Source organism: Gymnogyps californianus, chromosome 1, assembly GCF_018139145.2.
Source record: "Gymnogyps californianus isolate 813 chromosome 1, ASM1813914v2, whole genome shotgun sequence".
In the NCBI taxonomy this organism is placed as follows: domain Eukaryota; kingdom Metazoa; phylum Chordata; class Aves; order Accipitriformes; family Cathartidae; genus Gymnogyps; species Gymnogyps californianus.
This window is the reverse complement of record NC_059471.1, coordinates 58,792,350-59,010,372: the sequence shown is the minus strand read 5'-3', so window position 1 is coordinate 59,010,372 and position 218,023 is coordinate 58,792,350. Positions and strand designations below refer to the sequence as shown.

The 218,023-nt window shown below is 38.0% G+C and overlaps 2 protein-coding genes across 2 annotated transcripts; both read left to right on the top strand.

Annotated features, from left to right (window-relative positions):
• The first annotated feature begins 48,123 nt into the window (after nucleotides 1–48,123).
• On the top strand, nucleotides 48,124–166,560 carry DOCK9 (dedicator of cytokinesis 9). The gene is made up of 54 exons (XM_050915435.1): nucleotides 48,124–48,285; nucleotides 69,008–69,124; nucleotides 78,192–78,281; nucleotides 79,939–80,021; nucleotides 81,145–81,214; nucleotides 85,191–85,286; nucleotides 85,929–86,063; nucleotides 90,401–90,575; nucleotides 91,897–91,964; nucleotides 95,743–95,817; nucleotides 95,908–96,048; nucleotides 96,415–96,615; nucleotides 96,756–96,878; nucleotides 98,359–98,441; nucleotides 98,890–99,012; nucleotides 100,746–100,825; nucleotides 100,906–101,093; nucleotides 101,217–101,282; nucleotides 101,884–101,976; nucleotides 102,260–102,383; nucleotides 102,766–102,887; nucleotides 104,274–104,360; nucleotides 105,015–105,104; nucleotides 109,635–109,750; nucleotides 109,885–109,954; nucleotides 110,098–110,223; nucleotides 110,353–110,424; nucleotides 116,900–117,046; nucleotides 117,760–117,843; nucleotides 118,480–118,591; nucleotides 122,510–122,688; nucleotides 123,101–123,217; nucleotides 124,677–124,797; nucleotides 125,612–125,745; nucleotides 128,856–128,970; nucleotides 130,548–130,614; nucleotides 133,272–133,319; nucleotides 135,804–135,847; nucleotides 139,165–139,280; nucleotides 143,712–143,849; nucleotides 144,160–144,342; nucleotides 145,002–145,115; nucleotides 145,256–145,471; nucleotides 147,207–147,264; nucleotides 149,109–149,215; nucleotides 154,279–154,401; nucleotides 154,761–154,874; nucleotides 155,533–155,568; nucleotides 156,377–156,523; nucleotides 158,643–158,853; nucleotides 160,395–160,585; nucleotides 161,821–161,921; nucleotides 162,109–162,247; nucleotides 165,323–166,560. Exons 1-54 carry the CDS (start codon nucleotides 48,124–48,126, stop codon nucleotides 165,443–165,445), a joined length of 6,261 nt encoding a protein of 2,086 aa, XP_050771392.1. The 3' UTR covers nucleotides 165,446–166,560.
• Nucleotides 166,561–190,079: 23,519 nt separating this feature from the next.
• SLC15A1 (solute carrier family 15 member 1) lies at nucleotides 190,080–215,415 on the top strand. Its single transcript, XM_050898741.1, has 22 exons — nucleotides 190,080–190,115; nucleotides 195,402–195,486; nucleotides 195,581–195,722; nucleotides 198,542–198,661; nucleotides 198,836–198,935; nucleotides 199,179–199,269; nucleotides 201,195–201,278; nucleotides 202,451–202,533; nucleotides 203,021–203,107; nucleotides 204,107–204,196; nucleotides 205,490–205,534; nucleotides 205,638–205,670; nucleotides 205,809–205,897; nucleotides 207,091–207,172; nucleotides 208,656–208,781; nucleotides 210,151–210,300; nucleotides 210,725–210,774; nucleotides 211,389–211,496; nucleotides 211,635–211,731; nucleotides 212,172–212,318; nucleotides 213,108–213,215; nucleotides 214,536–215,415. Exons 1-22 carry the CDS (start codon nucleotides 190,080–190,082, stop codon nucleotides 214,722–214,724), a joined length of 2,142 nt encoding a protein of 713 aa, XP_050754698.1. The 3' UTR covers nucleotides 214,725–215,415.
• Nucleotides 215,416–218,023: the final 2,608 nt, after the last annotated feature.

Here is a 218,023-nt window from a genome sequence, read left to right as displayed (position 1 = left end):
GAATTTCAATGACATTTTCAAGTCCATGTAGAAATCAGAGTTTACTGAAGTAAGTCGTGCTAGGCATTTAAAAGGTGATGATGCTCTGTTCTGCATCACAGATGTGAATGTCAGGAAGAAACGGGATGAGGTTTGTGTGCTGTGTGTTTGTGCACTTGACAGAACCGAGGGCCTCAAAGTCACATTTAGCTTACTGCAGTATGAGGCTGAGAACAAATGTCACTCTGGAACGGGAAAATGGGACTTGTCAGCTAGGTAGCAATTTTTAAACAGGCAGCTAATAGTAAAAACTTTTTAGGTAAGTCATAAATTTGCTATATTCCATAATATTTTTGTATTCCATAATATTTTTATATTTTACATTCAAATGCCTTTTAATAATTACATTCAAATACAACTATTAAATAGCACTTGTAAGTGTGAAGATCCTGAATCTTTGTAAACAAAATCTCTTAACACTGCCAAGGGGACATAAAAAGACCTTATGCTTGGGTCCACAAAGACTTAAGGAAAGTTCAGCATATCAGTATGTCATTTTAAAATGTCCAGCTCCCAGCACTAACTTCAGATTTCTGTTGCTCACTTGTCCTCTCTGTATAGGGCCCACAGTCAGGCAGGTAGGAATGGGATTCACAGTCAGCTCAGAGCAGGAGGTATGTCTAAACTAGCCAGAAGGAAGAACCAAAGAGAGATGGATTGGAAATGCTGACTCTCTCCCAGGCTGAGGTTCTCTCCTCAGCAAAGAATCTAAATTGGATTCATAGCACAAAACCCATCATGTACGTTGTGTCTTTGGCTACAGACAACTGTCTTACTCTTTGCTGTTAAAGCACAGCTGGAAGAAGTGATTTGCTACAGAAATTCTCCTTCTTTCTTTCAAATGCAAATGGCTCTGGCTGCTGTATGTTATATATGCAAACTCTGTCTTGCCAGTATGCTGCTGAATGCGCGTAATTGTACATAAGTCAGTGGCAACCCTCATTTCTAAGGAAAGGGAAGGTAAATAATGAAGTGCAAAGCCTGCAAAGCTTGTGATAGTTCCAGTGTGAAACCTCATTGGGAAAAGCTTGGGTGCCTGCCGAAGCTTTAGGGATCTAATGAGGTACTCATGGATTAATTAATCACCATTTTGGACTTTTTTGACTAACCTCCACTTAAAATAATTAAGCCTTTTTGTGGATCTGGCTTTCATATAGGTGAGGATAAAACCCGAACACTTTTCCATCGTTGCCTGTGTAATAGGCTTAGGATCGCTGTTTTAATGCTGAAGATAAAGCTTGCTTTTATTTCTTTTCACAGTCACACAGAATGGAGTGACAGAACAGTCATTCATTTAGAGTTTTACAGTCCTGATTGATAGCCAAGAACTAGTGTTCTTCTGTTTTCTAAGCTCAGTTTTGAAGATTTCCCTAGATTGATGTCCTACAGGGTAATCATATTAGAGGGATTCTTCTCTGCAGCGTTCAGCACTGGAATGGGATTGAAGTCAGAATCATTAAACGTACTAGAGCCTTATGCATGTATTTTGCTGAATAAGGATGCATTTGGGCAAATATTTAAGAGCTATTTTGAAAGTAGCTCTGTGGACTTGTTATCACTGACAGATACAGCGAAACTGAACGAGTAGCAACAGTTGGCAAGCTTCTCCCAACAATATACCAAAATACTTGCAGATTTGTCAATACTGCTGGGATACAGGGAGCTGGCTTTGAATTTATTTGCCACTATCTTATTTAAGTCTACAAATATATGACCGAGTCTTTGAAACATGTAATGATATCCCTTGTTTCAAAAAAGGTTTAAGTCAGTTTTTCTAGGATTAGATCAGATGAGATACACTATGTGTTTTTGAGAAACTACACACCCCATGCTAATAATTATAGTTTCACATACTGATTGAATGGTAGAAGAAGTGTAGGTTTTGCCCTCAGATACAGTGCCAAGCAGAGAGGTTTTTTTATCCCAACACTGTCAGTGTCAACTGGTAGCTTGTCATAAGAATTACTCAAATGATTCGCATTATTTAAATATACAGTGTTGTCCACTTCTTTGGAGTTAAATGAAATCATCAGTCCTCATGCTTGCCTTGGAACATATCCCAGAATAGGAAAGCTGGCACTTATCTACTAATCTACTCAGAACAAGCTTAGAAGGCTTTGACACTGCTCAAATGTCAGCTTAAATATCTCCATTTGTTTATTACATCTAGTTAGTGGGGTCAGTTTGGTATGTTCAAAATAAAGTTATTTAAATTTCCTGCTCAAAAGAAAATCCAAAGAGACTGAAATTTATATTTCTAACTATTTTCTAGCATAATGAGGTTGCTTTCTTCTCTGAACTTGTGATGTTTTTGAACCAACTCTTAATTACTAACTAATCGCTAACAGTCAGATGCTCCCCTGCCATATAGAATGAAGGATAGCAGCAGAGTAAAACAGGGTGGAAATGTAACACCTCGCTCAGGAATTTTCTGTCTTAACTCAGTGCAGGTTAATGATTCTCCAGGTTAATGGCAGGTGGTCTATGTCTCTGACGTCTGGGGTTTCCATGACATTCATAGTAGCACCTGTAGTTATTACAATTACCTGAAATATTAGCAGATACCTGAAAAGAGGTTAGTGTTAAACTTAATGATTTCAGTAACTTCTCCCTACAGTTTCCAGCCCTTGTCTTCAGTTACAGAACACTGTAAAGAAGAAAGCTGTGCACCATACATACCCCACAGAGGAGACTTCTGTGGCAGTGCAGCTTGCTGATAGCAACTTGCACAGGAACAGGAGGAAGGGCAGAAGGCAGAGATTCACTGAAATTCGCTGAAATCAGACTCATTGGTCCTGTGCCTTTCCAAAATTAGAGAATTTCTCTCACTCCCTCAGAAGTGAATAAAGCTTTGTACTGCAGCAGACCTGCTGTCCTCTTAAACTGTAGTGGGCTCATTTTATTACACAGATTTTTATTTTTTTACTGTAGCTAGAAGATACAGAACATTTTCTAGATTAGTTCTTTCCCTGTAGAGCTGGTAGGCTTACGTTAATGTGAGGAGCAACGGAGTGGCTAAAGGAGGAACTTTCAGGTGTTTCTTAAGTCCTAAAGAAGTGTGCAAAGGAAGGCAATCTAGTGGAAAAAATGGCAAGAGTATTGGTTTTTATCTGTGTTTTTTGCAATTGATTTTGTGTCACACTATTATAAAAAATGTAGAGAGTGCTCAAAAGGTTTCCGTTTGTTATGGTTCTAGCCATTTCAATGAGATGTTTTACAAAACTTTAAACACCATGTTAAACCTGAGCTCCATATCAATGTCTAGTAACACAAATATGTGGGTAACTATTGCTTCAATAACTCAAACGTGATTCAAACAGCACAATCTTGTTTTTCAGCTGGAGTGGGAGGCAATCACAGTACAGTGTTTAAGGGACTGGCTTATCTGGAGCTGAGCCCAATCACCAGCTGGTGGCCACCAGCAGCCACAAGCTCCCGCGCTTTGCATTGCTCACCACCATCCCCAGCCAGGACCTTGTCATGCCTGCTTCATTGCCGGGTCCCTCTCAGCCTTAACCACCTTCCAACAACAGTCTCTGTTTTGTCCCAGCAAGTCACGAGAAATGTGCCGCATCTGCCACCTTCTGGATTCATGCCATGTCCCTCAAACGTGGGTGAGAGGAGAACAACGGTGCGGTACGTCTTGCAGAGATGCATGGAGGAAGCACAAGAAGAAGAGTGCTTGCCTGGACCTGTGGAGGCAGCCTTGCTTTCTTCTTCGCATTGTATCTTTGTGGACCGAACATACACACTGACAGTTTTACACTGAAAGTCTTAACCATCACTTCTCTTTTAACACTTGACCACGTGATCCTCAGCACTGACACCACATGCACCCAGATGTTGGCATCTCTGTGTTCAGGGGCAGCACTAAGCACTTGATCAGCAGCTTTGTCTCTAAATAATTGTAAAACACTCCCTTAAAGCTGTTGTCCTTAAATTCTCTGTCACAGGAGCCAGGCTATTTATTTCAATGAAGGTTGGGATTCTGTGAAAAACAAGAACATATGGTAGCATAACCAGGAACTAGATCCTAATGCAAACATATTAGGAAAACAAGTTTAAGATAGACAAATTGATTCTGAAGTTTCTTAATTGTTGATTTTTATCTCAGTTTTTATGTTTAATGTTCTATGTTCATGTTCCATTTGACTTAGGCGAGACCTCATTCTTGTGAGAGTTTAAAATACACTGGTTCAGCTGCCCTTGGCTGAGCAGCTGTCACTGGATTTTAGATTGCTCATTTGAAGGGCATTAATTTACTACAAGGTAAATTGCAAAACATCAGTAAGCATCAATAAAATGACGAGATTTAGACCCAATTAAGCAATCCATTAGGAGGGCAAAATATTATGTATAGCATTGCATAATGCAACATACTTGCATATCTGTACTCTTTTATGCATACTAGAGATCAAGCACTAGCCATCTATTTCAGACTGAATTTATGTCAAAGAGTATCTTTGTGATCTGGAGTATATGCTAAATTACCCAAGATAACTATCAGCAATAGCAAAAAAATTAAGCCTTTAAGATGCAGAAAACGAGTTGCATTGTTCCATACAGGTATGGCTGTGCTGAAATTGCCTATTCTGAAAATTAGATTTTAGAAGATATTTATAGGGTATTCAAAGGATGTTTTTTTCTCCCCAATACGTATCCATATTTCTCAGATATCCTCCTCCTCTTGCTTCACATCCGTATTGTAGTCCTATCTGTGTATCTCCACACAGTGCAAAGGTTATTAAACGCCCATATTTACACTCGGAGGCAAATCTGTGCTTAAGGGAATACGTGGCCACCCACATCATGATGTTATCAATCATCAGGCCTGTAGCATAACACTGCTAAGAGATAAAAAAATTATAAACCTCCAAGCAGTTCTTCTCCCCAAATGTCATTATCTTATTTGTATTTGACTTATTTAAATTCGAGCACGAAGGAATAGTCTCGTCTTTTTTTCCCCTAACTCTAATTAGCCGTACCAGAGGATGTTTGTGTTCGTATGATTTTATTGAAATACAATGATCCCTCAGCATAACTTGCAAAAAGTTGAAGGATGTTCACCCCAGAAATGTACTTGCATGGTATTTGCAATAGAAGTATGTATGCCTCCAGGAAATAAGCATTCCCGGAGTTTCTTTTTTCCTCTACAAATGTTAGTAATGGCAAAAAGTTAGGTGCCAAAAATCTGTATCATACAAAAGTGTAAAATTTTACCCAGCTGGGGCCCTTAAATTGCCATCAGAAAACTAAACTGGTCTTCATTATCAGAAAGAGGAACTATTGCACACAAAAAAAATCAGTGTGTTGATAAATCACATTTAAATACAGCAGAGCTATTAGAAACACAAAAAATATGGCTTATTACAATTATTCTTGATCCTATGCTATACTTTTTCCAGCGTAGGCCATTTTCTGTTTGCTGCTACAAGCACCGTTATGCTAGGGAGATTTCTAAAACTGAGGATTAGATCTAGACTAAAGCTGAAATATAAAACTAATTAAATGCAAAAGCCGGGATTCTTACTGTTCTATTAGCTCCCTTCTCTGCATGTAGGAAGTATTTCTTGTTTTTCTTGCCGAGTGCAATTTAATACACTTCAAGATTTTTTGAAAATACCTAGAGTACTTTATAAATTGGGGTCGGGGGCACTACAAAAATCCGTGCTTGTGGAGCCGGTTGGAGCGGAAATCGGCGCCCATGGCAAAGAAATCTTTGCTGGGATGAAGATGATGTTCTGGACCTGCGCTCAGCTGCCATTTTGGGCTCTTCCTCTCCTCACCCAGGAGGCAGGACGGTGCCATTTTCTAGTCAGCTGGCACAACAGCGAGAACAGTTTTCCACTGAGCTCCCAGGACAGACTTGACCGGGGTGTTAAACCAGAGAAACGAGCGCCGACATTGCGTGCCATCGTAATTTTTGAAGTAAACCCCAAAATGTCTGAATGCTGCAGCTTCAGGGGGATTTTTGTGCGCTGCCTTCAGCCTGGACAGACCAGCCTGAGCTCCGTGCCTCCATGCTCTCGGGTGGCTCGGTGGCTCCTCTCCAGCAAATGTGCCTGTGCCCAGGAGAAATGAGACAGCAGGCAGGAATTCATCGGGAGAGGAGGAACTGGAAGGCCTTATTTGAAGGGATGTCTAAACCGCAACATTAATCTTTTCTATTATTGCAGGCAGATGCTGGAGCTCTTGCCACAGACTCCTCTGGGGGCACGGGCAACCGGCCGCCCCGGGTGGCTGGAGTCCGGTGACGTCTTACCTGCTGATACACTCATCTGGCAGTTGCACTAAAGGTTGCGTTAAGGCCATTTTTGGCATGTTAATCATGTCAAGAAATAAAGATCGAATACTAAATCAGCTCATACTAAAACTCAAGTTTATTGTTTTGTCCCTACTGTAAACTAAGTTACCAAGCTTTTCAAGTAGGAGAAAAATAAACCAGCAAAGTCAATAAGCTCATTTGTACATACAAGACATGTGTTCGCTGCAACATTTGTTCCTTAAGTACATACTTGGTCTGTGACTAATAAGTATATATTTACAACACAAGTCATGTTACACAGGTGACAAAAAATTACTAGTACAAATATTGGTTTAATTCAAGAATACTGGGCAGGACATTACTTTTGGTAAATTTTATATGTGAAAGTATATTGAGAAGAAAGTATTTTCAGTCATTTTCCTACGGCTTTAATTCCAGATTTCAGTGCGGTTAGTCCTTCCACAACAGCATGATTGGGGTCTCAATAACAAAGGATTGAAACATATTATCCATCAATATGATCAAGAACCGGTATGTTTGTATATACAGGAGAAGCAGCTTCCAAGCTGAATTTAACATCAGTGATCTTGCTGGCAACACGTACATTTGGGGGCAAAAATTAAGCCTTTGTATCCTAGGCTGCATTTAGATGTTATACAACACCCAGAAGTTTTGCTTACTTGTAGGTAAACTGTTTTCATCTGAAGGTCACTGTGTAAAAAGATAGACACAATGTCCAGGAAAAGCACCGATTTGGGGCTTAAGTACCTGCATTTGATGCAACACTTGAGATGTGTCAGTACATTACACTGTAAGACAGGAAAGAAAAAAATTGCAACAAAGGAGAGCGTGTCAGCCCCAGATGATTTATGGCCTGATTCAAAAGCGCCCTGAATTCAACAGCGAGAGTCCTGTTGTGTTTTCAGCGGGGTTTGGCTCAGACGGGTGCACTTTAAACTTCCAAACCGCAGTCAGTTACAGCAGTGAGCTGGGGCAGATGGAAAGTGCCCGTCACAGCCGGGATGATTCAGGGAACAGATGGGCTCTGCCGCGCTCGGGGAGCGGGAGGATGCATAGCTAACATCGGGTGGGAGGCCGCCTTTGCTCTACGTGGATGGCGATGGCATGAACGAAGATATTAAGGCAAGAACAAGAAGAGAGAGGAAGGGAGCGGTCCGAGGGGAAGGCTGGGTGGAATGTGTGGAATTAGCACGGGGTGGAGCAAGAGACGGGAAAAAACAGAGGCACACTTGGGGTTATGCAACTTGGCAGGTCTTGAACCTGCTACTGGCAGGGGAGGAATCCATAAAAAGCTCCGAGGAGGAGATGTGGCAAGGGGGGTTGACAAGAAAAGTAACACCGATGGGATGGAGCCCAGGTGGTCTGTGCACGGTGGAATGATGACTTAAAAAAAGAGAAAGAAAAAATGAAAGAGAAAATGAGATAAAGAAAAATAGTAAAAGAAGAGGTGCTGAATTTTCTTGAAGAATTCTAGTTGCCTTGTATGTTGTATCCATAGAGTCTCTTTTTCTGTAACTTCATGCAACAAAAGGCTTTTCTGAGCTGCACGGACTGGTTACCTTGTCCTGTATCCTGAGTACCCTCATGTTCCACGCAAGGTACAAAAGAGGTGCAAAAAGTGTCTTCCCTCTGTAAAATCCAAATGTTATAGGACCTTCTGAGTGTGTGCGTGTAGGCAACACATGGCAAAACCCTCCAAATAGTGTGCAGGCAAGTAACTTTTCTTGGGGAGTGCTTCTCAATAAATATTCTGTGTATGTGCACATATGCAACCACAATACACACAGTCTGTGAGCTAAACTAAGGAGGTGCTGGGAGGCCAGCTAAAGAGGTCAGGGTACTGCTCCAGCAAAAACCCCAACGGTTTAAAAAGTCTTTTTGTCTAATATTGGTGCTTCTGTCGTGGAAAGTGCTCGATGGAAACCTGGACTGCTCATCAGGTGGCTATTTCATAGTAATCAAAAGTAATGACACATGCAAAAAAGCCCCATCAGCAGCTTCAGCCTAAGAGAATGAACCCTTGCCTGACAGGAGCAGAAAATGGGAAGAGATCTAATTGTGCTATGTTGGAACAAATCCTAATATAATTTAAAACTCAATTATATAGACTTTGAACTGAAATTTGGTGACTCACCAGTGTTTTTGTGATTACTACAAGCACTCTTAAGGAAGTTTCAAAGTTCTTTGCAAGTAAAGGGCTAATACTTCCTAAATCCAGGGAGTATGCAACCTGGCTTCTCCCTTCTCTGAAAGAAGCTCAAGGAAGAAAATCAGTAAGTGGATCACTTCATTCAAATGACATTGTGTAACCACCTATGGTAAGAATTTAGGGTGAGGCCTGAGAAACACTTTATCGAGATGGAAAATTATAGAGGGTGTGTGTCTTTCATCACATATTGTATTTCTTCATTTTGTCTTGCTGATATAGTAACAACCAAGATGATCTTCTCAGACATGGCCATAATTAACAAGGCATTGGCCTGGATTCAAGATGAGAGTGTTTTAGACCTTTAAGAACAGAACTGAGATCCAAATGTGTAGTGGATTACTCACTGCTGAATGAAGACCTTCAAGGATTTAATTAGAGTGTGGAAAAAAATCAGGTAGACTTTCATAGTGGGCAGAGGTTAAGGTGGAGGTGCAGTATTCTCTCTTTTCCTGGCCTGTCACATCCAGCAGGAAAGCTGAATTCATGAGAACCAACAGACAATATTGTCAAAACCCAGGTGCTAATGTTGTCTTGGCTAGACCGCAGCAATTATGATCCCTCTGTCAGCACCTTGTCTGGCCTTCCAACGGATCCGAGGAATGAAGGAGATTTGAATATATTTTCAAATAACAATTTAGTCAAGCAAAAAAACGTAAGTATGTTTGAAAGGAACTCCAGAGTTTGGCCTGTCTTATTTGAAGAGATGATTAAACAACAGATGTTCCTGTCTCCTACAAAGGTTTATTGACCAATAACCCTACCCCCTTAAATCACAGTGTACAAATGAGTGTCTGGTCTTTTATTCACAGTATGATAAAAAACCGGGGTATGTCTGATAAATCACTTCTATGCCTAGGAATATTTGCGGACAGATGTACTGCTTTCATAACCAAACTGTCTCCTGACCCAGCAGGGATTATTTTGTCTCTTCCTTGCTGTGAGACTGCTCGTAATTTGATGGATTGATTCTGTGTATTCCCACTGCTGAAGCATGGGGGAGCTGGCTGCTACTATGGCTCTGCCACAGGTTCTTTGCACAGATGCCTAGTCTTTCAATCAGCCATGCTGCTTTATGGCAAGAGAGGAGCTTAATTAAATTATGTGGGCTCAAAAGACTGTAAATGGAGGTGTGGCCTCATACGTTGTGTGAAAAAAGTGCCAGGGGCCAAATGCCTCATCCACCCTCTTCCTATGTCAAGTGACCTTTTCTTAAGGCTTGTCTCCGTGCGGAAAGTCTTGTGCAACAGGTATGAGACACAATTAGAGTTTAATAACTATTTAATACCTGCCCTCTGCATGGACTTTCCTACTCTGCAAGAAAAGCTGTCTTGAGGTTTAGCACAATGCAACACAGAATAACTTTTGTGCACAAACTGCCGGCAACAGACTCAATGCTATTATTTGGTACACAGCATCTTTCTAGCACTCATTGTTTCGGGCTTTTCCTTCATGTAAACATGTTTGGTGGAATTCTTCATAACTTGTGCTCACCAACCAGCAATATTTATTTCTCTCAGACACTTGTCATCAATCCTAACTAGAATGTATGCTGGAGCGGTGGGTGAGCAGTCTCAAACAGATGATATATAATCTCACTAGGTCACTCATAAAGAGAGAAGGACTCATACAGGGATTCAGAAACAATAAACTCAAGAGTGACTGGATCAAGATCATGATGTCCATTTTAGCAAGGATTTTGAAGTGTTACATTAACCAAGGATTTGGTATTCACCCAGATAAAAAAAGGCATCCAGAATGCTCACTGTTTTAAAGGACTCCTCCTTAGAAGAGAAAGAGTGCACAAACCCCGGACAGCGGGGGTTTTAAGTCTCAAATCTCAGGCCCCAGGAGAAAATACCCTGTATGAAGGGGGAATGGAAGCCTAACAAGGAGATATGCCAGGCATTATGCTAGCTGACACATCAGCTCCTAGATAGTGCTGTTGGTATTTACAGGAATTATGGAGAGAAGGAAAGCTGAGGTGTGTGAAGACACGGATGCTGGCCAGTGCCACCTTGCAGCCACAGGTGATAAAAAGAAACCAAGGGGCAACCAGGCATCTCCACTCTGATCACAAGAACACCCTGAGAACAAGACAATGATGGTAAAAAGACTGCTCTGCAGTGCAAGTTTACAAGTGGGAATCAAATGTCTCTCTAGCTGGGGGTTTGTCCAGGTGATTCAGGGGGCCAAAGCACTTGCTCACCTACTCCACCACGACCTTCATTAACACTACCTTCATGAGAAGCATGGCCTTACATGAGAGAGAGACACTATGGTGCTGTACTGCTCAGCTGTTTCACCTCCCTCACACGCAGCCCCGAACACCCCTTGATCTGTGAATGTAGTGCTCAGAAGGGGCTATTTCTGCATACTGGGTCAACAGCTCAGATGGCTGTACGGGAATTTCTCCTTGTCTGTAAACCCCCCGACTAGGTTATGTACCGACTCTACTTATTTCCCTTTCTGTTTTGACCATTCCTTGTGTAGACAAGTACTCAAAAATTATGCAAAAGTAAAGGTTTGATTCTCCTTTCACATTCATGTGAATTCAGATTCAAATTTTATATATATATATATATACACACGCATGTATTTTGCTCATCACAACTGACAGCCCTGGAGCATGGAATTATTTGTCTGGAGTACATGTACGAACAGGCTGGCAGCAGTGTGTGTTTCAGTACCCGCCTTTGCCATTCTGCCTCAGCACTGGAGAGACTGCAAGATGAAAAAATAGCCCAGATGTATTATAGCATCCTGTAATTTTATTATGAGACGTACTATATTTTGTGGTCTTCTTTTAACCCCAGAGACTGACATCCAGAGATTTCCTGAGAATCCCTGCTTTGATTTTTCCAAAGGAAAAGCTTTGAGGCCTTGACATTGCAAAGAAAGACATGAAAAATGCGATGCAAGTTTGCCACAGAGATTCAGAAAGAAAACACCAAAAATAATAAAGGGCACTTTATTATCCAGGGAGGCTGACTCATGTGTTTTGGGAAATACAATTTGCAGTATTGTGTAGGGTTACCTCTGCCCTACTTCACCTATGCAATCACTCGTACCAAAAAAACAATTATAAAGCATTACTACTCTTATTTTGTAATATGCTCTGCTCCCTGGTCCAGACCAGCTATGCAAAGGATAGAGCAATGGTCCTGTTGTGTTTTCCTGAACTTCTTGGGCAAGCCTACTGGTGATCTTAAAACAGAGCTAGCCAACATGGGTCTTCTTTGGGGAGATCAGAAGGGGTCAGAGGCAGCAGGTCAGAAAGTGATTAATTTTAAGAAATGGATTGTGCTTGTATCAGTTCGTTGCAGTTGAGGATTTTGGCTTCTTCCTCCTCCACAACTGAGCACAGATACAGCTTCCTCTTACCACTTCATATAAAAGCATCTCACTTACAAAATGTGTGAGTTTCTTTTAACTGTGTTAAAGTTCATTTTGTTTAAGCATGCAGTTCTCTTGCCTGAACACAAACAGTATGCGCAGCTATAATTTTCTTTGTGACTAATTTGCCCTTATAATTGTGGGTGATTAAATGGCTTTGCCGTATTTGGTTGGCAGAGAGGTAAGCACCTTTAAATACATTGTAATTGGACTTTGGGGATTTTTGTCTAGCCTTGTTAAAAGCTTAGTTAACGCCTTTCTTGGAGCTGACTTCATGAACATGCAAATGAAAAACTTCTCTGAGTTGTTTTGTAAAGCACAGCTAATTAATACAGTGAAGTGCAACTCAGTTAAGTAGGAGAATCACAGCTCATAAATAAAGATAAGAAAATTATAAGAGGGGTGACTGATATGTGTGTAATTACCTGCTTGGGAGGCAGCCTGACCTGGAAGAACCAGAAGAGATTTGGGAGGCAGGAAGTCCTGTGTCGTGATCCTCATTCCACCCATGACTTGTGCTGCTGTAGGCAAGTTGCCTGGCCTCTCCTTCCCCAAATGGTAGTCACTCAAGGAGAGTCACATAAGGATTTATTAATAGAATAGACAAAGCATCTGAAACACTTAAACTGTGATATAGGTACTTGTGAATATTGTGTGGAACAGATATTGTCCCAAATTAATTTTTTGCACCATTCTCCATATCCTGTTCAGAAGTGAGGAAATGGAGACTCATCACTTCTCAGTGGTTGCTCCTTGAAAGTCAAAAAAGTCTGATTTTTGTTACTTTAAAGTAATGGATTACAAAGCAGATTGCTAGAAGGGAATTATCACAGTAAGGTGCATGATCCTGAAGAGAGTGCTGCCAAAGAGCTGCCAATAGCACAGAATCAAGGTTTTGTGTCTCCTTCAGCCAGGAACAAGAAATCAGTGTCAATCCTCAAAAAAAAAAAGTCTCAGTTATTGACAATTAATAACCAATAAATCTGATGTTATAACTCCATGTTAATCCAGAATTCTACTCAAAAGCAATGTTTATAAAAGGATCTCAACTCCTGTTTTGTAACGTCTCACTCCTACAATAGACAGAGGAAAAAAAATCTGAAGATGGGGAAATCCGAGAGGAAGTGAACTGGAGGTTGAGTCAACACTGTAACCTTGCAGTCAGAGGGCAGATATAAAATCCTGAAATGCGCACACATGCTTCAGTGAGCTTTGCTGATCCAGATCCAGATCCAGATGCATTTAGACAGACAGGGGAGATTCCAGCCATCTCCACGGTGTTTCTCAATATTCAGACCCCCCTGTGTGTGAGGTGTTTTACAAACACACCTGGAACATCAGTGTTTGCCCATGTTACACAGCGACTGCCAAATTGTAATACTGGCTTGTTTGTATTGTCTCATTTAGTAAAATACAAGCCGTACATTTGAAGTTATTTACCCACTTGGAGTCTGAACATGTCACCTTTCTAACCTGTTAGGGTTTAGCATGGGTCTGGTGAGAGGGATTCCTGCGCGAGTTCCTTCCAGGCTATTGCCACCGGTGCACGGGCTTTTAGGGCACAGGAAGAGGAGCAAACCCTTTTCAGGTTCCTCCTAGCACAGTCTGTAAATCCTTTCTCTTTTCAGTGTATTTAACTCAAGGAAGATTCTTACCTCCACTCAATTAATTTAATTAATTTAGGCCAAGTCACCTCGCATACATGCTAGACCATGGCACGGTGGCTTCTCTTGCCTCTATACCTCTGTAACGTCCATTCACAAAGAAGTCTTGAATTTCCTGTTGGGGTGGATAACTGCACCTTTACAAGGCTGAGAAACAAATAGGTTGACGTCTTTCATACTTTTCTGTTCTGAGTCATTGCTGAGCAAACAAACGCTATCGTGAAGAAAAGAAACTAAGAAAATGTCTGAGCGGGACAGTGGAGCTGCACGTTGGTCCACTAGTGCTGAAAATGTCAGGAAATGTAGAGGATAAGTGGGTACGTTTTTGACCTTCATCTGGGAGGAGAAATCAGAGAGGTGCCAGTAAAAAGTCAGGCTAATGAAAGGTATTTTGCCTTTTTTGTTACAAAATTTATTTTGCCTGGGCACTTGGAAGATAATGACTATAACAACACTACAACTGCAGCAAAATGGAAACCAGCCAGGTCCTACCTTTGTTTCTGGTAAGGAGCTGAAGCACTTAGTAGCTTTGATAGCGTTTCATGAAACCAGGCAGATGAATCATGAAAGAGCATTACAGAACGTGAAAATGTAAAAGTGAATTGAAGCATGTAAGAAAGCTGTTTTCATCAGAAGGTAGGTAAAGAGGGTGAAACGGTGGAGAAGGTTGACTGAGCTAGGGCTGACTGTTTTGAATAGTTGACTCGGATGAGGCAAGACTATTTGGGTCGGGAACACAAGATTGGAAAGCTAGAAGACTTGGGTTAAATGTTAACAAAACAACTAGAATTTGTGAAACAGAGGAAGTTACCTAGCCCAGCTGGAACATAAAAGAGGAAGGACAATAGCCTTGCACAGATGCCAACATAGAGATTTCAGAGCTCTCCAACAGAAAAGCCCAGAAGCAGAAAGACAAGCACGGATCAAATTTCAAATTCTTTGGAAAAAAACAATAAAATTAAGGAGCTATACACATTGTAACAAACAACATGAGCCAACACAAAGTCTGGCATCGGGACAGTGGCGTAAAATCTGCACAGGATTACATCACTCTGCAAGAGCTTGCCAGCAGTAGCAGGTTGCTCACAGCAGACTCTGAGGGGATGACAGCAGCCCCGCCAGCTCAGAGGAATGCTTTGTACAAGCATCGACTGTACAGCACGCCAGGGGAACGAATGAGTGAGCAAAGCAAGGAAGGAAAGAAGGAAGCATTGTTCAGAGAACAAATGGGATATTTGCGCTCAGGTGCGCAAGCCAGCGTGATGCCAAAGGCCACTGGTACTCGGGAAAATCTAGAGCAGTAAAAGGCTGGCAAGGAAAAAAAGATCTGTTCTCACCCTGGCTACCTGATCATCAGTAACAGGGGTGCACTACCTTAAGGAGTGTGATCTGGCAGAGACTGAGGCAGGACTATGGGATGGTTGTAAGGAATCTGAAGTCCTTCCCTGTGCAACAAGGACTGCAAACACTGAAAGGCTTTAGGCAGGAGACTAACAGCATGTCTCTTGATTTTTGCTGTTTGCTCTATCTCTAGGTGAATTGGGAGCCGAGCTAGTTGAAGGGAAATGTTCAGAGTCACCTTAGTAAGACTCTGGTCACAGATTCCTGGAGAGAAGCATTTAACACTACCCGCTGCAGGTGGCTTTGCAAGCATCTGCAAAGCTGGGGGTGAGCGAGAGGGCTGGCATCCAGGGACTGAATCCAAAAATGGTAAAACTACAGGATTACCTCTAGCAAGAGGGGAATGCATAAAAACCTGCCATGAGAAAAGTGCCTTTGTCAAGGTTTGTGAGGCTACAGAAACAGTGGCGGGCCCAAGCCCTCAGTGTGAGACTGATCAGCCAGGACTAGGATTGCTGCAGACTTTACAAGACCTCTGGCATTGCTCTACACAAGATGTGGCTTTTCCTGTATTTTCATAGCAGCTGGCCACTCTTGGCGACCGTCAGTAAGCAGCTTCTGCACTTAAATGGATAAACTGTACACAAGCCATATCTCCAATACTGCATTCAGCCGACCTTGTGTGCGTGTTCACTGTGTATCCGACCCGTGCCGGTGCTGCAGTTAGATGCACTGTGGCCGCACAGAATGGCTCTCCATCCCACGGCACTCAGTTGACCAGACTTGATCTTCATGCATGCTGTGTAGACAATCAACATATGCTACAAGGCAGAGTAGAGGCCTTCGCTACGCTGCCTTGAGCCTCCAAAATCTTTATGACACCCTTGAGTACAAAGCTCAGCTCACACCGTGTTCATGGTGGTGAAAAATAAGTTTTTCATCCAGTTCTGGAACTTTCACTTTCCAGTGAAAGCCAAGGCTTGTCCCTCGGCAAGAGTAGTATCGTGAGGGGCTGTGAAAATGTAACATGCCGCTCAGCCCGCATCATGTCACCTTTCACTAGTTCTGGACTTTTCTTTTCGGGCCTGGAGTATGTTACTGGAAGAGTCAGCTCTTAATTTCAATGAAGACTGCCTTTCTGGTAACCATTACATTGCCTTGGAGGATAGAGAAGATCCAGGGCCTCATGACAGCATTCAAGTAAGCAATATTTGCAATATTTCAGTCAATCCTGCTTAGCCCATTTCCAGCTGTCTTAAAGTTCCATGAAAATCACTCCCTTCCACGTCTTGACTTACTTTCCTAAACTTTCCCTCACCCCAGAAAAGTAAGACTTCAAATACATGCTGTAAGGTTTTTCAGTTGAGACAGAAGAAAAATAATTCAAGGATATGCCAGTACTACTCCCAGAAGGAGAGAAGAGGAAACTTTAAGAGGTTATCCACGATAACCTGATGCCAAGCTGAGACATTTTATGGCTGAACCTCAGCTCGTCCTCCCAGAGCTCAGGCAGAGCTCCGTCTGCCTGTCCAGGCTCTGCCACCAGCCTGCATTTGCAAAGCAGGTAGGAGGACTTTCGACACCCACTTACCAGACATTACTCCTCAGCAAAGCCTCTCATGTCAGAAGCCAGTGCTGCTCTGGGAACATTTTGCAGTCATTTCGTAGGCTATGTTACTCAGCGACAAGCCATTAGATAACTGTGTGTTACCACCAGGAACAGAACATTTCTGTTAACGTTTCTTCTTAATGGCGAAAAAAGTAGCGGTAACGTTTTGAGAAGTGACACCCACACAAAGTTGATAATCCCCATTTCTTCCCTAGTGCCACAGATTCCTGCAGCTATGGGATCCTTTACTGTAGGGGAAGCCAAAGGATGATTCAGTCTGCTCTATGTACTCATATTGTTCAAGGTGGGAGCGCAAGCCCCAGCTAACACCACCGGTGAGTTCACGTGCACCCCAAGAATGGAATCTATGATGTGGAGAGTTTTTCAAAGACCCACAGTTATTGCAAGAAAAACAAAATAACTTTTTTTTTCTTGACCACATCTGGATGTGGATGTGGATGTGGTCAGCCCCGGGTTCTGTCCTAGTGCTGCCTGAAACAAAACTCTTTGTCCCATGAGGCCCTGTCTAAACTCACGCTATCGCAAGTATGATAGCAAACATTTTAAAACACAATTATTTTCATTTCTGTGACATGCCCTTGGACTCTGTTGGATTAACTGCTGACAGAGTCAAGGACCTGACACCAACCTGGAGGTGGGCTTTCTTGCTTTTTTTTTCCCTTTTCTCTTTTTACTATTTCAGTCACCTACTAGTATCTGAGCTGCAAACCAAAGCAGATGTGATTATCTCAGCTGTCACTGGGACAGAAGTGGCATTGTAAACAGATAGGATCCAGACCACATAGCACTTTAAAGATCCAATTGCAACACACCGATACACAAATAGTGACAAATAGGAAACCACTGCAGCATTTCAAGCATCAATGCAAAGCTTTCACAAGGACTATCACCATTGTCAGCTATTTCATTCATACCTCTGAGTACCATCTTACGTACAGCGTGCTGCAAAAGCTCCTTCTCAAAGCTGCATGTTCTGTTCAGCTTTAATGAGAAAAGGAAATGGTAGGCAGAAATAAAGTAATTGAACTGCCACAGTTATGGCAACCCTAAGAGCGGCAGAATCAATGAGAAGGGAAAAGTATATTATGGGTGATGTAGACTTCCGAAAGGAAGAATGTTACTGAGAAGGGCAAGGTTAGAAAATCATCATTAAAACTAGATTTAAAGGTATAAGCAAAGACTCAGCCTGAAAGAAATTATCTTCACACAATTAAGCATATACTTAATTGGACTTCTAAACCAGCTTACACTTAAACAGTTTTTCAGTACGAGTAGTAGTTTTTCTTATCACAGCAGATGTTCTCTGAAATTTTGTGTCAGCATCCATTGTAGGTAAACCAAGCTGTCTATGGAAAACAGTTCTTTTTACAAAATCATAGGGCTTTTGATATCTAGAACAATTAAATAAAACATACATTTTGCCTATCTTTGTGTATTTATAGGTGACTGATACCTACAGCATATCATCTGTAGGTAAGATAGTGCTTGAATGGCTAATTAATTTTGTATTTGCAGATATAGTATTGTTAAGTCAAGTCTGATTCTGCTAGCAATTCTAATACCCTAACTTTGCATTTTTTAGGATTCTTACCGTATTTTCCAACAAATATTTTCATTTCAAGGGGGCTTGTCAGGGAGCAAGATGCTTCTTGGGATGAGTACAGCTGGCAACACTTTCAAGGTAGACTTTAATAGTACTCAAATCACTGATTTTGCTAAACTTCTCTGAATATTATATGATGTTTGATTTATTTATGTAATAACTTATAGTTTATTTTTACATGTTATGTTCAAGCCTGTAAGTTTAAGTCCCGCTAAGTTTTTTATCTATTTATTAGAACCAGAACTAGTTATGAATAGAGATAGGTCATTCTTTGACACTTCCACTGAAAGCTTACCAGCGACAAACTATATTATATGAACTCCCAAGTTTCACTTTACCAGTCAAATAATTGAAGTACACATAACTTCAGAGCCTAATGTTACTAAACTGTACAAAATCTGTTAACAATCTACAGAATTCTATTAATGCAAATACTACCATGGGTAATTTTCCTTCCCTTTTTTTTTCCCTCCTCCTTTTTAAAAGTGTATGAAACAGACACCTGACCTAAGGACTCCTAAAGACTGCATGGTAAGGGTGTTTTGTTCATGTGTATTTCTGAGTATAAAACAGAAGAAGGTTTATTCCATTCTGCATCTCCAAATGAAAAGTACAAATACATTTTGAAATGCCAAAGGAAATTACTACTCGGGAAGAGTTCAGATCACAATCCTGTTTGTCTTGTAAGGATCACAGGTTACATGCACTGTGCTGACCTCATTGACACGACTGTATTGACTAGAGGAGCTATCTTGTGATTTTACACTTAATTTTGATTGTATGGTGCGAACATATCCCATCAGTATCCTTGTCAAAGTCCGAGTTTTACACTTTTGTTCTCCCTCAGGCTGCAGCCTGAGAGAGAATCTCACACAGGACAGTAATGGGGAGGAAAGTTATGTATCTAAAAGATGGATATCCATATCTATACCAGTTGCATTATACTTCCTTTAGCGCTGATGGTCAGAGACACCTCCGGAGAGCAATTTGTCTTACTGTAAGGCAAATGGCTGAAGTAGATCAAATGAACTTCCCTCTGGAGATACTTGTTGCTGTCCTTTATCTATATAGCAGGCTTTAGGCAACGATTCAGGTGGTGAGATGTACCCCAACTTCAATGTCTACATCGTTTTGAAAACAGAACTGAGCCATTTAAGCCATTTAGGCCTTCACCATATGGGAGTCGCATGCAAAGCCTTTGGTGGGATCCCAAGGTTACTGGAAATTTGCAGCTTCCTCAAGACTGCAGCGGTACCTCTCTAGGACTCAGTGTAAACCCAAACAACCTGACACCCCCTCTAGTGTACACCTCCCGGCTATTGCTGTAGCCAAAATGGTCTCTGACTGTGCTGCTGTCTCAGGGTATTCTGATGGGGCATGACAGGGCCATTCTGCCAACACTTTGCCACCTGAAAAATAGTCTTATGATAATAAAAATGACAGGTATGAGGGGCTTTGTTACCCATTTGTGTGAAGACAGCTCACGTACATAGGCTGTGGTAGAAACCAGTATCTGAAGTTCAGATTTTGCAGTATCCAGGCATTACAGCAGGCTTTTCCTTAACATTTTTCACCAATATACCGCGTCTGGCACAGCCCAGTGCCTCTTCCATGGGGTGCCGCAGACCTAATCAACTTTTCCACGCCAGCGCTTACACCGCTGTTGCCACACCCGGAGCTGATGCGGGGCACAGCTTAAGAGAAGCTCAGCCTACGGAAAGGCTACAGGGGCTGGAGGTCTGGCTGGAAACGACAGGCTGTGATGGCAGCTGGTGGCCAAGGAGAGCTGGTGGAAATGACATTGTTACAGGGCAGCCCTGGCGCAGTGCTCACACTGGTGCTCAGGGAGCTGGCCATTAGGTGTCATTAGCACCTCTGGCTGCTGGAACAAAATACTCTTTTGAGTGGAAAGGCACAGTCTCGGTTTTCTAGGACACCCGCTTACTCTGCTTTTTAAATCAGAGTTACTCGCTCTTTTCAGTCTAAACCAATATAGACTTGTGGACAAGGGAACAGTTAACTTTTGAAGGAGAAGGTGACACAGAGCAGTAGTTTTTCACAGGTCTGATCTCAAACAACATAATATATTTTTTTTACTGTTTGATGAATTTGCTTTTTTAAGCTCATAGTTATACATAATATAACCATTTACCCTGGTTCACTGCAGCTTTTTAATGCCCAGTGTGATACACTTTAAAAAAGGGACTAAATTCAGATTTCAAGTTCATTTTAACAGCAAGTAAAATGTTTGGCTTGCAAAACTTGCCTTTCAGTAGGCTGAATGTGTTTCCGTGCTAGCAGTTTCCAGGAAACTCTTAGGTTACAATTACAAGAAGTTAAAACTGCAGCAGCAGAATCGTTAACTGGAAGTCAGAATTTCCTTTACACCATTCCTCTTATGCTTAGTCCTAATGGGCTAGCTTAAATAGTTTGTTTCTTTTCTTTTTCTGTTACATTGTTTTGGTATTTTCGTGACTTTTTTTCTTTCTGATCCTAACCTCTAATTATTTGTTCTTTGGTCTGGTTCTTTTACCTTATACTGGATTGTCTACTTAGAGCAGCATTTTCTAACAATCCTTCCAGGTTATGGGACTCTCTCCTTTAAATTTATTAGGGATATGTCCAATTCTTAAAACAGGTTAAAGACATTTTTTGTATTCCTTTCCAGGCTTCCTAATTACATGGTCAGCAATCCAAAGAAGAATGTAAGCAGGAAAGTCTGTGATAAGAACAATAAAAACAATGTTTGCTCTAAGGAACAAAACTGAAGCAGACTTCACAAACTAAAGGAAGAGAAGGAAAGAAGGTAATGGGTGGATTCAGTTGAAAGACAGACACGGGGATTTTTCTTAAAATAATAATTCAGACAATGAGAAACTATGAGTGAAGATAACTAGAGCACAATAGAAAATCTGAAGAAAGAAATGGAAACGTGATTTAATAAGGCTCAGCAAACATCAAATCTAGGGATGATACTGCAAGACAGATGGTATCCCAAACAGATCTGTGCTCTGCAAACTCAGATGACCCCTTTTCTTTAAATTAAGATGCAAGGAGATGACCCTGAGAAAGTGAGAAAGTGAGAAAGGACTGGGCTGGAATGCTGGCTGAGCGAGCCACAGGGACAGAGGACAGTTTGTTTGATCCTGTCTGTCTGTTATTTGAACATAGATCTGAAAGATCCTAGGATTGAGCAACCATGCTGAGAAATGGAAACAAAAATTGCATCAGAAGAAATGACACACAAGGCTTTATGTTTGCTTACTTATTATATATGTAAAATATGTAAAATATTAAAATAATATATATGTTTATATGGTTGTTTGTATAGCAAATGTGAGGTTTACAGACAATTTGTCACTGATGCAGCCACTGGAATGTGCCAGTAAATCTGTGGCCCCATGTCTTCTTACAGCTGCTTTTATATTTGGAATATAAGTCATGTTAGCTTCTGAAAGATTTATCAGTTTAGAGGACAGCTGTGGGTTGTTTAGGAGAGAACCTAAGGATGACATGGCTTCAAAATAAATCTGTGTTTGGCTACTCCATCTTCTGACACGTGAGACTTTCCTACAGAGAAAAGACTTCCAATGGAGGAGACAGAGCCTTCCAGGGATCTCCTGCAATTACTTCCCCACTCTACACCACAGGCTTTGAAGGCTTCTTTCTGTGAATTTTTCTCGTCTAACAGAAAAAAGAAGATAATATGTGGATGGATGAATGGATGGAATATGTATTATTAAAAAACATTCAAAACATTCCAGCAGACACACTTTTTTCCATGAGAAAAAAACCCATGTTAGTCACATTGCTTAATAAGCTTCTGGAAGGCTCTTAGATGTTATGGTTGCTACAGATAATACTACACAGAACAAGGTAGCTGTAGCTTGCAAATAGACAATAACCCGATCATTTTGTCGACAACTTATTTTGTTCACATGTGCAATTAAAATTAAATGTAAGGACTGTTTGGTAGTTTTTGGAAGACACAAGAGTAAAATCTAAGCGATGTAAATCCTCTATAGTAAGCAAGACCAGTATTGAATGTAAATTTATTTTCCATTTGTGTATTTTTTTTTTTGAAACAACATAAATACATATGAAACAGCACATCAGGAAAACCTAGGAAATCAAGCCTAAAATGACCTTTTTCCTTTGTCCTTGCAAAGGAAGGCTGACAAATGCTCATGAGCTTCCATTCATCATGTTTCATAGGAAAATAGGAGACAGTAGGCATCTTGAGCCAGTCTGTATTGATTCACACACGGGGATCCTCCTCCAAGACCGTTGTGCTTAACAGCTAAGCAAATTCCAACTGCCCTTCGAAGAAATCTGAGTTTTATCCTAAGTCATCAGTCACTGGTCACATTTGAAAGGTTTCAAATGATTATTTGAATGATTATTTTGATTAGGAGATGTTGCTTTTAGGTAGTGTTGCACCAGGTTATAAATTCCAAAATCTGTCGTATAGTCCAGGATTGATTATGAAGTATTTATCTTTATTTCTTGGAAAGATGTCTGACTTTTGCCCTTTCGTTCTGTACTAGTCATGATAATCTCAGCATTCTGTTTTACGATTTTCTTATTTACACCACATCCACAAATTCACTCTTGCAGCTGTTCCTCATGTGATTATTTCTAGTAGTTTCATTGTGGTTACCCATGTGAATAAGGCTTATTGTTGTGGTATACCATCACAGGCTACAAATATGCAAAAATTATAAAGGGACAGGAAACTTTCAAACCCTTTAAATAATTTCTTTTGTTTTTGGATATGCATTCTTTTTTGGTTTTGCTTGGGTTTTCTGTTTTGTTTCTTTTTGTTTTAAGATTGCCCTGCGGCTATTTAAAAAAAGCTTTAAAAAGTTTAAACACTGCTTCCACTGATTTACTTTAAGTAAGTCAACCACAGGATAGCAAGCAGTTTAACATCTGCCAAACCTTTAGCCAGTAGAAATTAGCAATTATCTAGTTATTTTTATTAGCTGCATATTGTATAAAAATACAAATATCTGTACAATAAAATATTGTCTAGATTATTTTATGACACTATGTGACATTTATTTGTGACATTATAAGTGCTATGTTTATTATAAATGACAGCCAGATGAACTGGCAAGGAAGAAAGTGCAGGAACCAAAGTCTAGTATTTTGGAGTATATATTTATACTGGAGAAACAAGCTGCTAAATACACTACTGTAACAGATACTGGACAAGCATGCACTATACAAAAGAATTCTGTTTTCCTTTTCTTGTGAACAGCATATTGTGAAAACTGTTCTGGGGTGCCAGCAAAGATCTCTGCTGCATCAGTTACTCTGCCATGGAGACAGGAACTATGAGCTTTTGGACCCACATACAGTGTAAACAATCACCGCTTGATTGCTTTGCTGAATACAGCTCACATCCTATTACTTATTTCTCAGCTCGTGTCTTGGAACTGTATCTAAACTGACCTCGAAACAAGGAACACTTATCCAAATTCTTTGTGTATGAAGAGGTTACCTACTCAGAATGAAAGAAATGTGAGCTGTGCCAAATCAAGGGAATGAGCAGGCAAGTCAATAATGGAGGATTTGTAGTCATAAAGACTACTTTGAATTACAGTGTCTGCAGGAGACCTTGTCAGTACTGTTACGTGTTAGGAGGTTATCAGCCATCTTCTCCATGCTGCTCTTAGTTTAAAGTGGGCGGGGAGTCACAAATATTAACACTGCAAGAAATGTATTACTGGTTTGTGTAGTAAGGGATGTACTCTCATAATAATAAATATTGTACCTGAACACTGAAGAATTGAAGTACCAGAATCATTCTGCAGTTTTAATGGAAACATCTTTGACAACATCAAGAAAGACTGATTACAGATAAGAAATCCGGGAATCAGCATATGGTCTGGCTTAGCTGGAAATCTCCATCACTACTGAGCAGAAAAATCCTCTTCTAAAGGCTACAACAACCCTTATGCTGATAATAAAAGAAAGATGCGTCCTATGGTATGCACTTAAGCAGCTGCTGGTGGTCATGACATGACATGAGGCACCTCTTAGAAGTACACAGCCACCCTAAACAGCAGTTCAGTGAAAGCTGTGAAAGTAAATAAACATTTTAAATCGTAGAAGTTAAACTCTAAATCATTAAAAAGTCTGAGTTAATTGGTACAAAACCTTATGCATTCATCTTTACTTTTGTTAAAGGTAGCTTTCATTACCTCAGTTTAACGCAAACTGTCTAAACTAAGTTTAGACAAACCTAAATAATCTGAAACAAAATCAGAGTAGCCACTGAGAATTCTGCATCAATTTCCTATCATCAGGTTCAAAATCACGTTTGTTGTGCTCCATTGAAAATAGAAGAAAATTATGTGGAATTCTGTTCGCATTACACGACTACCTCCCTCAAAGATGTTACTAATACTCACAGGTAAGTTCCTACAACTAACACTGAAAAAGGAATATTATCCCAGAAGCCTCAATTAAACTGATTAATTGACTGATAAACTGAAAGAAGTGTCATAATTGTCTTATGAGTCAGTGGAAAAGGCAGGAAGCGAATTATTCTGTATCCTCCTGAACTTGCACGGGAATTTATTTACATAAAGCTATAGTTACCCTAGTTGGAGTTTAGCCAGGGCATGAGAGGTAACATCATCTCTGCTTTTAAGAAAAAAGAAGCTATATTTATGCCATGCATCAGTGCAGAGAAAGATTTAGTTGCTTATATTAATCCTGCAATACCTCCGCTGAACATGAGAAATACAATTGGAAAAATGAGCTTTTAGAATTGCACCTGAATGGGTAGAAAGATCACAGAGCATTTACTTGGTCCTTCCTCAAGTTTCTTTTGGCAGAGTTGCAATAGTTAAGCCTAAAACACAGAGTTACACTGAAACTGATTACATCATTCTGCAAAGCAGGTAACACATGTAGTTTTATGAACAATAACATGCTGGAAGTTACTGAGAAACTTCCACTAAATCCTCCTGCCCTTCACCACATGATATACCCAGATTTCCAGGTAAGGAATAAAACAATATTTTTTGCATTTCTATATATGAGCAACAGAGACACACATACACATACGTACTCTTTCTTACTAATATAATCAAAGAAAACATCATCAAAGTAATTTACGGTGTATCCACTCAGTGGAAATACACATTTCCTCTACCTTACACTAAATAGCTGGTTTCAGGTATTTGAATTTAAGATGAATAAAAGACTTTGTAGACCTGGGGACATCGTCTGATAAAAAATGATGTTATCTTAAGAATGCATATTATGGATTCCATGGGGTATATCAGTGTTGTATAATCAAAGTAATTTGTAAATGTTTGTACATTTCTGTACATTAACTTTGGCACACTGTTACATTCCACTAAAAAAAAAAAGAAAAAAAGAACTAAAAGCTGCTATTGAGAAATATCTGTGTGCACTGCTTGCATAATATTTGGAAGGATAGATTAGCTGTATCTGGGAAAAGTCAGTCTTAGCCAGATGCAGAAAAACCACTCCATTATTCCTTTCAGGCACTGGGAGAATTTTAAAAAGGAGCTCAAATGAACCTACTCTAGCACATCATTGAATGGGTTAGTATGTTTGAAGATGCTAAGAAAGCCGTCCATCAGCAGTATTGTTTTACTTTAATTTTTACAAGTATACAGAACTGGTAGCTCATTTTAAATTAAAATACAGATAAAATGCTATCAAAATGTAGCTTTTTATGCTACTGCCTTTTAAGGCACAAAAAAAGGAATGCATCTTCTCTGGATTTTAAGATCCAGTTCTAAGTTGTTTATTATCTGTAAAACCTCCAGACTGTCTGCATATCTAATGTTTAATAAGTACTCCCTTCCCTCCTCTATTCTTTTAGCACTTACTCCGACCACATCATTTGTTATGATTTGGTGGCCATTAGCTCATCAGATCTTTTCTTTTCCTAACTGAATGGATTTGCAGGCCAGAAAGGTTATTATGATCATCTAGCTTGACCTCCATAGCAACATAAGCCAAGAAATTTTATAACATGAACTGTACTTTGAGTCCATAATTTGAGGGATGACTTAGAGCCCAGGATTTAGAAAAGATACTGAATCTTAATTTAGAATTTGGGAGATAGAGTTTAGTGGGTCCTTAGGGATATTATACCAAACAACTCCTTCTGTGGCTAAAAGAAAAGGCTCTTGTGGTTATTCTAAATTAGTATAATTTCACCTGCCAGTTACTGGTTCTCACTGTCATCTTACCTGACAGATTAAGGAGACTTCTGGTATTTGAAATTTTCTTCTCTTGCAAATCCTAGTACGTTATGATCAAGCTTTTGTATAAGCTAAATAGATGCTTCTTCAGTCTCTCACTGCTAGGCAGATTTTCCTGGCTTTTCCAGTTTGTCAATTATTTGTGTTAAAATCCAATACCACTATTTCAGTAATAGTTTGATGAATGCCATATATAACAACAGTATTACTACTTCTTAATACCCCTCTGCTTTTACATCCAAGATTTGTACCATAAGCACGAATCTTTTTGAGTTGTTCATAACCACACTATAACACCTCTATAATTTGACTTTAAAATATTCTTTGTACTTAGATGCCTTTTCACTCATCTGTATTCAAATAAACAGTTCAGTAAGTCCCATTCCACCCGCCCTGCAAAAAACCCAGCCTCTGCTTCAGAAGTAACATCTCCCTATAAATATTTACAGCTGCAACTGTTATTAGTGATTATTTTATGTTTTCTTTACATAAGTTAATAAAGATTATGAATAGGATTGGGCTAAAACCAAATCCTTGTTGTACTTTGCTAAACAGGTCTCCATTCAATGATGATTTTCAAGATATAATTACTTTTCAGATCTGCTGGGTAATTTTTTTTCTTTGGATAAATATATGTTGCAAGTTTTGTATAAAAATATTTTTAAATAGAATATGGCATAATGTCTTCATAGAAGCTCAAAACTATACAGTTACCTTTGCCAGGTGAAATACTAATCCCATTAAACGACAGGCCTAAATTCCAGCAAACCCTGCTGATATTAGAAACTCAATAATTCTTTAATTCCTACACGTGATTCCTATGTTTGACTTTCATGATTTTGCCCAAGGTTCTCGTCATGTTATTTTAGCTCAAATAACCTTTTGCTTTACATTTCTAATGGGCACCAAATCAGTTTCTCTCTTTCATTTCTGGAACAAACATAGACAGGTTGACTATTACCATGAATGATTCAGAATCCCATAGAATTCCAGGACATGACTTGGTTGGTCCTGAAAGTTCAAATGTTTTTACCTTTACCTGTTGCTATTTAGCATCCTCATTAAGTAATGATTGAATAAAACATTTGCAATTATATCCATAAAGTATTACTGCATTATCCAGGTTTCTATTAAATAAAGAAATGCTTTTGTACATCGGTGTTGTTACTGAAAACTGTATATTTCAAAGTAGCAGGGAAACCGTGCCACTGTCAAGATTTTTTCTTTCTTGATCCTGACATTTTTAAAAAATGTATTCCTCTTGTCCTTTAGGCAAAAAGCCAAGACTTTTCATTTATATATTTAGCTACTATTATTCATTCTCATTGTTTCACAACTGCTAATTTACCATTTCTCACAATTTCCCTTATCAGCTTCCAGATTTTTCCTTTCATTTTATACACATATCAATTGTCGCTTTCATCTTCCTTCTTTAACTGAATGCGTTCAGCTGAAAAGAAACTTTGATGACTGTGGTAACATTATCTTTTGGGTATCCTGTACAGTCTTCCTAAATAAACTACCATTTACCTATTTGACGTATTTTTCCTACATATCTCTATCTATACAGGTATCATTCAGAGTTTTCTTCAGACTTGGAACACTGTCCCTTTTCCAGCAAAGCTGCATAGTATATATGGGAAATATTAAATATTTATATAAATAATGCTATATAAATATATAGCAAATACAGTTAAATTATGCCATTTTACATTCAAGCAACCATTAAAATCAGTAGATTAGACTATTTTTTTTGGTCAGAACTGTCAGAATTCACAGCACCTGAGTGGTCTGAAAATAACATATGATTTTATTTTATTTTAGAAAATTATAATCTATTATTTATATAAAATCTAGGGCATGTTTACTTGTGGAGGTTTGAGATCTAGACATATCCTACAGATTGAGATAAAAAAGTAAAAAATATGATCCTAAGATAGCTCGTTCTAGTTACTCTAGCTAAATGTTTACATAGCTGCTCATCCAGTTGTGTATTCAGATAATCTGTCTTACCAGTATCCAATTTTCTGATTTATCAGCCTAAAGGTTGACTCATAAACACACCAGGACTTGGAGTTGTGAAATCAGGAACTCTAGTTATCTTTAATGAGCCTGACGAGTCTCCCTCTTTGCACATTGTCTTTCTTAAAGAAAGTATAAACTAATATAAACACTCAAGTTATGACAGACATCCTACTAAAAAACCATAGCTTGTGCATTTGAATAAATGAGCCTTTGATACAAGTCAGTAAAGTATCTGCAGAAAGATCCTTCACCAACAAAAATTCCCTTGGTGTAAGCTACACATTCGTGTATTTGGACTTTTTATCCTCTGTCTTTCTGAAAGAATTGCCTCAATTATTTGGAATCTTATTAGTTACAGATGTATCTGTGAAGCATCCAAAAAAGCAGGCCCTTTCTCTGGCAGGCATTTCTCAAATATGCAGCCTCAGATACAGTCACTTTGTGACCTTTTTTTTCCACCTGAAAGCCACCCCCCCCCCCCCTTGTTCACAGCACTCCGTTGCTCCCTTCATCAGTGGTAAGCTGTATATTCAGTGTAGAAAAGTGTTTTTAGTTTATATAAAAAGATGCCTAAGAAAAAAAAGGCGTGCAAGCCCTAATGCTCTCAAATGCTCCAAGCATCTAAATGTAGTCACAAGGTGTCTAATGCCTGCAATACCTTCTGAGTCTAACAGCACTAACCAGTCTCTCAGAAGGAATTGACAGTAATTAAAAAAAGCTACAGCCATGCACACTTTTATGCAACTGAGCACACGCGTGCAACTTTACCTACAAATCGGGACTATCTGTGAGAAGAAAACCGTGCAAAGGAAAAACCTCAAAAACGAAGCTTCATTAGGATGCACGAGCAGCGCCATTGATAGCGAAGACACTTGTCCCGAACTGCCACTGCTGTAGCTTCAGCACCCATTTCCCAACTTTTTTTACTTTCTCGCTACACCACGTGCTTATATAGACCCACGCACGTTACGTGCGCGTATATATGGATACAGATACGAACAGGAGCAGAAGCCGCTGGCGCAGAGCCCGGGCAGGCAGGGCACAGCCGCCCCGGGCGCACACCGCACTGCAGCCCGCGCCCCGCGCAGCTTGCGGCGGTTCATCCCCGGCCCTCGGAGGCAACAACCACCGCTCCGGCCGCGCTCTGCCGCCGACTCCCTTGCTCGGGGCCGAACGGAGCCGCGCTCAGCCGCCATACCCCGGGGGACCCGGGAAGAGCGCGGCCCCTCACCCCGGGGCCCACCGCCGCCACCGGGACGGGGACGCTGCGGCTGCTGCAGCTGCTCACCGCAGCCCGCCCCGCTGAGGGCGGAGCCTGCCCCGTAAGGGCGGGAACTTCCGGCTCCAGCCGACCCCGCCCCTCACCTTGGCCCCGGGTCCGCGCTAAGCCAATGAGGGTGGGGAGTCGCAGCCGGGCAGGTAACCAGGCGCCCAATCAGAAAGGCGCCGCGGGAACAGGTGGGGGCGGGGCCTCGGCGTGCCGCGCGCGCGGCCGCGCCTCTTTGCCCCGCTCGCGGCCGCGCCAATCGGCCTCCGCGGCGGCGCCCCGGTCCCGCCGCCCGGCGGCGCGCGGGTGTGTTTGGAGGTGGGGGCGCGGCGCGCGCCGGCTCCGCGGGGGAGGGGCTACCTGCCAGGAGCGGCGCCGGCTGCGGCACCCGCCGGCGGGGCTCGCGCCCTGCCCGCCTCCCGACGGCCGCCCCCCGCCCCCAGCCGCCGCCGCCGCCGCCGCGTGAGGGGCCGCCCGGCGGCCGGGCCGTGAGGGCAGCGGGCGGCCCGGGCCGGAGGAGCGCGGAGGCAGCCATGGCACTGGTGGCCCCGGAGACTCGGAAGTTCACGCGGGCGCTGAGCAAGCCCGGCACGGCGGCCGAGCTGCGGCAGAGCGTCTCCGAGGTGGTGCGCGGCTCCGTCCTCCTGGTGAGTGCGGGGGCGGCCCGTGAGGGGCGGCGGCGGCGTCCCGCCAGGGGCCCGGGCGAGGCGCCGGCCGCGGCGAGCCTCCGCCGCGGCCTCTCCGGGCTGGGAGTGGGGGGGGGTCAGGCGGTGGCCCCGGAGGAGGAGACGGGCCCTTTGATCCCTCCCGGGCCCGCCCGGGCTGTCACGGCGGCGGTGGGGGGGCGGGGGAGGTCGGCGCGGCCCCGTGCCGGGCTTGCGGCTCTTCGCCTCCCCCGGAGGCTGCAGCGGGCGGGGTGAGGTGCGGGTGCGGGTGCAGCCGCGGGCGGGGTGGGGACGCTCCCAGCGGCAGCCGCGCGGAGGGCGCCATGGGATGCGGCGCCCGGCGGGCACGGCCGGGCGCTCCCGCCCTCCCCGCTGCAAACTTCTCGGCGTGAGGCGATGCGGGACAGCCCGGGCAAGCGGAGCTCTCCGGCAAGCAGCGGCCCCCTCCTCGCTGTAACCTGCCTCGGGCTCGGTGGAGGGGCCTGCGTGCCTCCTTTCTCCTCCACCTGTGGAGCGGGCGCAGCTGGCACTTGGCCTTATTTGGCTGGAGCGCTGTCGTGTGCGTGAACATAGTGGTGCAAAAGTGATTTTTCATCTTACGGCTGTCTGCGCGCTTTACAACTAAACCACATTTTTTTGTTGTGTGTATCGTACAGAATGAAAGATGAGTGCTGGCAAGTGTAGCAGGAATGTTTTAATATGCTATTTGTCCCTACTGTCTGTACTGTGCTAGCACATGGTGGTTGTTCTTGCCAGTTCACAATTGGGCACGTTAATTTAATTTAAACTGCTGAAAGTAAATTTGTGTGAAGGTGTTAGATGGTGAACTGAGGCAGCTGGGACTGAGAGAGAGAGAAGTATGTTTTTTTGGCCTTGCTGTACCCAGGTGAAGACATCTTAAACAGCCTTGGCAAGATTTTTCAGAGCTTCTCTCTTGGGGCTCATATTCATGGTATGCATTTGTTTTCCATGTGGTTTTGTTATCTGTAAGGGGAATGTTTTAGTAAGCACTTAACCCTGTGTAACTAGAGAGTTTTTGGTACTGGGGTTCCTGATACTGGAAGCCGACCAGTCATTTGTTTTTCACTCTTGCTAATGCTAAGTATGGTCTTGTCTAACTTTTTAAAACTGCTTGTCAGAACACTGTTTTGTCTTGTCATAGCTATGTGTTGTGAGAGTAACAAATGCTGTAGCTGTAATTCAAAGACAAATACCTTTCTTTAATAAAATGATGGCTCTAAAATTAAATTACTCTTTATTTAACTGTGGGTGACGGAATATATAATAGAAGACCTAATATGCATAGTTCAGGGTCCACCTGAATACTGACAGCTTTCCACAAGACACTAGCACATATACATGTAATGAACATCCAATATATGTTAACATTTCTCCAGGGATCAAGTCTTTCCTGGGAAGAGTGGAAGAAGGATATATATATTTAAAATATTTTTCGTATTGAGGGAGTGTGAAAGGGATTTAGGTATTTTCATGACACAAACGTTTCTTTTGCAGTAATTGGCAACCCTGCCCTCCCCCCCCTTCCCCTTTAGAAGTTTTTTTCTTAATTCACTCATGACTGGTGTTATTGAGATGAGTTGGAAAATATTTATCCAATTCTTTAATTTATTCCGCTTGACCAAATACATGATAGGACGGTATTCACTAATATTCCAGGTATTTTTGCCACAACAGCATATTCTGCAGAATTTTAAGGAGGTGAAAGAAGTGATGGTGCGAAGTGGTGTACTGGCTCAATCTTATTCTGGCTAAGGTTTTCCATCACTATTTTAGAAAGCAAAAATAGTGACTTACCATTTATGGCGAATTAACATTCATGTCAGGTTTTGTGATCCTTTTCTGTTAGCTTGATGCATGGAGCAAAATCCCTGTCTCTCTCCCGTACAATCTTGTGCTGAAGTTCACCTTCTTGTTTCAGCCATATTTTGCCCCTGCTGTTATGTCTTTCCTACTGTCATAAATGCTGTTCATTTTGTCACTGAACTCCTATGTTCCTGCTCACACACTGTTTAAATAATGAAATAAAAGGCTAGTGATGGCAGGTTTACCTTTACATTTTTTACCTTTTCTTCCTCCTTTGAATGTACTGTAACTCTTTTTGAGCATTGTGATATTTGGAATGAAATTGTACTTTTAAAAAAAAAAAAAAGAAGAGGCGTTTAGGTGGGATAGTTTGTTTTTTGTTTTGGTTTTTTTTTGCTATAAAAGACTTTTTAAAAAATATTTACTTCTGTAAGTTTGGCAGGTTGACTTGTTTCTTAGCTGTTGGAGTTTCTGGGCTTCATTATCTGAAAAATCTCTTACGCTGACCTGGTGAACATAGGATTCTTACCAGTATTATAGTAGTTGTGGAGTACTGTCTTCGGATGTGTGGCTTTAAAGAAAAGACAACCCACTTTCTTCCTAAGCTGCCTCTCAAAGCTCTTTGATAGAGCACCCTGCCAGGTTTTTTTGAACTGGGTTGCCAACAAAATGTCTTGCTTAAAACATCATTCAACATTGATAACTAATGTGATCTTACTGTCATCACTTGCTCATGAACAAACACTGAAGTTTTCCGATACTGAAAAAATACCGAAGCTGTTTTCCATTTGCTAGGCTTGCAGTGTAGAACCTGGAGATAGGAAAGAATGGATTCAAACTGGCAGTTCTTGGTGGGTGATCTGTCCAGAAATGTACAACCAAATATTGCTTCTGACTGCGCATCTCTGCAGCAGAATGTACTGAGCAGTGATGCAAATCATCCAGTCGTTATTTGCAGTAGCAGATAAAAGTGAACTGCTAATACCTCTGAAGTTGTATAAATTCTGTAACTTGTTATTGCGGCTACTGTTTAACAGTTCCATCTATTTTTACCATCAACAATGTATTACTAGACTTTAAAAAAGCATTTCCCATCTTTAAATGAGGTTTATTAGATCATATTTCTAAAATATACTTGTCTCTTCCGCTTAATAAATGTTCTTAGGATCATACTGATGAAAGAGGACGGAAAACAGCATGTCAGTAGGATAGCATGGTATATCTTAAATTTTCAGATTGCTCTTCATTGGAACTAAAAGTCAGAGATTTTTCAGCCAACTGACAGACTAAATAGCTTGGCTGAGTAGTAAAAAAACATTAAGCAGATGTGGTTAGCCAAGCTAGTTTTCATCACAGAATGAAGCAAGCTCTCTTGTCAGCATTTGACATCTCATGTTCTTTCTGTTAGATTTAGTTTGCTGAACCAACAAGTACAGTTTGGTTGGCTGAACTGAAAACTTCTGATTTGGCAATCAGCTTTTCACCGTGGTATAAGGCACAGAATGTATATCTTGATTATTTGGGTTCAGTTTTTGCTATTTTCTGCTTGACAGTAGCATCCTTGCTGAATATAGTCTTGTGCATTGTTGATGTTGTTTTGACTTCAGACTAGCCACGTGACTTAATGTGGTGCCTCTGGCCACCCAAATACATTTATGTCTGGGGAGGAAGACTATGGGGATGACAAGTCTGTCTCTTAAACCAGCAACCTTACCAAGAACAGTTTTCAATGCGATTTTAGTATTACACATAATTGGAAGCAGTCTCTTTAAACGGTGATGAGTTACCCAAAGCATGTTGTATACAGATGAGTAGTGCTGCTGGAGGGATATGTGGTGTCTTGTTCAATGATATGTTAATGATAAATTATCTCCGTGGCAAAACAATGCGTTCTACCCTATATTAAATTAAGCTGACACTTAAGGATAATAAGCAATTAAGAGAATGTTTGGCATACCAGATTTGGTCTGCTTTTGCCTAGCTGTCAATAAAATGCCCTTATCAAATATGCAGATAATGAAAATGTTTAAATATACCAAATAATGCAGCAAAAGTTGTTTCCCCTATGTCGAAATTGACATTGTACAGAAGAAACTGGAGATATGGGAAAGCAGGATGAAATCTGAGTGATTCCCAGGTTGTTCTGTGCAGTTCTCCTTTTTGATTTGGACGTATAAAATAGGTTTGAGTATTTGAAGGCTGAGATCATCACATCTTAATACAGTCTTGGGCTTTATATGTTAACTTCAGGTACCTGGTAGAGCTCTTGAGTTCTAAAACTCTTGCAGAAATTCAGCTTTTCAGATGTGGGGGAAAATCAGTATATTGTAAAGACAATGCTTGGATCTCCTAACGAGTCTTTGATCTCAAACTCACTGATGTTCTTTCTTTTCTTTAAAGAAGACTTATTCTTGATTTTAACATGATGTCAACTTTGCCTTCCCAATCCTGATCTCTCCTTTCTGTGAATCTCAACTCCATAAAAAAGATGGATAGGTGCACTGTGTGCTATATTATTACAATGTTTTTAACGTAGTGTTTTTCCAAGAATACAATTACTGGGAGGATTACATAGTATTCATTTTGGTTTGGTATTTTCCTGATTCGTGTATCCTTTCACATGCCCTGTGCACCGAGGGCTTGTGTGCTTTTCTGCAAAGCGGCTTCTCTGTATACGATCAATGGAGTATTTGGAACCTCATTAACTGCGAGATTTCAGTTGCCGTGTTTGTATAGAAAGAAATAGTTGATGGCTTGCTTTAGGAAAGTAGGAATTCCAAAGTGGTATGTAATGCTGAAGGGATGAGGGAGGACTGGGATCTTTTAGAGGTGATGGGTACAGAAAAGCTGGAAACATGGATAAAGCTTAAGCTTTCTGTAAGTGGAATATGAAATTGTATACGTAAGGAATTTGGAAGAAGCAAATTGTTATGAATGGATGAATGAAAGCAGGGAGATGAGAACTGACACTCAAGATTTTAAAGGAAAAATTGTTGCTGACAATGAACATAATCCTAACACATCTCATCTTGGAGGAACTCGATGTGAATGGTAATGCTTATTCAGTCACTCTCTGAACTGTTGAACTTTACTTGGGGGGGAAAAACCTGATACTCAGCCCTAAAGAAGTTAGTTTATGGTATGTACCGCTTACCTTTCCTAGAGGAAATAAAAATTGGCAGAGAATAAGATCTTTTTGATAAAGGTGCTAATTTTATTTCAGCAAAGTGCATGTAAAAACCTTTTTGATTGGATACAAAACACTAGTAAGAAAACTATGTATTATTTCTGGCAAGTCTGATACTGCTATAAAGACTTACTGGGTATGATAGACATTTCGGTGGTTGTGAAGATTCAGAGGCTGGACAATAGCACTAAATTTTCTATTAATAAATACCATTAAACTTATTTAAATTTTAAATGTGAGTAAACTTGTTCAGAAAGGGAATGTGGTGGGCAAATGCAGGACAGCTGAATTTCTGTGTGAACAAAAATACTTTTAACCATTCAACAACATTAGATCATTCTTGTTAGTTTCACCTTATTTTCTTGTTATTTTCTGGAGCTTTTTCTATCCCACTAGATAAGGATAATTATGTTTAAAATAGAGGAGTAAATGCTTTAAAGTAGTTGCTTCTAATATAGCAAATGTCAGATGTAGGGTGATGCTGGATTGGGCTTTCAGTCTATGGTGGCAGCAGCTCTCATGCAGCATGGAATACCACAGTATACCTTCTTTTTCCTCTCCTCCTCCTCCTCATGCCCTTTAATACTCAATCAGGATCACATATTTGTATCTCAATGGAAGTAGAATTCATTACACCTGAATTTAAACTTGGGAATTTCACAACTCTGTGATTATTTTTTTCCTATATTGAAGGTCTTGTGCAATAAACGTAAAACATATGTATGTTTTATAATGTATATCCAACCTAAAGTCATTTGGTTACGCTGCATTGTGCTTCTACGCAAATGTTTCAAAAAGGTCTGTAATTACTCATTTTCAAATCTAGGCCTTTAATGTCAACTGTTTTTTCTGTTGCATAGGTGTAAATGTTCAAGTTACTTTTAAGCATGTATGGTTGTTGGACTGAGTGATCACTTGCATGTGAGTAGTGTGTGCTTGAGATTAGATAACCATCAGATATATGCATGTATATGCAAACTCAGTTTGTGAATTTGGCAGTTTTACCAGATATTTGTATTTTTGTGATAACTTTAAGATTCTGCCAAATTCATGCGTGTTTGCTTTAAAAATAGTAAGGAAAAATTACTGATAAGTCATTGAAGCAAATAAGGGGAGTTCAGTTTTCCAGATAGCAGGAAGCTTGACTGTGTCCTTCTGAGAAATGTATTGCCTATATTGCTTTTTTTTAAGAATTTCTGTAACTGTTAGAGGTGATTTGGTGCCAGTGGCTCTTTATGGAGCTAAAGAAAAGGTGTTACATCTTCAGCAGTGGTGTCCAGGAAGCTCTTATTTAAACCTGAAATTTCTGATAGTAGTTGAAGAACTTACCTAGTGCAGTGATCTTAAAAAAAACAAAACACAACAAAAACAAAAAACAAAAAACCAAACCAAAAAACAACTATATATTAAAAATGTGCATAAAACTGTCTTCCTTAGCTAGTGTTTAGTTTTGATTTTGAGGTTGAATGATCTCAAATACTTCACTTGATGTAGATACTGAAGGCAAAATTCCTTCATTTGAAAAAGGGTGAAGGCAAATTCATTCTTCCTTGCCCCCTGTTAAGTTGTCTGTGTCCATGAAAAGCGTTAATTATGCAAGGCAGAAAAGGCATAAAGTTGTACAAGTAGGCCATGTATTACACAATGCCTTTCTCATTGAAATATTTTTGAAATAACTTATATCTAAAGATGAGAAGATACTCCAATAATTCTGAGCATGTAACTTATTTTAGACCTTAATTTAGAGGATAGATAGATTTGTGAAGGGAGGCTTACATTCTGTCTTACTCCAGAGGCACTGATATACTTAGTATCTTAAATTTAATAATTATGAAATAGTGGTAGGTATCGCATCATAAGAAAGCTATGGGATTTTTTTTTTTTTTTTCCTGTAAAGGTCCTTAAAGTTCTTTTCATGAGAATGAAAGTGAGCATGTATTATTTCAAAATAGACACTTCCTGTAATATTAAAAAAACCCCAACAAACCAACAGTCTTAGAGGCCTTAAAAACCAACCTGGGTAACGTTATGGACAAGATTTCTTGTACTAAGCAAGGGCCAGAATTTCATTGGTATAATGGACTCTGCTTTGGAAAAAAGTTTACTAGATGTCTAAAGGTCTTCAGAAAGTTGAGCAGAAGCTTTGAAGGGGGTTTTATGAAGAAAACTGTTCTGGAGCACAAAGGTTTGGTCAGAGAAATCCACCATCTGTAGCTGAGGTTGTCTTCTACTACACTCCCATTGTGACTGGTTGAGAGAAATAGTGGCTTTGCTGCAGAAACATTAAGAAAATAAAAATCTTAATCTGACTGCAGGGGTGGGGGATGGGATTCTTTGTTGGCATAAGGATGAAGTACTGCGTCTCTTAGAACAGTTTGTGATCTCCTCATCTGTGCCCAATGAATCAGATATGAGAGGAGGAATGGGGAATCCAGATACTGTCTTCCGCATTCTCCTGCTGTATCCAGAGATTGCTGCCTTGTTTGGAGATTCAGGCAGTTCAAGTGAGGGAAAAATGAGAAAGAAGAAATCAAGAGCCGTTGTTGAGAACCCTGTCTGGATCCGGCACCTCAGACTGGTGAAACTAACTGCTCTATTCTGCGAATAGTGCTCTATCTAAGGTAGTGGTGTTGCCTTGGGGCTACTGGTGAATATCCAGAATGGGGGGGGGGGGGGAAAAAAAGCAGCAGGAAAGATCTCTCCAAGGGATGTGGTGTGAAGGGGTGCCATGGTTTTCTCACACAATCGCAGGCTGGCTGAGGCTGGAAGGGACTTCTGGAGGTCATTTGGTCCAACCCTCTGCTCAAGCTGGGCCACATAGAGCCAGTTGCCCAGGGCTGTGTCCAGACGGCTTTTGAGTATCGCCAAGGATGGAGACTCCACAACCTCCCTGGGCAACCTGTGCCAGTGCTCGGTCACCCTCATAGTAAAAAGTGTTTCCTGATGTTCAGAGGGAACCTCCCGTGTTTCAGTTTGTGCCCATTGCCTCTGGTCCTGTCACTGGGCACCACTGAGCAGAGCCTGGCTCTGTCCTCTTTGCACCCTCTCTTCAGGTATTCATATACATTGATGAGATCCCCCCTGAGCCTTCTCTTGTCCAGGCGGAACACTCTCAGCTCTCTCAGCCTCCCCTCCTAGGAGGGATGCTCCAGACCCTTCATCATCCTTGTGGCCCATTGCTGGACTCTCTCCAGTACGTCCATGGCTCTCTTGTGCTGGGGACCCTAGAACTGGACTGTTCTGTGTACTTGTTCTGTAAGGTGTTAGTTTGCTTTTTAAGAACAAGGTAATCTTAGCTCTGTGTGCTGAGGAAGCAAGCAGATCGCAGGCTGATGCAGACTGGAGTACCTGTTGATGTCAGTGTAAATCAAGGCCTTACCTGGAATTCTAGTTTTAAGTCTCTGGGCCCAGGCCAAGCTTTGATTCGGGGCCCTCTCTGAATGAAAAGGCCCATTCCCATTAGAGGACCAGCTAGAATTTCATTCTGCTCACCAGCCGAAGGAAAGGATGTCAAGTAGTTTAAGAAGAAACTTTGTTACTCAGCCCGTGGAATTGTTGTGTCAAAATGAACATGAAAGTTCTGGATCAGTTTTCTATCTTGAGACAATGAGGAGGAAGAAATAAGTCAGTTGAGGCTGAACATTGAAAAATCTGTTTCACAGGATTTCTGTGGAAAGGTTAAATGTAAAGTAGACCTTGTTATGTACAATATTGTCAATATTGTTCTGGAAGAAATGTCAACTTTATAATTGTGAGCAAATCAAGGAAGAATCATTTAGACTGACTTTTTTTTTTTCTCCTAACTGCTTTTGTAGTACCCTTGAAAAGTTTCTTCTAGTGATGATTCTAGGAAAGAATACTAGCAATTTAAAAATATGGGACACTAAATCAACAAAACTGTTCACTTTTCAAAATGATACCTCACTCATCTAAACTTATTTGACATTTTCAGGGATGAATGAGTGTGTGCATAAGCAATGTTACAGGCCCTACAAGTTGAAATCAAATAGTCCCTTTTGAAGTTTCTTCTACTAAGAAACAGTTGTTCATGCAGTGGGAATATCAAGTGACCTCACATAAAATTAACTAAGCAACCAAAATAACACTTTAAAACACAAATCTTCCCCAAATCCAAACAAAACAAGAAAAACAGCCCCAAACCCTTCCAAAATTATTAAAAAAAAAAAAAAATTAAGTTTAGTCACAACAAAGCTGAGAAGGAGTAATGCTGATCCAGAGCTGCTAGAATACAGGAAAGCCTGTAATATAGATCCATCAGTGTAAATAAATAATCCTTAGCTGCTGCTTTGTGTACTTCTGGGTGCTTTCTGATACTCAGGTGTAGCTATTGACTTAAAAAGAGATGGCATGTTGACAGATACTGATCTAGGTTTGGAAATTTGAGGCACAGACTAAACTGCTTTTAGTACTTCCAGGTACTCGGTGGATGGGAAGGAGTTATTTGGTGAATTCAGAGATAAGACAGGGTTTTATATTTTTACTACTATAAAATTAATCCCCCGACAAAGAGTGACTACGCATTATACTCAGAATGGACAATACTTGCATATATTTAAGTAGAGAAAGCATTTAAATATCTGATCACATCAGTGCAGGATGTAATACATTGCAATTTTTGTGTTATCGTAAGTGAAATGTAGTTGATTTCAGGAGCCTGGAATTCATGAGTTTGTAGACATTTAATTTGGTTTCAGCTTGCAAGTCTGGAGCCTCCACTGCCTTTGGATGCTTGTGTTTTGACATTAAGATATATGATCTTGCTACCTTATTGGTTACCCAAGGCACAGCTGCCCTTCATATGCTGAAACGAGTACTGAAACATACATGAATAAGAAAAATAGAAGCTCCAGAGAAAGAGCTGGATGTTTTCAGTGGGAGAGGCAAAGGCTAGTAAGATAGCTCTCAGTCTCATTTTAACAGGTTAGTGAAGAAATCAAAAGTCAAATGGAAATGCTAGCTAGCATTCTGGATATTAACATATAGAAAAGAGGCTTTGGTTTTAAGGTGATAGAAAGGTAGACATCCATTTTCCAGTTTGATCGCACTGGCAATGCTATTTCGAGTTCTTTGTTCTTTAAGGTTGCGTAATGGTCTTTATATCCTTTGGTTTCAGAAGAAGTACTGTTCTTCACAAGGGTGCTGATACTGACAGAGAATCGGCTTGCACTTCATTTGATGCCTTTCGAGGCTCATTTGCAGGCATGGTTGTAAGCAACTACAGCCAAGCAATAGAGTAATACAGAACTGAAGCTTTGTGAAAATAAGATTGAAAGTCACCTCATCTAGCCCATTCCTCACTTGCCCCCGTACAGTGATGATGGCAAGTGGTATTTCAGACCACTTTCTGCCAGGCATATTTGCACCCACTTGCACTAATATTTGTGCAATGTAATGTCATCTGATTTAGTAGATGGTTTAGCTGAAAATCATAGTAGTATGTTTGCCTTTAAGGAATGTTCAAGGAGGCTTCACTCTTACTGTTTGCTAGTCCAAGAGGGATTATAAATTCACATTGGACCTCAAACGTCAGTGAGTTTAAAAAGAGCATTCAGGTTAATGAAGAGATGACACACATCATAATTATTTGAAGGATGCTATTCTAGTTTCCTTCAGAAATTGTCTTGGGATTCTTGCTTGCCAGGCTTGTTATCAACTCAGAGTTATTTGCCTGGTATTGTATATGGCCTTAGATGGCTCAATAATGCTGTATATTAATTTCTTCCCAGCCAGATCATACAGCATGATCCAGTAATTTTTTCCTCACATGAAATATGAGGTTGCTAATAGGAAAAAAAAAAAAAATCCTGCTGTATACAGTCTTGCTGGTAAAGTTCAAGGAACAATACTTCCAGCATATTTTGGCAGCTAATGGTCTGCTGGAGGGGAAGTTGGAACTTGTTCCTGACTGAACTAGGAACAAAGGGAAGGAGAAAGACCTGAATCTGAATAACCTCCGTAGAGGGATTAAAAGTGTAAAAGGATGTATGAGCCCTGAAGTTTCTGCTGCTCTTCCCTGAACACAATAAGATTGCTCAAAAACTGGGTTTTAATATTTTTTTGTCTAGTCTAGTGTACTGTTGACCATTATTTATTCTGGCATGGTTTCATCAGCATTTCTGAAAATAATATCCTATAATTAGTCACTTGTTCTGTAGCTCTCTAATAATAATAAATTTCTGTTGTCGTTATCTTATCAGTTATTTAAGAGCCCAGAATAATCACTTCAACTTCAGAAAGCTGAAAGTTATGTGACCACTAGATGGAGTCCAGTGAGCATCTTTCAATACTAGAAATCCTATGTTACGACTTGAAATGTAAAACAGTTAAAAGGGCTAAGGTGGTCTGTGTCTCATACTTAACAATAAGTGTTCATTTGTTCAGTTTAGATTGACTTGGACAACTTCCTAAAGTTCTTTGGGTTATTCTTGGTATGTCTATCCTCAAGGTATACTTGAGTTAAGTTTGAACTTAAGGCGCGTGTTTTACTGGCTGCTCCCAGTGCTCATCTGTGGATGAAAATCTATTGTTACTCATGTAAGAATGGACTTGTGAGAAGACTGACCTTTCTGCAGCTCTCAACTATGTGACCTAAAACTATTAGCTAAGATATTTAGCATTTTGTAACCATCAGGGTTTTAAATTTGTGTGCATCTCTCCATCAGCACATACATAATACCACGTATGCAAGATTTGGAATAGCATTTCTTGGGTTGCATCATTTATGCCTCCTTCCCACTTCTCTAAATATATAAAAGGTGTAATAGACACAAACATTCCCTTGTTTGTCGATTAAAAGAAACTTGTAATATTAGCCAGTTATGACAGCTTCCTTGACTAGATAGGACAGAACTGAATCTTGCTCCAATTTTCATAAGCATTATTTTTTACTTTTGATATGATCTTTGACATTAGGGGCATCTCATATGAATGATAAACTGCCTCTGGTCTTCAGCCTGGTGGTATACTTAGTATTCCTAATGTCACAGTAGTTTTTTGTTTCTGTTGGATGCAAATCTCTTCTTAGGGCCTTGCTGAGTGTGCAGATTCTTGGTCAAAATTACATGGGAATCCAAGCATGCTATTCTCAAGGCTACCTCCTGGAGTGATCATACTGGCTTTCTTCTGAAGGACAGAATTCTCTTGGAGCTTTTCTCTTTCTCTGTCTCCATGGTTAGTGTGTGGCTACCCAGTGTAATGCCACAGAATCATGGAAACATACAGGTTGAAAGGAAGATCTCTGGAAGTCGCCTAGTGCAATCCCCTGCTCAAAACAGATCTGGTTAGAGCAGGTTGCTCAGAGACTATGCCAATCTGGTTTTAATATCCACAAAGATGGAAATACTTTAACCCTAGTAGTTGATAACCCTTATGGTTTAAAAAAAAAAAAAATCCTTTTATGCAAACGGAATATTCTGTGTCTGTTGCTTCTTGTCCTATGACTGTACTTTCAAGAAGAGTCTGGCTCTATCCTCTCTCTACCTTCCCATTAGGTAGTTGCAAACAGCAATAAGATCTCCCTTTAGCCTTCAGTTAAGGCTGAACTATCCAAGGTCTCAGATTTTTCTCATACATCATATGCTGCAGCCCCTAAACCATCATGATGGCCCTCCATTAGACTTAATCCAGTACGTCAGTATCTTTCTTGTACTGAGAAGCCTGCTCAGCATGTTCAACTTGCTGTCCAACAGGATGTCATCCTTATCCACTCATTCAGATCACATCTGCCTAATTTAGCTACAAGGATGCTATGGGAGACTGTGCCAGAAGCCTTGTTTTACTACCGTTATTCAATGTCCATTTCTATCTCCTTGTCCACAGAGCCAACCATCTCATCACAGAAGGCAAACAGGTTGGTCAGGCATAATTTGTCCTTGGTAAATCCATGTTGTCTACTTGGAACTACCCTCTTATTCTTTATATGTCGGGAAATGGCTTCCAGGAGGGTTTGTGTCATAATTTTCATGGAGACTGGAGTGAACCTGACCAGCCTGTAGTTCCCTGTATCCTCCTTCTTGCCATTCTGGAAAGTGGATATGAGGGTTACTAAGAATAATCCATATCCAAACAGGCACTCTGCACTAGTTTTGACAACTCAGGTGCTTAGGAGTTTTAAGACAGAGTAAAACGCACTGTTGTGGCCACAAAGCAGCTTTTAGCACAGTTCCTTCTTTCTGAAGAAACATGAGTTCTTGAAGAGAATTACCTGACAAAGCTCTTCTAGAAATTTGCATGAAGCAATCATTGCAGAAACAGTCCTTGCAACAGGAACCAGCACCTGAATTTTCTTCTTTCTCTTCTCTAGGAACATTCCTATTGAGTATGAACTTGTTGTATATACACTTCTTTTCCCTCTTGCAGGGCTATTGGATCTTCAGTTCTTTCCTGCAGCATAGCTTTATCAGGCAGAAGCGAGTACATTGGCTGTGATATACTATCATCTGGTTGTTAAGGCACTCCAAAGAGTGATAAGTGATGTTGGTTTTAATCTCTTTGGGCTGAGGAGGCTTTAGGCCCACATCTCTAGCATTCTGAGCCGATATACAGGCAGCTGCCAGATGGAAGGTAGTGCTCCACCTACAAATACTGTAATGTTTTTTGAAAAGCTGAATTCAGTCAGGATGTGTTAAGATCTCTAAGGAACCAGATGTTCACTCCTGTCAAGATGGCATCAGTTTGGGCATGTTAAATATCAAGGACAACTTTGTAGGTAAAAATGTAAGTACCTACTTCCAATGTTTTAAGAGATTAAGGATATTTTTGTGGCTCTTATGCTAGGACCTAAATGCTTGAATCCTGCCTGAAGTATGTTTTCTTGCAGATATGGGCCTGTGTCTTTATGAAATGTTTTGCTTTAGTGATAGCATGTCTGAAGACAGAATGTCCATGTTGTTTTGTAGTACCACATTGGAAGGTGTCCCTAGTTTGATCTGTATTCTCTCAACTGTTCAATTTTTGTCTAGGTGCCTCTAGTAAGTTCTCATTTTGTTAATGAGAATTTTATAGGATCCCCTGAAGATTTTAAATCAACCCAGGTAATGATTCCCTAAGGACTTCTACCTTTGTAAATGTTAACCAATGTCAAACGGAAACTTGTAAACATTGGTTAGAACTGTCTGATTTCTAGCACAGTTTACTTTGCACCTGTGTGATTATGCTTGTTGGAACTCATTTGGTTGTCAAAGGGTTGCTTAACATGTTGATTTGAAGTCCTCCAGTTCCCAAGTGAAAAGCAATTATGAGGCATTTACTGTAATCAGAGGAGGACTGGTTGTTAGACCCTTAAAGCAGTTGTGTAACTGTACTGTTAAACAGTTCCCAGCAATTTTTTGGAGGGGAACTAGAGCTTCTTCTTTATTACCTGTCCAAGAGACCATGTCTCAAGAAGATACGATTGTGAACAACTTGGAGCTAACACAACTAATTAATCTTTTTGTCTTTGGGAATCTCATAGTGCAGTCAGTACAGATTCCATATAGTATATAGCAAGGAGGAGCTTGTTGCTCCCCATATAAACAGGTGGTTTGGCTTAGGGATGTAATATTTGCAATATATACTAACTCAAATAACTCTTCATAAGTCTGCATGCTTTCTGGTGCAGAGCCTTTTTCACAAACCAAGAGAAGACAGGCATTAGTGATGTCTCCTCTTTACAGCCTTCCTTTCCTCCCCTCCACTCTTCCTTATGGAAAAAGACCTTTTCATAACCCAGGCTCAGCTAAAGGCAGTTTGCAATGTCTAGCTTTCTGCTCGTATGATGTACAGTCTGGGCTTGTTCATATGTTGATTTTTTTTGTTCTGTTTCTTTAACCATTGGATTAAGACTTTTACCTACCTTAGGCTGTCTTTTAGCTCTCTTCAATTGGTAGAGAAAGTTCTGTCAGACCTTTACAAGAATTTTTCCAGCCTCCTGTTTCACTTTGAGATGTAATACTGTAATGGATAATATTACATTGTGTCACATTTCTGTTTGGATGTTCACTGCTTGTGCAGTGTGGTTGCTCATTACAATTGCAGGAATCTCCTTAGTGAAGCTGGAAACTTTCACTTTGCACCACATTAATGTCTTAGGAAAAAGTCTTGTTGGCAGACTGCTTTACATTGCATACTATTCAGATGTAATATTAATATTTAAGCATCTGGTCAAGCTCCTCCTCCCTGTGGTTTCTTCCCACCCCTAATGTCCCCATATTTATCTCCCTTTCAAGCTCTGTTTGGAATGCTTTTTATGTCATTGTTGTTACTACTGTGTTGATCCAAGTCAGTTTCATTGCTTTTTCTAAAATGGCGTAGAAACATGACGCTAAATTTATTCCAGATATAGTTGGAATTAAATTTGCTCTTAATTGGTTTTGAATTAGAACACCTCCCAGGGTCACTTCCAACCTGACTTAGTCTATGATTCTGTTATGTGTTTGTCTTTCCAAATGAAATCTTTTTGTTTTCCTGTTTCTCCACATCCTACCTAGTGCTTTGAAAGTGAGGTCATTTTGTAGGCATTTGAAGGAACTGTTTAGTGCATGATAATTTGTTGTAAACTGACTTATTTTTCTCATACTCTCAAGGCATGAGCTGCCTTTTTTTTTTTTTTTGCCAGAAACATTTTCTATTATGAAGTCTCTGAAATTGCACAGAAAACCCTCTAAATGGTGCTTTCTTTTAATGATAAGACTTAACTTTTGATATCACGTTTGGAACCTGAACTTTATCAGGTCTCTACAATCCTACATTGCAGATGGGAATGAAGTGGGCTTCTGCACTAGAAACAGTTAAGTTGAATGTATTTTTTTGTGGGTGCCTTCCATGGTAATTCCCATGATTGTTTTCCCTCACATGTTTGCAAGGATGTCTTTATCCAACCTTAGTGAATGAAGCAGAGCGTTTCCCTCACTGACCTGCTTCTTGCTTCCAAAGAGGGTAGGATAGGTAGAGAGACAGAAGAAGGTACAGAGACATTGCTGTGCAAGGTTCATGGTTATGTATGAAGTATCTTTGCCCTTCAGAGCAGAATTTATGCCAAATTCTTCACTATTACCTTCTTTATTCTCCCCCCACAAAAAGCTATTCCTTATTAACAGAACTGGCTTAACACAATTTTTATTTCTTACAATATGTGGAATGTGCTAACTGCTGCCTTTGAGAATATGGGACTGGCAGGAACTACTTGGATCACTGTCAAATATTGATTTTTTTTTTTTTTTTTTAAAAATCAATGTGTCTGCATGTTGTTTTGGTGTATTTAGGTTCGAAATGTAATGAGAAGCATACTGAGATGTATTAACTAGCCAGATGTTAGGGAAAAATGCTAATAAATCTTAAATATTTCTTCTGAATGTCTCATTATAGCATGCAAGTATTTCCTTGAGTTAAGTTAATTTGCATGGGGGCAAATCTGTAGCTGACATCATTAATCTGTTTATTCCCTCCCTTCATGCTTCAGTTCAGTCCTTTTAATTTAGCTTGTTTTAACTCCATTGCACCAATTTTGAGTTTGTAAGTTCACTCTTTCATCCAGTTTTACAATTTAGTAAATAAATACATCTCAGTGCTTTCAGTTTAGCAGAAATATAAAACTAACCAGCAGTCTCTCACAGGGTGATTAATACTGTTATGATGTGGATTGGGACAGTTATTTTTTGCAAATTCCTTGCCTTTAAAAGTATTTTAAAAAATTTAACATGTCTTCTCAGTGTCAGTTAAAGATATTTACATACTTGTATGACAGATACCAGTACAGTATGTGGAGTAGAATCCTGTAGTGATAAATTCAATCAGTACAGGTGTGATTTACTATAAACCCAAGAAATTGATGTATTTTAAATTTCATTCTGTATTTTTGTTTTAGATGTGGGTGTTGACCTGAACTAGATACTCAGTCAGCTATGTTCTTTTTTTTCTTTTTTTTATGACTATTGACTATTTGCAATCAAGGACTAGATAAAGTCAGTTTCTGGGAGGTGGGAATTGACTGATCGCTTTGCATGCGAGGAAGAAAGGAAAAAGTAAAGACAGCCTTCAGCTCCCTTGTGGTTTGCCTGAACTGATAATAGTATGCTGATAACATACAGATTTGATTGAAGTAGGTTTATGTAACACGTTGGGTTTTTTTTCCATAGCAGCAGTGATTTAAGAATTTTCCCCTCATATTTTGAGTTTTTTATTTTGAAGCTTTTTGTTTTAAACACTAAAAAGCACATATAGGTCAAGCAAAGAAATGTTTGCCAGTACGAACTCTGTGCTAAGCATTCTGGGAGAGTGCTTTCTTGCAGCAGATGAGGATTCTTTGTGGCTGGCAGCAGAAACTGCAGCAGTATCTTTGCAGTTTCCTTTCATCTTTGATTATGTTCTAAGGATCTCTGAAATATAGGAGCGCTTTCCCTGACCCTCTGGAATATCTTTTCATCTCTGTTGCGGAGCATAGCACATGCTGAAAGCCTTCTATCTTCTATGGTTGAGGTATCCTTTGCTTTTCATCACCCTCTGATTTTTGTCTTCTGCGGCTGGATTTTTGGCAGTGTTTGGCTTAAGCAAATAGGATTACATTTCAGTAGCTGATGGTTTCTAGTCGAGGAACATACTAAATGTCGGACGTAATGAAGATTGTACAAAGAAATATTTCTGCGAAGCACAGGAAAATTATTCCAGTCGAGCAAAGGAAGAAGACATTCTGCAAATGCAATCAGGGCTGCTAGAAATGCAAAATTCAACAGATTTGGAATGGGTTGCACTACAAGTGTGGTTCTGTTTAAAGGCATTCGTACAGTTTTTGAGAGAAACTGTGGTTATATTTGCAAACAGCAAGGGGAAAACAATGCCCTTGAATACACAGCATTCAGCTTGCCAAATGAAGATTCAGGAATATTGATTCATTCATCCCTGGTAAATATAAACTTGTTTCATTAATGATTTTATCTGCTAATTGAAAGCTAAACTAAAAACAGGATACCATGTTTATTTAACATCTACTATGTACAGACATGAATATACCTTGTCCTGATATTGTAGGATGTTAGTGCATGTGTGTGACATGTAATACACGTGTGCATGCAGCTGTAATGTTAAAGCTTAGGATTCATATTCCTTATATCGTTTAGATTTGTATTGATAGCTCCGAAGAATTTGCACTCCTTAAACAGGATTGTTATAGAAGATTGTATGCTGTTAGATCTTTCTAAACATACTCTTGGAATGTATTTGGCACTTCGGTTGAAGAACAACAGATGATTACGTTATTTGGAAAAACTAAGGAATGCATTGTTGGGAAAACAGTAACCCAGGATTTAAGGTTTATTTTTTTCAGATGGATTTGAGTACTTTTTTTTTCTTTTTTTTTCTCTGAAACTATTCTATTTCTGTTTAACTTACTGAAAGGGATACAGGAGCATTCTAGAAGAAAAAGATGGTGAAAGGGAATAATAACGGTTTTCTGAACCTGCTTTGCTCTCAAAGGCTTTTTTAGGTGTTGCTTGATGCAAAGAAAACAGGCTTTAAAGTGAGACTGTCTTCTTTGTACCCCCCAGGTTAATGACGCATTTGTGCGTCAGATGTATTGCATTTAGGCTGGAGGGGGTGTAATTGCAATAGCTAATGTGCACTGCTTGCTTCAGAATTGGGCTAGTAAAGGGTTTAAATATTTATTTAAAATAATTTGGGGTTACTTGTTAATTGCTTTGTCACTGGCTAGATAGTTGGAATGAGGGGTGTGGTACACTGAAATAGCTGGACGGATTTTGACAAGCTTGTAGTGCCTGCTGGCGTACCCACACAGTGCAATTGCAGTTATGGAAAGCCTTTAGAAATTTCACAAAGCTTTGTTGTCTTTATGCTGTTCAAGTCCTTTCTTGCTGAACTCAAATATAAGAAAAAAAGGTGTGTGTGTGTGTGTGTGTGTATGTATATATATATACACGTGTGTGTAATATATGCACACATACACATATATGTATATTTATATACATGGATACACAGGCATAAGCTTCCAGGAAAGAATACAGAATAATCTGAACTGTCTTCAGATGCTTAAAATAACTTATAGTATGTATATTACCCTTCATGATAGTATTGCATTTTATAAATTCTTAATATGATTTGATATTAAAAATAAAATGGCTTCCTCTAGGTATTAGAAGCCTTTTTACACTGTTAGCCATTTTTAAGTTAGCCTCATATAGATGGTTATTAGACATTTGTTAAACTCTGGACAATGAATACTTTCAATAACTTTTGTTCTCCATTGAATTTAAGACCTAACACCTTTACTGGCCTTAAATTCTATGTGTAGTTAGATGAGTCAATGAAGAAATACTTTTTTTAAATTTAATATGAATTATTGTAACTTGGAGGTTGCAGTGAAAATTTTTTGTAATTTTTTTTCCTTCTTCTTTGTTTCAAGTGGTATTGTTCCAGCAATAATTTCTCTTTAATTTAGCCCTATAGAACTGGTTTGCAAACTGGCAAGATAAAGCACAAAATATGCTTAGCCTGGCGTTTACAACCGAAGTTCCACATCTGTCACTTAGGGTTTTTTTTTTTCCAAGCCCAAAATTTCTAGATGCTTTTAAATAATGATACTGGTTTTTTGGATCTTCCTGTATGGCTTTGTCAGCTTAGTTTAACTGGAAGTAGTGGATCAAGATAAGTTTCTTCCTGGGTTAAATACCTGAAGGTTAGTATGGAAGAGCATGCGGAATTGAGGGGTCAGAATGACTTCCTTCTCATCGTACTGGACTAGTGTAGTCCATAAGAACAAAAGTCAGAATTTTATAAGGAAAAAAAAATGGGACTTCATTAAAAGGTCACAATCTTGATAATCAGAGCTGGCACTGGCTATCGCTTTCTGAGACATTGTCTGAGGCTGGGGAGCGGTTCCTACTGACTTACCCCTGAAAAGTGGAAAGCAGGATTCTCTGAAGAGTGGGAAGAGGGGGAAAGATACTGCAGTCCTGGCAACAGTGACAAGTGATTTTATGAAACTCGTCTAAGTATATACGTAGAACTCTTAAATTACATAATTTTTGTACTCTTTGCTATAAAAGCTAATTTGGCTGGCCCTTCCTCCTCTGAAGGGGTGGCTTTCAGGAGGAGAAATTACCTTGCTTCTCACTGAGACACCATGCAGGCAGGTGAAGACTACACGAATCCTCTTGTTTGAAGAGAAGCTGTATGGCCAAGACCAAAAGAGAGCGGCAGTGTGTCACTTCCCTGTGTTTTCTTTTATTTTGGTGGTTGTTGCAACAGATGCAAGTGTGGGTGTATGGCTTCACCTATTTGTTTGTGCTGTAACACATATTCGAGCTGCAGTTTTACCTCTGCGTTTTTGGCTGTACCTGCTATCTGGTCTATTTAGCTATTTTGGATCAAATATCTCCTGATATAGAGCTGTTGTCAAAGCACCAGTGAATTTCAGGGAGTCCTTTAATTTAAGAACACATTGATTCTCTTGCAAAACCAGCGTTGAAAATCTGTGAAAATTTCCCGTGAACAGAAAGCTCTTGGGGAAGTAGTTCTCCTTGAAGAAAAAAATCTCTTGTTCTGTGAAGAAATAAGGAGGCAGAAGGAGTTGACTTAGCATACATTTTTCTTATTTACCCTGCAATCCAGAGGTCAGAAGGTTATATCTAAAGTCTAATTAAATCTAATTAAAGTTTTATCTTAAGCAGGTCTGCTCTTTCGATTGCTTGAAGGAAAGATAAAATGAAGCCTGTGTAAGAATGTCTTCTCAGGAGTACAGTTTATTTCTATTCATCTGATGTCATTCAAACTTGCAATGAAAATGCTATATCTTATCTTTGAGAACATTTCTAGCCTGTCACATACACTTTATCTTGCTATAACACAGGATCTCTTAGGGTCTTTAGGTCCACATGGATAAAAATCAATATCTTAGTAAAATTTTATAAATTCAGTTTGAGATGCTATTAAAAGTTGCATCAAAATTAATGAAAATGTATTTTCCCCAAATGTCCACCTAAGGCATATTTATTTTCTGCAAATATTGAGAACACATTCTAATTTGCTTAATTTCGTAGTAAGTTGAAGGATACAGTTTCAAAATATTAGCTTGTATGCTTGATCTACATTACTTTGTTTTGATTTTCCTATGATTTGGGTTTTTTTAAATCCATTCTCAGCATGATGTTACAAGTTATTTCTGCTGTGTTGCAGTATCTTAGAGTTAGGAGGGTTTTTTTCATGGCCTTTATTTTTATATTCAAATTCTATTTTTTTGGTAATCATTGTATAACCAATGACTATCTAAGAGTGAAGTGTTACTGTACGGTTTAGGGCGTAAACAACTGTTTCAGATGGTAGTCAAAGATGGAAGATGAGCAAGGGAGAATGATGTGGTGACAATAAAACTAACAACATTTTAGAAGTTTGGGTTTTGCTAATAAGCCCCTTGAAGTATTCAGTGAAGGAAGAGGCTAGGTGAGTGTGCTAGCAATGCTGATGGAGGAGCTAGAAAATTCTAAAGTGAAACAGATTGGGCTGAAGGACATTAACTTTTTTTTTTCTTTATAATTGTTTGAAAATTGCAGAAAGCAACTTGCTTTTTTTCATGCTTGAAATGTTTTCTGCTCAGTTTGCTTCTAATGGCCTATTCAACACTGCCATTTCTCTCATTAAGCTTTATAACCTTGTCGTTTGGTAAACCTGCTTAAGGTAGTTTAGTAGCTGTAGTGTCTGCAAGATGTGGCCTAATAATTTTAAGTTGTCTTTTAATTTATTAAGTCTGATGTGGAAAATATCCTTAATTTGAATAACTGTTACTTAATTTGTGCTTACACAATTTCTCAGAAGAAATGCAGGGCATTTTGTAATAGTGTATGTCCAGCTTTTAATAGGATAGATTTAGGTATTTGCTGGAAACAGAACCACTAACCTTATATTTTAGTAACTGCAGTTTCTTAGTCCATGTCACCTGTTGACTTGACAGCAATGTCATCATTAGGTGTTACTGAGTTTTTGTGTGACTGCTTTTTCTGTGCTGCTCATGAGTCATTTGATTTATTAATAACTGTGACATCTTTAAGATATACCAAAGTCTCTGCATGTGGGAAGATTGATTAATGACAGCAGTGAGCTATGTCATTCTGGAAATAACTCCACAGTAGCCACTCAAGTTGCAAATATTTTTATTTCAGAATAATATTAAATTATATGTGTATGATTTTTCAAAAAAGACTTTTCTTGATCTAACATGTCATGTGTTTAAAATAAACCTTAAAATGTTCATTTATTAAAAGACCTTGTATTAAGGCCTGCTCTTGCTGTCTGAATTAACAAATTAATATCAACTTGTTTATTTAAAGTAGAAAAGTTTAGTAGAAATAAAGTAGAAATATATAAAGGAGGGAGTTCTAAGGAAGTAATTCTGCTGAGTGAGTGGAAGTTGTTTTTTTTAATGTGCTTAAATAGCTTATGCAGAAATTCTCTAATGGTGTGCAGATAATTTGTATGGCTTAGTCTGTTATTTCACTCTCATAACTTGCTTCAACTTGTAACTGTATTACAAGTGGCTTTTATTCATCAGCAACTGGAGCATTAGACCTCATTAGGCCTCTTAATAAGGAAGAAACAGACACGTATGAGTACAGCATCTAACCGTTGCATGGTTTTTCATGGGTTACTTGAATGAGAGCACTTCTTTTCTCTCCTTTCATCTTACTGCTTTGGGTGAATAAAAACCTGGTGACTTATGTGCTGACTTGTAGTTTTTGGCTAAATCTCCTGATGGTTTCTGTAGACTTTTTTTTTGTTTTGACCTTTCATTAGATTCCTTTGGGAAGAACGCTCGAATGTCCATCTCTGGTGTCCCTCTGCCCTCTCAGCAGGGGAAATTGCAGCACAAATTCACCAAACGCATAGTTCCTCCAGCAAATATACTTCTTTGAAAGATGCGTGTGAGAGGAATATCAGACATAGGTTGGCAGGCACTCAGTGCACTGGCATGCAAAAGATAAGATTAAACATCATATCTTCAGGAAGAATTCTTTAAGACTGAAGATAAAATCTGAGGATAGTTGGTCAAGTCTACATGCATAAGCCATTGTTCATCCATGACAATATAGGTTGGACTAGCACAGAAAGATATCCGACCCAAAAAATACAGCATTAGGTTGCATCCAGGTAGAAAACATGTTGCCTTTCAATATAGCAGCAGGGGATCTTGGGGGAGCCGGATATCCTGCTTTGAAAGCAAGCAAAATGTCTGGAGTTTAAAAAAACCCAAACAACACAACCCCAAACAACCAAAAAAACCCCCCAAACCAACGCCCAAAACAAAAAACAACTTTAAAGCCTTATATGATCTTGAGGAATGGGAAGAAGACTTCTGTGGTGGAGAAGCTGCATGGGTGGTGCTTTCGAGAGTAGAGTCTAGACTTACTGAACATACAGAAAGGAGTTGACTTCTCTGCTCTTTCTTTCTGATTAATACTTCCTTCCACCTGCTTTAGGAACAGCCTGAAATGCTCATTTGAATCATCTACAGATGCAGGTATGCTATTCTGTCATGAAATTAAATGCAATTAAAGTAAAGTTGGGAGCCAACTGCTAAGTCTTGCAATGTTCTTGTTTCTTAGAACTCTACAGTGTGAAGTCCAAGACAGGTTTGTATTTCAGTTTAGAGGCAAACCAAGATGCACTCTTACTTCAGCCCAAGGACAGAGGTGAATTAACAATCTCCTCAAGGAGCAAATCACTCTTGGAAAAAGTCTTGTAAGATTGGTATTACACAGTGGGAAGACCCCTACCTCAGGCTTGCTTGGCACAGAACTGCTTCAGTTTGAGAGGTCTTCAGACTTGGGATTTTGACTCGCTTTTTGTCTTTGGTTTGGTGTCTGTGCTGTCCTGGTAGTTTCTGATAATCGTAAGGTACTGTCCAGGTAGGAAAAAAGCCATCTTTAGTCCAATACTGTTCTTACAGTCAGTCGTCTTGAACATGTCCTGTCCATAAGGAGGTATGTCAGAACAATAGTTAAATCCTTTAGCAGAAGTGCAGTTTTAATCTTGAAGTTTCCTATCCTGACTAAATTCTACTAATTTTTTTCTTTTTTTTTTTTTTTTCCCCCTGGGACCATAAGGAAGTCAGATTTTCCCTGAAAATAGAAAGATATCTACTAAGACGGTATGAAATGAATCAGTCACCATTGAGTCAAGCAAGTGCACCTTAAGTTGATACTTCATAGATAACAGTATGCAAAAGTGTGACATGGACAAGACTTAAGTTAATCTATATTTTGCTTAGCTCCACTGTGATTTTAAACTTATTTTAGTTTGTATTTGTCACAGAGTAAGAGTGTCCAAACTAAGGTACTGTATCTTATCTGACAGATAGTAATGTCTAGCTGAGAGATATTGAGATATGCCATGTTGTTGTTAACTTTAGCCAAATTCTTATTCCATGAAATAAAGAGCTTTTAAAAAATGCATTGTACAAAAACATTATGGACCCAATAGAGGCATTGAGTGGGAGAATCCTTTAACTTTATGCTGCCACTAAAACAGGCAGATCAGTTTTTTATTCCAGCTTCCTGAGCAGTAATACAGACCTGTACATTGGTGTTATCTTTTTTCATCAATGCAACCTACTTATGATAGAGACCTCTGCTCTATGGTATCTCAGCATCTTTGTCTTGTCCAGGCTACTTAACTTTCTCCCTAAAAATAATGTTTTGAGAGTAATTTTAACTGTAATGCAAAACTTGAGATTTTTGTGATTCATTTTGATATAAAGAGATGCCTCTCCAAAGAGGGATTGTGATTCTACCTATTCCAGAATGGGCTTAATTCTTGCTTTACCAAGGAGAGTCAGTGAAATGGGAGTATTTTAGTTATAATGTTGACAACATGAAAAGTTATGTGATATGTAGCACACTCATATCTGTGTTATGCTTTATCTTTTTTTTTCTTTTTTTCTCTTTTGTTGCCCTTTTTGTCGTCGTCTTTATGATTTTCTTGCTATAGAATGTACTTCCTATTGGTGGGACTGCAAGTTACATGTTGGCAGTATTTGCCATAGGAGGAATGAGTCTTCCAAACTGACTTTCTTGTGACTTTTTCTATTTCATCTGAATGTAGTGTGTATGGCAGGGAATCACCAGGTGAATTCCATGCTGTATTCCATCTGCTATCAGCTGGCTGAGCCTTTCTCTTGAACTTGTGAATATATTCTTCCAGGGCGAGTTGGAAGGTTGGTCACTTATGAAACTCGGCAGTATTAAGATACGTATAGCTGCAACACTGAATCTTCCACTGATGTGTGAAATGTTATGCCTTTAATACCACTGCAAGGCAGGCTGCCAAGTGTGAGAGGGCAGTGCTTGAATATCTCTTACTCATACAGATGAGAGAAAGAAGTATTGGCTTTTAATGGTGCTTGTCATTCTGCTAAAGTGGGTCCATATTTTCATATGAGCTACTGCCTTAAAAACCCAACCCAAACCAAAACCCAACCAACTAAATAACGCCCCCCCCAAACCCCCAACAAAACAAAGCATCAAAACCCCTCCTGTCATCCATCCCTCGCATTTTTGAAAGTTATTTGTTAAGAGATACTATGAGTTGCCAGGGTATTTAAAGAGCCTCAAAGGAGTAGAGAACAGGTGTAGGGTTTTAGTAAATGATGTTGTCATCCTTCTGTTTTCACACATACAGGACATGCAAACCTACAGCAAGATTATTCCTTCCTCCCCCCAGTTGCTACAGGTTAAGCAACAGTTCTTTCCCTAAAACAGCTAACAGAGACAAGTTTGATGGCTGTAATTATAGCTGGTAGATTTAGTGAATGCTGATATTGGCCACTCAACAGGGTTTAGTGATCTTAATGCAGATTGTAAGTGGGACTTGGAGCAAAAGAAGTGCCATTAAACCAAACTACTCAAGTTTTAGCTTGTTCCAACAGTAAGGCTGGGTAGTCATCCTTTCTTCCATTGAAGTTCAGAGGAAATTCTCGTATGCTGCCTGTTCCCTTGCTATTCACTTACTTTTCATTATGCGGTATTGTGCATTAGGAAAGCAAGCTCTTGGAGTGAAAAGTTATTTGAAGGAATAAGAGGGTGTATATGGGGTACTTGTCTTTTGGGCAGCAATTTGCTGGGTGAATCACTGAGGTACGCTGGGAATACTGAGAACTTTTTTACTTATGTAATTTTGTAATTACATAGGTAATTCCTTAAGGGTATGTGATGCAAGAAGAGAGCCAACTATTTGGCTATTGGGAGTAATATGAAAAGTACTGTTGTTAAAAGGACCATGGGAAGTCCTTTAAGCCACTGTTTGTAAAAAGATTAAATGCATTGTTTCCATAATAATCTGAGTTATTTTGCAGATAGGTCTCTATTTAGCTAGTAACTTCCTGCAATTTTGGGAGCCATGTTGGAAGTGTAGTCAAATAACTTTTGTACAGTGACATTCTTTTTGTATGTGCATTGTTTTCCTGAATTCTCTGTTGATTCTTATTCAGGTAACTGCCTGATATGACAAATGGAGTAGTTTGGTTTTTTTTTTTTTTAATTGCAGTTAAATCGTTTAAAACTACAGGTCATGTAACGATGATAAAATTTCAGCATGTCTTAAAGTCCTGTTTTTCATCTTGCACTTTTTGAATCATAACATGTTATTGGTAAAATTTTTTAATATACCTCTTTATTAAAGTAACTTACCTCTTTTGACTGTATGGTGCCTGGGTAAGCAGTATCTCATGTTTTTCACTGGGTTTTTTTGTCGTTGTTTTTGTTTGTTTGTTTTTCCCTAAGTATTTTTTTGTGAATTAAATTATTGAGATAATTGCTAAGTCCTCAGCAGAAAATAAATGTTGGAAATACACATCAATTTAGCAATTAAGGTCTATTTCATGCAGGACATAGCTCAGAAGGTACTGCTTCACACTTTTGTTGTTGTTAAAGAACCTTCTCTAATGGTATATGTGTGTTAATGAAATGCAAGCTAGAAATTACATTAACCATTCAGTAGGAAAAAATAACTTCTGTATCTTTAAACTGATGTTATAAAAATGTTGGGTTGTTGGCTTTCTTTTTGTCCCTCATCATGTTTTGAGAAGAATAGCGAGAATGATGGGGAAAGAAAATCACATTTATACTGAATTAAAGTAATCCAGATGCATTCAAGAGAAGTATATGACCAGGATAAAACAGTGTTGCAGTTTAAAAGTAGAATCCTTTGTTAAATTAACCAGAAGAAATACTATTTAAAGTGTGTAATATTTTTAAGTCTTTATTAGTGTGAGTGTTTGCAAGTGCCTTGTGCATAATAAGGTTGTGCATTTCTGGTTGCAGTTAAGTATAATTGCAGCCCATCTCAATGAAACAAATTCCTGTTTGGCAGCTGCATCCTCAAGTAATGGTATAATTTAGTCTAAGCTGTTCTGTACTTCCGTTTTCTGAAAACAAAAGGGGCTGGTGCAAAATAAAAGTAAAGTGTAACGAAATGTTCTTGAACTATTGTGTACCTTGATTTACACAGGAAGATCTGTTTTTGTAAATTTGACTGAACTGCTAGTTTACTTCTTAGCTCTTAAAGAAGCTTTATAGAGTATTGTTTTCTAGAGTTCGGTGTCTATATGTTAGAGACACTGCTTAAAAAGTAAATGCATTGAACTTGGTTTTCCTAGAGAAAAAGACAGAAGCATAGTAAATCATTATTGTCTTGACTAATAGTTCATTTTATCATTTCTTTCAGTCCACTCATTAGAAATGTGCTTGCATTGTGGATGGGATGGGCAAACTCTTGGTCAGACTCGATTTCACAATTGCAGTAAGCTGAAATAACAGTATCTTATGCAGGTGTGAGAGCAGAGAGAAGGGGAAGAGAAAGGGATATTAACATCTTATGTTAGGTCTGAAGGGTAAGAAACCTGTGCCTGAAGTTGTGCCTCCTTAAAAATACTAGCAATAAAGGAGGATATTTGTGCTTCTCCACAACTTGATCTGCTTTCTGCAGATTAAGGTGACTTTCTCTTCTACTAGAGAATAGATGAAAATTCATGTCAAGTTAAATTTAGGATGTCAGTTATATTGAAGTTGAGATAATTAACTGTCCAAAGAAGCGGAGCAGAGTTGAGAATTGAATGAAGGCGGTGGCTTAGTTTCCACAGCTGTGTCTGGTTGCTCTAGTGGACAGGGAGTCTAAAATAGGGATGTGCTTCTCTGGGGAGTTGAATTTTCTCTCAGATGTATTTTTGCTTGGTAAATACAGCCACCGAGGTTTGTGCACTTGGAGGTTGCAACTCATTAGTGTTAAAAAGAAACAAAGGGAAAACCAAAATACTCCTCTCAAAACCTGGAGAAAACTGCTCATCCCAGTTCACTCTTTTCAGGAGGAATTTAGGATACAATCATATGCTAAAACTACTGCAGGGGGAGCTAGGTTAGTCAAACCTTCAAAATTACCAAAAATGTCAACTAAGTTGCATACAAAATTGCTTTGCACTACACTGAAGAATTGTACAGAAATTATCCTGATAAAAATTGCTGCCTTTTATTTTGCCAGTGTGTGTATGCTGAACAGTGTGTGTAAGTAGCGGTAGAGTAGGAGAGTAGATTGGATTAGAAAAGCAAAGTTGAAGCATGACTTGAGTTTATGCTCAGTTAAGGACAGGAATGGAAGATACTAACCACCAAGCACTGTGTAGCCTTGAATGACGAGGCCAAGAGACACTTCTGAAAACTGTTCACAAGACAAGGGACGTGCCCCCCGGTGTTGTGTACTGTCAGCAAAAAGAAAATCCTATGGAAACCAAAGGCAGCGAGTGATGGCTGGCTGGTCTTCATGACTGCAGAGCTGAGGTTCTCTCAAGTGAGTTCAATCAAAATGTGTGAAGATTTTGTTGCGTTGTCTTCTCAGTGTTTTTTTGGAGGGTGATCAGTGATGGACATCTACAATGCTGGAGGGTTCTGAGGAGGGAGAAATGAGCTGTGAGCGCTAATAATGTGCAAGACAGAAGTGAGCTAACTGGCTCAAGCGAGGAAAGAGGCTGAGGGAGACTGGTAGTTTACCTGAAGAGTTAAGTGCTTGAAAGTTGAAGGTATAAAGAGATTTTTATTTTGTTTTTGAGTTAGTATCTTTGTAGAGTATATAAGATTTTTACTGTGAAGACAGTTTGATGTTAAGGTAAATTTTCAATATGGATTTAGCACTAAGATTAAAAAGAGCATCCCCACCCTACCCCCAAAAGAGAGCAATGTATCTGTTTGGGGCGTTGGTCCTGGAGAATGTACTTGGTTAGTGTCTGGTTGTTGATAGTACCTGAGTAAGTGATATTAATGTAAAAAAAAAAAAAAGTAACACTTAGGGTTTTATACTTCTAAAGAGGCCCAGTTGTCAATAAGTGGCTAATTTTTACAATAAAAATATTTTAAAATATTGAAGCCTTGATTATAAGTGCTATAAAAGACTTGGACTGTTTTACATGATCATTTTAGAAATGCACATTCTCTTTTGTGTTTGACTCATAACCTTAAGGCATTAAAATGGATCCACCTTCCCTCCCCCCCCCCGCCAGAGGAATACAACATGCTTAGGGGCTGGCCTTTGTCTGTCATGCATTCCCACCATGACAGATTTAGCAAACCGCAGCTGAGAAGTTAGACTAGTTTGTACTTTCTGCTGCTTGTACTGGGGAAGAAGCTATTGTTTTCACTGGATCACTGGCATGTTGATTACTTTGATGCCAAAAAGTATACGGTTTTGCTGCTGTTTGTATTTTCAATCAAAGAATGCAGGCAAGAACAAACAGAAATCCTAAGAAAGAGCTTACTATAGAGTCTCCGCAGCAGTGCAAGGATGCAGGTCCTTGTGAAGTAGAAGTGGAGAGTCCTGTGGTAGTGCTGGTAAGAATTGTTTAAACAAGCTCTCTCTTCCCTTCAATAATTCCAGTTCTGTTTGCCAGTGAAAAACTAAATCTGACGCTAATGAGAAGTTCCAGCATTCTTACTTGTGAAGAAGGTGTGTTTAAGATTTAGGTTTGATTCTTTGTGTGTTGTCTGCCTTTTTAATTAATTTTTGCTGTTCTGGTTTACCAAATCTTTGGTTCTCTCTGAGTGTGGCTTTGGAATTTGGTTTTCAGACTAGCTGCTTTTCAGTGTCTGTTCTGTCTAGCATAGTTGTACAGCTCTTTGAACCTAGCATGAAAACTACTTGCACTTTTTAAAATACATTCCAGCACCTCTATATTTTAACTGCCCAGCATATCCTTCAATTAAAATATATTTGAACTCTCTAAAGATTGTGTGTGTAATGGCTAAATTTTACTTAAATGTTCTAAGAACTGTCTAAATAATTCAGGTGTACTTCTGTTAAAGGATCTATTTTTCAATGCCTTCAATGCACATTATTTAGACATTTAAAGTTTTAAAGTAGCTTCCAGTGAGGGAAAAGGGAATATTTCTGTATGTGGGGGAAGTAATCAAATAAGAACGTGTTTGTTTTTTTTTTTAATATCACTACACACTTAGTTCTGTTGGAATTTTAATAGTACAGCAAGAGAACATAATAAGCAAGCTGTAATGAATCCACCAACTCTCTCCAGCTAGGACAATAAACCTTTTCAAATAACAGAGGAGGATTGTTAAACTAATAACTTACATATCGGTAGAAAGAAGTACTTTGATAGTTCTTACTAAAATTCCAATTTTACTTAGTAAAATCTCATACTTAGTTGCTGAATTAAACAATGACAGTCTCCTCTTTATTTGTCTGGCTGTGGTTGAAGTTAGTGGGAGCTGTGATCGTCAAATTATGGTCCCCCCCTTATTTGAGCTTCACGCTACGCATTTAAGAATTGAACTAAAACATTTTGGCTATCTATATTTAGTAATACACATCTGTAACTTTATGGGAATTGTTACTGTATATAACTGAAAGCTTACATGTGTGTTAGCAAGACAAATTTTCTTTTCCTTTACACTGTTTTCTTTAGTTTGATTCTTTTCAGAGCAGTTGTTAGTAAAACGTAGGGTTTTTTTTGTATGGGTGTGTGCTGATTTCTGGTCCAGATTTTCATCAGTACAATATGAGCTAATCTTGTGTGTGCTTTCCTGCCTTTGGAATGTTTAACTTTATTTAGAACTGTTTTTATTCCCCCATGAATACTCAGAGAGGATATTAGTGTTTCTGCAGATACTTAGAGTACTGCAGTTGATCAGCAAGCGTATGTACTTACTTAAAAAAAAAAAAGTATAAAACATTACTGCGTTTACTTACAACCATTTATGAAGTACATCCTTATAATTTTCCAGATACTACTTAATTTAATGTTCATGGATTAATATAACTCCAGTGTTTGCCCTCCCTTTTTTCATTTTCAGATGAAGTGGTGCATTCACAACAAAGGTCAATATTTCAAGGGAAGAACATTTAGGTTCCCCATAGGTCACATAAAAAAATGTCTTCACTGTAATTTCAGTTGCTATTTTGGTCTTAATCTCTTACGTATATAGACAAGCGTATGTATGGCGTATAATTATAGATGGTATAATATCCCTTTTTGCTTCTGCTTTTGTCTAGTTTATTGAGGAAAATGAGATGAAATGGTGCAAGGACACTTTGCACTAAGTGTACTGCTAGGCACAAAGCAAAAAGTAGGGCGCTATGTTTCATTTAACGCTGACGTTTGGGTCCATTTTTATTTCATTGGGTTGTGATGTTCCAGTAGATTTTTTACTGCCACAGTGAAAGTAGATATTTTCTCACTGATATAGGGTGTAGTAAGGTAATAAGTAAGACTGATAACATTGCTAGTTGGTGTAACAAAATGTAAACAGCAGAACTTCTTGTTTCTGGATTAGAAACCTTAGAATTATATTAGATAGCAATCCTCAAAAGCATTTGGAACAGGAGGCTTCTGGTTTATTCCAGTAGTATTTCTCACCAACTATTGCCTAAAACATTCTTTCAGGTGTGGATGTATTCCTTTTGTATGGGCAATTATGATGAGATTTACGTAGCACTCAAGTTTTTTGGGTGTTCTTTATAAAGATTAGACAGAATCAGCTGTCAGGACTGCAAGGAAGCAACAAGTTTTTTGTGGTATTCATTTAATTCTTCTAAATGCCATTCACAGAGAGTCTGCTAGAGGATTGAGGGAACTGAGTATTTATAACTGTAAGCATCCCATGTGATACTGAAAAAAAAGTTATTTGATTGAGTGCTGTTCCTGAATTAACTTTTCCTGGATAGGTGGGTAGGTTCACAAAAGGAGTCATCTGCTGTTTTCAGTGCCAGTATGTTAGTACGTGTGCCCTCTTGTTTTCCTGCTATTTGTATTAGATTGTGTCATAACTTTGCTTTTGAGGTTAACAAGCAAGAAGAGCCTCTGGAAAAAGCATTTAGCTTTTCCAGGTGGTGCCTCAAAACCTTACTTGAGATGAACTGCTATTGTGCTAGCTGTTGTAGAAGTTACCAAATTAGTACACATGCTGTCCAGTTGCATTTTGATAGTCAGAAGTAGTAGCTGCTTATCAAATCAGACAATGTTTCTGGGAAGTTGGAACTTCTGGAGGCCATCTTTCTGCTTGGAAACACACTGGCAGTATAAAATGTAAGATACTTGAGCTCCTCTGTCCAGCAGAGCATTGCCCAAGTCTGATTCTAGTGTCAGAAGTTTCTGTGCTGATAGCAGAACTTCATAGGGCACAGCATGCTTACTTTGTGTCTGAAGGTAAAGCAAAGCACAGGGGACGCTAGAAATTAAACTGGAACTGCATCCATATTAACAACCTGAGGTAAATACTGGCAATACAGAAGGTCTTATTAAAATGTTTGAGCTCTGCAAAGAGTTCTTATGTTCAAATGGACCTTGACCATCAACGAAATACTTCTTACAAATAAAAGCACAATGCTTTGTAATTTAGACTGTGTTCATTGAGTTTTGGAAACCCCCATTTTCTTCTGTTATAGCTCCCTGAAGACTTGGGTGAACAACAGAACAAGAGTTTTCAGGCTTTCAGGTTAAACTGGGGGGGGGGGGGAACAACAACAAAGGAAAAGTTAATTCTTGTTTTTTAAAGAAACACTGTGCAAAAAAGCCTGTATAACTGTCTATTCATTGTATGGCTCACTCTGTGTCTGTAGCCCCAGTAAGCTCTTCTGACCTGTTTATGTAAGCATGAGAACAGGTGACTTAATGCATTTCATTCTTTCAAGACCTAGAGACTTGAAAGTTTTGAATTTATCAATGAAAGCATAGTGTTGCTAAATATAAGCATAGTGGTAGTTTTTTACATAAACCTATAGCAGCTTATTCCCTCCCACTGCCCCAAATTTTACATCACAAAGTTAACCATATCTAAGAAAGGGGATAATGAGTAATGTAATATTTAAGAATAAGCTCTAGGATACATATAATTTTTTGAAAGGATTTTTAAGTTGATTAAAAAATAACCCAACCTGGGCAATTTATTTTGAGTTTATTGTAGTTGTGGGACAATAAGCTACAGGGAGCTGTTACCATGTTTAGTATTAGTCTTATTATTTGTCCAAAGTGGCTTGCCTCAGAAATACACAATACCATATATTCATCAATTTATATGCTGTGTTGCCTGCTAGTGCTTGTAGCTCCATTCTGCTCTTTATGGGGACTTGTTAATTTGCAGGTGTATGTGCTAAATATGTTTTTATAAGGTAAATGATGTTTTGTAGCATGAGGCTAACAATGCTTAGTGTGCTTAACCTGACCGTCCTTTGTTTTGTGAGAAGACAAGAGGAAGATAACATTTGTCTCGATTTAAACATACAAGAAAAATGTACTGTATTATTTTTTCTGTAATATATAATATAGGCAATCATTGAAGTCCTAACTTAAATTCCTTTTATCTGATGTTTTTTGACACCGCTTGTCCAAATATATAAACCATATTCTGGCAGATTAAAATGGTTACCATGTAGGTGTCATGACTGCTGTTCTGAAATACTTCTTATTTCTGGTAAGTTTCCATACCTATAATACACTGGCAAAATGTATTGCAGATACTTTGCTGTTTTATCTTCCTACAAATATGGCATTGGCTAGCTCGAGTGCTGGACCCCATGAAGCCTTATGCTCTTAGCATTTTCTTAGATTACAGAAATAAATATGTTGTTTGTTGCAAATTAATAGGAAAAGTTAAGCCTTGTTTGAAAGACTGACTTTTAGTGCCTGTAAGCTTGATTTTGCAGTTTTGACTGGGCTGAGGTTTATCTGTGTCAGCTGGTCCATAAATCATATTCAACAATACTGTACCTACCCAATGTCTTTTCTTCTATATTACACAAAATAATAGACCGGAAAAATCTTTTTTTCTGAAGAAGAGTTTGAGAGAGAATCTACTTCCTTGTGGTGTTGTAGGTTTGGCTAAATGCCAATGTCAGTGTGCTGTTTATTGTTTTCTTTTTTCATATCTGGTTCAAACTGATAAAACATCCTCTTCCTTTTGAATCTGACAAATTACTAAGAAAGAAATGAGTAACGCTGGAGAAACCTGGGGAAGCAAATTCTTCATGAATTTTTTACAGAAATGATATTTCTGCAAATCAGGTACTCATTAAATAGGAAGATGTTGTGATTTTTCTGGTACCACTAACTACCTCTGTGTCCCATTGACTTAGAGGAGAGGTGTATATTCAGGACCTCACCTCCAGAGAGCTTTAGATTCTTTAAAAGCTTCTAACGAGGGAGAATTCTTTTTTAATCTTGTGTTTACAGCATGTAAGCAAAATGTAAGCAAAGCTCATTTTCTTTTAAGATTCTTTTTTATCAATTTTATGGTTGTGGTGGACCTGTTTTGTGACTATAGGGTAGAGACATACATTTGCAATGAATTGGATGCTTTTTGAAGCTGCAGCATATGCGTCGTTGGTTTTTTGAATTAGCTGTGCTAGAGAAGTGATTTTTGTGTGTGTGTGCGCCCATGAAATAATTTTAGTTACATTGGTTTTAAAGGTAAACCTTTCCCTCTATTTTTGCTGGTGTCCTGGTTTCTGCTGGGATAGAGTTAGTTTTCTTCTTAGTGGCGGGTACAGTGCTGTGTTTTGGATTTAGGGTGACAATGGTGTTGATAACATGCCGATGTTTTAATTGTTGCTAAGTAGTGCTTATCTTAAGGATTTTTCAGTTTCCCATGCTCTGCCAGCAAGCAGGTGTACAAGAAGGTGGGAGGGAGCATAGCTGGGGCAGCTGACCCGAACTAGCCAAAGGGATATTCCATACCATAGAACGTCATGCCCAGTATATAAACTGGGGGGAGTTGGCTGGGAGGGGGGGAGTTGGCCGGGAGGGGTGGATCACTGCGCGGGCATTGGTCAGCGGGTGGTGAGCAATTGCATTGTGCATCACTTGTCTTTTCTTGGGTTTTATTTCTCTTTTTTTGGTTATATTCCTTTTCATTACTACTGTTGTTATTATTATATTATTATTAGTTAGTATTTTATTTTACTTCAGCTATTAAACTGTTCTTATCTCAACCCATGAGTTTTGCTTTTTTTCCCCTGATCCTCCTCCTCATCCCACTGGGAGGGGGGAGTGAGGGAACGGCTGCATGGTGCTTAGCTGCTGGCTGGGGTCAAACCACGACAGCTGGTAAAATGAGAGGAGCCAGAGCTAGCTTTCTTCCAGTCTTCACCTATCACCTTCCCAAGAGAATTAACAGGAGGATCGATGTAGCTCTTCAGCACCAGGGAGAAATGGATGAAAATGCTGATCATGTGCAGCACCACATAAAAATCCATTACTCGTTTGAGGTTACAGCTTTCCCTTGCTACCAGTTCATGGAATCAGTGCTGTGATCTATCTGCTTGCAAGTTCAGATAGTAGATATCCTGATATGTGAACTTTCTGACTATATTGACCATGTATATATTTATTCTTTCATTTAAAAAGCTTCCCAAACTGCATTTTAGGTATATTAAAATGTGGCCTGAATTAATTTTTTTTTTTTTTACGGACGTTTTAGAAATTGTGAACTGCACTGAAGCTGGGTAGCAGAATTCAAAAATGGTTTTGCAACAGCTTTTAGTAAGGACAGAGTTCCATGTTCTGTTTAGTAATCTGAATCTCTCCTGCCTCTGAAAGGTTCCTATCAGCTCCCATCTATTGGCACAAGTGGTCATGCAGCCAGCTGATCAGCATTTCAGAGAGGCGATCTGGCTGAAAGCTTGCTGGTTGGGAGGAACCCTCTAAAGCCAGATCATCTCCTAATCTGGCTAAAAAGCTCTGGCTCAGTTGCTGGTGCTAATGTGAGAAGGCTCAGGAACGTGCCACAAGAGAGAGAGGGTCCTTCTAGTGTCAGCCTTCCTTTCAATTAATTTAAGCCAATTGTGAAGCCGAATCTTTAGCTAACAGAAGAGACTGTATACGCAACTCAAATGGTCTTTCTCCCCTGCTCATTTCTTAGAGCCAGTTTAATTTGGAGTATTGGGTTTTGTTTCTCCTGAAGGTCAGTCATCCTGCACCACACTCAAATCAACCTGTCATTGCAGCACATTGCATATCATTTCTCATGACAGACTCTTCAGAAGGAATGGTCACGTGGTGAAGGCCAACTTGACCAAATGGAGCGACTTGGCCATAGTACTGTTGTAGTCTCTAAACCTTGTTTTAACATAAGAGTATATTGCACAAGAGCTCAAGCTCAGTGATTGACAGGTGGTCATCTTGCTTGCCTGGATAGGTAGAGACCGACCTGTTACTTACATTGAAAGTGGGAGAAAGGTGAGCAAAGAGTGTCTTGCTTTCTGAATGGTAAGTGTTGTCAAGTACTTCATTTACAGAGCAGTAAAGTTTGAAGGACTCTTCATACTCTGTTATCCTTGTCTCATGTGCTTAAGGAATAACATTTATGCTGAACAGTTACTGCCTTGGTAAAGAGTTGGAGAGGGTAGGTGAAGTTACTGGATTTTTTTTGGAATCAGAACTGGTTATGACAATCTGGCACTGTGGTGCTGCTCAACCTGAAATTTTGTGAAAGAATAATTTGGTAGACCCTGCATCTAGGAAATGTGTCAAATAGTTGGGTGAAGAAGGTGCATCTGGTCTTCTGTGTACTAAGGAAGCTTGGAGCACACCATTTCAGTAGTTTGGGATTCATTGCAGCAGTCTGAATACTCAAAGGCGAACCTAACAGGAAGTTTTTTTGCAAGCAAAATATTTTGTAGAATTAGTACATTAGAGAAAGTGTAACCTTTTCTTATGTTGTGTTTACGTGTTTCTGTTATGCTTTTCTGAGCTAAATGGTCCAACCACTTCAGCTACAGATGGGTGCATGAACATAAACTTAAGCCTTTTCTGATGGACACTGGTGTTAGTTCTTGGCTTTGTGATAAGCCATGTTCATGAACGAGAGGAGAAGATGTAGCAGCAGCTGTAGTTCGGGTGCTAAGCCCTCAAAATGTCTTGAGGTACAATATACAGTGAACCGAACAGCTGTTCTCCATCTCCTCTGAGGAGAAAAATAGCAAGCTCAACATAATCATTTTCCACTGTGGCTCCTACCTCCTATTGGTTTGTGCTGAGCATGTTGTTATATAGCTTATGAACTTTTAGTAAATCCTTCCAGTGTGATTGTAAATGGTAGCTATTTTTGTTGACAAAGCTACATTTCATTTGTCATTTTTTGGTAGATTTATTTTCCAGATTTTGCTTTTTTGGCCTTTTCAGCTGTTATGCTCTGTTACATTCTTGCATTTTTCTTAACAGTAAAACTGCCATGTTTAGTATACCTTACTTTGAAATTAGTACCGCTGATCTTAAGAAAGTATCAATTGGAAAGCCTCTTGTAATTGCCACTTGTAAAAAAAAAAAAAAAAAAAAAGGTAATTTTAGGTCTGGTACTGTGATTATAGCTAGATAACTCCAGCTTTGCATTAGTTTGCATGCTTCGAGGCAGTGCTGCCTCATTGAGAGCTCGCTCTCAACCTGCTTTGCCATCTGACCACTTAACAGAATGCTTGGCAGGGTGAAGGTTTTTCCTCTGTCTGATTGTGCACAGCCAGCTGTAATGCCTTGACAGTGGTATAGGGTTTAAATGTTGAATCAATGCATAATAACTGAAGAAAGCTACTCATGCAATTAAGAGAAAGCAAATGGCCTATGGGAATGTTGGAAAAAAAAAAAAAAAAACTATAGAGAAGGAGGAATGTCAATTAGCCTACCCCTACTGCAGTGGGTACTACTGAATTAAAACAAAGCTCAATCTTAACTTTGAATTAAGATTGTTTTAATTCCTGATAAACCCAGGTCAGAGCTTCTGGGCAGTATCAAGCAAAGGTAACCACCAACGTAAGAGACTAGTAATTTCTTTATAATCTTTTTGCAGTGAAAATACATACATGATTATTCTGATAAGCTCTGAGTTAGTGTGTTTTGTGAAATAGTTCTGTTTCTTCTTTCTGAGGCAAATACCATGCTTGTCTCTGTAACTATCAGTTGCACTTATCCATATGGTATAGTGTGACATAAAGTCTGCATTTTGAATTCTGTAAGTTTTCGGTGTAGATGAAATCTCATTCTGCCAACTTTTTAAAGAGTAACTTCTTAGAGTGAGTCAACAATTGTAATTTTTCCTCAATATACCTGAATTTATTTTCCTTTTGTTTTTCCTTCCCCTAGGCAAAACCAAAGCTCATAGAACCAATAGACTATGAAAATGTCATCGTTCAGAGGAAAACGCAGATTTTGAATGATGCTTTACGTGAGATGCTACTGTTCCCTTATGATGACTTCCAGGTAATTTAATCCTCCCTCCCTTTCCTTTTTTTTTTTTTTTTTTTTTTAAATAAGACAGATTTTTAGCAGTAGTAGCCATGAGAGGATAACTTCCTATTTCTTTGTTTTTTAACTCTCTTTACCTACCATGACTTGATTTATTCTGTCAGGTTACGGAAGAATAAATAGCACAATTTCTTCATCTGTTCAGATTGTAAGGTCTACTTCTGCCACTCTGCAATTTTACTGCCTTTTGAAGTAGGTGATCCGTCATTTTTAGGTATTTCCCCCCCTTTCTGACGTAGGAAGTCATGTGATGTTTGTTCAAAAAAAGCATCTGCTTTTTGTCATGCTTTAATTCTTAAATAGCTGTGGGGAGGTTTTTTCCCCTTCTTAACAGTGAAGGGCATGAACCTGTTCAAATGAAAGCTGTTACTCTCAGCTGCATGTTACCAGCCAAAATTGGGTTTTAGCAAAATATCGCCTGCATAACAGGGCTCTGACTTGATTAAGCCAGACTTAACCAAGATTTGTGATCATCTTGATATATTTCTGTAAAATAACCGTGTTTATCTAAATAAATAGTTTATTTAAGTACACTTTTTTGAATCTTGTTGTAGATCCAGTTAGGATAACCACCAAACATCTCAGAGACTGGAGTTGGTGTAAATAGTGAGGAAAGTCTCTCTCACACATGCCCATACCTACAGTCAAAATGTCTACCTATATTTGAAAAGCATGCAGACATCTGAACTGTCTGTAAATTAGCTACTTCTAGGGAGGGGCTGTACCATAGTTGAATACCTTGGAATTGTTCTGTAAAAATCTACCTTAAAAGGCGAGTACTTTATTCAGCCGAGTAGTTGAAGCTAAGTTTATGTTTATCGTGAGGAAAGTTGGTGATGAGTTGATGTATTTCTACAGAAACGCATATAAAGTCCCAGAAACTACAGATGTTGAGTTTTTCATGAATTCTCCCTGGCCTGTTATTTACCTGAGTGCACCTGGACTCTGTTTTTAATATAGTCTGTGTGCTTCATTTTCACTGATTCTTACATGAATTAATCTTCTTGTAGCCTTCCCACTCTGAGCTAAAAAATTTTGGTTTTAGCAAGCTACAGGTATTTAGAGAGTAGTTTGGGCTTCATGTGTTCTCAGCCACATGTGAAAGTTCGAAGGACTGCAGGTAAGACTTTTTACAAAAGGAAGTTGTACTGCTTATGAACATTATCTAATGATACTAGTGTTCAAATGCTAGATCACTCATGATGATGCCCTGCACCAGGTATTGGCTTCGGGACTGAAGAGCGTGAGTAGGCTATACCACCCAGATCCCCTTCTACAGTGTGGCTCTTCAGTATCGGAGATCAAGAGTAATCAAGGATACTTCTGCTAAGCGTACTCTTATCTAATTGACTAGTTCACTTACCAGGGGTCATTCTAGTGAACAGCTCTGAATTATCAATGGAGAAGAAACAAACCTATCAAGAATATCCTCAGGCATTTTGTTTGAGCAGTCTGTGGGATGTCTGAAGTGTTTTAACTGCTGTTTCAAGTGGCCTCTTCTGCAATTCTTAACCTCAGGCCTCTATGACTGAAGCTAGTCCATAGCACTCAGTCTGATCCTTTAAAGGGAATGGCTGAATTTTGTTCACAAACTGTAATGCCTTTTGTCATCCTTTGTTTGAATTCTATGGTCAGATTTTCATTGCGGCAGGTATTAAAGTGTGTGTTATATCAGAGGTTTTCCTTCCGGTAGTCACAATTCTGGAATATAGTCAGATTTCCTGTTTCTTTATAGTTCAGCAGTGTAATATCTGAATACATTTTCTGGGTTTCCCCTATATAGTCTTTGGCAGAGTCTTATTTTATACTTGATTTATATGAAGACTGGTTTATACTATCAAACTTTATTATTATGCTATCAGACTTTTATTTCTTTCTAAGATATGCTGGCACAAACTTACTCCAAATATTTTTATTGTACACATGACTCTCCAATACTACTTTGAGCTATCTGGTTTGGTTTCAACAACACAATGCATTTAAATCTGCCATTCAGTGTATTAAGAATATATTACTGAGTCAGAGAACAGAAATCCCTTATGTGCTTAGTTTTTTTTTTTTTTTTTTTGCAAGTTAAACCTTTTAACTCTGTGTGTTTTTCCATAATCATATTTACAGTTTTGAAACCATTAGTCTTGATATGGTTGCCAATATCATTTGAATCATTTAAATAATGGCATATTTTCTGTATTTGCCATTCTGCTTCACATACATTTTTTTTAATTCCTTTTTCCTAATTTGTTGCAGTCACACAATGTGTGGGCAGCTCTTGGTAAGCCTCAGCTCAAATGTTTGATACTACCCTCATCCCCCACAAGATGAATTTAAAGTAGTGAGCTAGAGTATTTCAAACTACCTGTATACACACTTAGAACAGTTTATAGGTGGAAACTCCTACCATTGTCTAAAAACCTGTTCAAGCCATTTCCTCTTAGAGCATTCAGTTTTTATTTTTACAAAGTTTTTCCTCGTGCTTAGGTTAAACTGATTACAATCTAAAAACCACTTGCCTAAAAAGGAAGCCAAGCCCTGTTAATTTATAAAGACATTAAGAGTAAGACTGTTTGGTTACCAGTATGGCCCTAAAACTAGCACTTAAAATGGCACTGAAAATACTTACTTTTCAGCGCTAGATATCACTTCTACAATTTTTGGTAGATTACAGAAGAAGCTACGTAGTTTCAAAGAGGCAGATTGATACCTCTATTGAATTTGTGCTAAAGTTGAAATTACTTTGGGAGAAATTGGAGACAAATGTTTGTGCTTAATTTGGATAACTTTTTTTTTCAGGTAATGCAGTTAGATAGCTGCAATGTAATTTAATAGGTGTGTTTTTCATATAATTAGGAACAATACTTGCAGGAGTTCAGAGGCAAGATTTTTGTAACAAATGTTTTAATGTCTTGTTCTGTAGTCATTGTCAGTGCCACATTCAGTTTGTAACTCTTACCACCTCAGAAAAGCTAGATATTAAAGGAGAACTGATATGAATTGTTAGTCCATATCAGAAAAGAAAGCTTGCACAGCAGCTGGCTTCTTTGGACCATATATAGCTTGCTTTTCTTTTTTTCTCCTGATGAAAGTTATTTGCCTAGTGAGGGAAAGGAAAAAAAAACAGTAAGTCACCTTTTTCTGTTCAGCTGTGACTGTTTTCCAAAGATGCTGTCAGAAGTAGCTCTAAGCTCAAACCACTACCAAAGAAATATTTGAGCAAGGATGGAGCAGAAAATGCTCTGGTCTGGGAAAACTGATAAAGATTGAAGGATTGTTCTTCAGCCAACTGATCTAGTTACATGAACCTTTCCAGATTTCCATTTAACTGAATTTGCCGTCATCCTAAGCTTGGTTAGCTGAGGTTATGAATCCTGTTTTCTCTCCTTTTATATATGTTTGGTAGCAGCTCATTTACTTTTCAGAAAAGCATGATTTTTGTCCTGCTTCGTGCTGATCTTCAAATCCAAATAATTAGGCTTGTAATTTTTTTCTTTCTTTTGAGTTTCTACATTTTCCTTGATGCTATTATATCCAAATAATAGCAAACTTTGCTTTTCTGTAGTTTCCAGAAGAGCTCTTTATCAGCAACTTTTTCCCACGTATTGGGTCATTTTTCAATTTACCATTTCAAGATTGTTTCAGTTGCTTTTCACAAGCTCAAGTTCTGAGTTTTCTGCATTGAGTTCACTAATCAGGTTATTCCCTAACTTGTTCTCATCAAATTTGTAGGGGCAGTCATGTTGTGTTTTGAGATCCTTTTTACAGTTAGCGTCACTGAGTTTGCTTTCATTCTTAGTAACTGGGCTGTCTGAACTTTCAGTACCTTTTTACTTTGTAGTCTGTTCATTTCTAGCTGCTTTTTTGTTGTTGTTTTGTTTTCATTATGGTCGCCATATAATGTGTTTGTTTAATTAAGATGACAGAACCACTTTCCCACCACCCATCCTGTTCACGTTCTTGCTACTTTCAATTACGATGCTGTCAGTCGTTCAAGGCTCTACCTCTTCTAGACTCTTGCTGAGAAGAAAGAGTCTTCTCTTTCATAACCTTGAATAACTATATCCATTGGGTACTGTTGTATCCAATTTTGTGCCTCTTCATGGCTTTTTATAATTATTCCAAGTGACCTGAATTTCAGTAATTTACTCAATAATGGAATGGCTTCATAACTAAATAGCATTAGTTTAAAACAGACCACCTTCATGGATCAGATTAAAATCATGTGCTCAGTGACTGCGAAATGGTGATGTTTACATTAACTGCATAGTAGATAAATTATTAAAAGAAATCTTAACCCAAAACTGTACTAGTGATTACTTTGCAATAAGACATCTTGTATCTAAATGCTTTTGTTTCAAAATACCTAACTTCTGAGTACTACCTCCATTCTTACAGGAAATATTTAGCCCAATACAGGATAAGTTTACTTGTAGCAAATGCAATGTGGGTACATTCCTACCCAAATTAAATATGCCATTACAACACTACCCCACTGTTTTTTTGAAGGCATTTTGGTGCTTAGCTTAGATGTTGTTTCACCTTTGTTACTTTTGGTTTTGAGCCATATGGATTTAGCGCACTTTCACTTAAAGCTCTTGGCTTTTAGTTAATGCGAGTTAAGTACCTCTGAAAATAGATATTATGCCAACTTTGCAGAAATAAAAGTAAACCCAGGTCATTCTACAAGAAAGCACATCTTGAGTAGAAGGAACAAGCAAAAAAAATATTCAAGTAACATCCTCATTTTAGAGAGCACAAAGTAAACTGGTCAAAATACAATAACTTATTTTGAAACATTCAAAGAAATTTCACTATGACTTTTTTCTTTTAAAATCTATTTTGTGTTTTTCCTTGAGTCTTTAGCCAGCTATTCTAAATCAAGGCTTCAATTTAGTTTGGAAATTACCTTATAATACAGCTTCTGACACTCCTCATACAACTGATAAGGCTCTTCTGGCACATAGTAGTTTTAAGGGCATGATCTAACATACAGTATGCCATCTTTTCCATCGACTCTTTTAAAACAATTTCTGTCACTGCTTTTTGAGCATTTGCCTCTGTATAACATCATCTAAAGTAAGGATGGCCTGGGTATGTGACTGTTGAATTGTTACATTGTACTTTTTTCCCCATTTTTGCTGTATTTTGCACAGTGCCTATTTTACCAGTAAGATACAGGACTTTATTAGTAACCTCCATTGGTTATATATTTTTTTTATATATATATATATAAACCACTTGTACACTGTTGTGGCTTTTTAAAATTCCTTTCCCAATATTTTGAATAATCAACTGTTAATAACCATAATTTCAAGCATCCTAAAGGGATGTGGAGGGCAAAGTGGTTTTGGGGGAAAATTTTACTAGCTCATATTCAACAGTCAACACTGGAAAGAGCATGTGAAGAGGAAAAAATAATTTTTAAAACAGGTGTTGGCAGTGAGTATGTGGTGTCAGCAACAATTTTTTGTACTTACTCTGTTCACTGTAGCTGCTGAAACTTGTATAGAATAAGAGTACTGTCACTAGGTGGACGTTGTCAAATTTACAGAGCAGGAAGAGAACCTTATCAGATGACAGAAGCTGCTTGAACACCTCCAAAGTGGAGAGAAAAATATAAAACACTCATGTTAAAGACACAGGAGGGAGAAAGGCAAAAGCTAAGGAATAACAAGCCAAAATGGACGTGTCTGAAGACAGGTCAAATGGATTTGAGGAATGTTGTGTGTTGGCTGGCTTCTCTCTCTCACCTACATCTACTATGGTCCTTTCCTCTAAAATACTTGCATGTGGACCTGTTGTTCAGTGTAGAATTGCTGAGGAAGATACCTTCCTACAGTAGACAAAACACTGGAAATTTAATATCTGCAATTATTTTTTGCTATAGAAATGTAGGTGTTGGCACCTTATTTCCCAAAATGAAGTGAATAATTTTGAGAACTACTTCTTTGTGTGTGATTTGGGTTTGGATTTTTTTTTATTTTATTAAATATTTTGTATATGAAAAATTTACACATGCTTATTTTTCATCTTGATAGAACTAAAGACTGATTTTGTTGATTCATTCTTTGCAGCATTGACTTTTGTATAAACTGTGACCTGGAAAAAGGCCCACCATAGCTACACATTTATACATTTATTTTATATACTTAAGTACACATTGTGCTAAGACACCCCGCTACAAAATACTTGGTTGTCTTTTGGCAGTTCTTTAGTGCCACCTGCAAGCATGTTTGTCTTAAGAACAACCCTGGCCATCTTGCTATTGCTTTGCCGTGAAGCATGGGGAAGGGGGACTAAGATGACTCAGAAAATTGCATGCCAGATTTTAACATCAGTAAAATATATATATATTTTTTTTTTAACCTCAGAAACAGAGCCATTTGCTAAAACTGTCAAGAACATGAAAACACCTTCTAGCCTGAGATAAGTGAAATGGGAAATCTAACTTCAAATGGGTTATACATTCTCAAATCCTAAGTAATGCTAAGTCTCACTAGCAAACACAACCTTGTGACAGAAAGAGTTTGGAAATCTTAAACTATATCCATTGCAGTCTGCACTGATTGTGGACAGATTCACTATCTGTGTTCCATCAGGTTTTGAGTAGCAAGTAATCCTTGGCTGTGAGACTTGGTGAAATGCCTTTTCTGCTGTGGCCTTCTCTGAAACCTCAGCACATAGTGCTACTATACTAAATCCCTGGGACTCACTCAGAAAGTAGTATTAGTAAAACAGTCTTTTAATTGTGTGCCTCGGTAGCGTGTGTGAATCCTGGCTAGTGTTAAAAGCAGTCTTCCTTAGTTTGACAGCACAGTAATTGAAAGGTCTTTTTTATTTTCTTTGAGAGCATGCAACAAACACACTGTAGTTCCTGATGCTGCCATGAATCAAATGGTAACTCAAACCCAGAGAGTTGAAACGTTTCACTTCTACGAAACACTTCAACCAATGTAGTGAAGAAAGTTTGTAGAGAAGACAATCCTTCCTTCCTAATTTTTCTTTTGGAATATAATGTGTATCTATGTGCACGCTTGCATTTTAAAATATTGTTGTGCTGTTGCTTTAGTAATTATTTTTAGGAATTTGCTCTAAATCAAAATATCTCACTCATTGAATTTCCTGGCTCTCTGATGAACTACTGCAGCTGATGGATGAGCTGAGAAAGAGGCAGCATGCATTAAGACAGTTACTAATATGGACAAAATCGACAAATGAAATTCTTCTGTTTTGTCACTGATCTTGCTACAGTACTAAGATTAAAAATCTTTTTATGTGTGAAAGACTAGAAAAAACCCTTACTGTCGTATTGATAATTGTGTAGCAGGGTAACAGCAGCAGACGTTCTAGAAGTATGTACCGCTAGTTTAATTTTACCGAGTTCCACTATAGTGGTAGGACTTGATTCATGAGTTCATGGCTTTCCCATGAAAAGTGCCTGGAAAGATGCCACCCTAGTCTCTGGGGGTTTTTAAAAATAATTATGTTTTTTTTAAAAAAGCATAGTCTACCTGTATGCTTATAGAAAATATATTGGGTATAATATTTATATATTGTATAAACTATAAATAATTTCCTACCAAATATAAGACTGTTTCAGGCTCTAGACATTCTGGCCTTTAGGTCTTATAAGGTAGCTTAATACTCTTAATAATCTTTCTTCCCGTAGCTTGTGAAAACAAATACTTTAAACTCAGTATAGTTTGAAACAAGGAATATGTTTCTAGAATTCAGAAAACTTCATTCTTAAATGCTTTTAGCATAAGAATGAATGTCGTCTTGCAGTTTTGGTTTTTTTTAAACTGTATATTGCAATATTTATTGGTCCCATGAAATATCTTTGGTTTTGCGGGTTTTGCTTTCAATACCTCCCTACCTCTCCCACCCAAGCAGTTAGCATTGTCACTTTTCAGCAGAGTTCTGGACTAGATGAATGACTTGACCATAAGTATGAGTTAATTTTTTTTTCTTTAAATTTTTACTGCACTTGAATATTCTAACTTCAAATACCCTCCCCAGATAGTGGGGTGAGGCTTTGGTAATGACAGAAATAATGACCTTATGGATCAAACTCTCAAAAGAGATAAGTTAAGGTAATGTACTTGTGTACCCTTTCTTTTTGACCATTAATATGCGGAGTTTTTTCTTTTCATGGTTTTGTCTGATCCTTCCTGGTGCTGCAATGTGTGGAGTATAGCTAACAGGTGAGGGATCACAACTCCCTTCAGGTCCAGGCTACGCAAACTCTCTTGTCTATCTCTGATGGCCTAAGCTGTGAGATTCCTTTCCACATGGCACAAAATAATTTCTATTGCTGGGTAGTTATTTTCATTTGTGGTCCAGAAGATTTTGTGAAGTTTTCATCTTTTACACTCACAAATTGAAAGTACCATAAGACTTACTTTAGCGCTGGTCTGAGAAGCAGAATTTCATGGTCACAGAGAGATTTCCTGCTCTCTGGCAGCCTTTCTTTGCCTCTCTGAACTCCAGCATAGCATAGGAATAAGTTCTGACTTGATAGTCTGAAGTATATACTTCAGTGATCCAGGCCTTCTTTCTAAACCTTTGATTTAACAGTGCAAGTCTCATTTTTTGCCAGCTGAGATCTGCAGTTGAACTACTCTTCCTGTTTTGGTGTGGGTTTGTTACTTTTCTTGAGAAATAGTTTTTATATGTAGTAATAACACTACCTTAATGTCTGTCTTCAAAATACTGGAATTATGTTGTCATGGTGGAATTATTTTTACTAGTATTTTCTTGCCCATGTTAACAAAATAGAGGAAAACGTTTTTCTGTGGCATCTATTTCTTACTGATTCCAGTCTTGCCCTTGCTGTGAAAGAAGGAACATGTTGCTAATCTTCGAATGAAAGCAAATTCTCATTAATTGGCTATTCTGAAACAGTGTATTCACAGGATGTTTTCTGCTGAGCGTCTGTCTTAGTTATAGTGATATAACTGAGTGTTGCCATAATGTGTCCTCTTTCCTTTAATTGCAAGTTTCATTAATTGTTTTTGTTGTTTATCAGCCAGCATTATTGAAGCGGCAGAGCAGATATATTCGTTCAACAGTTCCTGAAAATGCAGAGAAGGAAGCTCAAAGCTTGTTTGTAACTGAGGTAATATTGGAATTGCATGTGGCTGTGTGTAATAACAATATTATACCTGAATTGTTTTTCTTCTGCTTCATTTACCATTTAAAAAACAGGAAAAAAAGCCCTGAAAATAATATTAAATATTTATTGCCATTTACTTGTCAATGTTTTCAAGGGAAAATTTCCAGGAAAACCTAGTATTTTTTCCATTAGTGGCTGGAAAAGAAGGATTACAGGATAGCTTTGAATTATTTTGTTTGTGTAATTGGCTTTTGCAGATGTTTCTCCCCCACCTTCTTTATGCTTTTGGCTTTCCCAGATGAACATGGGTGATAATATCGGGAGCAATACTAAATCTGGAATGAATCATTGTGGCTTGTTTTTCCTGACAAAGTGTTTCACACCAGTCATTCTTAGTTTGTTCGTAATAATCTTGTACAGTTTGCTGGAACAGAGGTACTTATAATTGTAACGCTTGTAGAGCCCCAAATTAATTATGACTGCTCAGTTTGTATGCTATATGTAGAAGAAACATCCTCAAACCCCAAAACTGCTTGCTTAGTTGGCATTCCCTTGGTTCTGACTGTGATGTTGCGTTTCATTTAGTGTCTTGTTGAAGCCTTTTAGGAATGAAAGGTTTAAAATTTTTGTCTTTTTTTATATTATCTATTGGTTTTCTACTGATATACTTTAAGCTGATATTTTAACATCTGAAACAAGTAAATGTCTATTGTAATTCCAAGAAAACTGAAGGAGCTCCAAATAGATGAATCTACTTCAAACCTCAAAGACTGTTTTCCACAGTGATACATACCCTTAATACCTAACCTAAACAGCTCTAAGATAAATTTGAAGAAGGTAGACAAGGAGGGAGGAGTGTTATAGGTAATTAATGAAGTTTAATGAGTTTCTGCAGAAACAATTGCTTGGCAAGTATTAACTTTATATTTTGAAATATAAAGAAAATAATTTTTAATTATTAGATGCTATGTTTGTGTGCATGTAAGTCTATTCGTGTAACATATAAAATTTTGTACTATACAGTTTCTGGCAACAGATTTTGTCAGTTTTATGTCACTTTGGTCAAAGCCAAGATAAATCAGTACTTTTATGTTGTAGCAATGTGGGTGGAGTAAAACGGTATTTCCTGTGATCTAGTCCAGAGCTTAATGACATAATTGCTTTTCAACAGCTGGAAGCATGTAGTTTAAATTTAAATATTAATTTAATTGCACTACAAGTATAAATTTAAGGAAAAGATGTTTTTAGTTTCTCCGTATCTGTATGTGCGAAATTGAATATTCTATTTTAATAATGCATCTGTATTTTAATGCTGAGTTTTTTCTAAAGGCTCAGTCATGTTTTCAGCTGCAGCAAAATGCTGCTTTAACATTTCAGACAATTGAAGATGGTTAAGCCAGATGCTGAGTGTATTCACCACTTTCTGATACACGTCTGGCAGATGATAACGTCCTATTGAAACATATCGCTTGTTACAAAGAGCTATATTGCACTAGACTGTATTGCAAAAGAAGGGAAGTGTATAGAATTTTCAGAGATTGACATGTAACCATAGTAGTTCATTGACAGCCATATCTTAAGAGGGTTTTTGTGTGTGTGTCTAGGGAATGCTGTTAATCCTCTTCCAATTAATATTGATATTTGGTTTTCATTAAAACAGTGCATCAAAACCTACAATTCAGACTGGCATGTTGTTAACTATAGATATGAAGATTACTCAGGAGAGTTTCGACAGCTTCCAAAGTACGTATGTTATCTAGTGGTATAATAAAGATTTTGAATTTGTGAAGGAACTCTAACTGTATTTAATATAAATGTATTTATTACAGAAATATTAATACATGTAATATGTAACTTGAAATATGCTATATCAATGTTTAATAGTCAGTAGAGATGATAAGGGTTTCTTGGATGGCATTTATATTGATGAACTTGAAGGTGTAAAATCTTGTTAAACCATTTTCTGGAAAGTTACTGTAGTAACGCTGCCTTATTAATAGGCAGGTCAAAACAAGAAATTGTATCATTGACAATGTGAATGTAAATATTGTAACTAAAACAGGCTAATGTTTAGATGAAACTAAAATGGTGATATCCTGTTTTTGTAGCTTCAAAGGTAGCTTTTGGAACTCTCTTTATTAGCTTAGGGAATAGAACCTAACCGAGATGGTTAGAGCAAGTGTTTGTACTAGTGCAGATTTTCACAGGATGATTCAAAACAAAAGCCTAATCCACATCTATTACAGACTTTCTAAATCATCTGCTAGAAAAATCTTTTCCAACTTTTTCAAAATTTTGTAGGGAGAGTATAGAGATTAGACCCTTAACTTCAAATATCTGAGAGTGGCTGAATACTCTGAATCCCACAACTCTGGAAGATCTGTGTCTTCCCTACCTACTCTCCTGCATCTATCAGTTAAGAAATAGCTTTCTTTCCCTGTGAAAAGTTCTGATATACTCACAGGTTTAGTAAAAGTCAATACCTGTTTTTTACTTGCCTTGAACAGAAACCACGCTAGTCAATAGGAATTTAAATAAACGCATTGTCCTAAAAGGAGCCAATAGTTACAGGTATGAATTCTTGCTCCTAAGATATTAGGAGTCCAGTGAAGGAGAAGGCATTTGGTTCTCTCCAGTTACACATACGGACAGTGACAAGCAGAACAAAAGAAAGACTGTGGCCAGATGTGCAAATTAGGAAAATTGCTGGCTAAGGAATACCTTTCATGAAAAATACATGCTTTTACTCAGTTATTCTTGTGCCTTTTCCTCTTCAGTTAGGAAAATAACATCTTTATTTTTGCAGCTATAAAATACGTAACTAATCACAAAATTTCTAGTATTTTAGAAGCTTTTTCTTTCCTAGTAAAGGGACAAAATCGGAGAAGCTTCCAGTTCATTTATATGAAGTGGATGAAGAAGCAGATAAAGATGAGGTGAGAGAACAGTAATTCCTTACTTTCTATTGCTTTCAGTAAAGAATGGTGGGTAAGGTGAGGTTACAAGTTGGGTTAAGTGTTGATGTCAGTAAACGAAAACAGAGATTAGCTTGAACAGCCTGATTGGAAAAAAATGTAGTTATTTTACCTATCTCCTTTCAAATAGCGTTGTACTCCTGAGATCTGTCATGTGAGTAGAACAAGTTTTGACAGATGGTGAAGTTGAAGTTTTAATACCTAGTGACGTATAATCCTTCAGCTTTCATAAAATCTGTCTTACACTGTTTCTGTATAGAAAGGCATATAGAGAGAAATATTTCATGCAGTTTAATCACAAAGTCGAGTAAAATCATAGGTGAATCTGTTCCAATACGACAGTACACACACTTAAGCATGCATGACAGTATAGCATACAGTGTGAGTTAAAATCAGTTTGTCACAAATTTGAGTATAGGATAAGACCTGGACATCCATCATGGAAACAAAAGCTAAAAAAATTGACTAAAACTCTAAGGTATTTTCTTTTTTGTCATTGGCTTAGGGAAACTAGAGATATCTATAGCCTCAAGCAATCTTCAAGTATGTTTCAAATGTCAAAGACTTTTTTCAGTAACTGCTTCTGTTATTTGTGTGATTTCAAAACACAGTGTTTAAATGCCAGTGTTTTCTTTTCTTACGAGTACTTGAACTCTTGCATCACAGAAAAGAATTAAATAATTTTTTTTTTGTGGTTTTTACTCTTTGACAATTACTTTGCTTCTAAATTCCTTGTATTCAGAACTGCTGCATAAGAAATAAAAGTAGTTCCTTACAAGTTTTCCTGGATTAAATGTGAAAAAATAGTCCAGGGAGTGCATCTGAATAGGTAGATTCCTGAACAGATAGTCTCAGGATGCTGTTTCTCCAGCGCTGGTATTAATCTGCACTGTGGTATTTGGACAAATAATTTCATGCATCTGTATCCAAATCTTCCTACTTGTAAGATGGGAATAATTATGTTCTCTGTTATGCTGAAATTAAAAAGACTTGGCATTATTTACTCTGGTAATATTTCTGACAACAGAAGTGAGTTAAACATGAAAAAAATTAAACAGAGATATAATTGACTGTGCTTGTTACTAGGAAAAATACGGCTAGAAAGTAAGTATAGTATGAAAAACTATAGCTTGGCTATCATCAAGTGGCATGTTTTTTACTAGGAAGTATAAGTGGGGAGGACTTCCCGTTTCCTTCTGCCCAGCTTCCTGTTAGAGCAGGCAGGAAAGTCATATCTCTTTCAGAGGTAGAGTCACTGGAGAAGAGGTCTGTTACTCCTTGTTGAAGAACTTAAGATATAAACACAAGAAAAAAGCATGCTAGGAAGAAAAGGGAGCTTAATGGGAATGGGGACACACACACCATAAATTCTTTCCTCAAGGGAAGAGTTAATGCAAGAGGTTTTTCTTTCAAACGTTAACATCCTTGTATGCCAAAAAGCATATACGCAAATGTTAGATTAAAAGTTATTTCATCTTGTTTTTGTTTCGCTTATGTTTGTGGGTTTGGTTTTTTTTTAAGAAAGCTAATTTATTATGAGAATGATAGAGAACAAAAAGCTGCAAGTGATTAAAAATTGGAGAAAAAACCGATAAAAATTAGTTTAGTCTTGCACCATTAAAAAGGAGAGAATTACCTTTCTGAAACTAATTCGGGCTATCAGGCCATCAGGTTGGTGTTTGTAAACAGAATTTTTAAATCAGCCTGGGGTATAGGATCAAGATAAGGAATTGTTTCTGTTGGAACTGTTGCTGTTGAAGTAAACTTTGGAGCCGAGTTTGTGGGAAAGATCATTAAAAAAAGCGAAGCACAGTGTGCAGCAGTAATAATAAAAGTGAGGAAATTAACTTACCAGTTGGAAACAGGAAGTATGTTTTCAGTGTAAGAGTCGTGTGTTAACTACTGGGTTCTGGGTTCCTTTGTATTAACACGTGGTGGGCTGGAAAGATTCAGTAGCTTTTTGGCTCTGTAGCCAGGAATTCTGCCTGACAGAAAGAAATAGTGTAATTAGAGAGGCCCAAATGACAGTTTTATTGTTGGGAAACATCATGCAGTTCAACACATTTGGGAAACAGTGTACCTCAGAGACTCTGAATTGGAAAAAGAGTCTTAATAGAGCTAAATCTTAATTTTTGTTAACACAGATAATGAAGGAATTCTTGTCATGTCAGGTGATCCTATGTATGGTTTGTGAAATTGCAGAAGAGTGTTGGTTGTTTGGTGCCAAGTTTTGACCATAACTCATCATTTAGTCATCATCTTATACTTGTAAAGATGGTTTTAAAGAATCCTTTCCTTGGGGATAACTCCCACTGGTGGAGGTGGAGAATCATAGTTGGAAACCCAGTGTTTTAAGGTGTTGTCTCTGTATCTTGATTGTTGTACAAGAAAAATAGTTATCTAGGTAATAGAACGGGGTGGAGGCTGATGACTTGAAAATATGAAACAAGTGGACTGTGTTGCTTGGACAGTGAGACTCATTGGGGCATATGAAAATTTACTGAGTATTTCTGGTCTATGCTTCTGGTGCGTTATATCAGATGCTCTGATAGTTGGTGACTGTGTCTTCCTTACTGGGCCTAACTTCCATAGTATCAAGCTGACTAGAACTTTTGAAGGAAAAGATTAATGCATCTTTTGCCTTCTGTTTGCAGTTTTTTGAAGGTCATGTGCATATGTTTGTGAATATGCAAGCTAGACGGACTAAATAACCTGTAAATAAATTAACTAGTAACTTTTTACAGAATGTTCCTTGATTTAGTTCCAGAAACTAATTCATATTATTCCAAAATTTGGTTTTAATGTTCAGTTGTTGAACTAATGACTCTGTCTCCCATATGTAATCACTTGTTGTTGTATGTTCTCTTAATAGCTGAGAAAAGGAATTAGAAAAAGTAGTGGAGGCACTTGGGGAAGTTTTGTGGTTTTGTTTTCAACTGGATACTCAGCTAATTTTGAATGTTTAGTTAATAAATTATTAGGAGTATTTCTCCTCTCGATGGTTGAAAAATCTTCCTACACGTCTAGTTCATTGATGTATTTGTTGTGTCAAAATGGGTTACATCAACTGGAAACCATGGTAAAGTCAGCTTGGTACTGCTCTAAAAGATTACTTGAACTGGTGATATAATATTTATTCTGTGGCAATTATAAATCTGTCATTTTGATCGGTTTTGATAGTAGAGTACTGCTTTTTGGTGGTAGTTAACATCCTGTGGGTTTTCATGTAGTTAAGTTCCATCAACTGGTGGATGGAAGCGGTATACTGGCAGCGGGTGTGATGCATGCATTGGATCTGCTGTTTGTGAACTTGCCATTACTGCCAAGTTTGGTCTTATTCTCTTTAGAAAGCTTTGATTCTGATCTGTAAAAGGGCAGATCCAATTCAAGAATTCAAGACTTAGTTCTCTGTAAATTCTTAAGTAAGTAATATCTTGGAAGTAATACGTATAAAGCAAAATGGCTTGCGAAATCTTGATTGAAGTTTTGGACAAGCATGAGTCTACGTTGTTCTTTTTGGTAATAGAAACTTGGTAAAAATTCTTGCACTGCAGCATTAGAATACATGAAAAAGCTTACAAAGTAAATCTAAGAAAATGTTTTGAGTGTTCCCTCTTTCCCCTATTTCAGTGGGATTTATCTAGCTATCTAGAAGTTAGATCATCCTGCTGGCCATAGAGAAAGCCCATCTAAGTGGCCAGGTTACCTATCAAAAGTTAGAAAAGGTCAATCTCATTCCTGGTCTTTAAATAAAATAAATGGAATTAGAAAGCTATAGAATTTCAGCAGGGACTCATAGTACATTATTATCATTACATTATGAGCATAGCTATTCCATCTTTTAAAAATGACTTCTGAAATTTTTGATAAATACAACAGTTTCAGACTGTGATGCAAAACTTTACTTCCCCCCCCATCTCCCTTTCTTCATCTCCAGGACGCAGCATCTCTTGGGTCTCAGAAGGGTGGAATAACAAAACAAGGATGGCTGTACAAAGGCAACATGAATAGTGCAATCAGTGTGACAATGAGAGTAAGTTTAAAAATGTCTTACGCGTGGTAAAACCGAACACCAATATTAAATATCACTGTGCCTTTGAGAATTCAATTTGTATGTGATTTACTTCTAAAAAAAAAAAAAAAATAGTGTGGGATGAAAGAGGGAAGCTTGTATGTAATTTATAGCTGTGAAATCTTATTTTCCTTTTATTCTACTTAAATCAGAGAAAATGCATTAAAAATCCAGTATGTGGGAGAAGTCCAGTGTTTTAAATAATTTTCTTAACTGGAACCTGATGTGTTATTAGTAGAAAAGGGGCTATGTAATGTGAGTTTTAATTTGTATTGCCTCTTTATTTAGAAACGAACTTAAGTTATTTTTACGGTTATCACAATAAATATCTATTATGTATAGTATTGTAGAGCCAGTTTTAAATACCTTTCCATGGGTCAAAAATACTTTCAAATAATATAGTACAATCTTGCTGCAGGTTTTTATTTATTTATTTTAATTAATGATTTCTGGTTTATTTTCTGAGGATACTGATTAGGTTATGTATAAATAAAAGCTTTTTTCTATAACCTACTGTGTAAATAGCACTTATGGGTTTTGTAATATGAAGGTGATTAATACTAGCATTGTAATTGTTTTTCTTTCCTCCTTTCTTTTCACTAGTCATTTAAAAGAAGATTTTTCCACTTAATTCAACTTGGTGATGGATCCTATAATCTCAATTTCTACAAAGATGAAAAAATATCGAAAGAACCTAAAGGATCAATATTTCTAGATTCATGCATGGGAGTGGTTCAGGTAATTATATTCTGCATGTTCTCCAGTTAATTCTGTATTTGATAGCAAATGGATTTTTTTGAAATACAGATAACTTTTGTCAGATGTAGATAAGTACCTATTATGAAGAGGAACAATTAGACTTGCTGCATCTTGCAAAAACAGCGAACGAGATTTTAAAGGGCAGGAGTCTGAATTCTAAAAATGTTTCTGAAAAAAACATAAATTACTAGTTGATGTCAAGTATTTATCAAAAATATCAAACAAAATTTTAAGGCAAACACACAAAAAAACCCAACCTTAAATCATGGCAAAGTAATGACAGCATAAAATTAAAGTTCATTTCAGTTACATTTTGTGCTTCCTTGAGCTGTAAAATGTTTTGCATAGCTTCTTGTGTGGGATTTTTGTTGTGGGAATTGTGTTAAATTCAGTCACCCTTCCAGATGCTTTCATTTGACCTTTATAATGTTACTTTTATGTGCTTTTCTTTATTTTAAAAAGTTAAGGGCTTTGGTAAAATGTTTGTCAGTAGCAAGTGCCAAAGAAAAGATTTTTTTTTTTTTTTTTTTTTTTTTTTTCTTCTTGTGATTCTATTATGTATTTACAGTACAGCATGTAACTGTTTTGTTAGGCACAGCATACCTGGAAAAAACACTTGGGTTTTAGGGTTTTGTTAACTTGGATAAAAATAGGCGAAGTTTAATAAAAATGTATTTCTTAAATAATTTTTTTTTTTTTAGTATAAAGTTGTTTGAAGATTTATGCAGAGAGATACAACAGCTTTACAGAGGATTATTTTTTTCCAAATATTGTAATAATATTTTTGGGTACACATTTAATAGATACTTCGCATAGAAGGTCTTATAACTAATAAATTTAATCATATTGTAAGTTCTATGTACAGATTTACACAAAATATTCTGCCTTAGGGGTACAATTCTGGCCAACTCCAGTGAAATGAGTTTGATTTGTGTTTTTAAAACAAACCAACAAACAAACAAAGTGTTCCTAAACACAGTTGTAGTCTTTGTTTTACACTTAAAAGGTATCTCTCCTACTGCTCCTCAGCTTCCTCTGCTTTGGCACCCCTCTCTCTGATAATATATATTCTCCATCTTCTGGGCTGTTTCTGGCCCCTTTTGTTTCCCAATTAGGCGGTGGCTTATTTCTGGTTCTCAGCCTGGTACAGATTATTGTGGGCACTACAATATTAGTTTACATGAACAGAAAACATTGAGATTTTCAGAAGTTACAAATGAAAAGAAAGGCACTGCAGTGAAGGGAAGTGCGAAGTCTTGCAGCTGGGGAGAACAACCCCAGGCACTGGTACATGCTGGATGGGCCACCCACCTGGAAAGCAGTTGGCAGAAAAGAACCTGAGGTCCTGGTGGACACCAAGTTGAACACGAGCCAGCAATGTGCCCTTGCAGCAAAGAAGGCTAATGGTGTCCTGGGCTGCATTAGGGGGAGTGTTGTCAGCAGGTTGAGGGAGGTGTTCCTTACCCTCTGAATAGCACTGGTGAGGCCACACCTGGAGTCCTGTGTCCTGTTCTGGGCTCTCCAATAAGAGAGACATGGACATACTAGAAAGAGTCCAGCAAAGGGCTATGAAGATGATGAAGGGATGGAGGATGGAGCGTGTCTCCTATGAGGAGAGGCTGAGAGAGCTGGGACTCTTCAGCCTGGAGAAGAGAAGGCTGAGGGGGATCTCATCAATGTATATGAATACCTGAAGAGAGGGTGCAAAGAGGATGGAGCCAGGCTCTGCTCAGTGGTGCCCAGTGACAGGACCAGAGGCAATGGGCACAAACTGAAACACGGGAGGTTCCCTCTGAACATCAGGAAACACTTTGTCACTGTGAGAGTAACAGCACCAGCACAGGTTACCCAGAGAGGCTGGGAGTCTCCATCCTTGGAGATACTCAGAAGCTGCCTGGACATGGTCCTGGGCCAACTGACTTTAGGTGGCCCTGCTTGAGCAAGGGGGTTGGACTAGATGACCTCCAGAGGCCCCTTCCAACCTCTAACCATTCTGTGATTCTATGGTTTTGGTTTTTTTAATCCTGAAAATCCCCTTTTTTTTCTAAACCATCTTTTCATGAAGTCTTGTTCCATACTTTCTGTTCCATCAGTTCAATTCAAGTAACCTGAAATTTCCTCAGGCTTTGTCAGAAGCTTGCTGTTCTACTGCAAGTAAGGTTTTCAGCTGATACAGTATTCATCCGAAGTACAATTTTACTTAAAGTTTATAGTTGGCTTGTGTCTTGAACACTATACTGTATTCTACAGTACCATCAATGTTCATCTTGGCATCTGGATGTTCAAAACTGCATGTAGAAATTTGAGACTAGTTATGGATCAACATCAGGTGCAAAACCAAAATCAGTTAATGCTCACTTCTATGAAGCCAAGAAATCATTCAATGGCTAGAATAAAGGGGGTTGGAAATAGCTATTTTCTTCACTTGAATTGTTGGTGAGAGGCAAGTAAACAAGACTTTGAACTATAAAATATTATACATAATGGCCCTATTCCAGATGTGAGATTTTATTATTTTATATAATGTACTGTATCCTCTCTGGCTGATCTTATTTTATTCATTGTTTTACTGTTACTTATTATTGGTGTTGTATTAGCATCTAGAAACTCATATGGGGAAAAAAAATGGTCTCTTCACAGTAGAAATTGCATTTCCATTTAATGGGAGAGGAAAATAAAATAAAAAATTGTAAGGACCCCAGCAACTGTACTTTGCAGTAGTCTGACTTGGAATTCATAGAAATGGTTGGTGTTCTTAGGCAGACATGCTTACAAGCTTTTGTTCTCAGAATCAAACTACTTGTTTCAGAGTAAGTCTTTTTTGGTGAGGGGGGATTAGTTCCTATTGCATTCGTATAACATTTCTCATTTCTGTTTTGAGTTCGTTTAGTACATATGCTTGCTTATTTTTCAAAGGCCATAGATGCACAAGAGAGAAAAGTGCTGACTTCACTAACAGACATTAAAGATAAAGCAGAATATGTTCCTTCATCAGTACTTGTATAAGAGGAATACTGAATATGTGGAATAGGTTTCTTTTTCGTTTGGTGTTTTGTTGTTGTTTTTGCTGTTGTTGTTGGGGTTTTTGGTTGGGGTTTTTTTTGTGTTGTTTTGGGTTTTTTCCCAAAACTTAAAAACATTGAATGAAAAGACAGGAATTCCCAAAATACTGTTTGGGGCTTTTTTGTTTTTGTTTTGTTGGTTTTTTTGTTTTGTTTTAATGCTTAAGTATATTGAGACTTTTCTGCATCACAGAGAAGTGCAGTTACATAATATATGCAGTGTGTATATTCACACATGCAGTCATATATATATAGGCATAGTTGCTCTAATTCAGTGATTTGTGAAAACTGAGAAGTGTGATATGTACCACCTGTGTCAAGGCTTTACACTGTGAAAGTTAAAGGTTACTGTTCTTAAGATTTTTCATTTACTTCTGTACTGATTTTAATTGGCAAGACTGCCTTAGATCTGGAGTCCATACATCTGTTTGTATCCTCCTTAGCAGAAACTTATCTTTGGTAGAAAGCTGACTGTTTTGCCAACCAATAGTTAGTCTGTTAATTGAAAAATCTGAGGTATAGCGAAACTAAAATGTAATTTGGCATTTAACTTTAAACAAACAAACAAAAAATTCCCCAACCATTAAGTCTGTCTTATTGTTTGTTTTAATGTTTATCTAATGAATTATCAATTTTTTAAATTAAATTGATGGTAATGTAGAATTTTCGTTTAAGACCTGTGAATTCATTCCCAGGAACACAAGTCAAGCTAGGCAGCATTTGAAGCCTTGATTTAAATTGTGCAAAAAGGATAATAATAATGGTTGAGGAACAAAGGAGGAATTGGTTCCCAGCTTTGTGTATATTTAAAAGACTAGCAATATCAGGACATTCAGGGTTGAGGTTGGTTGTGATTTAATCTCTGGTATAAAATCCCAATGTGCAAATGGTTCTCACTCACAGTTTCATGGGGTTTTTTTTGTCAGCAGATCTTAGTTAGCTTCACTTCTAGGTGATCTGAGTACATGAAGACTTGATATTTGGAAATTTTATTTTTTGTTTTTTAAAAATGATTACAAGCAGAATGATGAGGGGAAACTGCAAAATGAGCTGTTGTCTTTCATACTTCCACTTGTTGCAGTGGTACAAAAAACTTCAAAAGGTCAAGTGTCAGAGGAAAAAGTGTAATTATAATACACTTGTTCAAAATATCAAACTATATTTTTGTTAAAAGATCTGAAATAGATATAACTTCCTTTGATTGTGAGTAGACAGCATGTAAAGATATTGTAAAGATCTTTTATTTTCTTATAGAACAATAAAGTCAGACGTTTTGCATTTGAGCTCAAGATGCAAGACAAGAGTAGTTACCTTTTAGCTGCAGATAGTGAACTTGAAATGGAAGAATGGATAAACACTCTGAACAAAATCCTTCAGCTTAACTTTGAGGCTGCAATGCAAGAAAAAAGAAATGGAGAGTCTCATGAAGGTAAGCAGGGTTTATAGCAATGCTAATACAGTTACATGACAAAGTCTACGTACATGTGTTTGGAAATAAAGGCTTTATTGTCGCTAAATTTTTTTGTTTTCTTTGGTCATAAAAATTATAGGCCTTTTCACTGTGTGTTTGAACTGATGAGAATTTTGACCTTTTGGCATTAAAATAACACTGTTCTGTATTGATTCCAATTGAGTTAAGTCCAGAAGAGAATAATGAGACTGATCAGAAGTCAAGAAAAATAGAACCCACAATGAAAAATCAGGACCGAGGCAGTTTAAGGAAAACAGAAAACTTAGGAGGGACTTGTTTTGAAATGTGTAAAATACTGCTGAAAATGGAATAATCTGTTCTGTGGTCACTGTAGGTAGAAGAGTAAGAAATTGCGGTTGCAGTGAGGGACTTAAATTTAGATGTAACTCCCTTGACCACAAATATTTCCCTAACGTACTGAAATAGATTGCTTGGGTGTAGAATCTTTTCTGTTGGAGCCCTTTAAGAATAGGTGAGGCAGATATCTGTAAGGAATGTGATGTAGGTATAGGATAGTCTAGATGTCCTCTCGTACATTTTTCCTTCTGCGAGTGGATGGGGAGGGCAACTGGTACAAGACCAAGCGTACGCATATCCAGAAGAACCTGGAAGAGGTTATAGAAGGTTGTTCTGCTTATAAATAGCACAATATACCAAAAGGGATCATTAGAGTTTAAAATGAGATATCACAGTCTTTGGTGAAGATTGCCAGAATTTAACATGATGTTTGCAACAAAAGCAAATTGGAAAAAGAGAAGCCTATAGCTCTGTGAAAGACGTTTTAGTCAGTGGTCCCAATTGACCTTAGAACTGTAAGATGCTTATAGCTAACTGAATGGTTGCTTTGTAAATCCAGTAACTGTTGGAGAGTGGAGCTGGGAACCTAATGAACAGAGGGGACTTGTTTTGAAATCAAGTTACAGTGCATAGTGGAAACAGTAATGTAAATTTGTGCATTGAGTATCCCCTTTCCCCATGCAGTTATCAAAATCAATATTAAGGCTATTTTCTAGGTAAGATTAGAAATGACTGTTACTTTACCAATTTATGTAACTGGTTACATCCTCCAAGAAGTCACTGCATCAAAATGAAATGATGGAGTTGTCCGCAACCTGTTTATGTTAACAGTTGTCATTTTTTATGGGGTAGGAGTTAAAAAAAAATACAAAAATAAAAAAAATCAGAAATATTTTTGCTACAGAGTCTTGTGAGTAGTTTGAGGGTTTTTTTGTTTGGGTTTTTTAATTTTTTTTTTTTAAATGTGGTTTTATAATTTCAGATGATGAACAAAGCAAAATGGAAAGCTCATCAAGTAGTTTTGATAACTACTACCCTGAAATTGCCAAGGTAATGTATATTGTAAATGCCAACTCAGGATATAAAGTACTAAACATAAGTTAGCCACATGAACTTTCAGTAAAGGTAAGGTATTGTCTTCTAGCTTCCAGTCAGTTTGGGGTGATTTGAAAGCTTAGAAGCTCTTTCATGAATAGATGTGGTTATTGAGCTTCTTCATTTTCTTCTTTTGGAAGCAAACTAGCTACTGTCTTAAAGCTGCTTATATAAATTTTGACATGCTGTTTAAAAGCAGCATGTTTTATTATTTTATTAGTTTATTGCATTTTGTGTATTTTCTGTTGTTTTATTGCATGCAGGTAAGTGCTAAAGTATTTCTGTGGAAACCTAGTTATACTAAAGTCAAGTTTTATTTTTATAGTTAGAAGTCCAGAGGAGCTTAATAGCAGTGATGATGTGAATGTATTTTAAGATGCTTGTGTTTGTAACGAGCTGTCAAGTTCATGGGTACTTCCTGCATTGCCATAGTTCTTGCTTTTCGGTTTTGTTCTTACAGAGGTGTGGTAGAAATAGAAATAAGAATAAAATAAAATAGAAATAAATAGAAAATAACAGTAACTCTTCCTCAGCCCATTAGCAGACTTTATTGCAGTCAAATCAGTGACTTGTGTGTTACAATAGGTTTTGTGAGTTCTCTAAGGGAGAAATTTTTGTTAAATCACCTAAGGCCTGGAGCTGGTGACCTTTTTCTATTGAAGTTGCAGAATCCAAACTCCTTCCTGTGACTTCCTTACTCTTTCTTCTGTGTGGCACAGCCTGCAGTCTTTAAACTTTTCTGCTTGACCATGCTCTGGAATGCTCTCCCCTTCTTTTCTGAAGATCTGTCTGACCTAGTAACCACTCCTGAAAGGAGTGCAGCTTATAAACTGAGAACAAGCAGTAAAACAAATTCTATCTATTACAATAGCTAACATATCAAAAGATCCAGTCAGAATACATTAACAGTCTTTTAGCACCCAAATTGGTTGGCTGACTTAATTCTTTCTGTTACTACTTTGTAATCAACTTAGCACATGTACACAAAAAGCTATTATGTGATAATCTAACTCCAGCTATGGGTGTATTTGGAAATTAATTTGGATTGTGGTGCATACAATCAAGTTTTCCTTGGAAGAGCTGTAAGCATTAAACCGCACACTTACATGAGGCTATGAAAATTTATTTCAGAAACAAATATAAAATTAGATGCTCTTATCGTATGGAAGATTTTTCCTTCTTTATAGTCAGAGTTATTGGAATGCTTAGGTTCCATGTGACTTCCAGAGGGGAGGTTTATTCAGGGCTGCAGCACCTGCATATAGTTTTAGTACTACAAATGCTGCTTCCTGTTTCCATAACCTTCTGATCGGAAGCATGCAGCTCTTTAGGTATTTTTCTAGCGTGTTATTTTTCTCAGCTCTTTAAGCACTGGCTTTTTTTATGCCATGGTTATAACCCATTTAAATTTCTGTTTCCTTCAAAATAAGTTTTTTGGTTTTCCCATTCTAGTTCATCTTTACTAAATACTACCTTTCAAAATAATTTGCTCTAATGTATTTTTCTAGCCTTTTTTCCCTGAGGAGAAGTACAGGGAAAAATCTGCCCATTTGCGTTAGTACGCTGTTTGTGCCTTAACTTGCTTACTTTTTATAAATGCTGTTTGTTTTGAGGATTTTTTCTCCTCTGTTCTTTCTTACATTGTCTTTTCAGCTGTTATTTGGGTTTGGTTCTTTTTTCCCCAGTGGAAGACTTACAAAGCATTGAGCCTTCTTTTAGAAGAGTTTATAGTTGCTCTATTATTTTTGTTGGTTCTAGGAGGAGATTTGCACAATAGCTTACCTCATATCCTTATGAGGAAAGAGAAATTCCTTCAGGGGTGATTGTAGAGCACCTGACAACAGGGAAAAAAACAGTCTTCCTAGGAAAGGTTTAACCCTTGTGAGTACATCTCCAAGCCTTCATTTTTCTATCAACAGCTGTTAGTTTATAACATAAACTAAATAAGATGGTATTGTGCACTTCAGTGCACAAATGTGCACACATATGTTGGTGTCTGTCCCGCCTAACAAATTAGACCTCTGTCTTAAATAACTGTGTGACTGTCATGATCAGTGTGCCCAAGGACCTCCTTAAGCATTATGTGTCCCAGTATTCCTTGAGGTAGGAAAACATTGTCCCTGTTTTACAGATGAGGAAATGGAATTACAGAGTCACTGCTGTGCTGTAGACAGGGTCGATGACTACATACGTTTTCAGTTCCTGACTTCTGACCCACTGCCCCTGATCTGTCAGTCAAAAATGCGTACTTTTGTCTTGTCTCTAGTGCACAAAACACCAAAGAATCTAAAACTGTTCAACATGCTTTAGCTGAAACAGTTTCTGTCTTGCTCCTATGACTAGATCATCTTCCTCTTCAGTTCTTGCCACTGGGTATTCCCTTTCCAAAACATACATGCAACCTTCTTGCCATCTTTAAACTTCTTCACAGTTTAGTCCTGTATTTCTGAATCATACGGGCTGTTGAACAAGCAAAGTCTGCCAATAGTCTGCTGCTATCGAGTGTCTGGGTCATGTCTTTCACAGCAGCTCTTGTCTTTTCTCCTGTGTGTGTTAAAGATAACAAAGTAAAGTAAATGAAATCCATTAGACCATCTATACACAAAATCACACCTCAGAAGTTCCTCTTCTGTAATGCATCCTTTAAGTCAAATACCTTTTTTTTATTAGTATTACCAACCTAGAATAGGATTTTGAGCTCTTAGAGCTGATGGTTTTTGGTTTTTTTTTTCTTTTTCTTGAGACATAGTAGGAGTTTCTTCGACCTCCAGCAAAGCAGATGTAGACAGTAGATCACTTCCAGCTGATGGTCAGTGATGAGCATTTTGGGTTGGTAACTTCTTTTAACCCCTACAGGCTGATCCAAAAATAGACACCTTTCTGCAATGTAATACTTTGTATCCCTGTTTAGCCAGCTGCTACTTTGGGAATGGCAACTTTCCTACATGGGTAATTTTGGCGCATGCATATGTCCATTTGTCATGTCCTGTGACTTTAAAAATCATAGAATACTCTTTAAATAATACCTTTTTTTGAAAAAGTAACCTATGTATACCATCAGTTTTCACATTCTATTTTGTTCCACTTTACTTTTGTTTTACTGTTAATAGGTAGGAATCCACAAATCCCAGGCAGGATCAGTGTACAGTATACCCTGCAAAGTAACTTTTAAGTGTGAGAGTTTTATCTTTTGGAAGTTTTTAGAGTTTTTCCATCTACCCACAGGAAAACCACTTCTTTGGCGGTAGAGCTCAAGAAAAAACAAACAAGAAAAAAAAGAAAAAGAGCTCTGATGGTGTTTCTTAATTTAGGTAACCTGTTGTTTCCTGAGCAATCTTATGGTCTCAGGATAGCTCTAAACTTTAACCTACATTCATACTTTTTTTTTTTTTAAATAAAATAGTGTTATGAAAGTTATTTATTGTTTAAGGAGGCAAAGTGTTATATGAGCTACAGTGGAGTATACTTCCCATGAGCTTGGAAGGTTACATGTTGCTGATGTATGGTTTTGTGTTTTGAGGCCTAGAAAAGCCTTTAGAGGAGAGTAGCCTTCTCTCACTTTTTACTCGGACATGATGGAGCAATTTAAATTAAGGAGTTGCAAAGCTCAGTTAGGGAGAAAAGAGTGCATGAATTAAAAACATGTAAAGCTTTGGACATCACGGAAAAAGGAGTGAAATTGAAAACCACTTTAATAGTGTGACACTATGACCTTTTTTCTTATTTTGAACAGAGTACCAGAGAAGCAGAAATCAAGTTGAAAAGTGAGAGCAGAGTTAAACTTTTTGCCTTGGATCCAGATGCACAGGTCAGACTTTTTTACAAGGAAGCATGTTATTTTCTTTTTTGAGTTGAGAAACAACTTACCTTAATTTTTTTTTTTTTTCTCTTTTTAAAGAAACTTGACTTTTCTGGTATTGAACCAGAAGTGAAGCCATTTGAAGAGAAATTTGGAAAAAAAATTCTTGTGAAGTGTAATGATTTATCTTTTAATTTGCAAAGCTGCGTTGCAGAAAATGAAGAAGGACCAACAACAAATGTAAAGAATTAATCTAATTATTTTCTGTTAATGTTGTAATGAATGTCTTAATATTTTGTTGGCACTATTCTTAATGGCAGGAATTCCTTGCTGTGATTGAGAAACTTATATTGTGGGTAGTTTCCTACTCCTTTAAATCAAAATGAGAGCCTAAATTCTGCGAAAAGTAACTTTACTACTAAACTTTTTGTTGTTGTATAGAAAGTGGAATTTTTCTTTTACTGTCTTTTACATCTTGTCAGTAATATCTAGAGTGATGGCCGTCTGTAACTGTTGATAAAAATGATACTCATCTTCCTGTCATGCACATTTTTACAGTAATATAGATGCCAGCAATGACACTTGATTCTTTTTTTAAATGTCTAGGTAGAACCTTTCTTTGTCACATTATCACTATTTGATATTAAAAACAACCGGAAGATTTCAGCAGATTTCCATGTTGATTTGAACCACGCCTCAGTAAGGCACATGATATCCAATGCATCTCAACAAATGATGAATGGCAGTGGTGATAGCTTACACAGAATTCAAGACATTCATGAAACTGTGTTACAATATCCAAAGCAGGTAAGAACTAGTAACCTAAAGAATTAGTAGGATTTTGGATACAAGTAGGGAGTTTTCCTACATGCTTTGGATGGCTTTCTATTATGTGATGTAAAATGTGTGTGCATTTTCCTTTTATATTTATCTTGTTTCATTTCTAGGGAATATTCTCAGTCACATGTCCTCATACTGACATTTTCCTCGTGGCTAGAATAGAAAAAGTATTACAGGGAAGTATTACACATTGTGCTGAACCATATATGAAAAGTTCAGATTCTTCAAAGGTATGTTATCGTCTTCTGTGGCATGGAAAAAGTGCAGAGGCAAGACAGGTTGATTTCAGATTAATAAATATCAATCAAAAGCTTAGTTCTTTTATAGGAAATTCACATAACTGGATGATTTGATTTAGTAAGTTGTAGTTATTACTAGTAACTATTATTAATTGAAACGTTATAGATAAAGTCTAACGTTGTTGGGAAACATTTATTTAGCTTTTTTTAATAATGACATAATCTGTAATTTTTATAATGGCTTTAAACTGATTGACAATCAGTTATAATTGACAACTGCTTATAATTTTATACAATTGAACACTTAGTTTGAATTTTTTTCTGTTCTTGTTCTCTGGGATTACACCGTATTAATTTGAAACAAAACAGAACAGCACCAGCTATATATGCCTCCATGTGTGTCAGTGCAATGAGCAAGTTCCAGTTCCCTGCAGAATTACTACTCTGGGCAAGAAAAAGAGAAAAAGGGAAGCAGCAAATTCCGTAGCTAAGAGATCACTTGTTCTCCCCATAAACTTTAAATACAGTGAATTAATGATGATTACTTATCAAGGTTCTATGCTTCTGAATGCAATTTGCCCCTTTTTACAGGAAAGGATAATGGAGAGTTGGCTGAAAAAAACACACTAATAGAAACAGCTCTTCATAATGTCAACAGCATAGATCAGGGATAATATTCAGGCAGGTTTACTCTGTGTTTTTTTGCCTCTGGCAAATAATTTTACTCTGTGTAGGCACATAGGAGAAGCTGGTTTCTGGAAAAGAGAAGCCCACTGCTGTGTCAGGAACTCCTGCTTTAGCTCAAGTGGTTCAGCTCAGTGTTGAACATCTCAAACTAGTGGGTTTCTAGCTCTGATTGTTATACATGTTGGTTCTATGTAATGGAATTGCTTGTTCACTTAAAAGTTAACAAAACCAAAAATTTAAAGTTTTAATGAAAACAGTGTTGCAATGCCCACACGTAGGATTGTCCATGTGATCTTCATACAACTCCTCCCCATGTTCTGTGTGTACTTGTAATGCAAGTATTGCAGAGTATTTTACTATTTACTCTGCAGGAATGTGTTCTGGTACATAGAGTGGGTGGTGAATAGGGGAGCAAGTAGGGGGGAAATGTTTTTATCTGGAGTGACAATTTTGTCTTAAAAACCAGTTGAATTTTGCTCTAGCTTTCATATGAGTTTTGTATATAATAATTTTTTTTTCTTGCTTAATTAAATATGTATTGTCGGGAGTGTAGATGGGTCTGTGTTTTCACCCATGAAATGTTGTGAAATCAGTAGGCCCTGCTTAACTTTAAACGAATTGTTAAGAGGTATTTTCATTTGTCTTTCACTCGCATACTTAGGATTAATCTTCTAAAGAAGATTTTCCAATTCATATCAGTGTCAATATGTGGTTTTTTTCTTGTGTACTAATGGTGCAAAAAATGTAGCTTTTAAAACGTGGCTATTTCTTATGTCCCTTGCAGGCTGCACAGAAAGTTTTGAAGAATGCTAAGCAGGCATGCCAGAGATTAGGTCAATATAGAATGCCTTTTGCCTGGGCAGCTAGGTAAGGACATATCTTGTCAATCTGTATTTTTTCCCAACTTTTCTTTAACATTATTTTCTGCATCTCACTTCTTGTAAAACTTAATGTGCTATTTAAATTATTTCTTGTTTTACTTTCAATTAACTGAAGATTTCTGACAAACAAACTTACACTTCAGCTCTGTAGTAGGAAAAAGTTACAAACATTCATTATATTATTATTCAAACCATTTGATATTACCAACTGTTTTCTATTGTCAATATTTTTTATTTTACTAAGAATGAAATGGTTCACACTTGATTTGTTAGACTGAGCTATTTATATGTTAAAACTCATCTACGATGACAAGTGTATTGAATGCTTAATATGAAGGATGGTGCAGTATGTTCTAATTTGTAGTAAAGAAATTTCCTGAGGTGAATTTCAACACTTTCATAAACTCAGCTGAAAGCAAGATTTTTACTTTCAGGACGCTGTTTAAAGATGCCTCAGGAACCCTGGACAAAAATGCAAGATTTTCTCCTCTCTTCAGACAAGACAGTAATAAACTTTCGAATGAAGACATGCTGAAATTGTTAGCAGATTTCAGGAAGTAAGTCTAATTTCCCCACTTTTAAAAACAAACCAACCACACCCTAACCCCCCCAGCCCCACCATTTTTTGTTATGGTCTTGAACTGGAGCACCTAATCTTTTGATGTATGTATTTATATGTTTTTCACTTCAAATATAGAAGTTGTATAAATATAATCAAGGCCTTCATCCAAGCTACAGATCTTTCCTTTGCAGTATTTGGGGGCTACAAGCAGGACTGAAGTATTATGCCGTGTCTAACATGCAGTAAGCATCATATCCTGAAGTAGCTCTGTGTTAGGAGTTATGCTTGCACAATACACTCTTCTGGTTCTCAAAGGAAAACAAGTATCAGCATAAATCATATGTTCACTGACCTTCGACAGAGAATGCTAGCTCTCAGGGAAAGGGATTCAAGCCAGTATCCAGTCCACCTTCCTTGGGAGTGCATGTGGCTCAGGATGCCTAAATAACAGAACATTGGTCATGGTTTTTTACAAAGTATTCCTAAAGACTGTATCAGTTTGTGTGCAAGGCTTAAGAATCTCCTAGTGACAGATGACCCTATTAATAAACTAGTTTTAATCCCCTTTCTTATTAAATAGCATGTAAAATAATAGAGCCATCTTTGCTGCTTCACAAAGGCATTTCCACTTCTGTTATGGTACAGTTAGCTGGAGTTGTATTAATTTGAACAATCGCTAATTGCAAAAGGCTTGGGCTATAGTTTCTTTATTTTATTCTTGCTTACCAAATCTGATAAGGAGATGAGGTTTTCAATAGATATTTTACTTCCATTTTAGCAAGCTGCTTAAAGTTTCATTGAAGTTTACATAGCATTGAAATTGCTGTGTACTGATACTCTTTGCCATAAACAATATTATTGAAACTGAAACTAATATAGTAAATTAGCCTGCCACATCACTTTACTTTGTGAATTAAGGAAATGCTTTTGGTTATTTCAGCATCCTGTTTGTGGAATCATGTACAGTATTTCACAGGAATTTTAGTAAGAAAGAGATTGTAATGTCTAAGGCTTAGCTATTGGAATTAGAATCCAGACTCCAACCAGAAAAAGTTGTTTGCTTCACAACATGGGATTGGATTTTGGGAAAATTTTGCATCCACTTCCTCTGCAATAATTTAAAGAAATCATGCTGCTGACTATCTTTACTAATAAAGGGTTCTGCACTGGTGTTTTAACATGGAAAATACCGCTACCTCAAATCATATTTCTGAATTAGCTACATGATAACATCTAAGAAATTTTGTAGTAGGCTAGTTAATAGTAAATATTTTGTAGGGTTTGTTACTACTCTAGAAAAAGGAGGAAGTAGGAAAAAGATTACTGAGTAGAGGACGCATTTTGTTAACTTACTGATTGCTCTCCCCCTTTGCTTTTCCCCCAAGTTTACCCCATTACCATAAATTCTTATCACTGGCCATTGAGATTTAAAAAGCTTACTTATAGGTCCCCTCTTTGCTGCAAATGATAGTGAGTTATTACATGGCAAAACCCCCCTATATTTAACAAAGTTTTTCATTTTGATTTAAAGAAAGAAAAACGTCATGCTTTTTCTTAACCTTTTCCACATTCGTGAATAAAGCCTTTTTTTTTTTTTTTTTTTCCCACCTTTCCTCTCATACTCCTATTTCAGGATATTACATTTGCCTCTGTTTCCTATTATCTCTTTTCTCTGGCATCTGATAGTTTTGCATTTAGCCTGACTTTGAGGTTTTTTCCTTCCTATAGACCTGAAAAGATGGCCAAACTTCCTGTTATTTTAGGAAATCTGGACGTTACAATTGATAATGTGTCACCAGATTTTTCAAGTAAGTATTAATAAACACTGTTAAATGGACATTCAGGCTTTTTCTCTTCAGTTTTTTAGTGGTTTTTTATGTATTTTCAGATTATGTTAACTCATCATACATTCCCATGAAACAGTTTGAAAACAGTACCAAGACGCTAATAACATTCGAAATAGAGGAATTTGTTCCCTGTATACCAAAACACACTCAGCCTTTCACCATCTACAACAATCATCTTTATGTTTATCCAAAGCACTTGAAATATGACAGTCAGAAGTCTTTTGCAAAGGTGAGTACAGGAAAACTGTATGTTCTTCTTTCTCAGGTTTGGTTAAGATTGTCTACATATTATATTTCTGTGATGATCCTTATGATTAAGTGTTTGGGTTTTTGTTTTTAAACACTGCTTTAGGCTAGAAATATTGCAGTATGCATTGAGTTCAAGGATTCTGATGAAGAGGATTCTTTGCCTTTAAAGGTTAGTCTTTTGATTTTTGTGACTGATAAAAGAAAATAGTGAACAGTTAGCTAAGTAACACAGTAGTACCGGATTAATTTATCTAGTTTGGGATGGCGGCTTTCTGTCCTCCTTTTGCATTTGGCATGAGTTAACTTCTGGATGACTTGCTTGTTTTTGATATAAAAGATTACTAAAGAACCCTCAGAGCATTTCATTTCTTTATGTCAACAAAAATTCCAAGAATAAACTTGTTGCAAACAAGGGTGGCTTATGCCTAGTCCACAGGAGAAATTCTTTAAGTTAAAACAGTAAAGCTTTACATCAACTGCAGAGCCAAGCTCTGTGTTTGTTTATGAGCTACCACGGTGTGTAAGAGGTGCCTGGAAGAAAAGAAGTAGATAAATGTATAGGAATCCTGAGGTGAAATCACAGTGTCAGCTCTACTGCACAGCAGGCGGACTACAGATCATGTAATCCCCTGTCTGTGCAAAGGAACCAAGTTAAACACAAGTTAAAATATTTCAAATTCTAGGTGAAACAGATTCTAAGCTGAGAGTGAAAAAGGATCACGGTTTGTTTTTTTTTTTTTTTGTTCTTTTTTCCTTTTTTCTATTATTAGTGTATCTATGGTAGGCCGGGTGGACCAGTATTTACTAGAAGTGCGTTTGCTGCTGTCCTGCATCACCATCAAAATCCAGAGTTTTATGATGAGGTAAGCTACCTTTCTGAGGTAACTTTTACTGATTTAGGTATTACGTAAGTCTCAAAAATACAAGAAAAGATGTGACGATTGCAAAGTTCTTCATAATGATTTCGGTTAAATCAGATCCCCCTTTTCACTGTAAGTAAATTTTTTGTAAGTTTTGTGTGTGTGATTCTTGATCTTGCTTCAAATAACATATAACCTGGAATTGCTTTTTAAGCGTGCAGTCAGTAAGGCATGTCACTGGTCTAGCTGAAAACTTCTACAAGGATTGTGATTCTTTGCATTTCAGATTAAAATAGAATTGCCCACTCAGTTACATGAAAAGCACCATTTGTTGTTCACCTTCTACCATGTCAGCTGTGATAATTCAAGCAAAGGGAGTACAAAGAAGAAAGATGTTGTTGAAACACAAGGTTTGTACACTAATGCTTTACTTTCAGTAACTACTGGGGAGATTTTATGAAGTATGCTTCTCTGGTAACATGTGATTTTTGTGATCCATGTAATGCTTTCTAATTACATTATACTGACTGAAAGATTTCATTAAGTATTTTGATTTAAATATTTCAAATGTTGTTTTAGAATGTCTATCAAATGTATGTTTTTTTCAAACTCAGTGACAATTTATTTGCCTTTTAAATTATTTCTAATAATTTGAATTCAAATCATTTGGCCCTTACAGTAACATTTTCTGGTTTATGAATTACATATCAGAAGTGTACAGTAAGACTTTTGTAAGGGTTTATGTAAAGATTCATAACATATTTAAAACTACTTACCTTTCATGTTCCGTAGTTGGGTATTCTTGGCTTCCTCTAATAAAAGATGGAAGAGTGGTGACCAATGAGCAACACATCCCAGTGTCAGCAAATCTTCCATCAGGCTATCTTAGTTATCAGGAAGTGGGGGTTGGAAAGGTATGTTATATATAATTGCTCTAATGTTTCAAAAAAAGATGTGGAGAGAAGGTTTGGTTGTAATTCCCCAATCTGATAAGATTTAAGTCATTTTCTAGTAGAAATTTTTTTCTTTTATAGTTGAAATGGAGTGCTTTGCAGAAGTTAGACATCTGACTTAGAGGAAACAAACCCAAACCCAAACAGAAATGAGAGACAAAACTTATGACTAAATTCTGACTTTTACAAGAATTTGAATCAACCTGCCCTAATATAGTTTTTTGTTTAAATTATTAAGTACTTATTTCTGTTATTATTTAGCTGATGTACTTAGGAAATGTTTACGTTTCATTTTTTGTACTAATAATTAACTAGAAGTTACAGTAATTTTTAAATATATTAAACTATTTTGAGTTTATGAACATATGCAAATAATCTGAAGTCCTTTACTAAATTTTTTTTAGCATTTCATGCTGTCTCCTTTCAGTAAGTCCTTTATTCCTGAAAAAGTCTTATTCTCACATCTTGATTTTTGTGATCTTTATACTTCACTAGTAAAATTTATGGTTGTATTTTTCAAAGCAGAAAGCTTGCAAAATTGTAGTAATAAAAATGATACTGAGGAGGATACAAAATGTAAAATGTGATAGGGGATTTGACTAAGAGAATGAAATGCAGAGACAAAATTGCCTCATTTTGGAGGAAGAGGCCTAAAATCAACAGCAAGAGGTGCTGCTTTCCTCCTGTTCTACCACCTTTTCTTTTTTAAACTCTGCTGTAAGCTTTCCAACCATCGTCTCCTTCACATCTTTCATCTTTTCATGTTGTAGGTGTATTCTTTATGCCTCTGCTGTTCATCTCTTCTCATGCGCATGGGTAGAAGGTTAGGACCAATATGACTAGTTGTAGATCTAGCAGTAAAATCTCTCCCTAACTGGTTGTCAGGGTAGACAGCTGAGCGTTCCCATTCTCAGTTCTTTGGAAATGGGATGGGAAGGAAGCACTGGCTGCTACCTATCGGTGACCTATGTTAGGGTTTAAACTGTGTCAGTACCTGTGGAAATTCTTGTGTTATTTTTCTCAGAAAACTAGTAGATATTTCTCTCTGGTCAGAAGTTTCTTCTCAGAGTTGTAGGGGAAACATGAAATGTGTGACTTCTAGAAAAACAATTTTGTTAGCCAGTGAGAAAACTACTGTGGGACTTCTAAAAAACATTTTAAGCTTCATAAATGCTTATGGTAATATTGCTTGCATAATTTTCCTTTTTTTATGACTTTATTCATTGCACACATTTCTTCAACCTGTTTTAAAAAAAAAAAAGTGGTGTTTGTGGTACTATAAACAAATTGTTTTACTCTAGTATACCGCTACATTATTTTACTTTTCCTCTGCATGTGTGTGTGCAGCATTCTGGTCCTGAAATTAAATGGGTAGATGGAGGCAAACAGCTGTTAAAAATATCCACTCATCTGGTGTCAACTGTGTATACACAGGTGAGTTATAAAACATATTAAGTTAGTGAAAGTTTTAGGAATAATGTATGTTTGTTATATGTATATACAATATTTGGGAAGATGCTTAAACTCAGTATGCTGATCTCTTACTTCTTGGTCTCTTGGACACTCTGCATGGTATCTCTATTTCACATCAGCTGTGAAAAACAGCAGATATTAAATGGAAGCTATTCAAAATGTGAGCCTTTTGTCTAACACTGTCATCCATTCCAATCTGAATTTTCCTGTTAGATGAGAGGTCATAGTTGTCTGAAAGCTATTTACTGGCATGCCTACAAAGCAACGAGTCCTGTAATAGCTGCTCATAAAATACATATTATGATCAGTTGGGATAACTAACATTAAGTATGCTATTTTCTGCATATCAGTTGGTTTGAAGCAACTATAGGTGGTGTTTTGTATAATGAGTATTCAAAAATCACTGGAAATTTCTTATGTGGGTTAAAAAAAATCCATGTTAAGTGTAGACTAAATTAGTCTTCGGAGTAGTGCACTTTAATTATTTTTGAAAATTGAATCTATGCACACGTGTATGGATTTCTATATATAAATACTTTTTAATGTGTTCTGTTTTGGATTATGGATAGTAATGTTAGATATTGTTTAATTTGTTGTTCTTTTTGTCTTTGACAGGACCAGCATTTGCATAATTTTTTTCAGTACTGTCAGAAAACAGAGTCTGGAGCTCGCGCACTAGGAACTGATCTTGTAAAATATCTTAAGGTATAAAATGGCAGTGATAACAGATTATATTATTTATTTATACTTTTGCAAAACCTAGGAGCTTCAGACATTTTCTAGGTCTCATTAGTGGAACATGCAGTATAAAAAGAACAAAAAGATACTTCCTGCCCTAGATAAATTTAGAATTGCAATATAAGAGGAAACCACAAGGAAATAATGAGACAGTATTGGTCAGCCTTATGAGTGATAGTTTCAAAACACTAATGGCTTAGTTTGTCAAAATAATCAAATTGAGCTGCACATGGGAATGGTAAGGAATGATGACTCTTGATTTTTCTGAAATTTTGCTTAGGAGGTGGTCATTGTCATATCTACAGTCCTCTTTCAGGATTAGATCAATAGAGTGCATGATTTCCACACCAATTTTGTTTTAACCAAGTAGGCCAGATTTTTAATATGAAGCCCCAAATTCAGTCACCTTAAAATCTATGTCAGGTATCACAAGTAACTCCTGATTTTCTTAGGCACAACAGAGTTTGTTGTAATTGAGTACCATCAGTTAATAAAACTGGACTGTCTACTTAGGACACTTAAGAACTTAACTATTGAATGTGGCACACTTCTGAACTGGACTTGCTTTGTGACCTTGGTTATGTCAAAACCATGGCGCTGGGTCATCTTCCTTGCCCCAAGACTTCTGTGATCAACTTTGGTACAAAACAGGACACAGTACATTAACAGCAGGAAGATGGAATAAGTCTATTTGGAAATAGGGGGGTTTTTTTATTATTACCATTTGTTACCGACAGACTTGTTTCTCAGTCTTCTATTTGTCCTTATTCTGAAATTTTGCAATCCCAAAACGTGCTGGCAAAGCATATGACAATAACACAACCCGTTAGAAGGTGTTCTGACCATGGTAGCTTCACATCAAAAGGGTAAGGCGAAGAGCAAAGAGTCTTGTAGCTGAACTTCTTCGTCCCCCATCGTCACTTAGAGTCAGTCACTAGAGATGCCTCTCACTTGGGTTTCTGCTACTGACATTCTTGTTTTGATATGCGATGTCATTTCTCTGTGTTTCTCACTTAAAGTATCTGTTTGGAGTTCCTTGATAATTTTAGATCTGGAGCCATCCCTGTTTCCACTGCTTTCTGCAGCAGTAATTGTACCAAATAGTCCCCAATTAGGTGGCACTAGCACTAAGCCTGGTAGTGTTTTGGCTTTAGAAGTCAGCACTCTGCAGTATCAAGAGGCTCTACTGGAGTTAGAGACAGCTTATGTGCAAAATCCCTCCCTGATACCACACTTGCAAATCCTCTGTCATCATGACACTTTTCAAAATACAGAGTCTTTCTACCTGTGTGTATGTGGTTTGTGCCCCAAAAAAATCTCCCCAATAGAGACAGAAGAGAAGAACCACCACTGTTTCAGAGTGTTTCATCTTGCCTTGAGGCTGAGGGGATTATTCCATCTTTCCCCAAGTAATCCTTCTGGGAGATTGTGGTCCTGCTGTCTGAGATTTCTGTTTGAAGATGGGAACCTCTTTACCTCTCACTTCCTACTGTTTGTACTTTTCTGGCAAGGGATTTAAAGTTATGAGTATTCAGTTTCCTCCTGTGTTCTATCAAAATACAAACAAAGGAATCATTCAGATTTTTAGAAGTCCTAGTCAGAAAAGGCATTTTTCTCATTGGTGCAGCTTTGCCTTCTTGTCCTCTGGTTGTGGTTTTGAGATCAGTTGGGACACTGAACCTTTATCACTGGACTTAACCTCTCTTTTTTTCTCTCCGTATAATAAAGATGGTATGTTCTGAGTATCTGTCATCATGAATTAGAGGTCTTAGAGTCTGACCTGTGGCTCATTGAAGCTCTTTAAAATTGTCAATATCATTTCCATCACTTTTTTTCAAGGGGTGTAGCCTTCCTGCTACTTGAGGTGCCAGAGAAAATGCCAGATGTTTTATGGTATCAAGAAGAAGGGAAGGATTGTTGCCCATACTGGACCTCAGGGAATTGAGTGTCTTTATTGATAAGTTCAGGTGAAAAAACAGGGTTTGCTCTTGCTGGTGCTGTAGTATAAAGCAGTTGGTCTGGGAAACAGTCAGATGTTACATGAAAAGAACCATTATTACTAAAATCTCTGCGTACGTGACAAGTCTAAATCAATACTGTTAAAAAATCAGTTCACACACCATGGAGAGCCTCTTTACCAGCGTCCTGGCAGCAGTGACTCTTCACCTTATGAGGAATGGAACGACCCTGTACATTGTGGGCAGTTGGTTGATTCTTACCTCAGGAGCTGAAGTTGTAAACAACCCTCCGTCAGTTTCTGACCTGTTTGATCAGGATTCACAGTACTTTGAGAAATCCCACTGTTTCTTAAATTTACCAGAGCTCTACTTGAATCTGATATAATCAAAATCTCTTCCAGTGACTAGCATGGCAATTTCAGATTTATCTTGCTATCTGCTGACCATCAAAAATGACAGTTGGCTGGAATCAAAGGCTTGATTCTCTTCTTGATATTCACAACTCTTGTTAGTCTGGTAGAACAAAGTGACCGTCAGATATTAAAGTATCATTTTAGGGAAAGCTCAAAAGAACACTTCCTCAGATTGCTCCAAATCACATCATTTACTTCAGTCATATATGATCACATATACTGTAATGTATTTGGGTAGCTTATTCCTTTGCTTAAATACTCGATTTATTTATATTAATTCCACATTAGCAAAATCTTTAGGTCCGGTGACAAGACCATGTCTTGCCAAAATCCCTGGGACAGAATAACGCAACTGCAGAGCCTCTTTATAACTCTTGCTTGTTGTCAAACACCAGAACACTCTCACCACACAGTATGAACCTGTTCCACACCACTAGATTAACACATCATGTTGACTTCATTGCCTTGCTTCTTAGTAACAGAAAACAAATGCTATATTCTGTGTCAGCTACAAATTATGGCTATTCTCAATTCCATTGGGCCAAATTCCTGTCTAGCTAGGCCTCACAGGGACCCAAATACTTTTTACTTCTCCTGTGTATTGAGAGCTTGCCTTCTGTGTGTCAGCCTGTACCTACCTGTGCCAGACTTGACCAGCCTGAGTGCTAAATGTTCTTTAAAGATCGCTTCAGTTCGCTGGTGACAGTTTCCTGCAGGTAATGTCTATGCTATAATAGCAATGACACATTTAAATACTCAGGATTTTCTTTTCTCCACAAAGTCAGTGTGCTACTGGCAGAGTAGCTTGGGTTACCGAACCTGATAAGTGTTCTCCCATTCTCTCTTCTTTCTGCTCTTGCCCTCCCTAACGGGATTTTGTGTAAGCAGCGTCTAACACTTCTAATTAAAGGTTTTCTGAGACTCACCTGACTCAAGATGTTTATATGCTCTCCTTCATGTTTCATGAACCCAAACACCACTTAGTGTCTCATAAGTTGAGGTATCTGCTGTAGTTACCTCCATTGCTGCCTGAGAGATCAAAGGGCACAGCTACTTCTGGCAGTCTAAGTGTAATTGAATACTCAGAGGCGTCAGAAGTTGGGTTACGAGTCCACTTCAGAGTCCTATTTAAAACAGCACCATTACCAAAAAATGTGTGCATCCTGAACAAAAGTGTGAGCTGAAGTTCCACTTGCATGTTTACCGAATGCTCTGATATGCAAGGCTTATAGAAAAGATGCTGTTGTGTGTGACTGCTGTTTCCAAGAAAAATCGCAGATCGCGTAGGAAGGAAGGCTGTTATGAGTCCTGAATAGTGCGAATGTGCATACAGGCAAACATTCAAAGACAAGACAGCTACTTAACACTGAATGGAAATGTTTGAAATGTGTTGTCTGTATGCATGTTCAGCAAATATACTCTTTTTTATCAAACTCCCTTTAACTTCAGGGAATTCCGTGGCATAAAACAATGTTGGATGAAATGCCATACACTGCCTTTTCTGTCAGGGCGGTTATGTCTATAATATCTTTTGCATATGGTGATGGAATGCAAAGGCCTATCAGGAAGAAGTTGAGTGGTTAGTAATTCACTGTCTCCAATTTCCAGCATTAGGTAGTTAGGGATTTTAGTTCATTCTGGTTTTTAACATGTTAGTTTATTGTTTTGCAGTAACTAGTATAACTAGTATTGCACTTATCACAGGTAAGCAATTTGTATGTTTTTGTGGAACTCCTGTTTACTAAATGTCTGCATTGGTGGATGAAATAGCAAAGTATACCAGAGTGTCAGTGTCAGCTTGCTGTGGTGTACACAGGTAGTCTTTTCATTGAAACATTACCTAGTATGCATTTCAATGGAAAAGTACAAATAACTGTTTCTAAAGTGCTTTTAATAAAACCTAATTTTTATCCCTCATTTACCTTAATGTAGAAAATATTTAACTGATGTTTATGTTGAAAACTATTCTCAATTGCTTTCTGTGCAGTATTTCAGGTAATTAACACCAAATAGTGCAAGCAGTGTGTATTTTTGGAAAAAGACTTGCAGTAAATTTTATTGATTCAGAACTTGTGATTTAAATGCCATTGTTCCAAGGGAGTGACAGTATTACTGCTTTCTTTTAGAGCCTTCACGCTATGGAAGGCCATGTGATGATAGCTTTCCTGCCAACTGTTCTAAACCAGTTGTTTAGAGTTCTCACTAGAGCAACTCAAGAGGAAGTTGCAGTCAATGTGACAAGGTAAAGAATTTTAAGTGCTTCATAAAGTTTAAGTGATGACTGGGTTATCACGTAAATCTGTAACTGAGTAGCATTTTTGCTATTGCAATCATAGCTTTCTTTGTGGGCTTACTTGTTTTCTGACTTCTCTTTAGGGTTATTATCCATATTGTTGCTCAGTGTCATGAAGAAGGCTTGGATAGCTACCTGAGATCTTATGTCAAGGTAGGTAAAAGTAAATTAAATGTTTCCTTTATTTCTCTAAAAAGGAGTATATTTAGATTTAGTTGCATCTGTTTAATTGTTTAATTTCAATTGTTTCATATTATGTTCTAGTTTCATATTATGTTCTGGTTTTCCTCCCCAAGTATGCCTATAAAGCTGAACCCTATGTTGCTTCTGAATATAAGACAGTACATGAAGAATTGACAAAGTCCATGACAACAATTTTAAAGCCGTCTGCTGACTTTCTTACAAGCAACAAGCTACTTAAGGTATATATTGAAATATACTTTTTACTGTACCTTCTTATCTGGTCATAACCGAAGAACAGGAACTAATTGTATTGAAATAGTTGTTGAATGCATGTGGCAATTTTACAGAACGTTTTCTTTTCTCTGCAGTATTCATGGTTTTTCTTTGAAGTTCTGATAAAATCAATGGCTCAGCATTTGATAGAAAACTCTAAAGTGAAGGTATGTCAACTTTTGCAAAAAAAAGTTATTCTAAAGAGAATTTGTATAGTCTCTTCTTTCTCCAATCACATGTTTTTATTGCATATTAGAAGAAAAAGGTTTATATACATGTGCTTATGATTTATCTAAAATAACTTTATTTGTAAGAAAGGGAGGGAAAGAGCAAAGCAGCAGGAGAAATCAGTTGAAATATTAGACAGAAAAAACTACAGGGCTAAATTCAACATTACTATGAAAGGATAGAAACCCCTTAAAATCCATGCAGTAGAGCAGTCTGTGTAAATCATCAGACTCTCTAGTAAGATTTCTTAATACTTACGGTACAATGAAGCTGGAAGCAATAGATAACACTGTGGACTTTGATGTAAGTACTACCCAAAAATAAGTGGGCTTGTTTCTGAGCAGTATAGTGGCTGTGATATAAAATGACTCTGAGAACAATGAATCATGCAGTTTGCAGTCCTTCTGTATGCGATAAGAAGTATCAATATTTAATTCTGTGTTATTTCCTGTGCTGGAAGGAGAATGCTAGAACGTTAGAAACAGGCATTTTTCTACCAGCTTGGCCTATAAGCAGTATTTTTCTTACATTGGTGACAGCTTTTTAGTTTACTTACTTCTGTATTAAAACAAGTCTTGAAAGTAAAGTTTCAGGTATACAAAATAGTCCCAGCTGCGTAACGTACCAGGTTGTTCTGAAATCTTTATCAGTATTTTCACTGTGTATTTAGAACATAACTGGAAGTCTGAAGTACGTGGGGAAAAAAATAATCAGACAATGATCAGGAAAAAAGCTTTAGAGTGCTACACTTAATACTGTTCTGCTGTGGTATGAACAGTAGAGTTTGAGTCCCAGTTCAATTTACTTTAAGTGTCTGGACTTTTCTATTTCAGTTGTTTTAATCTTTAAAGAAGTTATTGATTCATTTTTCATTTAAGAAGCATGCGAACTCCATGTGATAGTCAAATGAATTTTACATCATTAGATATTCTCTAAAGTAACACGTTTGATATCCAAATCCTAGTAACCATCACTTTTTCTTGGAATACTAATACAGAATAAAAATTTTTCCTGTTCATGTTACTGGTTTACTTTTAGTTAGAAGAATTAAATCATATTATCAGACTGACTGTTATCTAGTAGTAAATAAAAAAATCTGCCTTAATACAGTATTCAGCTGGACTCATTTTAGCACTAATTACTGATACATAGTTTGCAGAATATCCTAATAATAGAGAGGAAGAGCATGATTTATGGATTCCAGTTGAACTATGCATTCTACTGATATACATCACACAGTAAAGATACCAGGCTTCAGCATTGCACCCTTTGTAGAAACAGAAGGATTTTTTTTTTTTTAATTTTTTTTTAACAATCTGAATTAAACAAGGAGAAAAATCTGTAACATGCAAAACTATTTTTCCCACTGCCTTGGAATGCAGGAGGAGCTCAGTCAGTTTGTGAGGCTCCTCATTTAGTAGCAAAATCAGTTGTGTATTTTAAGCTTAACTTCCCCCCACCTCAGTCTGCACAGCTATGTTTTATTCTGACTTTCAGTTTCTATGAGTAGATAAAATCTGCAAAGAATATCTGACTTTATCCTGTTATTTTGCATTTGAAGAGGACCTCAAATTTTTGCTTGTAGCAATATGAGACGCTAGCTGCTGCGTTGCGTTTTTATGTAAGCAAAAGGAGTTGTTTCCATTTAAAGTGTCACGAAGAAGAGAGTGATCTCCTTTCTGTTACTAAAAAGAAAGGATGAAATAATTTTGTTTTTTAAATAAAATCTCAGCTTTTAATTGGAGCAGTAGTTCTGGAAATGCTGGAACCTTTATTGGCAGGTTTTTTTAAAAGCGGGTTAGACAATTGTCAGGGAAGCAGGTTTTGTGCAAAAACAACCTGATGCACTCTAATATACGGACATAAACTTTTACCTGGTATTTGTAGTCTGTTTAATCTAGAAATAGGCCTTTAGTTTAAGGGGGTGCAGGGAAGTTGAGTATTTACATGGTACTAGTACTACAGATTTAAATATCTTCTGAAGAGTGGAAGAAGGCAAGCTTTTATCACTAACTTCTTAAACTGTCTAGGGAACTGTGACAGCTACCATTTGTTTAGGAGTTTTTAGAATGCAAATATATGCACAAAGGGTTTGCTGTGCATGTAGTGCAGTAAATCCTTTTCCATTTAAGATGTCAAACTTCTTGCTTGTTTTAACTGATCAGCTCTTTGGGAATTCCTCAAAATTTCTAGCAAAAAGAAAAGACTTACAACTTTTTCTACCACTAATCAATAGAAATACTGTTAATTCAAACCAAAGTAAGAAAAATATTCAGATGGACTTTTTTCTGTTCTTCACTTTTTTTCTGTTTCATAGTATCTGGTCAAATAATTCAGGATCTTTAAACTTAAATTTTCATTGTTGATTTGATGTTCCTTGAGGAAGGAGTTTGTGCTTCTATTCACTCTGTGAATGGAGTATTTCTTATTTCACCCCACTATTTTGAGCTTATTGTAATAAGTTAATTTAATTGTACTAATTTAATTAATCAATTAAACTGAAATGAAAGTATAATCTTACAAAGCAGAAAACACTGCTTCTTATTTAAAGCTGAAATTTTCTAGAGACTTCTGGAATTGCATTAAAATTTTATGATTTAAAAATGATACTGAAAAAAACTGAAAGAATTTGTTGGTTTCAGTACTGACCTGACAGTACTGGCAGTAGTTTTTATTGTACAGTATTCAGCTCTCTGAGAAGAGCACAGTTTTTCTAATTACAGAATGTGGTGCATCTGGGCAAAGTTTTCAAAACACAGTATGTGTGAAATTTGTATAGCTTGAGGAAGTTTTCTATTGGATTTAGTAGGTGATACTCTGAAAAACAACATCATGCTGTTTTTGCTTGGCTAAACAAAGTTTATGTAATTTTTCCTGATTTTAACAAACCTACAGAAGTCCTCACGAGTTTGGAAACAGCATATTGGTTTAAAAAAACTTCAAAGAAACCACTAACTTACTGTCATGCAAACCCATTTCCTTAATTTAATTATAACTTCCTTACAATAGGGATTACATTTTTAAATTGAGATCAGATGGTGGATGAAATAAGTACAGTAGAATATCATCTTTTTTAAAGCAGCAGTCTGTGTAAACAAACAAAAAACAAATGCAACTTACTTTTCAGAATGACTCTGCCAGTGTCCATGCTTTTAGTATCCTTTCCCATATAATCTGCGTCTCTGGTATAGTATGGTGTACTAGCATTGATGAGCATTCACATTACTACTAGTTCTTGATATTTTTTAAATTTTTTTATTATTATTTCTTTCCTCCACAAGTGCTATACTGACTCATTTGCTCAAAGCTAATGTGTCTTTACTGACCCCTGTAATCCTAGTAATAAATTGCATTTGGAGAGCACTAGCACGTACGTCTGCGGAACAAATTCAATTTAACAAGACTCTCATTTTAGGGAAAACAGAGTTGGTAAAGGAACAGTGTGTCAGTTACAGATGCCTGAGACTGATTTGATTACCTGGTGTTATGGAAGTATGGTGTGAACTGGGGTAGGCATAACCATTACTATTACTCAGAAAGACCTCCATCTCTTTGATGTCTAAGTGACCTAAGTAACTATAAGAGAAGGCACCGATTATTTTCTTTTTTTAGTAGTAACAGCCATGAGCTGAGACCTAATGGCCTCAGGTTTGCTGTACTTGAAAGACTGAGCAGTTTATTTTGTGATTTACTATATGCTATAAATTACATGCAGTATAAACTGTGGTCTTCTGAGATCGATTTCTAAGGGTTGTTATAAGTAAGCTTAGGATTTTCATTAAAATGCACCAAAAGATGTAGGCAGGAGACAATTCAGTGTATGTTTATATTTCTGAAGATTGGTCTAGGAATTGTGACCTTTCTTTAAGTGATATTTTACATCAACTTGTTGCACCAAATTTTGTCTATTACATGGGGTTATGTGATCATATAAATTCTGAAGAAGTCTTATTCATTTTAAGTAATCTTTCTGCCCTACAAAATTCTTTAGGTAGGCTAAAAATTTATATAATTTCATTTTAATGAATGTTTGCTCTACCTCTTAACAGCATAATTGTAAACACGCATTTTGTAGAAGGTGGACTGAGAAAATACTGAGCATGGAAAGAGCATGACTCTTTTCAAAGAAAGTACTAATTGCTAGTTGCATTGTATTTATGATTCCAAGTTGCCAGAAAGAAGTAGATAAACCACAAAAATGTGATCTAAATACTGATGGCACTTTTAACTCTATAAGAGACCCCATTTTATTTCAGAAAGTAAGGATGCACAGTGAGGTTTTTTTATAAATTTAGTAGGTTCAGTAGCCATGAATCTTTCTAAGATGGTAACAGTTCATGCAGACATTTTCTTATGCAGCATTGAAACTACCAAAATGTTGCTGTGTTTTTTTGTTAGGACTTACAGATATAGAAGCATGCAGTAATTTTAACCTAACAAAAACCCCCACCCTCAAAACCCTAAGCTTGATATTGGAAAATACCTATCTAGTTTCTGTTGATGTCCCACTCAATAGAGTGTTCTGCATGCTAGGTATACTTGTTGTATAGGAACCCTGTTCATTTCAGGTTAATATTTTGTTTGTTTTTAGTAGTATCTTCAAAAGCCACCCCCAAATATGAACTGTTCAATTGTACAAAGGAAACAAATTCTTTTAACACGCACTTTTAGATTCTAGTACTTTGCTGTGTATCACTTTGAACTGCTGTTCTTTCTCATTCTTCCCTTGCAATAACATGAAGTAAGGTTCATAGCTTATAAACTACTGGAGTGACTTTTTATGGCAGATTTTTGTTGTTGTCTCCACATTTCATGTTAAAAAAGACGTTTCCACTTTTAGAACTAACCTCATTGTCATCTTCCCTGTGACATGAAAGAAAAAGGAGCAGAACTCACCTCTTGTTTGCATATATCCTCATTCCTGAACATTGCTTCTTGATTTACAAGCCCCCTAAATATCAAATAAATTATTTGGCTAGCTTTTTTCTGTCTTGCTGGGTAAAGTATTAAATGGAACATGCATTCAGATATTTCCTGCTTATGAGATCTGATAAAAAGATGCATTTCTGAGTGCAGCAAAATTATTTCTGTAGCAAGAATTTTGTAGTATTTTTAAAAATATTTAGTTACTGTCCAGCAAAGATTGAGTTGCAAGAATATCGTAGAACACTGACTGGCATCCCCACCAACAGAATTTTTAATTGTTATTTCATTAATGAGAACTGTTGATATTTATACGGGGATCTTTTTCAACCTGAATATCTATTTTTTTAAAAAATATTTTTTTTAAAATAGAACTAGAGACTTTGGAGCACAGTTCAAACACAAAGGAAGCAAATTGTGTAATCATCGATTTATGCAGGGCCTTGACAATGACTTGTTCTGCCTAGGAATGTTGTATTCAATATAGTTCAAAAACTATTTAAATAGCAAAGTATTCAGAGCACTTGGATGTTTTGATTTCAGTTGTCAGAAAGAAAAGACAAAATGACTGTACAGTTGAAACAGTTTTTGTCAACGTCAACTTGTTCAGCCTCACACCACCTGTCATTAAGTCCCTTCAGACAAAAGACAGAATCTTTATTAAAAATTGTAAGATGTAGAGAAATAAAAGAGGCTCTGCAGTGCCAAAAAGCTGAAGAGAACTGACCAATACTGGTCAGAAAGTACAAAATCATTAATGTAGATGGTGAGTGGAAAGGAGGAAATTGTGAACATAGAGGAAATCTTTTAAGCTAATTGGCAAACTACCTAAAAGTAAGGGAAAACGGTTCTGATTGTGGAAACTTAAAAACATGGAGAGTAAGATTCTGAAGCCTGGAAGAGCCGAGATTTGAAGTTGCTGATGAGCAAGAGAAAGAAAGAGGCATAGATGAGAATTTCCACAATGGCAAAAGGCAAAGGAGTTATTAAAAAGATAGTTGCAGAACAGCAAAAACTGGGTTTTTTTAAAGACAGAAAAGGGGTCTGATAATGCAGTTACTATATGTGAACCAGCTGGTGTCTGCTTTGGAAAGGAAGATAGATAAAATTAGAGGATTGTCTTTTATTCTTAGTTTCTGTCGTCAAGTTTATTGCAGTATAGAAAAATATTAAATGCATTACACTTACAAACTTTTATGCATGCGTTTTTGTCATCAAAGACTGCCTTCCTTGAATTTTAATAACAGATGTTAGTGCATGTTGTAATATTTTCTTTTAACCAAATGCTCTTTTTTCCCCCTTAGTCTAGAAAGCTCGGGAAAATCTTGTATTTAAAGAAAATGTTACTTTAAATGACAAATGAGAAAATTTGAAAACTTTCTTTGTTTCCCCTCTCCCTGTCAGATTATCTATATCTTCTCTAAAGTAAATTTTCTGATATATTTTAGTGTTATAAACCATATTAAATATTGTATCTGAATTTGTTTCTAGCTGTTGCGAAACCAGAGATTTTCCGCTTCCTTTCATCATGCAGTTGAAACAGTTGTTAATATGCTAATGCCACACATCACTCAGAAGTACAGAGACAATCCAGAGGCTTCAAAAAATGCAAACCATAGCCTTGCTGCCTTTATAAAAGTAGGTACACAAGTGACTTGGGCTCTGTGGTTACTTTTTCAATAATACTGCTTTTTCATGGGTTTTGAAGGATCTTAAAGCTAACTCATAATAAAACTGAATGTGCATAATGCTTTTTAGATATAATTCTATGTCCGAGTTAAAATGCATTGAATTATAATTTGCATCTTCTGTAATCAAGAAGACGTCTGTTCAAAAGTTTGATATTTTTTTAAAAGAATTTATATTTTATCCAAAATGTATTTTGATTTTTCTTCTTTTTTTTCTTTAAAAAGATCATCTGGGTTACCTTCTAATCCTACGAAAGCTTCATATATTAAGTAGTGTTTTACTTGCATGCATTTTATGTAGACAGACTTTGTGTCTTTCCTTTTTCAGCCAATAAGATCCAGCAGGGAGAAAAAAGGATGGGAAATAAAATCGTAGATAAAGCTGCTAGTGGCATGTCATTTTCGTTTCTGTCAAGATTAGAGTTGTTCTCTTCAAACTGCTTTTTATTTGCAATTTGTTTACATTCTGCACTCTAAGGGAAAATTTGGTATTCGTATATGTATGCATATGTTTAGTTTGCTTATTTTATTGGTTTTTTTATATTCAAACTGAAATATCGATAGTGTGTTTGGAAAATAAACTTATTAAATACACAAATATAAATACTGAGCACTGAGACAGTACTAAATCAATTCTGTCTTGGTTTTGCTTGTTTTCCCCAGAGGTGTTTTACTTTTATGGATAGAGGCTTTGTTTTCAAGCAAATCAATAACTACATCAGCTGCTTTGCCCCAGGAGATCCAAAGGTACTCAGTGTTTTTAAACAAACTGTTTTTAGGAGTTGCTTCTTCTTGATGCATGTGGATAGAGTCCTGCATTAAGTCTTCAGACTTCTTCCTAGTTACATTAGAAGTTCCTGTGCTGTGCCTAAAGCTTCCCCCCCCCATCAAATCACTTTTTCATATTTTGATTCCCATCTTCAGGTGCAACTTTACCACCCTAGAGCATGTGTATTGTGACAGTGGTGGGGGGTGGGCGTGCAATACTAAGCAGAAATTTTAAGCATGAATGTGAGAAAGGCTAAAGTTGGAAGAGTTTATATCTGATAAGTTTCTGTACATTTACTGTAGTGGTGAAAGCATGTACCAGATGTCCAAAGAATTTCTTCTGTGGGTCCAAAGTTTTCCTACATCAATACATAATATGCTAGTAAACTTAAATAACTTTGGACAACAGGAACAATAAGTAGAACTATATCCAGTTGTCAAGTATGAATTATACTGGAATTATTTTATACTAACATATGGAACTTTGATGGGTCTATATCCCTCATACTGCAAGACTGAGAGAAATCACCCTTTTGTGTTAGAAAGCTGTTTTTAATGTGTTATTGAAATCACTGCATCAGTTGTTTAATTTATACTTTAAAATTATTTTTGCAGACTCTTTTTGAATTCAAATTTGAATTTCTCCATGTAGTCTGTAATCATGAGCACTACATACCTTTGAATCTACCAATGCCATTTGGAAAAGGCAGAGTTCAGAGATACCAAGGTAAATTCTTCCAAAGAAGTGTATGGTGTATTTCTTAGATGTCACCTTTTTATTATTAGACGTGTAGACTGTGTAACTTCAGGTCTATGAGATGCTGGAAACCTCAAAATTGTTAAATGGAAGCCTAAAGTTGTAATCCTTTCATTTAAACTTGAAGGAATAGTTTAGGTAGCAATCTATCTGAATATCTAGTCATTGAAAGATATGGTAAACTACATCCTTGACTCTGCCTCCCTCTCCTGCTATGATTATTAAGTTTGCTTTTTTTCATGAGTTAGCTTTTAATTCACTAGCTGCAGAAGCCTGCAACACTCCTGTAGGCAGGTGTGCAGTGTGAGGCTTGGTGTACTTTTTACTTTTTTTCGTATACTCATTCAGGTTAAAACGTTCGTATATTCATTCAGTAGGTCTGTAGTCCAACCTCCTGCTGAGGTCACCTCAGGCCTTCCCTTCTCCAGATGGAACAAGCTCAGTTCCCTCAATTTCTCCTTATAGGGCATGTGCTCCAGCTCTCTAACTACCTTGGTGGTCCTTTGCTGAACTCACTCAAGTTAAGATCCGTCTTGTACTAGAAGGCCCAAATAGTACACACAGTATTACAGATATGTCTAACAAATGCCAAGTAACAGGGAGTAAACATTTCCATTGATATACTGGCTATGATCCTGTTGATTCAGCCCAGTATGCTGTTAGCCTTCATTGCTGCCAGGATGCCATGCTAACTCCTGTTGAAGCGACTGTCCACCTGGACCTTTAGGTGTTTTTCAGCAGAGCTGCTCCCAAGCTAGTCATTCCACAGCTGGTACCATTGCAGGAAGTTCGTCCATCCCAGGTGCAGAATTTTGCGTATGTCCTTGTTGAATTTAATTGATATTTCTGTTGACCCATTCCTGTAGAATCTAGATTCTTCTGAAATGCAGCCCTGCCATTGAGCATATGGACTGTACCCCATCCGCAAACTCCATGAGGGTGCACTCCATCTCCTCTTTCAGGTCATTGATGTAGTAGTATTAAGTAGGATAGGCCCTGGGAAACTCCTCTTGTAGCTAGTCTCCAAGTAGAGTACAAACCATTAACTACCAACCTTTGAGCCCAATAATCCACCTAGTTCTTTTGCACATTCAGGTGTCTATTCATCTAGACTGTAATGTCCCAGTTTGGATACAATGACCACATGGACATCTGTTGTTCTCCCCTTATCCACAGATCTAGTGAGTTCATTGTAGAAGACAGGTTAGTCAAGTGTGGCTTACCCTGTGTAAATCTATTCTGGCTGTACCCGGTCACTCTATTCTCTTTCACTTACTGAAAAATGGCTTCCAAGAGGACTTGCTCCATGACTTTTCCAAGGACCAAGTGAGGCCTGTAGTTCCCTGAATTATTCTTGCCCTTTTTTGAAGATGTGTGCAATGTCTGCCTTCAGTCGTTGCAAGCCTTCAGTCATCTCAAGGTCTCACTTATGGGAGACCCCTGATCGCCATGGCTTAACAAAGGTGATAGTGAGTGGTCTTCCAATGATATCAGCTAACTCTCTCAGCATCTCATCTGGTGCTGTGGATTTGCATGACTGGAGGTCTCTCGGGAGACCCCTGACCTGATCCTCATCCACTGCTGATAACTCTCTTTCTTGAAGTTAGTCTCTAAACTCTTAAGGCTGGGGAACCATGGCAGTGAAGGATCAAGTAACGAAGGTATGGAGTTCTTCAGCCTTACCCAAGTTCACTGTCTCTAAATCACAGTCCCCATTCAGCAAATATCCCATGTTTTCCTTATTCAGGCTTTTAATGCTAATGTAGTGGTAGAAGCTGTTCTTGTTGCCATTGATGTCCATTACCAGTTTCAGCTGTAGCTGAGCTTTGGCTTTCCTGGCACTATCCCTGCATACTTGATCAATACTTCTATATTCCTCTTTTGTAGCTTGTTCTTGCTTCCACCTCATGTGCATCTTTTTATTTTTTGCACTGGAGCTCAGTCATGAATGCTCTATTTAGGCCAGCTGGGCTCCTGGTCCATCTAACCTTGTGCCAAAACAAATAGTACATTAGCTATTGCATTTGTGGCTGTGAAGGCATTATTAATTTCTTCCAGACATTGAACTGTAGCAGACATCAATAAGCAGAGGTGAGGAAGGTGCTTTTACAAGTAACAAGTAAACCTGCTTAACATTTATATTTTTGTTGATTAGGATATTTTTTTCTGAAATATTTATTCAGTAGACTCTGCTGGCTTAGTAAAGTTGAGCGTAACTAATTAACTTTTTCATCAAGATGGCAGAACAAGATTTGGGACTAAGAGCTGGACAGCTACATAGAACTTGTTTCTGTCTTTGGCTTTTTCAGCCTTCGGGAGTGTCTTGAATAATAACACTGCATAAATATTTCCATGGAAAAGGGACTGTGAGTTGTTGGTTTAGGGATCCTAAGAAAAGAGCAAAACTAGAAAAAATAGTGTTTCTGATTACACAATAAAGAACAGTGTAAAATGCTGCTCCCTGGTGAACTAGGAGTTTGGCCAGGAAAGAACCTTTATCAGAAGTGTTTCTAGCTGTGTTTTGCTGTCTCAAACAAAAGAGAACTTGGGTGATGATGTTGGCTCTTAAGTGAGTTACAAGAAGGCCTGTAGAATGTCTGTGCTGTCTTATCTATATTTCTTTCTGACTTAATGGATTCCCTTACTGGGAGAGTTCTTTGAAAAATTAAAGTGCTTTGAGATTAGCATCTGTTTTTGGATTACTGTATTGAACAATGACAGTGAATATGAGAAACTCTTGAACACCTCCTCAGCTGAGATTTTAAACATATATACATTCTAATAAATAAGATCTTCAAGCTAAAGTTTCTCGTAAGCTGTCATATATTCAGTACATAAATGAACTGGATTATTTTATTACACAAAAAAATTGACTTTGCTGTGTCAGATGTGCTGGGTTTTTGTGTGTGTGTATGTCTATAATATCTATATATCTATATGGGGCTTAGTATAGAATTACAGTTAGTTACTACTAGAAATACTTTATGAAATAAAATTGCATTGCAGTGATTTAAGCACAAATGTTCAAATAAAATGTTCTTTAATTCCAATTCTGTTGCAATCAACACTGAATATATAAATATTTCTGGAAAACATAGTATTGTTTCATTGTAGCAGAAAAATTGCCTACTGTATTACAATGCAGGTCCAATTTTCATAGATTCATTTAAGTTATGTTGTTTAAATATTATTGTGTCCTTTTGTGTTCTGATATATTGAGAAGAAGTTGCTTAATCTGGACACGTGTGTTGCAAATGCAGTCTCTTCCTTACACTTTTACTACACACTGCAAATTTTTGGGACCATTTTCTTAGAGAATATCAATTAACCAAGATCGCAGTTGTTAGCAGGCTTTGTAGTCTATATTCGTAATAGATACATGTGTAAGATAATGAAGAAGGAACTTAAAACTGCAGTACAGAAGTAGAAAACCTCTTAATCCGTGTTTTGCTTGCAGTCCTTCAAATTTACTAACCTGGGACTGAACCACAGACTAAAAATTAAATTCTACTTCTACCATACAACTAAGTTCCTGAAAGATAGAGTGTGCACAACCTTTAAAATTGGTCTGTAATACCTGTACCTTGGTCCAGGTAAATTTAATAGGAACACTTTCGAATATTGGACAGTATTTAATTTTTTTTTTTTAAATAATGTATTTAGATTTCTCCAGCTTCTGTTGATTGAATATACATCATCAGTGTCTGTTTAATAAATGCAGTGAATTGGGCTAGGGACATTTGAATAAATACAATTACATATTATACATATATGAATATATATGAATTTGTCAATAATGTTGGAAACATTTTAGTTCAGCCTTAAGTTAATTGATAAATTTATTTAAATAATACTGTTCCTTACATAGAACTTGTACTTTACTTCCAGACCTTCACCTGGACTATTCATTAACTGATGAGTTCTGTAAAAATCACTTCTTAGTGGGACTGCTTCTAAGGGAGGTGGGCAATGCATTACAAGAGTTCAGAGACGTGCGGCAGATTGCTATTAGTGTGCTCAAGAATTTGATGATAAAGCATTCTTTTGATGATAGATATGCTTCCAGGGTAAGTGTATTGCTATGCTAGTAGTACAAAATAATAAAGATTAAGTGTGCACACATACAGAAAGTTTTCTCTTTCACAAAAAACTTGTTAATTTGCAGTAACGCTATTTCTGTTCAGACTGTGATGAAAATATGTATGAAAATTGTATCAAAACCAATCTGAAAATCCTATATTTTTACCAAATGAAAGCAAAAAGCACCTTTTAACATAATTACATGTTTATTACATTTTAGCACAGTGTAATCTAACTGCTGCTCTTAAAGTAATCAGATTTTTACGAATGTTTTTAAAGCTCTTATTTTCATTAAACATTAATGAATTTTTTTGTAATTTAGGAGTGAATAGCTTAAAAAAAAATGGTGATTAAAAATGAAATCTGTGATTTGTTAATGAACTGTTAAACTCTATTTAGAGCCATCAAGCAAGAATAGCCACTATGTATTTGCCGCTCTTTGGACTGCTCATAGAAAATGTTCAGCGAATCAATGTTAAAGAAGTGTCTCCATTTCCTGTTAACCCTTCCAGCAATGTGAGTGACCATTTCTATTTGGTATTCTGAATTATTTTTATCATAATTTATTGGTAATGTGTATATGAAACACTGCATACTTCTGGCAAACAAAGAGTTTCGTGAGGTTCAGAATTCTGCGAGTTTGTTCTCCTTGCTTTTTCTGAGCTTAAAAGCTTAGTTAACCTTTATCGTTTTGGCTGCAGTTTCTCTTGTCCAGCTAAGTTATGCCTAACATAATTGGCTAATTTGGTCCTACGTACACGTTACAGTGCCCTTATTGATCTCTTCTTGAACCTCTGAAGATTTTTGGAGAATGCTAGGCCACACAAATTGCCACAGCATCATTCTAATGCCATGTGATTATACTGCCATATAACATCTTGCTTTTTCTATATCTCTGGTGCATGTGCCTATATTTCAATACAAACTATAGACCACACAGTATTGGACCCACTGCATCTTTTTGAGTGTTGTAAGAGCAGCAGCCAAAGAAGCTGAAGAAACAGTGTATTTGAAATAAAAAATATCAGTTGTTTCTGCATTTTAATGGCCCTCCATTTGTATCTGTTACCCAGTTTTGATACAATTTCTGTGAGGGTAGTTTTCATTAAATTGTCTCTGGTTTCTACTCAAAAATCACCCTCTCTTTAGTCTGCCTGCCAGTTTGTATAAACAGTTTGCCTCTATTTTTGTAGATCCTGGCATTGGAGGCACTTACACATACTTCATTTTTATGCAAGAGGATACTCCCCTGACATCTAACATGTAGAGAATTAGTTATGTTCGCTAAAATCCCAACAGATTCGGTAGCTGCTGTTGCTGTTCAGCAGAAAAGATTGTATATTGGTGGTAGATTTTTTTTTTAAAATCTTATTTTTTCAATTCAGTCCAACACTGAAATAAATGGACCACAAAAAAAATTTATTAATTTTCTAGAAATTAGAGAAGAATTTTTAACCTTAAAGGAGTGTGCTTTTGGAACAGCTGTAGTGTAAGAGGGCTACAGGAGAACGAATTCAAATAGAATTTGTGAAGGTGTATATTGATATATTATAGTTGCATACAATTATTGAATCTAAGATTTAATTATTAATGTATTTTATTTTTGTCCATATCTTGCTGTGTTCCATTTGGTATTAACAAAGAAATTGACGATACCCTTCCAACAAGAGAAATGTTTGGGTGTTTGAAATAAAAGTAATTTGAGTCTTTTGGAAATATCTGTTTTCTAGTGTTTAAAATTCAATGGAATATTCATTTCTTCAATGTTTCCTGAGGTATCTTAAGTTTTAGGCTATCTCAAGCTTGTGCAAATACCTGAACATCTCATTCCATGATTTTGAGCATATTTGATAGAAATTAAAATTTAAGACAGAAATATGTAACAAATACTGCTCTAGAAGATAAAGTATGTCATATTCATTAAGTCCATAGTGTTGGAAATCAATAATCACATTTTCCTCTCTTTTCCAAACAGAGTGCAAAGGATGATGCACTTAATTTGCCAACTGCAAGTCAGCTAGTAACACCACAAAAATCAGGAAACACATTGGATAATAATCTTCCTAAAGATGTATTTGGTGTTATCTCTGGCATTGGTAAGCACTTATAAAATAAGTAAAAAAGGAACCAGTTTCCTTTTTCATTTGTTACCAGAAATAATTGTTCTGTGTCCAACTTTGGTTGCTTTCTGCATATATACTTGAATGTTACAACTATGTTCATTAACAGGACCCTAATGCAATCAACTGTTCAGTGTGGGTTAGAATTCACAGTCTGTACATGAAATCTTTCTTTTGGGATCTTTTTGGTTTTGCTTTTCTTTTTGGAACTAAAGCTATTTCCTGCAGAGAGCTGCTTTTTCCCCTGTCAAAGGTGATAGTTCTTGTCTTGCTGCAGAGAAATAGGAGACAAGACTAGCCTTAGTCATTTATGGCAAGAATGCTATAATCCATGATTTGGTATGTGATGTTAGAGACTACCTCTAAGTGGAGTGCTGCTTGTGCACACCTGTGGGCATCTTCCTGTCTGTCATCTTAATGTGTTTTTCTATTTGTTGTTGTCTGCTGTAATTAGTTGTGTCACTTACTAGTCAATTAAAAAAAAGATGAAAAATAGGGAAGGGGAGTTTTTTAAATATACGTGCTTCTTCATGTGTGTATGTATTGCTACATATGTTTTTATGCATGTGTATATGTAGTTGTACTAAGTCTGTGTGTATGTACATACATATATATAATTTGAAACTCTAGAATAAGTTTGTCTTCATTAAAAGTAACTAAATGGAATTCTTTGCCTTCTTAAAAATATATATACATATATGGTGGTTTTAGAAGTCTGACTAAACTATGGAGTGACTTTTTTCAGTATATGTATTGTTTGAGATTTTTGTATTGTTTTGGGTTTTTTTAGCTTCCCCATACACCACATCAACTCCAAATATTAATAGCGTGAGGAACGCTGACTCAAGAGGCTCTCTTATAAGTACAGACTCGGGAAACAGTCTACCAGAAAGACAGAGTGACAAGAGCAATTCTCTTGACAAGGTAAAAAAACCAAACCAAAATAAAAAACCCAAAGTGTATTCCTAAAATTTCATCTTAATTCTCATAGGAGTTAACTTTTCTAATCTCCATTGGGAACGGGCTTTCTAGAATAACTATAGAGCAGTATTTTACATAAGTTTTTCTTTTGCAAAATAATTATCATATGAACTCTTTTTGCATTGCATTTATTAAGCTGTTTTGCAGAAAATACAAACAGATTTTCAATGTAGAGACATAAGCAAGCAGTTGTTTCCTTTGCTAGAGAAAGGCACTAGATGAAGTGCATTGAATTTCGCTTGAGAGAACTGAATTCTAGTTAGGACAGCTTCTTTGATTTTGTGGAGACCTTCACTCCATCCTGTTCTATACACAATATACGTAGCATTTTTTAAATGTTGAAAAACCAGTCGCTGTGCTTTCTGTAGGTGATTTCTTTTATATTAGTTTGACTTTTCTAAATCATTTCACTTTAAAGCTGTTACAAATTAGGAGCTCTGGCTGCAGTAGCTATGAGGTATTCAGTCATGTCTTTCTAGAGCTTGTGTTGATACTGATCACATTTCATTTTCTTAGATCTTGTTGTGCAAGTCACAACATGTTAACTTTTTCCCCTTGACTCTGACATGCCTTCGTGTGGCAGAGAGAGAAGCTTCTCAGAAGGCACTCTGCTCATGCTATGCGCCCTAATGGAGAAGAAGAAGAAAATTCTCACCCTGCAAAGAAAAACCGTGTTACTATGGATTTTTCACTTCTGACAATTCCAGCTTTGCCAGAGAAAATTTTGCATGCTGCTTTCTCTCTTCAGTTACAAGAAGTATTTGGTTTTTGTGCTTGGTATAGTTAAGCTTCTGAGTGAAGTGTGTGATCAGTAGTTTTGCCACTTCTTTGCAACAGTTGAATCTCAAGCCAAATATGTACAATCTAACCATGTAAAATACCTTTAAATGCCAAACCTGGAATAGTTCATGTACGTGATTTAATTTAAGCATAAAAATCCAATCAGCTTAAATATCAGCAGAATTTTAGTCTCAGGGTCTTTAATATAAGTAGAACTAAAAAGTCTTCTTTGACATTGACCAAGTAAATAGAGAAATACCTTGTGCATACACTGTTGCTAAATGGCAATGCTGTCATCTATTACGTAGTTGTCATGTTGTTAATTACTAATGTTTAGTGTTTTTACCAAGTAAAAGGGTTTTCAAAGGAGTCAACATCCTTTGAAAATTCTACTCTGGTCTGCCAATTTAGGTAATACAGGATTTATGTTTTGCATGCTGTTAATATTTTCCCCAAATAATACTTAATCCTGGCTTCTTATTCGTTGCTTTCCAAACTTTCTTTGTAGTAGATCAGTGCACGTTATCTTCGAGTTTTTGCTCATTGCTTGATATCATTACTGAAGAGCCATGTTTTTGTTTTAATTTTCTTTCAGAATAACCTGTAGAACTATATTTGTGGAATCAGAATTGGCTGGAAGTATATCAGTTTCTATTTTAATATGTGCACACTTTATAGGTTATTGACATGATTTTAAATTAAGCTTGTGAGTAGCTATAGTCCTAGTTTTATCCATGTACATGTTCAACTATTTTAGAGGGAATATTATCTAGTGCTCCGGACAGTATCCGAAAGTCTAGGAAACTCAAATTCTGTTTCTGCTCTGCCACCCATTAATTGCCTGCTCTATTTCAGTATCCATAAAGCTGTATAGTAGCACCTCCTTGTTCACCGGAGATATTTCAAAGATAAACAGTTGGTGAGGTCTTTAGAATCTGCAATAATCAGGCTTATATAGGTATCCATTTCCTCCTAAATTACAGTAACTTCTGGTTACTATTAATCATAGTTTCATGTTCAGTTTCACTGCGCATCCATTCAGTGGCTAGTATGTGACAGATTTACACAGATTGTTTTAGGACAGCAGTTCTTCCTTTTACACGGAAAGCGTTAAAGGGCTCAGCAGTCAATTGATGTGTATGCTGTGAAATGTTACCTCATGGATTGGCGTGTCTCCTGCTTTCAGTGAGAAGTGTTCCTGGAAGGGTTGTTCTACCCTTGAGGTACGGGCACCTCTCACTTTGTTTGTGAAACCAAGTGCCTTTCTCCCTTGAGTGTATGTTTCTGTTTTTATTTTTTCATAATTTTGATATGAAGGATTTCTTCCAACACTGGTATGTGTCCTTAAAAAGGTCATGGAGCCAAGATGATCCAACTTTCTTGTAGAAACCAAAGAGTTGCACAGTTCAATTGTACCAGACTGTTGACTTTACAGAAAACTTACTAAATGTCTGGTTCATTTTCCATTTGCATAAGTGGCCTCATGTTGGAAGTGAGAATTAGGCACTAAAAAAGGCATAATTTATCCTTTAAACAAACATTTATATAGTATATCTGTAGAAGCCTCAGACTGAGGATTTTGTAACACTTGATTGTGTGGAAATTATTCTTTTACAGATGTCTTTGCCTAAAGTTCAATTTATATATTAACGCTGATTAACTTCCCACAAGTGTAGGAATTGTATAAACAAATGAAATAGGGAGAGAGTTTTTTTTTTTTTTTTTTTTAGGCAAGAGCAAGTTATTTATCAGTAGTTAATCTTCTAGAATGCCTATTATTGCCATTCACGTATGTTTTACTTGAGGTTCTTACATCTTTAAATGGAAAGAATTTTGTAGAGGCAGGTCTGTCCACAGTTCAGCATAAAGTTTCTTCAAAAGCAAAGGAGCATATATGTATCACCTAACAGTAGCATTTATTTTTGAAGTATTCCATCTAAGCAGAAAGGGGCATGCCTGATTTCTACAATGTGGGTATCTACATATAATTAACTTGATTAATAATCACTGTTAGGTAACTTTTCCTCTTACTCCTCCCTCTGAGGGAAAAAATCATACAAAGAAGGAAATAAAAGTAAACAAAGGTAAAGAGGCTTAATTTGGTATACTTCATGTGTGTAATGTGTGTTTTAGTGACCTGTCGCTACATGAAACATTTTTGTCTCCATTCTGAGATCCTTTTTCTGTTGCAGGAATTAATAAGGCAATTTAAAACATTTTAGTTTATTTTCAGTTCAAGAACTGTTCAGCCAAAATATGTGTTTTCTTTTCAGAACCAACAGAGCAGCACTTTAGGAAGTTCTGTAGTTCGATATGACAAACTTGACCAAGCAGAGATCAAAAGTCTGCTCATGTGTTTCCTTCATATTTTAAGAAGTATGTCAGAAGGTAGGTAATTCCACCTATTTTTCATAAATTTGAAATCATGTGTTGGATTTATGCCTGTGATTTTAATACCTTTTCAAAATCAGCAGAATATTTTAGGTGTAGGTACCATGTTGTGCTGCGTTTTACAAATGTGTGTGATTGATCAAATTAAACTCTGACTGAAACCTTGTAAGCATGAAATACTCATTATTCCTTCAAAGTGTGAGGCTAACTAAAGGACTTGGTAAGAAAGCGAATATTTGTGTGTGATTGTACCATCTGGTTTTGAAAATGGAGGTGAAGAAGAGTTCATTGATCAGTAGAAGAGTCTCGGGCTAGTCCATTCCTCCATTCTGCAGAACTTCCTGTATGACAGGGAACCAAATGATTTGATCGCTGTGTATATTTCCATTTCTGGAATGGGGATATTAGTGTTTCTTCATTCTCCTTGGATGTTTGTGAGATGATCCATTGAATTTTTGAAAGAATCCTATTATCCTGGAGAAGGTTGTGGAGGTATAGAAATACTGCATGAATGGCAAACCTTAATTTTTTACTAGGATCATACAACTCAGAATCATCCCTATCCTTGATCAATATTTTAAAAAGAGGGCAAGTCCCTTTTGGTACAAACATTGAATTTTTCAGTTTGTGCTAAACATATCAAAAGCAGGTAATTTATTTTCTGTGCCTGTTTTGATGTTCATTTCTAAAAATCAAGTTTATGTAGTACTTGAACTCTAATTTATTACACCACTTAATCAAGGATAAGAATTGAAAGGTTAATAAGAATTCAATATCCAGTCACACCATTAGATTTTCATGTAATTACATCGATATTATTTTATGTATTTTAATTACAAAGATTAATAAAACTCAAAAATATCTTTTTCACTATTTTACACTTTGAAATATGTCAGAATTTCTAGGAAATTAAAGTTAAAATTTACATAAGCACAGTGAGGATTTTTTGGTCTCAATTCTCCTGGAAAAGAACAGGTGTCAAATAAACTTTGCCACACATCTTTGTAATAATTTTGAATTTGTTAGCTAATTTTGAACATTTTTGGCAAAAGAGACCAGGTCTTGGCTATGTAACTACAAGCATTGTAAAAAATATATAGCAATATTTGAAATCTGTGCCAATAAAGAAAATCTGAAACCTGTGCTGAAAAACTGTCCATGGTAAGGCACTGTAAATTAAAAAAGAAGAAATCATAAATTTGAATTTAAAAAATATTGAGACCGATCTATAAAGAAGCAGGTTATAGGACTAACAGTCCAAAGTATTCTGAAGTCTTATATTTTTAGAACACTGTAGTCACTACTGACTACACAATTATTACTATTTAAAATATGAAATTGTATGGGAATATTATGGATTAATTAAAAGCATATTGTAGAAACTCATTTGGAGAATTGATATGCGCATTTGTATAATCAACTTCAAGGAAAACTTTAAATAGTAATAGTTATCTGTACCCCACGAGCCATTTTTAGATTCTCTGAATCCTCATTATCTGATGTTAACTCTTCTACTTAATATTTTTGTGTGTTTGCTGCCTTTGTCTTGTTTTTAATATTTTTCATTTTCCTAGATGCATTGTTTACGTATTGGAACAAGGCTACAAAATCTGAACTCATGGACTTTTTCACGATTACAGAGTAAGATTTTTGTTGAGCTTGTCATAAAATCATATGTTTCGCTATGCTGTTAAAAACATGAGTGTGGATATAAGTGTGTATATATGTTTTTATTTGTCTGTTTGAAAAAATAATGCCATCTTGGTCTGTTTAGAAGTCCTTAACTTGACGTGCACAATTGCATGTCTGTCCAATTCCATGATAGTTTCTGGAATTAGGCGATACAGAAAAGATCTCAGGGAGTTCCTAAACAGCAAGTAGTGCTCAGAATGTTGCTGTGCTCATGGAAGAGGAACCAACTGTCTTGTTACCTCTCTGCATTAAAATACATCTTGTGATGTGAACTGCTGAAATTATGTGGTTGCATATCAAAATTGGTTGAATTGCGTAACTTCAGAAACAAAGGGGTATGAACCGTCCTCCTAGCATTCCTCTTGTGTCTTCTGCCATTCTGTAAGGGAAAAGAATAGGATGAATCCAGTATTTGTTATCAATGGCTACACTCCCTCCCTATGCACACTTAGTGTGTTTGTTCATGAGAACTGACTGATGCATTAATAAAAAGTGAAGAAAGCGCTGTTTGCTTGAAGTGGTATGCCACAGAAGCCTTTCTATTTGCCTTGCTTCTTTCGCGGGACTGCTTTCCTTTGTTCCTGTAGTAGAGGCTCAATCAAGGTAATATCAGTCGTTAATTGTGTTGTGGAATGTGCTACTCAAGGTCTGTTTTGGGAATATAATGTAGATAGTGTTTTAACTCATCATTTGAGTACATCTGGCATGATATTGATTGTACCAGAGACAGAACTGAACAAGTAAATGAGCCTGCTTAGACTCTCTGAAGCCTGAGGCGTAAACTGTACAGAATCAGTGGTGAACAGTATTTTGCCATTAGATACTTCTTATTTAAGGGTTGGATAGGATTGGTTTGTGATCAAATCGGTAATCTCAAATTACTAATTATCAAAGAAGATTTCCATCACAATAGCAGTATATGGAATACAGACTAAAATTTCCATCTCATTAGTGCAGTGAATGATATCACTGTTCCGTAAACTATAGCAGGAACAAGGCTTATAAAAGTCTACCTCTTCCAATTCTAGGAGTATTTTGCCAATGCAAATAACATTCATTTTGATGATGATTTTTATTAATACAGGTCATAACAGTAGTTTCTCATTACCTCGGTAAGACAGTGTTTCTGGTAGGTAGGTACTCACCGTGCAAAGAACTTTTCTGAAAAAACTTAGAATCTAAAAAAGACAAGAAGATACCAGAAAGGGGAATTGAGGTTAGTCTGCAAATAGAGTGACAAGTTTGAGAGAGGCAAACACCATTCTGACTCTGCAGTTTGGAGACAGCTAATCTACTTAAGGTCTGAGTACAAAATGGAGCTGAGTTGAAGGGACTATTTTCCAGTCTTCTCCCTCATTCACAACTGGCACATGGAAGAGAGAGCCTGAAAACTGGCTTTCGGTTTGGATTTACACTTTAAAGAAGAACTTTTAGAATATTCTTACCCAAGGGACAAGGGAAGCTGCATTAAGTGTTCTGAATTATCAGGATAATTACTTACAGTGGGAAAAGTCAAAATCATTATTACAGCCTCCATTCACACCATTTTTCTTGATTTGAAAGTGTGACTTCTAGTTTATTAGTCATCAGTGTTGTGTACTTACCAGTTGTGAAGACAGAAGCACCTGGCAAATTAGGTTATACTTTCAACTTTCTTGCTGGATCTGAACCAGTAGTATGATTCTTTAAAATATAACATCATATTGAAATATAGATTTTTTTTATTTTTTTTTTTTTTAACAAAAAATTATTTTGGGGGATTTGCCTCTATCATCATCTTTTTGTAAGAGCAGATTCCCTTTAGAAAATAGTTCTGTCAGAAACCCTGTTGTTGTTATACTGGAATCTGGAGACCTTAAAAAAAAAAAAAAAAACAACCCAAACAAACAAAAAAAACCCACAACAAAAAAACTCCTCAAAAACAACCACAAAACAAAAAAACCCAAGCTGTAACCAATAGAGTTTAGGCCAAGGGGGAAAAAAGCAAAATGTATTGCCCTTATTTTGAACCCTTATACACATTTTGCGAATTATGTGTATATATGTAATGTCTGGTTTTCTCTTTGCTTCTGTCCTTCATGTTACTTGTCCTGGATTGGTGTTCTTTTGTAAATAACTGTAACTGTGGGCCTCATTTCACATAATGAAATTTCGTCTGTAGTAGTTGAGGCTAAACATTTCTCTTCTATAAATATTAAAAATCTATACAAGATGAACCACTTGAACTCACTGTTTACAGTTTTCTAAGGTGGGGGGTTTTTTTGCCATTTGGCCCTTCTACCTTGTCACTGTTAGACTCACACTAGCTGTTTTGATTTAGAGTGTTGAGATTGGTGTGCTCTGGAGGCAGCCTTATGTGCCTTTTGCTATTTGCAAAATCCCAATTTGCCCAAAACAACAACTATCTGTGACTGATTTCAGAAGAGCCATGTTTACCTTTTCTTGGCCTGGGGACTGGAAGGGAATTTTAAGGGTGGGAGAAATAAAGAACTTTTATGACGTAAGAGTTGAAAGTTAAACAAAAATAAAAGTTGAATAATTCCAATGTACATAAATCTAGAAAAGATTGTTTTAAGTGTTGCTTCTCTGACTTGTGTTCTCTGCAGAGTATGCTTACATCAGTTCCAGTACATGGGAAAACGATACATAGCCAGGTACTGTGTGGAATTTAAATTTCGCTGTCTTGTTCACTAAGAATAATAGTGTGTACAATATGCCTTGAATCTCAATTACAAATGAATTGCATGAGTAGAAGAGTTATTGTGAAATGATACATAACAGTTTGAAGTAAGTAACTGGTTACTATATTAACAAATCTATATCCTGTCTGAAAGTCTGGTATCTGTTGAAGAATGATGTGTGTGTTGTGTTTATTATCAATTACTTTAAAATCCACCCCTTAAATGCTATCTTTTACAGCTTTTTTTTTTTCTTTGAAATAGTGTCTTTGGGGAAGAAATTTTATTATTTAATTGTTTTATTTATTCACTTGGCCATAAAACCATGTCCGTGGAAATGTTTTAGAAATTTTATATATAGTGTTTTTACCGAAAGGTGAGTAGTGAAGATTCCAACGCTGTTGTTTTTCAATTTGAAGTCCAAAGTAGCGTTAGATAGGTGTATGTTCCCATTGAAGACTGTTTAGGAGAAAATCTGTGGGAGTCAGAAACATGCACTAAATTATTTTAATATCTTTGCATTAATGTTGTTTTTAATGCGAAGTAGTTTTTTAATAGAGTAAAATATGGCAACTTGTTTAGGCCTTACACTGTGGTTGACATGGTAATACAGTTATAATTAAACTTGTTATAATTAAACCCTCTTGAACTCAATGAGAAAGTTGTTGCTGACTCTGGGTGGTAAAGCATTCTAACTAAAACGTTAGCTTTTTTTGTTTTTAATTTAGATGTAATGGTATGTGAATCTCTTCCTACAAACAACAAACTTGACTATGTCCTTGGAGATTTTTCAGAAAAAAAATCTCATCTCTGTTCACGTACCCTAAAAAAAATCAAAGGCCAAAACAAATCTGGCTTTCTTAAGGTTTTGATTGTAACCTTTGTGTTTAAATGTACTTCAAACTCTGGATTTACAGGAGTCTGTAATTTTCAGGCTTTTTGTAAAAATTCTTCAAACTAATTTGTTTGACTAGTTTGTAGAGAAGACTACCACACTGCCTTTTTGTTTACTGATCACCTAGTCTGTGTACTGCATGTTAATGCTAAAAACATTAAGCTATAGAAATCATCTGGTGTTCTGCAGAGATACTGAAGTTTCCCAGTAAGTGTAGCTTTCTAATCTTTCACGTTGTCATTACACTGAAGTATATCACAATCAATGCACATACTCTTAAAATACACCGATGACAGAGAATGAAAGGGAACAGGGAATTCTGTAATTCAAGCACTGGTTTTCATTCTTCATCAGCTCTGGTGGTGGTACACAATAGGAAGTTAGCCTATACTGATTGCTAACACAGATCACTTTTCTGTTTTCTTCACTTGATTGCTGCAAGTTTAACAAAGTATATGGCTCTTCTCCCTTCCTGCTTGGGTAAGATGTACATGATAATACCTCAGTTAATTCCTGCTCTCCTGTTGCATGTATGCTTTCTAATTTTACCACTGTGTGTCCTTCTAACTTTTTTCTAAAATTTTTACAATCAAAATAAAGGATTTGGTTTTGGATTCTGAATATTTTCAGAATGTTTATGTTCTCAAATATTTATGTTTGCAAAAGCTCTGAAGTAAATTTAGCACTTCAAGAGCGACTGCTTGTGTGCTTTTGCTTTCATGCTTTGAGGTTTTAAGAAAGAGTTTGCTGTGATGCTTTTTTTCAGCTACCTATTTTTGTTTTATAAATAAAACAGTAAATAGGTTGCATTATAATTCTTTCTATAAAACTTCTTGTGCTTAACTAACACTTCCTGTCTTGCTGCAGTTTGACATGTCTAACTTTTGCTTCTATCCCATTTCACCCATCTTGCAGGAACCAGGAGGGGTTGGGATCCATAGTTCATGATCGAAAATCTCAGACATTGCCTGTTTCCCGTAACAGAACAGGAATGATGCATGCCAGATTGCAGCAGCTGAGCAGCCTGGATAACTCTCTCACTTTTAACCACAGTAAGTCTCATGACATGATAACATTTGTCATCCTCAACCAGTACCACAACACCAGAGACAGGTCCCAGAGCCACACCAGTGCATTTCAATGACTTTTATTGTTCTAGGTCAAACAAATAGCTGGAATCAGTCGATGGTCTGTTCCCTGCTTTATGATTGAACAATCAATGCTGGCTGATGCCATAACATGGAGCATGGTTAACTACAGTGTATTTTAAAATTGTATTTTAATTTTTTTTAATTATATGCACTTCAACTTTGTGCTGTACATAATTACAAAATTTACTTATTTTTTTCTATTTGCTTTATTAAGCTTCATTTTTTTTCCCCACTTGGTCTTATAAATGATTAGTCTAAAAGTAAAAATATGCACTTTGACCATATCTCCATGTTTTGACATCCCCTAAGGAGAAATGAGTTTCTTAGAATATTTACGGAGATTGTGAAGCCCATGATTTGGTTTGTCTGGAAGTGAAAAAGCGTCCAATAATGAAGTGATTTTTCTGTTTTCAGTGTGAGAAAGATATCAAGTATTCTTGGAATTTCTGTAGACAATGGTAAGATTTAATCAGGTTGAAGTCAGCTTGTATAAGACTGCTGTATTGAAAACTAAATCTGCTTGTGGCCTATCTTTTTAAACATGCTGCTTTTAAATTGTAAAATATACTGTATGTAAAGTATTCTGAAGCACTATTTTTCATTTTTCAGCTTCAGAAAACAATGAAACTGGTTGACTAATCCAGTAAAATACAACACTGGTACTGAAAAGAATTGTGTGCAGTAAAGCAATTATTTGAGTTAACTGTATGTCCACTGTGTTCATCCTTTTATTTCCCAAAGCATATCTAACGGTCGCTTAAAATCTTTTAGCTCGTTATCTGTAATATAAAGCAACAGTTAGCCTAATTGCACAAGACTTACCACATAGTCTAGTGGAAAACCTCTCTGTTTGTAAATGCATTCTCATGCCTGTTTAAATATAAGAAATGCAATTCTTTGATCTTAAAAATGTCAGAAAACTATATAGCTGTGCAAATTAAATTTTTTTTTCTTGTAATCAGTCTGCTACTGCTGTATCATAATAATTTCTAGATGTTTTTTGATACACAAAAGAAAGAGCTTTTATAGTATGTGACTACACATTCAGTAAGGTAAAATACTTTGTAGATAAAGACTGATTTTAAAAAAAAATCTCTGGGTAATAAATAACATGGCTGTTTCTGGGCCCTGTGCAAAGAGATTTCATAATTCCAGAACTTGGCAAAGTATAGTGATTTTAGGAAACAGTGAGCTGAAAGATTTTAATAAATGCATGCTTATGTAAAAAGCAACTTTCTGTTCTTTTCCATCTGAAGGAAATTATGAAGGAAAGTGTCTCATTCAAATAACTTTGCGTAAAGTGATAATGGGTGTTTTTTAACGTTGGACATTTAATGAATATCAGGATATTGCACCTTGTATTGACCAAGGTTTTACAAAGTGAAAATATGTTGCTGTAAAAGCCATGTCAAATGTGAAATTGATTTTTATATCTTTGGTCTTGTTGTTGTCTAACTTCTAGTTTTGTTTAGTTGTCAGTCTGCCTTTATCGTTTATCCAAAGTAGTTTCCAGAACTTCAATAAATCTTGTCAGTATCCTGTATGGGATACATACAGGAAGGATATATCTGGTGAAAATAGTTGCTTTACTTGTTTCTAAAATCATGATTCTTTGGCAAGGTAGTTGTCTATAAATGTAAATTATAAACTTAATTTCTCCCTTTCTAATCATTTAAGCAAGGAATAAAACTGAAGTAATGGTGTAAGTGATATTTCACATCTCTGAGAAATTTCAGTATAGTTTTGTGCTTAAGTATGAAAGAAATTAGGCCCTTTCTTCAAGTTTCTAAAGCATCTCCATACAAACTACAAGAATGTAGATTTATATGTGTATTGTTGGCGCTGGAAGAGAGGAGGACACTCAGTAGAACAGTGACATGCAAATGTACTGAAATACAAGAGATATACCCTGATCTATAATAGCAGTATGTGATCATTGTCAAGCTCGTAGTCATTAGAGATTATCTCATTTTCAGTGTTCTTAGATGGTTTTAAATCCAGTTACTCTGTAGTGGCATGAATGTATGGGTGCATGTTCATGTGTGTGTCCAGGCAGATGTCCATATTATATGTGGTAATTGTAGTTCCATACTTTCTTCTTAAGTTATGTGTGAAAAATAGAATCCAGTATGTTAGTTATACATGAAAAATACAATATTAGCTTCTCTAAAATAATAGCAAATTGAAACAAGGATAGTTTTTAGCATGTATATGGAAAAAGCACTGCTAAATCAGTCTTTTAACTCAACCAAATTGAGTGTTCCTTTAAGTTTACATCCTGCCCAAAACTTCTGTCTTTAGTAATAATGTGGAGTAATCAATCAACGACCTATTTATTTGTTTGTTCTAAATTATTTATGTGAAGAACAAAATTTGAACTGTTTGGAATCCTGTCCATTGATTACAGTTTTTACTTAGTATTTATAATAAACCTTGCACCTTTCTTCTTATCTGGAAGAGCAAACAAATTATTTCTTTAAAGAATATTTCCCCTGTCCTCAACGCAGTTCTCAAAATAGTCGTCATCTCTTGGTGTCTTCAACATTACCGAAACCATAAGTTAACTTAAGGATTTCTGGTCACCCAAAGGTGATTGCTATGAAAAAGGATTTTTCTTTGAATTTCTTTAAGGAAAAGAATACTTTTACTAAAAGAAAAATATTTGGCAAACGGCTGTTGTGTTAAAACTTGCTTGCAAATGCCAGTTGTTCGTTTCCGTCATTACAGAAGTGAAGGATGTAGTTGGATTGAAACCACAAAGAAAATACATGGGAGGAGGAAGAGGTGGAGGCAGAGAGAATGCAAAAGATTATATACTTCCTAACAGAAAGAATGTATAAATCCAAAGAAACTGGTGGTTATGGGTATGCATGTGTAATCCAGTCAGGGAAGCAAGAAGGTGCAGAAAGAAGTGGCCAGGTGTCATTATAAAAGAATATGTCATTTCTTCTGTTCTTTTCTTGGTCTCAACAAGTTTGTCATACTTGTCATTGATTTAGTGATGCAAAAGTTGACTGTAAATCTAACATATAAGTATGATCCAGACCAAATTTTTATAAAGCAACCAGGGCACATTTGTCAATCTGGTTCTTAAAGATCAATGTTAGGGAACATAAGCAACATATTATAACCAGTGCTGAAGCAGGGTATGTTTTTAAAATGATTTAAATACAGGACGGAGCTAGAAGCGATAAAATATTTTGATTGAATATGGAGTTATTGCATGGTATTGCTACAGAGCAGAATTAATTACTTGGGTCTTCAGCTACATATAAGTATACATGATTGTATTCCTTCAACTCTTAGTGTTTTGTATTTTTATAATGGTTGACTTATGATTGACTTTGAGATCTTTATAACATCGCTAATTTACCAATACGTATTTTCAGCTGTAACTCCATCCTACTGCAGTAGTTATTTTAAGAATATATATGTGTATATATAGCTGTGTACATTTATATATACACATGTGTATACATACATACACTTATATATGAAAAATCAGACATTTATTGTTTTAACTGCTTTTTAATGCTTCCGTTGTTGACATTTGTATTTAATATATTTTATGATCTTGTGCAAATTATGTTAGAATAATTATATGCACGTATTTGAAAAATATTTAAATGCATATGAATTATTTTTCTGTATTGAATACTAACTTCTGTCAGGCTCCTTAGTTGTTAATCTTTTCCTAGTTCAGCAAGTCTTTTGGAAATAAAAAACATTTAAATGAGTATATCCAGCACTTACACTTCGTTTGGAATTTCTGTAGGCTATGGCCATTCAGATGCAGATGTTCTTCACCAGTCTTTACTTGAAGCAAACATTGCCACTGAAGTTTGCCTTACAATTCTGGATACTCTATCATTATTCACAATGGCTTTTAAGGTTTGTTCGTGACTTGGTGTTAACATCTCCCATAATTAACTTTCAGAAAAAATATTTTTAAAAAATATTTTTTAAATTATATTTGTATTTTATAGTCTAGTAATATAGCATTGTATTTTTAGCATTTCTAGCATTGTATTTCATTATTGTGTTATGTAAAAGCTGATAATCTCTCACAGCAAAATGCTTTGGCTTCAGTTACACATTGCACACATACTCCTTACTGATCAGCAGTAATCTGTAGGAAAAGCTCCTTCCTCATCCTAACTTCCTAAAAATATTTCTAGAAACTTTAGTGTCTACTTAATATTAGTGATAAAACTGTCTTTTAAAGGCCATGTGTCCTGCTTTCAGCTGGGACAGAGTTAACTCTCTTCTTAGTAGCTGGTACAGTGCTGTGTTTTGGATTTAGTGTGAGAATAATATTGATAACATGCTGATGTTGCATGTTGCTAAGTAGTGCTTATCTTAAGTCAAGGATTTTTGCAGTTTCCCATGCTCTGCCAGCAAGCAGGTGTGCAAGAAGCTGGGAGGGAGCATAGCTAGGACAGCTGACCCGAACTAGCCAAAAGGGTATTCCATACCATAGAACATCATGCTCAGTATATAAACAGGGGGGTAGTTGGCCAGGAGGGGCGGATTGCTGCTCGGGCATCGGTCAGCGGATGGTGAGCAGTTGCATTGTGCATCACTTGTATTTTCTTGGGTTTTATTTCTTTTTTTTTTTTTTATTCATTTTCCTTACAATTATTATTATTATATTATTATTATTATTATTAGTTAGTACTATATTTTATTTTACTTTAGTTATTAAACTGTTCTTATCTCAACCCATGAGTTTTACCTTTTTTCCTGATTCTCCTCCCCATCCCACTGGGAGGAGGGGAGGGGGAAGTGGCTGTGTGGTGCTTAGTTGCTGGCTGGGGTTAAACCACGACACCATGTGAGGTGAAAGATCTATTGTATGACAAAACCATAATTCATAATTGGACACTATCAGGCTTTTACATTGAACTGGGCTGCTTCCTATATTAAGTCACTCATTAATTAACAGTAATTTGTGTGTGTTCCTTTTCTGTAACTTTATTTCAATTTGTCCACTAGTAAGACTTCTTTTTAGTTGTATCAGTTACTGTAGCTCTCCTGTGGAATCTTTTTATAGCCCACCCACTTGCATACCCCTCCTGTCTGTTTTTTTTGAGCTTTTCCAAACATTAAAGGTGAAGCTGTAAAAAGGAGAGATGATAGCTCTAGCTTGTTTCTCCCCTAATTAGAGCAGTGTATCCAGATCCTTGCTTGAAGATTCAAATTTAGTGTCTTATCTTTAATCTAGTTATGAAAACATGAGTTTATTTATAATGATATTCCTTTTATTAGTAATTTAATTAGAGTTTAGAACCAGTTCTGTCCACAGACTTCATGACAGAATTGAAAACAAAGATACCTAGTTTTAAAGATTTAAAGAAGAATGAACACTAATCTTTTAGTTATCAGCTGCCCATCACACTTGGAATGACAGTCCTTCAAGGTTATCTGTATGTAGTATGTTGAGAAAGTAGGTGCGAGTATACCAAAATAGTCTCCAAGATCCAAACAAAACACGTAGGAGAATTAGAGCTTCTATTCAATCAACTGCACTAAAATACATAAAGTCATAGAATCATAGGATGGTTTGGGTTGGAAGGGACTTTGAAAGATCATCTAATCTAGTCCAACCCCCCTGCCGTGGGCAGGGACATCTTTCACTAGACCAGGTTGCTCAAAGCCCCATCCAAACTGGCCTTGAACACTTCCAGGGATGGGGCATCCACAACTTCTCTGGGCAACCTGTTCCAGTGCCTCACCACCCTCATTGTAAAAATAATTCTTCCTTATGTCCAATCTGAACCTACCCTCTTCTAGTTTAAAACTGTTGCCCCTTGTCCTGTCACTACAGGCCTTGGTCAAAGGTCTCTCCATCTTTCATGTAAGCCCTCTTTATATATTGAAAGGCCGCAATGAAGTCTCCCCAGAGCCTTCTCTTCTCCATGCTGAACAACCTCAACTCTCTCAGCCTTTCTTCATAGAAGTGTTCCAGCCCTCTGACCATTTTCATAGCTCCCCTGTGAACCTGCTCTAACATGTCCGTGTCTTTCATGGACTGGGGGCCACAGAGCTGGACGCAGTACACCAGGTGGGGTCTTATGAGAGCAGAGCAGAGGAGAGGAATCACCTCCCTCGACCTGCTGGCCATTCTTGTTGTTATGCAGTCCAGGATACAATTAGCTTTCTGGGCTGCAAGCACACATTGCTGGCTCATGTTCAATTTTTCATCCACCAGTATGCCCAAGTCCTTCTCTACAGGGCTGTTCTCAATCCATTCATCCCCCAGTCTATATTGATACTGGAGATTGCCCCAGCCCAGGCGCAGGACTTTGCACTTGGCCTTGTTGAACTTCACAAGGTTCACATGGGCCCACTTCTCAAGCTTGTCAAGATCCCTCTGGATGGCATGCTACAGGGAAGCCTCTAGCAATTCAACTGCACCACTCAGCTTGGTATCATCTGCAAACTTGCTGAGGGTGCACTCGATCCCACTCTCTGTGTCACCGGTGAAAATATTAAATAGTACTCATCCCAATATGGACCCTTGAGGGACGCCACTCATTACTGGTTTCCACTTGGATGTTGAGCCACTGAGTGTAACTCTTTGGATGCAGCCATCCAGCCAATTCCTTATCGTTCTAACAGCCCATCCGTCAAACCCATATGTTTCTAATTTAGTGGCAAGAATGTTGTGGGGAACCATATCAAAGGCCTTACAGAAGTCCAGACAGACAACATCCACAGCTCTTCCCTTGTCCACTGATGCAGTCATCCTATCATAGAAGGCCACTAGAGTAGTAATACTAATTTGCTGCTTTTGGGAATAATTAGCATATTATGTAGAAGGCCAGACAACTCTTTTTCTTCACGATCATCTTTCACTAGTGGGGATCCAGATCTCTGTTATCTATTACAGCAGGGAAATCACAAGTTATGTCTGCTTCTTGGTAGAATTTTAACTGATCCTGTGTGAATTCCTACTACTCTAGGTGGTTTTAGTGAACTACCTGCCTCTGGTGTTGAGACGTCTGAAGAAAGGATATTATATCAATTTCCTCATAAGGATAGGGGTTTGTAAGACAACATTTCATTATTTTGCTATAAATCTGTAAGTAGTAAGCCTTACCATCTTTTAGAACTTGCAGTTAGGTGTTTAGGTTTGGGTCATCTACAAAGATCTGTATACTGTTCCAAGAGATAAAACTTTTTCCTATGACCAAATAGGCTGACTGGCTTATATCCAACCATTTATGTCTAAAATGGCCTGCCTGTGGCTTCACTGCATAGCATTTGGAGATCTTTGGTCTCCTACAAGCATTTGTATCTATTCGTCCACAAAGCTTGAAACCACACTGAGTTCTGGTCTGCAAGTCACATTATCAGAATGGCTTTTAATGCCGGACTGCCTCCTTCAATGTTTTAATATTGAGGAACACCTGAAATGCGTAGGGCTATGCTGAAATTCTTTAGCCTGAAGAATTTCTTCTGCATCTCCATGAATAGAAAAGGAGACATCTGCGGTTAGACATCTCTTTCATGTTTGAGAGAGCTTAAGGCATGCTACAAGAGCCCAGGTCTATACTGGACCTCAAGAATCTTTTTAAAAAATTTGTTAAACTAGATTCTTTGAGTTAATATTAGCTTAAAACTCACTTGAGATAGTAATGGAGCTGCTTTGCAGCAGACCATTTGGATGCCTGTATATAGTCACGACAAGGAAGAGTGGAGTGCACAGAGGGGAGTTGCAGAAGGTGCAAGACCTAGTAGAATCATGTTGGAGGGCCAGTGGAGTCAGAGGGAGCAATACTTAACATGGTCCTCTCATTTCTGGACTCCCTGGACTGGGTTGAGCAGTCCCTGAATTGATTAACCTATTCTGGTGTTTTGTAAGAGGAGAGACCTCATTGTTTCGTCCTAGAGTCCCATAGGAGCCTAATGCATATGCTCAGTCATTTGGGAGGAGTTTTTTTTGAGAGCATTGTAGTAGGAGTACTGCTGTGAGAAAATTCCACTATCTGAGCTGCTAAAGCCAGTGTAACCAAAGTGTGCTAATACTTTGAGTGTGCCTCTCAAAGACCTGTTAATAGTGATTGATTTAATTAAGAGCTGTTAAAAACAATTGTATTCTATAAGTCTATTCAGAAGCCAACACTTTATAAGCAAGATTAATGAAGTGTTAGAAATATCTAATTAAAATTCAGATATGTTTGTATTATTAAACATCTTGGTAATACTACGCAGATTTTTTTTTTTAATTTCCTGCTTTTGAATGACCTGTGTATGTTCTTAGAATAGTACAAATGTGTCACGGTACAAAACTCCTAAATTCTCACTATCAATTTAAAGAATCAACTACTGACTGATCACGGGCATAATCCACTGATGAAGAAAGTGTTTGATGTATACCTCTGCTTCCTTCAAAAGAATCAATCTGAAACAGCATTGAAAAATGTCTTCATTGCTTTAAGGGCACTTATTTTTAAGGTAAGAAGTTTAAAAATAATTAATGTTCAAGTACTTATCCAGTTCTTTAGTTAACAATATACTATGTAAAAATTTAAGAACTAAAATCCCGAATGAAAATTGGTGAATAAGGACTGATCTGATCCCAACAGTGTGGAATATTTGTCCTTTGAATTGCTGTACAAATCATTTTGTGTCATGAACTACTGTAACTGCCTATTTTTTCCACAGTTTGCGAATATTAATATATTTGTATTTTTCTTGATATGCTTATTTTATCAGGAACTGAATCTAGTTTTAATGAATAACCTCTTTATTCCTTTTTCCTCAGTTTCCTTCAACGTTTTACGAAGGTAGAGCTGATATGTGTTCTGCACTGTGCTATGAAATTCTGAAGTATTGTAATTCCAAACTGAGTTCAATTCGTACTGAAGCTTCACAGTTACTGTACTTCTTAATGAGAAATAATTTTGATTACACAGGGAAGAAGTCTTTTGTTAGGACACATCTGCAAGTTAGTATACTTACTTTATTCTTCGTTTTTTAAATGTTGTATTTGTAGATGCACAGTTGCATACCAGTGTGCAAAGCCCTGTCAGATAAAGACATAAAAGAAATTATTTTGGGTTCAAGCAAGGCTGGTACTATTCTAAGAGTAAGAAGATGGCAATAAAATTATGTTCAGTAGAAGAAAATACTTAGAAACAATTGGATGGCCCTGTGTTTCGTAGTAAATAATTTTTATTTGTCAGTAGCAAATGTTCTGTTTTGTAGATGTTCTTTTGATTGTTAAATAGCATACCCTGTTGTGTCTGAAGAAGAAAAGAATGCAGCAACAAACACGTAAAAGTCTAAAATAAAACAAATACATAGAAAATCGTGTGTTCTGACAAAGCTGGGAACAAAAGTTTACTACGTTTATGACCTCTGGCTAGTTCACCTAGCAAGTCAGTCTTTAGAGCAGAGGATGCGTGTGCATTAAATTTAGACAAGCCTGTTTTTTCTTGCGTATGTTATTGTAGAAGTAACTTTGAAAAAAAATCAAATATAATTTTACTTAAGGGACTAATCTTTCAATTAAAAAGAACAAAACTTCCTTTGTAATTGCTTCATAGGTACATCTCAAGGGTATTTAATGAAATATGCACTAACAAGACATTTGTTTCTGTCAAGGTTATTATTTCAGTAAGCCAGTTAATTGCTGATGTTGTTGGAATTGGAGGAACTAGATTTCAGCAGTCTCTTTCCATCATCAATAATTGTGCCAATAATGACAGAATTATAAAGGTCTGTTTTTATTTTTCTTTCCATATTGTAGAAGGATGCTTGAAAACTCTTTCATAGCATCTTTTGCAATTATGTTGCAACTTTTTATTATGCAAAGAATAGAAAAAGATAGTAGTTAACCTAACTTTTCCATGTTTTAGCACACTACATTCCCTTCTGACGTTAAGGATTTAACAAAACGGATTCGTACAGTACTGATGGCTACAGCTCAGATGAAGGAGCATGAGAATGATCCAGAAATGCTTGTAGACCTCCAGTACAGTTTGGCAAAGTCTTATGCTAGTACACCTGAACTAAGAAAGACGTGGTTAGACAGCATGGCAAGAATCCATGTTAAAAATGGAGATCTTTCAGAGGTAAGAGAAAAAAATCAAACTAGTTTTAGCTTCCTAATAAGCTTAAGCTTATCTTTCTTGAAATGGAATGTACTATATGTAGTTGTTAGTGTGTAATATAATAAGCATTTTTAATAATTTTTGAATTGTTAGTAGATTAGTTTCAATGGCTGATAAGTTTTTGTCCTACCTAAGTACATCTGTAAGTCATTTCTGATTACTGATGTAAGCTATATGTTTAACTACTGTAGCTGACACGCTACTAAGCCAGGAATGCTCAATGCAAAACATGGAAGATACAGACCATCTACTTAAAAATACCTTTGTTATCAGTTGCTAAAACACTTAAAGCCACTCCTTGAATTCCTCTCCAGTTGCCTTTACAGAATTAGCTTGATTCTATTCCAGACTGCTTACTAAAAAACTCCTAATGTTCTTAAAATTGACAAATCACAAATTTTTTGTTTGAAAAAAGAAAGCTATCTGATTTCACTGTGCTGTTAAAATATTTAATTCTAACACAAAGGAGAGTTGGGAGTGGGGATTTTTATGTGTCTTGATGTAAGTATTTTATCAGCATACAGAATGAAGTTTGTCTCTTTCTGGAAGTTTGTTCCATTTGAAAGTAAATCACGTTGCATGACATCATTGAATTTCATAAACATGTCTGTTAAACTTAGCATCATGTAAGCAAGTAAATATCTCCAAGAAACAGTAGCTGCTATCTTACTTACTCGTGTCTTAGTACTAGAATTCTTCTATATGGTAGCAACACAGAAGGCATATACAATACTCTGTCATTAGCTTGTATTTTGAAGGAAACAACTTCAACTCTCTCAGAAGACAAGCTCTTTTAGTCCTTTTCAGGTCTGTTTTTAATTTTTTAATTAAAAACTTAGAATCTTTGACTGTATGACTAGATGAGAACCTCTGTAAATCACAAAGCTCAACCCCATACAAAGTGTGCATTAGAGAGAATTTCTGACAGATATTTACCTTTTTCCTTCACCTCCAGTGTCTGAGATTCTGCAGCCTCCATATGTAAACAGTTCAATTGGGAATTACAGTTAGAATAACACTTTGCTGTAAGCCTAAACCTTTTTAGTAAAAGAAAAATCTTGAATCTTTTTTTTGTCCTTTCTGTGGAGAAAAGTGATCAGTGTCAACTTCATAAAACATCTCAAATATTTGAAGACTACTCTGTCCCTCTTCTTTTTCTTCTGTTTTCCAGACTATACCAACCAAATTCTTTCAAATTCCATTCATAGGTCAGATCTCTTTTTTCTTTTGCTGCTTTCAGATGGTTTGTCACCAGTTTTTTTCTACAGTTTTCTTGGTCTGGAGCCAAAAGGCAGACAAAACAGGTTAGCAGAAAAACCATCAAATGTTGAGTAGAATAATTAATAGCTCTTGTTTCACGTAACACTTAAAATACATCCCCAAAAGAGATTTGCTTGTTTTTATTATAGCATGGTGTTCCTACCTTGTAATTTGTGATCTGTGGTCACTCTGAGACTGTGTACTGCTGTTCATGCTACTCAGTGCTCTGGTAAAGGAGGAGTGAGTGCTCTTGCACAGTTATTGTTTTGCATAAATGAGGTGGAGAATTCTTATGCCAGTCATAGGACGTCTCCTGCAAAGCAGCAGAAAGGAAAACCAAAGAAATTATCTCAGGCTGGGGCTCTTCTTATATACCTTGTTTTTAGTAGCTCCATTATAATTGTAATTTATAAGATTATTACTATTTCTGTTTTAGGCGGCGATGTGCTATGTCCATGTAGCAGCACTGGTTGCAGAATATCTCACACGAAAAGGTATGATTTTGAAATCTTACTTTAATGTTTATATTTTTTCATTATAGTTTAGGAAAAGCAATAGTTTCCCTGAGGAAGTTGTAGGCATTTCAGTGTTCACCAAGGAAAAAATTCTTACCTAACCGGATAGCATACTCACATATTCAAAAGTATACTTGCATATCTAAGGGGCAGCATTTCAGATGAAGGTAAAGTAAAATTTTTAGGAAAGTAAAAATTTTGATTTCACACCAGAGCTGCTAATAGCTGAAGTCAGACCCTTTCTAAAGCAAACTTATCCGTGAATATTCTTGTTCAACAAGTAATCTCTCACTGCATATAGGGAAACCTGGCATTGCCAGAGAAGTCAAAATAAATTCGTACAAATTTTCAGATGCTGAGTCAGTGATAGTAGTGCTCAGAATGCTTCATCTGTGTTGGTGTTCTGTGTTAGCAGCTGTCTGTAAAAGCGGGTTTCTGATGACCCTTGGGATAGGGTAGAAAACTATCTTTCATCTATAGGATCAGAAGAGTTCTCAGTCAGGGGGTTGAGAAAATAAAAGATTATATGGCTTTTATTAAGAAAAATAGATCTCTAGAAGAAAATTTCAGAAATCTGTTAAGACTAATTATGATGTTGAGCTAGCGTTTTGTTTTTGTAGGCAGACAAATTCAGCTTTTTAGCTTTGCCTTTGTGTGACAGTTCAAAATGAAGCAAAGTCATGGGTCTACAAGGTGCCTTTTCTCTGTTCCTTTTGTGCCTCTTGCCAGATACTTGTGTAGTGCATAGGCTGTCCCCTCTGCCCCAATGATTTCAGAAGCTTCTCTGAGACCAAATCTGAAATGAAGTTGCTTGTCAAAGTTACTGTGTCCTCTTGGAAGCCTGATAACAACTAACTGATAACTAGTGATAATCTGTATTAATTTGTGATTCCTTTGGGTGATCTGCTATTTTTGTCTACTGTCATATAAAAGTTATTTCCTCTCAGTAATAGAGGGTTGAACTTCTACCTGTGGGATTTCCAGGAGCAAAACAAAACCATGCATTTGAGACAATAATTCAATAAAACCTCTGGTGGTCAGGCTGCTAACTGAGCAGAAAGAATCTTTGTAGGAATGAGCCGTGAAATAAATATGGGCAAGTCCTTGTGCTTTGGTAGTATTTACTGATTGCTCTTGAGGATTTAATTCAGGTTTTGGCCAAAAATCCTGATTTCTTAATTCAGCAATCTGATATAATAAAAAAGAGCTAAACAGAATGGGTAAAAGAGGTAGGTTTCATGTTAGAAGGTTCTAAAACCCACTTTTGCTAAATACTTATTTCAGTAAAGGAAGTTAAATTGCGGGGGGTTTTTTCTTGCTTGTAGGCTGACTTCCTGTATCTACAGCTGAATAATCTGTTTTGCCATCCTTTGATCATTTTGTATGGTTGATGTCAGTCCATTCATATTGTTCAGACTGGGGAAGCTGATATGCCAGGGCCTGTTCGTGTACACAGTTCCAGCATGACTTAACACCAGTTTAATTAAATACTGTAAAAGTTACCTTGATTACCTCAGACTTAGGGTGGGGTAGATTAGACACAGGTTTAAGATAAAATAGGAGGATTCAGACGCTACTTATTTTGGTAGGTAAGAGTCCAGATATTAACATTTGTGGGTTTTTAAAACCTATTTATACTTACACAGTAATGTGAAGTCTAGTAGTTTAATCATGCAGTGGGAGGCTGGATTTATTTTTTATTTATTAATTTGGTGGTTAAGTATATTTAAATATGGATTCTGCCTTATCCAGCATCACAAAATGGCCTTACGTTATCCTGGTGGAGAAAAGTAAATTTGTCTATTTTTCTTTTTCAATGACAGGGATGTTTAGGCAAGGTTGTACTGCTTTCAGAGTAATCACACCCAATATAGATGAAGAGGCTTCAATGATGGAGGATGTTGGAATGCAAGATGTTCACTTCAATGAAGTAAGTAAATATAAGAGTGTTAGAATTGATGCAAATTGAAGTGCTGTTTGTTTTTCCAAGTTTTGTGTTTCAATCCGAAGGCTGACTAATATGATGGATATTATAATTGTTTTCTTAGCCACTATTGTTATCCTAAAACTGAAATAAAAGATTTCTGTGAGCTGTCCCAGCTTTAGAGAATTTACTGTGTACATGTATTTTGAATAAAGCACTAGCACATCAACTCAACACCACTATTGGAATAAAAGTAAGCAAAATAGGTTTTTAAGCTAGTTGACAGGATGAACACTAATGTGGCTTATTTATTAGAGTTAACAAGATCTGTTTTTTTTTCTTAAAACTGACTTTGATTTAGATTGTTACTATGGCAGCAATCATGAAAATGTATGTGCTGTTTTTTTGCTGGTTTACAGTTTTCCTAAGCAAATATGCCATAACAATGAAAGTGGTTTTACTGACACTAGACTTGCATCGATGTTTTTTGTTAAAACAGGCTTAAGTTTCACTCCTTGTGTCTTCACTGATCCATCTGTGCGGGCTCTACAGTAAATTTTACTATTAAGACGCTTATATGAAAAGATTATGAATAATCTTGCTCATGAAGAGCTACGTCTGCACTATATATTTGCCAGTATAGGTGGTGGAGGGAGGGACAGACCACTACTTGCAGTAGCTGTGTTGGAAAAACCCCTGGTGTGTAACCATAATTGTACAACAAAAAATACTTTTATTTTGTGTTTTAGTTTGTATATGGCGAAGGTGTATAACAAAATTATTTGACTGTGCAAATTGTAGCTATACTAACAGATTTAGGAGGAACAGATTAAAGACTTAGTGGTTTAAGCTGGGTTTAGGCCTAGGGTACCTGTGTTTTACTCCTAAGTTCTGGTACTGCTTTGCTCTATAGTTTTAAGACAAAAATTGTTGACTCGCTTTTTCAGGCGAGGGAAGGCAGGATTTGGACTTACTTGAAAGGAGAAATATAGTGCTTTTTCTTTCCAAAGACACCCAATAGCAGATTGGTTTTTTTGAATTTGTGCTATATTCTTTAAATCACTCATTCTCCTGATCCAGCATGAAATTTACCATGTTACTCAAAGCAAAATGTAAGCTGCTCTAAGTGAGCCAAGAGTGGGGTTTCTAGCGACTGCTGCTGATGGAAACCTTTGTTAGAAATTCTTGTCAGCGTCTACCTGACAAACCATTTGTCAGAGCTAAATTCTTCTGTATTTTTTAAATTGGAATGTCTTTATTCTTTTTCTCATTAGTCAGTCCCTGCAAAAAGAATGTACTGCTTTTTCTGGGTCATTGAACCCTACGCAAATTTATTTCCATCTCTCGGTATTTCCATGGAATGGAAGTAAGCCAAGAGTGAAATTATAAGCCTGTGGAGCTTGCAAAAGGATCAAACCTTGCCAGATTTCATTTTTCCCTGCATGAAACCCTTTTTAAACTTAACCATGTAGTACTGTAACTGATAAAATATTGAAAAAAGTTACTATTTTTCAGGTTACTTCTTATAGTTCACCCCAGGAAGAGTAATAATAGGGAAGAACTGTTTGGTTTTTAGTAGACTAAAAATCATGGATAAATTAAGATGACTAGTATTTTACAGAAGTACTTCAAAACAGGTAGTCTAGTTGCTTCATGAATAGGAACATATTCCTATATGGAGTGTTTCCTCAGTATGTTCTTATGTAAGCAAAACTGTATTAGTCTAAGAAAAAAAAAATCATATGACAGATCAATTGGGTACAGAAATCAGAAACATATCTTTCAAGCTGTACTTTACTACTGCTGAGCAAAATGATGGATCTGATGGGAATTCTTCCTATATGTGGTAACAAGAGTCATGCGGAATTTCTTTGTTGAAACTTGAGATTTCCCTGGATGCTAGTTACTTTAGAGTTAAATCTCCAAAAGAGTAATTACAAGTATGAGGGAGTCGGGGGGATCCCTTCATGTTTCTAAAAGGGGCAAAATGTCTTTTATATTCTCCTGTTTATATAAAGTCTTCCTGATTAAGTGAAATTTGTCTAAAGACTTCATGTAGTTTCTCATTTAAAAAATTGAAATTTTTAAAATTCTTAATTTAATTCTCATTTTAAAAGAATTCTCTCTCAGGCCAGGGTTACCCTGACTCATTTCCTAAACTAGCCAGTTGAAAACACAAAATTTTGTTGTGGTTTGTTGTTTTTTTGGTTTTTTTTTTAAAAACAAAGTTACTGTGTGCGTTTCACTAAAACAGTTGTTTACCCATACAGCCTATTCAGCCGTGCAAGTCAAATTCTTCTTGCAGAACTAAAAATCTTCTGGGTGTCAGAAATAGGAAGGTAAAAGCCTGGAACCTGATACCCTTTCCATGCTAGACTTTGCTGTAAGCAGTCCGTCTGTGAGAGATCTGAGCTATGGCTAACAGGCGTGTGACAGGTGCCAGATTCCATTCAGATTAAGGTTGGAAACAATTTCATTCAGATTTGTTGGTTTTTTCCACAATAAACTCTGCCAGAATACAGCTCCACCACAGATATTAAGTCAATCTCTACCTTCCTATTTGTTTTTTCTGGTCTCTTGTTAGCTGTGACTTTCCATGAGAGGAATTATTCTGACTTGCAGATTGGTAAATGAAAGAGCTTCACAGCTCAGATGGTATTACAGCTCTTGTAAGTGATCAACATGCAGTGTAATTCGATATATTAAATCACTTTATGAAAAACAAAAATAAGTACTTACCCACACATACAAGATGCTTTAAGTATGGTGGTGAAGGCTGGTATTCTTCAGGGATACTCATGCTGATATTGTTTAACATCTTCATTAGCAATCTAGGTCATGGGGTACAGCGTATCATCAAGTTTGTGGATGAAACTCAGTGGAGGAGGAGTGACTGATATGCTGGGGGGCAGGGCTGCCATTTAGAGGGACCTCAAACAGAAGGAACACAGAAGCCTCTCAAAGTTCTACAAAGACAAGTGGAAAGCCTTGCATCCGTGAAAAAATTGCCCAGTGTCTCAGTACGGGCTGGGGACGGACTGGCTGGGCAGCAGCTCTGCAGAAAGACCTGGGCGTTCTAGCGGATGAGGGGTTGCATGGGAATCAGCAGTGTAGCCTTGTGGCAGCAAAGCCCAACTGCATGCTGGCTTATATTAGAAGGAGGGTAGAGTCAAGAAGTGGAGGGAAGAGGGTTTTCTCCCTTCTGCTTGGCATTTGTGGCACCCCATCTGTAATCTTGTGCCCAGTGCTGCCCCCCCAAAGTCAAGAGAGATATCAGCAAACTGAAAAAAGTCCAGCTCCTAAGGTGGTTAATGGATGAATCAGACCCTTCTAAGAGGCGTGCCATAAAAGAGTATGATGCCCTTCTCACAGGTTACAAGGGAAACTCTGATTGGATATATGGAAAAAAACCTCTTCCCATGAGAATGGATAAGCACTGGGACAGGTGGCCCCCTGTCCCTCCTATCAGCTCTCCCACATGAAGCTTTTGCTCTTCATATTTTTTTCCTGTGTGCAAACAAAATTTTACTGCTTTGCTGCATTTGGATGCCCTCTGGTGTCTGAGTTAAGACTCTTGTCATAAAACAGCGTGTGTGGACAGCCCTTGTGGTCCAGCAGTGACACTGGTCTTTCAGTTCTCGCCACCTGGTTGCTGAGGATGGAGATATTGGGGAGTGTATCCAGCCCCATAATGACTGGGGGAAAGGAGGAGATGTTTTAGGGACTGTTGCAGCACATGAATGAGGGTAGCATTTTTCAGTGTCTCTTTGCTCTCAGTATTAAAGTTGGCTTTTCTTAGTGATGTCTTTATGCTGTCTTAGTCCTCTACCAAAGGGAGGAGGTGAATAGGGTAGCAGTGAATCCCTTCTAAGGATAAAAGGAGTTATTTCCAGCTTCTGGCTTCAGCACTACAATGCAAGAATGGTACCAGCAGGTCTCAACAAGTAGAAATGTCATGTCTTCTGACACCTCTCAGTCTCAGACTTGGATTCTCTTCGAGGTTCTCGGAGCTCCAGACATGTTTGAAGAGGACTGAGATGTGTTAGGGTATGTGGATGGGAATGGGCTTCTTCACAGTGACTCTGTCACACTCAAGCCGTGACCAAGTATATGACAGGAACTATAAGCTGTTCCATAATATCTGTAAAATTGTTTGTTATAACTGAGTTAATGGAGTTAGCCAAGTAATTTTAAATTTATGAAAACTAGAGCAAAGTAATAATGTTATCTTAGTTTTGTTATGCTTATTGAAGTAAAAGAAATTAAATGCGTGGAAAATAAAGAATTATGACAAACTGAAGGAAGGGGCTTTATATATGATGTAACTGCTCTAATGCAAAATGTATGCTTCCATTCTAACATACAGATAAGCATAGTTCTTATTTAACCTTAAATAACTATCTTTTTGCTACAAGGATATTAGGATCGAACCCAACAAAGCCAAGGTGGTTTCTTGCTTGTGACTGTTTTGACCCTTCAGGATTTCTCAGCTTCTCTAACTGTTGTAATATGTATTTTCATTCTGGACCAAGTATACCAAATTCCACTGTTGTACCTTGATAATTACTTCTGAGTACAAATTTTGGTATTGTATCTTTTTGGTTTATTGTTGATGCAATTTGTTTGATAGTTTCCTTCAGAACCATTACAGTCAAGTGTTTGTATAGCTGCCTTTTTAAAATAATGTTCTTTGTGCAAAACCAAAAAACCCCAAGGAAACAACACTTTGAAAAAAAACATTACAAGGTAAGACAAGGGTCTCAAGGTAAGACCTTGAGTCCTCACACAGGTGTCATTTGTAGACTTAAGAGGTCAGGAGTATCTAAAACAAAAATGCTGCTCATGGTAAATACAAAGAGTACATGTGTATACTCTCTGACCATTCTCTTTTGTTTTGTTTCCTTTTAGCGATTTTTGATTGCCACAATAATTTAAATTACTCTGTGTAGGTAATTTTGTTTTGAGGCAAGATTTCCCTTTTCATTGGGAAGAACTTTGGTATAATTATTTGCTGTGCTTTTCACAAGTACTGAGTTGTTTTACTTTTTCAAATGTGTATCCAAACCTAGGATGTGCTGATGGAATTGTTGGAGCAGTGTGCTGATGGACTCTGGAAGGCAGAACGCTATGAACTCATTGCTGACATATATAAACTTATAATTCCCATTTATGAAAAACGGAGAGATTTTGAGGTACTAAATTCATCATAAGTAAATTTGAGCAAGAAAAAAAATCCTAGTTTTTTCTAGTCCAACTGCATGACACATTGGACATCACAGAACAAGAGTATTAAAATTGTAACTGAAATATGGATGTGTTGAAATTTTTGTTTTAATTTTAAAGAATTAAAAATGTTTTTCTTTAAATATAAATAATTAAAAATTAATCTTGCATATTGTCATTCTGATACAAGCGCTAAACCTATTACTACTGTTCAATAAAACAGTGGTTTTAGTTGTTATTAGCTACAAGGACATCATTTATTGTTGTTTTAAGATAGGAAAGTTCTACGTTATTCTTTTACCCCATGATTGTTTTCTTTTATTTTTAGAGGCTTGCTCATTTATATGACACTCTTCATCGTGCATACAGTAAAGTAACAGAAGTTATGCATACAGGCAAGAGACTGCTGGGAACTTATTTCAGGGTAGCGTTCTTTGGACAGGTGAGTGTTTTTTAACTTTCATTTGTCTGCTCTATGCAGTAAGAAAAACCTGAATTTATTTTACAAGGTATACTATTTCATCATCTATTGATACCATGACACAAAAAGTACAAGAAATGTGTTCTGTAAGAAATAATTAACCACCATCAATAATTTAGTTTAAAACATTTATCAATTCCGATACAATTCTTCCTTATTTTCCTCAGTAAATGTTTTGCTTTTTTTTCTTTTTCTTCTTTTATTTACTACCTTAAGGCAGCGGTAAGTTTTCTATAATGTCAGTTCTTAGCAATGTTTTGACTTAATGTCTGTAGTGCTACAGTGTGGTTTGCAAGGCTGCTTCTTAGATTGGAATGCATTAATAGCCATTGCAATTCAAAAAATAACATTAAGTTCCATTTAGAGAACAAATCACACTTTTGTATGCATCAGTATTGCATGCTTCGAACAAAAGTTGTGGCTGTGTATTGGACAGCTTCACATCCTCTAATGTATGTCTAGAATGCATATGTATCAGTATGGTATCACGCAGTATCAAGTAATACTCTTTCTACATGCATAGCCCAGTTGCTAATTGTTCAGCTGAGCATGGAGAATTGTAAAATACTCTGAGCAGTATAACTTTACATGTATTCTGTTGTCTTTTATAACTTTATAGCAATACCAGTTTACAGACAGTGAAACAGATGTTGAGGTAATTACAGTAATCGCTTACAAAGCAAGCAATGCAGTAAAAACTACTGCATTTCACCTGAGTTTGATGTGGGTATTTTTGTCAATCTAGCCTGTGTTTATACATGATATGTTGTGCTTTTCTATTTTGTCTGTTTTGTTTATGACAAAAATATTTATTTTCTGATTTCAAACATGAACTCAGACATAGCTTGTTGTTTTAAACCAATGACCTGTTTCACTTTCCATGTACTCCATATTGCATTTAGTTATGGTTTTAAAACAAATGCTTTATGTAATAAAAATAAAGAAATACATGCCAATATAGTACAACATAAAATAAAGATTTTTACGTAAGTTAGATTTCATTTTCTGGAATCAATTTTTTATTACTACATAAAGAAATTTTTCAGATTATTTTTATGTAAACCATTGCCAAAATACTCACTTGTGAATCAGATAGTCCTGTTGGGCAACAAGATTTCTGTTTTGGCAAGTGAAACAGTGCTGAAAGTTCACTTTTAAATAAAAGTGAAGAAAAGTTATCTCAAAGGCTTGGCACACCATAAAATTACAACAAACCTTTAAAATTTTAACTGTGTGTTTCCATTATCTTTCACTCATTCTGTAGTAGATAATTACATTTTTCTGGTTTTTTTTTTTTTTATTCTCTTAGGAAACCTTTTTTACTTAGATTTTAATTTCTCTTTGTTTGCTTGAATCCTGATGTTAAATGTTTATATTTGCTTTGAACTACACACATTATGTTCATCTTAATCATTGCCCTATGTGGTTTTTTCCCAAGATTTTGATTACTTCGTTTTTTACAGGGATTCTTTGAGGATGAAGATGGAAAGGAATATATTTATAAAGAGCCTAAACTCACACCTCTCTCAGAAATTTCCCAAAGACTCCAAAAACTCTACTCTGACAAATTTGGATCTGAAAATGTCAAAATGATTCAGGATTCTGGCAAAGTATGACCTTTATTCTCTCTAAAAAATTCTAATCTATTTCTTCCACTAATCCACTTGAAATACTGTGGGATCACTGTCTGTTACTCATTTGACACACAAACATAGGTGTCTAAAAACTCTACTGGTTGAAGGGCATGAGAAAAATATCATCTCCTATTAAGTTTACCTTTAAGAACAACCAAAAAGCTTAATTTCCATAGTGTTACTTCTCAAAATAATAATTGTATCTTAGAAAAAATTTGGATTATGATCTTATCCTATGTTATCTCTAGCTATATTTCTTGCCAGTTCATGCACAGTCATTCTTTGGAAGTTTTTCCCTTTTCTGCACCCTGAGAGCAGAGTCCAAACTTTCTTCTGAAGTAAGAAACAGATTTGTTTCTTATGAGAAAGTATATGAGAAAAGTACCATATGTAAATGACATTTTAATTCTGAATCAGTTGTTCTTGTTATCCTTTGCCTATGTCTCTGAGCCTGTTCAATTTTATAAACCCTTAAACTGTAGAAAAAAATGCTCACACACAGTCATCTGGTTAAATCTAGATTTGTCATAGGAAATGCCTTCCTTTGTAATTGAAGGCTCCAAAACCGTTGAACTGAAGAGGGCTACGCTATCCCATATGCTGAGAAGAACACATACTGCACAAGATGCCTCTCTGCATTCCTTTCGTTCCCTTCCTCAGCCAATTTTTAACTGTTGTTTGGATTCAGACTTTATGGTGATTTTCTCTTCTTGTAATTTCCTGTCTCTTCTGTTCCTTGATTCTGCCAGTAAGATCACAAAGTTCTGTGCTTCTCGGCCTGAAAGTGCAGCAATGGTGGGCTGAAAAGGAGAGGAGGAGGGTGGACTTTAAAAGGAGAGGAGGACTTACACAAGGGCTAGATTTCATGCCATGGAAGGCAAGAGATTTATATTGTAATCTCAGTTTTTCACAGCTCTTCCAGTGTACTCTCCTGAATTCTTACCATTAATTATAACGCATGTGTTTGTCAGCATTTGTAGGGGACATTTTCTATCAGCTGTATCAGAATGAGTACGTAAATTGCCACTGAAGTTCCAGTCCAACAATCTTGAAAACATTGCAGATTTAAAAAAAAAAAAAAAATTAATCAAGCAGCATGTTCCAGTAAAAATGGATAACAGCAGGGAGCCCTTAGCTCTGTTCCCAGTTTGCTCCAGGACTTACCTGGTGACTTCATGTGGGTATTTGCATTGTTGTTTTTCCCACTTAGTTTGTAGAAGTGAAATGGCTCAGAGACAGGAGGAGATAACGTGAATATTTGACGTGGGACTAAAATGGTAGGCAACAACTTTTATGAAGATGCACAGGTTTCGAGTGCCCTCTTTATCCTGTGGCTGGGGGAATTTACAAAAAAAAAAAAAAAATCCTTGGTCCATTTAGGGACCCTGTTGGGTAAAGACTTTGGAGGCCTTATGTATTGGTACTGGAGACTAGTTGCTGCTTTTACCAAATTAAAGATCCGCCAGTCCATGAAGCTCTTACTCATCCAGTTCTAGAAACAAAAAGAACTAAACAGTGAAGCCTTCAATTTGCCCTGCTCCCACCAGTATATTCTTTGGGACCCTCATAGGGTGTCAGAGTTGAGACAGGTTGGGCCTTCTGAAGGTGATATCTGAACTATTTGCAATGTAGGGTTTTATTTTTAATTATTAACTTTTTCTGTCACTAGCAATTTTTGGTCTCCAGTCTACTGTTGTATCAGCTATCACGGAGGACAAGTATTTGTTTCTGGGTTTTTTGTATCTGTGCCTTCCAGTGTTAGTCATGGGTATAACTCTGTATTATGGTTTTGTTTGCAGTTCTACATACAGCAATTACCGATAATGAGTGTTTAAAAAAAAAAAACCACAAAAAAACCAAACAACCAAAAAACTCCCACAACATGTTGTAATGCATCTAGCTGTGTTGTCTTCCTAATAGTTAGAAACTGAACGCAGAGAAGCCCTGTGAGAGCGTTAACGTTTCCTGTGTTTTCAATAATTTAAAGGCTAAGAGACCAAATTTAATTTCTGAAAGTTGTGACTACAATTAAATCCACTTTACTCACAATGTAGCTATTTGATTTTTTTTTTTTTTTTTTGGTCATGTTTTTAAGGTAAATCCTAAGGATTTAGATTCAAAATATGCATATATTCAAGTTACGCATGTAATTCCATACTTTGAAGAAAAAGAGTTGCAAGAAAGAAAAACAGATTTTGAAAGGACTCATAACATTCGTCGCTTTATGTTTGAGATGCCTTTTACTCAAGCTGGTAAAAGGCAAGGAGGAGTCGAAGAACAGTGTAAGCGACGGACTATTTTGACAGGTACTGATTGAATGGAAATTTCCTTTAAAAGAAAACTGCTCTTATTTTGTTTTTTATACTTAATTCTTGATACTAGGTCTTTCTATGTGTTGTGTATTTTGTCAGGAAAAAATCCTTTAGAAGATTTCACACATGACTGTTGGAGGTGACAAGAATTGCAAATTATACCAAAATACTGTTAGAAAAAACAACCTTTTAAAATTAGTACATCCTTGAAAATAATACTCAAAAATGTGATATGCAAACACTTATAAATGACCATCTGAGAATATGTATATCATTGTGTGATTTCTTAACCCCTAAGCATTGGAAAAAGAGAGTAAAATGTCATATTTGGCTGTTCTAACTACCCTTCACTTTTAAATCATTTTGGTTTTTTTTTAATAATGGAATGTTTGCATCTCTCCCTTTGCCCTTCCCTGTGCTCATCTCTCTTTGCCATAAAACACTGAAGAACAGTGGTATTATGCTAGCTGATTTGGGTATGGGATTTTTCAACATTCTTTCAATCTTTGGATGTGTAAAAGGCAGCATGGGTTCTTTTGGCTAAAAGCACTAAAAGAGCCTGAAGGGCAGGTTCTGGTTTGATTTCCAGCCTGTGTTCCATTGTGACTTTGGTCTAATCACTGGACTTTTAGTTTCTTATTTGTTAGCTTTAGAAGGGAGAGAGAGTGCCCATCTGTCTCCCCATCGGCTCAAGCTTTAAAGATACGTAGTTCACTAGTATAAAACATTTTCTTATACTTTTAAGGGAGATAATTAAAAGTTATGGTGTGTTTGGCAATGTTTCTGTATAACGTGTAAATCTGAATTTGTGAAATAGCAAGTTGCGCTTTGACTGGAAGCATTAATTCAAATGGTCTAATTCTGTTCTGTATGGGTTTTTCCATTTCACTTCAAGTCTTTTATAGCTATCAGCTAAAATACTTTTCACATTTTTAGCCAAAACTAGGTTTTTCAGATTGGTTTCTTCAAGGGATAATCCTCAAATAATTGTTTTGGTTTTTTTTCCTTAAGTTTCAAGAATTGTGAATCTGGAGTCTAGCTTTCCTTGTTCTTAAAAAAAGACTATTTTGTGTTTTGTCTCTGTTAAGTCTGAGCTTCTGTATCACTGTCTTAATATAGTGGTAAAACTAGCTTAAATAAATGACTTTATAATATCAGCTGTTGATAGCTAATACTTGTGAGGAAATAGAAAACACAGCTTTGCTATTTTTGATTCTTCTCCTCTTTGAGATATGTTGGATGATAAGCAATTCTTTTTACAGTTCTTATATGAATTAAGTTCCAATGGCTTATTTCTTGGTTATTATTAGTAGCAGTAAGGACAATGATCTTTCTTTGCTGTAATACATGTAAAGCTATGCATATTTACATTTTCAATGTTTCCCTGTACATTTGGTAGTATTTCTAATTATGTAACATGTTATTAAATTGGGTAATTAATTACATCAAAATGAGATTTTAGCACAAAATTCTATCAAAGCACACTTTATTCAAAAACCTTTTTCTAACTATATTAAACTTGTTTCCGTCCATAGCTATACATTGTTTCCCATATGTGAAAAAGCGCATTCCAGTAATGTACCAGCACCATACTGATTTAAACCCAATTGAAGTAGCCATTGATGAAATGAGTAAAAAAGTTGCAGAACTGAGGCAGCTGTGCTCTTCAGCTGAAGTAGATATGATCAAATTGCAGCTGAAGCTACAAGGAAGTGTCAGTGTTCAGGTAAGACCATATACTTTGCCATTCAGCTATTTCACTTGCTTCTGTCCCTGAAAAATTATATAAGTAGCATTTTATCATCAGTTTCTATTCTGTATATTCAAGAATGTCCTAAATTAGAAATATGCTCACTGTTTGCGGTTATTTCCAGAATAGGAAAAGCAATAAAAATATTTCATATAAACACTGATCATGGACAGTTACATGAAAGGATTAAGATTCATCTCTAGAATCTGTGGTGGTCTGAGCCCCACCAGGTTTTGGTGTAAAGCTGAAACTACCATAAAATAGTGACTTCCCGTATGAGGATGAATGAGCATATTTTGCCTAGGTGTATGTCTGCTCACAGTAGCTTCAACATGGTCATTATTGCTTTTGTATTTTGTTAAGATCCCTATGAAGAGGGAGTGCCAAAATATAGGAGGAGGCTAATAATAGAAAATCTCACCGTGCAACATTTCGTTTTGCCTAAGGCAAGCAAGAACTGAATGTATAAAGAAACGATCAGATTCACCAAAATAGGGTACATAAAGCAGTTGTAGCATGTACAAATCAATATAGTAAGGGTCTTAAGGATACAATGACAAAAGTGCTGCTCTATTATTTTTAACTGATTCAAATCAAAGGAACAGTAAGCACAATCATCTGAAATGAACTGTTGCCACGTTGAAGAGAAAAGGAAAAAAAAAAAAACCAAAACCAAAAACAACCAAACCAGGGTTCCAGAATCAGCAAGTTGTCAAGCTCACATTTGGGATGAGAAGGGAGGGGCTCTTACTGTTAATTTAAAAGAATAATAGGGATGAGTCAGAAATCGTTGAATCCACTTTTCATGTAGCTGCCATAATAGCGTAATTAAATTTCTGCTAATTATTGCAGAATTTTCAGCTTGGAAGAGTGTTTTCAATAGATAAGCAGACCAAACAGTAGTAGATTTAGCTCATTTTCCCACCCTAATTTCATAAACAGAGATGACAAATTGGCAATATCAGCACTTACTTTGCCACGTCATCAAAGTGGTTTCTTTGTGCCAGGACAGGTTCATACAGAGTGCTGTAGAGACCTTTCCTGCTCTTATGTTCCAACTCCAGCAGTTTTCTTATTTCATAAGTCCAGCTTTTTTGAAATCAATGTGTTCCCCTGAGACAAGCAAATCAGACAGACACTTGTAGTACCTGTTATTGCTAAGACAGTATGTCAGAGAACTGACTTTATTTTGTAATTCTTGTTCTTTTTAGGTTAATGCTGGTCCATTAGCATATGCAAGAGCTTTCTTAGATGACACAAACACCAAAAGATATCCAGACAATAAAGTAAAGCTACTAAAGGAAGTTTTTAGGTATGTTGGGGGGGGGGGGGGAAATGACTTTTTCAAGACTGATCTCATAAGAATTTTTTTTTAAACTTTTAACTTTTATAGTGTTCTGACTGCATTAAAAACATACTTTAAGCTGGCATTTTGAATTAATCTTTTGGATTTTGTATTTCTGATTGAGATTTTTTTATTATTATTTTATCTAAATCAGGCAATTTGTTGAAGCTTGTGGGCATGCTCTGGGTGTAAATGAACGACTTATAAAGGAAGATCAGTTGGAATATCAAGAAGAAATGAAGGCCAACTACAGAGAAATGGCAAAAGAGCTTTCTGAAATAATGCATGAACAAGTATGTGCTGAAATTAAATTATACATACCAGCATTCAGAACGTAGCTGTAATGCGAACCCACTAGGAGAAGTGTATGTAATGCTTTACACAAAAGGATTGTTTCTTTTTTTTTTTCCTATTGTAGTATAAGCGTATCATGGAATTGTAGAACTTCATCCTTTTTTTTTTTTTTCTGTTTGTGAATTTTCTGCAGATACTTTCTTGACCTTCAGAATTAAGTCTTCCTCATTAAGAAAGTAAATCTAGTTGGCACCGGCCTGGTTTTTTTGTAGGAGAGGAGGACTACAGTAAAGATAAAACAAATTTAGTGGCATGAATATATATGTCACTTATACTTCATACGTGTAATTACAGGGGTCTCTATTCAGTGACCCAAAAAGCTCATTTTAGTCTATATTTCCTGGTAACTGTAGGGGGATTTGATCTGCAAGCTTAGCCCTTTATCTTTAGATTTTGGAGGTATAAGCATTTACTTTTGCAACAAAGAGTTAAACATCTTTCAAGAGGTATTCCAACACGTTTTGTTGAGGGAATCCACTACAGACAAGCTGGAGAGAGGGGAGAAGGAAAACCAGAACTCTCGTGGAGTGAGATGTAGGACCTTGCATCTGGGATCTATGGTAGAAATGTCTCCTGACTTCAGAGGCAAGGATATTATTTCCAGGAGGACAGGAAGGGCTGAAGATTCATGCTTGATCCCTGCCTTCTTGACATTTTTATTCATCACTTTAGGTTCCTTTTCTTTCATCCACTGTTATGTGTATAATCTTTTCCCAGAGCCATAGAGTGGCTTATAGTTCTTAACCCTCAAGACTTGTATTTCTGGCCCACAGGAAATACCTGTGTTTTCTGATAATATTTTACCTTACAAATACACGTCTATGAGACTTCCTTAGATGTATGACCATAATAGCAACTTTTCTTAGTCTAGGAACCAATGCATCCTAGTCTGGATAACAGTTGATATAAGGAGGAGCTCTGAGTTGCTCTTGTCCATACAAAAACTATAGGCTTTAGTCAGAAATGAAGTTGTACAGGAAAAATCAAACTTGAGACCTACCTGAGGCATTCAGTCTAGCTGACATTTAAACACTCTGTTAATCTTCCAGCTTTTTTTCAGGATTGCATCCTTTAGATGTACAATGACTTTACCCATTTACTATTTTTTGACAACTCTAAATTACTCTATCCAAGAAATACTTGCTCAAAAAGCTAGCCAGCTTGCTGGTATAACAGCTTATCCGTAGGCTTATCTGAGAGAGATTTGCCTTTATTCCACCCTTGCTTAGATGGTATCCGAAACTTTTATGGCAATTTTTTCTCCTGTTCAAAAATGTGTCAAGTGTCTAAAGTTCACTTCACACACTTTCTTGCTCTCCATTATCTCCTGATGTGGTTTTCTCAGGTATTGTGCTATAAGTAGCTCTGTGCTATGATGTAATTATAGTGAAGCACAAGAATACAGCAAGCGGGTAGGCTTTATTTTCATTCTCTTATTCTTTTGTTATACTATCACAGGGAAAAGCTTACCACAAAACTAACTTTTTTTGACCACCTATGACAGAGAATATTGTGAAACAAGGTTTCTAGGGAATGATACCATTTTGTCAGACTCCATGTGTTGTTTTTTTTTAATAAAAACCAGTATCTTTCAGGTATGCATGTAGAGGAAAACAGTTTTGAAAGATCCCTGGAACAGGAAGAGAGATTGCTTGGCTGACAAAAATGGGACAGTTTGACTGTATTTCAATGTGATTTATTGAAAAGCAGAAAGCAGTGGAGGGTTTTAGAAAGGAGGATGGGACAGCTGATTAAGATGAACAAGGTATACGGGAGAATTAGACAGCTGTACAGAAGACCTCTTTGGAAAAGAGAAGAAAATGATTTGGTCAAATAATTTAATGATAATAAATGAAAGATCAATATTCCCCTAGCGTAAGAAAAAGTAAAAGGATATAATGACAGTTTGTACACGAGAAAAAATACTTTGAACTCAATGCAAGATATGTATGTTTAAGGAATGCTCAAGTGTGTGAGTTTCCAAAGATTGACGATAGGAAAAAGTATGTAATGCCTGAAATTTCAGGAATAAATCACATTGTCTAAAAGTAAACAAAGAGAAGAAGGGGCAAACAACTGATACCTATAAGATAGTGTGAAAAGAATTTGAAAGTACAGCACTGACTGCAGTAATGCATACTATTAGCCTACCACTGTGTTCTTTTTATAAAAATGTAATTAGTTGTGAATAATTAAAACACGCTATGTTGTTGGGTTGGTTTGGGTTTTTTTTAAATTAGATTGGTCACTCCCCTGAAGGCTTAGAATCATGAAACTCTTCACTGAAATCTTTAAAAATGTCACCTTTTTGTGCCTGCCTATTGCTGTATTTGGAAAAAGAGGTTCTCACAATGTTTGGTCTAATGTCACTGAAGAAACTGTTAGCTGTCTTATAATAGAGTGGGTTTTAAACAACTGCAAAAATTTTGTTATGAAAAATATAGAAAAGAATCTTAACAGATTTTTCTTTTTTCTCCTCTACTGCTTGCCAATATGATCAGATGGGATGGTAATTAGTTTTCTTCTGCTCTTAGTTTGTGTAATCTTTGTATCATTCCTTTTTTTCCAATATTTCTAATCTTAGTATCAGTAAATTTATAGCTGTTAAGAATGAAGTCTTTTTGGTGCTTCGATAGCTTTTGATAAATGCTCAGATCCTACCTCTAAGTCAAAAAAAGAGAACAAAAAAGGGCAAAAAGCAAGCCTGTTGTCGTTGTGAAACTCCTTTTGAAAGTTAACAAGAGAAATGAGAGAAGCTATCCAAGCTTCCTCTAGAGAGGACAGTGTAATACCTAAATTAGAAGAACTGATGTTGGAGAAATAACTACTGCCCTCCTAAATCTAGTAGAGGATGGCTGAAAAGAGTAACCATCCTCAAAAAGAAGTTCTGTGCAATTGAGAAAGTACTGGAAAGTTGAGTCGATTAAACAGCACATTATGAAATTGGTTAGCTGTTTTATAAATGCTTGTGTCATTTTGTAACATTTTGGTAAATATGTGTTTTCCATTTTAAGATTACTCCAGTTGAAGAAAAGGCCAGTGTTATGCCTAATTCACTACACATTTTCAACGCCATAAGTGGAACTCCAACAAGCACAACAGTTCATGGGATGCCCAGTTCTTCTTCAGTTGCATGATTGTTTTGTAAAGGAAAGTATGTTCTTTTTTTTTTTTTTTTAAAGTATGTGAATTTGCTTTGTTGTGTGCAAACTCAGGATGATTTTGAAGCTAAATGTTGGGCACGTGCAAGCTGCATAATTCATACGAATGTCTGAGCACACTTAGCAAATAGCAGTTACTGGTAATAGTCTTTTAGAGTAAGGGAGGCGCACATATATTTTTTAATCTTGCTGGTAACATTTAAAAGTATTCACAATGTCATTGCAGAAGTGCGTGTTGGAAAATTATAAAGTTGAAGTTAATTTCTCTTTTTCATTAGAAAGTATTATTAAAATGAATTGCACATTACAAAAAAGTGTTGTGGGATGTAATTTTGCAGATATGTAACATTCAGGTGTTCTTTTTGTGTATGGCACACAGAGATTGATTCAAGTACAAGAACTATTTTGGGGCTAGACAGAGATACTAGTTTTTGGGGTTTAATGGAACTGACAATAGTAGGTTTTGTACCATTTGGCAAATTGTTGTTCTTTATTTTATACCTTGTTGCATTTTGGAGGTATGTGAGCTTAGATCTTATTAAACAACTAAATACAACCAAAGGTCTGTATTAATGAACACTGAGTTATACTAAAATATCAATAGTAGTAAATTGTTATGTACATATTGTTTGTTAATACAGTCCGTACAGTCTGTACATAAATGTATTACATTTCTAAGCATTTTTTAATATTCATACCAGCTCTTATCCTTCTGCTTTCAGTTTATTGTGAAAATTTGCTCATTCCAAGTATATGCAGACTTTACAGTTCATTTATTCCTGTATATAAATAAGTGCAATATAAAGATGTACACAGTCTTTGCTATGTTAGGTTTATATGCAGTTATTAAAAGAAAAAAACTTTTTTGCCAAAGCAATGGAGTATGTAATTGGTGATCATGGTTACTGTGGTAAATGGTGGTATAATTTAAAGCTTTTTCCATATTCTTATTCTTTTAAGACATTAATTTAGTAATTTTATATTTGGGGGAAATAAAGGTTTTTAATTTTATTTAACTGGAAGCACTGTCCTGCTGTAATTAAACATTCTGTACTACATCTATATTAAAAGGAAAAAGGTAGTTACTTTTCTCACTGTGTGCTCTGGTTTTTATTTTAGATTTGTCCCTGAGATTGGGGAAAGATGAAAGCTTGGTCAAAAAAACCTGGCTTTTTGCAGCTTAAGTATGAGATGAGATGCAGACACTTCTAGGGTTTATTTCATATTTCTTGTCAATAAAGGGAATTTACGTTATTAGTTAAGACAGCAGTTTTGGATCCATCATGTTTGACTCAAGTAGCATGTTACAATAACTAAAGGTTGTTATTCACCAGTACAGTTAATATTAGGAAGTCTTCAAAGTTTTTCATCACATGACAGTAGAAATGTTTTCCTTATGTCATAAGGTTTACTGTCATTTTCTGTAGCGCAGCATGAAACTCATATGTTGCCATTACTCATCAAAGATTTTTCCAAAACAGCTCATCCTGGCAATGAAATGCCAGATAACTCTGCTTCTTCTAATTATGTTTCTGAAACAAAATTCCTGTTTGTTTAAATTTTTTTTCCTTAAAAAAAGGACCGCCCCCCCCCCCGCCCCGATAAATACTTCTAGACAGTGAACCCATGATGCTGTGATAACAGACAGTCCCTTTTTTCCCCCTCCACCCTATACGCTTTCACTTTTTTGTTTATTTGTGGAAATGGGTGCAGGAATACTTTGTTATGCATCAATGTAATTGGTCTCAAAAGGTATTTCATTATTAGGAGAAAATATCCTGTAAAGTTGTTTTGCCATTCAGGAAGATTTCTTTATCAATATATTAATAGAAATTGTGTGGCTTCTTGTAATTACCCCACTTTTTCTAACTTCCTCTTTGCCCTGGGAGCAGAACTGACAGTTCCCTACAGTTGCACAACACCTTTTGCACTGAGACCTCAACTTGACGGAGTTGTATCTGCTAACCAGCCTATAAATATAGTATGTATTCATAATTGAATATGTATCTATGTATATTTATATACATCTAAATATATGTGTAACTCTTGCTTACTTGCTGAAAGGTGGCCTATGAAAAATAGTGAAATGTAGTTGACAAAAGGTTGACGTAGGTTTACATAGGGTAGTATTAATGATTAGCATGTGTTCAACTCAGTATACAAACATTTTGTTTATAATCTTACATGATGCATTTATGTGAGAGAACACACTCTCTAATGTATTGTTTTGGTTTTAGATACACTATTATAATTGTTGGGTTTTACCTCCTGAATAATAATTCTGTACCAGCCTCCCTTTTCTGTTGTTACTTCTGCAACATGTAAATTAAGTATCTAATATGGGTTATTTTATTTATAAAGACATGGGCTCTGTACTGGTTTTGGCTGGGATAGAGTTAATTTTCTTCACAGTAGCTGATATGATGCTATGTTTTGCATTTTATGAAATGAATGTTGATAACACAAGGATGTTTTAGTTGTTGCTGAGCAGTGCTCACACAACGTCAAGACCTTTTCTGCTTCTTACACTGCTATGCCAGCGAGCAGGCTGGGGGTGCACGGAAGAAGTTGGGAGGGGACACAGCCGGGACAGCTGACCCCAACTGACCAGAGGGATGGGATATCCCATACTCAGCAATAAAAACTGTGGAGAAAGTTTGCCGGGGCAGCAGTTGCTCAGGGACTGGCTGGGCATTGGTCAGCTGGTGGTGAGCAGTTGGGGTTTTTTGCATCGTTTGTTTTTCTTGGGTTTGTTTTGGTTTGTTTACGTATTAAACTGTCTTTATTTCAACCAACAAGTTTTCTCACTTCTACAGTTCTGATTCCCTCCCCTATCCCGCTGCAGGGGAGTGAGTGAGTGGCTGTGTGAAGTTAAACCACAACGGTCCTTTTTGGCACCCAATGTGGGGCTTGAAGGGTTTGAGGTAAGAGATATGACCACAGCATGTTAGAGAGAACTTATAATTATTATCTGTTTAATAGTTGCGGGTCACAATGTTGATTTACTTGTTCTCGGCATTGGTTTATCTGATCAATGCCATGCTCCCTTTTTTTTTTGCTGTACATCAAATTTGAGAGCTTGTTAAAGGCTGTCTTTGAGTTTTGCCATTTGCTGTGCAGTGTAGCACTTGGTTGTGTTTTGCCTGGGAGAACTATGATAAAAGCATTGGCCTTGAGCCTAATCTGGTATTTGGGCCCTGCATTGTTGCCTTCCCTTTACTTCAGGAACCATCTCGTGAAGACAATTAACAATTACACTTTTTCCCTTTTCTCCTCCGGGAACCAATCGGTGGAGGAATGAAGAATGGCACTTTCCACTTCTTTTCCTGTGGGGTAGATGTTTTCTCCCTTTTTACAATAACTCTTCAGTATCTTGAACATCCTTGGGTAACCAAAATACTCCTATTAGCATATTTCAAGAATATGTTTCCAGCTTTTGCTAAGGTTATTCAACTATTTAGGAATATCACATAGGGGTATGTCCCAAGGCAGTATGGTTACGGGTAGCAGGGCACGTGCGAGAATGTGGGCAGGTACCTAGAAGGGTTGTCATTTCTGATGGTCTGGGGCTTCACCCCTGAACAAGTGCAGGATCTTGATGAAGTGATAAAATGTTTGAAAAAAGGATGCCTTGGCTATGCCAGAGACACAACTCTGGTGCTGGGGCCTGGCATACGCCTACCAAGCACTATTCAGCACCCTCAAGGGGAAGAGGAAGGTCTCTGGATCTGAAGACATACAAACAGCCCTGGCTAGACCAGAGACCCAACCCTCAACTATATCGGTTGCCCTGCTAGTCAAGAAGAAACAATGGAAGCGGAAGCCAACTCATTTATTAAGGGAGGAAGAAGCTTCTCCTGAGAGCAGGAGGGAGAATCAAAAGAGGCAGCCTGTTCTGCAGCAGTGCAGTCACAAGAACAGGAGGGGGAGGAGACAGAAATCATAAACAAGTTGGAAACCACCCGGTCACTAAGTGAGCTGCGAGATAAGCAAAAAGATTCCAGCCGTCATCCACACGAGCAAATTATCAGCTCGTTTCTCCAATGCTGGGATACTGGGGCCAGTAGTCAGGAATTAGAAGGTCCTGAGTGACCACTGTAACCAGATGGAGCCCAAAGTCATGGACTAAATGAACTCAATGGACATTTTATGGATGTTTTACAGGGGTGGCCCATAGACTAAAGGAGTCATATCTGTGTATGTATCTGTAACACACATTTGTAGTGTCTTATACATGAAAGGATATAGATATTAATTAGCTAAAGCCAAGCTGTCTAAATACAATTGCTTGTCTACCTTGCCTTGGTTTCTTGTATTTTTTCTGTCTATACTGTATAATAATTGTACAGTTTTCTTCTTTATGTGTCACAGCATTATAATCCACTTCATTATTTCTTATTAAAAATATTTAGGCTGCTCTGGGTGATAGTAATGCATTGGTTCTTGAAGTTTTAAAAATTTCAGCATGTATTAAACATTCGTACAGACAAGATGTTTAATATGGGCACAGTTTCAGAAAATTTGGGGAGAACAACTTTCTTGCATGCTTCACCAGCAGATACTGTGATGTTTTGTTTAATTTTTCACATGATTATGATGATACAGGTTTTTCGCCTACCCATGAGATGTGGGGATATTTTTAATTCTTCTTTCTTTTTAGCCTGATTCCTTAAGAAAATTCCACTTATGCAATTCACTCTATTCATCCAACAATTTGGTGTTCTTCCTAGTAAAGTTTGAAGCTGTTGGCCAGTCTTGATCTTTGCCAAGTTTGGCTGAAGAGTTTCTACATGCTTAATGAAAAAATTGGCTGGCCGAGGTGATAGATTTAAATTGATAGCATTGCTTATGGAAGCGTTGCAGTGTGAACATGACTTGCTCGCCAGCTGGCCGATCAGTATGCACAGGGTGGCCAATAAATTAGCATCAGTTTAACTCAAAATAAGTGATAATATGGCTTCCTTCCCCAGGTGATAGTATACTCCATAGCATACTGTGGGTAGATAACGTACTGTGGAAAGAAAACTACATGTACTGCAGAGGAGAAGAGGTAAAGTCACAGGAATGAGGAGGCAAGTTGGGCTTAAGGCAAGTAGGCACGAGGGGGTGTTTGGACAAGTCGGGAAACCAGGGCTCTCCGATTCATGTGCTTCAAAAGTCTTTTTGCAAGGTGCTGAGCATGCTCTGTTTTACTGTTGCCACAGTTACATATACAATAGCAACTTGTAATGTGGTCTTGGAGGTCTTTGCAGTTAGTTCTCAGGCTGGACATGGTAAACATAATGTTAAACCTAACCATAATATTATAAATACTTTTAAAATAGTATTTAATTAAATGGAATGATTTCAAATAAAAGTGTATTTAGATGAACCTGGGTCTTAATGAAAACACCTAGTCTAGTAAGTCAGGAATGCTTTTTTCTAATACCCAGTTTCTTTTATCTTTGTCGTCTTTGTGAGAAGACTTATTTTCAGTAAATAGAAGACATGTAAGTCAGATGTAAGTCACTATCTGTCACGAAAGCTATCTGGTGAAGTTTGGGAAAACTAGTGTTCTGTGGTTTTCGTGAACTGAAAAACTCTGTATTTAACTGTGCTTAGACTAGGGGTCCTGGGGCTTCTTCGACAAAGGGCAGAAAAACCGGAAACATTAGGCAGATAATGACTAACTTCAGTTGTCTCTATGATATTTGTAGAAGTGACCATTTTAACACCTTTAAAATATTTTGATGGTGGCTTTTTCCTTTCTGAAGTATTACATCGAATGTATAATGAGTTATTTAAAAGCCATTTAGACTCTAAATATCTTTTGGTCTTGGCAGAATTAATTAATTTAAATTATGTCTAGTGATTAGGCAGCATTTCCCTTTCAAGTTAACTAGTAGATATTAGGTTTTTTGCTGACATTTTCTGCTTAAGGAGGAGTTTTATAATTTCTTCTCTCTGTGAAAAATTGTAATTGTTTTTTCTGATTCTTTTAGGTTAGTTTAGTTTCCATTTAATATTTTAAGAATTGGTATAAGTTTAACCAGCTTTACATAGACATAATTTTCAAATTAATGAAAGTGAGACATCAGATTTTTTTCAAGTGTATGAGGAAAAACAGATATCTACCAGTCTAGAACAGTATATCAGCCTGTATACAAGAAAATGCTGGTAACCGCTGAATAAGTAAGTTCGAACTGGCATTTAGAGTTTGTAAAAATGGAATCTGAAGCCTGGAAGAATTCTGAACAGAAATTGGCTGCATTGTTTTGCACTAGTCAACGTTATTAGCACAACTACCAAGAGAGAGCTGAAACTTCTGATAGAGCTGTTAAGTAAAGTGATCTATTTCAATGGCATGAACTGTAAATGGAAGAGATAAGAAGTTCCCAGGGATGTACAGATAACTGTAAGCAAAAACCTTAGTTAAGCAAAACTGTTCAATCCATTGCTCATTCCGTGACTCCGAGAACTCTGTGAACGTTGCTTGGGGAGAGATGAGTCCAGAGCTGTATTTGATTTAGTGAAGCTGTAGTAGCCACCTTAACCAGAGTAATCAATAACAAGGCACGTAAGGGGACAAACACCTTTTATAGTAAGTCTAATAAAATGGAAGAATGGTCAACGTAACTATTGAGACTTCTTTTAAAAGGCCTGTGACAAGAAAGAAAATTTCTGCTCATCTATCAGCAGCCTGTTGAGCGGTTTTTTTTCAGATTGCTTAAAACTTTTTTCTCTCATCATCACCAGTGATGGATCCTTGTTCTGCATCCATAATTTGAAACAGCTGAATATTTTCTCATCACTGTGTGCTAGTAGACTGTAAAAATACATCATAAAGCCTTGAAACACTTTATTTAAATATGCCTAGAGTAATTATGTGACTGGGATTTTTTTTTTTTTAATCACTTATTTACTTGAGAAAGATAAAATAGGGGAGGTGACACCCTACAGTAAAACCGATTGTTATCTGTTTTGGAGATACTGATAACTCGGAACCATAGGAACTGAAACAGAAATGAAGGAATGCACCAGCTGGTAAAGCATGAGGCAGCAACGTGTTGGCGAAGAGCTGTGTTGTTAAAGCTCAGAACTGGATGATTAACTTGCTGTGCACATCTGCGGGGGAAGATGACTCGCAGCCAAGAGTAAAATATGCTTATTACAATATGCTTGTAGAAAACCATTGTATCTAACAATACATGGCCGGTTTGGATTATAGATTACTATAATTAAATAATTACCATACTGGATTTTGGTGCATGTCTAGGAACCAGTGATCAAAACTAGACAATACTTGTTACCAACTGGCAGAGATAACCCTAAAGTGAAATTTACATTTCATTCCAAAAAAAAGTAAATCTGTTCAGCTTGTTAATTAAATAAATTGGTAAAACCGAGAAGCTTTAAAAAAAAGTTGACCGGATGGACGCAAAGCTATGACAGCAAGAGAGGAAATGCTTTTGCTTTTTGACAAACTGAGGATAGTGATGAAATACTGACACTTGAAAAATCAAATATTTAAGTGGAAAGAAGAGGAAATAGAAATTAAAGTACAGAAAACTGCTAAGGAATTTAAGATGTTGATTAGAAAAATCTGCCTCACACAGATGAAGATATTACGGCATTTTGCTGAAGTACTTGCTAGCTGCAATATAGCCTCATTACTAGGCAGGTGGTCAAAAGTCAAATTGTTAAGTGTGGAGATATGTTCAAAGTGGTTCTGTTCTATCTTTAGAAACAGTAACAGAAACATGTTTTTGCATGAAGATAATTATATATTTCATAGCTCCCTTATAATCTAACAGGAAGTTTATTTCTATCAGGTATTCAGTATCTGCAGGCCTAAAAACTGAAACCAGGTGTAGTAAGAGTTGACCGAAAGGCGCTGGCCTGCTAATGTTCCTTCGAATGAGATCTCGGAGTGCAGAAATTTCAGAATAATATTCACGTTGTCCCAATATTCAGAGAAAGGGTGTGGGATGATGATATGCTCGTTGCCATGGTACCGGTGTGAAACACCACACTGGGAGGTCTATTACGAGATTCAAATAACAAAGAACTAAAATAGGCTTATACAGAAAATAGGTCTGGTCAAACAGCTATCCTCCTTCTTTGCAGAGACTATGAATTTAGAGACTATTCTGTAGTTCATTGACTGTGTGCAGTAGGAAATTAATGTGATGAAATTCAACTCCAGACCAGAAGGAAAGGGAAGGCGGTGTTTATTTTAAACAAAACCTATCTCAGTCACTCACATTGACTGTCTCATAGATTTCACCCAGTCATATTCTTACACCCACGTGCTCACGAGCACCAAGAAGCCCATGTCCAAGTGCCCAGGCCAGGCAGGCTGGAGATCCCCATGGAAGACAAGGAATGGTGGCTCTTGAGTAAATGCCGTGTCACTGGGGGTCTTCCTTGGCAGCGGAAAACTTTCTCAGTGTGCTGGTTTTGGCTGGGATAGAGTTAAATTTTTTCATAGTAGCCGGTGTGGTGCTGTGTTTTGGATTTGTGATGAAAACAGAGTTGATCATACAGGGATGTTTTAGCTGTTGCTGAGCAGTGCTTACAGAGAGTCAGGGCTTTCTCTGCTTCTCACAGCACCCCACATGCGAGCAGGCTGGGGGTGCACAAGCAGTTGGGAGGGGACACAGCCGGGAAAGCTGACCCCAACTGACCAGAGGGACATCCCAGACTATATGAGATTGTGCTCAGCAATAAAACTGGGGGGGAGGGAGGTTGGCCAGGGCAGCAGTTACTTGGGGACTGGCTGGGCATCGGTCGGTTGGTGGTAAGCAATTAGGCTTTTGGCAGCACTTGTTTTTGTTGGGCTTGGATTTTTTTAATCTTTGTTTTATTTTTCTTTTCTTTTTTGTTGGGTTGGGGTTTTTTTTTTTGGGGGGGGGGGGGGTGTTGGTTTTTTGGTTTAATTATTAAACTATCTTTATCTCAACTCACAAGTTACCGCACTTCTACCCTTCTGATTCTCTCCCCCATCCCACTGGGTGGAGGATGAGCAAGCAGCTGTATGGGGCTGAGCTGCCAGCCAGGGTTAAACCACAACAATCATCCAGGTATTTATACCCTTCAGCTATTACAATGTGATTTTCCATCATAATCTTGCTTATCTCATCCCCCATAAACCATAGGGAAGGTTGCTGCCTGCTGTTTATGTTTCCTCATTTGGGTATCTTTATGGCTACAGCCTTTCTTCTTGCTGGATTAAAAAGCAGCGGACTGGCCCATACAGTGTGCTGCAACCCTGCTGCCATCCTCCTGTTATTGGACCTCAGGTCTTCTGCTGACAAGTCATCCTGCTGTGGCCTTATCGGAGCTCAGGCCTCCTGGTCTTGATGTAACCAGCACATTCCTCAGTGGTTACCAGTTTAATTGCTGTTAATCACATCCTTGGTTATCAATTCATGCTGTTCCTTCAACCTGTGCTACTCCTCGTGCTTTCACATAGGTAGTTCCCACTCATATTTCATTCAAACCAATCTTAATGTTTCTGTTTCAGCTCCCTGCAGCACCACAAGATAGTTCAATGTGAGTGGGCTATTATAATAGAGCGTGTGTTCAGATGCTGAAGTGCAGCCTGGCAAATGCTTTTGGAGACCGTTGGTGGAAAATCAAATGGAGATGCTTTCTAGAAGACTTCCCAAAAGTATTGGTGTCATAGTGGTAGTATTCAACATTTTCACTGGTATTCCAGAAACGAATTTTAAAAAAACCTACCAATTTAAATTGCATGAAAACAAAGATCAATCTCTCTGATTTGAATTGCTCCAAACTAGGACCTTTAAACGTAGTATGCTAGTGTTATCACCTACAAAGTCATGCTTCTAGGAACAAGAAATGAAAATTAAATGTACGCATTGTCTCTTGGAAAATAGCAGCAGTGAAAAGGATTTAAGGATTGTTCTGAACATAGGGCTTGCCATAAGCAAACTGCTAATGTAATTCTGTGGTAAAGAGGACTAATGCAGCAAGTGGATGTAAACAGAATGTCTCATGGTGGTTTTACCCCCTGCCCTACAGCACCTGTGAAACCACTATGAAACCACTCTGCTACTGGGCAGACACTGGGGCTAAGGTTTTAAAATGTTGAACTGAAGAATACAGAGAGCCACAAAATACAAGAGCCACAAAAATTCAAGTTCAACAAATAGAGGAAAATCTTATATGTTAGGAGATCTGGGGGAGAGTGTTTCGACTTATCAAGTAGAAAATCAAGAAGGGGTGTACAATACAAAAGCAATCTTGCCAAAGAGCATAGTGAATGCTGCGAGGCTTTTTTAGTGTGATTAAGGAAGAAGTAACAGAGATTGGATGCTGAAGCCAGGCAAATTCAGATTAGAAATTCAAATCAGGCTCTTAATCCCCATTAACCTCTACTTTGAACGCTACCAATGGTGCTGAATTCCAAAGGTCTGGGCGTCTTCTGTAAGATATTCTTTACAGTAAGGGGATGTTATTTATTTAATTACTTCTTTATTTCAGGTATAGGTAACCTGTGGTACAAAGCTCAGGCTGTGGGCATATAGTTCAGAGCTAATGGTCTCTATTAGGTCTAAATGCTGAAGCCAAAATTTGAAAAATAGTATGAAATCATTAGCTGTCTTAAGCTAATGTTAGTTACTATGAACTTGTTCTGTTTCATCACTATTTTATAACAACATTCTGGAAAAACAGACGCATGCAGTCTCTAACACGATAATTTTAGGAAGTGGTCTTACTGTTGACTGGGTCTTCGTTCAGGACAGCATGTTGTTACTTATCAAAAGACTTGTGTTCAGCTGCCAGATTTCAGCCAGTTGTTAGTCACAGCAGAAGCTTGTACTGCAAGCACTAGTGGAGCAGTTGAGAAGCAATTATATGCTAATATTTCTAGTGTTTGAAGTGATTTGAAATGCTTGTAAGTGAAGAAATGCCTGGGATGCTTGGGAGAACGGTGTCTTGTGTGAATGACCTAGAACCTCAGTCTCGTTCCTTTCCTCTGCCTCCACCTTTCAGGCAGCAGTGAGAAAGCTACTTTATCTCGGTTTTAAAGCTACTTTATCTCGGTTTTGGGTGGTACATATCAGCTTCTACAAGACAGTTAAACCATTTGGTCCGTGCAGCATGAAAGTTGGATTTTGTCTAATCCTGTTGAAAGAAACAAGGCCGTGGGTTGAAATTCTTAGAACCTGGAATTCCTCAATCCAATTTCATACCCGAGGTGTCTTGTGTCCTAATTTGTCATTTTTAGACTGTTCTAACGTCATATAGCCATTTGATGATGCACTGGGAACACCTCCAGGCTTAAACCTTTGCCTGTTTCTTGGCTGATGGCTGTTCTTGCTCAAGCTGCAGATATCTGACTGGGGCTCTATTGAAAACTGAGTTAATTTAAATTAACGAGCACGTGAAAAATTCCACAATATACTTTGTTGTCCTCTTTAAATGTGAAAGTCGTTTCCTGAGTTGTGGTCCTCCTGGAGCTCATAAGTCTTTCATTTTGGCTTTTTTTTCCTTTTACCAAATTGCAAGTCACCTACATATGATTAAATTACATTGGAGTTATTGGTCAGTGAAATATTTGATAGAAAGAATTTCAATCCAACCTGTTTCAACCCCCTTTTCTTAATCTACTTGTCTTGTTTGTCTATTTTGCTTCATTTTGATTTCTTTCAATTAAGACATTAATGCACATCAGCTTGACTCTATCCTTAGCTAATTATATCACTATATGTAAATTTAGACATGAACAGATCTCCCTCTTTTCCTAGCAGGATGTGTTATATTGCCATTGAAGCTTACAAATTCTTGCCCAAAACCTGCACTAAATTGTCCTTTCCCTTTTTGTATGTGTTGTATGCAATTTATATGTACAGTTGTCATCAGAACCGTTTTTCAGATCCTGTATTTAACAATAACTGATATATATTTTATTTATTTGTTGGTGATACAAGAGGGGAAAATCTTGGGTTAAGTTACAGTGTCATCCAGCTTCCTGACCTTGCCTCAGGCCTAGCTTCTCCCTTACTGAAATCTTGATTCTTGAGAACCTCTTCGCTAGGAGAACTGAGCCACTAAATAAAAAATTGGCTGTATTTTATCATCTCTATTCCTTCTGCCTGTCCTGATTACAAAATATGTCAGACTGCTGTTAAAAAAAAAAAAAAAAAAATTGAGTTGCTACAATGAAAGTTAAATAGTGAGTTAAATAGCACCTCTCTATCACAAATAATTTAAAAAACAATTCATATGATTCCAACTTCACCCCGATACAAAATGCGGCAACACCTGTTAGGAGGATGTGGCAATGGTTTCATAATGCACAACTGCATTGCGTAACAGCGGGAGTGAAAAATACATGTTTGATTGTGAGAAGGGAAAAGATAAGTCAGGTGCAGTATATCCCTTCTGCCAGGACTAACCTTTCAACCTGATTTTTGTGGCAGTTAATTTTCAGCTGTTTGACTGCTGAGATGCTGTTGGTGCTTAGTTCTGTCTGTACCATAGCTTCCTTTAGATAAGGTCTCCCTTTAGGGAGACTGCTCACTTGTCTTTCTCCTCACCAGTCCATCTGCCAGGCCCAGTCTCTTTGGCCATTCTCTATTCTCGTCGGGTCCGGTGGCCTTGTTCCGGCCAAAAAAAAATAGTTGTCTTCCCTGCAAATAAGCCATTTAGCCAAAGTCCTTCAGTGTGTTCAGCTCCTCTTTCATCGCATGTGTCAGCAGCGTTCAGGCTCAAAAAACAGTCGTCGTCAGCATCAGACAGAACATCTTGACGATCGTTCCCATGTCATGGTTCAGCTCGTCATGTTTAAGGTGAGCCAGATGCAAATATTTTGAACCATGCACATGGACTACAATGCTGTCCTAAATCTCATCTCAATCCATCCTTACCAGGGTCATCTGGCACCAGAGATCTGTCTTTCTGCTCATTAATGACCCCGTACAACAAGGGGGGGGGGGTGTCATTGAGGATCTTTGGTGGGGTACCATCTGTCTCTGTACAAGCTTTCTTGAAGATACTGGATTTTTTCTGTAGTAGGCAGTGTTTGCCCTATGAAAAATCGGTGGTCTCAGCTGAGTGCAATTGGACACCTTTTCTGGAAGGCTTTGCAGGGCTCCAGAGAAGCTCGTCAAGGGTTACTGGTTGAAGTATTTCAAGACTCGCAGATACCCAGCATCAGCTGTTCCCAAGTGAACCATAAAGGGAAGCTGAGTGTGAATACTAATGAAACCAGCTATAGCCGAGAGGCCTCATTAGGAGTTCGTGTTATCTGATAACAGAAAGACAAGGAAGTCGTTTTAGCAGGACGCAAAACCAGGAACTGCTCGTTGTCTCCAGGAACTGTAAGTGAATAGATGTGGGAGCAAGAGGATGATACCTTGTTCTTTGACCATGTTTTCTCATCCGTTTTTAGAAAATGTTCTCAAAAACAGAATAAAATTAATCTCTTTTAATACGAGGATGAACATATCCATGGATACCTCTTATTGGGACACAACAGTAAATATTAGAGATTGATTTTATCAGAAAGGAGATCACAAAGTACAAAGCTATTCGATACGTACACCCTAATGAAACGGGTATTCCTGTTTCTTAGGGAGAGGATGCAGATAAATCTTTTCTGCTTGGACAGACTTGATTTTTTACCATAAGCAAAAGACAGGTATTGCTGCAGCAGTAGCAGGACTTGGTAAAGAAAGCATTTCTGATCAATATTACGTTTGTAAAAAGGAAGGTAATAATATACTAGAAACTGATATTCATAAAGAACTGCTTTCTAATAACAGTATACAAGCTTAACTTAGATACTTTTTAAGTTACATATATAAGTTTAACTCCAGTATTGAAACAGATAAATGTGGGCTGTGTGTCTAGTACTTGCTTCATCTGAAGCATCTGCAGTTCTGGAGGGATAAGCCTGGATTAACTTCTGATAAACAAACTGATTCTCAACCACTCCAGTTCAAGTGATTTGTGTAGCTTATGCTATATTTGTTCTCTGGAAGATGATTTTATAGCCTGTTACTAAAATGCTCAAGTGTCTTAAGGCCTTGCCATAATAACGAGCCTTTCTATTTTAGGCTACTTTTTTTTAGAGCTTTTACCTATAACTAGCTAGGAGTGTTTTAAAAGCTTTGCTCTCGACCAGATATAATTGCTTGTTTATGTAAGAAAGCACTACATTGCAGGCTAATCTGTTCCGCCTCAGTTTCCAAACAAACAGAAAATAGAGCAATTTATTCTGCTTGCATGCCCTCTCCTTTTTTTTTTTTCTTTTTTCTTTTCAACATAGTTTGTAGGGAAACATTGCTCTGCATTGGTTTTGCATCATGAGGGACTGTTTCTGTTATAGAAAACATTTCTTGTGTATATCGCGTATCTGTTGTATTGGTTGAGCAATTTGAAATCTTTCTTTTAAAAGATTTTCATGTAACGTGTGTGGGATCTCAAGACTTCCAATGTGCTAACTCCATGATCTCATTATAAGAAGACTTAGACAATTTTGAATGCAAGGTATCATCATATTATATAGCGTTTTTAGGGTTAAGAAGTAGAAAATTTTCTGTGTGAAAATCTGATTAATATCTACAGAGGTTCATAACTTATGTTTTTACAGACAGAAAAACATGTGGGAGGTTTAGATTATTCACTGAAGTGTCAGTGGGCCAATAGCAAAGAGAGAATTAAAGCTGTGAACTCTGAATCCCTGTTTTCAACCCATTAGGCCTGTTGCCCTCTGATTAATAACAGCTCTTTCTGTAAAACTCTCTCATTTATAAAAATTTGCAGTAGAAAAATCACTACAAACTCTGCAAACTTTGCAGTTAAAAGAGCAGTGAAAATTAAGTATTGATCAATATGTTGGGCAAGATATAACCTTTGATTAGACAGCATACTATTTTTAAACAATTTCATTTTTTGTATAGCTAACTGCAGGTGTTTGAATAACTTACGAAGTCTCCTGAAACTTCAGCTGTATCTTCGAATGTCTTTTTTAACACTGGATAATCAGAATGCTCAAAATGTGACATCTGTGACAACAAAAAATATTATACACTGCTGCCATGGTTTTATTTGGTGTTTACATTTTATTTAATTGGACACTTCTTCCACCACAAGACAGTAAGTGAATTCTGAGTGGCAGAACTTGATTTACTTTTCAGTATCATATTTCTCAGGGTTTTTTTAAACAACTATAAACATAAGACATAGGGTTTGTGATCCTTACCTTTTCCATACGTAACAGCCATGCTTACCAGAAGAACTGGAGGCTGCAAGAGCTCAATCACACGTTATACCCTTAATTTTCCTTCCCATCGCAACTTTCCCTCAACAACAGGATTTCAGGCAGGAGGTTGAGAGATGGCGATTTGATTCCCAGTCTCGTGAGAGAAGGAGGGAGCAGAGAAAAAGCGGAAGGGTAAAACGTCCCACTGGAGGAAAAGGACCCACCTCCCTGCATCACTGTGCTTTAAAACATTAGCTCAGATGTAGATATCAAAGAAGTTTTCTGTCTAGAGCTGCTAAAAAGTGAGTCTTTTCGTTCACTCTTTGCAGGATAGCTTTCAGTACCAAAATTGCAGGCAATTTAATTACAGAATTAAAATCTCTGTATTACTGATGCTACTTCTCTGATGAGGACAGTGCTAGAAGGCCATATACAATCTTTTTTTGTGAGTAGATTGTCAATTATCTTTCATTTGGTTGTTGGGATCTCCAGGAGCCACTTCTGACAAATGGAATATGTTTCAACACCTAAGAAAAATGCACACTTAAAAGAAAGAAACGGCTGGGTGCCGTTGGTGCATTCCAACAACGAGTATATCCAGAGCAGGAAAAAGTCCTACCATTTTGAGCAGCACTTGTTAAGCTCCCAGGCTTTGCTTTTGGCCTGACCTGAAAATATGGGAATGTGCTGCTTGTTTTCTATTTCTCTCTCTGGTTCTTCTCAGAAGACTATCATCTCCTGTTTCTTGGAAAACTCATTATGTTGAGGGAAGCAGCGAGTAACCCAGCAACACGTTACGCTGACATGCAGGAATAGGCTATTTACGTGCTGCAGTTTCAATTTATGAAATATATTATGTAATTTTAAGTGGTTTATGTACTGTTGTATTGTAACCTTACCTTTGTATTGAATGCATTTTACCCAGAAGCCTTTGCGAGAGGCAAAAAGCTGTTGCTGGTTGTTTTTTTGTTGTTTGGGGTTTTTTAAATTTTTTTTTCCTCTCCTTTCAAAATCTCCCCCTCCCTTAAGGGAAAAATGGGCTGAGCTATTAGCAGGAAGTGTTAAACAAATCCAAGTAATAGCAAGTCCTGGGCTTTCCAAGCCTTAGAAGGTAAAGGGGCATCCCTGTTTTAAAAGCTGCAAGAAGAAAGTGATTGAACAGTGTTGTGCTGCCCACTGGCAACCAGTTGCTCAAGAAAGGGCCAAGAACAAAGAAAATAAGAATATAACTGCATAGGTCAATAGTAACACATTTTTTTCTAATTTGGACAAGGATTAAAAAAATAAGGAGGCCAGCTAGAGAAGGTTAGAGGCGCTATCAGAAAAGACCAAAGAGAAGCAGAGAGGCAATGAAGCCCTCGGAGATACCGCAGTGTGCAGGTGATGCTTTTGTTGCTTCACGGGTGAATCCATATTGTCCAGTGCCATCTCAGTTATTCTTGCTGTCGTAGACCAAACTCCGTTTTGCAGGAGTTGGGGTCCAGGTGAGGGCCTGAGAGTGCAAAAGGGGGAGCAGGAGGGGTGAAAGGGGTTTGGAGGCTGGAAGACGCTTCACAAGGGAAGATGATGGGGAGGGTTTGGGGTGGGTGTGCACAGCCAGTGAAGGACCTGGGAGGTCTCAAACGAATTTCATTGAGGCCGTGGGCAACAAGAGCTTCTCTCTTTTTAAGAACCTCATTGACCACCTACCCAGGTTAGCGAGCGACAGATGTTCCTGCCCCTCACTTCAGACCCTACTCCCCTTCAGGGTGGGACCTCCACCATGAAACCCTCTTCTAGCCCTTTCCTCTACTACACTGTCCCTTCCGCCTGGCCTCTCCTCCCACTGACCCCTCAAAACACAGTGGGCTGAATTAATCCAACTGACCCCTGGATGCTTGGATCTTTCAGTAGCAACAAAACTGACCAAGATTTCTAAGATGAAATACGAAAATTGACTTTATAGCAACTTCACAAGAGAGCAGTGAGATAAATGAATCCATTGAAATTTAATTGCATATTAAATTCTGTCAGATACTGCTACTAAAGTTTTCATTTAAATCTGAGTGAGATACAGTAGAGCTATAGGTAATGGAAAGAAGGAAGCTTTGTATCCTATGGTGAAAATATGAATGTCTGTGTAAATAATGTGAAAATCCATTTCAGGAGGGATGAGCCCATCTGCAAACTTCTAACAGGGCTGCAACAGCTAGATGGTGTCAGCTCTTGATCCCCAATTGCAGAATTTGAACACTGGAAAATGCATCTCTAGAAAATGATATGATCTTGTCCTATTACCTGAACTCAAAATATGTTATTTCCACTGTGGACACTGATGTCATCTGAATTAACGTATGTTTTGTATAGCAGCACTGCCTCTCCCGCCCCAAAAATGGCGTTCAAAGTTAACGGATTTTTTCCCTTGAAAATGTGAGCATCCAGTCTTATAAGATTATTTATTTGAGGGGGGGGGAAAAGCATGCATCACTTATAAATAACCATCTAAGTATCTCCACAAGTTAAATACAAATCACACTTCAGTTCCTAAAGATTGGGTCAGTTTAACTCCGGTCTTTTAACGTGTGCTTGAGTCAAAACACAGATTGGTCAAGCGATGACACTTGTACTTGCGTTGTCCAGTCAACGACATGATTCATTTTGTAGGGCTGGTTGCGTAAGTTGACAAGATCAGCCAGCCAGCCCTCGCAGCTGCTGCGCTGCTGACACGCTGATGTGCTGTCCTTAAGAAAAAAGCGAAGTGCAGTTTGTCTGAAAACACACCAGTGATAAAACTTCAGCAGACACAATGCAACGACAAGCTAAAAAGTTCACTTGAAAATGTGAGCTCTCACAACACGAATCTGAAGTTTCAGGAGAAGAATATCCATGTGGAAGTACAAAGCAAGCAAACTATTGAAGAGATGGTTGGGTGGTTTCAGTATGCTTTGAACCACATTCAGCAAACTTGCATTGCCGTAGGTGAGAGAGAATGATGCTGTGTGTCAGTCAAATTCAAATCTAATATGAAGAAAGGCAGAGGTACATAATTCAGAATAAAAAAAGCTTTCACCACCCAATGAAAGGCTTGAATCCTAGCTGGGTGCAGGGTACTTATACCTTTGTTGTTATCTTTTTTTCCTTAAACACCGTTACATGCTTTGAAGGTACATGTTTCTCTGGAGTAGAAAGGAATACATAAAGGCTTTGAATCAGGAACTCTTTTGCTCTGCCCTACTTCCCTTACCAGCTGCCCTTAATACTTCTGCTAACACTCCTATTTGTCTACCCCACATACCTACTGGGAGTGCCCTCGCTTGGCAGGCGAGAATCTCCCAGCCTCAGAGACAGATTACACAAGGTCTGATGGTAACTCAGCACCAAAACTGGGATTACTGTGTATGTTTCTGTTCTCCCAGTCTCATGCTGATGTATTGCACAGGCGCAACACTATGTGCGCTCTCTGTATTTATTGACTGCGGCACATGGTACAAAGGTTAAGGCTGAAGGCTGGACCCACAAAGGCATTTCAAGGCTGGAAGGGACGATCACATCTCTAAGTCCGAAATCAAGATTTTTAACACCTCCTTGCAACTGTCAGCTAACGCTGGTTTCCGTACAGACCTGCACTTCCAGAACTGAAGTGCCCTCTTAACTCCAGGCTTTGCACAAAGCGCCGTCCCTTCAGATTCCCTGAGGGAAAAACCGTGGAGGAAAAAAGCAGCAAAGGTGTTGTCATGACAGAGATGGATATAAAGGGGAAATGGACAAAGGGTAGATCCCAGCTTAGCAGGGACCCCCCTTGCTCCTCGCAGTGGATTGCATCTACTTTTGACAGAGGTCTGTGTGGGGCTTCTTTTCCTTACTGGCAATCCACCCTGTGCTCTCCTCACCAGTAAAAATACAAGTGAATGTAACTGGTTCTACAGAGAAGACAATGTTATCAAACGGAGTGAATGAACTGGAAATAAAACCCTCTGAGTTATTTATCTCAAGTTATGTTTTCAGCAAAAGTAAATAAACCAAACCCACTTTTTGGCAGAAGTGACTTCACAATGTTTCGTGTACCATTAACTCATTAGGTCTACATCTGCTATGTTAACTTTGCATGTTGCCACAGGCACTGCTAATGAGCCAAAGGTTTTTGGCATCAGTCTGGGGCAGCTACAGATAAATAAAGTTTATTTAGTTACTTTATTTATGTACAGGTCTCCGCTCTAGTTCCTGCCCCCCTGCTTTCCCCTCCACCCACACGTTCAATGTGTGTACAGACAGACCTGCCAGAGAAGCCAAGTCCCTTCTGGGCCACAGAGCATGAACTCTTTTTCTTTTTCTGGGGAGGAATACCTGCCAAATGCTGCTGAGCTGGGCTGGCAGGCTGCGTTGGTAGAAAACTCTTTCTCTGCATGTCCCTGGTCTGGTTTAGCAAACTTCTGAAGTAGCAAGTCCATAGGTTTGGGGACCAAAGTTGGTCTTTGCATAGAAATTAAGTGAGCATCTCAAATACCAAACCTAGTGTCACTTATGGAAGTGCACAGCACCTGGCAGCTGTATTGCTGGTGGTCGAATGCAGCTGAACTGCTGCAGACCCCTTCTCAGAGACCCCTGGTGCCCTCCCTCCCTGCGGTCCCCATCTCCTCCAGACCATCCCACCAATTATTTGCTCTGCCAGCAAACCACGTCTTCAAGAAACAAAACAAGACACAGTGGTACGAGGAAGGTCACGGCAAACAAATTCTGTTTTCTTTGTTATCTGAACGTTCACGGTTTCAGTGGGATGCCTCAGTTACATTAGAAAGTGCAGCTCCTCTGTGGAAGGCCTTCGTATGCACCAGCTGATTCACTAATCACTTTTTTCCTCAGATGCCCTATCTGGAAGGTGCGGATAAACTTATCTTGGAAGGATGTATTATCTTGGGAGGAGTAGTTACTGGGAAGTGACTGGTGTTAGCGTTTGGCTACTACCATTGTGAAAGCCAAATAAATTGTGGTTATAGAGCAAAATCCATTAGTCTTTGTTCATAATGGAATTAACACACTACCTAAATCAGTTTTCAGCATCCCGCCCAATACTGGCTATCCCATGATGAGTTGCACACCGTTGCAATTTCTTTATGCTTATTATCATTTTTCCAATTAAAATACTGAGTCAAAAACATCTATAAAGGTTTATAAAATACACATATTCTAAACAAATAGTAATTTGTCTTCATTTGCTTTACTTCAATCTTAATTCAGGTTGTTAGTCCTTAAATAATGAATAGTTGTTATCAACTATTCCATATTACGGATTCACCTCACCAGCTTCTCTGAAATGATCACATTCTTCCTACCTAAGAGACACAAGGAAACAATCTTAATGACTTCCCTACAACCTTTAACTGAGTGACATTTTGTGGCATTTAACTAATGACAGAGTAAGCTACCCATCAATTAAAATTTCCACCCATACAGCCAACCAGCTGGTGCTAGGATATGGTCTTGGAATAAGGTGTCATTTTAACCCGCACAGTTTACAGAAATCGCATACTGTACTTTCTAATCACCAACTGTGGTTTATACTTAATTATTCAAAGTTATGTTGCCTGAGTTTTCTATTATACCTTGAAAATGCACCCCTGTCAGTTCAGAGCTTTGTAGAAGAAAGTAGAATCACACCTTTGTCTTTGTTTGCTGAATGTTTAACAGCCCTGCTGTGCTCTGAGCTCTCCTAGAAAGTGAGCCTCGCTAGGAAACCCAAATCCTCTGAGAACAAATTCTGTCCCTCCAATGACTGCAACCACAAAATAGCCCCACAGAGGTCAACCTCATGGCATCGGCTTACTAAATGAAAGCAGAATCCAATCCACCTCAGAAGTAGCTGTGAAGCAATTGTGTGGACCTTTATCTCTCTCCATGGGGCAAATTAAAACATTTGTGCTCATCAGGGTGAATTCTTTACTAGTATTGTTAGGAGATTTCTGTAAATTCTTTTTTTTCCCATTTTTGGTTTAAGAGGGACCTTGAATATTGAAAGATAACATGAGCAGAAGCTAGGGTGATCCAACTAGCCCATTTATCTCAAATTGCTGAGAAAACATGTGTTTTTTTCTTAATTTCTGCTTCCCACTTGTATATCTCTTTCCAGGAAAAAACATCAAAGGCCTACTCTTTGTTTCCACCAAATGCACGGGGGTATATAAGATGTACTTGGGAACAAACCCAAATTCCCATCACCAGCATTGTTTATGCAAGGGGAAGGACCCAAATGTTCAGGGAAGAAATGACACCTTTAATTTCATACTTTAACAGCTCAAACATGGTGGTAGTATCTCAATTATTTCTGTACGTGAATGAGCTGTCAGTGATTTCAGCATTCTTCGATGCATTACAGACTGCCTGTTTTGCTGGAGTAACCATAATAGAGAAATGCAACACTGCCTGCGCTGTGCGGCCGTATATCACAGAGCAGTGATATATGACTAGCATCAGCTGTGGCAGTGGAACTTATACAGCAAGATTTGTGTTTCTTGCAGGAGTACGTGCTATAAATATAGGTATAACCACACACTCGTTCTTTACCTTAAGGATTTATTCATGAATTTTAACAGTCAAGGGTATGAGTAACTGATAAGAGGGTAGAGCTCTTTCGAGCAGATTATCCCCATAATAACACAGTTTAAGAAATCTGGGTTCAGCTGTAGCTCTACATCACAGGTCAGAGCAGCCTTCTTTAGCACCTGAAGTGCTGACTGGAGATATTCCACATAGCAATATATTGCAACGCTTGTTTGATTTGTACCTAGGAAGAAATCAACCTGTTCAGCAGCCAGGTAATTATTAAGTGCACGCTGTAGGAGATGCCATCGGACTGATTGCATAAACCACAGACCAGTGTAACACAACATCAGCAAGCCTCAAAGAAGGGTTTTATTCTTCTTTCAGAAATGTCTTTTTTTTTGGCAATGCCTACTGATATTTTTCTGTTTCCGCATTCTGAGTACATTCAAGTCTTGGTATTGTGCAGCTTCCCTAATCCGATCTTCTTCTTGGCCTCGCACTCTGGCCGTTCTTCTCACGCTAAACTTGTCATCCATTTACTTCACATGTATAGTTCAGGAAGGTGTATGCATGAAACGTACGTCATGTTATATTGACCAGCATTCTCCCAGCTTTCCCTGTAGTTTGGTGGCACACACAGCACACCGGACAGCCGTCTGCTGCAGACGGACCGAAGTGACGAGCGAACTGGGTTACAGAAACATAGACTCACAGAATTGTTTGGGTTGGAAGGGACCTTTAGAGATCATCTAGTCCAACCCCCCTGCCATGGGCAGGGACATCTTTCACTAGGTCAGGTTGCTCAAAGCCTCGTCCAGCCTGACCTTGAATACTTCCAGCGATGGGGCATCCACAACTTCTCTGGGCAACTTCTGAGAAGCACCAGTTCATGGGAGCCGCAGGTCAGTCATCATTAGAAACCGAGAGTGCCAGCCGGCAAACTTGCGTTTTCTCTTGCGTTTGGCAGCAGCGGTCAGGAGAAACCCCGTCTCCCTGGCTGGAAAGGAGGGAATGAGGCAGAAGGCTGTCCCCCACACAGCATGTGGTCCGCTTACTCACTCAGTAAGTTTTCCATCGTGCCGTTGACACCAAAGAGACAACGTGTGGCGTTAGTATTGTGCAGCGCCCAACTTAGCTTGTAGCATCGGCTCTCTGCTTTCTCATAGTCACAGAAAGAAAAAAAACCCCGAGCAGAGAGTTACGCTCCTCATTTCAAAGCCGGGGAAGGGGGGGTAGAGGGCGGCGGGAAGGGCCGGGACCGGCTGTCAAACCCTCCCCGGTGCGTTGCGCTAACGCAGCACGGATCGAAACCGTGCGGGTCAAGGGCGGGTGAGCCCAGCAATAGCTGCCCCGGCGATACGCTCCCCCGCCGCCGGCGCCCCGCTCCCCTCCCCGCCACCTGCGCTGCCCTGGCCGGCGGCACCGCCCCGCAGCGGCCGGGGCCGGGCGGGGTCCCCGCGCCGCCCTTAAAGCCCGGCCGCCCCCGGCATCCTCCCTCTTCCCCCGAGCGCTCCGCCAGGACCGCGCCGGCAACATGGGTAGGTGCTGTGGGGAAGCCCGGGGGTGGGGTTGGGGTGGTGGGCCACGGCCCCGGCCCGGGGAGTGGTAGGGATGCTGCCTCCGTGCTGGGCACCGGGGGGGGGGGGGGTCGGGGGGTGGTGTCCTCAAGCCGCCTGCCTCTGACCCAACGTGTCCGTGCTGGGCTGTGAGCAGCCCGCGGAGAGCTGGCAGCATGGCCGAGGGGTCCCGGGACCCCAGGGCTGGATCTGGTGCTCGGTGCAGGTCTGAGGACACCTTCGGGTGCCTTGTGCCCCTCTGGGCTGTCCCCGGCCACCGGTTCTTCACTAGCCCTCTTCCTCTGGGGGCAGCTCTCCCTCTGGCAATGCTATAGCCAAGCTGGTATGAACCTGCCTTGAAACCCTAGTGAAAGTCAAGCGATGTTGCCTTAGCTTCTGTAGCAGCTCCTGGCTGGTAAGGCTTATCTTAAACTTTTAAGGTATGCGGAGTTTAAAATCCTAGCACAAGTCAAATAATGGGGTGTTTCTCACAGCTGTTAAATAATGCTTTTTCACAAGAGTGTTTAGCTAAGGTTGACCTAATCAGTGTTTCTTAAATACATAGAAACATAGCTGGAAGATTCAGATAAGGGCAGAGCCCATTTAGCTAGTTAATTCTGAAGGTTTGTTCCTGTCTAAACTGGAACACCAAGTAGTAAAGGCATAAACAATGCTTTTCTGTGGTGTAGCTCTCCATCGCCCTTTGCAGGACACCCTTGGTCCTGCAGTGTCTGAGCACGTTGGTGTGCCTCTCCTAGGAAGCAGCTCCTGAGCTGGGGAAACCTTGTCCCACGTAGGAGAGGAACCTGAGGTGCCCAAAAAATGAGAAAGTACCACTGCATCTTCAGCAGGCAGATCTGCGCTCTGGGGACAGGCAACCGTAGTGACGAGCAGGCAGAACTTGGCAGTGCTGCTGCCCAGAGGGGCACCAGGGTCTCGCTGGCTTGGGCAGCCAGCCGGGAAAATGGTGATGGCTCTGGGAAGAGGGAGAAACCTGGTGCAGCTGGGTCTGCTCGTGTAACATCAGGTTTGCTGCATTGTAGATTTGCTTTGGTGGTTTCCGTGTCAGTGTCTTTCTAGAAGAGCGAGGTGTGAAGCAGGGACTCCTGGAGTCACTTGTCCTGACGGCAGCAGCATCCTTGTGTAGGTGCTGTAAGGCTGCTCCAAGGAGCAGAAGCAACAGGCTTGGCTGTGCCACGAGTCAGGTGGCAGGAGAGCAGGCTTGCTCTGGAGCCAGGAACATCCTAGGTGACAGTATGGTTTTGTACAGATTTAGCCTGGCCACAGACGTGAAGTATTTCAACCAGGTTAACTTGCTCTGATGGCTGCACGGAGCAAGGCAATGCGCTCCCATCTTGTGACACGGACCATGAGCTGCAAGAGCTGCAGCATCCCACAGCATCTCTGTGACTGCAGGGAACCGTACTGGTGTGGGAGCTGCCAGGGACGGAGTCAGAGCCATAAGCCTGCCCCCCACCTTGCCTGCAAGTGTGGGAAGGAGAGAGTGACCCACTGATAAATAACCATTTAGATTGCGTGCTCAAGCCAAGAACTGAGCGGCTTCTGTCTTTACATTGCTTAAAAATTTTAAATATCTTAAGGGAATACAAAGTGCATAACTGTTTAGAACTTTATTTTGAAAAATGTGAAGCTCTTCAGTATTTTGTGGTGAAAATGAGCAGTTCTGCAGGTCATTCTTTGTGGGGAGAGAATGAGAGGTACTGAGGGTTGCCCAAAAGGGGGACTGCTCCAACGTGCCACTGGCAAACCCCAGATTTGTCACTGAAATTGATGCAAAATGCTGGGTGCTCTGTGCTCTTGTAGGTCTAACCCTGAAGCTGCCCAACAGTGGAGTTCCTCAGACAGTTTAGGTGCCTATGTTGAAATGTTGGCTTTAATGCCATCAGAAGTCTCCCGACTGTCACTCTAAAAGGAGAATAGGAGGGAAAAGTCAAAATGGTTGAGAAATAAGTGTGTCTCTTAAACATTGAAGTCAATGTTGTCTGGAAAAACGCCTCTGCAATGTCCTCTGTGTAGGGTTTCTTGCAGAGGTGATACTTTTACCCTCTGGAAAGGATAAAAAAATCCAACCAACTACAAGTTCCTTGGTATTTTTTCCCCAAGGCTTAGCTAACAGACAGGAGTTAGCTGCTCAAACCGATATGATGAAAAACTGGCAGTATGGTGTGCATGTGCTGGAAAGGCCAACAAGTAGAAATAGTCACAAAGTTGTTATGAAGATAGTCTATCAGTAATGCCTTGGTATCCTTCAGTATATCTGCTCACATGAGTTGTGTAAGGGACATTACCAATAACTTTAATTACTCAGGTGCCTGCCTGTGCCCTGAAGTTGGTGTGTTAGCACTTTCTGGATGTTACTTGTTTTCTAGAAAAATATATTCTTGAACTGCGTGCATAATGCTACTTCTGTCTCTGTTGTGAAGGTAGTTGTCCATGGCAGTGAAGGAAAGAATCAGATTGAGTTGTTTTAATAATTTTTGAAAGTGACTTGATTTAGTATTGTGTCAAACACTATAGTGTTGCTGTCAGCTGTTTTCATCTGTTGTGAACTATGGACTAAATAATGATCTTGGCAAACGTATTTTATGGAGATCTATTATGGGCACGCTTCATTTGCAAGCAGGGATTTCAAAGTTCACATCTTGTACTTGGTCTTATCTTAATGATAATGAACTTGCTCAGGTGGTTTTATAGGAAATGCTGACACCCGCTATGTGGGCACAGGACCTTTATCTGAAACGGTGCAAGCTCAGGCTTTGAGCCTGTCCCCTGAGCCAAGCAAGCCCTGCAGGACGCTGCTTGGAGGGCGGTCAGGGGTAGCAGAGCTGCCATGAGCAGCTGGAAGTGACTTCAGGGCTGCAAGCAGCTGTCTGCTCTTGCTGACCTCAGTGGGACCCCTCCTGTGCTTCCAGGGCTTCCTAGGTTAATCTCCAGCTTATGGGAATGCCTGCTAACGTGGATCACTCCACTGGGCCATGTATTCAGCCCTCCTTAAGTCTGAGCTATGGGAAGTTTGTCCCTTTTCAGGACTTGGCATCCACCCCTGGCAGGGCATCTTGAGTCTATTCCTTACTCTTGACTTGCCTTTAAGGTAACATCCCTGAGAGTGAATTGAAACAGGATTCATCTTCTGTGGGTGGTAGGGTGGTCTACCACCACCTTGAATGATGCGTGGTGAGCAGTCATAGTGGGATGGGATGCTTTGTCTCCTCAGTCCTTTTTGATTTCTCCCTGGGAGTGTATGTGAGTCTATGCATAGCCTGAAAAACAAAAGGCTGTCAAATGAAGTTTTTCCCAATGACCTTCTTGCACCATGAAAAGTCCTCCTTTAACAAACTGAAAACTTATTCATCCTGAACAATACTGTGTTTATGTTTCATTATTTGTTTTGAGCTGAACATTTCCTATGTCTTCCAGTGGTTTTAAAGGAATGTTGCTTAGTATTTTCCATTAACTTGTGGTTTTTTCCCTCCACAGCTGCAAAAAGTAACAGTAAGGCCAAGTCGGTAAGTGGTGTTTTCTGTTATAAAAAGTTGCTCCACTGACCCTCTTTGGGTTACATTGTTTGGGTAACTTTAGCAGCACACAAAAAACGCCCCATCCTATAAATATACTTTAAAAGTATAAAGTAATGAGTTATTAGCCAACACACGCAAAGCAGCCTGGTAGCTTATTAAATCCTAGCTAAGCATTAGTGTGCTCACCACCCTGATAAAATGTCTGAAGAGCCTTTGCTGACTGAGCAGACATCGGCTGGGAGGAGAAGTGTCCCTGGAGCCCGTCCTTCATGTGGCTGAGTTGTCATCATCCACCAGCTCTCCCTTAGGACTCTTTTTACCTTTCGGTGTCAGTTCTTCCTCTTGAATCTTTGAACTGTTAGTGACACCTGTCTCAGCAACCCTGTCTCTGCCTTTGCTTTTTTTTATCTCACAAGGTTTTATTCTGCAGACTTTCCCCACAGCTTTCTCTCAGCTTAGTGGCTTCCTCAGCAGCCAAAGTCAAAGCTGTGCAGCGGGGTGGTGTCAGACCTCCGCCTGGCATCCCCAGGGCAGGGGGAGGTTACAGAGAGCGTTACAAAAGGTGACCTTCAGGTTACCTCATCAGTGGTGGATACAGTGCTTCCCGGCCAACGAGGATCACAACAGAAAATGTTTCAGTAAATGTGTGTGCGTGCACATGTATAATGCAACAGAGGTTTAAGAGGACAGTGTAGTGCAAAACAAGAACAGTATAGGTCATATATTATCAAGGCATAACCGCATATTCTCTTCTTGCTTCTAGCATCTTGGAAAAACAGAAGAAGGTCTGTTACCTTGGGAAAGGCCCTGTAGCTTTCTCCTGCGTGCCCCTGTCCATGCTCAGCCCCAGCTGTGACATGCAGATCTCCACCAGTTCAGGGGCAGCCAGTAAAAACCCACCAGTGGCTGCTGTGCTGGCATGTGAATGCAGGACACCTCTGCCAGGCACATGAGCACTAGTGGCGTAAAACAGAAACCCAGCCTTAATGGAAGGTTGTCACCTCCCCAGATCAGCCGTAACACCCTCTTGAACAATCAGCTGTTGAGTAGTGTGATGGCATAACACTGGGGAGGTTTGTGAGAACCCCAAGAAGGTCAAAAAGATTTTACTGAGGTTTTGTGAATTTCGGGTGGGGATGGGTCCCACCAGCCCCCGGGCCAGGACTGCCCTGTCCCTTTTTTCTCTGTAGGCAGGCCTGATATGGGGGAGGCTTTGTTCTGCTTCAGATGGAGACATTCTCTCCTCCCCAGGTGGGTTATACCCAATTACACTGGCAGAAACCAGTTGTGCAGTGTGGGTTACTGTTTTAGGGCCTAACCTAACAACTGCTGAAATCAAAACTTTTTGGGTATATCTAATGGGTGCTGAGCCAAACCTTCACAGTGTGGTTCTCCACCCGTCTCCTCGGCAGCATGGCTTAGGGGCATGGTGCACAGACAGGGCTGGGTAGCATTCTTCTGTATGAACTCCAGTCCACCAAGAGCTGTGCCCAAGTTGGGGCTAGTCATCTAGAGCTCCTGCTATCTTCAGCTCAGGGAAATAGGCACCTTCAAGTGAATTTTATCTAATTTTGGAATGCATTTGGATGGTCTTCCTTTGGAGACATCTCTTTGTGCCCATGGAGGATGTGGTAAATCAAGAGTGACAAGTTTCTATTTAGGCCTCTCATTTTCATTGCTCTAAAGCTATATGAGTCCCACCTGGCACTCACCTCATCTGAAGTCAGATTCTTTCAGTGAGGCCTGCTTATCAAACCACGGGTAAGATGTGCATTATACACTTGGTTCAGTTGATAACGAAGATCAATGCTGTTCAGGCTGCTTGGATGTCCTCATGACTGAGTCAGTCTTAAGTCAGCAATACTCTCGCCACTCTCTTATTTTCATTTCTCTTGCAGTATTCACAAAAAGCTTATTGTAGCACACAAGTCTCACTAAGTGTTGTGTTGTTCATTAAGGCTCTGGCCAGAGGCTTTGCTGGAGACATGGACTCTCCAATTTACTCATGTTAGGCAGGATTTTCCCATGTAAGGTTTCTTTCCTTTTGATCTAAGAAGTTAACTTTTTTCTGTTTCACATGGAATACAGATTGGTTTGATTCCTAAACCCTCACAACTTGAAGACAAACAATGCCATTCTTTTCTTGTCTGTGCTTCTTAAGTTTCATAACTGTTTTACTTCTGGGATGTTCTGAGGCTTATTAAAAAATCTGATTTTTGCAACTTGCAGAGTTAAACCTGTAAAAAGGGAGGATTATGTTCAACTTGCGTTCTTAGTAATTTTAATAAAAATGATATGTATTCATCCACTAAGAAGAATAGGCGATCAGAAGTCAAACTTCTACTGATCATGCCAGATTTGTGCCTGATGTATGCTTTTTTCCCCTCTGTCTCAATGGCAAGAGCCATGTCACAAGCTGCATGACGGTGACTGTGGAGATGCCTATCACAGCAGGTGAAGACTCAGTAAATCTGGCAGTTAATGCCATGCTATTTTAGGTTAGGAGTGAAGTTGGTTCTATCAGTAAGTCTGAAGAAATGAAGGATTCTTCATCAAGCAGAGTATTTGTAAGGACAGGGAGCTTTTCCAAGATATTTGTTTGAATAAAATGTTTAAATGTTTATTTGTCTCAGCTGGAGGTATTTAAAAATAGCCCCAGGCTTCTAACTGCGGTGTGCTGTGGGGGTTTAGCATGGTGGGGTTTTGTTGGATTTGGGTTTTGATTTTTTTTTTTTTCCAAAAGCATTGGCTTTTTGCATATTTTTCGATACCAGTCAAGATTGCTCTAAGGGTTAGATGCTGAAGACTTCAAATGTACATCGTGCAATGCTTGAAGGTCAAATATAGCATTGCTAAAAATCTCTTGCAAAGGGCAGATGAGAAGTCTGTAGAGCTCTGGGGTCCAAGAGAGGAAAGTGAGAATTGTCTCTTAGTTCGGGTAAACCAGTGTCGTTCCACAGAAGCCCATGCAGCCTCCTAACCCCTGAGTACCTACCCACTCCCGCTGAGTCTGTATTGAGCTTGCTCAAGCTGTAGGTCGTAGTGAGTGACGTTAGTCTGCGTTGCACAGCTCTGAGCTCATGCTGTCTGTCTCTTGCCTCCAGCCCAGCTGCTTTGGCTACCCCTTGAGCATCTTCTTCATCATCATCAATGAGTTCTGCGAGCGGTTCTCCTACTATGGCATGCGAGGTACGTCCCATGTCCTGTGTCTCCTCATGCTAACCCTTACTTACTCAGCCCTGACTTTGGTTTGTAACCCGTTGTTTTGCTGTTCTTCCTACAGCGGTGCTCGTTTTGTATTTCAAATATTTCCTGCAATGGGATGACAACTTGTCTACAGCCATCTACCACACATTCGTTGCTCTGTGCTACTTGACACCGATCCTTGGAGCACTCATTGCGGACTCTTGGCTGGGAAAGTTTAAGTGAGTGCTTCCTCGGAAAACAACCAAAAATCATGAAAGCTCACCTGAGATCAGTGTTACTTAAACCATCACTTAAAGCAGCAGCTCAGAACAACAGCTTCAGAGCTGGTGTTGGCTACTCCAGGATTGTTTGTGGCTTTTTTTTTTCTCCAAAGCTTGAGGTTTTAATTGATTTAGCTCAGACCTGAAACTGCACTACGAGTTAACAAACGTTACAGTTCCGCTAATCAGTTAGGGGTAGTAGCTTCCTTTCCAAGCATGCTGCATTTTTTTTTTCCTCTCATCTGGACAAAATGTAAGCTAAACAAAGGAAAGTATTCACCAAGTTGTGAAAATAGATACTGGAGGTCATAATTACATTGGACTGCCTCTTTACCTATTGCAGGTGGCCAATGAAATAGCAAAATACTGTGTTATCTGGTATTAACGGGACTTAGAATATATTCTAAAATATTCTGTGATTTCAGTATTGACTTGACAGCTCAGTGGGAGGTTTTACTCAGTTGCAACTCTTTCTTTAAATGATGAATTCTGGGTTTTCACCTGTGTTCTAGTTGCTCAGAAAAGTACTGCTGAATGAAGTGCTTTGAAATGTAACCAAATTATTTCCAACAGCCTGATCTTGCTCTCCTTTACTGATGTCGTGATTCTAATAGTGTTTACTTTGCCTGAAAAAAGCACAATAAAGATTTTATGGAGGTATATGAGTCAGGAATGTTAGCTGACCTGTCAAAGGTCTCCCAGAGATTAGAGATGAAGCCGTCTGTGCAGTTGGTTGGCTGAAGGTTGCACCATCTTCCGCTGTGTTGGCAGCCTCTGGGAGCCCAGGGCTGCAACCACTGTCAAGTGTGCTCTGCAGAGCTGGTCTGATCAGTGTGAACTCATTGCAAGCAGCTGGATATCTTGCAGATTGCAGCCTGAATATATTGTGTACTCTCTTGTTTAGATGGTATGACTTTTTTTTTTTTAAAAAAATCTATCTTGGCTTTTACCTGTTTTATCAAGATGAAGGCTTACAGATGTTGCATCCCTTCTCCTCTGGTACTTGTGTATACCAGTGCCACAGCTGCAAGCACCCGGTCACCAGACCCTTAACAGGAGCTTAGTAGGATGACTCAGGGCTTAAAACTGGAACTTTAAGCTTGACAAGAAAAAACATGCTTTTGGAAAAAGCATGGGTTTGATGTACAAATGTCCTAAAATCCAGCAAGGTGCTATGAGGAAGGCTTAAACAATAATTCATTAAAAAAATCTATGATGACAAGAGGAAGAGGAGGTTACCCAAGCACTGTTAAGCACTCTTATAGGAGAAACTCAAGTCTTCCACAGTCCATGTACTTTGTGCAATGTCTGCCAAGGAGCATGCTGGGACATGCTCACATATTGTTAGATGTGAAGTTCTTGGGGAAAACAGTACAGAAATCACAATTATTTTTTTTAATTGGGTACCATCTATGCAGTGCCAATTATGTGGATGTTGTCCTCACAGCATGCTTATGAGCCTCACAAATAAAAAACAGAAGTTTTTCTCCTGGTCAGCTCAGGTTTAACTTCAATTGGAAACTTTCTCCCAAGTTGTTCAGCAACTAAAGTAACTATATGGAAGTGCTATTTAAAAAAAAATTCTAATTTATCTAGTAAATACCACTAAATAGCAGATTCACTGTTGCCCCACTTTGTATAGATTTTTACCCTGCTACAGGGAAGAGCATTTTTAAGTCAGAGAAACCTTGTTCTAAAGTGAGAAGAACTTGGTCAATGGTGTAAGTGATGCTTCCTCTGTCCCTCTTGTATCAGAGTGCTCCAAGCTTGCTGTGAGGATCTCTTGCCTTTGTCAAATAGCTTCGGATTGTCCTGGGTCCTTGAGCCTTGCCCTTCATTGTCATGGGCTGCACTGGGTTTGGGACTGCTTCTCCTGCAAACTAGTTTTCAATAATTCACATCACTGCATCCTATTTCTCCTGATTTTCCTCCAAACCGGAGACCTGGGTCTGTGCCTATTGAATGGAGCCCTAACCAAGGAAGCGGATAAACGTGGATTAAACCATAGTCATGTACTTAAGCTTCAGTAAAGTTAAAATGGAGTATCCTCTTACATACAAGAAAGAGGAATGGACCCTGCAGGCATGGGGGTGAGGGCTGGTGATTCTGGAGTATTACCTGCCTAGGCACCTCCTGGCAGAGGGAAGTCAGGCTGAAAGCCTGCAGTCTGTACTCCGCTCTGAGTTTAAAGATGTTGGTACACTTACAACTGAGAGTGGGGTAATAGAGTTGTTGTTCACAACAGTATTTTGGGGGAGTTTCCATGTTTAAAGTAGATTTTAAATTTTTTTTTTTTTACTCCTTGCAACTGCAATATAAAAGAACATAGAGGAAGTTTAAATGTTATTAAAATCAGTGTAAATTGCATGCTTTAGTGTTGTAGAGTAGTCCATTTGAACTTCACCGTATATGAAATATGATAATGGTATTCTCGAGTTGGTTATTAAAAAGGCAACCACTGAAGATATTTAAATATCTCCCATGACCTGGTGATATCTACAGAATCCATTTGTCATCTTGCCTTACTTAATTAAACAAGGCTAGCTAAAATAATAATAATAAAAAAAAAAACAGAATAGAAATATTGTGACAGAGGTATGTGGACAGATTTTTACAGTAGCTTGTGATAAGTTGAGTCCATAACTTGTCATATATCTTAATTATGCTTCTTTACTAAGCATCTTTGAAATGAGCAAAAGTCTACGTTATCTGTGTGCATATGTATATGTGCGTAATTGTGTTAACATATCTAAATTTATATCCTCTCTTTATAACAGGACCATTGTCTCCCTGTCCATTGTCTATACGATTGGGCAGGCAGTCATGTCTGTAAGCTCCATAAACGACCTGACGGATCACAACCGGGATGGCTCTCCCGATAAAGTATCAGTGCACATGTGAGTTGCCTTGTACATGGTTTTTTTCCGGGTTGATGAAGGGTGGGACAACTTGCACCTTAAATTTATGCTACTTGAATTTCAACTGTCTTGCAATCAGTCTCTTACGTACGCTTTAAGAAAGAAAGCAAAATGATTTTTTTTTTTCTTTTTCTCTTTTCTACGTTGTTCCAGTGCTCTGTCCATGACTGGCTTGATCCTCATTGCACTTGGTACTGGTGGGATCAAACCTTGTGTGTCAGCATTTGGTGGAGATCAGTTTGAAGATGACCAGGTAACAATGTCTTTCAGATTTTCGATCATACAGATACTCTTACTAATGTTTGACTATTATAATACTCTAATAATATGCATATTTAGACATGTGCATTACTGTGGTGTTTCCTGAGTAGCTGAAGAAGGAGCTAGATAACTATTTGTCTTGAACTGTGCAAACAGAGCTGCTGATTGTTCAATCTAGGCTGATCAACGTGGTTCTGGCTAAGTCTTTCTAAACATCTTTATGTTTTTACTGCAGGAAAAACAAAGAACTAGATTCTTCTCTATCTTTTATTTGTCAATTAATGCTGGAAGTCTCCTATCTACTATAATCACCCCAATTCTCAGAGGTAAGGCCACACATTTGTTTATGAAATAGTTAAACATGAGTAAAGGATGAGTGTTGGATTGCACTCCAGCTGATAGGTTTAAATGAACGGTCTGTTCTTTGACACCTTGTAGAGTTATCTGGCAGATAGTCTTCAAGTTTTCATGTGTGTCATCCAACTTCTCACAGGTGAGGTACTGTCAAAACCAAGCCAGTTTGAGATCTGAAATGCCTTTAGGATCAGAAGTACTAGATCTGAAGAGACATGCTGAAGCCATCAACTTGTATGCCTAATGCATGTTTCAATTCCATGGAGGTACAAATGTGGCACCTTTTCCAATGCCTTTAAAACCATCAGACAAGAAAGAGTTGTACTGTTTGCTGGGACGGGAAGGGGGGAGAGAGCCCTCTACTCTGGAAGTGAAGGCTATTCCAAAGTGTGCCCATGCAAAGTACAGAAGCATCTATGCACATGGGAACACACTTATCCATGTGACAAAGTAAATAATGTTTTTCATATTGTTAAAGGAGGAAGTTATTTTTCTCTTCTGCTTATAATGAATAGCGTGATCCTAAACAAAAAGCAAACAATTCACTGATCCATATGCATATGGATTTCCGTGGCAAGCTTACACAGATGGTGCTGTATGGATGTGCGTGGCAGGTGTTTGAGGAAGGCTGTTTTTCTCAAAAGAAAGAGAACAGCATGTGAGTTCTGGAATAACCCTAAAGCATTGGGCTGAAATTCTGGCCTTTGGATTTCTTGACTGGAACAGACTGTGAAGAAGCATTTTAGATGTTTGCTTAATGCAAATTCTATCCTTTCCCAAAATGGAAGGAGATATGCATAAGCACAACATGCGATTTACTTCCATGCTGATACAGGGTGAAAACTACCTTGGAAAAACAGACAAATTCAGCTGAGGAAAGTGAAACCAGTATGTCCTGTAACAGTTTAACCAAAAGGCTAATACAACTAAATCAAGACATTAATTAGCTGCAAGCTAATTTTTTTCAAACCAAATCAAACTCTCAAATTCTCCTCTTAAAAGAAGTATGGTGAAAAAGGTAATAATTTTGTTTAGTCTTTTACTTTTCCCTGTTAGTAGCTATGTCCACACTCTGAGCATCATTTCAGGACATATGCATGAAGCTTATAAAGTCAAATCACTGACTACTGCCGGGGGGATTGTGTGTGGTGTTTGAGAACTTTTTCAACAAGCTACACTTACTATGTTATTTTCATCTGTGTTTATGAACTTGTCCCAAAACTTTTGTAATCTAGTTCCTTTCTCACCAAGAACATGCGTTTGACCATTCTAGTAGGATTCTTCACTTCTCAGTGTAAAACTAAATGTAAATCTCCTATGAGGAGAGGCTGAGACAGCTCAGACTGTTCAGCCTGGAGAAGAGAAGGCTCAGGGGGATCTCACTGATGTATATAAATACCTGAAGAGAGAGTACAAAGAGGACAGAGCCAGGCTCAGTGGTGCCCAGTGACAGGTCCAGAGGCAATGGGCACAAGCTGAAACACAGGAGGTTCCCTCTGAACATCAGGAAACACTTTGTCACTGTGAGGGTGACCAAGCACTGGCACTGGCTGCCCAGGGAGGCTGTGGAGTCTCCATCCTTGGAGATACTCAACAGCCGTCTGGACATGGTGCTGGGCAACTAGTTCCAGGTGGCCCTGCTTGAGTAGGGGGGTTGGACCAGATGATATCTAGAGGTCCTTTCCAACCTGAATCATTCGGTGATTTTTGTGATACATAATTCTCCTTTTCAATAACAAAAGATAAGTTGGATACTGATTGTCCACTCTGTCAATAATGTCAGTAGAGACATTTTCTTTTCCCCCTGAGTTAACAATGGATGCAAAGAACAGAAACCCTATGTAAAATCTTGGCAGCGCTGACTGGGACTTTTATCTAATGTCACTTTGTACTTCAGCTCAAGAGTGTGGCATTCATAGCAAACAGCGATGTTACCCACTAGCTTTTGGAGTTCCTGCTGCCCTCATGGCTGTCGCCTTGGGTAAGTGGAATTGTTTCCATCTTGCTGCTTCAGTTATAGACATGATTAGATGATAATGATCTCAGAAAAAAGAGAAAGTGGTAGAAATCTCCAGGTATCAACCTCTACCAATACCTGATCATTTCTGCAATTTTTGACTTAAACTTTTTTTCTTGGGTGGGGGGTGGTGGGTGGGATTAACCTGAAGCACTCACTTTTACAGAAGAGACTGATTTACCAGGAGACACTGATGAGGCTTGGGAGAGGCACAGATATACCATTGAATTCTGTACATTATGTAATTTAGTGTCTATATTTCTTGGACTACTGGGGTGTATAAATAAGATCTTTTGAATGTAGTGTGAGAACTCTGAGAAAATGTGGTTTTTGGAAACTATCTGTCGTCCAGGACAGCGAACTGTATAAGGTAATTGTCCCTGCGCTGGAGAAATGCCATAGTGGTGTGTCAGTATTTCTCAAACATCTGCATTTTTGCTAGCTGCGCTACGGGTCACTCCCCGAGCCTTTCTGCTGCAGCACAAAGACCAAGAAACTAGGGGGTGTCAGTATGTACCGCAGTATCCCTCGTGGTCCTGGTCCCTCATGGTCCGGACCAGGAGCCTACCCAGGGTGGGCCTCCAGCTACCAGTGACCCCATCTTGCCCGTGCACCCAGCCCAGGGCGGACGGCGGCTGTGGGGGTTTGCCTGTGTCCTGCCCCGCACGTGGGAGGGTGAGGCTGGGGAACGTGCCTGGGTGTGGGAGCTGAGGACACCTCGGCGAGTCCTGCAGTTCAGGCAGAGCCTCACGTGTCCCTGCGTGACGTGAGCTGCAGCGTCCTGGACTCCTGAGAAGGAGCCCGTAACGCTGTCGTAATCTGGTACAGCAAGGCCAGAGCCAAGGTCCTAAGTGGTCCTTGTTTTGACCATCTGTCAATTAAGCTAACGTCCCACTGAGGACTTACATGAAGAGTTTCCAGATTTAGTCCTTTGTCTTAAATAGAAGTAATCTGCTAGTATTAATTTGATTTCTTTTACTGTATGATAACATGCCAATAGGCAATTTCATTGCTCCTTAGGAGGCTTATTCCCACCCTGATGTAACTCCTTGACTGTTACAGTTTCCATACCAAATTATTTGCTGCTATTTTCAATTAATCCTGAGCTGCTTTTGGTTTCTGTTTGTGTATTGTAGTTGTGTTCATAGTTGGAAGCAGAATGTACAAGAAAGTTCAACCTCAAGGAAATATAATGATTCAAGTTTCCAAATGCATTGGAGTAAGTACTATTTGTATTCCCAAAAACCCTGGCAACAATTTCTAAAACTGTTCAGTAAACTTGCCTAGATCAGAAATCTGTTGTAATATGAAGAAAGCTTCTGAAGTTTTTTACTTTTTTTCCTCACAGGAGGCTTCTTACTGACACCTCCAAATTTAAACTGCCTTTTTATTTATTTATATCTTAGTTTATATGTGAATTTATACACAAAGGAAACAAAGTAAGATGTCAGTGATGTGTAAAAGCTTATCCCAGCTTCTGGGAATCATTCCTTCCTCATTTGTGCACCTTTATGCAGCCCTGTAGTAAGAGATAAACATGCCTTAAATGCAATATTCCCTCAGAGGCTTAGAGCAGTTAACAGAAGTAAGTCACCTTTAGCACCCTCTAAACACTAGAAGCAGGAGTGTCATCTTGAATGACAAAACAGTGTATAGCATTTATAAATACTTGTAACGCCATTAAACAAAATTCTGTCTCTCCTCAGTTTGCCATTAAAAACAGGTTTCGTCATCGCAGCAAGGAGTTCCCCAAGAGAGAGCACTGGCTAGACTGGGCGAGTGAGAAGTATGACGTAAGTACTGCATGAGCACTCCTGTGCCGTGACATCCCCCGACCCTCAGCTTCTCTTCTGTCTGCTCTGATCCATTGCTTCAAGCGCTGGGCAAATAGTTTTGGGCCTCTCAATCATTTAGAAGCTAATGGTCTGTCCAAACCTCAGTGCTTCCCTGGGATTGCAGGTTATCACCCCAGCTCCTGTGGGAGAAAGCAGAGCTGTGTGAGTTGATGCTCTGTGTGGTCATAGGCTGCCCGGGGAAATTCAAGGGAGATGAAGAAAAGACTATTTCCCTTGTCGAACAAGTACAAGCACCTATTAGGTTTTGAGTTGGTAAAATAGCAAGCGTTATCCTTGTCAACTTCTTGTTTATCTCAGTAAACTGGCTTCAAACAAAAATATGCTGGTTTAATGACTGCAGGAGGGAAAAATGGGCATGGTGCTGACTGTCATGTTTAATGCGCAGGGCCATAACACTTGTCTCGGGATCAAACTGCAGAATTATGCTTAGGAATTTCAGCTTAAGTGGATAAACACTGCATCCCCCTGGCCTCAGTACAAGCTCCTTACCATGACTCTCAAAGCTTTGTGTCCCACAGTCCCCAACCACGTCCCTTGCTTCCTGCCCTGTCCCCTTTATTTTCCTTTTGCCTATATGCATTTTTCACGTGTGAAATGCGTTCCGCAGTCACTCGTTGTTCAAACGCCTCCTTCCTAGAAAAATCACACAGCACTAAGTGCTAAATCTCATGCTGCCATCAGTATACATGCCAAGAGGCATAAGTCTCTCTGATATCAGTGTCACCTTTAACCAGCAGCCCTTCCCACACCCACAAGCAGACCTTGTGCTTTTTAACAGAAATCAGCAGAAGTACCCACAACGTACAAAGTTTAGGATGTGGGTAAACATTACGTGATGTGTCTTTACCTGTTGCTGTGCTGTGAATAGCAGTCTGCAACTGTCTCTTTTTTTTTTTTTTTGACCAATTCCTCTTGTGTAATTCTTATTTGCTGCAGAAACGACTGATTGCTCAGACTAAGATGGTGTTGAAGGTGCTTTTCCTTTACATCCCTCTCCCCATGTTCTGGGCGCTTTTTGACCAGCAGGTAAAGTAGAAATTGTTTGGCTTGGCAATTAGAGTTGTACCATGTCACTCTATGTACTCTGAGGTCACCAGACATAAAAGGCGCCTATGGGAAGGTGGAAAATAATTCTTTGCAAATTCTTTAACCTGGTTCTAATGTGAAGGGGTAGTTACTGAGTCATGTTAGTACAAGAAGTTCTGCAGCCAGGGAAACTCAGTTTATCTGGACATGCCCACAACTGATTCAGTGACTGAGGCCTTTCCAAATCTTCTATCAGCCAGGACTCGGAGGATGAAACAGTAGTTTAAAGCTTTCTTAGTTCTAACACTTATTCACTGTCAGTTGTGAGATGGAATGTAGGGTCCTAGTGGAAATGCCCTGGAGAACCAGGGCTGAAATAACCTGGATGCCAGTTTGCTTAATCACTCAAACTTGTTATAAATACCTCACACCTTCAAGCAGAAGTATAAGCCTATAATTCCCATTCACTTCGTGGACTGAGTGCTCAGGACTCATGAAAGCAGGCTTTCATCATTAAGTATTGAAGTATGAATTTAGGAGGGTGTCTGAGAGAACCAGAGGCTGAAAGCTTTATCCAAGGCAGACTGTAGGAAGTTTGCTCTAGATTGCCTAGATCGTGCTGCTTTAGTCTAGTACCAGTGAGCTGTAACTATCAGTGTGACCTGTTACAAATAGGCAACCCTGCTATGAAATTCAGAATTAAATACTCATTACATGAGTAATAACTCATATCTCAGACAGTGGTACACCGCGAGTGGTATAAAGGCTCTCGCCACAGATGCAGCGATGCACGTTCCTGTCCCACCCTGGGCTCAGGCTGAAACTCAGCCCCGCTTGACCCAGCTATAGGCAGGTTTTCTGGGCAGAGGGCTCAAGACAGGTCCAGCCCTGGCTTGGCCGCTCACTGCTGGACTGTGTGAAGGAAAGATGGACATGTCAGTGGTGCGGGGTGCTCGGGCTCAGGCAGGCGGCACAAAGGCGCTCGAGAGGCTTCCGTGCGCAGCACACGGCAGTGCTCTGTGCAGGATGTCCCTGCCATCTCTCCAGCTAATCTCTGCATCTAAATTATTCTCCACTCTGCTTCACAAAACTAGTAAATAAAGTGAAATGGGCCACAAGGATCACGTTGTTCAAATGTTGACATTGCAGAGTGACAATACTCCTGTAGCAAGCTAGCTTTATTTTTTCATTGTATTGCCTGTCTTTCCCAACACTTTAGTTACAAAAACAATTCAAGGGGAACTTTGGAAGATTGATTTACTGTGGCATTTGACTTTCTCTTCTCTTCTTAAGGGGTCAAGATGGACGCTGCAAGCCACAACAATGGATGGGAATTTTGTAGGTTACTCTTTATTGCTTTTTTTTCTTAACTAACATTTACTTTTCAGATCAGTTTTATTTGTTGTCATAATATTAAAAACTATTTCTTTTTCTTCACCAGGGATCTATTCAGATTCAGCCAGACCAAATGCAGGTACAGTAATCTTCTATCTGCCAATTCTAAGTACTTCCCAAGATTATACATATATATATTTTTTAATTGCACTTCATTAAAAAAAGGACTTTGAAATATACTTAATTTTTTTCCCCTTCTTATGTTCATCTTCAACAGACTGTGAATCCAATCCTGATTATTATAATGGTCCCAGTTGTAGATGCTGTGATTTATCCTTTAATCAAGAAATGCAAGATCAATTTTACGTAAGTTGATGTACTTACCTAACTTCAACAGAGGCTCATTTTAGTGGTTTCTTTAAACTGCTCTTCCAGCCCTAATGTAACAAGAGCAAGCATTCAGCTAAGGAGAAAATAGCAGTGTATTTAAAACGAGGTTGATATTGTAAAGAAATGAAAATTTAAAAATATAGAATACTACAAGTGGTATGTACAGGCACCACAGACTAGAGGAAGAGAATCTAATATAAAGTAACAATATTTTCTAGTTAAGGGCAAAATCTTTTGATTGCAGGAGGGATGCTGTTTACTGTCTTCCACTTCCCCCATGTCTACCCCTTCTCCCTCCCAAAGTATAAGTAGAAATACAACATACATCCTTAGCATGTGTCATGTTTTGGGCTTAAAACTACCTGAGAAAAGATGTGCTTCCTCTTCAGTCCCAGTGAGGAGTCTGGCTCACTGAATACTTCTAGGTGTAGCTTCAGAGGGCATTGCACATTATTTTTAGTGCTGGTAATGAAGTGGCTAGCACTTGCAAGTTGGAGAGGCCAAAGAGAATACAGTTCTTAAAACAATTTTTATAGGGCTAAGATGCAATGCTATTTTTCCATCTAGTTATGAAAACCTGGGGGCATGTGCTGTGTTGGAAACACTTTCATTCATTTGTGGACACTCTACATCTGACAAATGATGCCACAAATAAAGTATCTACCTTAAATTTACCCTTACATCTTACCTGAATGTCAGTAGATGTCTCCTAATTCAACGTATTTCCCTGACTTTTTTTTCTCAATATTATTTCTACATTTAAATCAAAATATAGACACAAGTTTTACCCTTTTTTAAAAGGCATAACTTCTTGTCTTTTTGTTGCTTTAAAGCTAACCACCATACTGGACTGGGTTTTTTCTTCCTGCAGATCAGACTTTTCCAGAAACCTAATAATTGTGTTCAGTCAACATTTGAGCCCAGCAGATGCAGAGTAACAGGTTATTAAGATGCTGCAGGAAAGATATATTTCCTGATAGTGTAACTATTAATTGAGAGGTACCCAGCTTAGCAGAACACTTTCTGTAACAACATTAGCCCTTCAAATGGTGATAATGTGCTAGTTGTGGCCATTTGAGTTTCCCACCGTGGAAAGAAAACAACTAACAGCTGAAGCTTTGAATTAATATTTGTCTTAAAACTCACGTATGTGTTTGTCATTGTACTAGGCCCCTGAGGAAGATCACTGTTGGCATGTTCCTTGCATCTTTGGCTTTTGTTGCTGCTGCCCTTGTACAAGTGCAAATAGACGTAAGTTCAGCCACATGCAAGTATTTACTATTACTATTTAGCTGCTAATACAGGACAAAGTGTGTTTAAGGGGAAAATGAGCCGAGACTCCTAAATTCGGAACCAAGCATATGAGCACAGAAGTAAAGGAGAGAAAATATTAAAGTATATTGCCATAGTGTGATTAGCATAATAAAATTAACTAGCTATTAACACCATCCTGCAAAGTATCTCATCTGCCATTAACATAAATCACGCATTAAAGGCAACCACGTCTTTAAACTGAGACTAAAACCTGAAAACCAGAGATTTGTTTAGCCTACCAGAGGGCTGCTTTGTATCTCTGATCTCTTCTGATATTTAGACTAGAGGTGAAGTGTGACAGTCTGGGAAGCATCATTACGGCATGGGCAAAGGTGATACCTGTTTAAGGCAGGATTCATCACACCTAACTTTCCTTGCCCCAAAGGGAGGTGCCATGCCTGAACCAGATGAAGGTTTCCCCTGTAGCTGGGGCATCGGCGACACCTCTGGGAGGTGATCCATTGCATCTCAAGATCTGAATAGCTATCCAGAGGTGCCTGCCTATCTTCATGCACTATCAAGGCAAGATGCTCAACTCTAAAATAGCTTTAGTTAGGGATGAGAATTCTCTCCTTAATGCCTGGGTCCAGCAGCAAAACAAGCTTTATATTCAACTCTGCCTCTTGAAGTTGGAAGTAAAGAGTCTGGTCTTCAGCTGGTGTAGACACATCCAGGCTGTCTTCCTGAATGCCCTGTTCAGAAGGCCAGAGCTGTGCACACACACATACTGGCATTAGGCAGAAGCTTCATCAAAGCTGGTAACTTCCCAGACTGTTGCACAATAATCTCCTGCAGAAAGGTAAAGATAGACGTGTTTTTGTTGTGTGATGTACCTAAAGAGATTGAAGCGGATGAAAGTATGGGAAGAGAGGAGAGGTTGAGGCAGAACTGAAATAGACGCAACTCTTGCAGCCCTTGATGCTCTGCAAGAGCAGAAGCTATTTACTGTTAGACCTGGTGGGAAGTAGAGTCTCCAGAAGTTCAGTTTCTCTGGGCTATCACACCAGGCAGTGCCCATACGTGCTTCTGTCCAGTTCAGCAGCACCAGTGCTGGGGGAGAATGAGTCAGAACATGGTACAAAAACTCAGGAACCCAGGCAGCCATAGGATGTGGAAAAGCCCATTCCTTGAACTGCAAAGTGGCCTTGGTAGTGGCAGCATGCTGCGGGATGTGATCAAAGAGGAACCACATCTGGCCGTGGAGGCATTGTTGTGGATGAGAGACTTCTTTCCTGAGGCAACAGTAAGGCAGCTTGTGAGATTAGTAACAAAACCCATTATTAAAGTTGCATCTCTCTAGCATTTGCCTGATCTGTGATTGTCAGTCTTCATCATGAGATAATTAAGATCATAGTAATTATAGTACTTTTTCCATGTGACTTAGGATAGGGCACTGATTTTACTTTTTTCTGTCCTACAGAAAACTCTTCCAGTTTTTCCTGCAGCTGGGCAATCCCAAATCAAAATAATAAATCTAGGTACTGATACTGCAACAGTTGAGTTTAAACCTCATGTTCTGAGTGTGAATGTAATGCCTCTGGGGTCGGTAAGTACAGGGAGATGGGGAATAGCAAGTTAAAAAAAAATCTCTAATGGAGTAAGTTAAAGTGGCTCTTAACTAATGCTTCACAATTGTTTCTTTTCTAGTTTTTTTTCCTCTATTGATTTTAAAGTTTTTTTTATTATGGAATGAATTGTTACTAAAAACACAGTAAGTGAAGAAATGGTAACTATTTCAATATTCTAAGTAGTACTAGTTTGTTTTGGCAAAAGTTGTTTTTTTTTTTTTCAAGAAACTGGAAGAAACTTAATAGTGATTTTGAACTAACTGAAAATTTCAGTCTTGCTAAAAAAGTGCCATTTCTAAACAGCAAGAACACCCCTTCCTTCAATAAGAGTCCATTCAGCTCTAGTAAGTCACTGCTCTTACTGTGAGTAATCACTTAAACAGGGAGCTTTTTCTGTGGTTACATCACATATATTAAGCTTGAGATTTTGCTGTCAAAGAACCTTTTCAGGTTCTATTACAGCACAACCTTGATAGCCCTATTGACAGCAAAATATGGTAGAGCTGATGGATATTTTTAATAATGGATGTTAGGAAGTGTATGCTCTGATAGCCTGCAGTCCTGTTTCCATATAAGAGGAGAAACCCTACTCCATTCTCCTCCAAATTTGCCTCACGTGGAAACTGAGCTGTGAGGAGAGGATAAGGGCACCCAAATTGTTTGCTAATGTGGAATTGATATAACCTTGGTGCATACCTGAAAATGAAGGGTGTAAAATGCTCCACTCCTACTATAGACATTTTATAATCCAGATGTTTTGGATTACAAAATGCTTTTTATAATCCTATGAAACAAAAGGGTTACTTTAGCACTACATTAACATGTTTATTAATGTTTTAAATATTCTAAATATATTTTATCAGCATAAAATACTCAAAACATGTCCTGGTAATACTCACTCCTGTTATGCTGAAACCATAAAGATGCAGCTTGCACTTGCATCTCTTAGGAGGTGTTGCTATTTGGAAAATGCTGCATCTTAACTTATGTTAGTACTGGCTCTGTAGCTAAACGGAATTTTACTTAGTGGTGGTGGTAAGCCTGATTTATCTGAAGCAAGAAATACACAGGAAAATACAACAGCTATTCCATAATGCTTGTGGGAAGCTCATGTTACTTTGAAGCTTGTATAATGAAAGAAATTAATAAAAAATAATGATCAAATGAAATTAGTGCTTGATGTAAAAAAAACTAAAAAAATGGAAGTTAGGAGATGCTCATGATCTCTGGCACTTCAGAAGTAACACATGTGTAAACTTCTGACCCCCCAGAGTCCATAACACTCCCTCAAAGGTGTAGACAAACATGCAGTTGCATGGAAATTCATAGCAATTTGTTTCTTTGTAGACGGGCTACAAGACATTTGAGACTTCTCAGTTGCTATCATTAAACATAACTTCTGGAAATAAGACTATAACTAAAGATATCCAGTTGCAAGGGGGAAGCCGTCACACTCTTGGAGTTAAAAATACTGCGACAGGCATTGATGCTGACCTGGTAAGTCTGCTTAATTCCCAAGATATACATTAATGTCTTAGCAGCTATCTACGTGGAGTGTGTGACACTGAGAGGACAAGCTCTGGGTAGCTTTTCCCTTTGTCTTGTTTTCTGTCTCTCCCCCTCTCTACAGCTCACCAGTCTCACTGGTACAGCAGAGAGCAAGGCAGGATGTTGTTTAAAAAAAAAGAAAGTAAAAAAATTACCAACTTAGTATTTAACTTGACAATTATCCTTTCACCAAGACTTAAATGTGTGGTCATACAGTGTTTTCTAGTAGACATGTATCTTAGTAGGATCCTAAAAGGGAAGGTCTGGAGTCTTGCTCTGAAGCCTCTGTTAATGCTCACAGCTCTGTAACAGTGCATATTTAAGCTGTTCACTGATGTCAATGAAATAGCTTGATAATGGTCTCTTCCACCAGCTGTTTGACAATGTCACATCAAAACCAGAAGAAGGAAATAATCTCATCAGGTAGAGTTTGTTTTGCTCCTAAATTTTGGCAGTAGTGTGACTGTCTCTTCAATCTGCCTCTTGGCTGGACTCTTCTTGCTTAACATAGTTTTCTATACTGTAGGAACTCTCCACTTGCTGGACACTTCACTCGACGCTTAGGGGGTGTAGGAACTTCTGGGACACAATTCATCTAAGCTATCTTGCATATCTACTTTGGGTATAATTTAGCTAAATTTGGAAGTGTATGTCTTGCTCCATTGTCTAGACTTTTTTGTAGACAACCAGTACAGATTGCCTGTCTATACCTCCTTTTTAATCTTGGGTAAGAAGTATCCTACTACTTCTCTGCTTTTCTTCTACATCTTCCATTTGCAGATGCATTTGTTACTGGTTTCAGTAGAGGCTTGCTTTTGACATTCTCCTAAGCAGGCAGTGGGCTGATGTGGGTCTAGCTTGCTTTTTGAATTAACTGCGCTTTAAGAGATTGAATCCTTTCAGAAATGTTAACTGACACAAATGAAAGGGGAAGACTTGATGCTTGTTGTGCTGCCAGTATATAATTAAAAGTAAAACCTGTCTTCTTGGACTTATGCATATTTTGTTTAGTATTTCATCATTCTTGCATTTTAAAGGTTCATAAACAATTTGCCTGGTACTATCAATGTCACTATGGGGGACACTTCTTTTGGAACACTGATGTCTCTTTCTGCCAGTACATACAAGGTCTTTCCAGGAGGAAGGTAAGCATTTTCCTTTACCCTAATCTAACCACTTAAAGACATACTTGTCCTTGGGAAAAGGACATAGAACTCTTTTATTTTATATGACACACACAATTGTCTATACCTATGGTCTGAGCTGTGTTTTTTCTCTTTCAGAAAAGATAAGATTACGGCTATTATAAATTCAGTCCCTTGTTCAGAGACTTCAAAGGCATTTGGATTCGGCAGTGCCTATACAATCATAATTAACAGTGTGAGTTGCCAGTGCTGTTGGATGGACAATACAGAATTACTTTTCATGTCAATATTTTCTTTAATTAAAAAAACATTTGTAGAATTATCCCTCTTGCCCTTAATTGTACATGTGATAGAATTCTGGTATGTTAAACAGAACATAAACCATCATTAACTATAAAAATAATGATGGGTATGATAATGACATAATGCAAGAATTCATGTTCATCACTAATGGCCTTAAATTTTTAGCCCTATTAGACAATAAGAATTTGTATGAAGTCTGCTGTAAAATAACTACTACTTTATAACTAGGTATGCGGTGCTTCATATATAGTATTTCTTATTTACCCAGAACTTTGTGTATATGTGATTATAGAGATGATATAGAACTGCTTAGAGTGCCTCTAGTGTACAGACTCTTTATCACTGTTCCTAATGTGCTATTTTAATTTCCAGTGTACTGCAGGCAGTCTTAATGTAACCCTTTCCGAAGATATCCCACCCAATACAGTCCATATGGCTTGGCAGATCCCTCAGTATTTTATTCTTACATGTGCAGAAGTAGTCTTCTCTGTCACCGGCCTGGAGTTTTCATACTCACAGGTAGGTTTTGCTCTTTAGAGCTCTCATGGTGTTAAGAATCCTGGTACAAACAAAGATCTTCTGTGGTCTATTATTTTTAAGTGGTGGTTCCATATTGCTTTGTTTGAACAATTATGTCCTTCAGAGCTCCCTAGCAGGACTATAGGCTGGTGAAAGTTGGCCTTGTTTCTTTCACTAGTATTCAGTGTTTTCATGAAGCTATGCTGAATTATATCATTTGAAGACTTGACCACCAATCCTCACATCTCCTCCTCACATGTGACTTTCCATTGAAAATAAGTGGAACTGTACTGCTGCTGTAAAACCAAGCTGGAGAGCTCTCGAATATAAAATGAACAAGTACTGACACCTTATCTCCGCACCAATTTCCTCCATACAGTCTTTAGCAGCAGTTTAATTATACACTTAATTCCTTTGTCTTCCAACTCTAGTTTGTTATTAGCTGTGTGTATTTCTTCCCTTAATTCTGAGTCTATAAATTGCAGTGATGGGAACGTTGTAAGATGTGGCTTGCTAGACTATAATGCACTCAATTTCTTCATTTAGTGTGTACCATGTGTGACTGAGATCTAAAATGTGCCTGTTAGTACTAGTAATCTCTTGATCCTCAAAGCCTTCTCCAGGCCTGTTTAGTTCTCTAGCAATTTCTAATTAAAAAACCCCACCAAACCCAAGCAATCCTCCTCTCTCCAGAGAACGAGTTTTTGTTATAAGGTGAAGAATGCAGTAAACATCAGAAAATAAGTGATAGCAGTGCTTGACTAAAATTTAAGTGTCTTACTTCTATAGGCCCCATCTAATATGAAGGCAGTGCTGCAGGCAGGATGGCTGCTGACGGTGGCCGTCGGTAACATAATTGTCCTTATCGTGGCTGGAGCATCCAAACTCAGCGAGCAGGTAAGCACGCAAGAAATTGGCGTGCTATTATATTACACTATGAGAAAGCAGCTCTAATCTGGGGGGAGTCATGGCTGATAATCCTCAACCACAACTTTTGGACATCAGCATTATAGTGCATTTGCATTTATAATTGGAATACAGGAGGTTAGTGTTAGCTACAAGTCAGTTGTAGAACTAGTGCTTGACTGAATAATCTCATTAGAGTATATAAGTAACGGAGTTAGGAATCTTTATAGCCTATTTGGATTAAAACTACTGTTGAAGGCTGAGACAACAGGGTAGTAACTTGTTTCCTGGAGCCTCTTCTAAAGTTTCTGTTGGACTTTTTCCCCAAACATGTGTATGTATGTGTACACACATGTGAAACTTTAAACAACTTTAACAAATACTTCCTCAACAAAAGGTTTCTACCTCATTTATCTGTTGTTTGCAGTTCTTAACTCTTGCTGTCAGGCTCCTTTGCTTGCAAGCAGCAGTTTCTAGCATCTCTACAATAAATTGCTTCTCATGGTGTGGAAAGCCTGTGAAGTTCTGGGCTGAAATTCTAGACTAATGGGATTAAAACCTACCAAAATTCCATTCACTGCTAATGAACCTTCACCTGCATACCTCAGCCTTGCCACATCCCTCCTTCTGGCTCCATTGGTTTCAATCCTCATTCTTTGGGGCATGAAAGCTGTGATTCTCCTGGTGAAGAGCACTTGGACAAGACTTTGTCAGACTACTAGTGGCACTCCCTAATGAATCAAAAGGGATATCTGAGAGAGGGAAGAGTCTGTCTTTGAAACGGGTCTGGCAGTCCTGGTTTCGGCTAAATTAATCAGAAAGAGCACGAAACACAGCTGTTGAGGCTTTTCAGATGGAGGTAGCACTTTGAAACCAGAGTTCCTGGTCTTGCTCTCCGCCCAGATTTTCGGTCAGTAGAAACTTGTTACTGCTGACCTAAGTGGAAGCAGGATCACTGCCAGCCTGGTTTAAAATTAGATTACCTGTCCAAAAGGAGCGGCTGAGTTTCCTCGCCAGTCTTTTGATCCATTCCCATGCCTCCAGGAAAAGGGTACTGTAGAACTCTTCAGCATTCACAGAACTTTTGTCTCTTCAATGAAGACAGAACTGCTGAAAGGGCCTCAATTCTGAGTTGCTTCAATATGTGTTATATACATCTAATACTTAGTCCTTTAAGTCATATGATACTTGTTATGTATGCTCAGTTTCACATTCTGAATTAACTTCATTTCTTGCAAACAGTAAAACGGTGTAATTCTTTTGAGGAATGAATATTGATGGATAAATTATACTTTTTTTTTTTTTTTACAGTGGGCAGAGTATGTGCTGTTTGCTGCCTTGCTGTTGGCAGTTTGCATCATTTTTGCTATCATGGCTTATTTTTACACCTATACTGATGTAAATGAGACTGAAGCCCAACTCGATGAGGAAGAAAAGAAACAAGCCAAAATGGATCAAGATGTCCATGAAAAGCAATCTGAAGCTGTCTCTCAGATGTAAAAGGTGTATTTCAAGGAGTGTTTGTAAATTATGGTATCCCATTAACTACCCCGATTCCTCTTACTGCAGGGATATCGGTAACACCTCTGGATAATATGTCTCATAGGAGAGGTTAAGAAAAACTGTTTTAACTTACAATGCAGCCTCTCTTGGGAAGCAAGAGGAAAAGATTAGTCTCTCTTCTACTGAACATGGTATCCTGAAGAAACTCCAGCAGAATTTGCACTCTTAATGTACCTCAAGCTCAAATACCATAGGATTAAAATATTGAAATTGCACTCAGCACTATTAGACCCTATGAAAAGATGTATTTTTATACTGCATTTCAATTTTATATCATGAAAGAAACAAGTATTGCCAAAAAATAGTAATTGAAGCCAAGCTGTCTGCATGACCCCTCTAGTCTCACTGTTACTTGAAAGCAGCAGGTCACATGTGCCTTAAATTCTTTTGTACTTCCTTATGGATAATGGGAGCAAAGCTCTAGCATTGCTTAGATTAAAATACTGTCTGTGCTCCACATGGCAGTAACTTGGACATGCACTGTAATACAATGCTTTATGTGCCTGTTAACTACCCATTTAACTCCTGTTATGTTTTAATTAAATAATATTAATGAGATGTCCGCTCCGGGTAAACAGACAATGGCAAATTACGTTTGGAATAAGCAACAGCAATAAAACTTGTGTTGTAACAAAACAATGAAGGTGGTGTAAGAGTATGACTTACATTTGCATGTTAACAAAACTTGATATCACCTCTCTGCTGCCTCTTCATATGTGCTCTATCACTTGAAGCTAATGGACCAGTGTCAGTCTTCTCTATCTCAATATACCTGTAACACCCATCAAATTTATAGTAGGGAAGACTAAATTTTGCTGCTTAGCAGGATTCTGTGTAGCCCTGTTGACTGTGTTAGGGAGTACCAGTGGTCTGTGTATTGTTTAGGGAATTCTTGTATTTAGGTCCACATCCTACACTTTCTCAAGCAGCTGGCTTGGACTCCCTGGCCTCTTGAGTAGCCTGGCCAGACTTACAGCTGCTTTGATATCTGGCTCCCAATATTCTTATCCTATTTTTCAGCAAGTCCAGCTTGATATTTGGAAGTGATCACACAGACATACATACTCAAGCAATGTGCACGTTGCTGGCACTGCAGATGCATGGGTCCCTGTGACCCCTGGTTCCCACTGCAGTTGCTGGCACTTAGACCTCCATGTACACATGTGCACAGAGTATAGAGTCCCTCACCCATGAAAACAGTTAGAAATGGAGTTTGATAAGGCAAGGCCAAGGTGCTCTTCACTTGCATCCCAGTTAGTCCTGTACCCCATAGGCAGTAACCCCTATCAGTCTCTAATTATCCAGGGAGAGCCTTTCCCATGGATTCAAGATGCTGGGTGTCCCCCCAGCCCATAGGGCTGAGGGTCTCCTGGGACAGCCCCAAAAGGACCTGGCTCCCTGCCATCCTCTGAGGAGCTAAGGGAGTTTTGCACCAGCTTTACTTGTGGTAGACTAGCCAGCCTTTCCTTTGCCATGGAGGTTAAGCAAATAAATTGTATCCCAACTATATCCCTACAGGATAGCACCTTCTGTCTACTATTTTGCCCGTACCAGGTGAAATGTTTGTTTATCATTTTAACATTTTTTTTTTCCCTTTGAAATGCAGGTCATGTGTCTATTTTTTATGTCATAAGCTGTTGGAAGTTAGCACTTCAGCAAACCCACTAACTTGTCTACCACGTGGATGGATGTGTTTTATGGGTAGAAAGACACTAATGCTGCAAAATTAGATGGGAAAGCTTTCTGATGAGGAGAAAACAAACTCCCTCATCTCTTCAGCCCTGTAAGGTAGTATGGAGACAGTCGTATGTGACAAGATTTTATCTCATTTTCAACAGGGATTGATGTAATTAAAGTTAAAATATCCATGTGCCTTCTCATCCAAACTTTGATGTGAAAAAAATCAGGGAACCTTGTATAGGCACCTGGGCAGCTCTTGTCAGCATTGCTGTGGCTGTGTCTAGAAGCCATGTGCAGGGAATTGGTCTTTGGGCTGGAATCAAGTGTTTTCAGTCCCTTAGTTTTGAGGATTAAAGAGGTAAGGTTAACCTCTAAATCTGACAGTGTTTAGTTTTGGATGCTGTTGTCTAGACTACTAGACTGCTGAGAGGGTCTTTTGCATATCTTTTTCTGTTACAGAGAAGATACCCTGAAACCAATTGAATTAACAGTTGATCATTCTAACTTCAGTTCTTATTTAAAACTAAACGAACAAAAACCTTTAAAAAAATGCAAGAGTGGTGAATTATGAAAGCCTGTTCTAGCAATCAAATCCGCACTCATGTCTGGCCAGGTAGATACAGGAATGTGTATGTCAGTATGCTTACTAATATTACAAATATACTGTACAGCTTCCATGTTTTTCCTACTGCTTGTTAGCTCAACCTAATGACACTTGACTTAAAACTGTTCAAAGTCAGATTCTCTGAACTACATGAATCCAGTCCCTGCCATGTGCTGTTCTTGAAAATGGGCCTATGAGCAGCACAATCCTTTTGAAGACTTCTCTATAGTTTTAGGCAAATATCTATACAAAGTTGTTGAGTTTTTTAAATTTCTGGAATTAAATCCCTGGAAGCAATTGCAAGCCACCTATACATACTGTGACTCTACAAATTACTTTTACATTTTTCATTCATACCTTGACACACTGCTTTAGCATAATATCACTGACCATCTTGCAGAGGTTAGAATATTGATAGTAAAATAACTGGGTCATGCCTTAAAGAGTGAAAGAGAGACAAACTATCAAAGGGGAAGTAACAACTCCTGAAATCATCCTACTCCACCAGGAGGTTGTTCAGGACAATCAAGGATGGCCCCATTTCCAGCCTAATTCAATCACTGCTGTTCCTCCTAGAGACACCACTGCAGGACAGGATTTTGTGGAGTGTAGCACAGTACAAAGGTAATATGAGAGCCTTCAATTCAATGAACTCTCCATTATTGCTGTTAAATTTTATCACTTTCCTATGCTCATTCCGTATCTGAGTCAAAGCTCTGCATACAATACCTAATGCTCAGAGGTCGATAACAAGTCCAAGTCCTAGGGAGTTTAACTGATGATCTGACTGCATATGGGGGAGAGAGGAGGGGAAGATGAGCAAAACAGGACCTGTGTTTTTCAGAGAGTAGCTACGTGCTTACCTGGATCAGTTCAAATCACAAGTACATTTTAAGAGGCTTATGTGAAGATCAGTGGCCATCCGCTGCTGGCACCTACTCCATCACTTGGA

Bases quoted from the DNA above. Each gene is read 5' to 3' on its own strand.
- DOCK9 (XM_050915435.1), top strand. From the start codon at position 48,124: ATGGGTTGCACTACAAGTGTGGTTCTGTTTAAAGGCATTCGTACAGTT. The intron at 117,844-118,479 runs GTACTCAGTGTT...TTATTTTTGCAG, and splicing joins TTGCCCCAGGAGATCCAAAG to ACTCTTTTTGAATTCAAATT. The intron at 139,281-143,711 runs GTTTGTTCGTGA...ATCAATTTAAAG, and splicing joins TATTCACAATGGCTTTTAAG to AATCAACTACTGACTGATCA.
- SLC15A1 (XM_050898741.1), top strand. From the start codon at position 190,080: ATGGCTGCACGGAGCAAGGCAATGCGCTCCCATCTT. The intron at 195,723-198,541 runs GTGAGTGCTTCC...TCTTTATAACAG, and splicing joins TCTTGGCTGGGAAAGTTTAA to GACCATTGTCTCCCTGTCCA. The intron at 211,732-212,171 runs GTGAGTTGCCAG...TTTAATTTCCAG, and splicing joins ATACAATCATAATTAACAGT to TGTACTGCAGGCAGTCTTAA.